A 288,358-nucleotide genomic window follows, 5' to 3' on the forward strand; every position below is an offset into this window, starting at 1 on the left:
ACATTTGGGAACTTTATAGTGCTATTGATCAAACAACCATGAAACGGTAGGCTCTCTCTCCCTCCCTAAGATTAACAACGAATGTTAGCCAGAGCGAGATGAGCTAAAATCTAATGAGGCAAGAGTAGATAAACCCTCTAAAACTTTTTCAGCTTGTAGTTGGCCATCAAAATTGCCCTAATGGGCCTCCTGAGTGGCGCAGTGGTCTAAGGAACTGCATCGCAATGCTAGAGGCGTCACTACAGATCCGGGTTCGACCCATGAGGCGGCGCACAATTTGCCCAGCGTCATCCGGGCAGTGGTGTAAAAATACTTTAAAGTACTACTTAAGTCGTTTTTTTGGGGGTATCTGTACTTTACTATTCATATTTTTGACAACTTTTACTTCAATACATTTCTAAAGAAAATAATGTACTTTACTCCATACATTTTCCCTGACACCCAAAAGTACTTGTTACATTTTGAATGCTTAGCTGGACAGAAAAATTGTCCAATTCACACACTTATCAAGAGAACATCCCTGGTCATCCCTACTGCCTCTGATCTGGTTGACTCACTAAACACACATTATTATTTTGTAAATGATATGAGTGTTGGTGTGCCCCTGGCTATCCGTAAAATAATAAAACAAGAAAATCATTCCGTCTGGTTTGCTTAATATAAGGAATGTGAAATGATTATACTTTTGCTTTTACTTAAGTATATTTTAGCAATTACATTTACTTTTGATACTTATGTATATTTAAAACCAAATACTTTTGGACTTTTACTCTAGTAGTATTTTACTGAGTGACTCACTTTTACTTGAGTCATTTTCTATTAAGGTATCTTTACTTTTACTCAAGTATGACAATTGTGTACTTTTTCCACCACCGAGTCAGGGTTAGGGGAGGGTTTGGCCGGCTGGGATGTCCTTGTCCCATCGCGCTCTAGCGACTCCTTGTGGCGGCCGTGTGCATGCACGCTGACTTTGGTCGCCAGCTGTACGTTGTTTCCTTCGACACATTGTTGCGGCTGGCTTCCGGGTTAAGCAAGCAGTGTGTCAAGAAGCAGTGCGGCTTGAGGTAGCGTGTTTCGGAGGACGCGTGGCTCTCGACCTTCGCCTTTTCCGAGTCGGTACGGGAGTTGCAGTGATGGGACAAGACCGTAACTAGCAATTGGGTATCATGAAATTGGTGAGAAAAATGGGTAAAAAGTACAAAAAAAATAAAATGCAATTTGCACTGATAAACATTGGGGAATAGTAGCCTGCTCGGCCCTTCTTCAACTTCTCTGCCAATGCACGCTTGTCCTAACCCATGTTTTGACAATTGAATGGGAACTGCCTACTCGCCCATTTGATCGATGCCAAATACATTTGAAAAAATAATATGATGGGAAAAAGTCGGCCACTCACCCACTCGCACAATGGCATGACAACCTCCCAGCAGCTAGCTAGCTAGCTAACGTTAGGCTCCGGGTTTTTAGCTTGCTAAAGAAATAGCAACAAAAATAGATACATTAGTTTATTAGCCACATTACGACTGACTTGTGATCATTGCCCGTGCTAGATTGATTGTATTGACATTCCCAGCCTTAGTTACATTGTCCGTTTTTGTCCAAAATATTGAGTCATTGAAACTGAAACGGTGCATCCTGAATGGAGGCAGTAAACAGTGTACCAGGCCAGCTGTGATTTACAACCTGATAGCAATATGTTTTGGACTAACAAGAAATGTATTGGTGAATTCATATTAATCATGCATTGAACTGCATCCATCTATTCTGCCAACAATACACTTACTCTACTAGTCTTGCTAATACCCACCTCTCTACGTCCTTGACTTGAGTCTGCAACGGCTACTTTGGTGTGTCTTCTCTGGTATTATGGCGGTCCGCAAACAAATGTCATAGGTGCATGCCACCACCTACTGTATTGGCTGTGTATTAGCCTATTCTCTATATCCTCTATGATTTACGTTCCATTCCTGCGGTATAATTGACAACAATGGCCATGAACGCCTAAAAACCAACCTTACTGAAGCACATGTTATTCCTATCACTCTCTATTGGCCTCGGCCAACACAGAGATCCTCTTAGGATTCTTCACCCTGGATACATCTTCTTCGACTACTCTCTTCAGTGCCTCTGCAAACGACACCTTCTGCACTACTCTGATCATGGCAACCTCGACCTGTCTTTCTCTCACCGGACACCTCTGATCTCCAGCACCATGGGTACCCCTACAGTTAACGCACACACTTTTGTTCCACTGATACTACACATTCCTTTGTCTCATGTCCTCCTGCACACTTCTCACATCTCAGAATCTCCCTGCTACACACTGCTGCCACATTACCATAAGTTTGACACCTAAAACACTAATGGATTTGGGACAAAAGCTCTCACGGGATAACTGACAGATCCTAACTTGACTTTATCTGGTAAAGACTTTCCAGTAGTCCAGACTGTGTCTTTTCCATTTCACCGGGTCTACGTCCTTGACCACCGGGTCTGCGTCAAACCAAATGGCGGGCGTCACAGACACAGGGAATCTTCCACTTCAGTTGATCTTCCTCAACACTTAACGTCACGCAAGTTATTTGTATTTATTATGGATCCCCATTAGCTGGATCCCCATTAGCTGGATGCCCATTAGCTGGATCCCCATTAGCTGGATCCCCATTAGCTGGATCCCCATTAGCTGCTACCAGAGGGAGCAGTACCCTGATCTGGACAGGAAAGCAAGTCACACTTCATGTCCCCAGTCGCGTTGTACGGAGCGCATGCTCCCTCTGGACAGCAGAAACGCACACAATCTACATGATACCACTTAGAGTCACTTTCACCGAACAAACATTCCCTAACCTCTTTTCCACCCAACCTGACACCACATATGGATCACCACATATGGATCAGCCAGAAGGCAAAGATCCATTCTCTCAAAGTCTCACTCCCACTGGGCCAAAATCACCTTCATCACCATCTGGACGAGGCCTGAACTCAGCAGTCCTCATCGCATGTACTACATCCATACCCTCGTCAGGTTCCATCTCTGAGCTATTAGAGCACGTATTCCTCTTTTGCACTTGACTCCAACCATCCTCACCACATTGCTTCCCAGTACACTCAGCTCCTTCGTCGGTCATCACTGCATCTGCACCACAATTATTTAATTTTCCTTCTCGAGCTCTTCCAAAAGTTCTGTGCAATCCTCCATTCCATCAAAACATGTCACTTTTCTCCTTATCTGCCATCTTCCCCTTCGACAGATCTTCCAGAAGGCTTCTGCTATCCCCCACTCTATATTTATAATACACTATATATACAAAAGTATGTGGACACCCCTTCAAATGAGTGGATTTGGCTTTTTCAGCTACACCCGTTTCTGACAATTGTATAAAATCGAGCACACAGCCATGCAATCTCCATAGACAAGCATTTGCAGTAGAATGGTTTTACTGAAGAGCTCAGTGACTTTCAACGTGGCACTGTCACAAGTCAGTTTGTCAAATTTCTGCCCTGCTAGAGCTGCCCCAGTCAACTGTAAGTGATATTGTGAAGTAGAAACATCTGGGAGCAACAATTGCTCAGCTGAAGTGGTAGGTCACACAAGCTCACAGAACGGGACCGGTGACTGCTTAAACGCATAGTGCGTAAAAATCGTCTGTCCTCGGTTGCAACACTCTCTACCGAGTTTCAAACTGCTTCTGGAAGCAACATCTGCACAAGAGCTGTTCATCGGGAGCTTCATGAAATGGGTTACCATGGCTGAGCTGGTACATACAAGCCTAAGATCACCATGCGCAATAACAAACGTCGGCTGGAGTGGTGTAAAGCGTGCCACCATTGGACTTTAGAGCAGTGGAAATGCGTTCTCTGGAGTGATGAATCACGCTTCACCATCTGACAGTCTGACTGTCAAATCTTGGTTTAGCGGATGCCAAGAGAACGCTACCTGCCCCAATGCATAGTGCCAACTGTACATTTTGGTGGAGGAGGAATAATGTTCTGGGGCTGTTCATCATGGTTCAGGTTAGGCCCCTTAGTTCCAGTGAAGGGAAATCTTAATGCTGCAGCATACAATGACATTCTAGAGGATTCTGTGCTTCCAACTTTGTGGCAACAGTTTGGGGAAGGCCCTTTCCTGTTTCAGCATGACAATTCCCCCATGCACAAAGTGAGGTCCATATAGAACTGGTTTGTCAAGATTGGTGTGGACGAACTTGACTGGCCTGCGCAGAGCCCTGACCTCAACCCCCATCGAACACCTTTGGGATGAATTGGAACGCCGACTGCGAGCCAGGCCAAATCGCCCAACATCAGTGCCCGACCTTGTAGCTGAATGGAAGCAAGTTCCAACATCTAGTAGAAAGACTTCCCAGAAGAGTGGAGGCTCTTATAGCAGCAAAGGTGGGACCAACTCCATATTAATACCCATGATTTTAGAATGAAATGTTTAAGCTGGTGTCCACATACATTTGGTCATGTAGTGTATATTCCACTTCCTCCTTTTTTTCCTTGTCTGCCATCTTCTTTGTTACCTTCTGTTATGTTTGCAATTATCTCCAGTACTTAAATTTGACTGCTGTCATCGCGAATCCCCATGGACCTGCTTCAACCTAACTAACCTGGTTCAGCTTATCAACCAGCTAATTATTAGAATCAGGTGTGCTAGATTAGGGTTGGAGTGAAAACCTACAGGAGGGTAGATCTCCAGGAACAGGGTTGAAGTTAAAACCTACAGGAGGGTAGATCTCCAGGAACAGGGTTGGAGTGAAAACCTACAGAAGGGTAGCTCTCCAGGAACAGGGTTGGAGTTAAAACCTACAGGAGGGTAGCTCTCCAGGAACAGGGTTGGAGTTAAAACCTACAGGATGTTAGCTCTCCAGGAACAGGGTTGGAGTGAAAACCTACAGGAGGGTATCTCTCCAGGAACAGGGTTGGAGTTAAAACCTACAGGAGGGTAGCTCTCCAGGAACAGGGTTGAAGTGAAAACCTACAGGATGTTAGCTCTCCAGGAACAGGGTTGGAGTGAAAACCTACAGGATGTTAGCTCTCCAGGAACAGGGTTGAAGTGAAAACCTACAGGATGTTAGCTCTCCAGGAACAGGGTTGGAGTGAAAACCTACAGGAGGGTAGATCTCCAGGAACAGGGTTGGAGTTAAAACCTACAGGAGGGTAGCTCTCCAGGAACAGGGTTGGAGTTAAAACCTACAGGAGGGTATCTCTCCAGGAACAGGGTTGGAGTGAAAACCTACAGGAGGGTAGATCTCCAGGAACAGGGTTGGAGTTAAAACCTACAGGAGGGTAGCTCTCCAGGAACAGGGTTGAAGTGAAAACCTACAGGATGTTAGCTCTCCAGGAACAGGGTTGGAGTGAAAACCTACAGGAGGGTAGATCTCCAGGAACAGGGTTGGAGTGAAAACCTACAGGATGTTAGCTCTCCAGGAACAGGGTTGAAGTGAAAACCTACAGGATGTTAGCTCTCCAGGAACAGGGTTGGAGTGAAAACCTACAGGAGGGTAGATCTCCAGGAACAGGGTTGGAGTTAAAACCTACAGGAGGGTAGCTCTCCAGGAACAGGGTTGGTGTTAAAACCTACAGGAGGGTATCTCTCCAGGAACAGGGTTGGAGTGAAAACCTACAGGAGGGTAGATCTCCAGGAACAGGGTTGGAGTTAAAACCTACAGGAGGGTAGATCTCCAGGAACAGGGTTGGAGTTAAAACCTACAGGAGGGTAGCTCTCCAGGAACAGGGTTGGAGTTAAAACCTACAGGAGGGTAGCTCTCCAGGAACAGGGTTGGAGTGAAAACCTACAGGATGTTAGCTCTCCAGGAACAGGGTTGAAGTGAAAACCTACAGGATGTTAGCTCTCCAGGAACAGGGTTGGAGTGAAAACCTACAGGAAGTTAGCTCTCCAGGAACAGGGTTGGAGTGAACACCTACAGGTGGTTAGCTCTCCAGGAACAGGGTTGGAGAGCCCTGTTCTACATCATGGATTTTTATGTCAAATAGAACCTATTTTTAAAAACTCTTATAAAGTTGGTTTTGTAGCCTAAACTGTGAATGAGATTTTTTTTCACTTATATTATGATTGTCTTTTTGTTTCATATCTGCAAAGTAATTAAAACGCTGTTAGTTCCACTTTACGACTTTAAAAAGATAACACAGATACTGTACATAGAGGAACACAATGGTGATGTCATCTTTCCTACAGACCATTGGAGGCTGGTGGGTGGAAATATACAAGGACAAGCTCATTGCAATGGCTGGAATGACATGGAACGGTAACAAACACACATAGCCTCAATGTTTGCTGGAGGAATGAAGACATCCAAGGACTAAAATTAACTCAGATTATTTCTAATTTGTCTTTCTCTTTAGCCTTTAGTCCCTTTGAAGGGTAATACATTGACATCGTTTGGGATTATAGCACGGTATGGTATGACGTTTTTACGGTGGTAGTGACTTCTAGTCTGACTGTCAAAGATACAGCATATTACCCAGACTCCCGATGTGGCACAGAGACCAATGTGATAAACATCAGCAGCTGGCCGTTCTTACAGAAGTATAGCATGCAATGACATCTGGGGTCTTTTTCAATAGCCAAGCTCTGTATCATTTCTTTGCTATTTTAATCAAATCAACTTTTTGTCACATGCGCCGAATACAAGTGTAGACTTTACAGTGAAACACATACTTACAAGCCGTTAACCAACAGTGCAGTTCAAGACTTAGTCTCTGCGAATCTTATTGATACTGCATGCTTTCTGGCAGCGTTCCAGCTGTTCCTTGACTCCGTGGATCAGAACCGGATCCATGTCCCGTGATCACACACTGCACATCCTCTTTGGCACCAGCAGAGAGCCCAGAGCATCCAGACCATCTGTCAGGAATAGCGGACTTTAACCAGAGTAATTAGGGAATCACGCCTTCTGCCATCTGCTCTAAATGTATACTCTGTATGATGTATACTCTGTATGATGTATACTCTGTATGATGATCGCCTTCTGCCATCTGCTCTAAATGTATACTCTGTATGATGTATACTCTGTATGATGTATACTCTGTATGATGTATACTCTGTATGATGATCGTCTTCTGCCATCTGCTCTAAATGTATACTCTGTATGATGTATACTCTGTATGATGTGCACATGCGAATAGAATGTCATGTCTACTAGTACATCATTTGAATAAATAAAATAGCTTAACCGTTTAGGGGGGGAGTAAACAATGGAAAAATAACATTTGCACATCCAGTACACATATTTGTTATGCAAAGTCTCCTATGACAACAAAAACAATCCCGCAATAGGTCCTTAGTTTTGTGGTTATGATAAGGAGAGTGAATCGCTGAAATGCATTACTGTTCAATTTACAGTTGAATAACCAAAAGATTGTCTGCTGAGAATCACAGACAGATGTGACATACATTGGACCAGAGGTTGATGTGGCTGTAATGTTCTGTTAATACACAAGATAAGTTGTCTGTCTACAGTGGAAATGTGTTTACAGAAATGTGACTAACTCAGAACTGTTTCGGTTTATTTTGCAGATAAAAAAATAAATATCATCACAAATAACATCCGAGTGTTCCAGGGGTATGAAAAACTAAACCTTCGGTCTATCATTGGCACCGCAGGAAGTTCAATGTTTGTTGAGCACCATAGTGCTGCTTTGGAACACAGGTGATGGATGGCTGAGCACAGCTGCAGCCCTGCTTGGAGGGTCTAGCCTATAGCCTCTCTCAGTGACAGGATGACTATGCCAGAGAGCACTACGGTTTTCGTTAATCTGAGCTTCCCCGTGGAGTGGAATCAGTCTGACTCCAGACCGGAGACACCTGACAAGGAGAAGAACTGGCCTGCTCTGCTCATCTTAATGGTCATCTTCTTCACTGTGGTGGGCAACATCCTGCTCATCCTGGCTGTGTCTCTGGAGAGGAAGCTGCAGAATGCCACCAGCTTCTTCCTGCGCTCCCTTGCTGTGGCAGACATGCTTGTGGGTTTTCTCGTCATGCCGGTCTCACTGATCAACATTCTCTATGGTAGGTAGGTAGGTGGTAGGTTGAGCTCTTTTAGCAAAGCAGCATTTGTTTACCCTCTGAATAATGATCAATTGAAAGCAGCTAGGGATACGAGGTTTTATTGTGAGGGGATGTTCGAGTGGATGAGGAAGACGGTGAGGAAAAAGATCCTGGTTAACATGTTATGGAATGTCTATCGGAGACAGAAAGACATTCTAATGTGAGATTACCCCATTCCCACACAATTCCCTTATCTCAGTAAGCCCCATTACTTTGAATGGCATTGAAGAGTTTGTTTATTTTAGATCAAATGGGTTTGTGTGCTAATGTGCAACAGCCAGATAAACTCTTCCCTCATAAACATTCATTATTTTCATGTCATTAAGGATGAAAGACTTTGATCCATTACATCATTACATGATTTTTCTAGTTACATCATGGCAGTCTATTTGATGATATATGAGACTGAAAAATGACCTTGGATTTATTTGCCTGGTCACAAAGCAGGTGTGCAGATTTGATAATGAAATATCAGTAATTGTTAGTGAACTGTGTCTGTCCATCCCTCAGACTACGTGTGGCCCTTCCCCAGACCCCTCTGTCCTGTCTGGATCTACCTAGACGTGCTGTTCTCCACAGCATCCATCATGCACCTGTGTGCCATCTCACTGGACCGCTATGTGGGCATCTGTGACCCCATCCAACATAGCCGCTCCAACACCCTCTCCAAGGCCAAGGCTAAGATCGCCCTCGTCTGGACCATCTCCATAGGTGAGTTCATGCTGACAAATCAGGAGGGGGAAAAACGATTGAACAAGAGATCTAGCTAAATAATGTCCTCCTACTGTGTTGTCTGTGTGCCTGGAGAGATAGTGAGTTACTATGTGACATTCTTTCTGTTTTGCCTTTTTGAAGAAAAAAACATCAGTGCTTTTTTTCTACAGTCTGTCAGAAAGCCAAACGGAGCCGTTTTCTCTGACCTCTCCTGGGGCTCCCTGACATCTTCACGCTGAGAGATGCTCTAAACAGGGACGACAGGACAAGCCATTATGGTCTCATGGCTCAAGGCTTTTTTGGTTTCACAGAAATTGGACAGCCAGTCAACCTGTTAGCTTGTTGACTTCATCTAAAAACCTCAATCCACTTTCTCTGCCCTCATGTGCTTCCTTGAAACCACCTGCTGGTTGTTTAATCATTATGATTACCTCTTCTAATAATATAATGTTTTTGAGATAGATGTAGCCATGTTTGTGCATTGGTTTAAATATGACAATAATAAGTGATATTAATTGTCCTGTGAACTCCATGTCCATCTCTCTCTCTCTCTCTCTCTCTCTCTCTGGCAGTGATCTCCATGTCCATCTCTCTCTCTCTCTCTCTCTCTCTCTCTCTCTCTCTCTCTCTGACAGTGATCTCCATGTCCATCTCTCTCTCTCTCTCTCTCTCTCTCTCTCTGACAGTGATCTCCATGTCCATCTCTCTCTCTCTCTCTCTGACAGTGAATCTCCATGTCCATCTCTCTCTCTCTCTCTCTCTCTCTCTCTCTCTCTCTCTCTCTGACAGTGATCTCCATGTCCATCTCTCTCTCTCTCTCTCTCTCTGACAGTGATCTCCATGTCCATCTCTCTCTCTCTCTCTCTGACAGTGATCTCCATGTCCATCTCTTTCTCTCTCTCTCTCTCTCTGACAGTGATCTCCATGTCCTCTCTCTCTCTCTCTCTCTCTCTCTCTGACAGTGATCTCCATGTCCATCTCTCTCTCTCTCTCTCTGACAGTGATCTCCATGTCTCTCTCTCTCTCTCTCTCCCTCTCTCTGACAGTGATCTCCATGTCCATCTCTCTCTCTCTCTCTCTCTCTCTCTCTCTCTCTCTGACAGTGATCTCCATGTCCATCTCTCTCTCTCTCTCTCTCTCTCTCTCTCTCTCTCTCTCTGACAGTGATCTCCATGTCCATCTCTCTCTCTCTCTCTCTCTCTCTCTCTCTCTGACAGTGATCTCCATGTCCATCTCTCTCTCTCTCTCTCTCTGACAGTGATCTCCATGTCCATCTCTCTCTCTCTCTGACAGTGATCTCCATGTCCATCTCTCTCTCTCTCTCTCTCTCTCTCTCTCTCTCTCTCTCTCTGACAGTGATCTCCATGTCCATCTCTCTCTCTCTCTCTGACAGTGATCTCCATGTCCATCTCTCTCTCTCTCTCTCTCTGACAGTGATCTCCATGTCCATCTCTCTCTCTCTCTCTGACAGTGATCATCCATGTCCATCTCTCTCTCTCTCTCTCTCTCTCTCTCTCTCTCTCTCTCTCTCTCTCTCCTCTCTCTCTCTGACAGTGATCTCCATGTCCATCTCTCTCTCTCTCTCTCTGACAGTGATCTCCATGTCCCTCTCTCTCTCTCTCTGACAGTGATCTCCATGTCCATCTCTCTCTCTCTCTCTCTGACAGTGAATCTCCATGTCCATCTCTCTCTCTCTCTCTCTCTCTCTCTGACAGTGATCTCCATGTCCATCTCTCTCTCTCTCTCTGACAGTGATTTCCATGTCCATCTCTCTCTCTCTCTCTCTCTCTCTCTCTCTCTCTCTCTCTGACAGTGATCTCCATGTCCATCTCTCTCTCTCTGACAGTGATCTCCATGTCCATCTCTCTCTCTCTCTCTCTGACAGTGATCTCCATGTCCATCTCTCTCTCTCTGACAGTGATCTCCGTGTCCATCTCTCTCTCTCTCTCTCTCTCTCTCTCTCTCTCTCTCTCTCTCTCTCTCTCTGACAGTGATCTCCATGTCCATCTCTCTCTCTCTCTCTCTCTCTCTGACAGTGATCTCCATGTCCATCCCTCTCTCTCTCTCTCTCTCTCTGACAGTGATCTCCATGTCCATCTCTCTCTCTCTCTCTCTGACAGTGATCTCCATGTCCATCTCTCTCTCTCTGACAGTGATCTCCATGTCCATCTCTCTCTCTCTCTCTCTGACAGTGATCTCCATGTCCATCTCTCTCTCTCTGACAGTGATCTCCGTGTCCATCTCTCTCTCTCTCTCTCTCTCTCTGACAGTGATCTCCATGTCCATCTCTCTCTCTCTCTCTCTGACAGTGATCTCCATGTCCATCTCTCTCTCTCTCTCTCTGACAGTGATCTCCATGTCCATCTCTCTCTCTCTCTCTCTCTCTCTCTCTCTCTCTCTCTCTCTCTCTATCTCTGACAGTGATCTCCATGTCCATCTCTCTCTCTCTCTCTCTGACAGTGATCTCCATGTCCATCTCTCTCTCTCTCTCTCTCTCTCTCTCTCTCTCTCTCTCTCTCTCTCTCTGACAGTGATCTCCATGTCCATCTCTCTCTCTCTCTCTCTGACAGTGATCTCCATGTCCATCTCTCTCTCTCTCTCTCTCTCTCTCTCTCTGACAGTGATCTCCATGTCCATCTCTCTCTCTCTCTCTCTGACAGTGATCTCCATGTCCATCTCTCTCTCTCTCTCTCTCTCTCTCTCTCTGACAGTGATCTCCATGTCCATCTCTCTCTCTCTCTCTCTGACAGTGATCTCCATGTCCATCTCTCTCTCTCTCTCTCTGACAGTGATCTCCATGTCCATCTCTCTCTCTCTGACAGTGATCTCCGTGTCCATCTCTCTCTCTCTCTCTCTCTCTCTCTCTCTCTCTCTCTCTCTCTCTCTCTGACAGTGATCTCCATGTCCATCTCTCTCTCTCTCTCTCTCTCTGACAGTGATCTCCATGTCCATCTCTCTCTCTCTCTCTGACAGTGATCTCCATGTCCATATCTCTCTCTCTCTCTCTCTGACAGTGATCTCCATGTCCATCTCTCTCTCTCTCTCTGACAGTGATCTCCATGTCCATCTCTCTCTCTCTCTGACAGTGATCTCCATGTCCATCTCTCTCTCTCTCTCTCTGACAGTGATCTCCATGTCCATCTCTCTCTCTCTCTCTCTGACAGTAATCTCCATGTCCATCTCTTTCTCTCTCTCTCTCTCTGACAGTGATCTCCATGTCCATCTCTCTCTCTCTCTCTCTCTCTCTCTGACAGTGATCTCCATGTCCATCTCTCTCTCTCTCTGACATTGATCTCCATGTCCATCTCTCTCTCTCTCTCTCTGACAGTGATCTCCATGTCCATCTCTCTCTCTCTCTCTCTGACAGTGATCTCCATGTCCATCTCTCTCTCTCTCTCTGACAGTGATCTCCACACCCATCCCTGTGATTGGCCTGCATGACGAGGGGAAGGTGTTTGTCAACGGGACCTGTGTACTGAACGAGCACAGCTTCGTCCTGATTGGCTCCTTCGTAGCCTTCTTTGTCCCTCTGGTCATCATGGTGGTCAGCTACTGTTTGACTGTGCGTGTTCTGCAGCACCAAGCTTCTGACTTCCTGCATGGAGGCCAGGCTTCAATCAACCGGCCGGCCCTACTCAGGATCACCCCAAGGTCCCCTGCAGGGGACAGTCTCCGTCTCCTCAAACAGGACCCTGCCCCTGAGGCCTTGCCAGCTGTTGGTTCCTCCGATGTTTCCGTCTCTCAAGCCTCCCTTCAACCCATCTCTCCAGCAGGGAGACAGGAGCCAGGGGGAGCTGGCATGGCTCAATCAATCAAAAATGAGAGGAGAGCTTCCATGGTCCTGGGTGTGGTGTTTTTCCTCTTCCTGATGATGTGGTGTCCATTCTTCATCACCAATGTGCTGAGCGTGTTGTGTGAGGACTCGATAATAAGCCTGTGCAATAAGCCCGTGTTGGCAGGGCTCCTAAAGGTCTTTGTTTGGGTGGGATATGTCTCCTCTGGTGTCAACCCACTGGTCTACACTCTATTCAACAGGACCTATAGACAAGCCTTCCACCGCTACCTACAGTGTATCTACCAAAGCCCGCCAGCCAAGAGCACCAACAGTATTTCTGTTAATACCGTCACGCCTATTCTATGCAGTAAAGATGCCAACGGCAGTAGCCGTAACAGCCACAATGGGCATAAAGGGGAAATGAAAGGAAGAATGGGGTTGGAGAGAGAGGGTACAGGGTCTGGGATGCTTGAGAAGTTGGCCAGTGTCTGTCCCACCACCGCTGAGGACGTCAGCTGTGTCTGAACTGGCTGGCTGGCCGACTGTCTTTCCCCTCCAGGCTCTCTACATACAAAACATTGTTGTGACACAGCTGTTGCTTCATGTCACTGCCTGGATTCTCCAGCTCATATTCCTGTTCAATCACAGGAGATGTACTGGATTCTCAATCTCCACTTCCTGTTCAAACACAGGAGATGTACTGGATTCTCAATCTCCACTTCCTGTTCAAACACAGGAGATGTACTGGATTCTCCAGCTCCACTTCCTGTTCAAACACAGGAGATGTACTGGATTCTCCAGCTCCACTTCCTGTTCAAACACAGGAGATGTACTCAATGTCTCCCTGTTGCTGGACCTGTAAACATGACTCAGTGAGATATGAAATAGTGTTAAGTCTGCACAATGTGACCAAAGACATGTGTCAGAATTTAATTACAGCTAGTGAGTAATATGTGTGTAGTCAGTGTGGTTATTGTAATGAAATGTCTATTAACTGCACTACTAGTAAATCAAAAGGCGTTTGCATCTCTCACAACAGGGCTTTGAGAGGGTCATTTACAGGAAAACCACTTGCTGTATCTCTCTGTAATCCTGGAGCCACAGTGCCACCTAATGGAAATAGACTGTACAATACATAAAAATGTAATTTCTTACTAGATGTTTTTTTCTGTCTGTATGATAGATTCAAGTCAAAGATAATAGTATTGCACTTGAATGGGAAACAGATGTCTTCATGAACAAGGAGTGGTTTCACTCCCCATTACCTCAAGACTGGTTCATATTTCTGACAGAGTGAGGCCAGGAACCACACCTTTTAGTATTTGTTTTCTTCTTAAATCATATATCACAGTCAACTTTTACTAGTTACATTTTTATATATTTTTCCCCCCTCTGAAATACTGTATTAAAATATACAAATGAGGTGATATCTCATTAAATATGCACATATTTTCCTATTATGCAAAGTGAGTTTGGGAAACCCTGGTCTAAGGATAACCACTGAAAATGTTGTGAATGCAGATGCTTCTGAGGCTGAGAACAATTTGTTGGCGTGTGGATAGAGTCTGACTTTCGGGAAATGGCAGTTAAAGACAAACCCTATGAATTTAGACAACCAAACGTCATACACCTATTTAGACCCAATCATCAGATCTTCAAGGTAAGTTACTACATATAGGCCAGTTTGTAACATTGAAATGGGCTTTTAAATTATGTGTGATTCAATGTAGTGAGTTTTGAAATTATGGATGTATGTCCATTTAAGGGGTTACAATTCATTACATTTTGATGATGGTAGTAGTATGATAAACTAACAAAAGTAATAAATATACATTTTCATCAACTTGTTTTTCTTTTTAATTTATTGGACCAAAATACCCAAAAATCTCGAAATTGATAAGTAAATGCAAAATGTAATTTTAGCCTGTGGTGCTTAATATGATATGATCTGTGTTTTTCCTTCTTCAGTTCTAACGTATAGGGCTCTATTTTCGGCTGGCGTTAAGGCGGCGCCAGTGTCAAACGCATGTTAGTTTGCAATTTCGTCATGTGAAAACCCATTATGTGCATTGAACAAGATGTGAGTTGGTGCCTGTATACTTCCTATTTAGAAACATAAAACAATCATGTTTTTTTTCCCCATTTAGTTTTATTTGATTGAAAACCAAGCATAGCCTCCTGTCACATCCTGACCATGGTAAGCTGTTATTTTCTATGGTAGAGTAGGTCAGGGCGTGACAGGGGGGTTTATTCTATGTGTTCTATTTCTATGTTCTTAGGTTCTAGTTTTTGTATTTCTATGTTGGTTTGTTTGGGATGATCTCCAATTAGAGGCAGCTGGTCCTCGTTGTCTCTAATTGGAGATCATACTTAAGTAGGGGTTTGTGTGTGGGTGATTATTTTTGAGTAGTGTTTGTTTCTCCTCTGTGTCACGGTTTGGTTTTTTGTCTATTCAGTTATTTGATGTATTGCATAGTTTCACAGAGTAAATAAAATGTGGAACTACACACAAGCTGCACCTTGGTCCTCTCCTTTTGACAGCCATGACACCTCCCCTCCTCTCAATGTCTGTTTTATTTTTGTTCTGCCCAATGTAATCAAGTAGACTAGTCAAGACCGTTGATAAAGTGTTTGGCTCGTGAGACTGTTTGGAAATCTTAATCACCAAAGCTTAATTAAAATATCCAGTCTGAGAGGAGGTAAACAGTGAGCTAACATTCCCTTTTTTACCTACAGTGCATTCGGAAACTATTCAGACCCATTCAGTTTTTCCACATTTTGTTACGTTACAGCCGTATTCTAAAATTGATTAAATTGTTTTCCCCCCCAATCAATCTACACACAATACCTCATAATGACAAAGCAAAAACTGTTTTTTTAGACATTTTTGCAAAAAACACTTAAATATCACATTTACATAAGTATTCAGACCCTTTACTCAGTACTTTTTTGAAGCACCTTTGGCAGCGATTACAGCATCGAGTCTCCCCCCACACCCCTTCTGCCCAGAACAACCTCAATTCGTCTCGGGGGATGGACTCTACAGGGTGTCGAAAGCGTTCCACAGGGATACTGGCCCATGTTCACTCCAATGCCTCCCACAGTTAAGTTGGCTGGATGTCCTTTGGGTGTTGGACCATTCTTGATACACACGGGAAACTGTTTATCGTGAAAAACCCAGCAGTGTTGTAGATCTTGACACAAACCAGTGCGCCTGGCACTTACTACCATACCCTGTTCAAACGCACTTAAATCTTTTGTCTTGCCCATTCACCCTTTGAATGGCACACATACACAATCCATTGTCTCTTGGCTTAAACATATTTCTTTAACCTGTCTCCTCCCCTCCATCTACACTGATTGAAGTGGATTTAACAAGTGACATCAATAAGGTATCATAGCTTTCACCTGGATTCACCTGGTCAGTCTAGGTCATGGAAAGAGCAGGTGTTCTTAATGTTTTGTACACTCAGTGTATATTTGTACTAAACTCAGCAAAAAAAGAAACGTCCCTTTTTCAGGACCCTGTCTTTCAAAGATAATTCGTAAAAATCCAAATAACTTCACAGATCTTCATTGTAAAGGTTTTATAAACAATTAATGAACATGCACCTGTGGAACGGTCGCTAAGACACTAACAGCTTACAGACGGTAGGCAATTAAGGTCACAGTTATGGAAACTTAGGACACTAAAGAGGCCTTTCTACTGACTTTGAAAAACACAAAAAAAAAGATGCCCAGGGTCCCTGCTCATCTGCGTGTACGTGCCTTAGGTGTGCTGCAAGGAGGCATGAGGACTGCAGATATGGCCAGGGCAATAAATTGCAATGTCCGTACTGTGAGACACCTAAGACAACACCACATGAAGACAGGATGGCCAGCTGATCGTCCTCGCAGTGGCAGACCACGTGTAACACCTGCACAGGATCGGTACATCCGAACATCACACCTGCAGGACAGGTACAGGATGGCAACAACAACTGCCCGAGTTACACCAGGAACACACAATCCCTCCATCAGTGCTCAGGCTGTTCGCAATACGCTGAGAAAGGCTGGACTGAGGGCTTGTAGGCCTGTTGTACTGTTGTATGGCAGGTCCTCACCAGGCATCACCGGAAACAATGTCGCCTATGGGCACAAACCCACCATCGCTGGACCAGACAGGACTGGCAAAATGTGCTCTTCACTGACGGGTTGCGGTTTTGTCTCACCAGGGGTGATGGTCGGATTTGCGTTTATCGTCGAAGGAATGAGTGTTACACCGAGGCCTATTCTCTGGAGCGGGATCGATTTGGAGGTGGAGGGTCCATCATGGTCTGGGGCGGTGTGTCACAGCATCATCGGACTGAGCTTGTTGTCATTGCAGGCAATCTCAACGCTGTGCGTTACAGGGAAGACATCCTCCTCCCTCATGTGGTACCCTTCCTGCAGGCTCATCCTGACATGACCCTCCAGCATGACAATGCCACCAGCCATACTGCTTGTTCTGTGCTTGATTTCCTGCAAGACAGGAATGTCAGTGTTCTGCCATGGCCAGCAAAAAGTCCGGATCTCAATCCCATTGAGCACGTCTGGGACCTATTGGATCGGCGGGTGAGGGCTAGGGCCATTCCCCCCAGAAATGTCCAGGAACTTGCAGGTGCCTTGGTGGAGGAGTGGGATAACATCTCACAGCAAGAACTGGCAAATCTGGTGCAGTCCATGAAGAGGAGATGCACTGCAGTACTTAATGCAGCTGGTGGCCACACCAGATACTGACTGTTACTTTTGATTTTGACCCCCGCTTTGTTCAGGGACACATTATTCCATTTCTGTTTGTCACATGTCTGTGGAACTTGTTCAGTTTTTCTCAGTTGTTGAATCTTGTTATGTTCATACAAATATTTAGACATGTTAAGTTTGCTGAAAATAAACGCAGTTGACAGTGAGAGGACATTTTATTTTTTTGCTAAGTTTGTGACTTTTCACCCTTTGAATTGTCGTTAGTGGATGAGATGTAGAGTGAGTGCTAGATAAATACTTTGAATGTGCATCCAAGCTTCTAGATCATTCTGCACCAAGCTAGGAATGGGGAGACTTCTTTCCACTTTAAAAGGCTTGAATCGTGTGCCTCCTACACACACGCGCGCACACGGACACACGCACAGAGTTCTCAACCCCAACAATGAGAGCCCCTTGTATTCCGCTCCCCTTTCCCACAGATTCCACAGCATAGCACTCTATGCACAGTACTGCCCCTCACCCTGATGCATGGAAACATGCGATTATCACATAGACTGGCCTATGCATATTGGATGAAGCCACATTGTCTCAGCTAGGTCATTCTATTCATGCGTCTATTTTTTGGGGATGTAATTTTTGTGTCCTAAATTGTTTTTTTTGTTTTGTTCTGCGGGTTCTGGGCATCTTTGAAACACTGGGTGGTGGTCCGTGTTAGCCCATACACGCATGCGCAGTGGTTTCGTTGCCGCAGAGTGTTTGTCGAGTAGAGGAAAGCCGAAGCTCCGAAGGAAACACATGCAGGCATAGGGACTCCAGATTTCAGCATCGTCCTCTATTCCCTACACGTCGACAATGCATCGATAATGATGGTAGCGCGCAGCAATGCCTTCGATCTATTCCATGCGTGATGTCTAAATAGCTGCCAAATAATACAGCCAAAGAGTGGAGGTAAAACAAGGTTAAGAAAAACAACCAGTGGTAAGTAGATTTATGTACCATTTTACAATTTTTAGATCACTAGAATAGACTACATTTTTATATATTGCACAATAAGTATTTCAAATTCTATTAAAAAAAATTGTGTGGAAAAATACTAATCCAGAATAGAGTGGGTGGAGGTGACTGCGGTTGTATTTATTATCATCTTACAATAGAAGACATTATATCATGGGGAACATAAAACATATTTTCGTGTGACAGACATGGTGCCTCCGTAGTGTCATAGGTTGACGCTCTCATCACTCCAAATGCAATCAACCCACCCTATCCTATTCATCCTGGTCAATTCTAACCAATCAATATATTGGTTTTCCTCTTCACGTTCACGTTTATTAGATTTCCAGCTGTACTTGAACACTGACTGGTTATCTGCTGCTGTAGCCCAATGGTTCTAGTGGCGAGCACCTGTTCCCTTTTCTTTACAAATCACATGCACGTGCAGAAGCAGCAACGGTTGGAGGTATGATGACGTAATCGTCAGTCCAACTGCATGAACTCACTAATGTCATTATTTTTCTTCTAATCAGTCATGTCCAATCAAAGACGACTACTAATTAAGCCATGGATATTTTTGGAAAAGCAATCTGCCTGCATGATGCAGCAGATTTAGAGCCACATGTCTGCCCATCGATCTATTACTAAGCAGTTACCAATAAATGAGGCTACTGTGTAACATTTCAATACTACAGTAATTACAGTGTTAATACACAGGTGTTAACTAAGTGTTACCTAATGCACATGTTCGTAAAGCATACCATATATCCTACGAGATGAGCATTAACAGCAGTCTTCAAATCAAATCAAACTTTTTGTCACATGCACTGAATACAACAGGTGTAGACCTTACTGTGAGACACTTACTTACAAGCCCTTAACCAACAATGCAAATCAAGAAAGATTTAAGAAAATATTTACCAAATAAACTAAAGTAACACAATAAAATAACAATAAGGAGGCTATATACAGGGGATACCGGTACCGAGTGAATGTGCGGGGGTACAGGTTAGTCGAGGTAATTTGTACATGTAGGTAGGGGTGAAGTGACTATGCAAAGATAATAAACAGTGAGTAGCAGCAGTGTAAAAATAAATGGGGGGGGGGGGTCAATGTAAAAATCCAGGTGGCCATTTGTTAAATTGTTCAGCAGTCTTGAATGTCACCCTGATATTTATGCATATTTCAAACATTTCTTAAGAAAAGTGGCACCTTTCTGCCACCAAGTGCCGGAACAGCTTGTAGGAAAGAATTAGGAGTAGGTCCTCAGAGCTGATATGGAACACATTTAGGTTAGCCTTGGTAGAGTATGACTTTGCATGGTTGATTTGTCAGCCCGAATGGTACCTTGACAATCTTGACTGATTTAGGGGTTACAAAGGGTAGGCCATAAAATGTAGTCTTAATTACTAAGGAGAAAGTTTGCAAACTGTTACTTGTAAAGCAGAGGATATCACGTTTCAGGTAAGACCCAGATGCAGACAACCTCGAAGTAACAACAGTTTATTAATATAACAGGGGCAGGCAAAAGACAGGTCAAGGGCAGGCAGGGGTCAGTAATCCAGATAGTTGGGGCAAAGGTACAGGACGGCAGGCAGGCTCAGTGTCAGGGTAGGCGAAGGTCAGTAATCCAGATAGGTGGGGCAAAGGTACAGGACGGCAGGCAGGCTCAGTGTCAGGGTAGGTGAAGGTCAGTAATCCAGATAGGTGGGGCAAAGGTACAGGACAGCAGGCAGGCTCAGTGTCAGGGTAGGTGAAGGTCAGTAATCCAGATAGGTGGGGCAAAGGTACAGGACGGCAGGCAGGCTCAGTGTCAGGGTAGGTGAAGGTCAGTAATCCAGATAGGTGGGGCAAAGGTACAGGACGGCAGGCAGGCTCAGTGTCAGGGTAGGTGAAGGTCAGTAATCCAGATAGGTGGGGCAAAGGTACAGGACGGCAGGCAGGCTCAGGGTCAGGGTAGGTGAAGGTCAGTAATCCAGATAGGTGGGGCAAAGGTACAGGACGGCAGGCAGGCTCAGGGTCAGGGTAGGCGAAGGTCAGTAATCCAGATAGGTGGGGCAAAGGTACAGGACGGCAGGCAGGCTCAGCGTCAGGGTAGGTGAAGGTCAGTAATCCAGATAGGTCGGGCAAAGGTACAGGACGGCAGGCAGGCTCAGGGTCAGGGTAGGCGAAGGTCAGTAATCCAGATAGGTGGGGCAAAGGTACAGGACGGCAGGCAGGCTCAGGGTCAGGGTAGGCGAAGGTCAGTAATCCAGATAGGTGGGGCAAAGGTACAGGACGGCAGGCAGGCTCAGTGTCAGGGTAGGCGGAGGTCAGTAATCCAGATAGGTGGGGCAAAGGTACAGGACGGCAGGCAGGCTCAGTGTCAGGGTAGCCGGAGGTCAGTAATCCAGATAGGTGGGGCAAAGGTACAGGACGGCAGGCAGGCTCAGTGTCAGGGTAGGCGGAGGTCAGTAATCCAGATAGGTGGGGCAAAGGTACAGGACGGCAGGCAGGCTCAGTGTCAGGGTAGGCGGAGGTCAGTAATCCAGATAGGTGGGGCAAAGGTACAGGACGGCAGGCAGGCTCAGTGTCAGGGTAGGCGGAGGTCAGTAATCCAGATAGGTGGGGCAAAGGTACAGGACGGCAGGGAGGCTCAGGACAGGCAGAAAAGGTCAAAACCGGGGAAAACTAGAAAACAGGTACAATCGAGAGACCGGAACAGAGGGAAAACTGCTGGTAGGCTTGACGAAACAAAACTGAACTGGCAACAGACAACACAGGTATAAATACACAGGGGATAATGGGGGAGATGGGTGACACCTGGAGGGGGGTGGAGACAATCACAAAGAAAGGTGAAACAGATCAGGGTGTGACAGTGGAAGGTTATGGAGTCAGGACTTCAGCAGTCTTAATACAGTTTTTTCAGGTGTACTTTTTTAGGAGCAGGAGGAACCTTTAATGTGGGGTGCTGTGATTGTATATTTTACTCATAACTGTGCTGATCTTTGCAAACTGCTCATTGCTTTTACCTAGTTTTAATAGATTCACTCACTGTATGGTGGCTCTGATTGAACGGCTAGGTCTGTGATGGGAGGAATGCAGTAGATCATTGATTTCTACTATCTTGTTCTGAACATACCGTAGATTATGTCAAAGGGAGCCTGGAGTCAGTGTCATGCTAACAGCACGGAGGAAGCGTTGCTATGGTTTCCACTCATTAATCAGTTTTGTTCCCGTGACTGTTAAGTCCGGGCTGTGGAGGCATGCTATACACAGGCTCCAGTAGAGGAGATAAGAATTAGAGATGAGAGAGAAGTCACCCAACTTGACGTTTTAGAATCAATGGTAGCATTTAGATAGATGCTAAGAGCCTCTCTTAGTTTGAATAGCGAGTAACTCCAACAACAAAGAGACAGTGTAAGCAATGGAGAGGATGGCGAAAAATGTGGTAGAGACTGTAGTGGTTAGAAGATGCCAGCAACAGATGCCAATAGATTCTCGAGAGGACGGCAGTGTTTGGTGTGAAGTAATCATTCATGAAGAACTATCAAAGGAGAACAAAGTTTACTCATTCATATTTGAACAATAAGCTGTAGTGTGTCAGGACATAAATAAGCATAATATTTAAGAGGTGAGGTCTCAGTGATCTCAGCACTAGGAGTCATGTATAAATGATTACCGGGATCGTTCACCAAGATAGTAAATGTATCTTTCTTCTTAAGGATATAGAAAGATAACTATCGCTGCAGAGACTGTAAGCTTTGGATTTGTTTACTCAGCTGCCACTTGGCATGCTCATTGTTGAAGTCAAAACAGTGAGTGGCAGGATTCCTGTTAGCTTGCTCTAAGTGGAAGGCCTAATTACAAAGTAGGCTTCAAATGAATCCTCTCACAAGTTGCAGCTGTGAGTATCTGATATTAGTTTTCTCCATAATAGTGAAGTATGAAATGTTTTTTGATCCTGTCGGAACCCTTCTGAAGCTGAAAGCTTTCACCACTCAAGAATGCATTCTCCAAAATAAGCTGCATTTTTGACTATTCAACTGCTCATGGTTTTGAACACAAGGTTCGCACAGTGTAGCGTAGAGCAGAGAGGCGTTGCAACCTAGGAGCTGCAGAGCAGACATGTTACGAGGCCAGCTCCCATCCTCCAGAGTATCATGGGCCTTTCTCAGTGTGAAGATGTACAGTCAACATGTACTGCTCCAGCTTCCCATCTAGAGGTTCCTGTTGAGGTTGTTTACACATGTTCATTATTTCGCTGTGCCAATTCATTGGAATTCTGACAGCTGCAAAAAGGACTCTGTAGCCTTGGAACATCTTGTCCCATTTCTTTTAAATAAGATACATTTCCTTAAAACCTGACATTTATTCATTTATTTTCTTTTATAAACAATACAAAACATACACATAGAAATGACAACATCCATACAAACATCAACAACATCACACCTGCCAAGACCCACTAGCACACCCCTCCAGCTCCCTCATCACTTTCTGCCACCTGGCCTGAAAGTTCACCATTTTGTTTCTCTCCGTAGCTCATGTAATTTCAATATTTAAATAATAAATCAATACATTTTTCCATTGTGTTAATGATGGAGGATTAATTGATTTCCATGTTTTTAGTATACATTTTTTCAAGATGAGTGATGAGAAGACACCCAATGGACTGGACGATTATCTCACTACACCCCATATGACATGTCTTGAAATATGTAGACAGACAGATTAAATGTACGTTTACATTGTAATACTTCTGACAGCCAACTTTCTAGCTCCACCCACAACTTCCGAATTTTATAGCGTTCCCAGAAAGCATGGATTATTGAGTCATTATGCATTTTACACATGACTGCTGTAGAATTTGAGAATTTTGTCTCTTGTATAATAAAGGCTATACATAAAATTATACTGGATTAAGAGTACATTTTCGTTAAATGAAATCTCGTTTGTTATGCTCCAACTTTCCCTCCATCTTGTGCCAACATCAGCTCTTTTTAAGTCATTATTCCAATAGTTCGTTTTTTTCTAAGAGATTGTCAGTTGGATAGGCTCTCAGCAAGGTTGTGTATATCTTCCCAATCATAGGATCATCATCTTTTCACTCAAATAATATTCCCTCAAGGTTGCCAAAATTCCGTGATCTGTAACTTTTAAGTTGCATGTATTTGAATGTATTTACATTGGTCAGTCCAAAATTACTTTTTAATTCTGTCATGGAAATACATTTATTTCCTGTTACCAAGTCATTTACTGTTTCTATGCATTTAGTTTTTCAAAGCCTGACATTTCAAGATGATATGCTGATGTAGGAAAAGTAATAATGTTCTTTGTCTTCCATTGATATTGAACAGAATAGCCCTATTTCTATGTAGAGTATATACTGTATATATTTAGATTACAGTAGTACTATCTCACAATCAAGCTTTGTAAGATTACTGTATGTTAGTCTTTTTTAGAGCCCGACCAATATGTTTTTTGGGGGGACAAAACTTAACGATAGCGATATATCTCCCGATATACTGTGTTACAGCGGGAAATTGAAAAGTGTACTTTTTCCACACTGAATTCTCATAAATTGCCATCCAAAAAAACAATTGTCCAATAACTATACTTTAAATGTTGGTTTTAAACATTGTGATAATAATGACATGAGAATGGCTACGTGTTCAGATAAGCATGAGATTCCCTTTATTCATCCTATTTATTGAATTTAGGTTATCGGTTGAATTATGGGACGAAACCGATACACAGTTCATTCAACAACAACAAAAAATACCTGACTTACATAAGTATTCAGACCCTTTGCTATGAGACTCCAAATTGAGCTCAGGTGCAGCCTTAATCAAACTTGATTGGAATCCATCTGTGGTAAATTCAATTGATTGGACATGATTTGGAAAGGCACACACCTGTCTATATAAGGTCCCACAGTTGACAGTGCATGTCAGAGCAAAAACCAAGCCGTGAGGTCAAAGGAATTGTCCACAGAGCTCCGAGATAGGGTTGTGTCGAGGCACAGAGCTGGGGAAGAGTACCAAAAAATGTCTGCAGCATTGAAGGTCCCCAAGAACACAGTGGCCTCCATCATTCTAAAATGGAAGAAGTCTGGAACGACCAAGACTCTTCCTAGAGCTGGCCACCCAGCCAAACTGAGCAATTGGGGGAAAAGGGCCTTGGTCAGGGAAGTGACCAAGAACCCGATGGTCACTCTGATAGTGCTCCAGAGTTCCTCTGTGGAGATGGGAGAACCTTCCAGAAGGACAACCATCTCTGCAGCACTCCACCAATTAGGCCTTTATGGTAGAGAGGCCAGACGGAAGCCACTCCTCAGTAAAAGGCACATGACAGCCAGCTTGGAGTTTGCCAAAAGGCACCTAAAGGACTCTCAGACCATGAGAAACAAGTTTCTCTGGTCTGATGAAACCAAAATTGAACTCTTTGGCCAGAATGCCAAGCGTCGCATCTAGAGGAAACATGGCACCATCCCTACTGTGAAGCATGGTGGCATCGTGCTGTGGGGATGTTTTTCAGCGGCAGGGACTGGGAGACTAGTCAGGAACATAATAATAATTTATTACATATCTATAGCGCTTTTCATAATCCCCAAGCTCTTCAAAAGCAAAAAACAAACAAGCAATACATCATCATGAGTAGCCTAGCTATAGTTAGCTAGGTCAACCAATACATCATTATGAGTAGCCTAGCTATAGTTAGCTAGGTCAACCAATACATCATTATGCATAGCCTAGCTATAGTTAGCTAGGTCAACCAGTAGACACCAAGTCTTTGAGTTTGTGCATCATCCAAAGATAGAGAGGAACAGTTCATGGCTTGTTCAGAGGAAGGTTGGTCAGGGAGATGGTTGATGAAGAGTCTGGTGACGACCATGTAGAGCGGCTATTCCCAAACAGGGGCACACGCAATGCCATCGAGGGTACCCCAAATAAAAATGTGTTTCACATTTTCAAACAGTCCATTTAGATGTTTTTTTCTCGCCTAAGTAGCCTCGTTTCATTGCCCAATTTTTTTTTTAACCATCTAGTGTTCAGCGAAATAACAACACAATGTCAAATACAGGTAGCCTAGTCAAATAATTAACATCCACTGCCAGATTTCTGGATAGCGCTGCCTTGGCAAATTGTGCTGTTAAGACACTGATGCCCTTTGCAACCACATACCTATGTGAGAGGGGATTCTCGGCCCTCACTAGCATGAAAACTAAATACAGCCACAGACTGTGTGTGGAAAATGATTTAAGACTGAGACTCTATCCAATACAACCCAACATTGCAGAGTTATATGCACCCTTTCAAGAACACCCTTCTCATTAACCTGTGGTGAGTTATTCACAATTTCTGATGAACAAATAAGGTTTTATATGTAAGATGGCTAAATGAAGAGCAAAATTATTGATTATTATTATTATATTATTATTTGCGCCCTGGTCCTATAAATCTTCTTAGAGATAGGGGGCAGTATTCGGAAGTTCGGATGACTGACATGCCGAAAGTAAACTGCCTGTTACTCAGGCCCAGAAGCTAGGATATGCATATGATTAGTATTATTGGATAGAGACCACTCTGAAGTTTCTAAAACTGTTAACATAATGTCTGTGCGTATAACAGAACTGATATGGCAGGTGAAAACCCGAGCAGAATCCATCTGGATTTTTTATTTTTTTTTGAGGTGGCCACCATTTTAAAATGCCTGTCTATGGGAAAATCAAAGAAAATCCTCCCAGATTGCAGTTCCTATGGCTTCCACTAGATGTCAACAGTCTTTAGAAAGGATTTCAAGCTTGTTTTTTGAAAAATGAGCTAGAATTTGTAGTTCTTCTAGGTGGCTCTCATTTTGACTGTAGTTTTGTGGTGCGCATAGATGAGGGCGCACACTTCGTTATTTATATCCGGTATTGAACACACTATTCTCCATCTTAAATTTGATCATTTATTTACATATTAGGGTACCTGAGGATTGATTAGAAACTTTGTTTGACTTGTTTGGATGAAGTTTATTGGTAACTTTTGGGATTCCTTTGTATGCATTTTGGAACGAGTGGAACAGGTGGATTACTGAATCAAGCGCGCCAACTAAACAGACTTTTTTGGGATTTAAAAAAGGACTTTATCGAACAAAACAACCATTTGTTATGTAGCTGGGACCCTTGGGATTGCAAATAGAGGAAGATCTTCAAAGGTAAGTGATTTATTTCTGACTTTTGTGATGCCTCTGCTGGTTTGGAAAATGTTTTTAATGCTTTTGTACGCGGGGCGCTGTCCTCAGATATGGTATGCTTTCGCCATAAAGCCTTTTTAAAATCTGACAAAGCGGCTGGATTAACAAGAAGTTAAGCTTTTAAATGATGTATGACACTTGTATTTTCATGAATGTTTAATATTACGATTTTTGTATTTTGAATTTCGCGCTCTGCAATTTCACCAGATGTTGTCGAGGTGGGTCGCTAGTGGCACGTCTAGCCCGAGCTCTTTGTCACTTCACAGGTTGCCAGGTTGTGACAAAAACTCACACTCATTCTTATGTTTAATAAATGTACCATGTAGTGTGTGTGTGTGGCAGGCTTAGAATGAATGCAAAAAACAACATTTGAGAGTGCGCTGACCCTGGTGCTAGAGGGGCTACGCAGCTGGAAGTTGGATGTTTGAAGTGGTACCAGACTATAAAAAGGTTGGGAACCACTGATGTAGAGGGCTACTCTGGGAGCCAGCCTGAGTCATGTAACTAGCCACTGGACTTTTCCTCCTTCACAATGTATGGCACCCACTTGGGTGATGCCTATATCAGTCCGGCTCTAGTCTTTTTTCATATGCACAAGTGCCAAATAAAGACGAAAATCCATCGCTATTTGATCCAAGCTCTTTTCATTGGATTATTTGGTTATTTTTGTACCGCTTATTTTGCTCTCTTTTTTTCAGACCCATGCTTGAAAGAGACAAGACATCTAAATACAGTTATTGAACTGGGAGAGATAGGAGGGAGAACATTGTGATTGAACTGAGAGACATAGGATGGAGAACATTGGGATTGAACTGGGAGAGATAGAAGGGAAAACATTGGGATTGAACTGAGAGAGATAGGAGGGAGAACATTGGGATTGAACTGAGAGAGATAGGAGGGAGAACATTGGGATTTGAACTGAGAGAGATAGGATGGAGAACATTGGGATTGAACTGAGAGAGATAGGAGGGAGAACATTGGGATTGAATTGAGAGAGATAGGAGGGAAAACATTGGGATTGAACTGAGAGAGATAGGAGGGAGAACACTGGGATTGAACTGAGAAAAACAAGGGTTCCAAAAGGGTTCTTCGGCTAACCCAATAGTATAACCCTTTTTGGTTCCAGGTAGAATCTTTTTGGTTCCATGTAGAACCCCCTGTGGAACCAAAAAAGGTTCTTAAAAGGGTTATCCTATGGGGACAGCCAAATAACCCTTTTAGGTTCTAGATAGCACCTTTTTTTAAAGAGTGTAGGAAAGAGAACATTATGAGAGAGGGAAGAAGGCGAGAGGAAGAAAGGTCTCCTCTATTGCATCTCCGCTATAGGGACATGCTGAGCAGTAGGCAGTGGGTCGTACTGTATAAAATAATGCCAGCCTGCCCTAGGGCTGTGGGGGGAGTCTGCTTAATGTAGATGGTCACTACCCATTAGCCTGATGGGTTGAGCACAGAGTTTCTACCCACAGACACACACACTGTCACGGACACCCACCCATGGTGCAATAGGCCATGATACTGTCCTCACATTTCATTGGTTCTCTAGTCTGTACCACCCGACCTTTCAATCCTCATTTCCAGGCGTCCTCTGATTGTCTTTGCCTTACTTTACAACGCTACTATTATAATCCATAATAATGTCGTTTTACCTTTTATCGATGCATTTGAACCTCACCCCTCTTGTCTTGGACAGTACTACAGTAGGTCTTTGTCCTGCATGCCTTTAATTAAGTAATTAAGAGTCCTTATGATTGCACCCTTGCATGTATTTAATCGGTTGATTACATGGTCATTATTACGTCTCTCCGTTCTCTCTCCCGTCTATTGACTCTTTCTTTATTCGGTGCTTCTAATTGACGTGTCACACAACAGGAAGTTCAATATATACTGAACAAATATATAAACGCAACATGCAACAATTTCAATGATTTTACTGAGTTACAGTTCATGGAAGGAAATCAATCAATATAAATAAATTCAATAGGCCCTAATCTATTGATTTCAATATGACTGGGCAGGGCTGCAGCCGTGGGTGGGCCTGCGAGGGCATTGGCCCACCCACTTGGGTGCCAGGTCCAGCCAATCAGAATGAGTTTTCCCCTCAAAGGGCTTTATTACAGACAGAAATACTCCACAGTTTCATCAGCTGTCCGGGTGGCTGGTCTTCAATGATCCCGCAGGTGAAGAAGCCGGATGTGGAGGTATTGGGCTGGCGTGGTTACATGTGGTCTGTGATTGTGAGGCCAGTTGAACGTACTGCCAAATTCCCTAAAATGACATAGGAGGCGGCTTATGGTAGAGAAATTAACATTAAATTCTCTTGCAACAGCTCTGGTGGACATTCCTGCAGTCAGCATACCAATTGCACGCTCCCTCAAAACTTGAGACATCTGTGGCGTTGTGACAAAACTGCACATTTTAGAGTGGCCTTTTATTGTCCCCATCACAAGGTGCACCTGTGTAATGATCATGCTGCTTAATCAGCTTGTTAATATGCCACACCTGTCAGGTGAATGGATTATCTTGGTAAAGGAGAAATACTCACTATCAAGGATGTAAACACATTTGTGCACAAAATTGGAGAGAAATATACGTTTTTTGTGCATATGGAAATTTTCTGCAATCTTTTATTTCAGCTCATGAAACATGGGACCAACACTTTACATGTTGCGTTTATATTTTGGTTCATTATAGATGGCTCCACTGAAGACTAAGTTATATTGTTTTAAAGCTGTCATGAATGTGCTTATTGGAGTGTTTTTTTAACCCTTCCTCCCTGGCTCTCTGTAGGTGAGTGTGTGACTGTGTGTAGGGCGCAGCCGCCATGCCGCTGGTTAAAAGATGCATCGAGCCCAGGCACCTGTGCCGTGGAGCCGTGCCGGACGGGGTCACCAGCGAGCTGGAGTGTGTCACTAACAGCACCCTGGCAGCCATCATCAAACAGCTGGGGGGCCTGAGTAAGTCTATTCACCTGACTGACTGACTGACTGACTGACTGGCTGAATGACTGTTGAGCTGGCTGGCTGACTGCTAACTGACTGACTTGCTGACTCAGGGGCTCACTGCCCTTCTGTGTCCCTGACCCATGTCTATGCATGGTGTGTGTGTGTGTGTGTTTTGTGAATGCAGGTCGACATGCAGAGGACATTTTTGGAGAGCTGTTCAATGAGGCCAACAGCTTCTACATGAGAATGAACAGCCTCCAGGAGAGAGTGGACCTGCTGGCGGTCAAAGTCACCCAGCTGGACTCCACTGTGGAGGAGGGTAGGTGGAGGCAACGTGGGGGGGTCACAGCTGGGGGATAAGAAGGGTATAATTATCTGCTGAGCATCATACAATACATGCTATATAGCATGATCATACCCAGGACAACATACAGCACAGCATATGGTATGAGAGCGTGAATGAGCATCAAATGAAGAGCACCATAGTAAGAGAGCGTAGTAAAACACACAGTAGCAAAAAGCTAGGGCTTCGCCAGGGCTTAGGACCCAACAGCTGAGTCCCAGACTCCCTGCTGCTCCAATCACCAATACATTGGTTGTCATTATACAGGCTGGGATACAGTGGATATTGTATGTTCATCCTGTTCGAAGACTCTGCTCACAGTAATCCTGACCCTATGTTTGCTGTTCTATTAAATGGTGTTCTTATTGAAGAGGAAGCATTGATACACCACTAATAAATGTGGCTTGTTTTCATGTTATTGAACATTCCACACTTGTAAACATTCTGGGTTGCCATGGGACTTCATTCATAGCTGCCAATGAGTCAGTGTTGTAGTGTTCATTCATTGTGTTGATCCTTGGCATTCTGGTCCCAGTTTCGCTGCAGGACATCAACATGAGGAAGGCCTTCAAGAGCTCCACCATCCAAGACCAGCAGGTGGTGTCCAGGAACTCCATCCTCAACCCTGTCATGGAGATGTACCATCGCTGTGACAAACCTCCACCCCTCAACATCCTTAGCCCCTACAGGTTAGCCCTCAGCCAATCACATTACGACTTACTGAACCTCACTTTAGTCATTGCACTTCTCCTTTTACATTAAGGTACAGAATTAAGCATTGGGGATGTGCAATTTATATGTATTATAACATAAGAGTTATAAAATGTAGGTACCAATTGCATTGCCAAGGCCAGTGTCTCAGGTCAGGATGTGTTGTCATACAGGGATGACAACAAGGATGGTCTGAAGTTCTACACAGACCCGTCCTACTTCTTTCATCTGTGGAAGGAGAAGATGATCCAAGCAACAGAAAACAAGAGGAAGGAGAAAAGGCGGCAGAAGGCAGGTGACAAGGTAAGTGAGTTTGTGTGTATGTGTACGTGCACGTGCGTGAATGTGTGTTTTATGTGTATCTGTGATGAATCACTACTCTCTCACATTTTCTATATTTTGCTGCAAGCTCTTTGCTCTTTCTCTCTTTCTGTCTCTCTCTCTCATATATATATATCTTAAATTGTCTATATATATATATATATATATTGTTATGACTGTTGGCTGTTTTTTCCCTCTCAGACCCTCTCCTTCCCTCCACCATTTGACATCAGGCCTGTCAGGATTAGCTCATTGCTCTTTTTAGACTGTCTGTGCAAAAGCCTTGGGATGTGGACATGTGTTTAGACAGACAGAGCATGGGAAGGAAAGAGAGAATGAGGCCGTATGGGGAGAGGGAGGGATGTGGACATGTGTTTAGACAGACAGAGCATGGGAAGGAAAGAGAGAATGAGGCCGTATGGGGAGAGGGAGGGATGTGGACATGTGTTTAGACAGACATAGAGCATGGGAAGGAAAGAGAGAATGAGGCCGTATGGGGAGAGGGAGGGATGTGGACATGTGTTTAGACAGACAGAGCATGGGAAGGAAAGAGAGAATGAGGCCGTATGGGGAGAGGGAGGGATGTGGACATGTGTTTAGACAGACATAGAGCATGGGAAGGAAAGAGAGAATGAGGCCGTATGGGGAGAGGGAGGGATGTGGACATGTGTTTAGACAGACAGAGCATGGGAAGGAAAGAGAGAATGAGGCCGTATGGGGAGAGGGAGGGATGTGGACATGTGTTTAGACAGACAGAGCATGGGAAGGAAAGAGAGAATGAGGCCGTATGGGGAGAGGGAGGGATGTGGACATGTGTTTAGACAGACATAGAGCATGGGAAGGAAAGAGAGAATGAGGCCGTATGGGGAGAGGGAGGGATGTGGACATGTGTTTAGACAGACAGCATGGGAAGGAAAGAGAGAATGAGGCCGTATGGGGAGAGGGAGGGAGCAAGAGAGGAAACATGGTTTGTGAATAGCCTTGTCTAATGTGTTTAGCAAAATGAACAAAACCTCTTTCTAACACTACTAAGATACTGTATACATCTTAAATTGTCTAGGGGCTGTTTGATCTGTATGGCTGAAGAGTTACAGTATATCTGGCGCGATAGAAATGGAAAGCTAATTTCCTATTGAGCCGTCATCTGCAGCGTTTACCGTGAATGCAGTCTCCACAGGAACTTTGCCTTTAAATTTCAATCAACCTGTAACGCTGAATTTCTGCGATATGAATTGAATAGAGCTCTTAATTAGAGGAAGCATGATGATTTATTTAATAACAACTAAGACGTAACTCCACCACCAGCTGTAGCAGAACTGAAATGTCTTACATTAATAAATGAGCTCGTACATGTCCTACAGAACCTTCAGGAAGTAATCTCACCCCTCCACTTTTTCACATTTTGTTGTGTTAGAGCCTGACTTTAAAATGTATTCAATTGAGATTTTGTGTCACTGGCCTACACACAATAACCCATAATGTTAAAGTAGAACATTGTAGTTACTCCACAATACTAACCTAATTGACAGAGGGAAAATAAGGATGCCTGTACAGAATAAAATATTCCAAAACATGCATCCTGTTTGCAAAAAGGCACTAAAGTAATACTGCAACAAATTTGGCAAAGAAATTCACTTTTTGTCTCTCCATATTTTCAAGCATAGTGGTGGCTGCAGCATGTTATGGGTATGCTTGTAATCATTAAGGATTGGGGATAAAAAATAAATGGAATGGCTCTAAGCACAGGCAAAATCCTAGAGGAAAACCTGGTTCAGTCTGCTTTCCACCAGACACTGGGAGAGGAATTACCATTTCAGGAGGACAATAACCTAAAACACAAGGCCAAATCTACACTGGAGTTGCTCACCAAGAAGACCGTGAATCTTCCTTATTGTCAGAGTTACAGTTTTGACTTAAATCTACTTGAAAATCTATGGCAAGACCTGAAAGTGGTTGTCTAGCAATGATCAACAACCAATTTGACAGAGCTTAAAGAATTTTGAAAATAATAATGGGCATTTTTGCACAATCCAGGTGTGGAAAACTCTTCTACTTATCCAGAAAGACCCACAGCTGTAATCACTGCCAAAGGTGCTTCTACAAAGTATTGCCTCATGGGTGTGACTAGTTATGTAAATTAGAGATTTCTGTATTTCATTTTCAATACATTTGCAAAAATGTCTAAAAACACACTTTGGAATTATGGGGTATTGTGTGTAGATGGGTGAGAAAAAAAATGAATTTAATCAATTTTGAATTCAGGCTGTATGTAGAATAAGTAGAATAAGTAAAGGGTATGAATACTTTCTGAATGCACTGTATGTATGGTTTATGCTAGTCCTATAGTGAGTTTTGATTGTTGTGTCCCATACGGAGGGTTTATACTATCTAGTATGGCTGAAGTCCTCCTGACTTCAGAGTCTGAAGAGGCTCTTTGATGTGAAATGGTAATGCGTGGACAGCCACACCCAGCCCCAGAGAGCCGCCCCCTTCTATTACGGGAGGTCTCAACCCCCCAGAAAAAAAGGTATGAGAGAACCAATCAAAATTCTCCATTTCTGGGTATGAGAGAACCAATCAAAAGTCTCAACATTTCTGTGTGAATATTGCATTCGAACGGACGGACTCCTTTCCAGACCAGTGGGTCACAGGGCTCCCTCACTGTGTACCAGCTCATGTTATGTGTGCTTTCTGATGGTGTCAAGTCTAGTTTCCTCGATATTACGAAAGGTGTACCGCAGAGGTCGATTTTGTTCTATAAATAATATTGGTCTATCTATTGGTCTACCAACTGTTGACCAAGCTATGTTAGAGTTGCAATCTGATTTTGTTACATTACAGAAAGCCCTTGTTGATTTAAAACATGAACTTAATGCGGGCAAAACAAAATATATGTTCTCTAATTCACACAGAAAGTGGACACCTCTTCAAATTACTGGATTCGGCTATTTCAGCCATATCCGTTGCTGACAGGTGTATAAAATCAAGCACACAGCCATGCAATCTCCATAGACAAACATTGGCAGTAGAATGGCCTTACTGAAGAGCTCAGTGACTTTCAAGGTGGCACCATCATAGGATGCCACCTTTCCAACAAGTCAGTTCATCACATTTCTGCCCTGATAGAGCTGCCCCAGTCAACTGTAAGTGCTGTTATGTGAAATGGAAACGTCTAAGAGCAACAACGGCTCAGCTGCAAAGTGGTAGGCCACACAAGCTAACAGAACGGGACCGCCAAGTGCTGAAGCACGTAGCGCTTAAAAATCGTCTGTCCTCGGTTGCAACACTCACTACCGAGTTTGAAACTGCCTCTGGAAGCAACGTCAAGAAGGATTACTTTATCCTATCCTAGGTATTCCTTAAAGAGGTGGGGTTTCAGGTGTCTCCGGAAGGTGGTGATTGACTCCGCTGTCCTGGCGTCGTGAGGGAGCTTGTTCCACAATTGGGGTGCCAGAGCAGCGAACAGTTTTGACTGGGCTGAGCGGGAACTGTGCTTCCTCAGAGGTAGGGAGGCGAGCAGGCCAGAGGTGGATGAACGCAGTGCCCTTGTTTGGGTGTAGGGCCTGATCAGAGCCTGAAGGTACGGAGGTGCCGTTCCCCTCACAGCTCCGTAGGCAAGCACCATGGTCTTGTAGCGGATGCGAGCTTCAACAGGAAGCCAGTGGAGAGAGCGGAGGAGCGGGGTGACGTGAGAGAACTTGGGAAGGTTGCACACCAGATGGGCTGCGGCGTTCTGGATGAGTTGTAGGGGTTTAATGGCACAGGCAGGGAGCCCAGCCAACAGCGAGTTGCAGTAATCCAGACGGGAGATGACAAGTGCCTGGATTAGGACCTGCGCCGCTTCCTGTGTGAGGCATGGTTGTACTCTGCGAATGTTGTAGAGCATGAACCTACAGGATCGGGTCACCGCCTTGATGTTAGTACAGAACAGCTAGTTAAAAACATAAGATTTAAAGTGGATATATATATAATTTTTTTACATATGTCTTGCCTCTCTCTAAACAGCAGGAAGCAGATTGTACAATCAACTTTCCTGTCAATTTTGGACTATGGTGACACCATTTATCAAAATGCAGCAGACACCACTCTAAAACCTTTGGCTGCAGTGAACCATAGCACACTTCGCTTTATCACTGATGACAGGTTTAATACTCATCACTGCATCTTGTATCAAAAGGTCGGCTGGTCCTCGCTAAAGTCTTGTAGATCACTTCATTACTCCCTTTCTGTTTACAACGCTCTGCTGAAAAAGCTTCCAACCTACCTCACTTCACTGTTATGAGACACCAAACCTGCTCACAGGGATGGTTAACTCTCTAGGTTCCACTAGTCCGTACCGATCTAGGTAGATCCGCTTTCAGTTTTAATGGCCCCCATTCTTGGAATAGCCTGCAGAACTCCCTGTTTTGTGAATGCAGGTTCCCTGGTGTCGCCATGACACTTTAAGACTAGTATTAGATGTGTTGCAGTTGTTTTGTGTGAATGAAGAGATTGTTGTGATTGTAATGTTGAAAGTTGTAACTTGTAGTTTTTTAAGTGATCATTTTGTATTGTTGTATAGCTTTTTTGCTGTGCTTGGGGCACCTTTGAAAATGAGACTCTGGTCTCAATGGGTTTCTCCTGACTAAATAAAAGTTAAATCAAATAAATGTATAGGTTTGTCTCTTCTAGGAGCAGAAACAGGTGGAGGACCCCAGTCTTATAGGCTTGTCTCTTCCAGGAGCAGAAACAGGTGGAGGACCCCAAGCTTATAGGTTTGTCTCTTCCAGGAGCAGAAACAGGTGGAGGACCCCAGTCTTATAGGTTTGTCTCTTCCAGGAGCAGAAACAGGTGGAGGACCCCAGTCTTATAGGTTTGTCTCTTCTAGGAGCAGAAACAGGTGGAGGACCCCAGTCTTATAGGTTTGTCTCTTCCAGGAGCAGAAACAGGTGGAGGACCCCAGTCTTATAGGTTTGTCTCTTCCAGGAGCAGAAACAGGTGGAGGACCCCAGTCTTATAGGTTTGTCTCTTCCAGGAGCAGAAACAGGTGGAGGACCCCAGTCTTATAGGTTTGTCTCTTCTAGGAGCAGAAACAGGTGGAGGACCCCAGTCTTATAGGTTTGTCTCTTCCAGGAGCAGAAACAGGTGGAGGACCCCAGTCTTATAGGTTTGTCTCTTCCAGGAGCAGAAACAGGTGGAGGACCCCAGTCTTATAGGTTTGTCTCTTCTAGGAGCAGAAACAGGTGGAGGACCCCAGTCTTATAGGTTTGTCTCTTCTAGGAGCAGAAACAGGTGGAGGACCCCAGTCTTATAGGTTTGTCTCTTCTAGGAGCAGAAACAGGTGGAGGACCCCAGTCTTATAGGTTTGTCTCTTCTAGGAGCAGAAACAGGTGGAGGACCCCAGTCTTATAGGTTTGTCTCTTCTAGGAGCAGAAACAGGTGGAGGACCCCAGTCTTATAGGTTTGTCTCTTCTAGGAGCAGAAACAGGTGGAGGACCCCAGTCTTATAGGTTTGTCTCTTCCAGGAGCAGAAACAGGTGGAGGACCCCAGTCTTATAGGTTTGTCTCTTCTAGGAGCAGAAACAGGTGGAGGACCCCAGTCTTATAGGTTTGTCTCTTCCAGGAGCAGAAACAGGTGGAGGACCCCAGTCTTATAGGTTTGTCTCTTCCAGGAGCAGAAACAGGTGGAGGACCCCAGTCTTATAGGTTTGTCTCTTCTAGGAGCAGAAACAGGTGGAGGACCCCAGTCTTATAGGTTTGTCTCTTCCAGGAGCAGAAACAGGTGGAGGACCCCAGTCTTATAGGTTTGTCTCTTCCAGGAGCAGAAACAGGTGGAGGACCCCAGTCTTATAGGTTTGTCTCTTCCAGGAGCAGAAACAGGTGGAGGACCCCAGTCTTATAGGTTTGTCTCTTCCAGGAGCAGAAACAGGTGGAGGACCCCAGTCTTATAGGTTTGTCTCTTCTAGGAGCAGAAACAGGTGGAGGACCCCAGTCTTATAGGTTTGTCTCTTCTAGGAGCAGAAACAGGTGGAGGACCCCAGTCTTATAGGTTTGTCTCTTCTAGGAGCAGAAACAGGTGGAGGACCCCAGCCGGGAGGTGAAGAAGGTGAGGAAGGCCCGTAACCGTCGTCAGGAGTGGAACATGATGGCATACGACAAGGAGTTCCGTCCAGAAAACCGCCTCACGCCTTCACCCTACCATGGCATGTCCTCTGAGGGATCTCTCTCTCCAGACAGGTCAGTAGGGATGCACTGAAACAATCAATCATTCAGTCATCAATCAATCAACCAAACAATCAATCAACCAACAAACCAATCAATCAAGGAACTTTTTATGAACAATTGTATGATATTGTGATATGTGCGCCACTAAATGTAAATTTACAAAATCTGCTCTCTGCTGCCATCTACCTAAAAGTCTGAAAGCTTGCATGCTCCTTAAAACCCTTTACACTGATGGAAATTGGCCTGGTTGGATAGGGCTAAATTTGAATATTTCTTACAGAATAAATATGAAAATGCATGAGCATGGTAGCAATTGAAATAGAACAGTTAGGAGATTATGGAACAATGTTTGACTAAAGTTGAGGACACAACAGTTTGCCTGACACAGGACTGAATCCAAACATTACACTGTTGATTTTATGTGCATTTTACATTTCCTTTTTTGCCGCATTTGTTGATAACGAAATCTGAAAATACTCTGGATACATTCAGTAACATGATAATACTATTCCTGGAAAATATGGGGTAGGGCAACATAAAACAAAACAAATACAAGGGTTTGAGTGAGAAGACTAACTGGTGTCTCCAAGTGGTCACACACCTCTCCACAGTGTGCACAGTTCCTAGGTCATTTCAATGCACTTTTATGACTCAAAGAAGAGTCTTCAACTATAAGGAGTTCTCCTAGCTGTGCTGTTGAGGAACTAGAGCAAACACACTTGTAGTTGTTTTGTTTACAACACAGCCCTGCATCCCCGCCATCACACAATTACTGTTGTTGTTTACGCAATCCAAAACCGTTCCATTATAAATCAATCTGGGTCAGGTGGGCATCATTTGAAAGCTTGTTCTATTGCCAACATGTCTAGATAAGTTATAACATACGACCTTACAGTGTTAGGCTTTCACAGGGAAATTCAGGGAAACCGATCATAATTTGTGTGCATACAAAGGAATCATGCATGCATTCAGGTGCGTGTTCCACAGCAAATTTCCTCCACAATAGACAAACAGGCTAATTCTGTTCAGAAGAACCCAGGGTATGATGCCATGTCATCTGGTAACTAACTGTATATCAAACAGGCTTGTTCAGAAGAACCCAGGGTATGATGCCATGTCATCTGGTAAATAACTGTATCAAACAGGCTTGTTCAGAAGAACCCAGGGTATGACGCCATGTCATCTGGTAACTAACTGTATATCAAACAGGCTTGTTCAGAAGAACCCAGGGTATGACACCATGTCATCTGGTAACTAACTGTATATCAAACAGGCTTGTTCAGAAGAACCCAGGGTATGAGAACATGTCATCTGGTAACTAACTGTATATCAAACAGGCTCATTCTGTTCAGAAGAACCCAGGGTTTTGAGGCCATGTCATCTGGTAACTAACTGTATATCAAACAGGCTTGTTCAGAAGAACCCAGGGTATGACACCATGTCATCTGGTAACTAACTGTATATCAAACAGGCTTGTTCAGAAGAACCCAGGGTATGACACCATGTCATCTGGTAACTGTACACCAAACATAGTGATCATAAACTTTGACACTGTATATGACATGAATTTCATGATATGGAAACATGAAGTGCACGTTTGGACTCACGGGTGTTTGGCTTGTTTGTATGACATCAGAGGTATTTATTATAATCCTCAACATCTCATCTTTCAGAATACACTGAGTTCTCCTAATGTACAGCATGTCTCTCACTCTGTCATAAAAATAGTTGTACTCATCCTTAAAAATGTCATACTGGAGAGAAGAGGACCAAAACGCAGCAGGTATGTGCAGGCTCATCTTGACTTTTATTCACTATCAAAATGAATGCCAAAATAACAAACCATGAGACCAACCAACCAACCAACCAACCGTCTGGCAAAGCATAGGCTCAACACAGAACAATTCCCCACAAACCCCAGTGACAAACAACTCCTACATATGTGACTCCCAATCAGGAACAACGATTCCCAGCTGTTCCTGATCAGGAGTCACAAGACACACACCAGACTGCCACGTCCTGACCCCCAAACTACTACACCAGCTCCATCTGCTGGTCAGGACGTGACAGTACCCCCCCCTCAAGGTGCAGACCCCGGAATGCACCTAAAAAAGAAAAACAAGAAAAATCCCCAATACCCCAACAAAAAATAACCCCTAAACCATAAGGGAGGGAAGGGAGGGTGGCTGCCATCAACGACGGCACTGTGCTACACCCTCCCTCCCCAACCCACCTATCCTGGAGGTGGCTCAGGTGCAGGCCGTTCCGAGTCTGGCAACTCGGGACAGTCGGGCAACTCGGGACAGTCGGGCAACTCGGGACAGTCGGGCAACTCGGGGCAACTCGGGGCAGTCGGGCAACTCGGGGCAGTCGGGCAACTCGGGGCAGTCGGGCAACTCGGGGCAGTCGGGGCAGTCTGGCAGCTGGGGGCAGCCGGGGCAGCCGGGGCAGTCTGGCAGCCGGGGGAGCCGGGGACAGTCGGGACAGTCTGGCAACTCGGGACAGTCTGGCAACTCGGGACAGTCAGGGCAGTCTGGCCACTCCGGCAGGTCAGCGCAGTCTGACCGCTCTGACGACGACTGTTGACTGGCGGGCAGCTCTGACGACGACTGTTGACTGGCGGGCAGCTCTGACGACGACTGTTGACTGGCGGGCAGCTCTGACGACGACTGTTGACTGGCGGGCAGCTCTGACGGCGACTGTTGACTGGCGGGCAGCTCTGACGGCGACTGTTGACTGGCGGGCAGCTCTGACGGCGACTGTTGACTGGCGGGCAGCTCTGACGGCGACTGTTGACTGGCGGGCAGCTCTGACGGCGACTGTTGACTGGCGGGCAGCTCTGACGGCGACTGTTGACTGGCGGGCAGCTCTGACGGCGACTGTTGACTGGCGGGCAGCTCTGACGGCGACTGTTGACTGGCGGGCAGCTCTGACGGCGACTGTTGACTGGCGGGCAGCTCTGACGGCGACTGTTGACTGGCGGGCAGCTCTGACGGCGACTGTTGACTGGCGGGCAGCTCTGACGGCGACTGTTGACTGGCGGGCAGCTCTGACGGCGACTGTTGACTGGCGGGCAGCTCTGACGGCGACTGTTGACTGGCGGGCAGCTCTGACGGCGACTGTTGACTGGCGGGCAGCTCTGACGGCGACTGTTGACTGGCGGGCAGCTCTGACGGCGACTGTTGACTGGCGGGCAGCTCTGACGGCGACTGTTGACTGGCGGGCAGCTCTGACGGCGACTGTTGACTGGCGGGCAGCTCTGACGGCGACTGTTGACTGGCGGGCAGCTCTGACGGCGACTGTTGACTGGCGGGCAGCTCTGACGGCGACTGTTGACTGGCGGGCAGCTCTGACGGCGACTGTTGACTGGCGGGCAGCTCTGACGGCGACTGTTGACTGGCGGGCAGCTCTGGCGACTGTTGACTGGCGGGCAGCTCTGGCGACTGTTGACTGGCGGGCAGCTCTTGCCCCGTCAAACAGCCCTTGTGCCCCCCCCTAAAAAATTCTTGGGGGTGCCTCTCGGTCTCCCTTACCTCGCCAGCCTTCTTCCGCTGCTTGGTCCCTTGTTGGTGGGGAATTCTGTCATAAAAATAGTTGTACTCATCCTTAAAAATGTCGTACTGGAGAGAAGAGGACCAAAACGCAGCAGGTATGTGCAGGCTCATCTTGAATTTTATTAACTATCAAAATGAATGCCAAAATAACAAACCATGAGAATGCACGAACAACCAACAAACAGTCTGGCAGAGCATAGGCTCAACACAGAACAATTCCCCACAAACCCCAGTGACAAACAACTCCTACATATGTGACTCCCAATCAGGAACAACGATTCCCAGCTGTTCCTGATCAGGAGTCACAAGACACACACCAGACTGCCACGTCCTGACCCCCAAACTACTACACCAGCTCCATCTGCTGGTCAGGACGTGACACACTCAGACAACAAACATGTGGCAAAAGTTGCCCAATTAGCAGGAGGGATGGGGGCAACTTGCTGCGTTCAGAACGGCTGTCAGTCAAAACACATACAGCGCTGTGAAGCGCATAGCATGAGCTCTGACATCATTTACTGCGTTCCATATCAGTGCCCAAATCTGCATTCTTAAAGGGATACCATATAATATTCTACATTGTACTCCAGCAATACTGTTATGTTTTAATAGTTGGCTCCTTGGTTTTAGATGACACATCCACTCTTTAAGACCTCCATTGACATGAGACTAGGTGTATGTTGAAAGTCTTTGATGATCCCTTGCTCCACATCAACCTCTATCTGTGGTTTAAATGTTCCAGGTCTGGTATGTCTGATGAGCTGTCCTACCCTGCCAGCCCTAACCACCCACCCCAAGAGGGAGCTGTCTTGGGTCCTGATGGGAAGGAGCACCTCACAGGCCCCAACCAGACCCAGTCTCTGGACCGGGCCTATCGACCCCCTGCTGCTGGCACCGCTGCAGCCCAAGCCCGCCAGCACTCCCTGGGCCGCGTGCAGCCCAACCAAGGACCCACACCCACAGACCCCTCCCTAAACGGACCCCGGCCTGCAGCTGCCAAAGAGGCTAGGTGTGTAGCTGGCTACTCCTCTTGTCTCTCCTTTCATCTCTCATCTCGTCTCTCCTCTCATCTCTCCTCTCGTCTCTCCTCTCGTCTCTCATCTCTCCTCTCGTCTCTCAGCTCTCATCTCCTCTCATCTCTCCTCTCGTCTCTCCTCTCGTCTCTCATCTCTCCTCTCGTCTCTCAGCTCTCATCTCCTCTCATCTCTCCTCTCCCCTCTCATCTCATCTCTCCTCTCATCCCTCACCTCGTCTCTCTTCTCACCTCGTCTCTCCTATTGTCTTCCCTCTCATCTCTCATCTCTCTACTCATCTCTCTACTCATCTCTCCTCTCATCTCTCCTCTCATCTCCCCCATCTCTCCTCTCGTCTCTCCTCTCGTCTCCCCTCCCCTCTCATCTCCCCTCTCATCTCGTCTCTACTCTCTTCTCTCACCTCATCTCTCCTCTCATCTCTCTCTCGTCTCTCGTCTCTCCTCTCCCATCTCTCCTCTCGTCTTGTCTCTCTTCTCTCCTCTGTCATCTCTCCTCTCATCTTCTCTCTTCTCTCCTCTCTTCTCTCCTCTCCCCTCTCATCTCTCCTCTCCCCTCTCAACTCATCTCTCCTCTCATCTCTCACCTCGTCTCTCTTCTCACCTCGTCTCTCCTATCGTCTTCCCTCTCATCTCTCATCTCTCTACTCACCTCATCTCTCATCTCTCCTCTCATCTCTCTCTCATCTCTCTCTCGTCTCTCATCTCTCCTCTCCCATCTCTCCTCTCGTCTTGTCTCTCTTCTCTCCTCTGTCATCTCTCCTCTCATCTTCTCTCTTCTCTCCTCTCATCTCTCCTCTCTTCTCTCCTCTCCCCTCTCATCTCTCCTCTCCCCTCTCAACTCATCTCTCCTCTCATCTCTCACCTCGTCTCTCTTCTCACCTCGTCTCTCCTATCGTCTTCCCTCTCATCTCTCATCTCTCTACTCACCTCATCTCTCATCTCTCCTCTCATCTCATCTCTCCTCATCTCTCTCTCGTCTCTCATCTCTCCTCTCCTCTCCCATCTCTCCTCTCTTCTCTCATCTTGTCTCTCTTTTCTCCTCTGTCATCTCTCCTCTCATCTTCTCTCTTCTCTCTTCTCTCTTCTCTCCTCTCTCATCTCTCCTCTCATCTCTCCTCTCTCATCTCTCCTCTCTTCTCTCCTCTCTCATCTCTCCTCTCATCTCTCCTCTCATCTCTCCTCTCTCCTTCTCTGACTACGTTTCTTCTATTGTATATAAGTTGAATGAAAATCTCAAAGCCCTTTCTATGTACAGTAAATGCCACAGGCATATATTTGATTATAATGTAAAGGATGTAGTGCTGGACAGGCCCTGTCTGACTTGATTGGTTTTCTGTCATTGTTCCACAGCGGTCACCAGATGCCAGAGCACTTTATCCCTCCGGCCCCACCCCCACCTCCTCCCCTCATCCCCTCAGCCCAGACGGCCTTCGACAGCAGAGCAGGGCCCCCCACCCTGGCCCCTGCAGGTCTCCCCACCCTGGCCCCTGGCACCATGGCCGCCCTGTCCCGCCCATACTGCCCCTCACCCCCTCCACCCCCACCCGCCAGCTACTTCCCCTCTCCATCGCACCCTGTCACTGGGGGACCCCCTGTTGCCCCTCCTCCACCCCCACCTGGTGGCCCCCCAACATTCGCTCCCTCCCCAGCCCATGCCATGCACCCCTCTGGGGGAACACTGCCAAGGAAGGGCAAGGTGCTAGGCATCCCGATAAGCGACGCACGCAGCGACCTGCTGTCAGCCATCCGCAGAGGTGAGACCCTCTGGTTCACTAGGTGGAAGGACCAGGATTACACAGCACGATCTGTTTACATTAATGTACATGGAAAGATAGCCAAGCTACTAGTAACATATATACAGTAGAGAAAGTATCTTTTGACACTTGTAACCAGCAGATGACTTGTGTTGTGTCCTCAGGCATCCAGCTGAGGAAGGTGCAGGAGCAGCGTGAGCAGGAAGCCAAGAAGGAGCCTGTAGGGAACGACGTGGCCACCATCCTGTCCCGACGCATCGCAGTGGAGTACAGCGAATCAGATGAGGACTCGGAGCCTGAGGAGAACGAGTGGTCAGACTGAGGCGGAGAGGAGAGGGCTAGGACTTACTGTACTCACCTACATACTGCTGCTATTCCAATACCAGGACACACACACACACACACACACACAGCATACTACATCTCGATTGACCTCTTGTTAGGGAAAGTAGATGAGACACTTACACAGTATGACAGTATCCATTAACTAGTCAGATACTGTATGGGGAAAGGAGGGGAGAGGAGAGGAGAGGAGAGGAGAGGAGAGGAGAGGAGAGGAGAGGAGAGGAGAGGAGAGGAGAGGAGAGGAGAGGAGAGGAGAGGAGAGGAGAGGAGAGGAGAGGAGAGGAGGAAGCCACAGTGGGTCTGGGGAGATCTGTTGGAACCAAGCACAGCAAGCTCATACGTACATACAGTGCATTCGGAAAGTATTCAGACCCCTTGAGTTTTTCCACATTTTGTTACGTTACAGCCTTATTCTAAAATTGATTAAATCGTTTTTTCCCCTCATCAATCTACACACAATACCCATAATGACAAAGCAAAACTGTTTTTTAGAATTGTTCGCAAAAATTAATACAAAATTAAATACCATTTACATAAGTATTCAGACCCTTTACTCAGTACTTTGTTGAAGCACCTTTGGCAGCGATTACAGCCTCGAGTCTTCTTGGGTATGATGCTACAAGCTTAGCACACCTGTATTCGGGGAATTTCTCCCATTCTTCTCCCATTCTTCTCTGCAGATCCTCTTAAGGTCTGTCAGGTTGGATGAGGAGCGTCGCTGCACAGCTATTTTCAGGTCTCTCCAGAGATGTTTGATTGGATTTAAGTCCAGGCTCTGGCTGGGCCACTCAAGGACATTCAGAGACAGAGGCAGAAGCCACTCCTGCGTTGTCTTGGCTGTGTGCTGAGCGTTGTTGTCCTGTTCATCAAGGATCTCTCTGTACTTTTCTTCATTCATCTTTCTCTCGATCCTGACTAGTCTCCCAGTTCCTGCTGCTGAAAAACATCCCCACAGCATGATGCTGCCACCACCATGCTTCAACGTAGAGATGGTGCCAGGTTTCCTCCAGACGTGATGCTTGGCATCCAAGTTCAATCTTAGTTTCATCAGACCAGAGAATCTTGTTTCTCATGGTCTGAGAGTCCTTTAGGGGCCTTTTGGCAAACTCCAAGTGGGCTGTCATGTGCCTTTTACTGAGGAGTGGCTTCCGTCTGGCCCCTCTACCATAAAGGCCTGATTGGTGGAGTGCTGCAGAGATGGTTGTCCTTCTGGAAGGTTCTCCCATCTCCACAGAGGAACTCTGGGGCTCTGTCAGAGTGACCATCGGGTTCTTGGTCACCTCCCTGACCAAGGCCCTTCTCCCCTGATTGCTCAGTTTGGCTGGGTGGCCAGCTCTAGGAAGAGTCTTAGTGGTTCCAAACTTCTTCCATTTAAGAATGATGGAGGCTACTGTGTTCTATGGGACCTTCAATGGTGCAGAAATATTTTGGTACACTTCCCCAGCTCTGTGCCTCAACACAACCCTGTCTCGGAGCTCTACGGACAATTCCTTTGACCTCATGGCTTGCTTTTTGCTCTGACATGCACTGTCAACTATGGGACCTTATATAGACAGGTGTGTGCCTTTCTAAATCATGTCCAATCAACTGAATTTACCACAGGTGGACTCCAATCAAGTTGTAGAAACATCTTAAGTAAGGGCCGGCAGCTGGCCTAGAGGTTAAAGCGTTGGAATTCTAACCGAAAGGTTGCAAGATCGAATCCCCGAGCTGACAAGGTAAAAATCTGTCATTCTGCCCCTCAACAAGGCAATTGACACTGTTCCTAGGCCGTCATTGAAAATAAGAATTTGTTCTTAACTGATTTGCCTAGTTAAATAAAGGTAAAATAAAAATAAATAAAAAGGATGATCAGTGGAAACAGGATGCACCTGAGGACAATTTCAAGTCTCACAGCAAAGGGTCTGAATACTAATGTAAATGAAGTATTTCTGTTTTTTATCTATTTTAGAATAAGGCTGTAACTTATCAAAATGTGGAAAAAGTAAAGGGGTCTGAAAACTTTCCCGAATGCACTGTAGGGGTAAAAGGCCAATATCACCGATAGTAATAATAATTTTTGACATTTCTATAGCGCTTTTCATAATCCCCAAGCGCTTCAAAAGCAAAAAACAAACAAGCAATACATCATCATGAGTAGCCTAGCTATAGTTAGCTAGGTCAACCAATACATCATTATGAGTAGCCTAGCTATAGTTAGCTAGGTCAACCAATACATCATTATGAGTAGCCTAGCTATAGTTAGCTAGGTCAACCAATACATCATTATGAGTAGCCTAGCTATAGTTAGCTAGGTCAACCAATACATCATTATGAGTAGCCTAGCTATAGTTAGCTAGGTCAACCAATACATCATCATGAGTAGCCTAGCTGTAGTTAGCTTGGTTAACCAATACATCATCATGAGTAGCCTAGCTATACTTAGCTTGGGGTCTGAATACTTTCCGAATGCACTGTATATGATTATAATATAATACACACGGTCCAGTATAAAGGTGTTTATATCATGAGTCATGATATTGTAGTTTGAATATTATTTGTGGTTTCAGTTGCATATCTTCCACCTGTAAATGAGTCAGACAAAAACCACAATGTTGTTTTCAAGGTGAAGAGGCCAAGGCATTCTTTCAACTAGTCTGATCTGTAACTTAATCCACTTAAATATTTGTCTATTGAAAAGTATTTAGTGTTCTGTTCTGGTTCTACTGTGCATATGAAGAAGATGCCACGTCAAGTGTATATCAGGTTGGTTGATACTTTTGGACACATGGTACTGTAGTCGTAACTGTGTCATCAACACAACTTCTTGTTATCTGAGGGACATCCCTTTGTTTTACTTGTCTACAGTGTTGTGGTTAAGTATTGATACCCTAATTGTCAGTGTGTAACATCAGCTGTCGTTTTTGGTGAAGATAATTTGCTGGTTGACTAATGACTACCGTGTCTGTGTGTGAGCCTTGCTGTTCCTTTCTTTTCTGACTCGTTTTAATGTTGAAGGCCTGAAGAGATATTTGTTATTTTCTTTTATTTAACCCTTATTTTACCAGGTAAGTTGACTGAGAACAAATTCTCATTTACAGCAACGACCTGGGGAATAGTTACAGGGGAGAGGAGGGGGATGAATGAGCCAGTTGGAAACTGGGGATGATTAGATGGCCGTGATGGTATGAGGGACAGCTTGGGAATTTAGTTTGGGAAATAGATAGTCCTGAAGAGGTAATGGTTGACTTTTGGTGTGCTTGTCGTCCAGTTTGACTAATGTCCTGCTGGAGCAGATGAAATATCAATGTTTCAGACATACTGGTCCTATGTTCTATCAAGTTATATGTTTATATTACTACTAATGTGTTTTACAATTCATTGTTGTATAGATTTTTGTAGCACCGCTTGTAAAATGAATTTGGGTATCTAGATATGAAATGACTATCACATTGATCAAACCTAGTAACAATAGTACACGTATGAGTAGCTAATAAAATGAAATAAGTGTTATGATACCTTACTTTTGTCTTGGATCCTCTTGTGACTGCTTATCACTGACCTATTGCACTGATAGAACTACCCTATTGTACTGTATCACTATGAATATGAATAACCAATTTATGCACTGGTTCTGAGAGACATTTGTACATTGTTATTTTTGCATGTACAGTATGACCCCCACCCACCTCGCAGGCCATCTGGCCATCTGGGACGACAAGAAGGGCATAGAGACAAATGAACTCATGAGAACCACGACATGGGAGGGAACAGCTCATTCTGAGCCAAGGACATGACAGTATTTCTTGTCCAGCTGCAGAGCCACATCCTAAGGATGATATTTTAATAAGGTCAGGTAAATCCCCACTGGATGTGGTACTGGATGTATAATGATAAACTAGCTAATGCATTTATAGAGTCTGTGTTGTCTGTTTTTGAATGCGTATTGTTTCTTTCCAATGTTTGTAGAAGGTACCGGAACCTTCCAGTGGTAAGTATTTTGGAAATGACTCCGTATCTCTTTCTGGTCGCATGTGAAGCAGCACTGATATTAGTGGAGTGTTTATTATTCTAAAAATATTAAATGTAATTTAGCAGATGCTTTTATCTTAAGGTACTTGCAGTCATGCATGCATACATTTTATATACTGTTTGTCCCGGGAATCGAAACCACTATTCTGGCATTGCAAGTGCCATGTTCTACTGAGCTACAGAGGACAACGAGACAGATTTCACACCAGACAGATACAGATAGCTTTTGTTGGATCCTGTTTGTTTTCCTGCTCCCCTCAAAGGCAGTGTCATCACACTAGGCAGCGGTCACTGAGCCTCCATCTGTCCCAGGGAGCATTGAGCCAGGACCCCACTGAGTCACACACACCAAACAGAAACATGGTAAACAAAACCATTTATTGGCCTCTTTCACAGACACCTGGTTTGGATGTCTCCTTGCTACAGATTTGGTTGATTACCGTTGATTACCTTTGTTACAAAAACCCAAACTAAAACCCTGTCTTGGTGACAATATGGTGAGGTGTTTTGAACAGAAATGAACCATGCAACAAAGAGTGCCCCAACATCTGAAGAAAGCAAACAACTTTGACAGTAGCTTTTCAATTGTTTTGGTATGAAAACAATCAATCCTTAAATACATTTCTAAACGGGTTGAACAAGACACATTGAAGTGGTTTTCCTTAAGACAAAATCAGAATTGATTATTTAAAACAAATAAGAGATACAAACTACACACATTTATTTCAATAAATATATAAAAATATAGCTTTATATCAATATGATAAGACCTTAAGGACTTCTAAACCCTGTGAGAATACTAGATCTTGACATAGCAAAATCAAATCATGCTGACAGTGGAGGATGATGACCAAGGGGATCAGTGTTTGGGACAATCATTTGAATCATACACAAACATTCAATTCAGTATTACCACAAGCAAAGCTTTGTGGCACACAGGAAACAGCCTTCAATTCAATAGTGATGACTCTAGTTGCAGAGTTCCCTCCAACTTTGACTCTAATCATAGCATATCAAATTGAGGGTTCCAATTATTGTGGATTGCTTATAGCAGCTCTTTGACTGAACTGCTAGTGAATAGGCAGTAGATGAGCCTACATTCTGTAAGGGCTCTCCACACACATCTCAAAAAACAGACATTGCATTATCATTCAAGTACTGAACTGTCCACCATACATTACTGAAGTCATAGAGATGCAGCTACTGTACTATATAGTCATAAACGGACAAGTGGCTAGTAGTTATGTATAGTGCTCACGTTCTATTGAGAAACAACATGTAATGTCATTCAGTTTATCACTATTAACACACAAGTTATACATTATTGCCCGTGAGACAAAGTAAGGCAAAAACAATTAAGACAATAGAACATTTGTGTTTATCAACTATTGGAATGAGTGTCATTACAGCAGAACAAAACTGTAGCCTACAATTTGCATAATTTAGCTTTTTCTTAAACGATGCACTGCAACCATTCTGTACAACTACCCTACAGACATCTATGTGTACATGGCCTAAATATTGGTTTGTTGTGAAAACATGAGAAAAGAGGGTTCATCAAGGGTTCTTTGGGAAGGGTGATGGTTCTATGTGGAACCATAATGACTCATAGAACCCTTTGAGCCCTTCAATGGTTCTTTTAGAGATAATAAACATTTAGGGCCAGCGGCTCATTCGAATATTTTGGGGCCTGGTGGTCATTGTAGTTTATCTAATCTGTTGTGTTATGCCATTACATGTTATATATGACTATGGCCAGAAACAGTGTCTTGTGAAAGACTCCTGTGTGGCCTTGTGTCAACAGAACCTGTTGTCTAACTCAGTTGTTCTCAATTCTTTCCTCAGGCACCCCAGCAGTTCCAGAGCTAGCACACCTGATTCAACTTGTCAATTAACACAATAATAACACCTATGGAATTGTAACAATACGGCTAACCAGAATAAAAAACCCTGTATGGTTCTTCAAATAGATCTACAAAGAACTGTTTAGATTGAGAAAGGTTCTTTATAGAACCATTCTACATAAAGGTTATATGAAGAACCATTAAAAGGGTTCTATATAGCCCCAAAAAGGGTTGTTACCATTGCGGAACCTTTTTCTTTGGTGCTATATAACATGTTTTAATGGTTATTTATAGAACCTTACGAAATGATTCTTTATAGCACCATACAGGTTCCATTTAGAATTGAAAAAAAGTTATATATAGCACCAAAAAACAGGATCTGCTATGGTAACAAGCCAAATGCCCCTTATTTGGCACTATGTAGAGCCATTTATGACATCAGAAGTCAATCAGATGTCGATGTTTAAGGTCTACCGAGGGTCTAGGTAGGCTATTGTAATTATAATCAAGTAGTGTTGCGCATGTCGAATGCAAGGGGTTTCCCACTTTAAACATTTAGAGTGGCCCGTCACACAGGGAATATATGAAACTGTCTGGGTGCGTTCATTTGGAAAAACTTGGCTGACACTATTTTGCTGCTTTTGTCTTGAATTAAAAAAGCACACAAATGAGGCTTATTCTCCACTCCTACAGTATTAGCTACATATCTCGCATTACCAGGCATATGTGTGCGTTATCGAGTGGGCGATGGCTCACGTTTCGTTGTCCATGGTGCTGAAACGGCTTTGCGGATAACGCTGAGCTACATAGAATTGTCCACTCATTCCAGAATTTCCCCCTCGCAATAAACCATGCGTAAATCACAAATTGGCTCACTTTTACTTGCCCCACTATATGACAGACTGAATGGACAGTTTAAACATATTGAAGGTGTAGAGACGCGGTAAGTCAGTACCACGTATCGGCATCATTCTGATGAACATTCAACAACCTTTGATACACATTATTCCCAATGAATTGAATCAGTACGGGGACATTAGGAGTAGTTTCCTTAGCCCTACTGTACTGACACAGAACAGGCATTTGCTTATTGAGTTAGGGGCTACTTGGAATGCTTTATGAGCAACACCGAGTCACTGCACATGACATGTACAGATGCATCAACTATAATCTAAAGGTTGTAATATGAAGACTCTCTCGTACAGTGAAGGCTACTACCTCCATATAAACGCATCAATACTGCACGGGTAGCTCTGGGACAATACACTTCCTTTAGAGAAATTGAACGGCTTTATTTTGAGAGCCGACATCCTAATGCTATGCTCAGTAAAATATACAAGAGGACATCAGACGTACAGTAGTTATTCAATACACATGAAATGCAAAACAAAACACCCACAAATCTTTTCGGATTAGTCATTAAGATTGTGATGTGCTTGTAACTACTTGATTAGAGGCTATAGGCTAACATACAACAGTTGCCTAGACAACACTTGGTGTCCTTGGTCGCAGAGGGAAGTTGGAAGATGCACATCCACAACAACAAGCCAGTCTCATAGATTTCTGTATCTCGGGATTTCTGAAAGCATAAATGATGGGGTTTATCATAGAGTGACAAATGGCCGGGAGAGCGGTGACGTAGGTATAGATGGGGGGGTATCTGATGTCCGCCACCAGAGAGTACATGGCGAAGGGGATCCAGCACAATGCAAAGGTGCCAAGGATAATGGAGAGGGTGGAGACCCCTTTAGAGGTGGAGGAGGAGTGGGAGGTAGTCATGAACTGGTGCTGCACGGCGATTTGCTGCGCGTGACGAAAAGCAATCTTGCAAATCTGGAGGTAGAGTTGCAAAATGAGTGCGAATACAAACAGAAGAGTCACCGCCAGTGCTGCAGCGTGATTTTTATCAATGGGAGCGCAAATACTGCAAGTCGTCTCATCCTTAAGGCAGTTCCAACCCATGATCGGTAACGCGCCCAGAGTGATGCTAGTCACCCAAATGAGCACCAGTGTGACGATGGTAAAAATCACTGTTCTTTCCGTGTGGTAAGTCAGTGCGTTGTAGAGGGAGAGGTATCTATCCACAGTGATTGCCAGGATATTGAGAACGGAGGCCGAAAAGGCAGTGATGAGCAGTCCAGCTGATAGCAGCGTCGCGAATCCCGTATCAAATATGTAGGTGATGGTGAAATTCACTATCAAACCCAGCCCTGCCAGCAGGTCCGCAAAAGCCAGGCTCCCTATCAACACGAACATGGGCGCTTTCAGGGTGGGCGTGTAAATAATTAAGGCAATCACGATTGCATTTTCACAGGACATTAGGGTCCCTGTGACACACAATACTATATCCCAGGGATTCACGCTGACAGCCACCGGCTCCAGCTCAAATGTTGGAGGTGGCGTGGAATTCCCTCCTTCTTGAACAATCCAGATCGGGGAAGAGGTGTTTTGGAATTGGTTACTCATAGCTGCGGCAGAGAGTGAATCATCACTGAGAATGACAGAGAAGGGGAGGGGGCGCAGATAGACAATTTCAGAGTGATCACCGTGGGAAATGTACAGTGTAAAGACACTTGTGTTCAAGAGTGTATCTTACATATTTCCAAATAAAACATTTGTCTCATTAGACAGATGCACGCCAAATTGTGGAGTGAATGCGTGGCCAAAATGCCGCCTTTTATGCATAAAGCATATTAGCGGAGTATCACCAATTAGTCAAATTATAACCGTTAAACTGTGCTGTTAGTGTACATATCATTTCCTCCGTTGACTCCCAATACATACAACAAAGAGTTAAATTCAAATGAGAGCCCCTCTGTCGGGACTACTGACATCAAGGATTGGCTGTTTGAGCAGGAATTTATAGAAAGGGTAAAAATGGAAATGAATGGCTTGTCTTTGATCTAATTTTAGATCCATGTCATTTCGATTAGTATTAGCATGCACAAACATTAGATATGGGTTGTTTCACTCAGGGCAAGTTTATATTATTAATCCACACATGTATTCTTACCCTCTCGCGTGATTATAAAGGACTTCTAAGGTCAAAAACCAAATGATGTCATTTCTGTGAGAAAAGGGTTCTCTCTTGTCTATCAGTTAAACACGGACATAATATATAGATATATAGGCTGATCACTAACCAGTGCATCCGTGCGTGTCACTATGCCTCAGTCAAGTGATGTTGAGATGGCTTGTTGAGGTCTGCCCATACGCATTCCTTGACAGCTGTTCACAGGGAAGATGGAGACATTGGGCGCGCGGGTGAAGACTATAACCGTTAACTGCCGGCACCGATGTATAATATAAACCCTCTGTTCTCTTTTACCGTTATTGTAACAAATCTTTTCTGATTCGATTTCTCACAGGAGGACGTTAAGACTTGGCTGACACACCGCTAATGATGTTGGCAATTCGCTGGCATTGACTCTTGCTTGTTACTATCCTATTGGTCCTGTGGATGATTCTCCAACTGACGTCAAGTGCTCCCACTCCATTCTTCATTCGATGTGTGATTCAGAGCTTGTGGAAGAGGGTGACACAGCACAGAACTTCAGAAGTAAATACTCAATGCTATTAGCTGTTTCGGGTTTATTTATTTGATGTACTTTTTTAAGCTAAGGCCTGGTATTTTTTTCCAACTACATTTTAATATATTCACACAAGGATCCTAAGAGTTAGCTTGCATCTTGTTGACCTCCGTTGATGAGAATGGTTCCAGCATCTGATTCAGTTTCCAGCATCTGATCAGCATCTGATTCAGTTTATTTGAAGTTCAAAGCACATTCCTCCCTTGACAAAGTGATACCAGTATGAGTAGTGACCAGTGTTATCCTGGAACCTGCAGGTGGCAGTATATCACATGACACTGGTGAGTAGAGTAGCTGGTTAAAAAAGACTCAAACTAGCTGATATGCCTGTCAAAAACAAAAGGGAATTTTTACTAACCCTCCCTCCATATATCCCCATGATCACTGGAAGAAGTCTGATCAACTTCAGGAATCACCTTCTAGTACTAGTTACACTACATAGAGGAAGGTGTGTGAGCATGGTCTGCCAATAAGGAAGCAAGGGGTGTGGAAATAGTGGTGTTGTTCTCACCCTTCACTAAACACTTGACCCGGATGGAAGCCGCCCCAGCCCTAATCACTCCCCTCTCATGTTTCCTGTCACAATGCCTGGTACACAGCCACTTCCTTTGTTAAAAGGGAGGGTCTGGTTTAGAAGTTACATTTGAGGAACATTGGGTCAAATTGGGACGTGGGTGACAAGAGTGAGGGTTAGAGAGACAACTCACCATCTCATTGAGCAGCTTGGAGGAGGCTGGTTTTTATCAGGTAAATTGGACAATTCCCAAATTATTATTATTATTATTATGAATCCGGTAAATTGTACAATTCATGACCTCCTTCCTTGCAGGTAAAGAGGTATGTGATTTGATTTGTATATGTAGGTCTTGGGCTATCAGGTTTAAAAGGTTCTGTGGATAACATTAGTATGGAATGGTGAATTAATGACCAATGAATAAACTCAGTTTTGAGCTCTTTACGATCGATCGACTAAGGGCCACTAATGTGGCATGAAGATGACATGTAACAAGTTAAGTAACTAGCAGTTTCAAAAGTACAATGATTCCTTTGCTACCTTTACTTTTCGTTAAGTAATGCAGTAAATCAATAAATATAAAGATCAAATGTATTAGGTCATGTCTGCATGGTATTAGAAAGAATTTCAATTAGCATGCATCCTCTGAGTTTACTCTGGGGAAAGAAGCCAAGCATGCTTGGATAAACCACAGGCTTTTATTCTGAAGGGTTCACATTGACTCTGAAACAATTGGCACAGCAAAGCCGTCTTGGTACAGTTCAAGTACTGTCTGTTGTATTTAATTCACCTGCATAAGTCATACAGACCAGTAGTCCCACCAAGGTGATGAAGGCCTACATGTAACAATGCTCTATTCAGATGTGACCACACAGCAGTCTGTCTATGGCAACATACGTTTTGAACTGTTGCAGTTAGCAGAAAAACTCAGGTTACATAAAGGGATGGGGGGTATCTGATGTCCTCCACCAGAGAGTACATGGCGAAGGGGATCCAGCACAATGCAAAGGTGCCAAGGATAATGGAGAGGGTGGAGACCCCTTTAGAGGTGGAGGAGGAGTGGGAGGTAGTCATGAACTGGTGCTGCACGGTGATTTGCTGTGCGTGATGATAAGCAATCTTGCACATCTGGAGGTGGAGTTGCAATTCTTTTTTGTTTCTATCCCCATCATGTGCCAACGATGTTTCCCAGAAGCTGTGAAACATTGGTCAATAGCTCTGTCTCAATATCTCTTTCTCAGCTCTGTCATCTTTCGTCTCAGTTGTTACTGTCAACATCTGCTACACCGTGCATTAGTCATTTTGTTTAGACTGTATGGCTTGATGCTTTTTGATAGTTAAAAATCCTGGAAATAACATAGACATGATATATCTTTCTGAAGCCTCTAAAGGGATGTTCCTGAGCGAGCAGCTGGCATGATCTTGTGAACACACCCATTGAGATGAACAACATTGAGGTGATTGTAAGACATTTACTCAGTGTCTCAAGCCTTCATGCTTTTATTTACATAAAAGTTGATGAAGTTGAACACGTCCATGTGGAAAAGTCAATGTAGCAAAACAGCTGTGAATGACTTGGTTGTAAAGTAGAACTGGATATACAGTATCTATGCTCCTCAATGGAAACCATCTAAGGCATGCCAGGAATATCAAGTCAGCTCTTGTCATGATGCAGCTGTTGAGGCAATGGAACTATTTTGATGTTCCAGCCTCTGAAACTATTCAATACCCTCCTTGTCCCTTAGAGGCAAATATGCTCCACACACCATCAAAAAACTATTTTGATGTCCATCCTCTGTTCTCCTCTCTCTGTCTTTTTACTTCTCCCTCTCTCGCTCTCTCTCTCTCTCCCTCCCCTTTCTCTCTCTCTCCCCTCTCCCCTTTCTCTCTCTCTCCCCTCTCCCTCCTATCTCTCCCCCTCTCCCTCCTCTCTCTCCCCCCTCTCTCCCTCCCTCTCTCAGCATCCAACGAACTCAGAGCAAGTAGCAGCCCACTTCCAATTGTCATGGCAACAGCATGTGAATGTATTGGGCTGTAGGAGCAGGCTGTAGGAGCAGGCTGTAGCGTAGATGTAGGAGTGCTGCATTGGAAGCCACAGCTCTATCTCCTGAGCCAGCTGTGAGGTAGGAGGGGGGACACAGGGCTTTGGAGGGATTTATGGACACATTCATCAGGCTCTGTTTTACAGGAAGGTTGAGATGACATTGATGTCTCTTCATTCTGTCATGTACTCATTTTGACTTCATGTATGTAGACATGCAAACAGTGTTGTGTGGTTTATGTGAAAGATTTGCATTTTTATTGTTCCAATTAGCATCTATTTATTCAAGGAAGTCGAGGGTCTCTGTCGCTCTACGGTGTTTACACGTCTCTCTGGCGTTCTATCTCTGTCTATCTCTCTCTCTCTCTCTATATATATATATATATATATCTGTCTCTCTCTCTCTCTTTCTATCTGTCTCATTCTAGCCATCTATCTGACAAGGTAGACCATGGACATGACTATGTCAGAAAGCCCTCTATTTTTAAGCATTGTTGTTATTGTCTGTGTGTGTGTCTGTGTTTGTGCGTTGTGAGAGGGTGTGTGCCTGCATGCATATGTGGGTGCGTGCAAGCGTGTGTATACATGTGTGCATGCAAGTGTGTGTGTGTGTGTGTGGTCTTTTTGCATGTGTGTGTGGGTATGTATGTGTGTGGTATTTGTATGTGTGTGTGGTCTTTGTGTGTGTGTAAGTATATAAAATCTGTTTTGTTAAAGGAAAGGGAATAGGAGTGATCATATGTTCATTCAGGGAACCATTCCCAAAGGCTATGGTGTTTGTTATGCCGATGAATGCAGAGAGAACTCTCCTGTGACTGTCAGTAGTGGAGGGTGCAGCAGATCTAAATGCCCTACTTGACCCATGCTAAAACACAGTCTTTGACGACATTATAACCAACACACCATTTAGAGGAAAGAAAGAGTTAGAGATCTTCCTCTTTAAGGCAGAAGACATTGCTCAGAGAGTTGTCCAGAGAGAAAGCAGGCGATAGAGCGGAAAGGAAGATGAAAAGAATAGATGAACTTCATAACAGCTACAGGTTTAGTCCAGCGATGAAAGAGGGAGGATTTCATGATCAGCTGTATGCAACAGTCTGTACCCCACTAATTATCCCAATAGTACATGCCCTCTCCAACAACGACAGAGGAGCATTTTCCCAAGAAACAGCATTGACCGTCTTCCTTGGCTAATTTAATTCACACTCTGACTGTGCTGAGACTTAAGCAAGTCTTCCATCATTGGATGTGTAGATCATTCATCATACTATCCCTGAAACAAACATTTTGCATTTATCATATCTTTATTCCTGTTCAATACATGACTGCATGGTCCTCTTAATTAACAATTTTTTTGTCAATCTAACACAGTCAAAATGTTAATTTTTTTTCACAAACACACAATCTTTCCATTTTATTAACAGCCATGAATTTTTTTAGGTATGATTACTGGAATAGCTTTTCCAATCTGTCAGTTATTCTTCAATAGTTTGCTCATCCCATCCAGTGTAGATGGTGTCGAACCAGGCATCATGCAGTATAGATCTAATCTGGGGTTCAAATGATTGTTTTTGTGATCTGACTATAGATGACCAGGTAGCAGTTGCCATGGTAAACACCCACTCTTCATTTATCAAGCACAAGACCAAGAGATAGGCAGAGATATTTTCTGACTTCCTTCCTTCTCTCCAGCCACATCTCTCTCACCCTCTCCCACTCACACGCTCCTTTTCTCCTTATATACAGTATCCTCATACTCAAAGGACTATGGTTATATTAAAAAGGGAAATGAATAAAAGACAGAATAGCATATATTGTTTTATTTCTGAAACCAAGATGAACACCCCACTGTGCTGTCACTCACACAACTTGTTTCTTCGATCTTCTCGTCCCTTAGGTAACATCCAGATGAAGGAATTGTGAAACTCTGTTCTCTAAAGAGGACTCATCTCTGCTCAGCCAAACAGCCTGTGATCTACCTGATGTCTCAGGCCTGTCTCTGATGTCATGGAGAACAGGGCCCTGATGTGTACCAGTCAGGCCTGGAAGGGGCCCAAAGGGTCCACCTTCTCCCCCAACTGGGACAACACATCATACCATCCAAACATCATGATGTCCCCTTGTCCTGACGTGGTGAAGTCCCCATGCCAGCATGCTGCCAAGATATGCCACCCCCCAGAAGCCTCTGTGACCTCCCAGTTCCAGCAGGTTGGCCCCTATGCCTCCACTGGATTGTCTGCCATGGCTAACACTGCCAGTAGAAGGGGTGAAAGGGAGTGTTATATAGTCAATCCCATTCAAAATGAGGAGACAGTCCTGCCAGTACACAACCCTGAGTTTCGCGGACGCTCCTTCTCTGCAACCACTGCCTCAAACTCAATTACTTCCAGAAGCAGATGTGACAGCTACGTCCACCTATGCCCTGACAACAGCTCAGAGGACATTAGTAGAGGCGACAGCTCCCCGTTGAGCCCAGACGTCTCCCCTGATCACGGTGGTCCACGGTCGCGGTCCCACAGCATCATCCTGAGGAAGACGAAGAGGAGGCCGGCGCCGCCAACCCGTAGCGTGTCCCTGAGGAGAGACTCCGCCCACCAGCTCAGAGACAACAGGACCAAGAGCCTCTACATGGACAGAGACAAAGCTACCCAAGACTCCTTCTTGCCTGACCTCATCCTCATCTCCACACCCAGGACAGAGGAGGAGCTGGGCCTGGAGCAGTCCCCTGCTCAGCCTGTACAGGCTCTGGTTGGGCCACCAGTCACCAACAATGGGCAGCTACGTGAAGTAAGATCTACTGACCCCTGCTCTTCCATGTCAAGCTCAGGTCCTGCTATGGGTATTACTGGAAATGAGCACAAAAAAGCCCCCAGCTGGTCAGAATCGGTCAGACCCTCTCCACCCTTGCGACACCCTCCATCTCTAACTTGTAAACAGTCCCCCTTACAACCACCTGCCCCAGTCTCCCCCTCCAATGGCCAGTCCAGCTCTCAGTGTGAGACTTCCCCCACTCCTATCCTCACGTCTGTCATCACTGGACCTTCCCCCCTGGGCTGCAGGATGCGCCCCAAGTCCTCCACCTCACCCACCTCCCCCAGAGCCAGCAACAGCAGGCTGCGGCTGTCCCTGGAGTTGCCAGGGATTGTCCCTCTCCCAGACCCGACGTCGGTCAAATCTAAAGCCACGCGGCGTCACTCCGAGTCCTCTAGCACTACCAAACCCAGACAGAGGCTGAGCTCCAGCATGATGGTGATGCCTGTGGTGACCCAGGAGGATCTCAGCAATGTGCGTTTACGTTCCGTCAGCAGCTCAGATTCTGACAAAGGCCTGGAGGGCTCACCTGAAGTCATCAGGGAAGAGGAGCTGGAACAGGAGCTGGTGAGCTGCCCACTGGTCCACCACAGTCCTAAAGCTAAACCACTTGTTGCTACTAAGCCACCTGCACACAAATGGCCACCGATACATATGGCAAAGTCCTCCTCAGGCTCTACACAGTTCTCAGAGACCCTTACAGCCTCACCAAGAGAGAGCCAAGGGGACATGTTTATGGTGGAAAGAAGAGCGAAGCCTAAGAGGTCGCACCAGCCTCCTCCTCGTGTTGTCAGTGATGGGGTTATGGTTGAGAGGCAGCAAGCTGTACACAGGCAACAGTATGATGTGACTGACTCACACCCACCACCCGCCTCCTGCCATTCAGAGACCAGGAACGTGAGAAGGACCTCTCCCACCAGCACCACATCTCTTCAAGCTGAACTAGATAGGAAGAAGAAGTTGGTTCCCCCTCCAGTCGCAAAGAAACCTGATGTCCTCTTCATGCCCTCCATCAGCTCACTGGGACAGGAGAGCACCAGGAGCCATGTCTGGTCTGGGCTCAGTGGTGCTTACCAGGCTCCTGCCAGTGCATACCAGCCTCCTACCACTGGTTACCAGGCTCCTGCCAGTGCATACCAGCCTCCTACCACTGGTTACCAGGCTCCTGCCAGTGCATACCAGCCTCCTACCACTGGTTACCAGGTTACTGCCAGTGCATACCAGCCTCCTACCACTGGTTACCAGGCTCCTGCCAGTGCATACCAGCCTCCTACCACTGGTTACCAGGTTACTGCCAGTGCATACCAGCCTCCTACCACTGCTTACCAGGCTCCTGCCAGTGCATACCAGCCTCCTACCACTGGTTATCAGGCTCCTGCCAGTGGTTATCAGTTTCCTGCCAGTGTTTACAGAGACAGAGACTTTACTGGACAAGATTGCAACCATAACAGGATAAGAGATGGTATTCTTCAATTTTATATGAAGAACTCACTCACACTGTTTTGAACACTATCGTCTGTAACATCTGTAACATTCTTTACTGTATGTTGTTATTATTGAATCAATATGTACGCATAATATGTAGATGGCGCGAGTTAGCTCTTGAACTAAAGTATTTTCATCCCAAATGGAAATTATAGTGTTATATATTTTTCCAACAGGATTTTTCCTAGATGAAAACAGTGAAGAGAGGAGGGCAATGCCCCAGATGAGAACACTGTGCTTCGGGGAGCAGGAGGAGGAAGAGTTAGACCACAACTCCTCACAGCCAACTACTGAGGACCTATTCACCATCATACACAGGTAATGGGACTTACTTTCCCACAAAATAGAATAGTAAGCAACACACAAAACAACTACCAGTGCTACATAGGTAAACTACATATAAAGAGACGGGCCCTGTCCACTTTCATGCACACTAAATTGGTTAAATAATTCCATCCAACAAATAAACAAGCATTAACACACGTTCCAAAAAAGTATACTGTCAGAATTATTTCATCTTTTAGTTGTTTCTCAAAGGTTTTTTCTTCATAACAAGTGTATTATAACAAGTGTATTATATTGGTCTACTTTCTGGACTGTTTTTTTAAAGGTCAAAGAAGAAACTCCTGGGTCGTAAAGAAACAGCTGACAGCACGGGGAGCAGGCAGGGTTATGGATCCCCCATTAAAGGCACCCAGAGGGTTGTCCAGAAGTCAAGCTCCAAAAATGACAACTTCATGGCTTTTCTGCAGAGGAGGAGGAGCAATAAACCCAGCTCTGGGGAGAGACTGTCAGCCTCTGAACTACTGAAGAATACTAAACCATTGCCCGGCCAACCGTAGAGCATCAAACAACTCCAATGTTTATGTTTCTCAATGTGTAACAAACACTTTTCACTCAATATGGAGCATGCGAGTATTGTGGACAATCAGGGACAGAAGGAAAAGGCTACTGTTTATATTGCTTTACGTGCTAGAGTACACCGACAACTTGTTTCTGTGACGGCAATACAGTGTATAGAGGTCATGTCTAACTGGAAATATGACAGTGTTGGCCAGCTGTGTTTTGCTTATGAGCTGAGACAATCTATCATGTCAATACATCTTTCTTGCCTTGACTTGTGATGCGTACAACATTTGTTTTTGAGCTGCCAACATTTGTGCTTTTGGTCATGTATTGCTCAGAAATTAAACAGAGCTGCTTGTGTCTCTGTGACAGATCATTAGTATGCGTCTGCTCTAACCCACTGCTGCCCAAACCTTATTCACTCTGACAAAGTAACGGGGAAGCATGATTGCTGTTTTATTGACTGGTTGTTCGTCTTATGCAAGTTCCTCCAGTGTCATGTATGTTCAAAAAACAATGTTTTCCCCTGAAACAATTCCCTATCACAACTACATTGCATTCAAAATTGGTACCTTACTTACTGTCCCAGGTTTGTGAAAGATCAGTTCTTATACACTTAAGTGGGGGGGGGGGGTCGTTAAACATTTAAGCCAAACATGGGGACTCTGAGCAATAGGGGTGTCACTGAGAGTGTTGGAGATGGATAGAAGGGATTTATTATAATCCACAGGTCATCTGCCCTAGGTCTGTAATGCATCACTCCTTCTGATACTATGCCTGAGTGGATTACTAGTGTTCACTACTTCACTCTCACTACTAAGGTCCACTCTGAATTTCACTTTCAACGTGGTTTTCCAGTTCAGTGTTACGGAATGTCTCATAGGGGGAACATCACTGGATTTAAGAGACCTTAGTGTTGTACTAAAATGGTAAGGATGATGATGCACCTGCCAAATGCAAGTTTGTATAACAATATCGGCTAGCTGCTATCATTATATTGTGGGATAGAAGGGCTACTTTCTTTATGGAATTAATGTTCAAATGCGTTTATCTTAAAAATCAATGAATGATATTTAAATGTATTGGGAAAGTAATAGTATTACTATTAGTAGTAGTATTAGCAGTAGTAGTAGTAGCAGTAGCAACAGTAGTAGCATTAGTAATAGTAGTAGTAGTAGTAATCGTAGTATCAGTAGTAATAGCAGTAGTAGTAGTAGTATTAATAGCAGTAGTAGTATTAGTAGTATTAGCAGTAGTAGTATTAGTGAAGGTAGTGGTAGTAACTATATACGATAAGGTAAGATATACTTTATTAGTCCATTCGAGATGGGAATTTTGTCTTCACACATACACACACACATATACACACACATATACACATATATACACACACATATTCACATACATACACACACATATACACACACACAGACACATATATATATATACACACACATACACATATATACACACACACACATATACACACACATATACACACACATATACACATATATACACACTCATCTACACACACATATAAACACACATTTACACACACACACATATACACGCACATATATACACACACATATACACACACACACACACACATATATACACGCGTATATACACACATACGTACACACACACACACACACACACACACACACACACACCTATGCACACACACATATACACACACATATATACACACGCGTATATACACACACACGTATGCGCACACCTATACACACACACATATACACACACACATATACTGTACACACACACATACACTACCGTTCAAAAGTTTGGGGTCACTTAGAAATGTCCTTGTTTTTGAAAGAAAAGCACATTTTATGTCCATTAAAATAACATCAAATTGATCAGAAATACAGTGTAGACATTGTTAATGTTGTAAATGACTAGAAACGGCAGATTGGAAACTGGAAACGGCAGATTTTTATGGAATATCTACATAGGCGTACAGAGGCCCATTATCAGCAACCATCACTCCTGTGTTCCAATTTTTTGATTTTTTTATTTCACTTTTATTTATTTATTTCACCAGGTAGGCCAGTTGAGAACAAGTTCTCATTTACATCTGCGACCTGGCCAAGATAAAGCAAAGCAGTGCGACACAAACAACAACACAGAGTTACACATGGAATAAACAAATGTACAGTCAATAACACAATAGACAAAAGTCTATATACAGTGTGTGCAAATGGCGTGAGGAGGTAAGGCAATAAATAGGCCACAGTAGCGAAGTAAATGGCACGTTGTGTTAGCTAATCCAAGTTTATAATTTTAAAGGCAAATTGATAATTAGAAAACCCTTTTGCAATTATGTTAGCACAGCTGAAAACTGTTATTCTGATTATTAAAGAAGCAATAAAACTGGCCTTCTTTAGACTAGTTGAGTATCTGGAGCATCAACATTTGTGGGTTCGATTTCAGGCTCAAAATGGCAAGAAACAAATAACTTTCTTCTGAAACTCGTCAGTCTATTCTTATTCTGAGAAATTAAGGCTATTCCATGCGATAAATTGCCAAGAAACTGATCTCATACAACGCTGTGTACTACTCCCTTCACAGAACAGAGCAAACTGGGTCTAACCAGAATAGAAAGAGGAGTGGGAGGCCCCGGTGCACAACTGAGCAAGAGGACAAGTACATTAGAGTGTCTAGTTTGAGAAACAGACACCTCACAAGTCCTGAACTGGCAGCTTCATTAAATAGTACCCGCAAAACACCAGTCTCAACGTCAACAGTGAAGAGGAGACTCCGGGATGCTGGCCTTCTAGGCAGAGTTGCAAAGAAAAAGCCATATCTCAGGCTGGCCAATAAAAAGAAAAGATGGGCAAAAGAACACAGACACTGGACAGAGGAACAGACACTGAACAGCATCCCGGAGTCGCCTCTTCACTGTTGACGTTGAGACTGGTGATTTGCGGGATACATACTGTATGTACACACATATATATACACACACACGCACACACATATATACACACACACATATATACAGACATATACACACACACACGTATATACACGCACATATATATACACACAAACACACACACACAAATACACACACACATATACACACATATATATACACGCATATACACACAAACATATACAGTACAAACAGACATATATACATACATATACACAAACACACATTTGGTTGGAGTGGCTGGAGCAGATATTACCGAGATGAATCTACTTTCTGTTCCTCCAATGTCTCTCCTAAAGAATTAGAACGTTGTTGAAAAGATAATTATAGGGTCATTTCATCCACAAATAATACGTGTGAATGTGTTGGATTTAGTAACTTACATTGGCTTTCAGTAGGATAGCTATGTAATAAGGGGTCATTTTCATTTTTATGTCAAATAAAATATGATATGGTTCATTATATAATTGAACGAGCAAGGTTTAAAATGTGAATTTAGTTTGTTTCTCTCTCTAATCACAATTCTTACATTAAACTTAAACAACATGTATGGTTCTATAGAGGATTAGACAGGTGATTGTTATGTGACAGTGTTTTTAGGCAGGTGCCGATGGGGACAGACAGAGGGCTATTTTTATCTCCACTCCATGTCTGCCATGATTGGATTATCACCACACACGATGAATGATCATCCCATTGGAGAAAATAAACCCATACATACAGTATTTGTCATCATACCTTTATATTTCACAGGATATTGGGCCTTTTGGGGAATGGACAGCGTTTGAGGGATAGTGGATTGTGGGATCTGCTGGAGAAGGCATCTTGCAATGCTCCGGCAGCTTTACCAGATTCACAGTTCACTGCATGAGTGGGCATCAACCTATCTGACAACCCCAGTCCTCACAGAAGCCAAGTTCCCCTCCCCTCCGCATGGAGCCTGGCTGCTGTGGTTCCTGCTGGCATCCCTAAGTGTGCCCTGTGCAGCTAGATCTACTTCTACTGTGTTCAAGGTAGGGGTGGTAGGACCGTGGAAATGTGACCCTCTGTTTGCTAAGGCACTGCCCCAGACGGCAGCGCAGCTAGCTGTGGAGAGGATCAACAATGACCCCTCACTGTCCCTGGGCACCACCTTCGAGTACGTCATCATTGACGAGGACTGCCAGACATCCATGGCACTCAAGGGTTTCTTAGGTCACTACTCACGGGCTAATGCCTTCCTGGGCCCTGTCAACCCTGGCTACTGTGATGCAGCGTCTTTACTGGCCAACAACTGGAACAAGGCCCTGTTCTCTTGGACCTGTGTGAACTACGAGCTGGACGACCGAAGTAGGCACCTTACTTTCGCCCGCACGGTGCCCTCGCCCACCTGGGTGCTGCTCAGCCTGGTGAGACACTTCCGCTGGGCACACATAGGGATCATCTCCTCGGCTGAGGATGTGTGGGTGGACACAGGCAGCAAGGTCGCTGACGCTCTGCGGAGCTACGGCCTCCCTGTCACCACCGTGGTCTCCACAGACAAGGACCCTGCCAGCATACGACAGGCTCTGACTAGGGTCAAGAGGGCAGAAAACATCCGCAGTGAGTCCTGTTTATCATGCAGGTTTTTCTTTCTATACAACTACTATGTGTCTACCACTAACTGCTATTACTACAGTGCTGTCAGTACCAGAGCCAGTTTCATTAATTAGACAACTACTAACGTATCACAACTACTTCTACTACTACTACTGCTACTGCTTCTACTAGTATTACTACTGCTACTGCTACTGCTGCTACTACTACTAGTATTACTACTGCTACTGCAATTACTATTACTAGTATTACTACTGCTACTACTACTAATACTACTGCTACTACTACCAATACTACTAGTATTACTACTGCTACTACTACTAATAGCACTGCTACTACTACTACTACTACTACTACTAGTATTACTACTGCTACTAGTATTACTACTGCTACTACTACTACTACTAATACTACTACTACTAATGCTACTACTACTAATACTGCTATTTTTATAATGTAACCTTTATTTAACTAGGCAAGTCAAATTCTTATTTACAATGACGGCCTACACCGGCCAAACCCGGACAATGCTGGGCCAATTGTGCACCGTCCTATGGGACTCCCAATCATGGCTGGTTGTGATACAGCCTGGAATCGAAACAGGGTGTTTGTAGTGACGCCGCAAGCACTGAGATGCAGTGCCTTAGACCGCTGCGCCACTCAGGAGCCCGAGAGATACTATTAATACTACTGGTACTACTACTACTATTACTTCTACTGCTATTACTACTAATACTACTATTACAACTACTGCTACTACCACTACTACTGCTACTACTACCACTACTACTGCTACTACTGCTAATACTGCTACTACTACTACTACTGCTGTTACTACTGCTTCTGCTACTACTGCTACTACTGCTACTGCTGCTACTACTACTACTGCTACCGCTACTACTGCTACTGCTACTACTACTGCTGCTGCTACTACTGCTTATACTGCTACTACTGCTACTACTGCTACTACTACTGCTGCTACTACTGCTACTGCTGCTACTGCTGCTACTACTACTGCTGCTACTACTGCTACTGCTGCTGCTGCTGCTACTGCTACTACTATTGCTGCTACTGCTGCTAATACTGCTACTACTGCTGCTGCTACTGCCACTGCTGCTGCTGCTGCTACTACTGCTACTACTATTATTATGACTAGTGCTACTGGTACTACTACTACTACTACTACTATTACTACTACTGCTATTACTATTACAACTACTACTACTACCACTACTGCTGCTGCTACTACTACTACTACTACTGCTACTACTACTACTATTACTACTATTACTATTACTGCTACTACTACTACTGCTATTACTACTATCAGTATTACTACTACTACTATTATTATTACTGCTACTACTACTACTGCTATTACTACTATCAGTATTCATCTACTACTACTATTACTACTATTACTATTACAACTACTACTACTATTACTACTAGTACTACTATCAGTATTACTACTACTACTACTATTACTACTATTACCATTACTGCTACTACTACTATTACTACTACTACTATTACCCCTATTACTATTACTACTACTATTACTATTACGATTACTACTATTACTACTATTACTATTACTACTATTACTACTACTACTATTACTACTATTACTACTACTACTATTACTACTATTATTACTATTACTACAATTACCATTACTGCTACTACTACTACTACTACTACTACTACTAACCTCATGTCTCATTGTCATTTGTGTTTACCATAATCAGTGGTGATCCTCTGCATGCACTCTGTGCTGATTGGAGGACACATCCAGAGGTTGCTGTTGGAGACTGCTCTGGACATGCACCTGACGGACGGTTCCCTGGTGTTCATCCCCTACGACACACTGCTCTACAGCCTGCCCTACAGGGATGTCCGCTACCCAGCCCTCATCAACAACGGCAAGCTGCGAAGAGCATACGATGCTGTCCTGACCGTCACCATGGACTCAGAGGAGAACTCATTCTACAAGGCCTACCAGAAGACTGTGAATGTTGGGGGGGTTCCCAGACACATTAAGCTCCACCAGGTACAGCTGAATGAGCTGAGGACAACTGGGGATTTCATGCATAGGCATAGTTTTGGGCTAAATCCTATCAGGCCATTATAGTGTCCATAGTTTTGGGCTAAATCCTATCAGGCCATTATAGTGTCCATAGTTTTGGGCTGAATCCTATCAGGCCATTATAGTGTCCATGGTTTTGGGCTGAATCCTATCAGGCCATTATAGTGCCCATGGTTTTGGGCTAAATCCTATCAGGCCATTACAGTGTCCATGGTTTTGGGCTAAATCCCATCAGGCCATTACAGTGTCCATGGTTTTGGGCTAAATCCCATCAGGCCATTACAGTGTCCATGGTTTTGGGCTAAATCCTATCAGGCCATTATAGTGTCCATAGTTTTGGGCTAAATCCTATCAGGCCATTATAGTGTCCATAGTTTTGGGCTGAATCCTATCAGGCCATTATAGTGTCCATGGTTTTGGGCTGAATCCTATCAGGCCATTATAGTGTCCATGGTTTTGGGCTAAATCCTATCAGGCCATTACAGTGTCCATGGTTTTGGGCTAAATCCCATCAGGCCATTACAGTGTCCATGGTTTTGGGCTAAATCCCATCAGGCCATTACAGTGTCCATGGTTTTGGGCTAAATCCTATCAGGCCATTATAGTGTCCATAGTTTTGGGCTGAATCCTATCAGGCCATTATAGTGTCCATGGTTTTGGGCTAAATCCCATCAGGCCATTACAGTGTCCATGGTTTTGGGCTAAATCCTATCAGGCCATTATAGTGTCCATGGTTTTGGGCTGAATCCTATCAGGCCATTATAGTGTCCATGGTTTCGTATATTTGCATTTGTGTAACACGAATATCTCATGGACAGACTACGTAAACATATCTGACTAAATATCGATATGTTCTTATTTCAATTTCTTCCAGATTTCTCCTCTGTTTGGTACCATCTACAGCTCGATCCTCTTCATGGCTAACGCTCTGCAGAATGTTCGTGATGCTGGGGAGTGGAGGTCTGGAGCCAACCTGGTGCGCCACTCCAGGAACATGGCTTTCTATGGTTTCAGCCAGCGTGTCCGCACCAATGGCTCCGGGGCCAGCTTGTTGAAGTATGTGGTGCTGGACACAGATGGGCAGTCCTGGCCTCTGCTGCCCACCCACTGTGTGGACCTGGAGGCTGGGATGGTGATGTCTCTAGGCCGCAGCATCCACTTCCCAGGGGGGGTCCAGCCCAGCCCAGACTCTAGCTGCTGGTTCATTCCAGGCACCTTATGCACAGGAGGTGAGAACACAGCAAATTATACTAAATGACAAATGAGGGTAGGGGGGCTAAATGCAGACAGATGAAAACACACACTCACACACTGCACTTACGCACGCTCACACGCAGGCAGAGACGCATGTGCACACACACACCAGCAAACAGGAGGGGAACAGTTACCATCTGTTCATAAAGAGGACATCTTTCTCTAGAGGAAAGTGGAACAGAGAATTAGATCAGGGTGTGGTGTTATGTTGACATAGTGTGTGGTAAGCTAGGGATCTTTTTAAATCAGGTGTGATTCATTATATGATGTTGTACTATGATATGCTTTGTTTTAGGAGGAGTGGATCCATTCCATCTAATCATAGTCTTCCTGTGTATCCTTCTGACCAGTATCTTCTCAAGTGGACTCTACTACTGTATAAGGTATTCTATTTAAACAATGAGGCCCGAGGGGGTGTGCACGGCTAAGGGGCTGTTCTTATGCATGACGCAATGCGGCGTGACTGGATACAGCCCTAAGCCGTGGTATATTGGCCATATACCACAAACCCCTGAGGTGCCTTATGCTAATATAAACTGGTTACCAACATAACTATTAGAGTAAAAAAATTAATGTTTTGTCATACCAGTGGTATACCACAGATTTCAGCCAATCAGCATTCAGGGCTCAAACCACCCAGTTTATAATACTGTACAGTACTTTCCACATATTCTTGTTTGCTATTTTCTACATTTGTATGACTCAACAGCTGGTAATAGCAGCAACATTTCTCAATATGTCTTCACAGACCTTTAGGTACCTTCTGAACTACTGCTGATGTCACTCCTCCTTCACCCTTCCTCAATCCTCCCTCACCCCTCCCTCTCCCTCCCCTCCTCCCCCCTCCCTCTACACTCCTCTTTCCACCTTTCACTTTTAGGAGGCGTATCAACCAGATCAGTTTAGTCAGAGGTCCTGGCAAGATCATGCTAACCCTGGAAGATGTGATCTTCATCAACCCCTCACTCAGTAATAAGGTCAGATCCCCTAACTGACAGTGTCTGGAAGATCCAATGGGGTCATATTTAAGTTCCCACAATAATGATTGATATACAGCATGTTGCCTTAAGTATGTGGACACACCTTCAAATTAGTGGATTTGGCTATTTCAGCCACTGCCGCTGCCATTGGACTCTGGAGCAGTGGAAACGTGTTCTCTGGAGTGATGAATCACGCATCACCATCTGGCAGTATGACGGACGAATCTGGGTTTGGTGGATGCCAGGAGAACGCTACCTGCCTGTAACGGCCGTCGGGAGAGAGAGTAGACCAAGGCGCAGCGGAGTTAGTGTTCATCATAGTTATTTAAGTAACGTAAGAACACGATACAAAAAACAAGAAAACCGACAGCCAAAACAGTCCTGTCAGGTGCGAAACGAAACAATTACCCACAAAACCCCAACGGAAAAACAGGCACTTATGTGTGACTCCCAATCAGCAACAACCAACAAAAGCTGTGCCTGATTGGAAGCCACACGGCCAAAATCAATGAAACAGACAACATAGAAAATGAACATAGAACGCCCACCCAATGTAACACCCTGGCCTAACCAAAATAAAGAACAAAAACACCTCTCTATGGCCATCTTAACACTACAGCATACAATAACATTCTAGACGATTCTGTGCCTCCAACTTTATGGCAAAAGCTTGGGGAAGGCCCTTTCCTATTTCAGCATGACAATGCACCTGTGCACAAAGTGAGGTCCATACAGAAATCAAGATCAGTGTGGAAGAACTTGAGTGCCCTGCACAGGGCCCTGATCTCAACCCCATAGAACACCTTTGGGATGAATTAGAACACCGACTGCGTGCCAGGCCTAATTTCCCAACATCAGTGCCCGACCTCTCTAACGCTCTTGTGAATGGAAGCAAGTTCAGCAATGTTCCAACATCTAGTGGAAAGGCTTCCCAGAAGAGTGTTGGCTGTTATAGAGGAAAAGGGGGGAACAACTCCATATTAATGCCCATGATTTTGGAATGAGATGTTCAACGAGCAGGTGTCCACATACTTTTGATTGGACAACACATGCAATTGAAAATATCTATATTTTTTATTTGATGTCTTTGCAGCATGACAAGTGCTTTTGTCAATAACCTATGTTTTTCTCTCCATGTTTCAGAAGCTAAGTTTAGATGAGAGCAAAGTGGGTGATATGAGTAGGAAACCCTCAGATACGGATCGTCAGAGCCTCTCTACTCCCTTCTCTGACTCCACCGTCACCCCGGCAACCTATGCAAACTCCAACATAGCCATCTTTGAGGTAACGGGGGCAGGAGGCTCTCTTCTAAGAACGGTTCAGGGAGTTCTGAGGCTTGTCTGAAAGTTGATTCAGAACTATCAAACACATACCTTTTTACAGGGAGACTGGGCTTGGATGAAAAGACTCCCGTCTGGAAACTTTAAAGCCATAACTCCCCAGACCAGTGACGTCTTTGAGTTGGTGAGGTTCTACTGTCAAATATACTACCAGTTACGATGTAAGAAGATTTGATGATGAGAAATCCGTTTGACTATAACTAATGTATCTCCGTTGTCCATTAAAATGAGCCCATTGTCACGGCTCTGTTCTTTCAGATGAAGGACATACGACACGAGAACGTCAACCTCTTCTTGGGGTTTTTCCTTGACTGTGGTGTTTTCGGCATCATGACAGAGTATTGCTCACGTAGCAGCTTGCAGGACTTGCTAAGCAATACTGACGTTAAGCTGGACTGGATGTTTAAGACCTCCCTGTTATTGGACCTTATCAAGGTAACCACTAGTAGTGGGGTGTGGCCAAAATCCTCTCAGAGACATACAGTTACACTATTCCTATAGGAAGACCTGCAGCTGCCACAATGTGCTTTAAATCATTTTACATTACAGATTTGTTAGAGCTTAGGTCCCAAAGTTCATTTAATGCCCAACTCACTTTATACCTACAGCAGGCTACCTTTCTCTCTGACATGACACCAACACGACTTTTAACTGTCTTCCATAGGGCATGAAGTACCTCCACCACCGAGGTGTTTGTCACGGACGACTCAAGTCTCGGAACTGCGTAGTGGATGGCCGCTTTGTGCTCAAGCTCACAGACTACGGCTACAACAAGATTTTGATGGCACAAAGGTTCTCATACGAAGATCCCTCCGCAGAAGGTAGGTGTTAAGACCACTCAAATCAAATCAAATGTTATTTGTCACAGGCGCCGAATACAAAAGTGCTTACTTACAAGCCCTTAACCAACAATGCAGTTTTAAGAAAATACCCCCCAAAAATAAAACATAAAAAGTAAGAGATAAGAATAACAAATAATTGAAGAGCAGCAGTAAATAACAATAGTGGGGCTGTATACAGGGGGTACCGGTACAGAGTCAATGTGTCAATGTGCGGGGGCACCGGTGTCGAGGTATTGAAGATAATTATGTACATGTACAGAGCCTTGCAAAAGTATTCACCCCCTTGGCGTTTTTCCTATATTGTTTCATTACATCCTGTAATTTAAATGGATTTTTATGTGGATTTCATGTAATGGACATACACAAAATAGTCCAAATTGGTGAAGTGAAAAAAATTACTTTTCAAAAAATTTGAAACAATTTCAAACGGAAAAGTGGTGCATGCATACATATGTATTCACCCCCTTTACTATGAAGCCCCTAAATAAGATCTGTTGCAACCAATTACCTTCAGAAGTCACAGAACTAGTTAAATAAAGTCAATTTGTGTGCAATCTAAGTGGCACATCATCTGTCACATGATCTCAGTATATATACACCTGTTCTGAAAGGCCCCAGTGTCTGCAACACCACCAAGCAAGGGGCACCACCAAGAAAGCGGCACCATGAAGAGCAAGGAGCTCTCCAAACAGGTCAGGGACAATGTTGTGGAGAAGTACAGATCAGGTATGGGTTATAAAAAAATATCAAAAATGTTGAACATCCCACGGAGCACCATTAAATCTATTATTAAAAAATGGAAAGAATATGGCACCACAACAAACCTGCCAAGAGAGGGCTGCCCACCAAAACTCACAGACCAGGCAAGGAGGGCATTAATCAGAGAGGCAACAAAGGGACCAAAGATAACCCTGAAGGAGCTGCAAAGCTCCACAGTGGAGATTGGAGTATCTGTCCATAGGACCACTTTAAGCCGTACACTCCACAGTGCTGGGCTTTACGGAAGAGTGGGCAGAAAAAAGCCTGAAAATAAATTGCAAACACGTTTGGTGTTTGCCAAAAGGCATGTGGGAGAGCTTTTTGGCCATCAAGGAAAACGCTATGTCTGGCGCAAACCCAACACCTCTCATCACTCCGAGAACACCATCCCCACAGTGAAGCATGGTGGTGGCAGCATCATGCTGTGGGGATGTTTTTCATCGGCAGGGACTGGGAAACTGGTCAGAATTGAAGGAATGATGGATGGCGCTAAATACAGGGAAATTCTTGAGGGAAACCTGTTTCAGTCTTCCAAAGATTTGAGACTGGGATAGAGGCTCACCTTCCAGCAGGACAATGACCCTAAGCATACTGCTAAAGCAACACTCGAGTGGTTTAAGGGGAAACATTTAAATGTCTTGGAACGGCCTAGTCAATGCCCAGGCCTCAATCCAATTGAGAATCTGTGGTATGACTTAAAGATTGCTGTACACCAGCGGAACCCATCCAACTTGAAGGAGCTGGAGCAGTTTTGCCTTGAAGAATGAGTAAAAATCCCAGTAGCTAGATGTGCCAAGCTTATAGAGACAGGAGGCAACAAAATAGGAAAAATGCCAAGGGGGTGAATACTTTCGTAAGCCACTGTAGGTAGAGTTATTAAAGTGGTTATGCATAGATAATAACAGAGGGTAGCAGCAGCGTGTGTGGCGGGGGCAATGAAAATAGTCTGGGTATCCATTTAATTAGCTGTTCAGGAGTCTTATGTCTTGGGGGTAGAAGCTGTTTAGAAGCCTCTTGGACCTAGACTTGGTGCTCCTGTACCGCTTACCGTGCGGTAGCAGAGAGAACAGTCTATGAATAGGCTGGCTGGAGTCTTTGACAATTTTTGGGGCCTTCCTCTGACATCGCCTGGTATAGAGGTCCTGGGTGGCAAGAAGCTTGGCCCCGGTGATGTAGTGGGCCGTACGCACTACCCTCTGTAGTGCCTTGCGATCGGAGGCCGAGCAGTTGCCATACCAGCCAGTGATGCAACCTGTCAGGATGCTCTTGATGGTGCAGCTGTAAAACCTTTTGAGGATCTGAGGACCCATGCCAAATCTTTTCATCCTCCTGAGGGGGAATAGGTTTTGTCGTGCCCTCTTCCCGACTGTCTTGGTGTGCTTGGACCATGTTTGTTTGTTGATTATGTGGATGCCAAGGAACTTGAAGCTCTCAACCTACTCCACTACAGCCCCGTCGATGAGAATGGAGGCATAGTAGGTCTTCCTTTTCCTGTAGTCCACAATCATCTCCTTTGTCTTGATCACATTGAAGGAGAGGTTGTTGTCATTGCACCACACGGTCAGGTCTCTGACCTCCTCCATATAGGCTGTCTCATCATTGTCGGTGATCAGACCTACCACTGTTGTGTCATCAGCACTTAATGATGGTGTTGGAGTCGTGCCTGGCCGTGCAGTCATGAGTGAACAGGGAGAACAGGAGAGGTCTGAGCACGCACCCCTGAGGGGCCCCCGTGTTGAGGATCAGCGTGGCGGATGTGTTGTTACCTACCCTTACCACCTGGAGGCGGCCCGTCAGGAAGTCCAGGATCCAGTTTCAGAGGGAGGTGTGTAGTCCCAGGGTCCTTAGCTTATTGATGGGCTTTGAGGGCACTATGGTGGGCTTTGAAGGCACTATGGTGCTGTAGTCAATGAATAGCATTCTCACATAGGTGTTCCTTTTGTCCAGGTGGGAAAGGGCAGTGTGGAGTGCAATATAGATTGCATCATCTGTGGATCTGTTTGTGCGGTATGCAAATTGGAGTGGGTCTAGGGTTTCTGAGATAATGGTGTTGATGTGAGCCATGACCAGCCTTTCAAAGCACTTTATGGCTAAGGACGTGAGTGCTACGGGTCGGTAGTCATTTAAGCAGACTACCTTAGTGTTCATGGGCACAGGCACTATGGTGGTCTGCTTGAAACATGTTGGTATTACAGACTCAGACAGGGAGAGGTTGAAAATATCAGTGAAGACACTTGCCAGTTGGTCAGCACATTTTCGGATTACACGTCCTGGAAATCCGTCTGGCCCAGCGGCCTTGTGAATGTTGACCTGTTTAAAGGTCTTACTCACATCGGCTGCGGAGAGCGTGATCACACAGTCGTATGGAACAGCTGATGCTCTCATGCATGTTTCAGTGTTACTTGCCTCGAGGCGAGCATAGAAGTTATTTAGCTCGTCTGGTATATTCGTGTCACTGGGCAGCTCTCGGCTGTGCATCCCTTTGTAGTCTGTAATAGTTTGCAAGTTCTGCCACATCCGACGATTGTCAGAGCTGGTGTAGTACGATTCGATCTTATTCCTGTATTGACACTTTACCTGTTTGATGGTTCGTCGGAGGGCATAGCAGGATTTCTTATACACTTCCGTGTTAGAGTACTGCTCCTTGAAAGCGGCAGCTCTACCCTTTAGCTCAGTGTGAATGTTGACTGTAAGCCATGGCTTGTGGTTGGGGTATGTACGTACAGTCACTGTAGGGATGACGTCTTCGATGCACTTATTGATATAGCCAGTGACAGATGTGGTGTACTTCTCAATGTTATAGCAAGAATCCCAGGAAAATATTCCAGTCTGTGCTAGCAAAACAGTCCAATAGTTTAGCATCTGATTCATCTGACCACTTTTTTTATAGACCGTGTCACTGGTGCTTCCTGCTTAAATTTTTGCTTGTAAGCAGGAATCAGGAGGATAGAGTTATGGTCAGATTTGCCAAATGGAGGGTGAGGGAGAGCTTTGTACGCGTCTCTGTGTGTGGAGTAAATGTGGTATAGAATTTTTTTCCCTCTGGTTGCACATTAAACATGCTGATAGAAATTAGGTAAAACTGATTTAAGTTTCCCCGCATTAAAGTGCCCGGCCACTAGGAGCGCCGCCTCTGGATGAGCATTTTCCTGTTTGCTTATGGCGGAATACAGCTCATTGAGCGCGGTTTTAGTGCCAGCCTCGGTCTGTGGTGGTATGTAGACAGCTACGAAAAATACAGATGAAAACTCTCTAGGTAGATAGTGTGGTCTACAGCTTATCATGAGATACTCTACCTCAGGCGAGCAAAACCTTGAGACTTCCTTAGATATCGTGCACCAACTGTTGTTCACATAAATGCATAGGACCCCGCTCTGTGTCTTTCCAGAGGCTACTGTTCTGTCCTGCCTATAGAGTGTATAACCCGCAAGCTGTATGTTGGGATGGTGTTCTTCGGCTTTCAAGCCTTCCCCTTTTTCCCCCAAACATAACGATGGTCATTATGGCCAAACAGTTCTATTTTTGTTTCATCAGACCAGAGCACATTTCTCCAAAAAGTACAATCTTTGTCCCCATGTGCAGTTGCAAACCGTAGTCTGGCTTTTTTATGGCGGTTTTGGAGCAGTGGCTTCTTCCTTGCTGAGGGCCTTTCAGGTTATGTCGATATAGGACTCATTTTACTGTGGATATAGATAATTTTGTACCTATTTCCTCCAGCATCTTCACAAGGTCCTTTGCTGTTGTTCTGGGATTGATTTGCACTTTTCGCACCAAAGTACGTTCATCTCTAGAAGACAGAACGTGTCTCCTTCCTGAGCGGTATGACGGCTGCGTGGTCCCATGGTGTTTATACTTGCGTACTATTGTTTGTACAGGTGAACGTGGTACCTTCAGGCGTTTGGAAATTGCTCCCAAGGATGAGCCAGACTTGTGGAGGTCTAAAATTTTTTTCTGAGGTCTTGGCTGTGTAACGGCTGTCTGTGGAAGTAGACCAAGGTGCAGCGGAGTTAGTGTTCATCTTGAGTTTTAATTTACGAACGAACACGATACAACAAAACAAGAAAACCGACAGCCAAACAGTACTGTCAGGTGCAAGACACTAAACAGAAACAATCCCCCACAAAACCCAAAGGAAAAACAGGCTCCTTATGTGTGACTCCCAATCAGCAACAACGAACTACAGCTGTGCCTGATTGGGAGCCACACACGGCCCAAAACAAAGAAATACAAAAACATAGAAAAATGAACATAGAACGCCCACCCAATGTAACACCCTGGCCTAACCAAAATAAAGAACAAAAACCCCTCTCTATGGCCAGGGCGTTACAGGCTGATTTTTTTTGATTTTCCTATGATGTCAAGCAAAGAGGCAGAGAGTTTGAAATACATCCACAGGTGCACCTCCAATTTACTCAAATTATGTCAATTAACCTATCAGAAGCTTCTAAAGCCATGACATAATTTTCAGGAATTTTCCAAGCTGTTTAAAGGCACAGTCAACTTAGTGTATGTAAATCTGACCCACTGGAATTTTGATACAGTTAATTATAAGTTAAATAATCTGTCTGTAAACAATTGTTGGAAAAATTACTTGTGACATGCACAAAGTAGATGTCCTAACCGACTTGCCAAAACTATAGTTTGTTAGCAAGAAATCTGTGGAGTGGTTGAAAAACGGGTTTTAATGACTGCAACTTAAGTGTATGTAAACTTCCAACTTCAACTGTATATGTCTGTGTGTGTGTATGCGTGTGTGTGTGCGTGCCTACTTGCCTGTGTGGTTGTGCAGAGCTGCTGTGGACGGCCCCTGAGATCCTACGGGGCCCTCACCCAGGGCTGTGCGGCACCCAGCTAGGGGACGTCTACAGCTTCGCCATCATCATGCAGGAGGTGGTGCTGCGGGGACCTCCCTTCTGTATGCTGGACCTGTCTGCTGAAGGTGTAGATCACTCATCCATTCACGACCCCAAACACAATTTAAAACAACAAAGTAGAAGAGACAGTTTCAACGGTGTGGTTTAATAGGGTGTGTGGTTTAATAGGGGTGTGGTTTAACAGGGGTGGTTTAATAGGGGTGTGGTTTAATAGGGTGTGTGGTTTAATAGGGGTGTGGTTTAACAGGGGTGGTTTAATAGGGGTGTGGTTTAACAGGGGTGGTTTAATAGGGGTGTGGTTTAATAGGGTGTGGTTTAATAGGGTGTGTGGTTTAACAGGGGTGGTTTAATAGGGGTGTGGTTTAATAGGGTGTGGTTTAATAGGGTGTGTGGTTTAACAGGGGTGGTTTAATAGGGGGGTGGTTTAATAGGGGTGTGGTTTAATAGGGTGTGTGGTTTAACAGGGGTGGTTTAATAGGGGTGTGGTTTAATAGGGTGTGGTTTAATAGGGTGTGTGGTTTAACAGGGGTGGTTTAATAGGGGATGGGTGGGTGATTCAGGCTTCATTTGAATGCGTATATATAAATAACTTCTGTTGCATGCATGGTCCCAGTGCTGTCTGTTGGTCCTCCCTGTGGTTCAGGTGGTAGAGCATGGTGCTTGCAACACCAAGGTTGTGGGTTTGATTCCCCATGGGGAAAAAGTACAAAAATGCATGCACTAACTACTGTAAGTTGCTCAACGACTAAAATGTGCAAAAGAAAATGTCAGTAGTAGATACTGTAGCTTGGTCTTGGTGGGGTAACTCAGAGTGTCTGCTCCCGTCTGTCAGATGTCATCCAGAAGGTGAGGAATCCTCCACCACTGTGCCGCCCTGTGGTGTCACCAGACCACGCCCCCCTGGAGTGTATCCAGCTGATGAAACAGTGCTGGAACGAACAGGCAGATAGGCGGCCGCACTTCAATGACATCTTTGACCAGGTACTTTAGCCTGAGACATCAAACAGACCACTCACAATCAGTGTATTTTTTAAAATAAAAAAGACTAATATAAGGGAACCTTTTGTCTGTAAAAGTTTGACTGGGGGATATAAAAGCATCATTCGAGTTCACCTTTACGCCCCCCCGCCCATATCCCCATTCAATCCCAGTTTAAGAACATCAACAAAGGGAGGAAGACCAACATCATAGACTCCATGCTGCGGATGCTGGAGCAGTACTCCTCTAACCTGGAGGAGCTGATCAGAGAGAGGACTGAGGAGCTGGAGATAGAGAAACTGAAGACTGAGAAACTACTCACTCAGATGCTGCCTCCGTGAATAACAGACAATGACACATACACTCAAAGATACTGACTAGGATGTACAAATGTTTCTCCTCAAAGTATACAGTTTCCAAGGACGAGGGCCCTAAATGGTATTTCTTCTCTGTTTGCAGATCTGTTGCAGACGTCCTGAAGGTTGGCGGTACCGTGGAACCGGAGCATTTTGAAAATGTAACACTTTACTTCAGCGACATAGTAGGTTTTACCACAATCTCTGCCAACAGCGAGCCTATCGAAGTGGTGGACCTCCTCAATGACCTATATACTCTATTTGACGCCATCATTGGCAATCATGATGTATACAAGGTAAGCCTTTTGCTTAGTCTTGAATTAATGACTTAGTGTGTCTTCTTGTGCCCCTCAGTAACCTACTGAAGATATTTCTTCTTCGATGGTAGGTGGAGACAATAGGAGATGCATACATGGTGGCGTCCGGCCTACCTGTTCCCAATGGAAACCGTCATGCTGCAGAGATATCCAGCATGGCCCTGGACATCCTGAGTGCTGTTGGCACCTTCAAGATGAGACACATGCCGGATGTACCTGTTCGCATACGCATTGGACTGCACTCAGGTCAGGGCTCCATTTTAAAGACCCCCATATGAACAAAATGGAAGTACAAATCATTTTGAAATGAACGCCACATACCATACTGATGTGAAACATCATAAACAGTAAAACTGCCATGAACTTTCCAGTGCGTTTATATTTTTCTGACAGTGTTGATATGATATGTCTCCTAGGAACAGGCATGCCACCAGTGCTGTGTTTGTGTGTGTGAAGTGATGTAACTACTTAAGTAAAAATACTTTAAAGTACTGATTAAGTCATTTTGGGGGGGTATCTGTACTTTACTATTTATCTTTTTGACAACTTTTACTTCACTATATTCATAAAGAAAATAATGTATTTTTTACTCCATCCATTTTCCCTGACACCCAAACATACTCGTTACATTTTGAATGCTCAGCAGGACAGGACAATGGTCCAATTCATGTACTTATCAAAAGAACACGTGATCATCCCTACTGCCTCTGATCTGGTGGACTCACTAAACACAAATGCATCATTTGTAAATGATGTCTGAGTGTTGGAGTTTGCCCCAGCTATCCATAAAATTTAAAAACAAGAAAATGGTACCGTCTGCTTTGCTTAATGTAAGGAATTTGAAATGATTTATAATCTTACTTTTGATACTTAAGTATATTTTAGAAATTACATTTACTTTTGATATGTAAGTATATTTAAAACCAAATACTTTCACTCAAGTAGTATTTTCTTGTGTGACTTTCACTTTTACATGAGTAAATTTCTATTAAGGTATCTATACTTTTGTTCAAGTATCACAATTGGATACTTTTTCCACCACTGTGTGTGTGTGTGTGTGTGTGTGTGTGTGTGTGTGTGTGTGTGTGTGTGTGTGTGTGTGTGTGTGTGTGTGTGTGTGTGTGTGTGTGTGTATGTGTGTGTGTGTGTGTGTGTTTGTAGGCCCGTGTGTTGCTGGGGTGGTAGGCCTCACCATGCCCAGGTATTGTCTGTTTGGTGACACAGTCAACACTGCCTCCAGGATGGAATCCACAGGAATGCGTAAGACCTGCCACCAAAGAGACAAATATGGCTAAAAGATAAAGCAATTCTAGGCTGCGTTTTAGTAAGCGCTTTATACCAGAGTCCCAAAATAAGATTTTTCCTACCATATTGTTTGCAGCATACCGAATCCATTTGAGCCATAGCACAGCAAAGATCCTGGTGGATCTGAGAGAAGGCTACCAGGTTCAACTTCGTGGAAAGACAGAGCTCAAGGTCAGCTTTGTGCTCCCACTCTCTGGCATTTATATTACCCTCAAAGTAAATCATAAAATGAACAACTGAATACTGTTTTAGTGACTTATCTGTGATAATAATGACCTTGGATGTCTCATGTCTCCACAGGGGAAAGGAATGGAGGAGACCTACTGGCTGGTTGGAAGGGACAGTTTCACCAAACCGCTGCCTGTGCCACCTGAGCTTAAGTCAGGGTAAGGAAAGTCAAAGCTAAATCCTGTAAAGGGATGATTATCTTTGCTCCAAGTGACCATGATCCTGCAGGTATCAAACTACACTAAATGACCAAAATGTGTGGACACCTGCTCGCAGAACATCTCATTGCAAATTCATGGGCATTTATATGGAGTTGGTCCCCCCTTTGCTGCTATAATAGCCTTGACTCTTCTGGGAAGGCTTTCCACTAGATGTTGGGGACTTGCTTCCATTCAGCCACAACAGTGGAAGTGGAAGTGAAGTTGGGCATTGATGTTGGGCGATTAGGCCCGCATTCGGCGTTCCAATTCATCCCAAAGGTGTTCGATGGGGTTGAGGTCAGGGCTCTGTGCAGGCCAGTCAAGTTCTTCCACACCGATCTCAACAAACCATTTCTGTGAAGACCTCGCTTTGTGCATGAGGGCATTGTCATGCTGAAACAGGAAAGGGCCTTCCTCAAACTGCTGCCACAAAGTTGGAAGCACAGAATCGTCTAGAATGTCATTGTATGCTGTAGCATTAAGATTCCCCTTCACTGGAACTAAGGGGCATAGCCCGAACCATGAAAAACAACCCCAGACCATTATTCCTCCTCCACCAAACTTTACAGTTGGCACTATGCATCCTGGCATCCACCTAACCCAGATTCGTCCGTCGGACTGCCAGATGGTGAAGCATGATTCATCACTCCAGAGAATGCTTTTCCACTGCTCCAGAGTCCAATAACAGCGAGCTTTACACCACTCCAGCCGACGCTTGGCATTGCGCATGGTGATCTGAGGCTTGTATGCGGCTGCTCGGCCATGGAAACCAATTTCCTGAAGCTTCCGATTAACAGTTATTGTGCTGACGTTGCTTCCAGAAGCAGTTTGGATCTTGGTAGTGAGTGTTGCAACCAAGGACAGACGATTTTTACGAGCTGCGCGCTTCAGCACTTGGTGGTCCTATTTTGTGAGCTTGTTTGTCTGACTACTTCACGGCTGAGCCGTTGTTGCTCCTAGACGTTTCCACTTCACAATAACAGCACTTACAGTTGCCCGGGGCAGCTCAAGCAGGGAATAAATGTGATGAACTGACTTGTTGGAAAGGTTGCATCCTATGATGGTGTCACGTTGAAAGTCCCTGAGCTCTTCAGTAAGGCCATTCTACTGCCAATGTTTGTCTATGGAGATTGCATGGCTGTGTGCTTGATTTTATACAGCTGTCAGTAACGGGTGTGGCTGAAACAGCCTAATCTACTAATTTAAAGGGTATGTTCACATACTTTTGTATATATAGTGTATGTATCATGAACTGATTTGTATACAAACTGCACTTTACCAGCAGATCAAAAATAGTTACAAAGGCTGTGTTAAAACAGGCAGCCCAATTCTGATATTTTGTTTCACTAATTGGTCTTTTGACCAATCAGATCAGTTCTGAAAAAGAGCTGATGTTAAAAGATCTGATGTGATTGGTCAAAAGTCCAATAAGTGGAAAAAAGATCAGAATTGGGCCGCCTGTGTAAATGCAGCCTCTGACAATGTAAAGTGGATACATGCAGCGCATTATGAGCAGGGTTGGCCAGCTCTGGTCTTGAGTTCCCATGTGTGGCATTTGCTTTACCTCTCCAATGTATGTTTCAGGCAAATGGCTCATGGCTTGCAGATGGAAGAGATCAACCGACACAAGCGGAAGAAAGCGGAACAACAACAACTTGCCAAGAAGAATAAATGATGTAGAGTTCTGCATGAAAAATGTATAGCATTACAAGGTGTTCATGACTAGAGTAGTATCTCAGTGGGATACTCAGTACTTACACTGATTGCCTTTTTACTCTTCCTGGATTTTTTCTGCTGAGGATCTTGCTAACAGCTGACTAACATTGTGTTCTTTCAAACTTAAACGGAGCGCAAGTGGGACTCTCTCTTCAGCAATGACAGTTCAATGGGAAAAAGGCCACAGGCTTTATGAACTGATGTCCCACATCCTTCTTGCTGTTTTTCAGAACGAAGACAGCGAAGGAGTTAAAGCATCTCCTGCAGAAAGCGGTGAGGAGGCTCTTTACTGTGCGGACAGTGACTCTGACTCTGGCAGCAGGTTTGGACGAGGACAATGTGATGATGCATCATCACTGAAATGGTTCTTTGCAAGAAACACCTCTAGTGAAACCTGGATACTCTCTCTCCACGTGTGTTTGCCATTTTGACAATCAAGGACTTTTTTTCCCAGCCATGGCTCGATACTCTTCCTATAGAAATGAGAGTTTGAAAAGTCATTGCCACAGACCATAGCATGTTGTGCATGAGCAGGAAAGGGACAAAGGTATATGTAAAGCTATGAGCCGCTACTAAGCAATGGAAGTTTTTAGAAATAGACAATGCCTCATTAGGACATGGTGAGTTGGCATTACCGTACACCATACAGTTGGCATCAGTGGACATAATACTACATCACAATATACTGTAGAGATTATTCTACAATCTTCATAAGAAGCCCTTCAAAGAGGAAGTTGTCTCTGGAGAAGGAGCTATAAATAGCACATGGGAATTCGTCACTGAGCCGTAAAGGTATCACATTTTCTCACCTGCCCCTCACCCCAGTTGTCCGTTTCTTCAAGCAGACAGCAAGTAGAAGATAAGTCACTGGTACAGGAGGAAGAAAACACTCTCTACAGTGATTCTCAGTGAAAAGAAAAACAATGTTTTGACCCAGTTGCATGATTTAGCATACAATCTCTTATTCATCTTGAGAGCATGTGTTCTTCTCCTGTGCTCAAATAAACAAACAAACAAACAAACGTGGGGCAAATATCTAATAACATACAAGAGTTATATAAGGGTTGTACATGTCTATAGTATTTATTTACCTGTTCATCTGTAAATATGATAGAGTATTGCAACGAGAAACTGAATCTATGTTTCATGAACCTACTATGCAGTTGTAGCTGTCTCTAGCCGATCCTACTGAGCCGTCTGAAATGCTTCTCTATAGGTTGTTCATTTGAGATGAGAAAACAGTGGTTTTACCTATCATCACCATCTGCATCTCAATAAATGGAATTTGAATTGCCAATGGTTGGTTTTGTCACACAGTGCTTGAGATGGTGGGCCCTGCAAGTACAATATCTGGTGATGCAACAATGCAATAAAAGGCTGTGTAGAGGAATAAATAAAACATGTATCAAATGTACGTCTTTGTTTTGCATCAATTGGCCAGTGGGCAAAGTGACATTCTACAGTATCAGAAACTGATCCCAGTGTTTTTCATCTGAACTCCAGCAGGCTCTACGTTACCCCTCCAAGGCTGAAAGTATAGGTACACCATATGGAGAACGGAATGAGGCCATGAGGCATATAGATAATCCTACACATAGGCTATCCACATTAAGAAGGGCATAATGGATTAACATTTGCATTAAATCCTTTCATCAGTGAGTGAGACAGAATATAGTGTCAACTCTACGCTGTATCTAGCACTGTCCCTTGACATTATAAAGCAGATTTGTTGCAAAATATAAACTGGGTGGTTAAAACCCTGAATGCTGATTGGCTGACAGCCGTGGTATATCAGACCGTATACCATGGGTATGACATAACATTTATTTTTACTTCTCTAATAACGTTGGTAACCAGTTTATAATAGCAATAAGGCACCTCAGGGGTTTGTGGTACATGTAGTGGTGGTTCTATACCATTTCAACTGGGGGGGGCCAAGCTGGGGCCAGTTGTACTGTTAGAGGGGCCAGTTACATTAGATGTTATTGTTGTCATATCGTTTTCTTCACTGCATTGCAGGCATTAGCAGGCAAAAGACCATGTCCATAATCATCATCATTGCCACTGTCTAATAATGGATGTAAAAAAAGAACGATAGCAAAAATTTGTTATGTAAAAATTATTTCATACTCCACATTTAGGGGGGCCACAAGGGGGTCCAAAATTGTTGTCACAGGGGCACTGGTCCCCCCTGACCCCCCCCCCCCTAAATGTGGAGAGAGAGATGATGTATAACAATAGGTATATAGCCAATCACGTCCACGAGTCAATTATAATATGAAACGCAAAATACACATCCTAGAGCCTCTAGAGATGTCACGCTGGCAACTTTTGTTAAAAAAAATATTTTACGTTGCATATATTTTTATAGAGTGTTCAAAGATACCCCAACTATCGTCGAGGCCACAGGCCAAATAAATTGATCAATTAACTTTTATAAATGTTCGGAATCACTCGATCTGTGACTTCTGGTAAACCGTACAGCCTGACCAATCAATATGGGATCCTCGGGACGTCCATATCCATAATCCTAACACTAACCGTAACTCAATAATCCTTACCTTAACCCCTACCTAAATACAATTTTAAATGTAAACTTCAATTTGGGGGTACGGAATTCCCAAGGATACCGAATAGCACGGACCCAATCGAAACGCAGACAGAGTTGTTTTCGTTTTACCGAAGTGCGGCATTCCTTCAGGAGAAATTAGAGATTTATTCGTTTTTACTGCAATTGCACAGCAAGTGTTGTTTTTATCCGCGAAGTACCTGCTGCTTACCCGAACAGGTAAGGACACGTATTAAAAAATCTAAACATGAAACGTGTATGAAGCGTGCACAAACTAAGTTATTGAGCACCAATAGTTTTTCGTTTTCCCAGGAATGGCGCATTTGACGATGCCGAAAACACCAGAGAGCAGCGGTATGGATTTAGGAGATGTTTCCCATAGCTGCGATTCACGAGCTCTGAAAGTTACAACATCACCACCACCACCACCACCATCATCTTCCCTCAGCAGCAGTACTCACCTTCAGCTAGAGGCAGCATCACAACCGCCCCTCCAAATTCTCAAGTTAAAGAGGCATCATAAACAGTACTATAGCCATGGCCATAATCTGTTACCTAAGAAGAATCCTCTAGATAATACAGTGAGAGAGTTGTCATCATCCTGTGTCTATAAGGTACCTGACTCTGGTGGTGTTTCCCATGACCCGACTGCCTCTGCATCTGCCATGGCCTTAGCTGGCACTACCACAGTTTGCTCTGGTGTTGAGGCTAGAGATGTATGGAAGTCTGGATACCTGAGAAAGATGAAACACAGCCACAAGAGATTTTTTGTCTTGAGAGGGCCAAGTGACACAGGCCCCAGCCGCTTGGAGTACTATGATAGGGAGAAGAAATTTAGAAATGGAATGAAATCTGTTTGTAAATCTCCCAGTGCTGTGGGTTCTCCTAAGAAGGTGATTTATCTGTATCAATGTTTCTCTGTTAGTAAAAGGGTAGATTCTAAACACAAGCACCTGATAGCCCTGTACACTAAGGATGAGCACTTTGTCATGATAGCGGAGAATGAGGAGGAGCAAGAGGATTGGTACCTGGCTCTGAGTGATCTGGTGATCCAGGAGAAAAAGGAGTACCAGGACGCTGAGGAGTTGGATGATGGATACTGGACCATCTCTCCTGGAGCCATCTTCAAGGAGGTGTGGCAGGTGATTGTAAAGCCCAAAGGTTTAGGACAAACCAAGAACCTGATAGGAGTGTGCCGGCTGTGTCTCTCTGCCAAGACCATTCACCTGGTGAAGATGTGCTCTGAGATGACGTCTGTGAACCTGCCTCTGATCAATGTCCGTCGCTGTGGTCACTCCGAGAGCTTCTTCTTTATGGAGGTGGGCCGCTCGTCCTCCACTGGGCCTGGGGAGATCTGGATGCAGGTAGAATCAGGTGACCCTGTGGTGGCTCAGAACATGCATGAGACAATCCTGGAGGCCATGAGAGCCCTGAGGCCCATCCCTGATTTCAGGCCTCGGAGCAAGAGTCAGTCATTCCCATCAAACCCCTGTGCTGTAGTTACCACACGACGTCAACACCATGGCAACCTCCCACCCAGCCTGACTGGGTTACAGCGCTCTATAAGGGTGGAAACTGTTGTGAGCAAACCGTCCCCACAGAAAAATAAAGGAGATGGAGGCCACAGCCCCAATCAAACTTCTAGCCATGGAGAGGGGACAATGAACCAACCGATCAGCCCAGGGACTGGCACCTTGGCTCTCCGTAATGTCTGCATCAGTAAAAGCTTTGAAGAGAGCCTCAGTCACTTTGCATGCATCTCCACCACCATCAGTGTATCCAGCAGCAGTGGCAATGACTCGGATACACACCCCTGGCCCTCTGATCCTTCAGTCTTTGGTTCTCCCAGCGACAGAGGCTCTGTCTACGCTGAGGATTTGTGCTCCAACCCATGTGTCTTTCAGTTGTCCAGGAGTAACACCCCTGACTCACTGTTTAACACCACACTCATTGACGAGAACAGCTTGACTGACTACGTGGCCATAGATTTGCAGGTAACGGCTGTGGCCAGAACTAATCAAGGAGATAGCTGTGATGTGGAAACGTCTACCCCTGAACTTTCCAGACAATACCACCAAACCACCTCATGCACTCCAAAATGCGAAAAAGACCTCTCATCCAAGCCCCCCTTCCACCATATCTATAATCACAGTAAACTCCCAGTGCAGGAAAGTTATATGCCAATGACTCGTGGACCAGGTCCTCATTATACAGATGACATCCCTTCAGATTACAATGTGACCCCCACTCCTCTTCAAACACCTAGTGCTACCATGTTCCCCTCAGACCAGCTGGGGCCCCAGGGCTACATGATGATGCTTCCACGTAGCTGTTCACCAGCAAAGGACAGCCTCAGTGATGTTGATCATTCAGTGTGTGATGAATACATGAACATGTCTCTCGGGAGCCACATGGATGGTCATAAACATGGCTCACCGGAGGCTCTTAAGTCCTACAGCTCCTACTCCTCTCTACCAAGCTCTAACCAGCCTCCTTCACAGAGGAGCTGTGAACATGATGACTATGTCTCCATGTGTCATCCTGCAGCTCATCACTGCTCTGCAGTTGAATGGAACAGTAGAAACCCTCTCTGTAGCTCGCCTCGTCACTCTTCTCATCCAAGCAGTGATGTGCTGCTGAACCTATCAGATGTGCCTGTGTTGAATGTCACTGGTTTGTCCTTGGACCAGCATGGGGTTGAAGATGGTGACCTGCCCACTCAAACTGAGTCTATCCAGATTTCAACAGATCGTCTCAACTACATTGCTCTCTACCTGATGGATGATCAGTGTGCCACCTGTGATGTCCCTTTGCATACTGATGAGGTCACTTCTCCACTTCCTGCACGTACCAGTCACAGAGAGAGTGGGTCTGGACCCGGGCTCTACACTGGCATAGACCTCCCCACATCAGTAGGACAGGCTGCTGCCATCAGACGTTGGCTGTGTTCGTGTCTCCCCTTGTGTATCAATACTGATGACAGTGAGTAAGAGGACAGTTTAAAAAGTGTCAGTGCTGCTTTTGAATCGACTCATTATTGAATCAACCAGATTGTGAATACTCAGCCTTGTTGTTTATAGGATGCTAATGATAAAATAAACAAGTTATTTGTACTCAGTGGAATTGTTCATATAAAAAATGTCTGTCATGTTTCTTTACTTTTGGTGGTTGTTCCTAGTCTGGGTACCAGTTCCACGCCTTGTACTCCCTGGCATATGGCACAGAGTACAACAAGTGGGATGTTAGCTTAAATGACTGGTACCCAGACTAGGTTGTTTATTACACTTGGAGAACCTGTTCTTATAGCCCCTTGCAAAGGAGTTTGTTTTCGGCAATTCCAGGGAAACGGAATGACGCTGAGACTCAGATCTTTCACTTTTAAATGTATTCCAAACAAAATCAATTGATTTCAAAGTTGAACAAACCATACAACTCAATGACTACTTTTAACAATTTACACAGAAAGTTATACAAATGTACTTGAAGAACAAACAGTTAAGTGTGAAGGTCGGTAACAGAATGACAGCACCAATGGCACAAACTGTCATTTTCTTAGAAAATGTTTAATCTGCACTGTTCAAGTAAATGTTGTCATTTGTTAAAACTATTTCTTGTTCATAATTGTATGGTTTGTTCAAGTTTGAAATCAGTAGATTTTTTTTGAAGTAAAGTGAAAGTTGTGAGTCTTCAGGCAATGTGTTGGTTGTCAACTGGAAGAATATACTTTTTGTTGTGTAGGCCTGAATTATTTGTATTTTTCATGAATCAAGAGAGGATGTTTGCATTTTCTTTTCACATTTTTTACAGGGCATTTACTGGATCGTTTGCTCTGTACCTGGATGGCAGTCAGCACCTTTGGGTTATGAAAATAAAAAAATGGTGCCTTATTTTGTATTTAATTACCATGCCCTGGGCCCGTATTCACAAAATATTTATTACGCAAAAACGTAAGCCTCTTAACAAGAAAAAAAAGTTTAAGTGCAATTCCAGAACAATATGTAAAGATTTTTTCCAAGAACCTTTTTGAGGAATAGCAACTTTAATTAAATCTATAGTTAAGGAAAAAATGGCAGTTGAGAAATGTCTTAAAGATTTTGTGAATCTGGGCCCTGGTGATTGCACCCTTTAATGCTTTTATACCATTAATGGATGTAATTATACCATTAAAATAAAGCTAATGCCGTTATCCCCAGCTTGTCTTCATTTACTGGGCTGGTTGTACAACAGGTGATACTATAACCATCATAATGCCATTTCCACCACACAGAGATAATAGTTAACGTTCCTTCCTCAGGCTACCATCATCAGTACTTATACAGTGGGGTTGCAGGGACAATAACTATCGTAGTACAATTCATCACTAAGGACTTTTGGAAGATTAGTCTGTAAAAAGATATCTCTAAACAGAGATCCTAATCAAAATCGATGTACAAGGGTTAGCTGGAAGAGGCTGGAGGGTTAGGTTAATCACAGGAGGTAGTTTTGCTAATGATCACTCCAGGTTCTAGTCTACACATTCCATTTCTACATGACACATGAGGAAGATGGCGCTAAGAGGCAATATCAACCCTGAGTCTAAGCAAAGTGTTTAAATAGCTTTATTGTCAGGCATATTTACATGAGTGTTCCACATCCCACACCTTGGGAAAACCCTTACCCTCCCCAACCATTGAACACAAATATATTTCAGAGGCACTTTTCTTAATAAACAAGTTATTGGTTGTATGTTTTGTATTTTAACACTGTCTGCATATTTCTGTCTCCTGGTGTCAGGAGGTAGTGCGTGCTGAGGAAATAGCTTCTTCAGACATATCCTCGTGCCTGTCTTCACCTAGGTCCTTTCCCTGCTGCAGCAGAGAGTAGGCTCACTGTACATCTTACAGTACAATGCGTTTCATGCATCTGAACGGTCTTCGTCTCTCTTGTTCATTAAACAAGTCTTTAACACAGACAAAGACAGCCTGTTTCATGTAGAGACAACCATGGTCCCTGGCTTTGTTTCCTGGTTACAACAAAAAAACGAGACAGTCCAAGTTTGTATTTACTGTATACATGTTCCTGCCTTCAAATCAAATTTTACTTGTCACATGCGCCAAATACAACAGGTGTAGACCTTACAGTGAAATGCTTACAAGCCCTTAAACAATGCAGTTAAAAAAAAAAATTATTACCCCCCCAAAAATTAAGAAATATAAATAATTAAAAAAATAACAAATTCTGTCTTAAGTTGTCTAGGATCTTTCCTAGTTTTTAATTGTCTCTTGCTGGGTTGTTAGTGTTTTTTTGCAAAGTGGTAAGCAGTTTGTGCTTGGTGTTGTTCTGAGGCACTTCTACAGCACAGTATGGAACATGGGAGCCAAGGGAATCCACCCAATCACCATCATCCACTGGAATGAGCGGAGGGGAGCGAAAGGGAGGCTGGTCACACGTTGAGGATCTCAAACTCCTCTTCAGACTCAAACAGCTTGTCGGTCGATTCGATGAACTCTGTTCGAAAAGAGAACAACAGTAATCAGTTTGACACAACACACTTCATTTTGGTTAGTATGTTTCAGTTGAGTTTAAACACTACATAGGAGTTTCAATGAGGTTCAAGAAATAAATGCACTTCATATATAGACCTATACTGTCACTTCAAAACATTATAGGGAAATACCAGAGAGTGGATGCTTGATATTTGCGGCCAGGATTGCTTGTTATTGGATCTGTCGGGTGGGTAAGCTCATACCTGCCCCTGTGGTCTGGACCTCTGGTTTGGTGGGAGGAACGAAGGGGGGCCAGTGGGGCGGGTGATTCTCCACCAGCTCAAACATCCTCAGGTTCCTCTTCATCTGAATCTCCTTAAAAAGGACAACGACATGGGTCTCAACCACCGGACAATATCCATCGACATCCCATTGTGACTTGAGTGGATGACTCTTACCTGCTGGACTAGGTTACACCAACTGTCAAAGTCATCTTCACTCTTACAAAAAAATCCCTTGGGGAAAAAAGACAACATTTTGATTAATAATTATGTGGCAAAATCATCCCCACAGTATACGAAATACCCATTAGAGCAACTTTTTAGAACACACCACCACGCACTTCAAATTCAACTATGAAAACAAGGCCAATGAGATAGGAGGCTCAGTGGTATAACAGGGTGTTGTGGTCGGTGTGTGGGTACAGCTCTCACCAGGGCCACAGAGGGGTCCAGGTTGGTGATCTTCATGCGGCGTGGGCTCCTCAGACAGTGGTAGCTCTGGTCATCCACTCCACTGCCAGCCTCAGCCTCCACAGCTGACTGGGTGGTGTGGGGGTCCAGGTAGATCAGCTCCTCTCCTGGAGGACACAAGAAGGCCTGCTGAACACAGTGGCTAGACAACTCACAGGTTTAGCTCCTTTTGTTACTACCTATTTGGGAACCTTCAGTTCCAGTTTCCTCTTAGACTCACCTACAAATCCGATGAAGTAATAGGCCAGATTGGGCTTTCCTCCCAGCACACCACAGGACTGTGGCATTTTAAAACACTCCTGAATGGGACAACACATGAAGTCAGTACAGTATAACTATTAAAGGCAACAGTAAACACTCCTGAATGGGACAACACATGAAGTCAGTACAGTATAACTATTAAAGGCAACAGTAAATACAGGAATATTGCATAGTAGTTTAGTATCAATTGAATAGAGAGAAATTCCCAATCCCACCACAGAAAGCATTGATGGCCCAGTACCTTGAGGGCCTGGATGTAGACAGGGTTGATGTGGTTGATTCCCATGCGGAGTGGTATGACCAGCAGTAGGGGTCTCCAGTCAGAATGGAACTGGGAATGTGGACACGTCGTGGCTCTGTTCCCATCCGTGTGAGAACAGGCTTGTTCTGGTGTTTCCCTAGAGGTGAAGGGTTCCTGCCAGCCACAGGGTCTCGGCCGAAATCTGCTCTCACTGCTTGCCTGGCGACACTGCTTCTCTGGAGAGGACATGGAAAGTAAACCTTTGTGTCTTTGGAATCACAGCTTCACCACTGTCCTCATATACAGAAGGCTCAGAAGGTACGAATACAAAAATATACATACAGTGCCTTCGGATAGTATTCAGAACCCTTGACTTTTTCTACATTTTGTTAGGCTCCAGCCTTGTTTTAAAATTGATAAAATAGTTTTTCCCCCCTCAATCTACACACAATAATGACAAAGCAAAAAAATGTTTCTTAAAAATAAAAAATATGACAATTACATTAGGTATTCAAACCCTTTACTCAATACTTTGTTGAAACATCTTTGGCAGCGATTACAGCCTCAAGCTTGGCACATCTGTATTTGGGGAGTTTCTCCCATTCTTCTCTGCAGATCCTCTCAACCTCTGTCAGGTTGGATGGGGAGCGTCGCTGCACAGCTATTTTCAGGTCTCTCCAGAGATGTTCGATCAGGTTCAATTTCGGGCTCTGGCTGGGCCACTCAAGGACATTCAGAGACTTGTTCCGAAGCCACTCCTGCGTTGTCTTGTTTGTGTTCTTATGGTCGTTGTTCTGTTGGAAGGTGAACCTTCGCCCCAGTCTGAGGTCCTGAGTTCATCAAGGATCTCATTATACTTTTCCTTTTTTGGTTTTTCTACTTGCAGCTCAGATGAGAGTTGGTGGTTCCAAACTTCTTCCATTTAAAAATGATGGAGGCCACTGTGTTCTTGGGGAACAGAATTTTTTTGGTACCTTTCCCCAGATCTGTGCCTCGACACAATCTTGTCTCTGAGCTCTACAGACAATTCCATCGACCTCATGACATCTACATTTTAGTCATTTAGCAGACGCTCATATCCAGAGCGACTTACAGTAGTGAATGCATACATTTCATACATTTTCTTTCTGTGCTGGCCCCCCGTGGGAATCGAACCCACGACCCTGGCGTTGCAAACACCATGCTCTACCAACTGAGCTACAGGGAAGGCTGACTTGGTTTTTGCTCTGACATGCACAGTCAACTGTGGGACCTCATATAGACAGGTCTGTGCCTTTCAAAATCATGTCCAATCAATTGAATCTACCACAGGTGGACTCCAATCAAGTTGTAGAAACATTTCAAGGATGATCAATGGAAAAAGGATGTACCTGAGCTCAATTTTGAGTCTCATACAAAGGGTCTGAATACTTAGGTGATATGGTATCTGTTTTTTATTTGTAATACATTTGCAAAGATTTTGCTTTGTCATTATAGGGTACTGTATATAGATTGCTGAGGATAAAAAAAAAAAAAAAATGTAATCAATTTTAGAATAAGGCTGTAACTTAACAAAATGTGGAAAAGTCAAGGGGTTAGAATACTTTCCGATTGCACTGTATATATTTAGCAAGTGAGGGGAAAAAAAACGTACTGATGTCCTCGATCACCACGGTGTTGTCCATTGACACATACACAGCAAGAGAATTCCAGTCATCAAATAGCGCAAGTTTCCTGACGAGAGATAATAGGTTTATTTATGCCACAAACTTATTTGTGCTAGAGGTCACACTACTAACATCTGACAATCAAATATTCTGAAATTAATTAATCTCGGTTACCCAGAAGTACAATTCTCGAAAGTTGTCACTTCCCGTTTACACATGAATCTGTCCACGAGAGATTACATATGAATAGATCAGTCTTAAAACATGCATATAAAATACTTACTTGAGCACTTGTGCAACTGTGTTTGGGCCATACCACTCTCCTACAGACTTTCCTTCACCAACTCCCATCTGAGCTGCAAGTAGAAAAACCAAAAAATGAAAACCAAGCTCACTTCAAAAGGTCTAAGTCAGGGATGGGCAACTTTGATGGGGGTGGGGGCCATAACAAAATCTGAACTCATCATGGGTGGGCCGCAGTGGCTCGCGGGTCTGTGTACCCATATCATCACCTTGTGAGCAAAACATTTTAGCGGCCCTCTTGACAGCGGAGAGAAAAAGTTTGAGTTAATTTCCTGAATCTACACCAAATGTGTCGTTTAAGATCTTATTTCCTGAAATTCTACACATTTTGCCATAAGTTGGAGAGAAATGTTTGCAGTTTTTAATAAGATATGAGTGAGAGTGACTAACAAAATCAATGGGGGCTCCCAGGTTGGTAATTCAACCAAGATTACCACAAGTTTAGATAGCTGGCCCCTGGACTAATTTACCAGGCCCCTGGACTAATTTACCAATCTAACAAATGTTAGCTGACATGAACTAATTGAGTGACTGTCAGTGACTGACATAACAAACCCAAAAATTAATGATGCACAACAAAAATGTTGAAATTGCACCTTGCGTATTCTACTATTCAAACTATTTTTGTGTCTTTGGAAATTGATCCACAGGCCTACATCCCTGGTTTGTATTAGCTTCTTTCTAGCCGGTCATTGATTCATCATGCTATTTGATGTTCCTTCAAGTTACACATTTTTACTTTGAGGACAGTCATCCAGAAAATGATAGGAATGTGATAGAAAACACTCTTTCATCTGCTGATTCAGGGTACTGTACGTGTGGTCAGACCAAGGTAAAAGCAGGGTTAGGCTAGGACTCTCTCTTACCCATTTGGTGTATGGAGTAACAGCTGTCTTTCCTATCCAGGAAACAGTGGAGGATACGATGGTAGTCCTCCGGCTGTCCTCCGTCTGCCCTCCAACGCCAGGCTACAGCAGGAAGACAGGCCACTGTGACATTCCCATACCCTGTCTAATAAAAGCCTTTTCTCTTTCTCACTGTTGAATTGATTACATCGTAGAAGACAAATCATGACCAGATGAATCCTTCACATATAGTGCGTTCGGAAAGTATTCATACCCCATGACTTTTTCCAAATTTTATTTTTGATAAATTTTCTAAAATTGATTAAATAGTTTTTTCCCCTCATCTACACACGGTACTCCATAATGACAAAGAAAAAAAAGGCTTAGAATTTTTTTTTACATACAGTACCAGTCAAAAGTTTGGACACACCTACTCATTCAAGGGTTTTTCTTTATTTCTACTATTTTCTACACTGTAGAATAGTTGTGAAGACATCAAAACTATGAAAAAACACATATGAAATCATGTAGTAACCAAAAAAGTGTTAACAAACCAAAATACATTTGATATTTGAGATTCTTCAAAGTAGCCACCCTTTGCCTTGATGACAGCTTTACACTCTTGGCATTCCCTCAACCACCTTCACCTGGAATGCTTTTCCAGCCGTCTTGAAGGAGTTCCCACAAATGCTGAGGACTTGTTGGCTGCCTTTCCTTCACTCTGCGGTCCAACTCATCCCAAACTATCTCAACTGAGTTGAGGTTGCGTGATTGTGGAGGCAAGGTCATCTGATGCAGCACTCCATCACTCTCCTTCTTGGTCAAATAGCCCTTACACAGCCTGGAGGTGTGTTGGTTGGGTCATTGTCCTGTTGAAAAACAAATGATAGTCCCCACCAAGCGCAAACCAGATGGGATGGCATATCGCTGCAGAATGCTATGGTAGCCATGCTGGTTAAGTGTGCCTTGAATTCTAAATAAATCACAGACAGTGTCACCAGCAAAGCACCCCCACACCATCACACCTCCTCCTCCATGTTTCACGTGGGAACCACACATGCGGAGATCTGTTCACCTACTCTACGTCTCACAAAGACACGGTGGTTGGAACCAAAATTCTCAAATTTGGACTCATCAGACCAAAGGACAGATTTCCACCAGTCTAATGTCCATTGCTTGTGTTTCTTGGCCCAAGCAAGTCTCTTCTTATTATTGGTGTCCTTTAGTAGTGGTTTCTTTGCAGCAATTCGACCATGAAGGTCTGATTCACGCAGTCTCCTCTGAACAGTTGATGTTGAGATGTGTCTGTTACTTGAACTCTGTGAAGCATTAATTTGGGCTGCAATTTCTGAGGCTGGTAACTCTAATGAACTTATCCTCTATAGCAGAGGTAACTCTGGGTCTTCCTTTCCTGTGGCGGTCCTCATGAGAGACAGTTTCATCATAGTGCTTGATGGTTTTTCGTGACTACACTTGAAGAAACTTTCAAAGTTCTTGACATTTTCCAGATTGTCTAACCTTCATGTCTTAAAGTCATAATGGACTGACATTTCTCTTTGCTTATTTGAACTGTTCTTGCCATAATACGGACTTGGTCTTTTACAAAATAGGGCTCTCTTCTACCCACCCTACACAACTGATTGGCTCAAACGCATTAAGGAGGAAAGAAATTCCACAATATAACTTTTAACAAGGCACACCTGTCAATTGCAGCCAACAAGTGCTCAGCATATATGGGAACTCCTTCAAGACTGTTGGAAAAGCTTTCTAGATGAAGCTGGTTGAGAGAATGCCAAGAGTGTGTAAAGCTGTCATCAAGGCAAAGGGTGGCTACTTTGAAGAATTTGTTAAACACTTTTTTGGTTACTACATGATTCCATATGTGTTATTTCATAGTTTTGATGTCTTCACTATTATTCTACAATGTAGAAAATAGTATTCAGACCCTTTACTCAGTACTTTCTTAAAGCCCTTTTGGCAGCGATTACAGCCTTGATACTTCTTGGGTATGATGCAACAAGCTTGGCAAACCTGTATTTGGGGAGTTTCTCCCATTCCTCTCTGCAGATCCTCTCAAGCTCTGTCAGGTTGGATGGGGAGCGTCACTGCACCGCTATTTCAAGGTCTCTCCAGAGATGTTCGATCGGGTTCAAGTCCGGGCACTGGCTGGGCCACTCAAGGACATTCAGAGACTTGTCCCAAAGCCAATCCTGCATTGTGTTATCTGTGTGCTTAGGGTTGATGTCCTGTTGGAAGGTGTACCTTTGCCCCAGGTCCTGAGCAGGTTTTCATCAAGGATCTCTCTGTACTTTGCTCCGTTCATCTTTCCCTCGATTCTGACTAGTCTCCCAGTCCCCGCCGCTGAAAAACATCCCCACAGCATGATGCTGCCACCACCATGCTTTACCATAGGGATGGTGCCAGGTTCCCTCCAGATGTGACGCTTGGCATTCAGGCCAAAGAGTTCAATCTTGGTTTCATCAGACCAGAGAATCTTGTTTCTCATGGTCTGAGAGTCTTTTAGGTGCCTTTTGGCAAAGTCCAAGCGGGCTGTCATGTGCCTTTTACTGAAGAGTGGCTTCCGTTTGGCCACTCTACCATAGAACCCTGATTAATGGAATGCTACAGAGATGGGTGTCCTTCTGGGAGATTCTCCCATCTCCACAGAGGAACTCTGGAGCTCTGTCAGAGTGACCATCAGGTTCTTGGTCACCTGCCTGACCAAGGCCCTTCTCCCCCGATTGCTAAGTTTGACCTGGGGGCAGCTCTGGGAAGAGTCTTAGTGGTTCCAAACTTCTTCCATTTAAGAATGATGGAGGCCTCTCTGCTGTTGGGGACCTTCAATGCTGCAGATATTTTTTGGTACCCTTCCCCAGATCTGTGCCTCGACACATTCCTGTCTACGGACAATTCCTTCGACCTCATGGCATGGTTTTTGCTCTGACATGCACTGTCAACTGTGGGACCTTTTTATATAGACGGGTGTGTGCCTTTCCAAATCATGTCCAATCAATTGAATTTACCACAGGTGGACTCCAATCAAGTTGTAGAAACATCTCAAGGATGATCAATGGAAACAGGATGTACTTGAGCTCAATTGTGAGTCTCATAGCAAAGGGTCTGAATACTTATGTAAATAAGGCATCCGTTTTTTATTTTTAATACATTTGCAAACATTTCTAAAACATAATTTTCACTTTGTCATGATGGGGTATTGTGTATAGATTGATAAGGAAAAAATTATAATTTCGTCCATTTTAGAATAAAGCTGTAACGTAACAAAATGTGGAAAAAGTCAAGGAGTCTGAATACTTCCCGAATGCACTGTATAAACACCCCCTTTGCTAATGCAGTTCCATACATCCCCACCCCATGCATGACCCCGTCCCCTCCTCACCTCGTCCCAGCTGTGAGCATACCAGGGCCTGTGCAAGGATCATCTGCCCACAGCGTAGCATACATCCCCAGCCTGCATCTGAAGAGGGGCCTGTTCCCCCTGGATTAAACCAAGATAGACACTTAAGATTAAGAGCACTTTGTTGGTCAATTGCACACAAGGTCCAACCCAAATCTGACTTCCGCTATTAACCCAACTCCTCAAAAAGAGACATGTACATATAGAGGTTTTGGAAAGGTGTAGGTGGTTGCGGGTGACCACGCTTGGCAACCAGGGAGCTGTTATGTGGGGGGGTTAAGTGCCTAGCTCAAGGGCACAATGGCAGGCAATAGCATCTAGGATTTGATACCAGCAACCCTCTGGATGCCAGCTCACTTCCCGACACATTTTTCCTGTCAATCCCGGGATTCTAACTGGCAATCCTCCGGTTGCTGGCTCACCTCTAACCGCTAGGCTACCTGCCGCCCTTAAATGGATACTTTGGGATTTTGGCAAGAGGCCCTTGATCATCTTCTCCAGAGTCAGATGAACTCGTGAATACCGTTTTTTTATGTCTCTGTGCCCAGTATAAATTAAGTAAGAGGTAGTTTCCCGAACCAATGCTAACTAGCATTAGCGCAATGACTGGAAGTCTATGGATATCTGCTAGTATTGAAAAGCATGGTAGCAGACAGCGCAATGACTGGAAGTCTATGGGTAACGCTGTTGGCAAGGTTATGGATCCTCACACAGTGCTTTTAACATAGTGTTTTCAATGTCCATATGACATACATGATTACATTTTGCATGTTCATTTATACAATAATTATTATTCAACATGTCCTCAACTGGGATTTGAACTCACAACCTGCCAGGCCACCATATGTCTGTGTCATGTCCTCAACTGGGATTTGAACTCACAACCTGCCAAGCCACCATATGTCTGTGTCAGGTGTCAGTTCATCTGACTATTCTCATCATTGACTTTACTTACTTATTTCAGCAATTAAATTACATTCTGTATAGTGGTCTAACGTTGGTGGGGCATATTAACCTGTTTTAATGATACTCCTGAATCACTATGATTAATAAAATATTTGTATAATTATTATTGTAAATATGAACATACACAACTTAATCATGTTTGGTAAAGTGTGTAAAATATGCAAGTTGAAAACACTATGTTAAAAGCACTGTGTGCAGACAAAATTATTTTTGAATGGATCAGTGGTTCACCAATCAGGGGCTTGATGGGCTTGGCAACACAAGGCATGATGTGTAATGAAACAAACATTTTTGGAGAAAGTTTCTTTGGGACCATCAGGCGATGTCCTGATACCAGATACACGGAAATGTTCTTGCAACGTTCCCATGAAACGTGTCTAGAACATTAATATCTTACATTCTAAGAACATGAAACCATGTTCTGTGTATGTTTTGTGGGACGTTGACGGAATATTCTCCTAACCCTCAGAAAACTGGACACAGGAATGTTCTTTCAAAGTCCCATAAAATACATCTAGAACAGTGATGTTGCATTTTCTGAGAACATTGTAACCATGTTCTAGATAAGTTCTGCTTGATATTAAGGGAACGTTCTCCTAACTTTTAAAATCAAAACATTATAAAAAGGTTCTCAGAAGGATGTTGTTAACATAGATAGGGGTACATTCTAACTCAAGGAAAACTGGACACTCAAACATTAGGGGAACATTACAAAAACATTCTCTCTCTCCCTAGAATTGTTAGCTGGGTAGCCAACAATCAGATTTACATAACATCTGCCTGTTTCACTCACCTATGGGAGAGAATTTTTTCCTGTAGGTAAACCATAACCGCGAGTGGACGTCTGATAGTAGCTCTATCTTTTCTGTGAACACAGCATGAAAGACTGTCATGCCTTCATTCAGTTTTCCCCCCACATATAAATCACAATATGACTGCTAGAAGATGCCAGTCTACCTGTTTTAGCATTGTAACACTCTCCTAAAACCCACACAGGTTCATCTGTGTCAGGCAAGTCTTCAAGGAACTCCGAAAACACGTTTATCTGGTTTTCATACTTGGCTAATACTTAAACGAGACATGGAAAAGGGGAGACATGAAAAAAACTTGTCAAGAAACATACATGACGTGAGATACACCAGCTAAAGTTTTACACTATTTTTTCATATGCGGTGACAGCTGCAATTTGACATTATAATTTATGTTCACTGAATTATTTGTAATTGCCAGACCTCACACACACACACAATAATGTAGGTTGTACATAGCCAGCAGATCCAACCCACTTTTTACAGCGGCACTAGGCTCGAAACAGGCTTCCTGTGTACATTAAGACCCGCGAATGCGGTGCGATAAATGTCTCAGGAAACGTACCGTTGTATTCAGAATTGTCCCATTATCTAAGTTAAACCAAGAAGATTAAACGACTGCTAGTTTAATAGTAGTCATTCAATCTTCTCAGTGGAACAGTTGGGTTAATGGGACAATTCGAAGTACAACGCATTTCTCATTCCTGGATTGAGGTATGTTTCCCGAGACATTTCTGGCACCGGCGTCTTAATCTACACAGGAAGCCTGTCTGAACCCTAGTGCATTTCTAAGCAAGCAGGTCGGATCTACTGGCTAGGTTGAACTACTACAGTACAATACTGTATGTGACCAAATTACCTATAACATCCTTACTCACTCTGGGAAAACAAATCGCATCCCACTTCAGAAAAGCATGAAGTACTTTCCACTGACAATGCCCTGCTTCAAAATGTTATGAAAGCCGCCGGGTAGACAATTAAGCGAAACAGGCCACCAAAGAAACAATGCAATGGCTAAACTTGAACATCAACCATGGTCGGTTATAACGACCAACATCTTTAGAAAATACATTTTGGGCCCAATGGCAGCACGATTTGTCAATGCATGTAAAGGACTAAGTGAAAGGCGCACAATATGTGAATAAAGTATTATTTTTAGTGGCTATTACCTGCCTCCATCCTACGGCTGTCATCGGTGAAAATACCTATCTAAAGCTAGTCACAATAAGGATTAGCCACAATAGTGGAATTTGCGGTTAGCCTTCAAAATAACAGTCCCTAATTTAAAGCGATGCAAATGGATACAAATATTAGAATCATTCCATATTTGGACTAGATCATGCTAAACAAGGTTGGAATGTTGTTATATAAATTCAACAAAATACAATAATTAGTTAATTTGACGAACAAAAGTCAAAATCAGCTGAAATCGCACTGTGGATGTATTCGATCTCAGAATTGCATTGGGGACATGAATATACGTCACTGTACAGCCTTACCAATGGATTGTGGATCAATCAAATTGAGTATCAGTCTACTCAGTGACACCCACAGAGCACAATTGTGAAGAGATTACACAAATATTAGCGTCGTAATTGCGACTCTGAAACCACTGTGAAATGAGCCACATTAAGCTTACCAGTTAACCTACATTTTTACATTATAGTCATTTAGCAGACGCTCTTATCTAGAGCGACTTACAGTAGTGAATGCATACATTTCATACATTTTTTCCCCCGTACTGGTCCCCCGTGGGAATTGAACCCACAACCCTGGCATTGCAAACACCATGCTCTATCAACTGAGCCACACGGGACCATCCTACTATGTGTATTGGACATTCATATAGCAAAAAAAGTACTGTATTGAGACCATGTTGCAAACCTGATAAAGCAATGAGGCCTCTATCCAATAGTCAAGATCAAGTTGAAGGCAGTTGTCAACCATGATTACAGTTAATCCTGAATGAATTGTGAACAATGATAAGTGAGAAAGTTACAAAGGTAAACATTTCATACCCCCTCCAAAAAAGGCTAACCTTCCATTACAGTAATGGTGAGAGATTAGCATGTCTTGGGGGCACGGGACGCTGCTGAGGGGAGGACAGCTCATAATAATGGCTGGAATAGTGGAAATTGAATTTTTTAATTGTATCTTTATTTAAGTTGGCAAGTCAGTTAAGAACAAATTCTTATTTTTAATGACAGCCTAGGAAAAGTGGGTTCAGCCAAGTTCAGGGGCAGAACGACAGATTTTTCCTTGTCGGCTCTGGGATTCAATCTTGCAACCTTTCGGTTACCAGTCCAATACTCTAACCACTAGGCTACCTGCCGCCCCAGAATACCTGGAAACCATGCATTTAAAGTATTTGATACCATTCCACCTATGCTAAAATGCTAAAACAGCCATTATCACGAGCCCGTACTCCCCAATGAAGGTGCCACCAACCTCCTGTGCTTGGGGGTATGATATTTTTATGTCTGTAACTTTGTGACTCATCATTATTCAGAATTCATTCATTAATCATGGTAGTGTCCACATTAATGTAGAAGTGTTTAGAAACATGTTCTATTTTTATTTACAATAAAAGTGACTAAAATGGCACAATACATTATTTACCATTCACTTCTATTGTAAATAATCTGAAACACAACCAAAACAAACAGCAAATGCATCCAACATGTTTGTAGTCACACGCTTGATGTAATCATTGTGTGCTATGAAAATGGGACCAAATAACATTTGTTTTACTACTTTAATACACATCTAAGTGAATTTGTACCAATACTTTTGGTCCCCTAAAATGGGGGGACTATGTACAAAAAGTTCTGTAATTTCTAAACTTTTCACCCAATATGGAAGAAAATACCCTCAAATTAAAGCTGACAGTCTGCACTTTAACCTGATAGTCCTTTTATCATTTCAAAGTCATCCAAAGTGCTGGTGCACAGAGCCTAAACAACAACAACATTGTCACTGTCCCAATACTTTTGGAGCTCACTGTAAGTACGCCCCAAATGCAATTCTGAAGTCTAATATATCCACAGTGCGACTTCAACTGATTTGTAAACGTTTTGTTAAATGAACTAATTATTGTTTTTTGTTTAATTTATATAACAACATTTCAACTTTGTTTAGCATTATGTAGTCCCAATATGGTATGATTCTAATATTTGTATCCATTTGCGTCACTTTCAATGAGGGACTTTATTTTGAAGCGGAACCGCAAATTCCACCGTTGTGGCTGGCTAATCCTTATAGTGGCTAGCTTCACATAAGTGGTAAATGGCAGGACACAAACATACAGGATTCCCTCTTGGGTAATGTAGTTCAAATGTGTTTGGCATCCATGACAAATAACATTATCCATTATAAACTACATCAACCAAAAACATAACGAAACCAAGCTGGTGTTTCCAGAAATCAAAACATTACATGGTACTCTGGTTTTTGTATTTTTTTTCACCAATTGATAAATAATTCTTATGGGATAATTTGCTAGAGATATCTCTTCCCCATTCATAAAATATACATGTGCATTGTCTTGATCCTGTAAAACATCCGCCTATTATATTTCTGCGTTTACACTGTCTATGGCTACAATGTATTATTCCGCAAACTGTAACGTTTTTGTGTCAGTCATAATCTCTCATGGACAGATTCTCATGGACATGAAACGGCGAAATTACACACTTTCACGAAATAATTGTACTTCAGGGTAACCAAGATTATGTCAATCAGAAGAAAAAATAAATAATTATGTCAATCAGAATATACCATTGTGGGTTTGTTCGACATTGCAGCAGACAGTGCAGGAGACGGCCGACTGACTGATCTACAAACCACCTTGCTTCATAAATAACAACTCATTATTATTTGTAGATCAGTCAATCACAATTTACCCATGATACATCACGGTTTTTATGCTTTCGTTCTTATTATACCTTCAGTGTCTCGAACACGGCAACTAGCGGGCTGTAATGGTGATTGAGCTACATTTGTTGCCAGTGGTAGTAGTAGCACAAACCGTTTCTAAACCTGTACTGTCTTTGGCAGTTAGCCTACTACTTTTGTACACGATACTGACCCCCTAGTGCCTGGCACTTAACAACACTACCATGGACATTCCGTTTGCGTCTACGTGAACCGCGATAGAGGGCTAGTAAGCAAGCAAGCTAACTTTTTGCCTGATTAAAAACAACATCCTCTTGATGCGTGATTGCATTATTAATACAAATAATGGTTTAGACGATTATAAGTTTTAGTCATGAATCTTCGGGGATTCTTCCAAGATTTCAACCCCAGGTAACGTAAAGAGATATAACGTCTCTACGGTTATGCTAACTAACGACGTTAGAGCTAGCCAGCATATCTGTGTTGGAAAGCGCCTAGCCAGATAACGTTAACTAGTTAGACTGCCTACTACTATTCAGTCATTGACTATCTGAACCGGTGAATCATGACAGAACGAACTAGCTAGCTAACGTTAACTTAACGTCGTTGGCTAGCAGCTTCGGTAACTGGTAAGGTCAGCTAGCTAGTTATTATATTGGGGAAGAACAGCATAAGCTAGCCAGTTAACGTTAGCTATTTTAGCAAATGTTATTGGCTTGCTATCCAGCCCTGTTGTGTGTTGCTGTCAGTCGTTTAGTATTAGTTAGTTAGTTATTGCATGCCAGCTAGCTAGATAACTAAGCAACTGAATGGCCTAAATGGCCAACTCCACATAGTTCAGTTTCCTTGATCTGGAATCGCATTGGGGGACGCATTTTTGTACCAATGATGATGAGTAGCAAGCTAAATTGATTGCTGAATAGATTAATGGGGATAATTGTTTTTCTCCTCACTTAGTAAGTTCCTCATCTATGCCTGCCTGCTGCTGTTTTCGGTTCTGCTGTCGCTGCGTCTGGATGGCATCATCCAATGGAGTTATTGGGCTGTCTTTGCCCCCATATGGCTATGGAAGCTCACGGTCATCATCGGTGCCTCAGTGGGCACAGGCGTCTGGGCCCACAACCCACAGTACAGGTGTGCTTTTTAAACAAATGCTTTACTCTTTTGTAGGTCTTTTTTTGTCAATGTGGCTGTCTTATCAATATCATATTGTCCTAACGAGAAAGCTGTCCGGTTGCGATAGCTATCACTGCTGACTAGTATGTCTCATCTTACTGTGCCTGTCATGCTGGTTATGCAGGGCTGAGGGTGAAACCTGTGTGGAGTTCAAGGCCATGCTGATTGCTGTTGGGATCCACCTGCTCCTACTCACCTTTGAGGTTCTGGTGTGTGACCGCGTGGAGAGGGGCACTCACTTCTGGCTGCTGGTCTTCATGCCCCTCTTCTTCGTCTCGCCTGTCTCTGTTGCAGCCTGTGTGTGGGGCTTCCGCCATGATCGCTCTCTAGAGGTCAGTCTGGCATTATATCAGTCATAAGGATGTTATTTTTCACAAATAGTCTATTTAGGCTAGATATCGGTGAATATAGTATACTTGTCTACATCCCTCTTCACCCGTTTACTCTGTTCTTCCTATCTCTCTTTGTATCAGTTGGAGATCTTGTGCTCGGTCAATATACTTCAGTTTATCTTCATTGCCCTACGACTAGATAAAATCATCAGTTGGCCTTGGCTGGTAAGAGAACAACCTGCCCAATATCTAGGTCTGGGGAAGAAAAACGAATGGGAATTTAGGACAACTTACAGTGAGTTGTAAAATATGTTGATATTATTTATTTCATGTTATTTTGTTCAGGTTGTCTGTGTGCCACTGTGGATCGTCATGTCCTTCCTGTGCCTTGTGGTACTCTACTACATTGTGTGGTCAGTGCTCTTCCTGCGGTCTATGGACCTCATTGCAGAGCAACGGCGTACTCACATCACCATGGCGATCAGCTGGATGACAATCGTTGTACCCTTGCTAACTTTTGAGGTATGTGGTCATGTCGTCCATCCTTCAGCTACTATTGTGGTCAGAGAGCAGAAGAAGGTCAGAAGTTGAGAAAGTAATATTTAATTTTTTGTACCCTGTTTGCCTTGTTTTTGTTGTTGTCTCTGTCATTGGCTCTTCAGATCCTGTTGGTCCATAAATTGGATGGCCACTACAGCTCCAGCTATGTGTCAGTATTCGTGCCTCTCTGGCTATCCCTGGTGACTCTGATGGCCACGACCTTCGGCCAGAAAGGAGGCAACCACTGTGAGTTACTCCTCGATGGTGATAGTGGTGCAACAGCAATAATTGTCATATTGAGGCAGTGTTCTTTTTATTTTTCTGAGAATGCAGTCAGTGTAACTCCTCAAATATTTCTCCAAACTATTTGTTTTAACTGGTATTTCTCTTTTCTAACAGGGTGGTTTGGCATCCGAAAAGACTTCTGCCAGTTTCTTCTTGAGCTCTTTCCCTTCCTGCGGGAGTATGGGAACGTTTCCTACGACCTGCACCACGAGGATGCTGAGGTGTCCGTAGAGATGCCTGCACACGACCCGCCAAAAATAGCCCCCATGTTTCGCAAAAAGACTGGTGTGGTGATCACACAGAGCCCAGGGAAGTACTTTGTGCCTCCTCCAAAACTGTGCATTGACATGCCTGACTAAATTAAAGCTTTGCAACTACTGCTCTAGAGTTTTGATGGACTTCACATGCACCAGACAGCTGTGGTGCTCTGACCACCCATTTTAAGAAGAGGCAGAAGAGCATAGTTTCCATGTGGCTCACTCCTAGTGAGCAGTGGGACTGGAATTCAGACCTGACTTTCTAGCAAAAACGAAAAACCATGGCAGAGTTTGTGGAACAAAAGGTACGGTAACACTTTATTTGGATAGTGTGTACAGCATCTACAGATGGACTATCAGTAACATTTCAACTATGTACTAACCCTAACCTTAACCCTAGCCCTTATTCTAACCTTAACAAGCAGTTGCTTATCAACAGATAGTTTGTTAATAGTAGGGATTAACTGTCCCGGGAACATACTTCACATTTCCCAAAAAGATTTAATGACAAGACCTGGGAAATAACAAATAAAATCCCCAATGTTTGCTCTAATGCAATTCCACAAAATACACATGTGCAGCAGCTGATTAGCAAAAAATTAAATAGGTTGTTGCATGGAAGCCTTTAGCCTAGCATATTTACTAAACACAAAGACGCCATAAATTCAAAGCACATGCATAATTGACACTGCTGGACTGCACACTCGACCTGAATGCAGTTAAACCCTACAGTATAGGCTATAAAATAACGTGTGCCTCTTTGAGCTGTCATTGTGACTCTTAAGACAGTCTCAAATTTGATAGGCCTATGCACAATTCACTACATAGGCATCTCTGTCACAATTCAGAGGCACAAGGGAAAATTGTATCTTCTCCTGTCTTAGAGCTGGGGCAATTTTTCTATCCAGTCCCAATCCCACTAAAACTCAAAATTCTGACATTCTGTAATCCATAGGTTGCATTATCAAAGGACGTCTCTCGCCTATGCATGTCAAAATAATGCAATAATATTACCCCTACTTCTCTGCGGGGTCTCGTCCTTGCTGCCCATATGAGAGTTTCGGTAGAGAATGTGTGATCAACAAACGGCATGGGAGTAGATGTGAATATTTTTTAAACAGAGTTGGTCCCCGTTAAGATACTTTATGTTAAATGATTTCCACTCTTCATCTCCCTGTTATTCATCAGCTTTTCTGCTATATAATCATCAACTCGATTTTGCCAAACATAGGACATAAACTCCAAAGAATGAGAGAATATCTAGCAAGTTTAGCAACTTTGACTTTGGTTTGACTGATGTTACAAATGTTGTGTGATTCGACAATGCTGTACTCTCTGTGCGCCCTGAATGTACTCTGTCGAGACTAGCCTACTTCTGAAATGCGCTGAATTAATTGAGGAACATGACAACGCTATGAATTTATGAATGGCCTGTTTCGCAGTTACACTGTCATTACTAAATATCAGTTTAATTTGCTCTGAAATCTTTAAATAGTGACGCAGCCAAGCCGACAAGGTGGCACAGTAACCATGTCTTGGTTTAAACCCCTTTAAATGGTTTTTGCTGTATTCCCCGGGACTCTAGGGATAAATATGAAGTATTCTCGGTATTTAAACTTGGTAGATTTTCGGGAAAATATGAAGTTGGTAGTATGAACATCTTTAGAGCACCTACAGATGGACCATCCTGACTATCCAGATAAAGTGACCAAAGGCACTCTTATATCATCGTGAGTTTTTCTATTGTTTTGACAGTGGAACAAGACGAAGATCCTTTTTATTTATGTGATATGATATACTGTACAGTACTTTTTATTTCCCTTGTGATGTTTTGGCCAACAAAATCTCCAAAGAGATTTTAATATTCAGATGTCTTTCACATGATTCCAGTTGAAGGTGCATTATATGCGTGTCAGAAGTTGTGCTAGCAAATTTCCCAAACCCTGTGCATCAATGCTTGGATGATACTGTACCAAGATCATGCTTATTAGGCTAACTGTTTTAAATCTAAGATTAGCTTGCTACTTGGGGATATTTTCTTATGTTTTATTAAATAATTTAACAGTTTGAGTAACATTTGTTGTAATATAGTAGTGTACGATATAGGATTATACCCTAATACCCATGTGTATTTGGATAGTTTTGCGTTCTTGAGGTCTTGTCCTGTGTATTTAAGTTACTCAACAACCTTGTCCCTCTAGCAACCCTTTTTATATGGCAGGATGACATCATTGTTGCTCCTAGTTGTTGACCTTTTCTGTTACCATAATTGATCTGATTCAGGGTGCACAACTTCACCTCAGTTCCTACTGGTGTGTGCTGTTTTTTAGTTAAACCACCAGCCGGCCTCTTCAACCTTGCCAGGACTGCATTGGGTGATGAGTAAAGGAGAACCTGCAGTGCTGCTTCGATATCATTTTACCTGTGTAAAATGCTTTCTTGGTGAAATTCTCACCTTAACACAAATGGTACCCCCCCCATTCCCCTTTGAACTTCTGACATATCCCATTGTTTGTTTTGTCTATGTTCTGTGACCACTCTCTCTCGGCTGGCCTGAGAGTTAAGCATTACTTATTTGAAAACACATTTTTGACTGGGGATGGACCAATGGTATACTTTCCCCTCTATTGTACCTTGTTTCTTGCCCTCCACCATACACATTATGTTGCAATATAGCTTTTTTTTCCTTCTTCTTCTGGCAAGCACTTTAATACAAATGTTAAATATATACTTGCTCCAAGTGACTGATAACTAACCAATAACAAACAATAAAGTTATTTAAAATTGTATCTGGTCATCATTTCCATGTCTTGTAAAATGCATTAACCTTTATTTCAAATTGAAAGAATACTTTTTGGAAATCATTTTCTGTTTTAACATTGTATACTTGATTGCTGATCGGTTGCAATTTACAACGAAAGGGATAGTTCTGGATTTTGGCAATGAGGCTCTTAATCTACTTCCCAGAGTCCGATGAACCCGTGGATACCATTTTTACGTGTGTCCAGTATGAAGGAAGTTATTTTCGCGAGCCAATGCTAACTAGCGTTAGCGCAATGACTGGACGTCTACGGACGTAGAACGCTAGCTATTATGGAATGAATGGATGCCTTGGACTTGTGAGTCACTAGATGGCACTATGCTCCCATTCTAAACATTTTGGAACTCTCATTACCTTCTTGAGACGTTTTTGTTGGATTTAAACAGGAAGTGTCTATAGTTAGTCTTGTAGCTCAAAATTACGTTTACGGTGCCTCGAGGATTTGCAGAGTTAATTGCATTTGTTATACCAAGGTCTCTAGACAATAGTCAACCATTGTTAATTACAATTACAGTCGGATACATGTAGCCAGCCAGAGATTAGTGCGACAAGCGCAGAACCTACAAAAGGGGTCGATTGACTGCGTGATTATGTTGAGTGCAACAGCCATTTGTACTTACTAGCGCAGTATCTTACGAGTGGTTTAGAGTGATAAAATACCTAGCATCTGGTTGTAACATTCACGTTGAGTTAAGATGACATTACAAGTGGGTTGCCTATCATTCAGGCAGCCGTACGCGGGGTTAGTACTTAATGGTGTAAAAAGTATTGAGACACGTTGGCGCCCCTTGTTGTCCACAATGGAAAACTGCACTCTAGCTATTCATATTGCGCAGAAGGACTGGGAGGGCGACCAGTGGAGAGACATGCTCACCAATACACTTGGAATGAGCCATATGCAAGTAGAGGAGCTTCTGGCTTCAGGTGACAGATTCGGCCGTGGAGTCGTGGCAGGTAAAACAGTACTTTTGAATGACTTAGCAAGTGGGGAAGGAGGACATACACAGCACATCTCAGGCTTGATTTAAACTAGAGTTGATGAATATCCCCAACCCCCTGTCATTTCCTTGTTTCAGGCTTGGTGGAGGTGGGGGAGACTTGGTGCTGCTCTGACAGTGTGCCAGAGGAGGATCTGAGGGAGATGGAGAAGGCAGCAGTGCTCACTGGGCTCACAGAGAAACACCTCACACAGCTGTCAAACCCACGCTGGCTCAAGGAACCCCTTTATGCCAGAGGTCACAAAGACATTTGGACAGTGGACATCCCGGTACAATTACTGCCATCTGCGTAGAGTAGTTATAAAATAATGTATACTAACACGTTTCTAGATATGACTCACAAGCTTTAAGGTGGAATAAATTACCAATGGACTGCATTGTGAATGTGATTGTATATCCTGCATGTCTAAAACTCTTATATTGACACCATAACTTTGTTGCAATAGGCATTTATTATTAATTTAAATCTATCTGCAGGGAGAATGGGAGGTAGGGCAATCATTAGAGCTCTGTGAGGTGAAGCCTTGGGGGTAAAAGAGGGTGGGGATGCCATTCCTGCCATCACTAGTTGTAGACCGAAGGTGGTCATGTGGGTCTGGTGCTGGGCTTGACAAGATGCTTGGGAATTCCTCTGAATCTGCAACTCCCCAGACATCTCTTTGAGGACAGAGATCAGCTTGGGAAGTAAGCCAGTGCTGCGGCTGCTGGAGCTGCTGCTGTCATCACTCCTCTCAGCCTCCTGGGCTGGAGTGCAGACGTCTGAGACCAACGAATGGCTGAAGTGCTTAGGAGTGGAGCTCTGCATTCAGCCTAGTCGGAGTTGCATTGCCTGTGTCTGCCAAGCTTGGGCTATGCTGGTGGCCAGCGCTGTTCTTGTTGCTGTTACCCAACTTCTCCCTCCTGTGCCAAGTCTCGTGCATTTGAGCAGCACACATCTCTTCATTTGGGGTAGGAGATGTTTGAGTCCTTGGCAGAAATTGGGATTGCAGTAGTATTGCAACAGCAAGGTAAAAAATCAGTGTCGTTCAATTAAGTCACATGTCAAAATGTAGACCTTGGAAACCACCACAACACCAACGTAGACATCTAATGATAAGATGCTAATTCTACTCTGATTTCAGAGGACTCGTCTGATGTGCCAGAGCGCAGAGTAACAGATGCATTCAACACCCATTGAATGTGGCCGGTGTCAGTAAACGTCCGCAAAAAAAGCGTAATTAAATTGTTGCCAGCAGCACAGTTAGTCACCAACGCTCTGGATAACATAAACTCAGCTTAACCAGCTCTGCTAGGGTAAGAAAAATGGTCAGTGAGGAATTCTCTAATTTCTGCCTGGAAATAGCTAGCAAGCTAGTTTGGGTGCTTGACTGCCGTTGTGAGTTCAGAATGCTCGGATCAACCCTACTCCTCAACCAGAGCGTCCACTGAATTTACGAACGCCCAGAGCACACTCTGAGCGCCCTCTGGCACTCCAGAGTGGATTTTCGAACGCACCCAGTGTCACAGTTCAGATTGTTACATTCCAAATAAAACGGATCAAACATTCTAGGTCTGTATATTTGGGGGAAAGATAGGCACACGATAATTATTTATTTATTTCACTATATTGTAAGAAACAAAATGTCAAAAACAAGCCATCCACAGAATGTTAATGTCTCATCCTTTCTCCTCTTCCTACTCATCCCTTCATGATATACGTGTGTGGTACTTTACAACCAACACAATGTGTAGCCTATATAGGCCTACATTTGTGAACATTGTGTTCATAAAACCCATTTCTAAGCCTATACAGAATTCGATTACTGAAGGAAAGATGTTGCATATTGTAAGTTTACATAAACGTTTAGCTTTGACAAGAGGCTTTGCTGTTGGTCCAATTGAAGTTGGGATGTCATGAATATATATTATGTGCTCTCCAAGGTGCTAACCAATACATACTAGTGGAGGTTCTTTCAAATATGTGAAACGACTATCCAATCAGACCGGTCTCGTAGTCAGCTAGCGCGAGGCTGTGTATGGTACTCAGCTGTTAAAGGGAAGGACGTCGGATCGTGTGACTGACTGCGCTCAAACAAACACAGGTAGGCAGACGACAGGGCCTATTGAAAACAATTGTTTGGAATATATTGGCATCCTATAAGAAATTTATATTTTGGCGTACTTTTTCCTCATTCTTAACAATGTGTTCATATTTCTATTCATAAAGTTTAATTATTGGCCTTTTTATATAAAATGATTCTGGTTCTTTGGGTAGATTATCGAAACGTAACATTTGTATATTGAAAAGCATTGGCATTTGTTCGATTCAAAGTTGTGATTTATTTTGAAAAAAATTACGTCCTTTTTATATATTTATTATATATATATCATTTTTTAGACTTTTCATTATCGAGCATATAAGTGCATTAAAATGGCTGGCCATTGAACGACTACAATCAGCCATCAAATGTTATTTCAAGACTGACAATCTAATGAAACGACACCAATTTGTTTTAATCTCCGATATATTTTCGTTCCCTCGATGTCGAAAATGTTATTTCGTTTCTTTTGCGTTTCCTTCTGGTTTGAGTTTGCTGTGTTTGACTCGGTGCTGCCATCGCTATACCAGTCATGGCTGGCTTGTACAGCCTTTGTTACTGACAGCTCAGCTGTGCGCCGGGCGGTGCTTGGAGAACTTTGACAAGCTGATGTAATGTCCGCGTTTTGGAAAATAAATGTATAGGCCTATAGAAATCGAAAGAAGCCTTTTCAGTTGATCAAATTATTAAGATCAGAACGCATGTATTGCGTTGACATTGTTCCCGTGCCATTTGTAATCCGTGGCTGTGTATGAATGGCTTTGTTGTTAAGCCTTCCCCTAGCAGGGAAGCCGAAGCCATTTTAGTCAATGCACTCCTATAGGCGATCTACCCTTCATTCGGCACCAAATACAGTCCCCATACAAGCGCCTTTAGAATTGTGTTAAAATGTGGTTAATGGGTCTATTTGTGAAGGAGAGCAATACAAAACACGAAATGTTGATAAAATTAAAGGACAGTTTCTGTCATGAGAATTTTTTGCACAAAATGGAAGATGAGGAATTCGCTTCTAACCGCACGTAGGCCTATATTGAGTTGCATCACCGACACATGCACTAAAAATAATTTCAATTAGCCTAATATCGGATGTGCGGTTTGACGGTGGATGACTTGAGTAGCCTAAATATCTCTTCAATCAACTAGCACATTTCTACTTTGAATTTAAAGTAGAATTCATTTAACAATCCAGGCAGCATTGCTATCTAAAAATCTGCTCTAACAGGCCTACTTTAAGTACTATTTTAATCTACTTCTTAAGCCACTGTGTGCGTCGGCGTGGGCTAACCAACAAAATACGATTAAATCAATTAACTGTACAATAGCTTGATTTAAAAATATTTCAAGGTGCAGTCGTTGACATCTTCATACATACCACTAAACTTGTATTATGGGAATAGCTGGGCATCTTGTCTTGAACTACTTAAGTATAAATTGTCAGAAAATTTGTCCGTCATAGAAGGATCATTGTGATGTGCTTTTGAGTTCCAGACTCCGGAGAGAGAGCGTTTTAATTTAGCTTTAATGTCTTTGTCTTGTAGGAGCTGGTGGACGATATTCTAGTGGTGCAAGAGAACATCCACCATTTTTCAGAATGGCAAAAGGTGACGCTCGTAAACCGAAGGGCAAGATGTCTGCCTATGCCTACTTTGTTCAAACCTGTCGAGAAGAACACAAAAATAAGAATCCAGAGATCCCAGTGAACTTTTCAGAGTTTTCCAAGAAGTGCTCTGGAAGATGGAAGGTAGAGGAGTAACATGAAACGTTTTAGTATTTCAGTGTGAAACAATTTTGTCATGATCATTATTTTCCAACATAATGGTACTAGGCTAGCATAGTTCAGTCATATCCATTGCTATGCCATCTTAACATTTTACTTGCCACTTGTTTTTCAGACAATGTCTCCAAAGGAGAAGTCAAAGTTTGAGGACCAGGCCAAGCAGGACAAAGCTCGCTATGATTCGGAAATGACGAGCTATGGTCCTCCTGGGAAGAGGGGCAAGAAGGCACTGAAGGATCCTAATGCACCAAAGAGACCTCCGTATGTCTCTTCCTAAAACTCTATAATCATCTATAGAATTATGTTAATTATTTAACTACCATCTTGCACTGTTTCACGTAGGTGTCTTCAGATTCATTTTAATTAGTTGTGCTTTTGAAGCAATTTGAAGTGATATTGATTGCATATTGATATATGCTGCTTATTGTAGACAATTCACAACAATATGGTTCCTTTTCAAGGCCTGCAACAATCTGTAATGACTACGTTTCTTCTCTTACAGATCGGGATTCTTTGTTTTCTGTGCTGAGCAGCGCCCCAAGATCAAAGCCCAACACCCAAACTTTGGCATTGGGGATGTGGCCAAGAAGCTTGGTGAGATGTGGAACAACTTGACAGACTCCAATAAGCAGCCATATCTTGCCAAAGCCAACAAACTCAAGGAAAAATACCAAAAGGTAATGCCATTGAGAACTCTGTATTTGTCTTAAATGTGCAATTTAATGGGATTTTACCACTGTGCTCTGACTGGTGTCACATGGCAAGGAATCGCTAGCTAAATATTGCAAAAATGGTGGATTAAGACTTGTTTATGGTTTCTAGGATGTGGCAGATTACAAAGGAGGAAAAGTGGGTGGGGCAGGAGCCTCTAAATCAAAGAAGGCTGAAGACAACGATGATGATGACGATGACGATGATGATGACGAGGATGAGGATGAGGAAGAGGAGGATGATTAATCATCTTTGACAAATTAGAAAATGGTATTGTGTTTGGATAAGACACTGGCTGGTGAGCAGACTCATCTGTAGGGTACAATTGTCCTAGACCAAAACATCAAATTGGTTTTGAAACTATTTTCTCCCTGTAGTTACTTTGTTTGTCCTTTGGGTCTTTAACACTGTGCTCTATCAGTGTTCTCCTGATCCCTTTTTGTTTTTCTCAGTTGAACAAGCCTATTTAAAGCAATAGCATAAGAGTTCATACCCTTTAACTCCTAAAAGATGTCTAAGGTGGCGTGTGTGTGCTACCATATGGCTATTGAAATAGTTTTTATTTAATTGTTCTATTTTATTGGGATGTTCATTTCATGGAATTGTAAGTTTGTGTTTGAGGGATTTGAACCAGTGTTTATCTGTATCTAGACACACAATCCATAGACTTCAGGCAGATGTCCAGTCTGACAACCAGGTATTTAACATTGCCCTGACCTATTATAACAAAAACCTGTGCTTGAAGCAGGGCTGATCCATTTCACTTTATGGCTGAAAGGAATGATGAATTCGTTTTTTTTGGGGGGGGGGTTCCATTTGATTAAGTGGAATTACTTTTTAGGTGTGAGGATGTCTTCCTCTTGACTGACATTGACACTACATCTTGACGAGTTTGGAGTTTCTTTGCGCCTGCAATTTTGTTTTGTATGTTTAGGATACCTCTGGTTTAAAATAAATAATTACATTTTTACGTTCTGTGTGGCTCCAAATTGATTTCTTCCCTGCATTGAAAGGACTGCACTTTTTATTTTTATGTTGTGCCTTTCTTTAGCTGTAAATTTATTAAACTTTATGCAACGTACTATTTTGATATTACACTACTGTTCTTCAGTAGTGACTTTGACACTCATTTGCCTCCTATTAAGAGGAAGAATATGTGAACTGCAGCCCATCTCTCCCCACATGCAACGGACAAAACACTCAGCTGAGTGGAGTGGTTCACATGTTGGATAATAACCTGCAAAAGAGCAACAAAAGGTTGACTGAAATGTACATCCATGACCGACGCAATCCTAAACCTCACTGCTGGGGCAGCAGACAAGTAACGTTTTTAAATTAACATCAAACTTATCAATAGATTTAACTCTTGACAAGTCTCCTGACTTACGACGTGAGGTTGTTAAATGGAAACATCTAGTGAATGATGCCGCTTGACAGGGTGACTATCAAAATGTCACCTTTTTAACCATGACCATGGAAAAGGTTGAGGTCTCTGTGTGGTCCTTCAAGGTGACCCTGAATCTCTTACAGCCAAGATCCTTTTGGATTGCTACCAGGGTTGCCCGGTCTCGCAAACATTTTAGCCCAATGACATCTTAACCTACCCACAAGGCATGTTATTACAAAATTAAGAATGTTACTAGAGAAATCACCCTTATTAAACTCCAGATCATTTTGTCAATTGACTGGTATGATTAAGCAATAAGGCCCAAGGAGGTGTGGTATATGGCCAATATACTATAAAAAACAACCCTTAGCCATGGTATATTGGCCATATATCACAAACCTTATCAAATTGTATTGGTCACATACATGTGATTAGCAGATGTTATTGTGGGTGTAGTGAAATGCTTGTGCTTCTAGCTCCGACGGTGCAGTAATATCTAACCATTACACAACATATACACACAAATCTAGTAAAGGAATGGAATTAAGAATACAAAAAATATATGGACGAGCAATGTCAGAGGGGCATAGAATAAGATACAGTAGAATAGTATAGGATACAGTATATACATATGAGCTAGGTAATGCAAGATATGTAGACAAAGTGACTAGTGTTCCATTTATTAAAATAGCCAGTGATTTCAAGTCTGTATATAGGCAGCAGCCTCTGTGTTAGTGATGGCTATTTAACAGTCTGATGGCCTTGAGATAGAAGCTGTTTTTCAGTCCCTCGTTCCCAGCTTTGATGCCTATCGAAGGTCTTGCTCAGCCTCAACATCACAGGAAAATGTGGTTGGTTTATTAAATGCTGCACAATTTAGAATATTAGTAGTAGGCTATGCCTACTGCAAAATACCAAAAGGATAGAATCGTTATGGGTCTATGCATAGGCCAAACAGATCAACAGAAACACTTCTTTATTCAGGAGAATCGCACTGAATTAGCCTATTAATTTCAGTGCAGTTACGTTCTTACGTATAACCTTAGCCTAAACGTAACCGAAAACACCCCAGCCTGTTTTGATCACAGATGATCAAGCCTGAACATTTCAGCTGTTTGTCATTGATTTAGCCCACAATCACCTACATTCTTAATCTGGATTTTCACAAAAAATATCCTGACTAGGATCCTGACTTTTCCCCATGTTATATTTGTTATCAATTAGGCTAAAAAAAATATCACACACAACACCTTCATGTTACTCACCTTAGATCACAAAGTCAGCTAATTTCCACTGCATTCATACGCAAATACATTTGATTCATACACTGGCTTGTCTGGCTGGAATGTTTTTATTTTAAACAGGCCTTTCCTTATCTACACTGAAATAATATTATTTCAGTAGTCCTGGAGCTATGATTATGACATTTAAAAAAAAAATCATAATAATTAGTACACCCTTGTGGTTGAATATATATATATAGTATGTCCTACTGTAGGATACAACAAATAAGGTTGAACTAACAAATACCATCAAGGGATACGTTACAATTTACTATAATGAACATCTTGTGAAACAGTCTGGCAATATTTAAGATTTAATCTGGCAATATTTAAGATTTAAATATATCAAAGTTGATATTTTTTTGTTACATGTCAATTTACTTTCTGATTTTTTTGTCCACTCATATGGCAATCAGACTGAAATACTGAATTCTGGTGTGTGGAATAGAGAGGAAGTGGGTGCTGTATGGATGGTAGGTTCTGCCTGTCACTTGTTCTCAACAGGCAGTCAGTATCGGAAGGGGGACTCGGAGACTGCAAAGTCCAGGCACTGCTGCTCTCTTTGTTCTGAGTGTTTGCTGTGCTACTGTTTTTAGTTCATCTGTGTATCTCACATTATGTGCCGAGTATGATAGTTTTCTTGCTCTTTCTTAGCAGAGAATGACATTACATCATCGACAGCTACTGTTATTGTCATGAAAAGTTGGAGGGTGGTTGGTAATGGAGGACATCAGGTGGATCCATGTCTGGGTGTTAGGCAGAACCCCTGGGTCCTGGAGAACAGGAGCTGAGTAAAGGGAACAGGGTAGGAGACAGATGTAAACAAGCAAACACACATGTTACAGGTTGATCAGGTATATAAAAATAGTCATTGAATGATTTAATTAAAATGTTTGATTTGACATGCAATAATGTTAATGGCAGACAAATGTATTATTTCTTACATTATTAGGCCAGAAATGTGTTTTGTGTTATTACATACATACAGCCAGGAAGAACTATTGGATATCAGAGCGGCGGTAACTCACCAGCATCACGACCAGGAATACGACTTTCCCGAAGCGGATGCTTTGTTCGCACCCCCCCCAGGGCAATTAAACAGATTCCAGAGGCCGACCCAAAACAACGCCGGTGGTGGAGAGGTACTCGGAGTGATCTTCTTCTAGTCCGACTTAGGAGGCGCGCACACCACCTACCGCTTCCGAGTATATTACTCGCTAACGTTCAGTCTCTGGATAATACAGTTGATGAGCTCAGGGCGAGGGTTTCTTTCCAGAAAGACATCAGGGATTGTAACATACTCTATTTCACGGAAACATGGATCTCGGGATATACTGTCTGAGTCGGTCCAGCCAGTTGGGTTCTCAGTTCATCGCGCAGACAGGAATAAAAATATCTCCAGGAAGAAGGGCGGTGGTGTATGTTTCATGATTAACGACTCATGGTGTAATTGTGATAACCTCTAGAGGATACAATCCCGCTAAAGGGATTGGTTGGACAACAACCAGTGAGATAGCACGGCGCGAAATTCAAAACAAAATTATCTCAAAATTAAAATTCAAGTATTATACGGCATTTTAAAGATACTCTACTCGTTAATTCAATAAACATTGTCCGATTTCAAAAAGGCGATATGGTGAAAGCAAAACATTAGATTATTTTAGCATAGCACCTTAGCAAAAAGAAAAAGAAAAAAAAAGCAATTTTCCAAGCACGATAGCCATCACAAAACCAGATATACAGCTAAAATTAAGCACTAACCTTTGACAATCTTCATCAGATGACACTCCTAGGACATCATGTTAGACAATACATGCATTTTTTGTTCAATCAAGTTTATATTTATATCCAAAAACCCAATTTTTACATTGGCGCGTGACGTTCAGAAAATGTTTTCTCCCCATAACTTCCGGTGAATAGGCACATTTAATTTACAGAAGAACTCATAAACGTTGACAAAATTTATAGCAATTATTTAAAGAATTAGAGATAATCTACTCCTTTATGCAACCACTTTGTCAGATTTCAAAATAACTTTACGGAAAAAGCACATTGTTCAATATTCTGAGTACAGAACTTAGCCTTCAATGCTAAGCTATACAGTTAGCCTACAACCACGACACATCTCTAAAAATATGTTCGAAATATTTACTTACCTTTGCTGATCTTCGGCGGAATGTACTCGGATGGGCACCCACTTCCACAAGAAATGTTCATTTGTTCTGCAAAGTCCATCATTTATGTTCAAATACGTCCGTTTTGTTGACCCATCCAGAACACTTTACAATGCCATGTGGCGTGGACGCAAATCCATAGACGAAATGTTCAAAGTTCCATTACCGTTTGTAGAAACACGTCAAACAATGTTTACAATCAATCCTTTAGGGTATTTTTTTACGTAAAATTGCGATAATTTTACAACCGGGCAATAGGTATTCATCCCAGAAGAAAAATAAAAAACAACGAAGTCACGTGCACGCGCGTCACAAGACACCTCTCCTCAGACTGGCCAGTGATTGACTGAGCCACAATTTTCTGCCCGGTAACAGGTGACGGTTAAAACCAGTTCCTAAAGATTTTTGACAGCCAATGGAAGAGTTAGGAGGTGCAATGTAAATCCTATGTCACTGTAGTTTTTCAAGGGATTCAAAACAAAAACTACATTTCTAATTTCTCCCACTTCCTGATTCAATTTTTCTCAGGTTTTTTGCCTGCCATATGAGTTCTGTTATACTCACAGACAGACACCATTCAAACTATTTTAGAAACTTCAGAGTGTTTTCTATCCAAATCTACTAATACTATGCATATTCTATTTTCTGGGCCAGAGTAGTAACCTGTTTACATTGGGTACGTTTTTCATCCGGCCGTGAAAATACTGCCCCCTAGCCCCAACAGGAACTCAAGTCCTTTTGTTCACCTGACCTAGAATATTATCTCCCAAGATAATTTTCTTTGGTTATTGTCACGGCCTTGTATATCCCTCCTCAAGCTGATACCACGACGGACCTCAAAGAACTTCATTGGACTTTATGCAAACTGGAAACTTTATGCAAACTGCATCCGGGATGCCTACAAGGCTCTCCCCCGCCCTCCTTTCGGCAAATCTGACCATAAATCAATTTTGCTCCTCCCTTCCTATAGGCAGAAACTCAAACAGGTAGTACCCGTGCTAAGGACTATTCAACGCTGGTCTGACCAATCGGAATCCACGCTTTAAGATTGGTTTGATTACGCGGACTGGTATATGTTCTGGGTAGCTTCCAAGAATAATATTGACGTATATAATGATACGGTATAGATGTTGTACCCACTGTGACTATTAAAACCTACCCTAATGTCATGACGTTGCCCTCTTTGGGAACTGCGAGCACCATTCCCCTCTCTCTGCACCATCCCCCCCTCTCTCTCTCTCCTGCACCCAGGCTGCTGTTAGGCAGGTCATAAATTCCTGGAGGAGATTCTTCCTCATGGCCAGACAGTATAGAGAGAGAGTGAGTTTTCATAGAGAGAACAAAGGAACTTCTCCCACCTCACAGAACTTGAGAACTGAACAATATTCATGTTCTGGAGAATGTATAAATGGTCGGTGAAGTTCCTGGAGAGAGAGTTTATACAAGAGTCTCAGTTGTGAGGCTTGCATCTAATTGCTGTATAAAATGAATGAGTAAAGATGAAACTATGTGAAATTATATAATGTGATTTTAAACTATTTAATGAAGGAAACTCCAATTCCCTTTGGAGTTTAACTAAGTCATGGGCCCGCCCCATGAGCGCAGACATTAATCTGGCGTCATGGGACCGCCCCTTTCTGCTCTTCCGAATATAAACCCCACCTTAGGAATTTATCTTCAGACCATGGTTCTCTCAATTACGAGAGGGCTAAGGTTTGAGTAGAGACCATGCTTCTCTCAATTACGAGAGGGCTATGGTTTGAGTAGAGATCAAGCTTACCTCAATTATGAGAGGGCTAAGGTTTGAGCCATTGCTGAATTCTTAACCATATCACGTGGTAAAACTCTGAGACTATCAAACCCACAGAATAAGAACAAATCTTTGATACTAATTACTAGTCTGCAGCTAGGAATTCGGTATCATTGAACGCGAAGACCGACAACCGCCGAAACATCTATTCTATAACAACATTGCTGAATGTTACTCTGAACTATCCATTCAAACCACGGCAGAGAGATAGAGGGCGGACAAACTCTCCAACAGAAACAAACTTTCCAACAATCACGAGGACACACTGAGCGTAAATATATATATTGATTGCAATTATTCCTGAATGAGTGAGCGTTCATGTGCAAAGAATTAGCATTTCAATTGTTATAATTATCAACTTTGTAGTGTCTCATCTCAGTCGACCCCCTCTTCCCTTTTGTCCACCAAGCCGGGATACCGGTTTATCCCACTAGGGAAACTCCGCTATCATTTCCTTGTAACTATATCTACTGTTTGTTTGTGTGCATTTCTGTGACTATTTAGTTAGTAAATGAATGATTTAAGACAATTGATGTATGGATGACTCATAGTGAAGACTGGGTTTGTGCAGATAACCAACAATTTACAACGTTTGGAATGAGACTAACGTGAGGTAAAGAATAATTCATTAATTGGAAGACTAATTGATCAGATATTAAAATATCTGAAAGTTATATTAGGAAAATTATAACTTTGTAATCTGAATATTTTCCTTGGTGCCCCGACTTCCTAGTTAATTACAGTTACACGATTAAGTTAGTTTAATCACGTAATAATAATTACAGAGAATTTTTGATAAAAATACGTCTTCAGTTTAATGATGCCAAAGACACAACACTAACTAGAAACCGGACTAACTGCTTTTGTAGTCCAACCAGACTACAAAAGGAAAACAAGCCACGTCGCGGACACTGAGGTCTTGCTTCCGGACAAGCTAAACACTTTCTTTGCCCGCTTTGAGAATAACAGTGCCACCGACGCGGCCTGCTACCAAGGACTGTGGGCTCTCCTTCTCCGTGGCTGACGTGAGTAAGACATTTTAAGAGTGTTAACCCTTGCAAGGCTGCCGGCACAGACGGCATCCCTAGCCACGTCCTCAGAGCATGCGCAGACCAGCTGGCTTGTGTATTTACAGAATATTCAATCTCTCCTTATCTGTCAGCTGTCCCCAAATGCTTCAAGATGGCCACCATTGTTCCTGTGCAAAGGTAACTGAACTAAATGACTATCGCCCCGTAGCACTCACTTCTGTCATCATGAAGTGCTTTGAAAGACTAGTCAAGGATCATATCACCTCTACCTTATCTGTCACCCTAGACCCACTTCAATTTGCTTACCACCTCCAATAGATCCACTGACGATGCAATCACCATCACACTGCAAACTACCCTATCCCATCTGGACAAGAGGAATGCCTATGTAAGAATGATGTTCATTGATTATAGCTCAGCATTCAACACCATAGTACCCTCCAAGCTCATCATTAAGCTCGAGGCCCTGGGTCTGAACCCCGCCCTGTGCAACTGGGTCCTGGACTTTCTGACGTGCCGCCCCCAGGTGGTGAAGGTAGGAAACATCTCCACTTCGCTGATCCTCAACACTAGGGCCCCACAAGAGTGTGTGCTCAGCCCTCCTGTACTCTCTGTTCACCCATGACTCCATGGCTAAGCACGCCTCCAAGTCAATCATCAAGTTTGCAGACGACAGAACAGTAGTAGACAATGACGAGACAGCCTACAGGGAGGAGGTGAGGTCTCTGGGAGTGTGGTGCCAGGAAAATAACCTCTCACTCAACATCAACAAAACAAAGGAGATGGTCGTGGACTTCAGGAAACAGCAGAGGGAGCACCCCCCCATCCACATCGATGCAACCGCAGTGGTATCCGTCAAGGGACTTGCCCATGGCAGTCTCGTTGGTCCGCTCATCCAAAACTGGAGTCACCATACATCTACACATTCACATTATGTATAAAACTAACTGTGTCAATTTTGAAAAAAAATATAAAATTACTGGAGGCCTATGAGAAACAATGCTACAACCATTACATTATTAACCACTAAAATGTACGCTAACATTGATTGAAACCAATTAGCCTAGAGCTAACTAGCGTTTTGCCAAGCTAAATGTGGTTAGCATCAGGCTAGAGAACTTTTAAATGCTATTTTTGTACAAATATTAACACAAACACATTTTATCGTGACATCACATATTTACATATATTACCTCAAGTAAACTGAGCCTTTGTTCATAGAAAATAAAACCAATTGGATCTAAAGCGTGGTTAAAAAAAAGGACAGAAAGTTTGGACGCCATCTTAATCCCTTCTCTTACATGTAAACCATTAGCAACCTAGTCAACCTTCATTACTTACAATGGGGAAAATACCAACCAGTTTTTCACTGTTAAAACTCCCTTCAATTGCCTTCAAACATCACCAAACTCATGGACTATGTAGTTAAACATGTTACCTCAATATGTTGAGTCATATTGCACTTTTGCACATTACATACCTGAATTAATAGGGTATAATGGTGAGATGGAGAAACGTTCGTTTTCAGTAGAAGGCATTCTCCAAGATTGAAGAAGAAACCTCCAAGATCTCACTAACACACTCCATTGACTGCACAGCTCTCCCTAGCAGCAATAATCATATACATACATTCAATGTAAATGCCTGTGAGGCCTAGAAAATGATACAAGGGATGGCTCCATAAAATAACAAACAAAATAAAACATAAAAAATATGAGCATACATATTTGTGTGTCACATATACACATGGCATATGCTTGGGTATCACCTTGATATCGCTGATCTGCTTGCCTCAATAAATTAATGCTAGAGCATTGGTAGCTAGGATTAGATATTTGTGACCCGTTTCAGGAAACTAGGCGTACGTCACAGGTCACTATTTCAAAGGAGAGCCGTTTGAACGTAAACTTTATTTTTTGATCAAAAGGAGAAAGAGCCATTTACAGAAAGAGCCATTTGCTTGGCTAGCTATAGCCTAATGTTAGCTATCTAATGTTAAAGTTGCGTCTTATTCGTTTCTGGTATCAGAACAAAATAGTCAGCACATAGTAACTTCTGATTTAGCTGTACTTTAATTAATGCAAACACGTGTATGGTAAATATGTCGTTCGTATACGGTCTCTCTGTGACACCTCGCAGGGCAAACAGAGAAGAGAGCGTCACATTCTATTGTTGTCTTTTATACTCTGACAGAGATAGTTCCCGCTGAATGCTGGCCTGTCAGAGGGAGGAGGAGCGTGGTTTAAACTTGCTCCTCCTATCGTCGGCGCGCAGGCTGGTCCCAGCGTCGTGACGCACTTCCTGTTGCCGGGTGTCGTTCTTCCTGTCTTCAGCAGTTGATTTATCCGCAGTTCATATACTTAATATTGTAGCATAGCTTCCCCAGTATATTATAAAGGTTATGCATACAAATAGCCAGTTCAACCCTAACAATCCCCCTTTTCACACCCCTTGGGGTGTGAACATACTCTAATAAGAAATTTCAGGGAAATTTAAGAGTCCCCCTTTTGACACCCCCTAGGGTGTCACTCAACACAATTTGTATATCTCCATTTCAATTATTATATATTTCCTTATAAACCCTTACATCCTTCCGTCTACACCTCACTTGTACTAGGTTGACTATCAGTCATCCAGGAACTTCAAACCTTCACATAAGGAAAGACAAATAGTATACACGACAAATTCAGAACATATTATTCAACACGTATAAAAAGAAAACCTTTTTGCGACTGTGGCTACACCTAACATGTGTGGGACAGACACTTTGTCCCAGAACTTAAAACCTTCTCATCCACCTGCCACTACATTCAATACATATGAATTTATTGTGCATACGCTTTATTCAACCACTTCCTCAACAGTAAAACAAGGATCATCCTCTGACAGATCCATCTTTGGCCCAGAGCTGGATTTAGTGTTCTCCGGGGTCAGTTCCATCAAAGGCATCATTCCGGTTTGCTCTGACAACTTCTGTAAGAGACTTTCTTATGCAAGGGATTATACAGGCAGCACAACATATCAATAATAGGAACACAAGTACTAGGGTCAGAATTCCAGTAACCACCATAGATGTGTACTTGCCAAAAAAGAAATTCATCCAATTTCCCTCGTCTACCCCTGCTTCACCCTTCATCTCAGCAGATAGCTTGTCAAGTCTCAATAGGGCTTAAAATCATATCATTTCCATTACAATCCACCCGTTTTGCTAGATATTTCACATACATTATAACACATCTATTTTTATTGGATTCAGAAATTTCACACAAATTCAAACTAATTCATGCATCCCAAAAGATGGTCTCATCTAACATGTGCTCCTCATATTTGAATGAATCCTCCACCTTGCTCGGCAGTAGGTACTTGTCTCATTGGTCTGAACTTTGACTCGGTCCGTAGCTCACCATCTGCTCCGTTGTCCATCTCTCTAGAGTTCTGGTGATTAAACCTCTCGCACACGGGACCAAACAACAACCACACAACCCAAACACACTCATACAGGTGAAAGCAGCCCATAATACAGTTCTTGCAACACTTTTCCATTTCCCAAACATGAGCTGTGTTATCAGAAATGTACGTACAGTAATGAACCTAATCATTCTACTTACACCGCCCTCTTTGCCCGTAACCTATCGAGAGTCAGTCTATTTTTCCAGGTCATGAGGGAGGTGGCGGATAATTGGTCAGAGAACCTCTTTACTGCATCCCCGGTTTCATTCATGAATCTCTGTTGATTATAAAAGATGTCATTAATTCAACCCACATTTTTATTTATTGTCAACTACCAAAATAATGTAGTGTTAAAGCCTTCACATATTTGATTCATAACTTTGTATTCATCTGGAACTTCCCTGAGGATGCCAATAGCATCCATCTAGACAAAGCTATTTCCATCCTGGTCAAAACTCCTCCTGTGCCTTCTTTAGCCTCCTATAACTGGTCTCTGATAACTAATTCGAACTGGTTGGACCAATAACCCCAGGGCGCAAGTTCCTAACCACCCTTTGTGGTCATTTCTGTCGTATGCGTCCTTTGCTGGTACTAGCCCACCCTTCATCAGTTATAGGTGCTATGAGGTTACACATTTTCTCCTGTGCTTTCAAACCTAAGTCAGTCACATTAACGATTACCTTTCCAGCCATTAAAATCATCTTATTTCTCGGTGCCCTTCTTGTATCTATAACACTGGTGCTCATCAGGAGTTAAGGTGAACCGAGGTGGTTTGGCTAAGTACTTCAATCTGGCCAACCCCAATTCCTGTACAGCTGTCTGCTTCCCCAGGAAAATGTTTAATGCTTACCTAAAATTCTACATCTTGTTCTTCTTTGACTCCTTATTCTGTAAGTCACTCATCAGTGTATTATATAGTTTATCTTCTACTTCTTCTCAATGACAACGGTATCGTATGATTAGTACCCGTAGGTGGTGGATCTGAATATATCAGAAAGATTAGACTATGATGCAGCTCAGAGTTTCTACTCTTCCCAAAAACCGTCAACCCTCTCCTGCCCTTAGTCTCTCTGCTTGGTACCACCCCATACTCACACCTCTAGGAGCACACACAGTGATGAACGGTCGGGATAGGAAATCTTCGTTAAGGAGGTAACCCCCGGACCTTGTTGGTTCTCGGTTCTTCTCCTAACTCTGTGTGTGATCATCAGTGCTCATATGTGTACATACCTTCTTGCAGTGGGTAACGTGGACCCAAGTGACTCTCTCAGCTTTTCTAATGGCAAAGGCAGTGGTTAACAGAACCTGGTATGGGCCTTCCCAACGGGACTGCTTCCAGTCTTTTCTCCTCAGGGACTGGATCCACACCCAGTCTCCTAGTTGGATTGAGTGAATCACCTTCTCCTGTAATTCACCTGTTGGACACAAAATCTTGGACATACGGGTTTGGTTAACAAACAGTCTTCTCATGTGCTCTGCTAGTATTTCTTCAACTTCTATGTCTACCTGTTCTGGTCTCTCTAACTCTGGCATTCTATAGGCTCTACCTAATTAGCTAAACTGTCATCCATCATTTAAAAAGATGGCTCCTAGTAAACCAACTCTAGGGATCATATCTTGACTTAATATTTTAGCTACCTTATCATGTCCACCAAGTAAGTTGGGAACGCTTCTACCCATTTGCTATACTTCTCTATTCTTGTTAAACACCCCTTCTTCCCCTTAATTCGGAATAGTTCAATAAGTCCATTTCCAAATGTTGGAATGGAAATTCTACAAAAATGTTTTTGTTCTAGTAGCATCCTATCCTGTTCTATCGCCTGCTCTACCATACTCCCCCTTTTTTATACATGGCTCAAGCCATGTATCAATTTTGCTGCATTACTAAACAGTGTCTTTGGTAAGGTTAGTAATTTATCCTTATGTCAGCCCTTCTCTTGTAGGATTGCCCTCTTTCATTTTCCACATGTCCAATTCTCCCTGGGGCATTCATCCTTAGCTACCCTGTCACAATTCTCTATCAAGTGTCTTAAGATGTATCTGTGCTGCTTTGTGTGGTTTTAAATGCCTATGTGCTTGTCTGTGTAAATAGTAATATCTCTCCTTATAGAATTTACCAAACATAAACTTAAAATCAAAACTAAAATACATGCCAATGGAGCTGATAGGATATTAATACATGGAGGGACTATCTAAACGAACCTAACTAAATGATCATTCTATCTTCTATTCTTAGGTCTTTTCTGTCTCTCCCAGTGTCATTTCTGTCCTCACCTGTTTATAATTTAACTATGCTGGTCGTCACTCACTAACCGTTATCTAATTCTTCTATGTCACTTTTATCTTCTCTTCCTTGCTTATGCTCTCCTCCTACATCCAACCCATCAAGGTCTCAGCAGTGCAGGGGAGTACTAAATGTCTCATTGTCTTATTACATAGCTACTTAAATTTATCTCGATACCCTCAATAATCCTGGATCACCTACAGATGTCATATTTCCCTGTCCTGTTGACTTAAGTCTACCATTATTAACCTTATTTAACAACAAAATATAATATTACTATTATATTAATTCCACAGTCTTGTGTTAAATCTCTTCCACTGAATACAACCACAGCTGACTTCCTAAGGGAAAATAAACGTATCTAGATAATGTAAAAAGTACTCCTGCTTATTAATCTGAACTACTCCACAAAGAAAATGTATTATACCCTTGTTGTCATTCTGTCTTTTCATTGGTTAAAATTATCACTTGTGTCTATGAACTTATGCAAGTAACCATTTCGGGTGCGATCGTAAATTCATTCTGTCTATGTACTCCGATTTCAAAGCACTCTCGTCTGAGTGTGCAGAATAACTGATAAATTTACGAACGCTCAACACCCATTGAATATGGCAGTTGTCAGTAAACATAGGAAAAAAAGCACAATTACAGTCACCAACGCTTTGGATAACATGAAAACAGCCTAAACAGCTCTGCTAGGATGAGTAAAATGGTCAGAGTGGGGTGTTTAGTTGGCATTCTCTCAACCACCTTCGCCTGGAATGCTTTTCCAACAGTCTTGAAGGAGTTCCCACATATGCTGAGCACTTGTTGGCTACATTTCCTTTACTCTGCGGACCAACTCATCCCAAACCATCTCAATTGGGTTGATGTTCGGTGATTATGGAGGCCAGGTCATCTGATGCAGCACTCCATCACTCTCCTTCTTGGTCAAATAGCCCTTACACAGCCTGGAGGTGAATTGGGTCGTTGTCCTTTTGAAAAACAAATGACAGTCCCACTAAGTGCAAACCAGATGGGATGGCATATCGCTGCAGAATGCTGTGGTAGCCATGCTGGTTAAGTGTGCCTTGAATTCTAAGTAAATCACAGACAGTGTCACCAGCAAAACACCATCACACCTCCTCCTCCATGCTTCACCGTGGGAACCACACATGCGGAGATCATCCATTCACCTATTCTGCATCTCACAAAGACATGGCGGTTGGAATTAAAAATCTCAAATTTGGATTCATTAGACCAGGGGAGAGATTTCCAACGGTCTAATGTCCATTGCTCATGTTTCTTGGCCCAAGCAAGTCTCTTATTATTATGTGTCCTTTAGTAGTGGTTTCTTTGCAGCAATTTGTCCATAAAGGCCTGATTCACACAGTCTCCTCTAAACAGTTGATGTTGAGATGTGTCTGTTACTTGAACTATGTGAAGCATTTATTTGGGATGCAATCTAAGGTGCAGTTAACTCTAATGAACTTATCCTCTGCAGCAGAGGTAACTCTGGGTCTTCCTTTCCTGTGGCAGTCCTCATGAGAGCCAGTTTCATCATAGTGCTTGATGGTCATAGCGCTTGATCGCACAACATTTTTCAGAATGACTGACCTTCATGTCTTAAAGTAATGAACTGTCATTTCTCTTTACTTATTTGAGCTGTTCTTGCCATAATATGGACTTGGTCTTTTACCAAATAGGGCTATCTTCTGTATAACAACCCTACCTTGTCACAACACAACTGATTGGCTCAAACGCATTAAGGAAAGAAATTCCACAAAATAACTTTTTACAAGGCACACCTGCTAATTGAAGTGCATTCCAGGTGACTACCTCATGAAGCTGGTTGAGAGAATGCCAAGAGGGTGCAAAGCTGTCATCAAGGCAAAGGGTGGCTACTTTGAAGAATCTTAAATATAAATATATTTTGATTTGTTTAACACATTTTTGGTTACTACATGATTCCATATGTGCCATTTCATAGTTTTGATGTCTTCACTATTATTCTACAATGTAGAAAAGAGTAAAAATTAAGAAAAACCCTGGAATGAGAAGGTGTGTCCAAACATTTGATGGGTACTGTATACTATAGCACCACGTGTATATTTTAATTTACAATTAAATAATTAAATAAATAATACTAGCACATCAAATGACGTTATTATTGTACATTAGCCTACTCCCCTATCGACACAGTAAATCATATTGCCTTCGTGCTTTCGACAATACGTTATCAACTTTTTATCAACAAAAAGTAATTATTTTCAAATAATCCAAATTTGCCTTATCATATGCCTTAAATATTTCATAACGATATCACAATTTACATATAGCCTACTTACTCCTCAATCAGATCAAGAACATCTTGTTAATTATTTTCATCGTCTCTAAGGGAACGATCTGGGGCAGACTCGGGCATGATACACTAGAACAGGTTGCCGCGCGGTGGAACACCGCTTCCCTTTCATTTCAATCGGGGACCTTTGGGCGGTACGAAGGTGGCGAGAGAGGCGGTGAAAAAGTTTAACTTTTTACAACGGCGACCGCTGGGCGATGACCAATCATATCGAGTGGTTCCCATGACGAATTTGACGCTATACGACCCAAGGCTGGAGACTTTCTTCAACAAAGATGGCTGACAAAAATACTAGGATGGAAGCAAATGTAAGTGATTATAACGTCATAACGAATCATGCAAAAAAAATGTACAGTTGACAGGAATATGTTAATCTAGAGACAAACGAGTTTGCATATTTTTTTAATCATAAAGTTAATTTACGAAAATCGCGATTTAGCAAGCTAGCTGACTAGCTAACATTAGCCAGCTAGCTGGCTAGCTTTATGGGTGTTGTGACATGAGTATGAAATTGTAATTGTGGTTGTTTAATGTTTTAGAGACTCCTGAAACAACCAGCAAACCAGGCTGTCGTCTTGTGAAACAGTGGATGTAAAGAATCTAACTAGCTAAAGCATTTACTGCAAATTTAATGTACAATTTTGTAAGCTTGCCTTGCTATTTGCCGAGGATAAAAAAATACCTGCATGCCTATGGATGTGTAGCTAGCCATCTAGCCGATCTGTGTATGGACCCAAACGTTTGGTATACATATTAGTTCAGAACCGAATTATATATTTTTTTAACTAGGCAAGTCCGTTAAGAAAAAAATATTATTTACAATGAGGGCCTACCCCTGCGACGCTGGGCCGCCCTATGGGACTTCCAATCAAGGCCAGATGTGATGGATTCGAACCAGGTTCTGCGGTGACGCCTCTTGCACTGGGATGCAGTGTCTTAGACCACTGCGCCACTCAGGAGCCTATCATAGCCAGTTGTATCAACTTCAAAACAGTCTGGATGACATTAATGACGCCTATGGATTGAGTAGAATATAATAACTTTGTGCCAAGGATGCAAGTTGTATATACATGTAGTTATTACCATGCATGAGATCCCCACATTGTAGCCTGTAAATTTAATATAGTCACTGATCATGTACTCTACCTTGGCAAATAAAGGTGCAGTTCAGGTATGAATGTCTTTTGAGATAATCCAATACCAGGAATATCACATTCCAGTCTTTGTATTATGCTGTGTCTGCATGTATGTATTACAATTATACACTTCACCAGTGTTTACCAATCTTGGTCCTGCGACATCAATGGTTACACATTGTAACTAATTGACTAGAAACAGGATTTAACTAGTTAAAGTCTGATTTGTAATTCATATATACACATACAGAAATATAATTTACAAAACAGTACACTACACTTCCTATGCATCATGTAAATAGTCTAAAACCGGTTCATCTCAATATCTAATGCCCTTCATCTGCATTGATCTGATAAACACAGGATAGGTGGAGTATTTCATCAAATGAGAGACTTAATTTCAACCAGTAGATAATGTGAAACGCTTTATTGAAAGCAGTTCATTATCCAAGGGTTATCAATACAAGTTCAAACTGTACTTCAATGCACATCTGTTATGCATTATAAAAACAGAGGAAGAGGTGTAAAAGACAGAAAGGGAAAGAGGTAAGAACATATGCTGCCTTCCCTGCTCCTATGATTAATGAATCACAGTGCAACCCAAATATTCTCTCAGTTCATCACAATTACATGTGTCTAGTCGGCCCGAAGGTCATCTTAAAAGCGGGTGAGGTGGCGATGGTGGGACTGGGGGTTGGCATCCTCTCACATCAAAACATCTGCAGATGTAGAGAGCATGTTTATGCCTTGTGTTTTTATTTTTTATTCTAACATTGTAAGTCATAATAATCAGGAGGTGAAATGCAAACTGACCTTGGATCATTAACTCTGTATTTCAATGTAAAGCATCTCTTTAATAATACTTCCTGTTGACCTTACCAAGTTGCCTCTCCTCTTATCATGCTGTGCCCTCTATGTAGCCAGTTCAGATGCGTGAGGGGTTTACCGACCCAGCTGATATAACCTAGAGGATTTAGGGAGAAGAGGGAGGAAGTGAAGGAGAGAGACTTATTGAGAAATTAAGTTAGTTAAAGGGACAGTGTTCAACAGGAATCTGTGTGTGTGGCCTCACCTGGTGTCCACACTAAGTGGCTGCAGAGTACTTTGTGCTGAAAACCATGAATGAACACGAGGACAAACAATATAGCATAGTTATAGAAATAGTGAAGTGTCTTGCTATTCTCCATGGTTGGCTCTTTTGCCCATTCTTTGAAGGTGGAAGGAGCCACAGTTATACACCTGAGCCTGCTTACTGCACAACACAATCCATCAATCAGATTGATACATGTGTAGATTTTTTTATTTTACCTTTATTTAACCAGGTTGGCAAGTTGAGAACAAGTTCTCATTTACAATTGTGACCTGGCCAAGATAAAGCAAAGCAGTTTGACACATACAACAACAGAGTTACACATGGAGTAAAACAAGTATACAGTCAATAATACAGTAGAAAAATAAGTGTATATACAATGTGAGCAAATGAGGAGATATAAGGGAGGTAAAGGCGAAAAAAGGCCATGGTGGCGAAGTACATACAATATAGCAAGTAAAACACGAATGGTAGAGTTGCAGTGGAAGAAAGTGCAAAGTAGAAATAATGGGGTGCAAAGGAGCAAAATAAATAAATACAGTAGGGGAAGAGGTAGTTATTTGGGCTAAATTATAGATGGGCTATGTACAGGTGCAGTAATCTGTGAGCTGCTCTGACAGCTGGTGCTTAAAGCTAGTGAGGGAGATAAGTGTTTCCAGATTCAGAGATTTTTGTAGTTTGTTCCAGTCATTGGTAGCAGAGAACTGGAAGGAGAGGCGGCCAAAGGAGGAATTGGCTTTGGGGGTGACCAGTGAGATATACCTGCTGGAGCGCGTGCTACAGGTGGGTGCTGCTATGGTGACCAGCGAGCTGAGATAAGGGGGGACTTTACCTAGCAGGGTCTTGTAGATGACCTGGAGCCAGTGGGTTTGGCGACGAGTATGAAGCGAGGGCCAGCCAACGAGAGGTCGCAGTGGTGGGTAGTATATGGGGCTTTGGTGACAAAACGGATGGCACTGTGATAAACTGCATCCAGTTCATTGAGTAGGGTATTGGAGGCAATTTTGTAAATGACATCTCCGAAGTCGAGGATCGGTAGGATGGTCAGTTTTACGATGGTATGTTTGGCAGCATGCGTGAAGGATGCTTTGTTGTGAAATAGGAACCTAATTCTAGATGTAACTTTGGATTGGAGATGTTTGATGTGAGTCTGGAAGGAGAGTTTACAGTCTAACCAGACACCTAGGTATTTGTAGTTGTCCACATATTCTAAGTCAGATCCGCCCAGAGTAGTGATGCTGGACGGGCGGGCAGGTGCAGGCAGCGGTCGGTTGAAGAGCATGCATTTAGTTTTACTTGTATTTAAGAACAGTTGGAGGCCATGGAAGGAGAGTTGTATGGCATTGAAGCTCGTCTGGAGGGTTGTTAACCTGTTAGGGCTAGGGGGCAGTATTGACACGGCCGGATAAAAAACGTACCCGATTTAATCTGGTTACTACTCCTGCCCAGTAACTAGAATATGCATATAATTATTGGCTTTGGATAGAAAAAACCCTAAAGTTTCTAAAACTGTTTGAATGGTGTCTGTGAGTATAACAGAACTCATATGGCAGGCAAAAACCTGAGAAGATTCCAAACAGGAAGCGCCCTCTCTGACAAGTTGTTCATCTTGGCTCTTTTTATTGAAGACTGAGGATCTTTGCCGTAACATTTCCTACGGCTCCCATAGGCTCTCAGAACCCGGGAAAAAGCTGAATGATATCGAGGCAGCCTCTGGCTGAAACACATTATCGCGTTTGGATAGTGGCTGGTCAGAGTACTCTGAGACTCACGCTCGTGCACGAGGGCACGAGATGTATTTATTTTCTCTCTCTTTGTACGTATACAGGCTTTCCCGGTCGGAATAGTATCGCTTTTTTACGAGAAAAATGGCATAAAAATTGATTTTAAACAGCGGTTGACATGCTTCGAAGTACGGTAATGGAATATTTAGAATTTTTTTGTCACGAAATGCGCCATGCTCGCCACCCTTATTTACCCTTTCGGATAGTGTCTTGAACGCACGAACAAAACGCCGCTGTTTGGATATAACAATGGATTATTTGGGACCAAACCAACATTTGTTATTGAAGTAGCAGTCCTGGGAGTGCATTCTGACGAAAAACACCAAAGGTAATCAAACTTTTCTAATAGTAAATCGGAGTTTGGTGAAGGCTAAACTTGCTGGGTGTCAAAATAGCTAGCCCTCTGATGCCGGGCTATCTACTGAGAATATTGCAAAATGTGCTTTCACCGAAAAGCTATTTTAAAATCGGACATATCGAGTGCATAGAGGAGTTCTGTATCTATAATTCTTAAAATAATTGTTATGTTTTTTGTGAACGTTTATCGTGAGTAATTTAGTAAATTCACCGGCAGTGTTCGGTGGGAATGCTAGTCACATGCTAATGTAAAAAGCTGGTTTTTGATATAAATATGAACTTGATTGAACAAAACATGCATGTATTGTATAACATAATGTCCTAGGGTTGTCATCTGATGAAGATCATCAAAGGTTAGTGCTGCATTTAGCTGTGGTTTGGGTTTATGTGACATTATATGCTAGCTTGAAAAATGGGTGTCTGATTATTTCTGACTGGGTACTCTGCTGACAATCTAATGTTTAGCTTTCGTTGTAAAGCCTTTTTGAAATCGGACAGTGTGGTTAGATTAACGAGAGTCTTGTCTTTAAAATGCTGTAAAATAGTCATATGTTTGAAAAATTGAAGTTTTTGCATTTGAGGTATTTTAATAACGCGCCACGGGATTACACTGGCTGTTGAGTAGGTGGGACGCCCATAGAGGTTAACACAGTGTCCAAAGAAGGGCCAGAAGTATACAGAATGGTGTCGTTTGCGTAGAGGTGGATCAGAGACTCACCAGCAGCAAGAGCAACATCATTGATGTATACAGAGAAGAGAGTTGGCCCAAGAATTGAACCCTGTGGCACCCCCATAGAGACTGCCAGAGGTCCGGACAACAGGCCCTCCGATTTGACACACTGAACTCTATCAGAGAAGTAGTTGGTGAACCAGGCGAGGCAGTCATTTGAGAAACCAAGGCTATTGAGTCTGCCGATGAGGATGTGGTGATTGACAGAGTCGAAAGCCTTGGCCAGGTCAATGAATACGGCTGCACAGTATTGTTTCTTATCGATGGCGGTTAAGATATCGTTTAGGACCTTGAGCGTGGCTGAGGTGCACCCATGACCAGCTCTGAAACCAGATTGCATAGCGGAGAACGTGCGGTGGGATTCGAAATGGTCGGTAATCTGTTTGTTGACTTGGCTTTCGAAGACCTTAGAAAGGCAGGGTAGGATAGATATAGGTCTGTAGCAGTTTGGGTCAAGAGTGTCCCCCTCTTTGAAGAGGGGGATGACCGCAGCTGCTGTTTGGGGATCTCAGACGACACGAAAGAGAGGTTGAACAGGCTAGTAATAGGGGTTGCAACAATTTCGGCAGATAATTTTAGCAAGAAAGGGACCAGATTGTCTAGTCGGCTGATTTGTAGGGGTCCAGATTTTGCAGCTCTTTCAGAACATCAGCAGACTGGATTTGGGAGAAGGAGAAATGGGGAAGGCTTGGGCGAGTTGCTGTGGGGGGTGCAGTGCTGTTGACCAGGGTAGGGGTAGCCAGGTAGAAAGCATGGCCAGCCGTAGACAAAATGCTTATTGAAATTCTCATTTATAGTGGATTTATCGGTGGTGACAGAGTTTCCTACCCTCAGTGCAGTGGGCAGCGGGGAGTAGGTGCTCTTATTCTCCATGGACTTTACAGTGTCCCAGAACTTTGAGTTTGTGTTGCAGGAAGCAAATTTCTGCTTGAAAAAGCTAGCCATGGCTTTTCTAACTGCCTGTGTATATTGGTTTCTAACTTCCCTGAAAAGTTGCATATCACGGGGGCTGTTCGATGCTAATGCAGAACGCCACAGGATGTTTTTGTGTTGGTTAAGGGCAGTCAGGACTGGAGGGAACCAAGGGCTATATCTGTTCCTGGTTCTACATTTTTTTAATGGGGCATGCTTATTTAAGATGGTGTGGAAGGCATTTAAAAAAAATAAGGCCGATTAGAAAGGCCTGCTCGCTGAAGTGTTTCAGGGAGCGTTTGAAAGTGATGAGTGGAGGTCGTTTGACCGCTGGCCCATTACGGATGCAGGCAATGAGGCAGTGATCGCTGAGATCTTGGTTGAAAACAGCAGAGGTGTATTTAGAGGGCAAGTTGGTTAGGATGATATCTATGAGGGTGCCCGTGTTTACGGCTTTGGGGTGGTACCTGGTAGGTTCATTAATAATTTGTGTGAGATTGATGGCATCAAGCTTAGATTGTAGGATGGCTGGGGTGTTAAGCATGTCCCAGTTTAGGTCACCTAGCAGCACGAGCTCTGAAGATAGATGGGGGGTAATCAGTTCACATATGGTGTCCAGAGCACAGCTGTGGGCAGAGGGTGGTCTATAGTAGGCGGCAACGGTGAGAGACTTGTTTTTAGAGAGGTGGATTTTTAAAAGTAGATGTTCAAATTGTTTGGGTACAAACCTGGATAGTAGGACAGAACTCTGCAGGCTATCACTGCAGTAGATTGCAACACCGCCCCCTTTGGCCGTTCTATCTTGTCTGAAAATGTTGTAGTTGTGATGGAGATTTCAGAGTTTTTGGTGGTCTTCCTAAGCCAGGATTCAGACACGGCTAGGACATCCGGGTTGGCAGAGTGTGCTAAAGCAGTGAATAAAACAAACTTAGGGAGGAGGCTTCTAATGTTAACATGCATGAAACCAAGGCTATTACGGTTACAGAATCATCAAAAGAGAGTGCCTGGGGAATAGGAGTGGAGCTAGGCACTGCAGGGCCTGGATTCACCTCTACATCGCCAGAGGAGGAGTAGGATAAGGGTGCGGCTAAAAGCTATGAGAATTGGTTGTCTAGGACGTCCGGAACAGAGAGTAAAAGGAGCAGGTTTCTGGGGGCGATAAAATTGCTTCAAGGTATAATGTACAAAAGGTATGGTAGGATGTGAATACAGTGGAGGTAAACCCAGGCATTGAGTGATGATGAGAGAGATATTGTCTCTAGACACATCATTGAAACCAGGTGATATCATCGCATGTGTGGGTGGTGGAACTGAAAGGTTGGATAAGGTATAATGAGCAGGGCTAGAGGCTCTACAGTGAAATAAACCAATAACCACTAACCAGAACAGCAATGGACAACTTAACTTCTCTAGGGTATGTGGGACGGTAGCGTCCCACCTCGCCAACAGCCAACTCATAATTCAAATTTCTCACACATACAAGTATTATACACCATTTTAAAGATAATCTTCTCGTTAATCCAACCAGTGTCCGATTTCAAAAAGGCTTTACGGCGAAAGCATAGTATTAGATTATGTTAGGACAGCACCTAGACAAGAAAAACCACACAGCCATTTTCCAAGCAGCGTCACAAAAAACAGAAATACAGCTAAAATTAATCACTAACCTTTGATGCTCTTCATCAGATGGCACTCATAGGACTTCATGTATGTTTTTACATTGGCGTGTAATGTTCAGAAATGTTTTGAAGTTGAGTTTAAAAAAAAAATATATATAAAAAGATATGTGAAGGAAATATATATATATATATATATATATATATACACATACATACACACACACACACACACACACACACACACACGGGACAAGACGAGGACAAAGGACGTCTGACTGCTATGCCATCTTGGAACCCTGATGTGGGTTATAGGGTGTCTAATAATTCTTTTTCAATATGGGTGACTTAAAATAGCCTGTTTTTGTTTTTGTACAGACAGCACACCCTTACCTAAACAGTACCCTCACCTGAGAAGTGGAAATCACAGGGACAGAAACTGGGAATTGAATAACTGCAGTTGACATAGCTAAGTAAATGGTAAAATACTCTTATTGCAATGTGAATGGCTATTAAAAGAGCCTTTGGTTGTGCGTAGTGTAGTCTATGGTGTTGCCAGGGAACAACTCCCTCTTCAAAGAAGTAGGAGGTGAAGATCTCCCGCACACGGATTGCTTCTCTTGCTGCATTGTTGGACCCCATCCTTGAAGCATCCTGCAGACTTCTCCTCTGGCACACGGCGGCGAGCTGCAGATCCCCTCCTGGTCCTCGTGTCCATCCTCATGAAGTTATGCAGAACACAGGTAGCCTTCACACACCTGAATTCCTACAGGAGGCAGTCCCAGATGGCCCTGGTCACCCAACCTTGCAGTGCCCTACACGGTAACTGTAGGCAATCATTTTGAAGGAATCTCCAGCTACAAGGTATCTGTAGGAATATGGAAGACAATGTAATTATTAGACTTTTACATCACCAGGTCATTGTGGATTACTAAAGTATAATATCCCTGATAACAAATCATGATAACATTGGATAGATAGATGCATGGGCACACATATGTACATGTGTAGCATGTGACAATAACAGGATCATATCAAGGATAGCATCACAAATGAATACATAAATACCACTAGAAGCTTGACGATGAGTTGATCATTTGAATCAGCTGTGCAGTGCTAAGGCAAAAACAAAAATGTGCACCCCTTTGAGTCCCCGGGACTGAGAACCACTGCTCTTCATTGGGACCTCTATCTGAGGACAGAAAACCTCACAAGAAACAGACTTCATTATAGTCAAATTACACCGCACTGAATATTAAGGTAATATTATCGCCATCCTCACTTTTAGGGACAGGAACTACATAAAAGTACCTGCCCTATCCAGAATAGCCTCCTCTCTCACTGACAGTTGGGGCTGCTATCCTTTCACCCTCCATGGCTGTTAGTAAGCTACCTACAAATGCATTTGAAGTTTGTTTTTTACAGTGATAAATACAGGTGGTGATATTTCATTCACTTAGCTAGCTATCTATACAGTATGTGACGTTTGCTAGGTAGCTAGCTAGCCAACGAGCAGTTCATTTGAGTTAGCCTGCACTGTAGCTAGTTAGCTAATAATGCATTGTTTGTTTTTTTACATTTTCGAAATGTATTTACTTACTTGAATAGGTTCTCCCAGCCATGTGGCCAATTGGAAACAGGGCTGCAAAATGTGTTTGTCACCAGAGCATTTTAGAGGATATTACTATTTAACTATGTACCCATTTAATAACCAGACCTTCATACAAACTTGCTATGCTGAATTCTTGACGCACGTCGAACATGTTGCTATATGCTACCAGCACGCCCACAAGCGAATCACAATGGGCGGCCTACGCGGCACGCGGAAATGTACCGCTTTCTAGTGTACATTCACGGTCGCCAGGTGTACTGTGTTTCCTCCCACACATTGGTGCAGCTGGCTTCCGGGTTAAGCGGGCATTGTGTCAAGGAGCAGTGTGGCTTGGCTGGGTAGTATTTCGGAGGACGCACGGCTCTCGACCTTCGCCTCTCCCGAGTCCTTACGGGAGTTGCACTGATGGGACAAGACTGTAACTACCAATTGGGGAGAAAAAGGGATAAGAAACAAACAAAAAACAATTTTACATTTATAATTGATTGAGGTAGGGACATCCCAAGGATCCCGAATAGCACGGACACTCTGGACATAATATTTTCTAGGCCATTAGTGATAACAGGAAATACACAAGCCATAGGCTACACTATAGCTCAAGGTGTGTCGGCATGCACGGGAAAAACGGTACGTTTCTAAAATGTATGGTTGATTTAATTAATATAAGGGCCATTCCGCCGAATCAGTGCCTTTTCCATCCCCAGGACATTACATGCATAAATATGCATGAAAAGTATCTGTATAATACATATAATAATAATAATAAATAAATAAATAAATATAAATGCATGAAATGAAATCTATGCATTCACTACTGTAAGTCACTCTGGATAAGAGCGTCTGCTAAATGACTAAAATGTAACTGTAAAATATTATCAAGCAAAGTGTCCAGCACATTGTCATAATTGCAATTTTAAGATGCATAATGTACAACCTTAATAAAAACTACCTAGAACACTGAAAAAATAGGATTTTAGCCTGTCCCCACTACACTTCACCATTAAATATAATGATTTATAAACATTCAGAAATCTTTTTTTTATTATTAATGTGTGACTTTCTTTCCAATTTAGACATAAAATACATTTTCTCAGCGGAAAGTCATAATGTTAGTTAAAATACAAATTTTAGTTTTGTCCCCAGGTTTTCACTGAGTCCTGTTACCCTGACACATTCCACCCTCTAAACTTTGGGACATTCCCCAAGTCACATGATCAACAGGCAGTAACATCATTTGAGTCTCCTGAAGGCCATGGGAAGACCAAAGGTAAGTTCTCTCAATCTTTTTATCATATTGTAAGTATGACTGTGAATGTCAATCTCAACGTACAGTCCTTTTTTAAAAAACATTGTTTTGGGAAACCACTTGAAGGTGCTAAGTGTTCTCATGCTATTAACATTGATGCCATGTGGCTGCATTTCATGTATTTGCTAATGCTATGCTAAAAACTCAGTCCTGTTACTCATATGAAGGGTAACAGGACTGAATAAGATTAACAGGAGTGAGAAGTTTGAATAAAATAGCCATTTTAAATGTGTATCTGGTATATACATTATAATACTATTCTCTTGATTTTAAGTTTTACAGTTTGAATTACTGATGGTTTTTTCAGTTTTACAATGTGAACACATTACTTACAGGGAGCCAATCGATTAAGTGCTGCAGAGAAGCAGCGGCACTATCGTGCTCAACGCGATGCCGACCCAGAAAGGAGAGACGGATACTTAAAGAAGGAATAGCAGAAATACAGGTAGGATATAGCATCAAGCAGGAAGAAAACAGTCTAACATTTAGTAAGAGGGAAAAGCGCAGACATCACAAAAAGTGGAGGGAGACTTACTATAGGATCAAGTCCAGGAAAGAAGCCCTAAAGCACCTCAAAAGCACCTCACCACACCTCCAGATAGCCCCCATCTTTCACCAGACATAACTGTTAATCCAGAGCCAAGCAGTTCAAGGTCAGGATGAGACTTACTGCTAGTGTGTTAAATGGTTTATGTGTAAAATGATTGATGGCTGGTTAATAGGGCATATAGATAACATTTGACTGTAGCCACTTATTAATTTAACATCTATTGTAATTGTGATGTACTTGTGTGTTTTAGGCAAAGGATGAAGGGCTTAAAAGGAGGTGAAAGATATCAGAGAAGAGCTACAAAAGCAGCTACAGACACAAACCCGATAAAAGGAGAGGTATAAGGAAAACATTCTGCGTATGAAACAGAATAATCCATCTCCATGTACAAAAGTTGACAAACATGAGACTGCTACCACGCGCTACAATACAAAAGACCCTTCTCTTCCACGAGGCCTTAGTGGAGGACATCCGACAGAGGTACAGCAACTCACGGGGAGAAAGGAAAAGGCAACTCATCTCAAAGATAATGACAGGAAAACAAAAAGAAATATAGGCTGCAACGTCTCTCCCAAAGTTCATTTGGGTTGTCAAAGAAAAGGTGGCTGATGAATGCGAAGAATGCAGAACTTAACTTAAACTACCAAAGGAAGAGAAACAATAGGGTGGTAGATGGCTTCATAAACAAAGTCTGAGATTTTTCCACCATGGATGATGTCAGTCGATTAACGACTGGGAAGAGGCAGCCCCCTCACCCTGAAGAAAATCAGAAGAGGTTCCTTTTGGACACAATGAAAAATCTACATGTGAAGTTGTTGGCAGAACATGATGAGTCTATCTCATACTCCCTCTTCTGCTCGCTGAGCCCCTTTTGGGTTTTTCACCCAACTCTAATTGACCAGGAGACTTGCATGTGCAAACAGCATGAACATCTCCGTTTTATCGTACAGAAACTGCACCACCTGAAGATAATCAACACTTTCAATCCTGATGAACTTCTAAAATCCATCACATGCAACGTGGAGTGCATGAAGTGCATGTATGGAGAATGTGTGGTGTGCAAGGACCTCTCTTGTCCCGTCTCTGGCCAATACAATGATAAGAGTGAAACGACTTCTGTCCAGTGGGCAACTGTGGATAAGGAGCACAAGAATGACCCCAATGGCGGAACATCCAAAGTCACCATCAAAAAAGAGTTCCAGACCACCAGATGCATCAGGCAGTAACCCTAGGCCATGAAGAGCTGACCTACAGTGACATCAGCTGCTTGTGCACAGCAAGACAACATCTGAGCTGTGAGTGCTTTAATGCAAAGCATTTCACATTCAATTGACAGAAGGCTCCCACGACCACAGGAGATCAGTGGCAAAGTTCTGAGGTTGTTGGCAAACGGTGTGTGCTGAAGTACGACGGTCAACTGTACCCTGGCATCATCACAGACACAAACAACACACACGTCAAGGTTTATTGTATGAAAAGTATTGTGGCCAACAGGTTTTGCTGGCCAGTCCGCGAAGACATCCTTTCGTACCCGTTTCAAGACATCCTGTGTACAATCCCACCAGCGAGGCAGGTCACAGCTCGTTACATGGAAATTGACAACGAAGTCTGGGCCAAACTTAACTGTTTCTTAGAAAAGGCAAGGCAAGTTTTTGTTCATTATTTGATTGAAATTCTGTATGAAATACAATTGTATATTGTGTTTGCAAGTGAATGTTGTGTTTTATATGCCGAAAATAGTATTTTCAAGTTAATATTAGATACTGGTAGTCAATGTAGAGATCTGAGGATCTGCTTCATATGCTCAGCTTTTTGTATTTGTCTTTCTTGCCTTTTGAGAGGAAGATGGAGAACCCATACTGTGCAGAGGCAGGAGCCTGACACATGCTGCAGGGGGACGAGTGATACTCACACCTTTCTCTCTCTCTCTCTCTTTCCACTGCACACACACACAAGCGCACGCTCACATACACACACACACACACACTCATGCAAAAGCATGCACACACAATTGTTACAGCTTTTATGTTGCTATTTAGACTAAGATATTCTTTTCCAAATATAATGACCTCTGTTTTATCTTTGTTTAATTGAAGGAAGTTCTGTGACATCCAGTTATTCTCTCACACACAAGCACTCATTCCTGTTACTCAGTGCTCATTCCTGTGACCCAATGTTCATTCCTGTTACTTCATTGTTTTTTAGTTAAAAAAAATTAAGATAAACCACTTATTTTTCAATTATGTTTGGTCCATCATTTAAACAGTTGTTTGGTAAACCACATGATACATTTTTATCAAAAATCTAAGGGGGTCTCCCATAAAAATAAAAAATGGCTTTGTGTTAAAAAACACATTTTGCCTGCATATGTTGTGACTTTTTAGCTATAGATATATATTTTTGTACATGTAACCAATTTTCTTTAAAATACCCACTTTATTGAGGGAAAAACAAAGAAAATAGTTGGCATGACTTTTAATTGATATTTAAACAGTTGTAAGAGTTTTGGTAACAAGACTGGGAAAAATGCAACCATCTTCCATTTAGAAACCTTGTTAATAAATATATATAGAATTGCCAGAGATTGACCATAACACATTTTGAATAGTTAAATGTGTGTTATTAGATAGAATGAAGTTTCATTTTGAAAAGTTACAACATGCAAATGGTACCGATTCGGCGGAATGGCCCATAAGTATAAACCTTATGACTTTCATTAACACGCAGGTGTCATGCAGACATTAGTAAGGCATTAGTATCATGTCATGTCAGTTTGATGTTCAATGGTAGGCGACTTGCACATGGTGGTACGTTTGCCCAGGCTTAATTCTGGTACTTATCACCCCCCATACCAGCCTGTACAGTGGTTTCCTGGACTGTTTCCTGAAGACTTACTGCCACAACGGGCTCCGTTCCTGACCTGGCCAACATGGCTGGAACGCTGTGCTCTTTGCCCGATACGGGGCCTGCCAGCAGCTCACCAGGAGAGACTTTGGGCTGAAGAACGTGTCTGACCTCAGGTTGACAACACAGGATCTTTGTCTCTTGCATTCTCGTCTCATCCCTCTCCCCTTCACTGTGTCTTTCTCTTCTTACAAATAAGTCTTCATCTTCGTATGTTATTGTTTATTGCTGATGTTTCTCTTTTCTCTCCTGTGATCTCTCTCTCTCTAATTATCTTTAACCTGTCTGTCACAGTAGCCTGCAGTATACCCTGTCTGGCTCCCTGGCATTGGTCTTCTGCTCACTGGTGTTGTCTCTCAGAGAGCTGGTGAAGGGTCGTATGCAAGCCATGCATGAGATGAGGCTGGGGGGGGGAGACCTCCCTGGTGTCATGCATGTAAGCGTCGCAACTGTTCTCCAGTGACCTTATGGGACCGTACAAAGGGACGTTGTCATTGGATGAACAACTTATTGACAAATAGACATATTTGGGTAGGAGGTCATCTCTTATTCAAGAGGAATCAATTTCTTTTCAAACCCAGTGCAAAAACATGTGTAGTTGGTGAATGCAATATACCTTACGTGAACCACCCATATAACCTGAGGGTCATAGTTGAAAGCACATTATGCAGAATGTACACTGAAGTGTGAAGTGTTGGTCCCATGTTTCATATCCTGAAATAAAAGATCACAGAATTGTTCCAAAATGCTTATTTCCCTCAAATTGTGTATACAAATGTGTTTACATCCCTGTTAGTGAGCATTTCTCCTTTGCCAAGATAATCCATCCACCTGACAGGTGTGGCATATCAAGAAACTGATTAAACAGCATGATCATTACACAGGTGCACCTTGTGCTGGGGACAATAAAAGGCCACACTAAAATGTGCAGTTTTGGCACACAACACAATGCCATAGATGTCTCAAGTTTTGAGGGAGCGTGCAATTGGCATGCTGACTGCAGGAATGTCCACCAGAGCTGTTGCCAGAGAATTGAATGTTAATTTCTCTACCTTAAGCTACCTCCAATGTTGTTTTAGAGAATTTTGCAGTACGTCCAACAGGCATCACAACCGCAGACCACGTATAACCACGCCAGCCCAGGTCCTCCACATCCGGCTTCTTCACCTGTGGGATCGTCTGAGACCAGCCACCCAGACAGCTGATGAAACCGAAGAGTATTTATGTCTGTAATAAAGCCCTTTGGTGTGGAAAGTCTAATTCTGATTGGCTGGGCCTAGCTCCCAAGTGGGTGGGCCTATGCCCTCCCAGGCCCACCCATGGCTGCGCTCCTGCCCAGTCATGTGAAATCCATAGATTTAGGGCCTAATTTATTTCAATTGACTGATTTCCTTGTATGAACTGCAACTCAGTTGAAATGGTTGTATGTTGCGTTTATATTTTTGTTCAGTATATAATCCACTAGAAAGATGTTAATAGGTTGTGTGTTTGACTGTATTCTAGTGCACCATCCCCTGTCTTTCTTTCTCCCAGTTCCACCTGGTCAGTGGTGGACACATTGAGGACAGATGGTCCTCCAGGCCTCTTCCAGGGAATGACCAGCACCTGGCTCTGAGAGGTGCCTGGGTGTATGGGATCTGCAGAACCCTGGCCAGTCCAATGTTGGCTTGGGTGAGTCCAGCCCTTACTTGATGACATTTATTTTATTAGGATCATCATGACGACAGCTAGTCTTTCTAGGACTCCACTGTAGGGATTCAATTTCTCATTTAGCTATTCAGCAAACTCCAGATGATATAGATAATTGAGCCCCCTATAAATACATTTTAGTCATTTAGCAGACGCTGTTATCCAGAGCAACTTACAGTAGTGAGTGCATACATTTCATTTCATGCATTTATTTTTAATTTTTTTGTACTGGCCCCCCGTGGGAATCGAACCCACAACCCTGGCGTTGCAAACACCATGCTCTACCAACTGAACCACAGGGAAGGCCCTAGATCTAGTCTGTGGTACTGGTACACCTTCACACAACTGATCTTATGTGTGTTATTTGTTTTTGTCTTTGATAGACGCTGTCCCACTCTTAATCAGTGGGGGAGTTGGGGGGGAGCGGCTTTTGGTTGGCAGTGTCAAATACAGAATCCAGGTTCACTCCATGTCAGGCAAGCAGGCTGGGTTTCTCAGAACACTGCTCGGTATCATAAGGACAGACGGTGACAACATTTTCCTCCACATTATTTTTAATAATCTGATTGTACAGTTTATCCAAGGTCTTCTAAACTAGGTGCATTCTGTGAATCTCAAATGTAGTGTTAATCAGTAAACTTCTGATTGATTTATCGCCCAATCATTCCTTTCATGTTGGCAGCTTTGTTTTCCAGATAACAGAAATTAATTAACTCATTATCTACAGAAGATTAGGATTGCCCCCACATTTAATGTGATACGGTTTAGCAGTATGAGCTATTTAGTTTGTGATAGTGATAGCTTTGTCCGTCACAGCTTTCTAGTTTGAGCCCCTTTAGATTTCACATGTATGGGATTTTATGTATGCATGATGTGCTTGATGGTGTATTGCCTCTGTTCCAGGTGTCCCTGCTTTGTATTCTGGCCTAACCCCCACTTCCCCTCCAACGGAGCTCTATTCCTGGCTTATGAGTGGACGAGAAGAGCCCCCCTCTACCACACATCTGCATCCTGAGTTAGTTTGTAGATTTTGTTGTTTGTTGATGGGGCAGAAGAGGTTTGAAAATTCAAATTCCCCAAAAATGCATTAACATCTACAAAGCTCTAAAACTACATTGTTCATTTGTGTTAACCTCTGATCTTGTTTTGACCATGTTTTCTATGTCTGGGGTGTATTCACTAAGAACCCAGTCGAACCAAATGTAATGAAACGGGGAGGGACCTACCTGAATTTGTCCAATAGAAACACTTTTTATTTTGCAAAATGTTTTTTGGTTTGGAGCAAACGGTTACCGTTGCAAAACATTTTGCTATGGTCTTCGTCTAATGAATACACCCCTGGTCAATAGGTCTAATGTCTAGACACTGAACTTAATGAGTCAGTACACAATCAAAGGACTCTATGCACTACAACAACTCCAACATTCCAGCCACTGGTCCGAGACCAGCATTACACAATTTCACACAGGATCTGTTGTGTTGTCAACTAGTTTAAAAAAATGATCCTTCTATTTACGGTATATGTGTAAATAAAAGCTTTACGTATTACATTATATAGCTACAGCACAGCTCAACACTGTTATATTTTGTGTTATGTTTATTATTTTTTCTACATTAAATATATGTTACATACGTCAAGTGTTACCCCTCCTTTGTCATGTCAGAAAGCAATGTATTTAATGGACAACAATCAAATCAAATTGTACTTGTCACATGCGCCGAATACAACAGTGAAATGTTTACTTACAAGCCCTTAACCAACAATGCAGTCAAGAAATAGAGTTAAGAAAATATTTACTAAATTAACTAAAGTAACAAAATAAAATATAAAGTAACAAAATAAAATGACATAACCATAACAAGGCTATGAGGGTACCGGTACTGAATCAATGTGCTGGGGTACAGGTTAGTCGAGGTAATTTGTACATGTAGGTAGGGGTAAAGTGACTATGCATAGATATGTGTTGAATTGAACATCTGAATCTAATCCTAACCGGAAGTACAGTAAATGGATGTTAGGTAATGTGACCACTGTATTGAATTAGTTTTCTCTCTGTTTTTAAGTTGACTGTTAAAATTCTTCAAACCCCTTTTTTCTCCCTTGTCAGCAGACAAACTGGTGGTCTGATATAGTCAGCGTGAAGACATGGTGGTCATCATTTAACTCCGCGTATCCTAAATGCACATACAGCAACTGTCCACCAAGTTTGAACTTTGGGACAGATTCAAAACCATATTTTTGGATAGATCAAATACAATACTCTTCCACTGTAGTAAGAAAGCATGTTTGTTTCACTCAGTAAACATGGTTTTGTTGATCATATGAATCTACACAAGGTTTTCAATGTGAAGTCAAGCAACACGGTTCCAGTAGAGGGAGCGCTCTCTCTCTCTCTCTCTCTCTCTCTCTCTCTCTCTCTCTCTCTCTACCTCTACCTCTACCTCTACCTCTCTACCTCTACCTCTACCTCTCTCTCTCTCTCTCTCTCTCTCCTCTACCTCTACCTCTACCTCTCTCTCTCTCTACCTCTACCTCTACCTCTCTCTCTCTCTCTCTCTCTCTCTCTCTCTACCTCTACCTCTCTCTCTCTCTCTCTCTCTCTCTCTCTCTCTCTCTCTCTACCTCTACCTCTACCTCTCTCTCTCTCTCTCTCTCTCTGACTTAACAGTAACCGTGGAATAACTAACTTCTACTGTTACCCCTGTGATGACACTTATCTCTGTTACCCCTGTGATTACACTTATCTCTGTTACCCCTGTGATTACACCTATCTCTGTTACCCCTGTGATTACACTTATCTCTGTTACCCCTGTGATTACACCTATCTCTGTTACCCCTGTGATTACACTTATCTCTGTTACCCCTGTGATTACACCTATCTCTGTTACCCCTGTGATTACACCTATCTCTGTTACCCCTGTGATTACACTTATCTCTGTTACCCCTGTGATTACACCTATCTCTGTTACCCCTGTGATTACACTTATCTCTGTTACCCCTGTGATTACACCTATCTCTGTTACCCCTGTGATTACACCTATCTCTGTTACCCCTGTGATTACACCTATCTCTGTTACCCCTGTGATTACACCTATCTCTGTTACCCCTGTGATTACACATATCTCTGTTACCCCTGTGATTACACATATCTCTGTTACCCCTGTGATAACACTTATCTCTGTTACCCCTGTGATTACACCTATCTCTGTTACCCCTGTGACTACACTTATCTCTGTTACCCCTGTGATTACACCTATATATGTTACCCCTGTGATTACACCTATCTCTGTTACCCCTGTGATTACACTTATCTCTGTTACCCCTGTGATTACACCTATATATGTTACCCCTGTGATTACACTTATCTCTGTTACCCCTGTGATTACACCTATCTCTGTTACCCCTGTGATTACACATATCTCTGTTACTTTCTTTGCACCACAGATCTGGGTTATTCCCAAGGCTTTTTGTACTTACTGCATTAATAAAAGGTCCTCTTTAATCCAGGCCATCGAATGTGACCACATTATCTAAATGGTTGTCTTATCACCTCTGCTGTAAATGTCTCCTATGTTCTGATGCACAAACTGTTTGTGCCGTTTGGATTCTCCACCACAGAGCCATGGTGCAAATGTAATATTTTACCCGATAGAAATCGGAAAATTAATATTTTTATGCTGCAGGGAAGAAAGTCTATTTGATAGGAATATGATAGGACTTCCTTACCTATGACAGAGATACGAATATTATGGTATGCTGGATCCATTTGCATGGACTCACTGTGAGGTTGGAAATCATTCTAATGTTTCCCTTGATGTCATTGTTTCCATTTTGTGATGAGAACAATCCAACATAAAAAATCTTTGTCTGTGACGCTCTAAAGTCACAGTGCGTTAAATATTCAGATTAATGCCATAATCCATCATTGCAGCCAATTAACATTTGTATTTGAGAGGGGAAACTGGTGGGGACAGAAAAACCACAATCTCACAATTGATTTGCTCAGAAGATAATTTGACTAGGCTTTTTTTTGCACTGTGTGCCTACAGAATTGTGTTTGTGATATGAAAACCATTTTACTGCAACACCAGCCAAAATGGGTCTCTCTCTCCCGATGTGAAGTGTAATACACATGCAGTGCATACAGAAAGTATTCAGACCCCTTGACTTTTTCCACATTTTGTTACGTTACTGCCTTATTCTAAAATGGATGACATTTTTATTTTTCCCACACCAATCTACCCATAATGACAAAGCAAAAATAGGTTTTTAGATTTTTTTGCAAATTTATAAAAAAACTACAATTTTACATTTACCTAGGTATTCAGACCCTTTACTCAGTACTTTGTTGAAGCACCTTTGGCAGCGATTACAGCCTTTTGGGTATGACGCTACAAGCTTGGCAGACCTGTATTTGGGGAGTTTCTCCCTTTCTTCTCTGCAGATCCTCTCATGCTCTGTCAGGTTGGATAGGGAGGGTCGCTGCACAGCTATTTTCAGGTCTCTTCAGAGATGTTCAAGTCCGGGCTCTGGCTGGACCACTCAAGTACATTCAGAGACTTGTCACGAAGCCACTCAAATCAAATCAAATGTATTTGTCACATGGTTAGCAGGTGTTAATGCAAGTGTAGCGAAATGCTTGTGCTTCTAGTTCCGACCATGCAGTAATATCTAACAAGTAATCAACCAATTCTACAACAACTACCTTGTACACACAAGTGTAAAGGAATGAATACGAATATGTACATAAAAATATATAAATGAGTGATGGCCGAACGGCATAGGCAAGATGCCGTAGATGGTATGGAGTACAGTATGTACATATGAGATGGGTAATGTAGGGTATGAAAACATATAAAGCGGCATTGTTTAAGGTGGCTAGTGATACATTACATCAGGATGGCAAGATGCAGTAGATGGTATAGAGTACAGTATATACATATGAGATGAATAATGTAGGTTATGTAAACATTATATAATATAAATAATATAAAGTGGCTAGTGATAAATTGATTACATCAATTTTCCCATTATTAAAGTGGCTTGAGTTGAGTCAGTATGTTGGCAGCAGCCACTCAATGTTAGTGATGGCTGTTTAACAGTCTGATGACCTTGAGATTGAAGCTGTTTTTCAGTCTCTCGGTCCCGGCTTTGATGCACCTGTACTGACCTCGCTTTCTGGATGATAGCGGGGTGAACAGGCAGTGGCTCGGGTGGTTGTTGTCCTTGATGATCTTTTTGGCCTTCCTGTGACATCGGGTGCTGTAGGTGTCCTGGAGGGCAGGTAGTTTGCCCCTGGTGATGCGTTGTGCAGACCGCACTACCCTCTGGAGAGCCTTGCGGTTGAGGGCGGTGCAGTTGCCCTTCCAGGCGGTGACACAGCCCGACAGGAAATTCTCAATTGTGCAGCTGTAAAAGTTTGTGAGTGTTTTAGGTGACAAGCCAAATTTCTTAAGCCTCCTGAGGTTGAAGAGGCGCTGTTACACCTTCTTCACCAGGCTGGCTGTGTTGGTGGACCATTTCAGTTTGTCCGTGATGTGTACAGTCGTGGCCAATGGTTTTGAGAATGACACAAATATTAATTTTCACAAAGTCTCCTGCCTCAGTTTGTATGATAGCAATTTGCATATACTCCAGAATGTTATGAAAAGTGATCAGATGAATTGCAATTAATTGCAAAGTCCCTATTTGCCATGCAAATGAACTGAATCCCCCCCAAAACATTTCCACTGCATTTCAGCCCTGCCACAAAAGGACTAGCTGACATCATGTCAGTGATTCTCTCGTTAACACAGGTGTGAGTGTTGATGAGGACAAGGCTGGAGATCACTCTGTCATGCTGATTGAGTTCGAATAACAGACTGGAAGCTTCAAAAGGAGGGTGGTGCTTGGAATCATTGTTCTTCCTCTGTCAACCATGGTTACCTGCAAGGAAACACATACCGTCATCATTGCTTTGCACAAAAATAGCTTCACAGGCAAGGATATTGCAGCCAGTAAGATTGCACCTAAATCAACCATTTATCGGATCATCAAGAACTTCAAGGAGAGCGGTTCAATTGTTGTGAAGAAGGCATCAGGGCGCCCAAGAAAGTCCAGCAAGCGCCAGGACCATCTCCTAAAGTTGATTCAGCTGCGGGATCGGGGTACCACCAGTACAGAGCTTGCTCAGGAATGGCAGCAGGCACGGGTGAGTGCATCTGCATGCGCAGTGAGGCAAAGATTTTTGGAGGATGGCCTGGTGTCAAGAAGGGCAGCAAAGAAGCCACTTCTCTCCAGGAAAAACATCAGGGACAGACTGATATTCCGCAAAAGGTAGGGATTGGACTGCTGAGGACTGGGGTAAAGTCATTTTCTTTGATGAATCCCCTTTCCGATTGTTTGGGGCATCCGGAAAAAAGCTTGTCCGGAGAAGACAAGGTGAGCGCTACCATCAGTCCTGTGTCATGCCAACAGTAAAGCATCCTGAGACCATTCATGTGTGGGGTTGCTTCTCAGCCAAGGGAGTGAGATAACTCACTATTTTGCCAAAGAACACAGCCATGAATAAAGAATGGTACCAACACATCCTCCGAGAGCAACTTCTCCCAACCATCCAAGAACAGTTTGGTGATGAACAATTCCTTTTCCAGCATGATGGAGCCCCTTGCTATAAGGCAAAAGTGATAACTAAGTGACTCGGGGAACAAAACATTGATATTTTGGGTCCATGGCCAGGAAACTCCCCAGACCTTAATCCCATTGAGAACTTGTGGTCAATCCTGAAGAGGCGGGTGGACAAACAAAACCCCACAAATTCTGACAAACTCCGAGCATTGATTATGCAAGAATGGGCTGCCATCAGTCAGGATGTGGCCCAGAAGTTAATTGACAGCATGTCAGGGCGGATTGCAGAGGTCTTGAAAAAGAAGGGTCAACACTGCAAATATTGACTCTTTGCAGCAACTTTATGTAATTGTCAATAAAAGCCTTTGACACTTATGAAATGCTTGTAGTTATACTTCAGTATTCCATAGTAACATCTGACAAAAATATCTAAAGACACTGAAGCAGCAAACTTTGTTGAAATTAATATTTGTGTCATTCTCAAAACTTTTGGCCACGACTGTACACCGAGGAACTTAAAACTTTCTGCATTCTCCACTACTGTCCCGTCGATGTGGATGGGGGGGTGCTCCGTCTGCTGTTTCCTGAAGTCCACGATCATCTCCTTTGTTTTGTTGATGTTGAGTGAGAGGTTATTTTCCTGACACCACACTCCGAGGGCCCTCACTTCCTCCCTGTAGGCCGTCTCTTCATTGTTGGTAATCAAGCCTACCACTGTGGTGTCGTCTGCAAACTTGATGATTGAGTTGGAGGCGTGCATGGCCACGCAGTCATGGGTGAACAGAGAGTACAGGAGAGGGCTGAGAACTCACCCTTGTGGGGTTTTGAGTTTTGAGGATCAGCGAAATGGAGATGTTTCCTTCCTTCACCATCTGGGGGCGACCTGTCAGAAAGCCCAGGACCCAGTTGCATAGGGCGGGGTCGAGACCCAGGTTTTCGAGCTTAATGATGAGTTTGGAGGGTACTATGGTATTAAATGCTGAGCTGTAGTCAATGAACAGCATTCTTACATTGGTATTCCTCTTGTCCAGATGGGATAGGGCAGTGTGCAGTGTGATGGTGATTGCATCGTCACTGGACCTATTGGGGCGGTAAGCAAATTGGAGTGGGTCTAGGATATCAGGTAGGGTGGAGGTGATATGCTCCTTGCCTAGTCTCTCAAAGCACTTCATGATGACAGAAGTGAGTGCAACGGGGCGATAGTTATTTAGTTCAGTTACCTTAGCTTTCTTGGAAACAGGAACAATGGTGTCCATCTTGAAGCATGTGGGGACAACAGACTGGGATAGGGATTGATTGAATATGTCCGTAAACACACCAGCCAGCTGGTCTGCGCATGCTCTGAGGATGTGGCTAGGGATACCGTCTGGGCCGGCAGCCTTGCGAGAGTTAACACGTTTAAATGTTTTACTCACGTTGGCCACGGAGAAGGGGAGCCCACAGGCTTTGGTATCGGTTCGCGTCGGTGGCACTGTATTGTCCTCAAAGCGAGCGAAGAAGTTGTTTGGGAGCAAGACGTCGATGTCCGTGACCGGGCTGGTTTTCTTTTTGTAATCCATGATTGACTGTAGACCCTGCCACATACATCTTGTGTTTGAACCGCTGAATTGCAACTCTACTTTGTCGCTATACTGATGCTTTGCTTGTTTGATTGCCTTGCAGAGGGAATAGCTGCACTGTTTGTATTTGGTCATGTTTCCAGTTGCCTTGCCATGATTAAAAGCGGTGGTTCGAGCGTTCAGTTTTGTGTGAATGCTGCCATCAATCCACGGTTTCTGGTTAGGAAATGTTTTAATAGTCACAGTGGGTACGACATCTCCGATGCACTTGCTAATAAACTTGCTCACCAAGTCAGCGTATACATCAATGTTGTTGTCTGAGACTATCCGAAACATATCCCAGTCCATGTGATCGAATCCTGAAGCGTGGAATCCGATTGGTCAGACCAGCGTTGGACGGACCTGAGCATGGGCGTTTCCTGTTTTAGTTTCTGTCTATAGGCTGGGAGCAATAAAATGGAGTCATGGTCAGATTTTGCCAGTCAGGCCCGACGAGGTATCTGCTTGGGAGGGGGGGGGGGGGGGGGGGGGGGGGGGGGATATACACGGCTGTGACTATAATCGAAGAGAATTCTCTTGGATGATAATGCGGTCGGCATTTGATTGTAAGGAATTCTAGGTCAGGTGAACAAAAGGATTTAAGTTCCTGTATGTTGTTGTGATTACACCATGAGTCGTTAATCATAAGGCACACACCCCCGCCCTTCTTCTTACCAGAGAGATGTTTGTTTCTGTCGGCGCGATGCATGAAGAAACCGGGTGGCTGTACCGACTCTCACAACATATCCCGAGTGAGACATGTTTCCGTGAAACAGAGAATGTTACAATCTCTGATGTGTCTCTGGAAGGCAACTCGTGCCCTAATTTTGTCCACCTTGTTATCTAGAGATTGGACATTGGCGAGTAATATGCTCGGGAGCGGTGGATGGTGTGCTCGCCTTCTGAGTCTGTCCAGTAGGCCGCTCCGTCTGCTTCTCCTGCGGTGACCGCGTTGTTTTGGGTCGGCCTCTGTGATAAGATCCCATGTCCAGGGTGGAGGTCCGAACAAAGGATCCACTTCGGGAAAGACGTATTCCAGGTCGTAATATTGGTAAGTTGTCATCGCTTTTATGTCCAATAGTTCTTCCCAGCTGTATATAATAACACTTGGGATTTCCTGGGCTAACAATGTAGGAAATAATATGTATAGAACAAATAACTGCATAGTTTCCTAAGGACCTGAAGTGAGGCGACCATCTCTATTTGCACCATCTTACTTCTTAAATACTATAGTATTCACTGTAGAGTTTTTGCAGACTGTACTGTAGTATTTACAGTACACTACAACATCCTATAGTAAGTACTACACATGATCAATGTATACTACAGTGTGTAGTATAGTATTCTACAGTAGACTACAGTTTACTACAGAATTCTATAGTAGGTACTGTAGTATTTTTTTATATATATATAATATTTTTATTCACAGTGTAAAGATATTGTACATTTTTCCCCTTTTTGTTCCTCCTCGACCTGGATATGGTGAGTCAAGTCCGCCAAGGAGCTTTTACACCTGTCACATGTACCATCAATATTTGGGTATAATTTGACCAGTCTGGCCTTACTGAAATGGATACGGTGAAGTGCCTTATACTGTTTAATGCTGAGCAGGGCACAAGAGGAGCTTCCATTTACACAATTCCAGACTTCATCAGAGATCTCTCCACCAAGTTCCTTTTCCCACTCAGATCTGATTTTATTAAGTGACGGGTTATCAAGGGACATGATTGTCTAAAAAATATGGGATGAGTCCATTTAGTTGAAAAGGTGTTTTCAAAAGGTCATCCAAACCTGATCCGGATGATATAATTGGAAAGGTTGGCCTTTGAGTGCGAATAAACTGGCAGATTTGGAAATACCTTCCTAAACTTGACTGGGGTAGATTCAGTTGAAGTCGGAAGTTTACATACACCTTAGCCAAATACATTTAAGCTCAGTTTTTCACAATACCTGACATTTAATCATAGTAAAAATTCCCTGTTTTAGGTCAGTTAGGATCACCACTTTATTTTAAGAATGTGAAATGTCAGAATAATAGTTGAGAGAATTATTTATTTCAGCTTTTATTTCTTTCATCTCATTCCCAGTGGGTCAGAAGTTTACATACACTCAATTTGTATTTGGTAGCATTGCCTTTAAATTGTTTAACTTGGGTCAAATGTTTCGGGTAGCCTTCCACAAGCTTCCCACAATAAGTTGGATGAATTTTTGCCCTCCTGACAGAGCTGGTGTAACAGAGTCAGGTTTGTAGGCCTCCTTGCTCGCACAAGCTTTTTCAGTTCTGCCGACAAATGTTCTAAGGGACTGAGGTCAGGGCTATGTGATGGCCACTCCAATACCTTGACTTTGTTGTCCTTAAGCCATTTTGCCACAACTTTGGAAGTATGCTTGGGGTCATTGTCCATTTTGAAGACCCATTTGCTACCAAGCTTAACTTCCTGACTGATGTCTTGAGATGTTGCTTCAATGAATCCACATAATTTTCCCGCCTCATGATGCCATCTATTTTGTGAAGTGCACCAGTCCCTCCTGCAGCAAAGCACCCCCACAACATGGTGCTGCCACCCCCATGCTTCACGGTTGGGGTGGTATTCTTCGGCTTGCAAGCCTCCCCCTTTTTCCTCCAAACATAACGATGGTCATTATGGCCAACCAGTTCTATTTTTGTTTCATCAGACCAGAGGATATTTCTCCAAAAAGTACGATCTTTGTCCCCATGTGCAGTTGCAAACTGTAGTCTGGCTTTTTTATGGCGGTTTTGGAGCAGTGGCTTCTTCCTTGCTGAGCGGCCTTTCAGGTTAAGCCGATATTGGACTCGTTTTACTGTGGATATAGATACTTTTGTACCTGTGTCCTCCAGTATCTTCACAAGGTCCTTTGCTGTTGTTCTGGGATTGATTTGCACTTTTCGCACTAAAGTACATTCATCTCTAGGACACAGAACGCGTCTCCTTCCTGAGCGGTGTGACGGCTGCGTCGCCCCATGGTGTTCATACTTGCGTACTATTGTTTGTACAGATGAATGTGGAACCTTCATGCGTTTGGAAATTGCTCCCAAGGATGAACCAGACTTGTGGAGGTCTACAATTGTTTTTCTGAGGTCTTGGCTGATTTCTTTTGATTTTCCCATGATGTCAAGCAAAGAGGCACTGAGTTTGAAGGTAGGCCTTGAAATACATCCACAGGTACACCTCCAATTGACTTAAATGAGGTCAATTAGCCTATCAGAAGCTTCTAAAACCAGGACATCATTTTCTGGAATTTTCCAAGCTGTTTAAAGGCACAGTCAACTGAGTGTATGTGAACTTCTGACCCACTGGAATTGTGATACAGTGAATTATAAGTGAAATAATCAATAAAACAATTGTTGAAACAATTACTTGCAGAAAGTAGATGTCATGCAGCAGAAAGTAGATGTCCTAACCGACTTGCCAAAACTATCGTTTGTTGACAAGAAATGTGTGGAGTGGTTGAAAAATGAGTTTTAATGACTCCAACCTAAGTGTATGTAAACTTCTGACTTCAACTGTATATCAGCATGTCGGAGACAAATTTCACAGGGTTGACTCCAGTCTCAATTCCCTCCATGACGCCAACGATCCAGATATTTTCCGTTCTTGTATAATTCTCCAACAAATCTACCTTGGAAAGTAGAGCTGTGTTGGCCATTTTCATATGAGAGCCTCTGCTCGGAAATCTGCTCTGTGTTGTCAGTGGAGAAACCTTCTAGTCTAATGAAGCGTGGCCCATTACTGTTGACTGTTTCTCGAAAGACGTCAATGGAAGTTTGGAGAGGTGCCAGCGAAGTGGTGATCAATCAATCAAATTTAATTATAAAGCCCTTTTTACATCAGCCGATGTCACAAAGTGCAGTACAGAAACCCAGCCTAAAACCCCAAACAGCAAGCAATGCAGATGTAGAAGCACGGTGGCTAGGAAAAACTCCCTAGAAAGGCTGGAACCTAGGAAGAAACCTAGAGTGGAAACAGGCTCTAAGGGGTGCCCAGTCCTCTTCTGGCTGTGCCGGGTGGAGATTATAACAGAACACGGCCAAGATGTTCAAACGTTCAGCAGAGTCAGATAATAATAATTACAGTGGTTGTTGAGGGTGCAACAGGTCAGCACCTCAGGAGTAAATGTTAGTTGGCTTTCATAGCTGATTATTCAGTGTTAGAGACAGCAGGTGCGGTAGAGAGAGTCCAAAACAGCAGGTCCGGGACAAGGTAGCACGTCCAGTGAACAGGTCAGGGTTCCATAGCCGTAGGCAGAACAGTTGAAACTGGAGCAGCAGCATGACCAGGTGGACTGGGGACAGCAAGGAGTCATCAGGCCAGGTAGTCCTGAGGCATGGTCCTAGGGCTCAGGTCATACGAGAGAAGAGAGAGAGAGAAGAAGAAAGAGAGAGAAAGAATTAGAGGGAGCATACATAAATTCACACAGGACACCGGATAAGACAGGAGAAATACTCCAGATATAACAGACTGACCCTAGTCCCCCAACACATAAACTATTGTAGCATAAATACTGGAGACTGAGACGGGAGGTGTCAGAAGACACTGTGGCCCTGTCCGACGATACCCCCGAACAGGGCCAAATAGGTAGGATATAGCCCCATCCACTTTGCCAAAGCACAGCCCCCACACCACTGGAGGGATATCTTCAACCACAAGGCCGAGTATAGCACACGAAGATCTCCCACACAGCACGAACCCGAGGGGGGCACCAACCTGGTCAGGAAGATCACGTCAGTTACTCAACCCACTCAAGTGACGCACCCCTCCTAGGGACAACATGGAAGAGCACCAGTAAGCCAGTGACTCAGCCCCAGTAATAGAGTTGGATGCAGAGAATCCCAGTGGAGAGAGGGGAACCGGCCAGGCAGAGACAGCAAGGGTGGTTCGTCGCTCCAGTGCCTTTCCGTTCACCTTCACACTCCTGGGCCAGACTACACTCAATCATAGGACCTACTGAAGAGATGAGTCTTCAATAAAGACTTAAATCTAGACGTTCCGCTAGCGGAACACCGCTCCAATATCCAATGATTGGGCGTGGCGCGAAATACAAACTCCTCGAAAATCCGAAAACGTCAATTTTTCAAACATATGACTATTTTACAGCATTTTAAAGACAAGACTCTCCTTTATCTAACCACACTGTCCGATTTCAAAAAGGCTTTACAACGAAAGCAAAACATTAGATTATGTCAGGAGAGTACCCAGCCAGAAATAATCAGACACCCATTTTTCAAGCTAGCATATAATGTCACAAAAAACAAAACCACAGCTAAATGCAGCACTAACCTTTGATGATCTTCATCAGATGACACTCCTAGGACATTACGTTATACAATACATGCATGTTTTGTTCAATCAAGTTCATATTTATATCAAAAACCAGCTTTTTACATTAGCATGTGACGTTCAGAACTAGCATTCCCACCGAACACTTCCGGTGAATTTACTAAATTACTCACGATAAACGTTCACAAAAAACATAACAATTATTTTAAGAATTATAGATACAGAACTCCTTTATGCAATCGCGGTGTCCGATTTTAAAATAGCTTTTCGGTGAAAGCACATTTTGCAATATTCTGAGTAGATAGCTCACCATCACGGGCTAGCTATTTTGACACCCACCAAGTTTGGTACTCACCAAACTCAGATTTACTATAAGAAAAATTGGATTACCTTTGCTGTTCTTCGTCAGAATGCACTCCCAGGACTTCTACTTCAACAACAAATGTTGGTTTGGTCCCAAATAATCCATAGTTATATCCAAATAGCGGCGTTTTGTTCGTGCGTTCAAGACACTATCTGAAGGGTAACGAAGGGTGACGCGTGGACGCGTATCGTGACAAAAAATGTCAAAATATTCCATTACCGTACTTCAAAGCATGTCAAATGCTGTTTAAAATCAATTTTTATGCGATTTTTCTCGTAAAATAGTGATAATATTCCGACCGGGAGACGTTGTTTTCGTTCAAAGACTGATAATCTAAAATGGACTCTTCACGTGCACGCGCCCACCCGTCTCATTGTTCTCAGATCGACCACTTGCGCTACTGTTTTTCAGCCATGGGCTGCAAAGTCATCATTCAACATTCTGGCGCCTTCTGAGAGCCTATGGGAGCCTTAGGAAGTGTCACGTTACAGCAGAGATCCTTTGTTTTGGTTAGAGATGACAAAGAAGGCCAAGAAATGGTCAGACAGGGTACTTCCTATACAGAATCTTCTCAGGTTTTGGCCTGCCATTTGAGTTCTGTTATACTCACAGACACCATTCAAACAGTTTTAGAAACTTTGGAGTGTTTTCTATCCACAGCTACTAGTTATATGCATATTCTAGTTTCTGGGCAGGAGTAATAACCAGATTAAATCGGGTACGTTTTTTATCCGGCTGTGAAAATACTGCCCCCTGTCCATAAAAACTTAAAGGTTGAGACCGAATCTGTGTCTCTCACATGGATAGGCAGACCATTCCATAAAAATGGAGCTCTATAGCAGAAAGCCCTGCCTCCAGCTGTTTGCTTAGAGATTCTAGGGACAGTAAGGAGGCCTGCGTCTTGTGACCATAGCGTACGTGTAGGTATGTATGGCAGGACCAAATCGGAAGATAGGTAATGCTTTGCAGGTTAGGAGTAAAACCTTGAAATCAGCTGTAGCCTTAACAGGAAGCCAGTGTATAGAGGCTAGCACTGGAGTTATATGATCAAATGTTTTGGTTCTAGTCAAGATTCTAGCAGCCTTGTTTAGCACTAACTGAAGTTTATTTAGTGCCTAATCAGGGTAGCCGGAAAGTAGAGCATTGCAATAGTCTAATCTAGAAGTGACAAAAGCATGGATACATTTTTCTGCATCATTTTAAGACAGAAAGTTTCATAATTTTGAAATTTTACGAAGATGGAAAAAAGCTGTCCTTGAAATATTCTTGATATGTTCATCAAAAGAGAGATCAGGTTCTAGAGTAACGCCGAGGTCCTTCACATTTGTATTTGACATGACTGTAGAACCAAGATTAATTGTCAGATCCAACAGAATATCTCTTTGTTTCTTGGGACCTAGAACTAGCATCTCTGTTTTGTCCGAGTTTAAAAGTAAAACATTTGCTGCCATCCACTTCCTTATGTCTGAAACACAGGCTTCTAGGGAGGGCAATTTTGGATCTTCACCATGTTTCATTGAAATGTACAGCTGTGTATCGTCCGCATAGCAATGAAAGTTAACATTATGGAAAAGGAAGACTACAGGAAAAGGAGGACCAAGCATGCCCCCATTCCCATCGACGGGCTGTGGTGGAGCAGGTTGGGAGCTTCAAGTTCCTTGGTGTCCACATCACCAACAAACTAGAATGGTCCAAACACACCAAGACAGCCGTGAAGAGGGCACGACAAAGCTTATTCCCCCTCAGGAAACTAAAAAGACTTGGCATGGGTCCTCAGATCCTCAAAAGGTTCTACAGCTGCAACATTGAGAGCATCCTGACTGGTTGCATCACTGCCTGGTACGGCAATTGCTCGGGCGGTGTCAGAGGAAGGCCCTAAAAATTGTCAAAGACCCCAGCCACCCCAGTCATAGACTGTTTTCTCTACTACTGCATGGCAAGCGGTACCGGAGTGCCAAGTCTAGGACAAAAAGGCTTCTCAACAGTTTTTACCCCCAAGCCATAAGACTCCTGAACAAGTAATCAAATGGCTACCTGGAGTATTTGCATTGTGTGCCCCCCCAACCCCTCTTTTACGCTGCTGCTACCCTCTGTTTATCATATATGCATAGTCACTTTAACTATACATTCGTGTACATACTACCTCAAGTGGCCTGACTTCAACCAGTGCCCCCGCACATTGGCTAACCGGGCTATCTACATTGTGTCCCACCACCCGCCAACCCCTCTTTTATGCTACTGCTACTCTCTGTTTATCATATATGCATAGTCACTTTAACCATATCTACATGTACATACTACCTCAATCAGCCCGACTAACCGGTGCCTGTATGTAGCCTCGCTACTGTTATAGCTTCGCTACTGTATTTAGCCTCGCTACTGTTATTTTTCACTGTATTTTTAATGTTGTTTTTATTTCTTTACTTACCTATTGTTCACCTAATACCTTTTTTGCACTGTTGGTTAGAGCCTGTAAGTAAGCATTTCACTTTAAGGTCTACTACACCTGTTGTATTCGGCGCACGTGACAAATAAACTTTAATTTTATTTATTTTTCCGAATGACATCACTTAGAGGTAAAATATATAGTGAAAACAATAGAGGCTTGGTCTGAAGCCATTAAAAGGTCATTTACCACCTTCACAAGTGCAGCCTCAGTGCTATGATGGGGTCTAAAACCAGACTGAAGCGTTTCGTATACATTGTTTGTCTTCAGGAAGGCAGTGAGTTGTTGTGCAACAGCTTCTTTTTTTGAGAGGAATGGGAGATTCGATATAGGCCGAGAGTTTTTATATTTTCTGGGACAAGGTTTGGCTTTTTCAAGAGAGACTTTATTACTGCCACTTTTAGTGAGTTTGGGACACATCTGTTGGAGGGCCAAGCACAGGAACATAGGAGGGCCAAGCACAGGAAGCAGCTCTTTCAGTAGTTTAGTTGGAATAGGGTCCAATATACAGCCTGAAGGTTTAGAGGCCAATACTTTTTTCATCAATGTGTCTCCCTTGATCCTAGGTCCTGGCAGTGTTGTGCAGACTCAGGACAACTGAGCTTTGGAGAAATACGCAGATTTAAAGAGTCTGTAATTTGCTTTCTAATGATCATGATTTTGTCAAAGAAGTTCATGAATTTATCATAGCTGAAATGAAAGCCATCCTCTCTTGGGGAATGCTGCTTTTTCATTAGCTTTGCGACAGTATCACAACATTTTTGGGATTGTTCTTCTTCTCCTCAATTAAGTTGGAAAAATAGGATGATCGAAGAGCAGTGAGGGCTCTTCGATACTGCACGGTACTGTCTTTCCAAGCTAGTCGGAAGACTTCCAGTTTGGTGTAGCGCCATTTCCGTTCCAATTTTCAGGAAGCTTGATTCTGGGCTCGGGTATTTTCTGTATACCAGGGAGCTAGTTTCTTATGACAAATGCTTTTTTGTTTTTAGGGGTGCGACTGCATCTAGGGTATTATGCAATGTTACATTTAGTTCCTCAGTTAGGTGGTTAACCTCTCTAGGGAAGGTGGGACGAAATCGTCCCACCTACGTAACAGCCAGTGGAATCCTGTGGCGCGTTATTCAAATACCTTAGAAATGCTATTACTTCAATTTCTCAAACATATGACTATTTTACACCATTTTAAAGACAAGACTCTCGTTAATCTAACCACACTGTCCGATTTCAAAAAGGCTTTACAACAAAAGCAAAACATTAGATTATGTCAGCAGAGTACCCAGCCAGAAATAATCAGACACCCATTTTTCAAGCTAGCATATAATGTCACATGATCTTCATCAGATGACATGCCTAGGACATTATGTTATACAATACATGCATGTTTTGTTCAATCAAGTTCATATTTATATCAAAAAACAGCTTTTTACATTAGCATGTGACGTTCAGAACTAGCATACCCCCCGCAAACTTCCGGTGAATTTACTAAATTACTCACGATAAACGTTCACAAAAAACATAACAATTATTTAAAGAATTATAGATACAGAACTCCTCTATGTACTCGCTATGTCCGATTTTAAAATAGCTTTTCGGTGAAAGCACATTTTGCAATATTCTAAGTAGATAGCCCGGCATCACAGGGCTAGCTATTTAGACACCCACCAAGTTTAGCCCTCACCAAAGTCAGATTTACTATAAGAAAAATGTTATTACCTTTGCTGTTCTTCGTCAGAATGCACTCCCAGGACTTCTACTTCAATAACAAATGTTGGTTTGGTTCAAAATAATCCATAGTTATGTTCAAATATCCTCTGTTTTGTTCGTGCGTTCAAGACACTATCCGAAGTGTAAAGAAGGGTGATGCGCCCAACGCGTTTCGTGACAAAAAAATTCTAAATATTCCATTACCGTACTTCGAAGCATGTCAACCGCTGTTTAAAATCCATTTTTATGCCATTTTTCTCGTAAAAAAGCGATAATATTCCGACCGGGAATCTGTGTTTTAGTACAAAGAGAAAATAAAAACATGGGGTCGCCTCGTGCACGCGCCTCAGTCTCATTGTCCTCTGATAGACCACTTACCAAAGGCGCTAATGTTTTTCAGCCAGGGGCTGCCTCGACATCATTCAGCTTTTTCCCGGGTTCTGAGAGCCTATGGGAGCCGTAGGAAGCGTCACGTTACAGCAAAGATCCTAAGTTTTCAATAAAAAGAGTCAAGAAGCCCAAGGAATGGTCATAATCCAAAGCCAATAATTATATGCATATTTTAGTTTCTCTACAATAACCAGATTAAATCGGGTACGTTTTTTATCCGGCCGTGTAAATACTGCCCCCTAGCCCTAACAGGTTAACCGATTTTTGTACTCTAACGTCCTTGGGTAGGTGGAAGGAGTCTGTAATCTTTGGGTCGTCCGAGAATTTATAGCACGGCTTTTGATGATCCTTGGTTGGGGTCTGAGCAGATTATTTGTTGCGATTGCAAATGTAATAAAATGGTGGTCTGATAGTCCAGGATTATGAGGAAAAACATTAAGATCCACAATATTTATTCCACAGGACAAAACTAGGTCCAGAGTGTGACTGTGGCAGTGAGTAGGTCCAGAGACATGTTGGACAAAACCCACTGAGTCGATGATGGCTCCGAAAGCATTTTGGAGTGGGTCTGTGGACTTTTCCATGTGAATATTAAAGTCACCAAAAATGTGAATATTATTTGCCATGACTACAAGGTCCAATAGGAATTCAAGGAACTCAGTGAGGAACGCTGTATACGGCCCAAGACGCCTGTAAACAGTAGCTATAAAAAGTGATTGAGTAGGCTGCATAGATTTCATGAGTTGAAGTTCAAAAGACCAAAACGCAGTCATTTTTTTTTCGGAAATTGAAATTTGCTATCGTAAATGTTAGCAACACCTTCGCCTTTGCGGGATGCACAGGGAATATGGTCACTAGTGTAACCAGGAGGAGAGGCCTCATTTAACATCGTAAATTCATCAGGCTTAAGCCATGTTTCAGTCAGGCCAATCACATAAAGATTATGATCAGTGATTCGTTTATTGACTATAACTTCCTTGGAAGTGAGGGATCTAACATTAAGTAGCCCTATTTTGAGATGTGAGGTATCATAATCTCTTTCAATAATGACAGGAATGGAGGAGGTCTTTATTCAAGTGAGATTGCTAAAGCGAACACCGTCATGTTTAGTTTTGCCCAACCTACAGTTGAAGTCGGACGTTTACATACACTTAGGTTGGAGCCATTAAAACTCATTTTTCAACCACTCCACACATTTCTTGTTAGCAAACCATAGTTTTGGCAAGTCGGTTAGGACATTTACTTTGTGCATGACACAAGTAATTTTTCCAACAATTGTTTACAGACAGATTATTTCACTTATAATTCACTGTATCACAATTCCAGTGGGTCAGAAGTTTACATACACTAAGTTGACTGTGCCTTTAAACAGCTTGGAAAATTCCAGAAAATGATGTCATGGCTTTAGAAGCTTCTGATAGGCTAATTGACATCATTTGAGTCAATTGGAGGTGTACCTGTGGATGTATTTCAAGGCCTACCTTCAAACTCAGTGCCTCTTTGCTTGACATCATGGGAAAATCAAAAGAAATCAGCCAAGACCTCAGAAGAACAATTGTAGACCTCCACAAGTCTGTTTCATCCTTGGGAGCAATTTCCAAACGCCTGAAGGTACCACGTTCATCTGTACAAACAACAGTACGCAAGTATAAACACCATGGGACCACGCAGCTGTCATACCGTTCAGGAAAGAGACGTGTTCTGTCTCCTAGAGATGAATGTACTGTAGCGACCCGTACAGACAGTTGTGGGTTATGTGTTAGGCTATTAGTGGGTTGTGTCGTACTTACCAGTGTTCGCGGGGTCATGCCAATCAACCTGCTATCTGCCAATCACTGGATTGCCTGGAATGTTCGGATACCGGGCAGCCTGGTGGTTGGCGGAGTGGCGTGAAGGGGGGTTGGGCAGGGGGATGGAGCATTGGAAGTTAAGACCGGGTTTAGCCATTGTTCTCTCTCTTACGTCTGGGCTTCACAAGAGAAGGTCACGGTTGGTTTGTAGTGTACCTTTCATTTATTTGGCGTGGGCTACGGCCAAACAGTAGCCTGTGTTAAGTTGGGTTAATAAACCGTCCATTCGTTAACTCCATCCTCTGTCTGGACAATTGTTCCTTCATGATCTAGTCAGGTCATTACACTGGTGTCAGAAGTAAAAACGTGTATAAAAGTTAGCCAGCTAGCTGACTTCGGTGGCTAGCTAACATAGGTGAGAACGGGGTTGAAAATGCTTCAAGGGAATCCAAAAGTGAAGGTGGAGGTAGGGGACGATTATGGCCAAGGAGGTGCGTGTGCATGGACGTCGGAGGATCTGGCTGAGGAGATCGCCAGGGCGTCGGATCCCAGAGGCCGCTTGAGGGAGGACGTTAGAGTGATGGCGGCTGAAGCGGGCATGAGTGCTTCGTCTAATGTGTTTCGCGCGGATTCTGGTGGGCGGACCGAAGGGGTGACGTCGACGAGGCGGGACGAGGAATCTGGGGCTCAGGATGTAAACAAACATGGCGGCGCCCAGCCCCCGGCTGCGTCCGTATCCGTTAAGACCCCAAAGTATTCCGGTAAGGCGGATTGGGAAGCTTTTCATGCTCAGTTTGAACTGTTAGCTCATTTTAGGGGGTGGTCGAATGAAGATAGGGCACTGCAGTTGGCTTTATGCCTGACGGATGATGCTCTGGCCTGTTTGATATTGATTAGCCCCGAGGACAGACGCGATTATGGTGCCTTAGTGGGAGCACTGAGGAGGCGCTATGGACAGTGTGTACAGCCCGGGCTGCTGTGCTCCGAACTGAGTAATAGACGCAGGCAGCCTAGAGAGCCTCTACGGGTGCTAGCTAATGACATTGAGAGCCTCTCTCGGCGGGCATATGCTCACATGCCCCCCTACGTGCAGAGCGAGCTAGCACGGGACCAGTTCATACAGGCGCTTTCTCCTACAGAGCTGCGCATACAGACCCAGCTGGCTCATCCTGAGTCATTGCAGATAGCCTTGGAGATGGCTTTGGAGAGGGAGCTGGTGTGGGCTGGGGCTTCAGCTGGGTCTTTGGTGGGGGCGCAGGGAGGCAGACCCTCTGGGAGAGCTGGGGGGCAGAGCAGCCCAGAGCCGCAAAAGCCTGCATGCGTGGCTGATATGACAGAACTCATTCGTGCTGTGTCGCTACAGGTGGAACGAAACACACGCCGTGGTCCCCGGGTCTGCTGGGGTTGTGGCCAGACAGGCCATCTGCGCCGAGATTGCCCCAAGTCCCCCGGAGCTCAGGGAAACGGCTCGGGGTCCGCATTGACCGGGTAGTGCGGACCCCTGGCTTTCTATCCCAACCACCACCATCTTCTTCAGGAGGAGCCCACCGGCCCAGACGGGGAAGCAAGGCTCCACTTCCCCCAGAAGCAGACGTGGGCAAGCGGACGGAGCCTGTTGTCGTGGTGGGCCGGACCTGTGTTGGGGACTTTTGTCATGTCCCTGTCACTGTGGAGGGGGTGCCCTGCTCTGCCCTGGTGGACACTGGGTCCACAGTAACCCTGGTGAGGCCAGATATTGTACCAGGTTGGATTCAGTGTGAGCCCACAACTGTGCAGCTCCGCACAGTCACAGGTGAGCTGGCACCCATGAAAGGGAAGGGAATAATGACTCTGACAGTAGGGGGCAGGACTGTGCGTCATCCCGTGTGGGTGGCGGCTGTGCAGGACCCTTGTATCCTGGGGTTGGACTTTCTTAGGAGCACAGGCTGCCAGTTAGACCTAAATGGGGGCACACTGAGCTTCCAGGGAGGGCCTGCAGTCATCATGGCCCCCCCTAATATCACATACACTCAACCCAACAAACCCTTTACTCCAACAGTTAAAGCAGCAGAGACTCATGGCTGCCCCCCAATCCTCCACATCTGTGTGTGACTTTTCCCCAGCCCCCCTGTCACCTACAGCTGTGTATTACATTCCCCCAGCTACCCCCACGACACAGCCCTCCGTGAGCCCGGGCCGCACCCCCCCAGCCCAGCTACCCCAGATGGGAGAGGAGAGGACACTGTCTGCAGTGAGGGAGATATGGGGGAGGAACTGTGTTGGTCTTGACCCTGAGCAGCAGGAATGGTTGTGGCAGTTGCTGTTTGAATTCAGAGACAGCTTTGCGCTGAGTGAGAGAGAGGTGGGTCAGACTCATCTGGTGCAGCATGAGCTCGACACAGGTGATGCTCGACCCATCAAGATGCGTCCCCGCCGTATCCCGCTGGCACGCCAGGAGGCGGCAGACAAGGCTGTGTTGGAGATGCAGCGGGCAGACTTCATCGAGCCCTCAGACAGCCCCTGGGCAGCGCCGGTTGTCATGGTTCCTAAGAAGGGGGGCAAGCTGAGGTTCTGTGCGGACTACAGGCGGCTGAATGAGGTAACCAGGAAGGACTCATACCCCATACCACGTATCGATGAGTCGCTGGACCTGGTTAGGGGGTCCTCCTGGTTCTCCTCACTAGACCTCCGCAGTGGCTACTGGCAGGTGCCCCTCTCCCCAGAGGCCAGAGCCAAAACTGCGTTCTCCACTAACAGAGGACACTGGCAGTTCAAGGTCCTGTGCTTCGGCCTGTGCAATGCTCCAGCTACTTTTGAGCGTTTGATGGACAGGGTGCTGGATGGCATCCCCCGACAGCAGTGTCTGGTATACCTCGATGACATCCTGGCCCATGGCAGCTCCTTCCAGTCAGCTCTGGTGGCGCTACGGAGTGTGCTGGAGCGGGCGGCTGCCGCAGGTCTGAAGCTCCACCCCGAGAAGTGCCACTTCATGAGGAGAGAGGTGTCCTTCCTGGGCCACCGAGTGGGGAAGGAGGGGATCAGCACCATGGAGGACAAGGTGGGGGCTGTCCGAGACTGGCCCACCCCCACCGACCAGCGTCAGCTGAAGAGCTTCCTGGGCCTGGCCTCGTACTACAGGAGGTTTGTATGGGGCTTCTCAAGCGTCGCTGCTCCCCTGAACCGCCTGCTGCCGAAGGACAAGGCCTTCACTTGGACAGGGGAGTGTGAGGAGGCCTTCAACACCCTCAAATGTGCACTGATCGAGGCCCCTGTGCTCGCCCCCCCTGACCTCACCTTGCCCTTTATCCTGGACACAGACGCGAGCAATGTGGGCATGGGTGGGGTGCTGGCCCAGGTGGGGCCAGAGGGGGAGAGAGTGGTGGCGTACTTCAGCAGAACATTTAACAAACATGAGCGCCGCTACTGTGTCACCCGGCGGGAGCTCTTGGCTGTTGTGGCTTCCATCAAACACTTCAAGTACTACCTGGGTGGCCTGCCATTTACTGTGAGGACTGACCACTCTGCTCTCCAGTGGCTCATGTCGTTCAGAGAACCAGAGGGGCAGGTGGCACGCTGGTTGGAGGAGCTTCAGCCGTATGACTTCACAGTGGTGCACAGGGCAGGGGCACGCCACTCCAACGCCGACGCCATGTCCCGTCGGCCCTGTACTGCAGATGGCTGCCGCCACTGTGAACAGAGAGAGGGACGGGAGAGAGCGCTGAGTGCAGAGGAGGGGGTCTGTGCCACGGTGTGTCGGGTGAGCGGCCCTGTCTGCTGTGAGCTGCAGACTGTCGACGTGGCTGAATGGGGGCAGCAGCAGGGACGGGACACAGACCTACAGCCAGTGCTACAGTGGGTAGAGGCACAGGTGAGGCCACCATGGGAAGAGGTGACAGCGCTCTCACTCGCGACCAAAGGGTTGTGGTCAAAGTTTGAGAGACTGCGGCTGGCTGATGGCGTGCTACAGCGGGCATGGCAGGAGTCAGCTACGGGAGAGGAGAGGTGGCAGGTGGTGGTCCCAAAAGCATTGCGGGATGCGGTGCTCCAGAGTACTCATGGGGGGGTGGGGATTGGACACTTTGGGGTCACAAAAACACTCCGCCGCCTCCGTCAGGGCTTTTACTGGGGGCAGCACAAGAGGGATGTGGAGGCCCCCCAGGCCGCTCTCATGCTCAGCTCCAACAGTTCCCAGTGGGGGCTCCCATGGAGAGGGTGGGAGTGGATGTAGTTGGGCCGTTCCCCACCACAGACAGTGGAAACCGCTGGGTGCTCACAGCTATGGACTATTTCACAAAATGGCCTGAGGCCTATGCTCTGCCTGACCAGGAGGCAGAGACCATCGTCGACGCCCTGACAGCGGGGATGTTCAGCAGGTTTGTAGCTGCGGAGTCCATCCACAGCGACCAAGGCAGAAACTTTGAGTCCTGTGTGTTCGCCACCATGTGTGAGAGGCTGGGTATGCACAAGACCCGCACTACTCCTCTCCATCCTCAAAGTGATGGCCTTGTGGAGCGCTTCAACAAAACGCTTGGACAGCAGCTGGCCATCGTCTCTGCCAAACACCAGCGTGACTGGGACAAGCACCTGCCTATGGTCCTCATGGCATGCCATTCCGCTGTCCAAGACTCCACCTCCTGCACGCCTGCCCTCCTCATGCTGGGGAGAGAGATCCGCACCCCTGCGGAGATGGCGTTTGGTCGTCCCCTGGATAGCCCTCATGTTCCCCCGGGGCCGGAGTATGCCCGGAGACTCCAGGACCGCCTGGAGACAGCCCACAACTTCGCCAGAGAGCAGCTGGTGAATGCAGGTGTGAGGCAGAAGAGGAACTATGACGTGCACACCCGAGGAAGGCACTTTGTGGCTGGGGAGCTGGTCTGGGTCTACAGCCCCCTAAGGAAAAAAAGCAGATGCCCCAAGTTGGACAGTCACTGGGTGGGGCCCTGCAGCATCCTGGAGAGGGTAGGGGTGGTTGTGTACCGGGTGCAGCTTCCTTCCAGGGGGAGAAAGGTGGCACTGCACCGGGACAGGTTAGCCCCATACAGAGGGGCCGCTTCTCCCCAAACCCCAGGGACCCCCACAATTCCCCTCTCTGGCAAGGACATTCTCCAGGCACCCACCCCCAGGTGCCGTCGACAAGGCTCCAGACGGCCCACTCCCCCTGTCTCCCTCCCTGTGTCACCGCGTGGTTCCCCGGTGCCACGGACTGTATTCCCCGTTCCCGCTTCCTTGTCTCCCATATCCCTTCCTTCATCCCCTGGGTCCCAGAGGGGCAGCCCCCTGCCACGGATGGAGCCCCCTGTTTCACATCTGGACACTCTGCGACCATCACGGCCACGCAGGCAAAGGAGACCTCCGGGTCGCTTCAGAGACTTTGTTTGTTCCCTCGGGGACGAGGGACTTTGTGGTGGGGGGGCTGTGTAGCGACCCGCACAGACAGTTGTGGGTTATGTGTTAGGCTATTAGTGGGTTGTGTCGTACTTACCAGTGTTCGCGGGGTCATGCCAATCAACCTGCTATCTGCCAATCACGGGATTGCCTGGAATGTTCGGATACCGGGCAGCCTGGTGGTTGGCGGAGTGGCGTGAAGGGGGGTTGGGCAGGGGGATGGAGCATTGGAAGTTAAGACCGGGTTTAGCCATTGTTCTCTCTCTTACGTCTGGGCTTCACAAGAGAAGGTCACGGTTGGTTTGTAGTGTACCTTTCATTTATTTGGCGTGGGCTACGGCCAAACAGTAGCCTGTGTTAAGTTGGGTTAATAAACCGTCCATTCGTTAACTCCATCCTCTGTCTGGACAATTGTTCCTTCATGATCTAGTCAGGTCATTACAGTACGTTGGTGCGAAAAGTACAAATCAATCCCAGAACAACAGCTAAGGACCTTGTGAAGATGCTGGAGGAAACAGGTACAAAATTATCTATATCCACAGTAAAACAAGTCCTATATCGACATAACCTGAAAGGCCACTCAGCAACGAAGGATCCACTGCTCCAAAACCGCCATAAAAAGACAGACTACGGTTTGCAACTGCACATGGGGACAAATGGAGAAATGTCCTCTGGTCTGATGAAACAAAAATAGAACTGTTTGGCTATAATGACCATCGTTATGTTTGGAGGAAAAAGGGGGACGCTTGCAAGCCGAAGAACACCATCCCAACCGTGAAGCACGGGGGTGGCAGCATCATGTGGTTGGGGTGCTTTGCTACAGGAAGGACTAGTGCACTTCACAAAATAGATGGCATTATGATGAAGGAAAAGTATGTGTATATATTGAAGCAACATCTCAAGACATAAGCTTGGTCGCAAATGGGTCTTCCAAATGAACAATGACCCCAAGCATACTTCCAAAGTTGTGGCAAAATGGCTTAAGGACAACAAAGTCAAGGTATTGGAGTGGCCATCACAAAGCCCTGACCTCAATCCTATAGAACATTTGTGGGCAGAACTGAAAAAGTGTGTGCGAGCAAGGAGGCCTACAAACCTGACTCAGTTGCACCAGCTCTGTCAGGAGGAATGGGCCAAAATTCGGCCAACTTATTGTGGGAAGCCTGTGGAAGGCTACCCGAAACCTTTGACCCAAGTTAAACAATTAAAAGGCAATGCTACCAAATACATTTACATTTACATTTACGTCATTTAGCAGACGCTCTTATCCAGAGCGACTTAAAAATACTATTTGAGTGTATGTAAACTTCTGACCCCCTGGAAATGTGATGAAAGAAATAAAAGCTGAAATAAATCATTCTCTCTACTATAATTCTGACATTTCACATTCTTAAAATAAAGTGGTGATCCTAACTGACCTAAGACAGGGCATTTTTACTAGGATTAAATGTCAGGTATTGTGAAAAACTGAGTTTTTAAATGTATTTGGCTAAGGTGTATGTAAACTTCCGACTTCAACTGTAGATGAGGCACAGACACGGTCTCAATGGGGATAGCTGAGCTGACTACACTGACTATGCTAGTGGCAGACTCCAGTAAGCTGGCAGGGTGGCTAACAGCCTGCTGCCTGGCCTGCACCCTATCTCATTGTGGATCTAGAGGAGTTAGAGCCCTGTCTCTGTTCATAGATAAGATGAGAGCACCCCTCAGCAGGCCAGGCTTGGTCCTGTTTGTGGGTGAGTCCCATAAAGAGGGCCAATTATCTACAGATTCTATCTTTTGGGAGGGGCAGAAAACAGTTTTCAACTAGTGATTGAGTTGTGAGACTCTGCTGTAGAGCTCATCACTCCCCCTAACTGGGAGGGGGCCAGAGACAATTACTCAATGCCGACACGTATTTCTAGCTGATTTACACGCTGAAGCTATGTTGCGCTAGGTGACCTCCGACTGTTTCATCCTAACATCGTTGGTGCTGACGTGGATAACAATATCCCTATACTCTCTACACTCGCCAGTTTTAGCCTTAGCCAGCACCATCTTCAGATTAGCCTTAACGTCGGTAGCCCTGCCCCCTGGTAAACAGTGTATGATTGCTGGATGATTCGTTTTAAGTCTAATACTGCAGGTAATGGAGTCGCCAATGACTAGGGTGTTCAATTTGTCAGAGCTAATGGTGGGAGGCTTCCGCGTCTCAGACCCCGTAACGGGAGGAGTAGAGACCAGAGAAGACTCGGACTCTGACTCCGACTCGTTGCTTAATGGGGAGAACCGGTTGAAAGTTTCTGTCGTCTGAATGAGCGACTCCGGTTGAGCATTCCTACAGCATTTCCTTCCAGAAGCCATGAGAAAGTTATCCGGCTGCGGGGACCGTGCGAGGGGATTTATACTACTAACGTTATCTGTACTTACTGGTGGCACAGACGCTGTTTCATCCTTTCCTACATTGAAATTACCCGTGCCAACAATTGCGTCTGAAGCTGGGCTTGCAGCACAGCTATCCTCGCCATAAGGCGATCGTTCTCCTGTATATTATGAGTATAGCGACTGTAATTAGAAGGCATAATGTTAATGTTTCTACTTAGCTTCGGCTGGTGGAGGTTGTGTATAACCATGTCCAGATAAAGTGTCCGTGGTGAAAAAGTTGAATGAAAAAAGTTGAGCGAGGGGAAAAAAAAATATATAAAACGGTAATTAAAAAGTCAAAACCGTAAAGTTGGCAGGTAGCAAAGAAACGTTAACAACAAACCACACAGCAGCACGTTAACAACAAACCACACAGCAGCACGTTAACAACAAACCACACAGCAGCACGTTAACAACAAACCACACAGCAGCATGTTAACAACAAACCACACAGCAGCACGTTAACAACAAACCACACAGCAGCACGTTAACAACAAACCACACAGCAGCACGTTAACAACAAACCACACAGCAGCACGTTAACAACAAACCACACAGCAGCACGTAAACAACAAACCACACAGCAGCACGTAAACAACAAACCACACAGCAGCACGTAAACAACAAACCACACAGCAGCACGTTAACAACAAACCACACAGCAGCACGTTAACAACAAACCACACAGCAGCACGTTAACAACAAACCACACAGCAGCACGTAAACAACAAACCACACAGCAGCACGTTAACAACAAACCACACAGCAGCACGTTAACAACAAACCACACAGCAGCACGTTAACAACAAACCACACAGCAGCACGTAAACAACAAACCACACAGCAGCACGTTAACAACAAACCACACAGCAGCACGTTAACAACAAACCACACAGCAGCACGTTAACAACAAACCACACAGCAGCACGTTAACAACAAACCACACAGCAGCACGTTAACACGTCTACAAGTTGTGGCTCTGATGAGAGAAGCCATATCCTCTTTTAGGCTACAGTAGTTTCAGGCGTTTATTTTATGCCTGCTACATTAGGTTACCAGGGAGGTTACCAGGAAGGTTACCAGGACATGGGCGCAGGCATACCTAAACAAGGGATTAGAACCTGGCCTCAGTGATCAATTTTCTCCTCCTCTGTCTCACATGGCCAGTGTCGTCCTGGGAGGACCATATTGAAACATATGTTTGATACTGATGATCTCAGAAAGCCCTCGGTTGTTTCGGTAGTGTGTGTGCTGAGAGGCCATCAGAGTGAGACAGTGCTGCTGTCAGCTAGCTGCAGTGTGTAATGGCTCTATTGATCCCTGGGCCTTCTGTCATTACCGTCCCAGATTTCCTGGGTATCCGTCTGTACTCCTGGGGCCTGTTTGGTCAGTACACACAGGAGTGAAACCTGGGTAACCAGTGCACATCACAGCTCAAATGACAATTTAAGAGACTTTGACTGTGACTTACAGTAAAACCAGAAACAGCACTACGGGTATTTCATGTTGTTGCTGGCTCATTTAAATATACATATCATATATTTAGCCATTTGGCGTGTTGTGACCTACCTAGCAGGTTTATATTTTATATTTGGTTACATCACCACACTTACTTCCTGGATATACCACTCTCTGTTGGAAAATCGTTCATTGTGCATTGGTTTGGAATGGTTATCTAAAAGTATATCATTGCTCAGTCACACGTGGGCATATTACACAAACATAATTTGTCCAACAGACTGTGCCATAATAGCTCACAATCAACATAAACATTCGTCCAACATAAGAAGATCATTTATCAAACAAATCTCCCTCCTGTAATCTTAACCTCTTAAAATCTGTCTGCTCTTGGCCACAAGCTGCTTAATATTCCCAGATACACCAACCCCTCTAAACCAGTGTAGACGAGAGAGAACGAGGGAGAGCTTCTGTGCACCCATGACAGCATATGCCAATTGTGGCAGTATGATCTCTTGTCCCCGCCCTCTCAGAATTGAGCAGCTCTCGCTCTCTTCTTTTTGTCGTCCCTTTTCTGATTCGTGCCCCAAATATTTTCTTTGGTTATTTAAATACCTGTATTCAGATGTTTTTCCTGACAATATATAGAGCCATGTCTTTTGCCTAATTTAAATAACAATCTAATAATCAAACTTGATCAACCAAGACCAAGCTACACCCCCCCCCCCCCTCTCTTTGTTTACTGACACAATTCTTTCCTGCCTCAGACAAACGAAGAGAAACATGAAAAGCCACATCATGCAGGATTTATTTCTGTAGGAATAAATTAGAGAACAGACTCATCATATCCATTATGGATGTCAAGACCCACACGCCATCAAAGGAGCAGAGATGAGGAAACGGCACTATGGGGAAGAGAGTTTAGCCACAGGCCAGGCTGCATCTTGATGACTAACCCACATTGCCAATTTCTAATTATAGGATTTTCTAAATTCATCAAGTAATTCACTGAATCACTCTATTGATTAGGTGTGGTTGACTGGATTGCAGACTAACCAGGGATATTGTCTGAGCAGGATTTAGGCTGTCAAATAATCCCTATGTGATACAGATGTTCGATGATAATCGTTAATATGGGTAATCAATCAGGCGTCTTTCGAAGAACAACAAAATAATTCCTTTTTGTTGAAGTGAAGCAGTGTGGGACATCCTCAGATCTTTTCATCTTGTGAATACCTGCTGGCGTTACATTTGCATTCTTATTAAAACCAGTCATGTTTTTCAGAATGATAATGGTATGCCAGCGACACACGGAATCTAAGTTGGCCTGTTATTGTTTCTAGTAAATGGGCATAGTAAGTAGTTAGACACACACACACACACACACTCACCACACACAAAATGTATCAGAGCATTTATTAGAGCACCTCGTCTGCAGTGTGTCGTCTGCTGTGTGTGTCGTCTGCAGTGTGTGTCGTCTGCAGTGTGTGTCGTCTGCAGTGTGTGTCGTCTGCTGTGTGTGTCGTCTGCTGTGTGTGTCGTCTGCAGTGTGTGTCGTCTGCAGTGTGTGTCGTCTGCAGTGTGTGTCGTCTGCAGTGTGTGTCGTCTGCAGTGTGTGACGTCTGCTGTGTGTGTTGTCTGCAGTGTGTGTCGTCTGCAGTGCCACAATCCAGCCATTCCTGTATAGGTAATGTCATCTGACTGGGGAAAATGAACACCACAGTGAATCAATGCTCCCCTCACTCTCTGCTCGCCTGTCTTGCTTTCCATGAGGCTGAGCACATCGCTGGCACATATCCTCTCTCCTATAGTCATTCCAAAGGTTCTCCATTTATCCCCACAATGGGTCTCGATCCATATGGAGAGTCACCAGAATACATGGGGCTCCATTCAATTAACACAATTAGGGTAGCACAATTACAGTCTGGTTAGATACAACACAAGGTAGTCTACATTACACTCCATACAGGTTCATGTATTGATTATGCATGTAAATGTTGAACTGCAGAAGTATAAACTAAACTCTGTAGGATTGGTGGCGACGAGCAGGAAGGGGTAAAGCCATGTAAAATCCCTTGATCCTTGATTAGCCTCGGATGACTAATTTCACCTGCAATTTAGGGAGCAGCGAGAGAAAAGCTGACATCAACAGCCCCTATACAAGCAGATACTGAAGATGAATGAGTGGGGGAGAGGAGGCTGGTGTAGAAGTGATAAGGAGGGGAGACAGATCGACGGGGAGAGAGGGAGGGAGGTTTGAGAAAGACGAGCGTGAGAAAAGAGAGCGAGAAAGCAAAGCGGGGAGTCTGATGTAAGGACAGACAGAAAGACAGACAGCAGGAGGGGAGGAGCTGGCAGTTTTGACAGAAACAGAGAGGGGTTGGAGAAGGGCATCTGCCGCAGCTGCCGCTGTGACCACACTCCGCTCGACACCATGACAACCGCGGCAAACGCACGGCGAGCCCCCGGCCCTGCCGCTACACCAATCAGGGAGGAGTGAGCAGAGCACTGCAACCTGTGTGGGGTGAGACGAGCGCAGGATAACAGAACAGAGCTAGAACACCACAGACACCCCTTCTTACAGAGAGAGAAGATACCCAGCCATTTATCAGTCTCTTGTCTGATGCCAGAGAAAACCTCCTGGATTATCAGCGGTGCTCTTGTTCTTTTACCCCACAGTGGAGAGGAGTATAGGGATGGAGATTCTGGGTAATCAGCCTTCCCTGTTCCTGATTCGAGTTCTCTGCTCCATGGTGGGAGCTGAGAGACGTCTCTTGGAGGCACAGCCACCGATCATGAGGATTGGATAAGAATCCCACCAATTCTAACAGGACCACCCAATCACCATTAAAGAAAAATGATCTAGAAGTAATCAGGAAAGGGACAGACTGGTAGGGAAACACAAAGAAATAGAGAATGTAGAAAATCTGCATCAGGTAAGTTCCTCATTATCTTTTCAATACATGTGTAAACATTGCATCTCCATAGTCAGACTTAGTATGATCCAGATTCCAGGGTTAATGGTCGGCCTGGTGTGTGTCTTTCCCTTTCTGACACACTGGAAATGGTGGCTCAGTGTACATATTTAATCTGCAGGAGATCAATCAGCTGTGTTAAATTACTGCAGTGGGTTTCTTGGTAATCTTAAATAAATCTACTTTGAAACAAAAGTATACACCTAACACACATGGTTATGGGTTTATATAAATAAAGAAGACACCAGTACCATGTCAGATATGGAGTTGAAATGTATTACATTTTGAGTTTGAACCCCAATATTATACTTTATATATATCACAGAAGACTGAAATATAACAGAACCGTTTGACATAGAAACACCGGATTTTCGGCAGTTAAAAAAAGTATGTTTTATAAATTATGAAAAATATTACAAACATTCCACCCATGAGGCCACTAGGGGGTGATTTGGTCCTTCGACTGCAGGAAAGGTCTACCTAAATCCATCATTAATGCAGAAAAGAGGAAAATGGGGTATCATTCTAGTTGAAATAGATTGTGTATCTCTGTGGAAATCATCAACCATGAGTTATTGATACACCCCTTATTATTGCTGAGATAAAAACACGGGGCGTCATCTGTAGTAGTTTACCAGTAAACCTCTCTTACCACAGACAATAATCCCACTCACTGTAAAAACACCACATTGTGTTGAGAGGGCTTGTGTTTAGCCAGGCTTTGGCACATTGTGCTTATTTTAACAGAGACATGGACCCTCCTAAGCACTTCAACATGACTTGTCCTCAACCTTTTAAAAGGACTGAAACACAATTAAACAATTGGACCTGCAAGTTAATACCACACTAATGATTCTTCCTCCGTATGATTTGTAAGATAGATACAAAAGGACAGACCTCTTCCTGACTGAGTCTGTAATACCTACATGTTTCAAGCAGACCAGCATAGTCCCTGTGCCCAAGGAAGCAAAGGTAACCTGCCTAAATGATTACCGCCCCGTAGCACTCACGTCAGTAGCCATGAAGTGCTACTGAAGTGCTACTGAAGGCTGGTCATGGCTCACATCAATAGCATCCTCCCAGATACCCTAGACTCAATCCAATTCGAATACCGCCCCAACAGATCCACAGATGACGCAACCTTAATCGCATTCCACACTGCCCTTTCCCACCTGGACAAAAGGAACACCTATGTGAGAATTCGGTTCATTGACTACAGCACAGCGTTCAACACCATAGTGCCCACGAAGCTCATCACTAAGCTAAGGAACCAGGGACTGAACACCTCCCTCTGCAACTGGATCCTGGACTTCCTGACAGGGCCACCCCCAGGTGGTGAGGGTAGGCAACAACACGTCTGCTATGCTGATTCTCAACACTGGGGCCCCTCAGGGGTGTGTGCCTAGTCCCCTCCTGTACTCCCTGTTCATCCACGACTGCGTGGCCAAACACGACTCCAACACCATCATTAAGTTTGCTGACGATACAACAGTGGTAGGCCTGATCACCGGCAACGATGAGACAGCCTATAGGGAGGAGTTCAGAGACCTGGCAGTGTGGTGTGGACACAGGAAAAGGAGGGCCAAACACACCCCCATTAACAGCAGGGGGGCTGTAGTGGAGTGGGTCGAGAGATTCAAGTTCCTTGGTGTCCACATCACCAACAATCTATCATGGTCCAAACACACCAAGACAGTCGTGAAGAGGGCACGACAAAACCTTTTCCCCCTCAGGAGACTGAAAAGACTTGGCATGGGTCCCCAGATCCTCAAAAAGTTCTACAGCTGCACCATCGAGAGCATCCTGACCGGTTGCATCACCGCCTGGTATGGCAACTGCTCGTCATCTGACCGTAAGGCGCTACAGAGGATAGTGCATACGGCCCAGTACATCACTTGGGCCAAGCTTCCTGCAATCCAGGACCTATATAATAGGCAGTGTTTATTTGGTAAATATTTTCTCAACTCTTCTTGAACTGCACTGTTGGTTAAGGGCGTGTAAGTAAGCATTTCACAGTAAGATCTACACTTGTTGTATTCGGAGCATGTGACAAATACATTTTGATTTCTTCCTCATTTCTAATGCACATATTCAATCAAACTACTGTAAGAGGTGTGCTACTGTGTTCTTAGCAAGTCTACAGCCCTAATCTAATCTCACAGCACACCGCACACAGCACTAAACAAACAATCACACGTAATTTCCTTCCTCTAATCTCTTCCTCCTCTAATCTCTTCCTCCTCCTCCTCCTGTCATTAGACAGATGTTCCAAGTTCTCCAAACAGATACAACCCACTGGGCACACACTGGTGAATCAACGTTGTTTACATGTCATTTTTTTCTTTTTCTTACTTTGAACCAATGTGGAATAGACGTTGAATTGACGTCTGTGCTCAGTAATCTAAATTCAGCTTGGACGATAGCAATGTACCGCAATGCCAAATAAAACAAAATTAACCCCTGTGCAGCCTCGGACGGACATCCAGCGAAAAATCATATCGCCATTAGCATAACAAAATTTAATAATTTCAATTTATAATTTTTTTTTCTAATTATACCGTTTTATAGATACACCTCTCCTGAATTGAACCACGTTGTCCGATTTCAAAAAGGCTTTACAGCAAAAGCAAAACATTAGATTATGTTAGAGGAGTATATCGTAAAAGTAGCCACATAGCCATTTTCCGACCAACCACATGCATCACAAATAACCAAAAAACAGCTAAATGCAGCACTAACCTTTGACAATCTTCATCAGATGACACACCTAGGACATCATGTTACACAATACATGCATTCTTTTGCTCGATAAAGTTCATATTTATATATAAAAACAGCATTTTACATCGGTGCGTAACGTTGACTAACTATTTTCCCTCAAATGCATCCGATGAAACAGAGCTACAATTTACTAAATTACTATTCGAAAACATTTTTAAAATGTAATATTGTCATTCTAAGATTTATAGATGAATATCTCTTGAAAGCACCTGTAATGCCAGATTTAAAATTAACTTTACTGGGTAATCATACTTTGCGATGAAAGGGGATGCGATACTCTGAAAAATAGGCTAACGTTACATGTCAGCGCCATCTTGGAACAATCGCATATCATATCTAGTCTTGTATACTATTGTCAATAATCCCTTACCTTTGGTTGTCTTCATCAGAAAGCACTTCCAGGGATCCCAGGTCCACAACAAATGTATTTTCGTTCGAAAAAGTTCATCCATTATGTTCCATTAGCTTGTTCTTGTTAGCGCGTCTGAAGGCTGATCCAAATCCTCCGTCGGGCGCGGGACAGCCATTTCGACAAAAAGCATTTTTTTCCCATTTAGGTTCGTTCAAACATGTCAAACGTTGTATAACATAAATCTTCAGGGCCTGTTTCAACAAGAGAGCCAATAAGATTCGAGGGGGACGATTGCATTGTGTTTCAAAACGTTTCGAAAGGGGAGGGTAACCAGGGGCGCCGGCGTCATAATGGTGATGGCCCTCTCCGTGTGACCATGTTCCACAGCGTCTCATTCATTCAATTTTAACAGTAGAAGGCTCAAACCAATTTGTGAAGACTGGGGACATCTAGTGGAAGCAATAGGAAGTGCTCAATGAACCATAGCCCACGGTGGGATTAATAGGCAACGTGATGAAGTTGAGTTCGCAATTCAGAATTCCACTTCCTGTTTCCATCTGTCTCGGGGTTTTGACTGCCATATGAGTTCTGTTATACTCACAGACACCATTCAAACAGTTTTAGAAACTTTAGGGTGTTTTCTATCCCCAAGTATTAATTATATGCATATCCTAGCTTCTGAGTTTGAGTAGGAGGCCGTTTAAAATGGGCACGATTTTTTTTCAAAAATCGCTTTAGCGCCCCCTATCCTAGTTAAATAATGTACGAGGGCATTTTATGGATGATTCCATGCACACACACACACACGCACACACACACGCACACGCGCACACACACACGCACACGCACACGCGCACACGCACACGCACACACACACACACACACACACACCATTTTTGCAGATGTATATATAAAAAAGGAAATACCTAATCTACATAAGTATTCAGACCCTTTGCTATGAGACTCCAAATTGAGCTCAGGCATCCTGTTTCCATTGATCATCCTTGAGATGTTTCTACAACTTGATTGGAGTCCACCTGTGGTAAATTCAATTGATTAGACATGATTTGGAAAGGCACACACATGTCTATTTAAGGTACCACAGTTGACAGTGCATTTTAGAGCAAAAACCAAGCCATGAGGTCAAAGGAATTGTCATCGAGCTCCAAGACAGGATTGTGTCGAGGCACAGATCTGGGGAAGGGTACCAAAACATTTCTGCAGCATTGAAGGTCCCCAAGAACACATTCTTAAAATGAAGAATTTTGGAACCACCAAGACTCTTCCTGGAGCTGGATGTCCGGCCAAACTGAGGAATCGGGGGAGAAGGGCCTTGGTCAGGGACATGACCAAGAACCCAATGGTCAGGGACATGACCAAGAACCCAATGGTCAGGGACATGACCAAGAACCCAATGGTCTCTCTGACAGAGCTCCAGAGTTCCATGTCTGGAGGAAACCTGACACCATCCCTACGGTGAAGCATGGTGGTGACAGCATCATGTTGTGGGTATGTTTTTCAGCGGCAGGGACTGGGAGTTCAGTCAGGTTTGAACAAAAGATGAACGGAGCAAAGTACAGAGAGATCCTTGATAAGAACCTGCTCCAGAGCATTCAGGACCTCAGACTGGGGTGAAGGTTCAACTTCCAACAGAACAACGACCCTAAGCACACAGCCAAGACAATGCAGGAGTCGCGTCGGGACAAGTTTCTGAATGTCCTTGAGTGGCCCTGCCAGAGCCCGGATTTGAACCCGATCGAACATCTCTGGAGAGACCTGAAAATAGCTCTGCAACGACGCTCCCCATCCAACCTGACAGAGCTTGAGAGGATCTGCAGAGAAGAATGGGAGAAACTCCCCAAATACAGGAGTGCCATGCTTGTAGTGTCATACCCAAGAAGACTCAAGGCTGTAATCGCTGCCAGTGGTGCTTCAACAATGTACTGAGTTCCTTTAATTTTAATACATTTGCAAAACAGTCTAAAACCCTGTATTTGCTTTCTCATTGTGGGGTATTGTGTGTAGACTGATGAGGATTTTAAAAAAAAAAATCAATTTAAGAATAAGGCTGTAACGTAACAAAATGTGATTAAAGTCAAGGTGTTTGATTACTTTCCAAATACACTGTATATTATATATATATATGTATATATATATACACTACCAGTCAAAGGTTTTAGAACACCTACTCATTCAAGGGTTTTTCTTTATTTTTTACTATTTTCTACATTGTAGAATAATAGTGAAGACATCAAAACTATGAAATAACACACATGGAATCATATACTAACCAAAAAACTGTTAAACAAATCAAAATATATTTCATATTTGAGATTCTTCAAATAGCCACCCTTTGTCTTGATGACAGCTTTGCACACTCTTATGTGTTTTATACAGTGCATTTGGAAAGTATTCAGACCCTTTTACTTTTTCCACATTTCCACATATATATATATAGTATCTACATCTGTTACTTGTCAGAAGCCACATCACATAGATGTGCTGCATTGTCCAGATGGACGTTACATTTCCCCAAGGCTGCAGTCTCTCCATCCATCTGTGTATCTCAGGTGTGCTTTGAAATCACACCTGTGGTTCACACCTGAGACTATGTTTGAACATGCCCACTTTGAACCTACCCTCTAACTAAGCCATGTGTTACAACCAATGATTACGCCATGTACTGTAGTTAGTTCCTTGTAGTGAATACAGTAGCTAGTGCAGGAGGAATCAAATGTTCAGGCTTCTTTAGTGCTTCTAAGAATCAGCTCTTTGTCATAATTAGGGTTGCAAAGCTACCAGTAATTTACCAAAGTTACCGGAATCTTCAGTAATTTTGGTAATTAACAGAAAATCTATGGAAATCTATCGTAACTTTGTTCATTTATATTTGAATATTTGTCAGGCGTGTGCGTACTTGTGGTGAAGTCAGGTGCAGGAGAGCAGAATTGTGAACAGGCGCACACTTTATTTCGGCAGGAGAGATATACAAACAAACGCAGCTGCGTCCAAAAAACCTCCAGCCAACAAGGCAAAGTGTATAACGCGCAAAACAGTCACAACACATTTAATGTATACAAAACAGCTGATTTCACATGTGGAAAATCACATGATTTCACATGAAATGTGAAAACCTGTTTTTGGCGTCAAACTGTTTTTTTGTTTTCACGTGTGTAGTTTCATGTTATCACATGTTGCTTTACATGTTGTTACATTAACTTCACATAAGATCACGTGATCACATTAAAAAACTTTTTTTTTTTAACACTTCACGTGTTCACATGTCAAATTCATGTGGTTTTTCCATAAGGGATTAAACACCAATTGTATTCACTAATGGTGATGGTATACATTTAGAACTGCCCTGTATTTACACAGTCAGATGGAACAGAGTAAATAGGCATTTAACGGCTGGAATGCGCTTTTAACCAATCAGCATTCAGGATTAGACCCACCCGTTGTATACATTTAGAAAAATGATTTACAACTTTGTCATTCTATGTTTAATTTTAAAATTGTCTTATTTAATTATTTCATATATATTCGATGTGATAAGGCCAGTGAGAGGGACAGAGATAATTACAGACACTTTTGATAATCTGAAGTACCCAAAAGGGCCACTAGATATAGATCACATAAAATCCTTAAAAGATACTAACATTCTAGTAGTTTAGTGGTAAACTTCCTCAAATTTCCAATAATATACCTTCCCTTTGCAACCCTAGTCATAATTCTCTGTCCGCGTTGGATGCACCACACAGAGTTCACTGTAACGTGGGTGGAAAACGAACCCAACAGCGGGTGACGAGTAGAGAAAGTAATGTTTACAATAACTCATCTCTCTGAGGAGGAGTATTAGCATTGTTGTGATAATAATTAGAGTCATTGTTGAGCTTTGTGCCTAACCCAGTTGATGGGCTGTGAGAAAAAATATCTCAGGGGTAGGAAGTGTGGACGAGTCACACACAGTCGAGCGGAAGATTTGCATTTCTCATGGTGCTTCTGGTGGATTCCTCCTCTTTGCTCCTTCTCCCTCCCTCCCTCCCTCCCTCCCTCCCTCCCTCCCTCCCTCCCTCCCTCCCTCCCTCCCTCCCTCCCTCCCTCTTTCGTTCTCTCTCTCTCCTCTCTCTCTTTCTCTCTCTCTCCTCTCTCGCTTTCTCTCTCCTCTCTCTCTCCTCCTCTCCTTCTCTCTCTATCTCTCCTCTCTCGCTCTCTCCTCTCTCTCTCTCCTCTCTCTCTCCTCTCTCTCTCTCTCTTGCTCTCTCCTCTCTATCTCTCTCTCTCTCTCTCTCTCTTTCCTCCTTTCCATCATGTCTGTGATGCAGTAAACAAGCACCTTGCCTCCAATTAGCATTTCCTGAGTGGATGAGTTCTCTGTGTCTGCTTCAGGATTAAAAGCACATTCAGCCTGCTGAATTGAATTGTGGTACTTCATCTGACACATATAGGACTCCCTTGAACTTGAACTGACAGAATGCAATTTCTTAAATGAACGTTGTTTGGAGGTTTGTACGGTAGTTGTTAGTCTTAATGCCACTAGGGACACAGTCATTGACAAGATACAGTACCTAATTTTCTTCCAGATGTATAGTTCTCACCATAGTGATAGAGCCAGAAGTCTCACTCATCAAATGGCAGACCATCGATTGTCACAACTGAACACATTTGAAGGCAGTACCAGCCAACAGCTTTAATTCAACTGTTTTTAACATTCTTAACAACACTGTTCAGTGTCCTGCCTCCCTACAGTTCTATACTGTACTGGAGCAGGGAGGATGCTCCAGCCTCCCTACAGCTCTATACTGTACTGGAGCAGGGAGGATGCTCCAGCCTCCCTACAGCTCTATACTGTACTGGAACAGGGAGGATACTCTAGCCTCCATACAGCTCTATACTGTACTGGAGCAGGGATGATACTCCAGCCTCCCTACAGCTCTATACTGTACTGGAGTAGGGAGGATACTCCAGCCTCCCTACAGCTCTATACTGTACTGGAGCAGGGAGGATGCTCCAGCCTCCCTACAGCTCTATACTGTACTGGAGCAGGGAGGATGCTCCAGCCTCCCACAGCTCTATACTGTACTGGAGTAGGGAGGATGCTCCAGCCTCCCTACAGCTCTATACTGTACTGGAGCAGGGAGGATGCTCCAGCCTCCCTACACCTCTATACTGTACTGGAGTAGGGAGGATGCTCCAGCCTCCTTACAGCTCTATACTGTACTGGAGCAGGGAGGATGCTCCAGCCTCCCTACACCTCTATACTGTACTGGAGCAGGGAGGATGCTCCAGCCTTCAACATCTGCTGTATGTTTGTTCTATGGCAGCTAGTTTATGAAGTGCCAGGTATCCAGCCCCTGATGGAATGAGCCGAACCAGAAAATCCTGAATGTCAGGAGACAACTCTTGATCAATGAGTGCATTTCTATTACTGGGCATAGCAATGAAACATCAGTAGGAAATATCCACGTCCTCTCTAGTGGTTCTCTTCACCTACAGGCGGTCAGGGCCACTCTAGCAGCTCACAAGACTTCAGAAGTGCAGTGAATCGGTTGCGTTCACCATGACATTACCGAGCGCCCACAGCTGGTTCCATTGTACTTCCTCATGTATTTAATCTCCCCTGATTCACACATCCTGCACAGTTAATAGAATATCTTCGTTTCGGGTTTTGAAAAACAATCAAGTAAATTTCATTATGTTACTGTGGCGTCGCTGTATAGAAATACACTTTAAAAAAGGGTTCCAAAGGGGTTCTTCGGCTGTCCCCTTAAGATAACTGTTTTTTGGTTCCAGGTAGAACCCTCTGCCTGCGAAAGGGTTCTACCTGGAACCAAAAATAGTTCTTCAAAGGGTTCTCCTATGGGGACAGCCAAAGAACCATTTTAGGTTCTAGATAGCACCTTTTTAGAGTTTTAAGTGATAATGGTAGATAAATAGATATTTAACATGATTGAAGCAGCACTACCCTCAGTCTTGTTGTTGGTTGAAATCATAGAGATAGATAGAGGACTGTAGATGGATATAACCTGTTTTAGCATGGACATTGTCATTGAGGGCTCCTAACATTTAAAGTAGTTCCTAAGATGAGTCCTTTATTTAACTTTATGGTTGAAATGCACTTGAGAGAGAAAAATAAACTCCAGAGAAGCCAATCCATTGTAGGCTATTTGTCTTGTGGTAATTGGAGTGTGGTGTGGTGTGGTGCAGATGTGTGGTCTGTGCATCAGTCACCTCAGTAATGAGAAGCTGTGCACATGGATTGGGATGATCAACACCATGCCTCACAGTCTTTAACCTAATATCACCCATCACTTTACCACTCTGGTCACCACACTAATTATGTTACAGTATACCAGGAGCGTATATAATAATAATTATAATAATAATATGCTGTAAGATGACGCACTAGATAATAAGGAGTTATTTAGGTTTCTTTTAACAATGCCAAACTATTTTCTTTTGCCTTCAACACTATAATTGGAGTGAAGGGTAGGCTAGATAATTCAGACATCCTGTGGGATTGTCGTTAGAGATGAAGGCATCATGGATGCTGACAGGAATGCTCAGGAGCCTCTAAAGCAAAGACAATACCTGTATGTGAAACATGAAAAGGTCCAAGTGATTTGGATTTTGTTAACATATTAAATCAAATAAATTCAGACTTTATTTGTCACATGCGCCGAATACAACAATGGAGTTCAAGAAAGAGTTAAGAAAATATTTAATAAATAAACTCAAGTAAAAAATTATAAAAAGAAACAATAACAAGACCAGGGGTTAGCGGTACATTTTAGTGATTTAGCAGACACTCTTATCCAGAGCGACTTACAGTAGTGAACGCGTACATTTCATACATTTAAAAAAAATTCTGTACTGGTCCCCCGTGGGAATCGAACCCACAACCCTGGTGTTGCAAACACCATGCTCTACCAACTGAGCCACACGGGAGTCTATGTGCAGAGGTACAGGTTAGTCGAGCTAATTTGTACATGTAGGTAGGGGTGAAGTGACATAGACATGCATAGATAATAAACAGTGAGTAGCAGCAGTGTAAAAACAGATGGGGGGGTTCAATGTAAATAGTCTGGTGGCCATTTGATTAACTGTTCAGCAGTCGTATGGCTTGGGGGTAGAAGCTGTTAAGGAGACTTTTGGTTCTAGACTTGGCGCTCCGGTACCCCTTGCCGTGCGGTAGCAGAAAGAACAGTCTGTGACTTGGGTGACTGGAGTCTTTGACAATGTTTTGGGCCTTCCTCTAACACCGCCTGGTATATACTGTAGGTACTGGATGGCAGGAAGCTTGGCACCAGTGATCTGCTGGGCCATACACACTACCCTCTGTAGCGCCTTACGGTCAGATGCCGAGCAGTTGCCATACCAGGCGGTGATGCAACCGGTCAGGATGAGGGGGAAAAGGTGTTGTTGTGCCCTCTTCACGACTGTCTTGGTGTGTTTGGACCATGATAGTTTGTTGGTGATGTGTACCAACTCTCGAACCGCTCCACTACAGCCCCGTCTATGTTAATGGTGGCCTGTTCGGCCCGCCTTTTCCTGTAGTCCACAATCAGCTCCTTTGTCTTGCTCAAATTGAGGGAGAGGTTGTTGTCCTGGCACCACACTGCCAGGTCACTGAATTCCTCCCTATAGGCTGTCTCATTGTTGTCGATAATAAGGCCTACCACTGTTGTGTCGTCAGCAAACTTAATGATGGTGTTGGAGTCGTGTTTGGTCACGCAGTCGTGGGTGAACAGGGAATACAGGAGTGGACTAAGCACGCACCCTTGAGGGGCCCCAGTGTTCAGGATTAGTGTGGCAGACTATTAGTGTGGTTGCCTACCCTTACCACCTGGGGGCATCCTGTCAGGAGTTCCAGGATCCAGTTGCAGAGGGAGGTGTTTAGTCCCAGGGTCCTTAGCTTAGTGATGAGGTTTGTGGGCACTATGGTACTGTAAGTCGCTCTGGATAAGAGCGTCTGCTAAATGACTAAAATGTCAAATGTAAATGTGTTGAATGCTGAGCTGTAGTCAATGAATAGCATTCTCACGTAGGTGTTCCTTTTGTCCAAGTGGTAAAGAGCAGTGTGGAGTGCGATTGAGATTGCATCATCTGTGGATCTGTTGGGGTAGTATGCAAATTGGAGTGGGTCTAGGGCATCCAGGAGGATTCTGTTGATGTGAGCCATGACCAGCCTTTCAAAGCACTTCATGGCTACCGACGTGAGTGCTGGACGGCGGGCAGGTGCGGGCAGCGATCGGTTGAAGAGCATGCATTTAGTTTTACTTGCATTTAAGAGCAGTTGGAGGCCACGGAAGGAGAGTTGTATGGCATTGAAGCTCATCTGGAGGTTAGTTAACACAGTGTCCAAAGAAGGGCCAGAGGTATACAGAAGGGTGTCGTCTGCGTAGAGGTGGATCAAATAATCATCAGCAGCAAGAGCGACATCATTGATGTATACAGAGAAGAGAGTCGGCCCGAGAATTGAACCCTGTGGCACCCCCATAGAGACTGCCAGAGGTCCGGACAACAGGCCCTCTGATTTGACATACTGAACTCTATCAGAGAAGTAGTTGGTGAACCAGGTGAGGCAATCATTTGAGAAACCAAGGCTGTTGAGTCTGCCAATAAGAATGTTGTGATTGACAGAGTCGAAAGCCTTAGCCAGGTCGATGAATACGGCTGCACAGTAATGTCTCTTATTGATGGCGGTTATGATATCATTTAGGACCTTGAGTGTGGCTGAGGTGCACCCATGACCAGCTCTGAAACCAGATTGCATAGCGGAGAAGGTACGGTGGGATTCGAAATGGTCAGTAATCTGCTTGTTAACTTGTCTTTCGAAGATCTTAGAAAGGCAGGGTAGAATAGATATAGGTCTGTAGCAGTTTGGGTCTAGAGTGTCTCCCCCTTTGAAGAGGGGGATGACCGCGGCAGCTTCCCAATCTATGGGAATCTCAGACGATATGAAAGAGAGGTTAAACAGGCTAGTAATAGGGGTTGCAACAATTTAGAAAGACGAGGTGGTGGCGGTGGGGTGGCAGAGGGGCCCCACTAGTTCCTCCATCTATGGGCTTCTTCCCTCTGCTGTCAGTTTCCAGGGGGGAAAAAACTCTTGCAGTGATCAAACAGAGAGCCCGTTTATCCTACTGATACATTCAGCTGTGTGGAGCGACATCGTAGGAGGAGGCTGTGAATTTGGCAGTCCAATTTATGCTTGATCCGAAAATGTGGTCGGCGGCGCCGTGTGGAGGGTGTGACGCCTCCGGAGGCACGCAAAGGCCAAATTGTGCTCCGAAATCGTATCGCCGTGCTACTCTCAAATTTTGTAACAATCTGGAGGGCTCCGTATAGCTCCGCATTGACATGATTGGCTGATGGTAGGTGAGGGCGGGAAGACCTGTATAAACACAAACTCACTTCCTTGACAACTTTCTTCACAACAGCTCTGCGCTGCTCCGCGAACCACAAAAAGTATGTTTGCTTTGACTTCTGCAGAGGCCGCATCACAGTAAATGCTGTATTGCCATACAGAGCCTTTTAGGCTATCAACACTGTCCTACTGCACAATATGTGGAGAACAAAACGAACCCATGCTGTTTTTTGTTTGCCCCCAGATTCCAATCTCCCAGTAGGTCGTGAGTGACGCTGACTGTGTGCACATGATGAATCCCATGGCCCAGCTGTACTACAAGAAGGCGAGCTACTCGCCGTACCGCGACCGCATCCCGCTGCAGATCGTGCGGGCGGAAGCGGAGCTGTCAGCGGAGGAGCGGGCGTACCTGACGGCGGTGGAGAAGGGCGACTATGCCGGGGTGAAGCTGGCCCTGCAGGAGGCGGAGATTTACTACAACATCAACGTGAACTGTCTGGACCCGCTGGGGCGCAGCGCACTGCTCATTGCCATCGAGAACGAAAACCTGGAGGTGATGGAGCTGCTGCTCAACCACGGCGTGCACGTGGGCGACGCGCTGCTCTACGCCATTCGCAAGGAGGTGGTGGGCGCTGTGGAGCTGCTGCTGTCCCACCGCAGGCCCAGTGGAGAGAAACAGGTAAGGAGGACCATAGGAGCACATTTCAGCTAGTAGCCTAGGCCTCAGGGGCGAAAATCTGATATCAACTTTGGGGGGGACAATTACATGAGATTTTCTCAAGAGCAATTCCTGAGGGGGACACCAAAAGTAGTGCTGTAACACATAGCCTACATTGTAATATGGTAAATGTATATTGAGGAACCAAAGAAATAAGGTGTTTGCCGTACTCCTAACTACCGGTACCCAAAACTACACAACTACTCACAACAGCAATACCATTGCCTTTAACAAATCTTAGTTCAGTCACCAGTTTAAGTTGAGAGTGGGGGTTTCCATGGCATTTTCCAATTATGTTCCTATTTTACAAGTAAAAAAAATGGACAACCTTTCATAATGTTGCCAAACAAAGACTCAACAAACTTACCTGAGACTCCCTGTCTATGCCAGTCTGTCCCTGCATATCTGTCCCCAACTCTGCTGTCTGTGTGCCATCTGTTGCCTGCTCTGCCTTATGACATCATTGTGAAACATTTCCATTAGAATTTCATTTCTTTCTTATGAACATTTTATCAACTAGTCTTTGAGATATTAGGCTACTAGGGTTCTTACTTTGCGTTTCGGTGTACTGAAAAATACTCTGATGTCCGTCTTTTATTTTTCTGCCATTTTTCTACCTGGCTGGCTGGCTACACACACACACACACACAGTGTGTAGGTTATTTACAGTAGGAGATGGGCTTCTATCATCTTATCTTTTATCATTCTATTTGGGCTTCGATCTAAAAGGTAGCTAGCAAATGTGAAACGGATTAAAATGACAAGATTTGACAGCTGTATGAGTTCACCATTTACACAACATATGCTGCAACCTTTTGTAATTTTAATAGTTTGTTTCATATTGGCTGGCTTCCAACAATAGCTGAATTTGCAAAGCTAGCGAGCACCAATTCAGTTTCAGTGGTGTTTGCTATAATCTTTGCTTCCCGGGTTAAATAAAATAAATAAATAAAAGTTCCCTTGCGACAATTTAGCTTTTGCAATGAGACCATTAAATATATTTAAGACAATGGTAGAAGAGAGTGTAGTTCTGTTCAGTTTGGACTTCAGTTTATCGCTAACCTTATCACAGGGACTTTGAAGCACTAACTTACATCATCTGCATGCTGATCTCGGAATAAATTGACGATAGCAAAGATTCCATCTTTGACGAAGCCACATAAATGGAATAGTTACTAGCTAGCTTAATAGTTCATATTTGCGCGCTAGCTCTGCATATTCAGCTAGTGTGTGTGCGCGATTGACTGGATTAACCTCACGTCAGTTACGTTCATTTCGTGCCTTTCAGACAGTGGCTACGACCCCTCTGTTACCTTGCCAGTGGATCAAACCATTGTGAGGAAAAGGGTGGGGGGGGTCGCAATCTTTTGAAACTTAAAAACGCGCTATTAAGTGTCTATAATCAGCACAATTGCTTTCATTGCGTATTATTAATATTATTTAAATTACATAGTTATGTTTCAGTGATATATTGGGGGGGACAAATCATATTTTTCCCAGGATGGGGGGGTCGTGTCCCCCCCGTCCCCCCCGCGATTTCCGCCCCTGCTAGGCCTACAAGGTCCTTACTGTAGCCCAATTAGCATGATGGTTACATGTTATGTATATGTTCTCCTGGTTATATACATGTTATGTATATGTTCTCCTGGTTATATACATGTTATGTATATGTTCTCCTGGTTATATACATGTTATGTATATGTTCTCCTGGTTATATACATGTTATGTATATGTTCTCCTGGTTATATACATGTTATGTATATGTTCTCCTGGTTATATACATGTTATGTATATGTTCTCCTGGTTATATACATGTTATGTATATGTTCTCCTGCTTATATACATGTTATGTATATGTTCTCCTGGTTATGTATATGTTATGTATATGTTCTCCTGGTTATGTATATGTTCTCCTGGTTATATACATGTTATGTATATGTTCTCCTGGTTATATACATGTTATGTATATGTTCTCCTGGTTATATACATGTTATGTATATGTTCTCCTGGTTATATACATGTTATGTATATGTTCTCCTGGTTATATACATGTTATGTATATGTTCTCCTGGTTATGTATATGTTCTCCTGGTTATATACATGTTATGTATTGTTCTCCTGGTTACGTACATGTTATGTATAGTTCTCCTGGTTACATACATGTTATGTATAGTTCTCCTGGTTATATACATGTTATGTATATGTTCTCCTGGTTATATACATGTTATGTATATGTTCTCCTGGTTATATACATGTTATGTATAGTTCTCCTGGTTACATACATGTTATGTATAGTTCTCCTGGTTATATACATGTTATGTATAGTTCTCCTGGTTACATACATGTTATGTATAGTTCTCCTGGTTATATACATGTTATGTATATGTTCTCCTGGTTATATACATGTTATGTATAGTTCTCCTGGTTACATACATGTTATGTATATGTTCTCCTGGTTATATACATGTTATGTATATGTTCTCCTGGTTATATACATGTTATGTATATGTTCTCCTGGTTATATACATGTTATGTAAGTTATACAGGTTATGCTCTTGCCTGGGCGCATTCATTAATCCCTCTCCACCCCAACCCTCTGTTCTCTTCTCCAGGTGCCCAACCTGATGATGGATACCCAGTTCTCAGAGTTTACCCCTGACATCACACCCATCATGCTGGCAGCTCACACCAACAACTACGAGATCATCAAGCTGCTGGTCCAGCGCAAGGTGACCATCCCCCGGCCACACCAGATCCGCTGTGACTGCGTGGCGTGCGTGTCCAGCTCCGAGGTGGACAGCCTGCGCCACTCCCGCTCTCGCCTCAATGTCTACAAGACCCTAGCCAGCCCGTCCCTCATTGCCCTGTCCAGCGAAGACCCCATCCTGACCGCCTTCCGCCTGGGCTGGGAGCTGAAAGAGCTGAGCAAGGTGGGGAACGAGTTCTGTCTGGATTACCAGGATCTGTCCCAGTAGAGTTAAGGGTTTATGAAGGGTTTATAAAGTGTTTTTAACTAGTGTATGACTCTTCCAGGTGGAGAATGAGTTCCGTCAGGAATACGAGGAGCTGTCCCAGCAGTGTAAGCTGTTTGCCAAGGACCTGCTGGACCAGGCCAGGAGCTCCAGAGAGCTGGAGACCATCCTCAACCACCGTGACTACCTCAGTGAGGAGCTGGATCCAAAGGACTGCCGCGACCTGGCCAAGCTCAAACTGGCCATCAAGTACCATCAGAAAGAGGTGAGAGGGAGAGGAGAGAGGGCCGTGCAGAAGATGTCTGTCTGGTATAGTGAGGGTGTCCTTAGTTGAATGGATTGGCACTGTATCAGGTGAAGTGCTCACTGGGCAGTATGCTGGCAGTGTTACCTATTTCAACAAGCACATTTTCCTGTATGCTTGTGATAAAATCGCTAAAGTGACAATGATGAATTTCCATGCGTTGTTTCCTAGGATATTTCTTTATGCAGCAAAATGTCAGTTGCTGCCAGTGACAAAACACTTGACTAATAATAATTTAGCACACTAGAGGAAATGAACCTGACATTTGAGAAGAGAGCAGTGACTAGAAGAGATCTGTTGTAGACAATGGAAGCTTGATGGTCGAGCACTTTAATTCAAATCGTCTTGATATTGAACAGTGATTACAGGACCAATTTGAGATGTGTCAGAAATTGTAGTCATCTCACCATCTATTTATAAAAAATATCTACAGGAATAGCATGTAGAAGTGAGTCACAGCGTTTAAGTCTAAATGAAACGAGACACAGGCAAGTCGAGAGCTTGGGTGATCAGCTGGCTTGTGTTCTCTCATTGCCAACTAAAGGGATATATTCACAGTTTACTATACCACTGAGAATTCTGCCATTCTATTGCTTCTTTTTGTTGGTATAAAATACATTTGGCACGCTATCTTTCCTTCCCTTTTGTACCCCGGGAGAGGTCTGACAAACACACCCTCACATATGTGTGGGCCAAACAAAAGCACACACTCATCCTCACTCACATACAGACACGCACACACTCCTCTTGATTGGAATGCTGGCATTTGGCTGCTCCTTTGTTGTGAGCTGAATACTGTATTTCTCTCTGCAGTGTAATAAATTCTCAGTCTTCTCCAGCTCTGCGGGGCTGTTAAGAGAACCTAACCAACCACACTGGGGAAAAGGCCAGGTAGAATAATCATGCCTCGTCAGAAAGTAGGCTACAGGTAGAATAATCATGCCACTACAGTCAGCAACACTCTCAGTTCAGTCAGCATTCGGACATCTTATGGTTGGTTAAAGTTACCTTATTTAAAACAGCAATCATTCTAGAGGTAGATGGTCAGAGATGAATGTAGATTGTGTGCAGACAAGGACAGCATATTCACGAGGGAGTTGAGGGCCTGGTTGTCAAGGAGAAGTAGGGAGACATTGGGGTGGTGGGAGGACAGCAGGGTTAAACTAGTCGAATTCAGCATGTGCATCAAATATTCACACATCAGGGAGGAGGGGGAACTACTGTTTGGGCTTGATAGAATCAGCTGCTCTGCTGGGACTGGTTACCCAGCATGCCACAATTAGTAAAGTCGTTGGTCCCTCATCCCTATGCATCCACAATCAAATCAAACTTTATTTGTCACATGCGCCGAACACAACATGTGTAGACCTTACGTGAAATGCTTACTATCAAGCCCTTAAACAACAGTGCAGTTCAAGAAAGAGTTAAGAAAATATTTACCTAATAAACTAAAGTAAAAAATGTGAAAAAGTAACACAGTAAAGTAACAATAACGAGGCTATATACAGGGGGTACCGGTACCGAGTCAATGTGCAGGGGTACAGGTTAGATGAGGAATTTGTACATGTAGGTAGGGGGGAAGTGACCATGCATAGATAATAAATAGCAAGCAGCAGCAGTGTAAAAACAAAGAGGGGGGGGGGGTCAATGTAAACAGTCCAGGTGGCCATTTGATTAATTGTTCAGCAGTCTTATGTCTTGGGGGTAGAAGCTGTTAAGTAGCCTTTTAGACCTAGACTTGGCGCTCTGGTACCGCTTGCCGTGCGATAGCAGAGAAAACAGTCTATGACTTGGGTGAGTCTTTGGAGTCTTTGACAATTGTTTTGGCGTTCCTCTGGGCCGTACGCACTACTCTCTGTAGCGCCTTACAGTCAGATGCCGAGCAGTTAGCATACCAGGTGGTGATGCAACCGGTCAAGATGCTCTCGATGGTGCAGTTATAGAACCTTTTGAGGATCTGGGGACCCATGTCAAGTCTTTTCAGTCTCCTGAGGGGGAAAAAGTTTTGTTGTGCCCTCTTCATGACTGTCTTGGTGTGTTTGGACCATGATAGTTTGTTGGTGATGTGGACACCAAGGAACTTGAAACTCTCGACCCGCTCCACTACAGCCCTGTCTATGTTAATGGGGGCCTGTTCGGCACGCCTTTTTCTGTAGTCCACGATCAGCTCTTTTATATTGCTCACATTGAGGGAGAGGTTGTTGTCCTGGCACCACACTGCCAGGTCCCTGACCTCCTCCATAGAGTCTCATCATTGTCGGTGATCAGGCCTACTACTGTTGTGTCGTCAGCAAACTTAATGATGGTGTTGGAGTCATGTTTGAATAGGGAGTACAGGAGGGGACTAAGCACACACCCCTGAGGGGCCCCAGTGTTGAGGATCAGCGTATTAGACATGTTGGTGCCTACCTTACCACCTGGGGGCGGCCCGTCAGGTAGTCCAGGATCCAGTTGCAGAGGGAGGTGATTAGTCCCAGGGTCCTTAGCTTAGTGATGAGCTTTGTGGGCACTATGGTGTTGAACGCTGAGCTGTAGTCAATGAACAGCATTCTCACATAGGTGTTTATTTTGTCCAGGTGGGAAAGGGCAGTGTGGAATGCGATTAAGGTTGCGTCATCTGTGGATCTTTTGGAGCGGTATGTGAATTGGATTGAGTCTAGGGTATCCGGGAGGATGCTGTTGATGTGAGCCGTGATCAGCCTTTCAAAGCACTTCATGGCTACCGACATGAGGACAAGGACTATGGAGGTCTGCTTTAAACATGTAGGTATTACAGACTCGGTCAGGGAGAGGTTGAAAATGTCAGTGAAGACACTTGCCAGTTGATCCGCGCATGCTTTGAGTACAGGTCCTGGTAATCCGTCTGGCCCCGTGGCTTTGTGAATGTTGACCTGTTTAAAGGTCTTGCTCACATCGGCTACCTAGAGCATTATCACACAGTCGTCCAGAACAGCTAGTGCTCTCATGCATGCTTCAGTGTTGCTTGCCTCGAAGTGAGCATAAAAGGCATTTCTCTCGCTGGTAGGCTCGCATCACAGGGCAGCTCGCAGCTGGGTTTCCCTTTGTAGTCCATAATAGTTTTCAAGCCCTGCCACATCCAACGAGCGTCAAAACAAGTGTAGTAGGATTTAATCTTAATCCTGTATTGACGCTTTGCTTGTTTGATGGTTCGTCTGAGGGCATAGAGGGATTTCTTATAAGCGTCCGGATTAGTGTTCCGCTCCTTGAAAGCGGCAGCTCTAGCCTTTAGCTTGATGCGGATGTTGCCTGTAATCCATGGCTTCTGGTTGGGATATGTACGTACTGTGGGGTAGACGTCATTGATGCACTTATTGATGAAGCTGATGACTGAGATGGTATACTCCTCAATGCCATTTGATGAATCCCAGAACATATTCCAGTCTGTGCTAGCAAAACAGTCCTATAGCGTAGCATCCGCGTCATCTGACCACTTCCGTATTGAGCGAGTCACTGGTACTTCCTGCTTTAGTTTTTGCTTGTAAGCAGGAATCAGGAAGCTTGAATTATGGTCAGATTCGGCAAACTGAGGGCGGGGGAGAGCTTTGTATGCATCTCTGTGTGTGGAGTGAAGGTGGTCTAGAGTTTTTTTCCTCTGGTTGCACATGTGACATGCTGGTAGAAATTAGGTAAAACTGATTTAAGTTTGCCTGCATTAAAGTCCCCGGCCACTAGGAGCACCGCTTCCGGATGAGCATATTCTTGTTTGCTTATGGCCTTATACACCTGGTTGAGTGCGGTCTTAGTTCCAGCATCGGTATGTGGTGGTAAATAGACGGCTACGAATAATATAGATGAGAAGTCTCTTCTTAGATAGTGTGGTCTACAGCTTATCATAAGGGACTCTACCTCAGGCGAGCAATACCTAGAGACATCTTTAATATTAGACATTGCGCACCAGCTGTTATTGACAAACAGACACACTCCCCAGCCCTCGTCTTACCAGACGTAGCTTCTCTGTCCTGCTGGTACATGGAAAATCCCTCCAGCTCTATATTATCTGTGTCGTCGTTCAGCCACGGCTCTGTGAAACATAAGATATTGCAGTTTTTATTGTCCCGTTGATAGTATAATCTTGATTGTAGGTTATCCATTTTATTTTCCAATGATTGCACGTTGGCCAATAGAACGGATGGCAGTGGGAGTTTACTCACTGGCCTATGAATTCTCAGAAGGCAGCCCGACCTCCGCCCCCTTTTTTTCTGTGCTGTGTCAAGGTCAGAGGTCATCTGTGGGAGGTTAGCTCCAGGGACTAACACAGGGAAGTTAGTTTTACTGCAGGAAAGTTGGCGAGAGCCTGGGACTTTACGTAGTACACATCACCTTTATATCTGAAGCACTACGTGGCAGAATCATATTAAAGATATGTACGATATCCATGCTTCTATTGTATTAGATTTTCTGAATTTCTTGGTGGTTGGACGTACTATCAATCTGTACAACACTGGCCCAGTCTGATACTATTGTTTTGATTTCCCTTATGGATCTTCTTCCTGTATCTGTCACTGTCTTCCTCTCCAGTTTGTGTCCCAGCCAAACTGCCAGCAGCTCCTGGCCACCCTGTGGTACGACGGTTTCCCGGGGTGGCGCAGACGCCACTGGGCGGTCAAGCTGGTCACCTGCTTTACCATCGGCCTGCTCTTCCCCATCTTCTCCCTGGTCTACCTGCTGGCCCCCAGGAGTGCCCTGGGCCTCTTCATCAAGAAGCCCTTCATCAAGTTCATCTGCCACACAGCCTCCTACCTGACTTTCCTTTTCCTCCTCCTCCTGGCCTCCCAGCACATCGTGAGAACAGACCTGCACGTCCAGGGCCCACCGCCCACCGTGGTGGAGTGGATGATCCTTCCCTGGGTGCTGGGTGAGCAGGGGGTGGGGTGGGGGCGAAAAGGTGACTGGGGAGAGCTAACTTTATCGTTAGAAACCACTCTAATAGGTTGTAACTTGTAATTGGGTGGATAATGAGAAATTCAATGCTGAATTTTGCTGCAGTTAATCTGTTTCTGATTTGGACTAGCTATAAGTTTACAGTGTAAAACTAGTGTGACAGGTGCCATTAATTGCAGTGTGCAATGTCACTTGTCTTACTGACTGACACCTGTCTGCCCTTAAGGCTTTATCTGGGCTGAGATAAAGGAGATGTGGGACGGCGGTTTCACTGAGTACGTCCATGACTGGTGGAACCTGATGGACTTTGCCATGAACTCTCTCTACTTGGCCACTATCTCACTGAAACTAGTTGCTTACTTCAAGGTACGTGTATTTTTTTCAAGATGAGCTGATGCTATTGTGAGGGTTAAGAAATTCCTGCCTATTTATTCTTGCCAATGTACATATTCCAACATAACCGTGGCCTTCTGATATGTAGCTAACGGTACTCTCTCTCTCGTCTCCACAACAGCTCTCTCTCTCTCTCTCTCTCTCTCTCTCTCTCTCTCTCTCTCTCTCTCTCTCTCTCTCTCTCTCTCTCTCTCTCTCTCTCTCTCTCTCTCTCTCTCTCTCTCTTGTCTCCACAACAGTACAACAGCTCTCTCTCTTGCTTCCACAACAGTACAACAGCTCTCTCTCTTGTCTCCACAACAGCTCTCTCTCTCTCTCTCTCTCTCTCTCTCTCTCTCTCTCTCTCTCTCTCTCTCTCTCGTCTCCACAACAGTACAACAGCTCTCTCTCTCTCTCTCTCTCTCTCTCTCTCTCTCTCTCGTCTCCACAACAGTACAACAGCTCTCTCTCTTGCTTCCACAACAGTACAACAGCTTTCTCTCTCTCTCTCTCTCTCGCCTCTACAACAATACAACAGCTCTCTCTCTCTCTTGTCTCCACAACAATACAACAGCTCTCTCTCTCTCTCTCTCTCTCTCTCGTCTCCACAACAGTACAACAGCTCTCACTCTCTCTCTCTCTCTCTCTCTCGCCTCTACAACAATACAACAGCTCTCTCTCTCTCTTGTCTCCACAACAATACAACAGCTCTCTCTCTCTCTCTCTCTCTCTCTCTCGTCTCCACAACAGTACAACAGCTCTCTCTCTCGTCTCCACAACAGTACAACAGCTCTCTCTCTCGTCTCCACAACAGTACAACAGCTCTCTCTTGTCTCCACAACAATACAACAGCTCTGTCTCTCTCTTGTCTCCACAACAGTACAGCAGCTCTCTCTCTCGTCTCCACAACAGTACAACAGCTCTCTTTCTCGTCTCCACAACAGTACAACAGCTCTCTCTTTCTCGTCTCCACAACAGTACAGCAGCCCTCTCTCTCTCTCGTCTCCACAACAGTACAACAGCCCTTTCTCTCTCTCTCTTGTCTCCACAACAGTACAACAGCCCTTTCTCTCTCTCTCTTGTCTCCATAACAGTACAACAGTACTCTCTCCCTCTCTCTCTTGTCTCCACAACAGTACAACAGCTCTCTCTCTCTCTCTCGTCTCCACAACAGTACAACAGCTCTCGGCCGCGGGAGGAGTGGGAGATGTGGCACCCAACGCTGATCGCCGAGGCCCTGTTTGCTATCGCCAACATCTTCAGCTCCCTGCGCCTCATCTCCCTGTTCACAGCCAACTCCCACCTGGGGCCTCTGCAGATCTCCCTGGGACGCATGCTGCTGGACATCCTTAAGTTCCTCTTCATCTACTGCCTGGTGCTGCTGGCCTTCGCTAACGGGCTCAACCAGCTGTACTTCTACTACGAGACCAAGGCCTCGGACGAGCCCAACAACTGCAAGGGCATCCGCTGTGAGAAGCAGAACAACGCCTTCTCTACGTGAGTCATCTCATCTGAGACCCTTTGTCCTGGGGATATGAGAACGGAGAAAGACAAATACTGTGTAATGACAAAAGGAGGGGTTTGGATAAACAGAAAGAAGGGTGTATAGAGAGATGGACGAGACCAGTACATTCTGAGACAAGGAAGGGAGTGAAGAAGGAGAAGGCAGGGTAAAGTAAGGAGGTTAGAGGGAGGAGGTTAGAGGGAGGAGGTTAGAGGGAGGAGGGTAGAGGGAGGAAGGTAGAGGGAGGAGGGTAGAGGGAGGAGGGTAGAGGGAGGAGGGTAGAGGGAGGAAGGTAGAGGGAGGAGGGTAGAGGGAGGAGGGTAGAGGGAGGAGGGTAGAGGGAGGAGGGTAGAGGGAGGAGGGTAGAGGGAGGAAGGTAGAGGGAGGAGGGTAGAGGGAGGAGGGTAGAGGGAGGAAGGTAGAGGGAGGAAGGTAGAGGGAGGAGGGTAGAGGGAGGAGGGTAGAGGGAGGAGGGTAGAGGGAGGAGGGTAGAGGAAGGAAGGTAGAGGAAGGAGCTTGAAATAAATTGAGAGAGGAGGAGAATATGAAGAGATGTAAATAGAGAGAACTGTTTGGGAAGAGGAGCAGGAAGAGGGTAGCAGGTACAAAACAGGGTCTTATACTCCAATACCTATTACAATAGAAAAGCCCTTTTCATTTGTCCCACAAAGAAACTTACAGTATACACAATCCTCTCCCTCTCCCGTAATGAATAAAATATACGGCAGTGTACTAAATCTCATTTGCTTTCTCCAGCCCCTGAGTCATTCTGGAGAATGAGCAGTTTGTATCTCTCGCCTCCATCTGCTTTTGGAGGTTTTAGTGGTTCATTGAGTTACCGTAATGCAAAAGATCAGTTTAGGATTCAAAGGCTTCTGCTGTCTCGCTTTCTAATCCTTGCTCTTTGTTGGCAACACTGCATTTGCAGCTTACAGGACTATGGTAATCGTTTCTGGCTCATCAAAGTCCAAATAAAGGGTTTTGTAGAAAAACACAAAACTCAAAGAAAGTCTCTCTCTGTCTCTGTATGGTGTTCTTTCCCAGGCTGTTTGAGACGCTGCAGTCCCTGTTCTGGTCGATATTCGGCCTGCTCAACCTGTACGTGACCAATGTGAAGGCACGCCATGAGTTCACAGAGTTTGTGGGAGCCACCATGTTCGGCACCTACAACGTCATCTCCCTGGTGGTGCTGCTCAACATGCTCATCGCCATGATGAACAACTCCTATCAGCTCATCGCTGTGAGTCACACACACACACACACACACAGCTGTCTGCTGGCTCCTTTATTATGGGAACTCACATCCCACTGGTTACACTCTGGTTGAATCAGCGTTGTTTCCACGTCATTTCAATTCAATTACGTTGAACCAATGTGGAATAGACATTGAATTGATGTCCTCGCCCAGTGGGATGGCAATCTTTTTTTGTGGAGTTCTTGCTGGTGCGTATGAGTAAAGACTTTGGTTTGCAAAAAAAAACAAATAATGATCGCTGCATGCTGAGCATGCGTGTCTTGCAGTTGATCTCCAGAAGTTATGCAAAGCGTCTCTCACTCTCTGCAGGAATAAGAACCGGATGAGTAATTGTCATAAAATATATTGTAGATCATGAAGGTTTTATTGAAGGTGATAGTTTTTACCTCAGAGAGTCTGTATTTTTCTGGTGCTGCATCACACAGACATATTGTTATCCTTTATTTTCCTCCATGTAACCTTTCTGCCAGAGCTTTATGTAAGACGAGATAGAGGCCTTCCGCCCATCACTCTCCCTGGGAGCTGTGGGAAAAAACCTAAGTACACAACACACAACACACACACACACACACACACACACACACACACACACAGACACACACACACACACACACACACACACACACACACACACACACACACACACACACACACACACACACACACACACACACACACACACACACACACACACAGACACACACACACACACACACACACACACACACACACAGACACACACACACACACACAGACACACACACACACACACACAGACACACACACACACACACACACACACACACACACACACACACACACACACACACACACACACACACACACACACACACACACACACATCCTTTAATCAACCAACCAAACCCTCACCTCTCCACTCAGACAACAGCTTATTGCCTGAGGCACATCTATGGAAGGGGAGACAGGATGTAACTACAAGTATTTTAGCCCTGCTATTAAGTGGGTTGTCATCACCCTCAGTGATAATAATGGTGACTGAATAGGATGTAAGAGTTTCAATTCTGCTAATGAATACTCAACCTCCTTTAATATCTAAATGCCCTTGTACAGGACCATGCGGACATTGAATGGAAGTTTGCCCGCACCAAGCTGTGGATGAGTTATTTTGACGAGGGAGGAACTCTCCCGCCACCCTTCAACATTGTCCCCAGCCCCAAGTCAGTGTGGTACCTGTGTGTGTGGACGTACAACCGCCTGTGTGGAGGGAACCTGCCCAGCCCTGACGACCGGAGGAAACACGAGAACTTAAAGGAGTTCACGGTAAAACATTTACAAACCTGTACAGTCAACATAGTATACAGTGTACAAACGTTCACTACATTTCCCCAGGCAGTTTCCTTTTGCTGTGTCATATCAGAGAACGATGTTCATGTTCACACTCTTTCATGTGATTGGTTCAGTAGCCATCATTGTCCTGTTCTTCTATTTCCATATAATAACCAAACAGGATCCTTGCCTGTATATGTCATGGAGAGCTTTAGAATGGTGTTGGGGCTATCAGTATTTGGCCCAGCTGGGATGTTACTGACTAGGGGCTGTATATTCTGGTTGTTCAGCTTCCAGCTGAAGTGAGCAGGCACATGTTGCCAAGCAACCCTGCTTCATGCTCCAAATTCCCTGGACGTTTCCCATTCAGCTGAACTTCTCTCCTCTGCCAGCAGCAATCGCCTGTTCTACTGTTCTCATAGTCTACCGTTCTACTGTTCTCATAGTCTACCGTTCTACCGTTCTACCGTTCTACTGTTCTCATAGTCTACCGTTCTACTGTTCTCATAGTCTACCGTTCTACTGTTCTCAGCTACCGTCTCACCTGTTCTACTGCTCTAGCTACCGTTCTACTGCCTCTCTACTGTCTCTGCATAGTCTACCGTTCTACTGTTCTCATAGTCTACCGTTCTACTGTTCTCATAGTCTACCGTTCTAACATTCTACTGTTCTACTGTTCTCATAGTCTACCGTTCTACTGTTCTACTGCTCTATCATTCTACTGCTCTACTGTTCTCATAGTCTACCGTTCTACTGTTCTCATAGTCTACCGTTCTACCGTTCTACTGTTCTCATAGTCTACCGTTCTACTGTTCTCATAGTCTACCGTTCTACTGTTCTACTGTTCTCATAGTCTACCGTTCTACTGCTCTACTGTTCTACTGCTCTACTGTTCTCATAGTCTACCGTTCTACTGTTCTCATAGTCTAACCTTCTACTGTTCTCATAGTCTACCATTCTACTGTTCTCATAGTCTACCATTCTACTGTTCTCATAGTCTACCGTTCTACCGTTCTACTGTTCTACTGTTCTCATAGTCTACCGTTCTACTCTTCTCATAGTCTACCGTTCTACTGTTCTCATAGTCTACCGTTCTACTGCTCTACTGTTCTACTGTTCTAGTGCTCTACTGTTCTCATAGTCTACCGATCTACTGTTCTACGCCTGTCTCCGTCACGCTACGCTCTACGCCGCACGCTCTAGCTCCGCCTGTCTACTGTTCTACTGTTCTCATAGTCTACCGTTCTACTGTTCTACTGCTCTACTGTTCTACTGTTCTACTGTTCTCATAGTCTACCGATCTACTGTTCTACTGTTCTCATAGTCTACCGTTCTACTGCTCTACTGTTCTACTGTTCTACTGTTCTCATAGTCTACCGATCTACTGTTCTACCGTTCTACTGTTCTCATAGTCTACCGTTCTACTGCTCTACTGTTCTACTGTTCTACTGCTCTACTGTTCTCATAGTCTACCGATCTACTGTTCTACTGTTCTCATAGTCTACCGTTCTACTGTTCTACTGCTCTACTGTTCTACTGCTCTACTGTTCTACTGTTCTCATAGTCTACAGTTATACTGTTCTCATAGTCTACCATTCTACTGTTCTACTGTTCTACTGTTCTCATAGTCTACCAATCTACTGTTCTACTGTTCTCATAGTCTACCGTTCTACTGCTCTACTGTTCTACTGTTCTACTGTTTTCATTGTCTACAGTTCTACTGTTCTCATAGTCTACCGTTCTACTGTTCTACTGTTCTCATAGTCTACTGTTCTACTGTTCTCGTAGTCTACTGTTCTACTGTTCTCATAGTCTACCGTTCTACCGTTCTACTGTTCTCATAGTCAACCATTCTACTGTTCTACTGTTCTACTGTTCTACTGTTCTCATAGTCTCCCGTTCTACTGTTCTCACAGTCTACCATTCTACTGTTCTACTGTTCTACTAGTCTACCGTTCTACTGTTCTACTGCTCTACTTTTCTCCTGTTCTACTATTCTCATAGTCTACTGTTCTACTGTTCTCAAAGTCTACCGTTCTACTGTTCTGCTGTTCTCATAGTCTACCGTTCTACTGTTCTCATAGTCTACCGTTCTACTGCTCTACTGTTCTACTGTTCTACTGCTCTACTGTTCTCATAGTCTACCGATCTACTGTTCTACTGTTCTCATAGTCTACCGTTCTACTGTTCTACTGCTCTACTGTTCTACTGTTCTCATAGTCTACAGTTATACTGTTCTCATAGTCTACCATTCTACTGTTCTACTGTTCTCATAGTCTACCAATCTACTGTTCTACTGTTCTCATAGTCTACCGTTCTACTGCTCTACTGTTCTACTGTTCTACTGTTTTCATTGTCTACAGTTCTACTGTTCTCATAGTCTACCGTTCTACTGTTCTACTGTTCTCATAGTCTACTGTTCTACTGTTCTCGTAGTCTACTGTTCTACTGTTCTCATAGTCTACCGTTCTACCGTTCTATTGTTCTCATAGTCTACCGTTCTACTGTTCTCATAGTCAACCATTCTACTGTTCTACTGTTCTACTGTTCTACTGTTCTCATAGTCTCCCGTTCTACTGTTCTCACAGTCTACCATTCTACTGTTCTACTGTTCTACTAGTCTACCGTTCTACTGTTCTACTGCTCTACTTTTCTCCTGTTCTACTATTCTCATAGTCTACTGTTCTACTGTTCTCAAAGTCTACCGTTCTACTGTTCTGCTGTTCTCATAGTCTACCGTTCTACTGTTCTCATAGTCTACCGTTCTACTGCTCTACTGTTCTACTGTTCTACTGCTCTACTGTTCTCATAGTCTACCGATCTACTGTTCTACTGTTCTCATAGTCTACCGTTCTACTGTTCTACTGCTCTACTGTTCTACTGTTCTCATAGTCTACCGTTCTACTGTTCTCATAGTCTACCGTTCTACTGTTCTCATAGTCTACTGTTCTACTGTTCTCATAGTCTACTGTTCTACTGTTCTCATAGTCTACTGTTCTACTGTTCTCATAGTCTACCGTTCTACTGTTCTCATAGTCTACCGTTCTACTGTTCTCATAGTCTACCGTTCTACTGTTCTCATAGTCTACTGTTCTCATAGTCTACCGTTCTACTGTTCTACTGTTCACATAGTCTACCGTTCTACTGTTCTACCGTTCTACTGTTCTATTGTTCTACGGTTCTCATAGTCTACCTTTCTACTCTTCGACTCTTCTCATAGTCTACCGTTCTACTGTTCTCATAGTCTACCGTTCTACTGCTCTACTGTTCCACTGTTCTAGTGCTCTACTGTTCTCATAGTCTACCGATCTACTGTTCTACTGTTCTCATAGTCTACCGTTCTACTGTTCTACTGCTCTACTGTTCTACTGTTCTACTGTTCTCATAGTCTACCGATCTACTGTTCTACTGTTCTCATAGTCTACCGTTCTACTGTTCTACTGCTCTACTGTTCTACTGTTCTACTATTCTCATAGTCTACCGATCTACTGTTCTACTGTTCTACTGCTCTACTGTTCTACTGTTCTCATAGTCTACCGATCTACTGTTCTACCGTTCTACTGTTCTCATAGTCTACCGTTCTACTGTTCTACTGCTCTACTGTTCTACTGCTCTACTGTTCTCATAGTCTACCGATCTACTGTTCTACTGTTCTCATAGTCTACCGTTCTACTGTTCTACTGCTCTACTGTTCTACTGCTCTACTGTTCTACTGTTCTCATAGTCTACAGTTATACTGTTCTCATAGTCTACCATTCTACTGTTCTACTGTTCTACTGTTCTCATTGTCTACCAATCTACTGTTCTACTGTTCTCATAGTCTACCGTTCTACCGTTCTATTGTTCTCATAGTCTACCGTTCTACTGTTCTCATAGTCAACCATTCTACTGTTCTACTGCTCTACTGTTCTACTGTTCTACTGTTCTCATAGTCTACCGATCTACTGTTCTACTGTTCTACTGTTCTCATAGTCTACCGTTCTACTGTTCTACTGCTCTACTGTTCTACTGTTCTACTGTTCTCATAGTCTACCGATCTACTGTTCTACCGTTCTACTGTTCTCATAGTCTACCGTTCTACTGCTCTACTGTTCTACTGCTCTACTGTTCTCATAGTCTACCGATCTACTGTTCTACTGTTCTCATAGTCTACCGTTCTACTGTTCTACTGTTCTACTGCTCTACTGTTTTCATTGTCTACAGTTCTACTGTTCTCATAGTCCACCGTTCTACTGTTCTACTGTTCTCATAGTCTACTGTTCTACTGTTCTCGTAGTCTACTGTTCTACTGTTCTCATAGTCTACCGTTCTACCGTTCTATTGTTCTCATAGTCTACCGTTCTACTGTTCTCATAGTCAACCATTCTACTGTTCTACTGTTCTACTGTTCTACTGTTCTCATAGTCTCCCGTTCTACTGTTCTCACAGTCTACCATTCTACTGTTCTACTGTTCTACTAGTCTACCGTTCTACTGTTCTACTGCTCTACTTTTCTCCTGTTCTACTATTCTCATAGTCTACTGTTCTACTGTTCTCAAAGTCTACCGTTCTACTGTTCTGCTGTTCTCATAGTCTACCGTTCTACTGTTCTCATAGTCTACCGTTCTACTGCTCTACTGTTCTACTGTTCTACTGCTCTACTGTTCTCATAGTCTACCGATCTACTGTTCTACTGTTCTCATAGTCTACCGTTCTACTGCTCTACTGTTCTACTGTTCTCATAGTCTACCATTCTACTGTTCTACTGTTCTCATAGTCTACCGTTCTACTGTTCTCATAGTCTACTGTTCTACTGTTCTCATAGTCTACTGTTCTACTGTTCTCATAGTCTACCGTTCTACTGTTCTCATAGTCTACTGTTCTACTGTTCACATAGTCTACCGTTCTACTGTTCTACTGTTCTACCGTTCTACTGTTCTCATAGTCTACCGTTCTACTGTTCTATTGTTCTACGGTTCTCATAGTCTACCTTTCTACTCTTCGACTCTTCTCATAGTCTACCGTTCTACTGCTCTAATGTTCTACTGTTCTCATAGTCTACCGTTGTACTGTTCTACTGTTCTACTGTTCTCATAGTCTACTGTTCTACTGCTCTACTGTTCTCATAGTCTACCGTTCTACTGTTCTACTGCTCTACTATTCTACTGTTCTACTGTTCTACTTTTCTACTGTTCTCATAGTCTACAGTCCTGCTGTTCTACTGTTCTCATTGTCTACCGTTCTACGGTTCTACTGTTCTCATAGTCTACCGTTCTACTGTTCTCATAGTCTACCGTTCTACTGTTCTCATAGTCTACCGTTCTACTGTTCTCATAGTGTACTGTTCTACTGTTCTCATAGTCTACCGTTCTACTGTTCTACTAGTCTACTGTTCTACTGTTCTTGTAGTCTACCATTCTACTGTTCTCATAGTCTACCGTTCTACTGTTCTACCATTCTACTGTTCTACTGTTCTCATAGTCTACTGTTCTACTGTTCTCATAGTCTACCGTTCTACTGTTCTCATAGTCTACTGTTCTACTGTTCTCATAGTCTACCGTTCTACTGTTCTACTGTTCTCATAGTCTACTGTTCTACTGTTCTCATAGTCTACCATTCTACTGTTCTACTGTTCTCATAGTCTACCGTTCTACTGTTCTACTGCTCTACTATTCTACTGTTCTACTGTTCTACTTTTCTACTGTTCTCATAGTCTACTGTTCTACTGTTCTCATAGTCTACCGTTCTACTGTTCTCATAGTTTACTGTTCTACTGTTCTCATAGTCTACTGTTCTCATAGTCTACTGTTCTACTTTTCTCATAGTCTACCATTCTACTGTTCTCATAGTCTACCGTTCTACTGTTCTACTGCTCTACTATTCTACTGTTCTACTTTTCTACTGTTCTCATAGTCTACAGTCCTGCTGTTCTACTGTTCTCATTGTCTACCGTTCTACTGTTCTACTGTTCTCATAGTCTACCGTTCTACTGTTCTCATAGTCTACCGTTCTACTGTTCTCATAGTCTACTGTTCTACTGTTCTCATAGTCTACCGTTCTACTGTTCTACTAGTCTACTGTTCTACTGTTCTCATAGTCTACCGTTCTACTGTTCTCATAGTCTACCGTTCTACTGTTCTCATAGTCTACTGTTCTCATAGTCTACTGTTCTACTGTTCTTGTAGTCTACCATTCTACTGTTCTACTGCTCTACTGTTCTCATAGTCTACCGTTCTACTGTTCTACCATTCTACTGTTCTACTGTTCTCATAGTCTACTGTTCTACTGTTCTCTTAGTCTACCGTTCTACTGTTCTCATAGTCTACTGTTCTACTGTTCTCATAGTCTACCGTTCTACTGTTCTACTGTTCTCATAGTCTACTGTTCTCATAGTCTACCGTTCTACTGTTCTCATAGTCTACCGTTCTACTGTTCTCATAGTCTACTGTTCTACTGTTCTCATAGTCTACCGTTCTACTGTTCTCATAGTCTACCGTTCTACTGTTCTCATAGTCTACCGTTCTACTGTTCTCATAGTCTACCGTTCTACCGTTCTCATAGTCTACCGTTCTACCGTTCTCATAGTCTACCGTTCTACTGTTCTCATAGTCTACTGTTCTACTGTTCTCATAGTCTACCATTCTACTGTTCTACTGTTCTCATAGTCTACCGTTCTACTGTTCTCATAGTCTACCGTTCCACTGTTCTACTGTTCTCATAGTCTACCGTTCCACTGTTCTACTGTTCTCATAGTCTACCGTTCTACTGTTCTCATAGTCTACCGTTCCACTGTTCTACTGTTCTCATAGTCTGCCGTTCTACTGTTCTCATAGTCTACTGTTCTACTGTTCTCATAGTCTACCATTCTACTGTTCTACTGTTCTCATAGTCTACCGTTCCACCGTTCTACTGTTCTCATAGTCTACCGTTCTACTGTTCTCATAGTCTACCGTTCTACTGTTCTCATAGTCTACTGTTCTACTGTTCTCATAGTCTACCATTCTACTGTTCTACTGTTCTCATAGTCTACCGTTCCACCGTTCTACTGTTCTCATAGTCTACCGTTCTACTGTTCTCATAGTCTACCGTTCTACTGTTCTACTGTTCTCATAGTCTACCGTTCCACTGTTCTACTGTTCTCATAGTCTACCGTTCTACTGTTCTCATAGTCTACCGTTCCACTGTTCTACTGTTCTCATAGTCTGCCGTTCTACTGTTCTCATAGTCTACTGTTCTACTGTTCTCATAGTCTACCATTCTACTGTTCTACTGTTCTCATAGTCTACCGTTCCACCGTTCTACTGTTCTCATAGTCTACCGTTCTACTGTTCTCATAGTCTACCGTTCTACTGTTCTCATAGTCTACCGTTCTACTGTTCTCATAGTCTACTGTTCTACTGTTCTCATAGTCTACCATTCTACCGTTCTACTGTTCTCATAGTCTACTGTTCTACTGTTCTCATAGTCTACCATTCTACTGTTCTACTGTTCTCATAGTCTACCGTTCTACTGTTCTCATAGTCTACCGTTCCACTGTTCTACTGTTCTCATAGTCTACCGTTCTGCTGTTCTCATAGTCTACCGTTCTACTGTTCTCATAGTCTACCGTTCCACTGTTCTACTGTTCTCATAGTCTACCGTTCTACTGTTCTCATAGTCTGCCGTTCTACTGTTCTCATAGTCTGCCGTTCTACTGTTCTCATAGTCTGCCGTTCTACTGTTCTCATAGTCTACTGTTCTACTGTTCTCATAGTCTACTGTTCTACTGTTCTCATAGTCTACCGTTCTACTGTTCTACTGTTCTCATAGTCTACCGTTCTACTGTTCTACTGTTCTCATACTCTACCATTCTACCGTTCTACTGTTCTCATAGTGTACCGTTCTACTGTTCTCATAGTCTACCATTCTACTGTTCTACTGTTCTCAGTCTACCGTTCTACTGTTCTCATAGTCTACCGTTCTACTGTTCTACTGTTCTCATAGTCTACCATTCTACTGTTCTACTATTCTCATAGTCTACTGTTCTGCTGCTCTACTCCACACTCCTGCTAAAACACAGGCACATTGCCTTCAACCACACAACAGACACATGTATAGGGTTATAAGATTGTATAATAAGGCATATGCAGTATTGTTGAAGAGAAGAAAATATAGCAGAACAAAAGACATATATGATCCTTGTTTGGGTGCATCTAACTGGACAGATTAGAATAAGCCATGAAATACATTTAAAACTGTGGTGGTCATTTAATTAATTTACTGCTAATTGCTCATGTCTTTTTCATTGCTCTAAAATGTATAAATTGTGCAATTTGAGCCCACTCCATATTAATGCATACCTTTCCTACTGCTGATTATGAAGGCAATGCATATATATGTACAGTGCATTTGGAAAGTATTCATACCCCTTGACTTTTTCCACATTTTGTTACGTTACAGGCTTATTCTAAAATGGATGAAATTAGTTTTTAGTTTTAGTTCAGGTGCATTCTGTTTCCATTGATCATCCTTGATGTTTCTACAACTTGATTGGAGTCCACCTGTGGTAAATTCAGTTGATTGGACATGATTTGGAAAGGCAGACACCTGTCTATATAAGGTCCCACAGATGACAGTGCATGTCAGAGCAAAAACCATCCGTGAGATCAAAGGAAGTGCCTGTAGAGCTTTGAGACAGGATTGTGTCGAGGCACAGATCTGGGGAAGGGTACCAAAAAATGTCTGCAGCAGCATTGAAGGTCCCCAAGAACACAGTGGCCTCCATCATTCTTAAATAGAAGAAGTTTGTAACCACTAAGACTCTTCCTAGACTTGGCCACCCAGCCAAACTGAGCAATTAGTGGAGAAGGGCCTTGGTCAGCGACGTGACCAAGAATCCGATGGTCACTCTGACAGAGCTCCAGAGGTCCTCTGTGGAGATGGGAGAACCTTCCAGAAGGATAACCATCTCTGCAGCACCTCACCGATCAGCCTTTATGGAAGCCACTCCTCAGTATAAGGCACATGTATCATGGCACAAGGCGAGACCCAGATGCAGACACAGGAGGGAGATGGTTGGAGTCTTACAATGTTTAATAATCCAAAGGGGTAGGCAAGAGAATGGTCGTGGACAGGCAAAAAGGTCAAAACCAGATCAGAGTCCAGGAGGTACAGAGTGGCAGACAGGCTCGTGGTCAAGGCAGGCAGAATGGTCAGGCAGGCGGGTAGAGAGTCCAGAAACAGGCAAGGGTCAAAACCAGAGGACTAGAAAAAGGAGAATAGCAAAAGGAGTATGGGAAAAACACGCTGGTTGACTTGACTAACCAAACAAGACGAACTGGCACAGAGAGACAGGAAACACAGGGATAAATACACTGGGGAAAATCAGCGACACCCGGAGGGGGTGTAGACAATAACAAGGACAGGTGTAAAAGATCAGGGAGTGACAACATGACAGCATGCTTGTAGTTTGCCAAAAGGCACCTAAAGACTCTCAGACCATGAGCAACAAGATTCTCTGGTCTGATGAAACCAAGATTGAACTCTTTGGCCTGAATGCCAGGTGTCACGTCTGGAGGAAACCTGGCACCATCCCTACTGTGAAGCGTGGTGGTGGCCACATCATGCTGTGGGGATGTTTTTCAGCGGCAGGGACTGGGAGACTAGTCAGGATCGAGGGAAAGATGAACGGAGCAAAGTACAGAGAGATCCTTGATGAAACCTGCTCCAGAGTGGTCAGGACCTCAGACTGGGGCGAAGGATCACCTTCCAACAGACAACAACCCTAAGCACACAGCCAAGACAACGCAGGACTGGCTTTGAGACAAGTCTCTGAATGTCCTTGAGTGGCCCTGCCAGAGCCCGGACTTGAGCCTGATCGAACATCTCTGGAGAGACCTGAAAATAGCTGTGCTGCGACGCTCCCCATCCAACCTGACAGAGCTTGAGAGGAGCTGCAGAGAAGAATGGGAGAAACTCCCCAAATACAGATGTGCCAAGATTGTAGCGTCATACCAAAGAGGACTCGAAGCTGTAATCACTGCCAAAGGTGCTTCAACAAAGTACTGAGTAAAGGGTCTGAATACTTATGTAAATGTGATATTTTTTGTACATTTGCAGTAATATCTAAAAACCTGTTTTTGCTTCGTCGTAATGGGGTATTGTGTGTAGATTGATGAGGGGGGAAAACACTATTTAATCAATTTTAGAACAAGGCTGTCATGTAACAAAATGTGGAAAAGTGAAGGGGTCTGAGTACTTTCCTAATGCTCTGTATGTATATAAATTCCTTAGGTCTTTAAGCACTGTTCAGAACATGTGTATTTAAGTCACTCTCCTAGTACAACTGTAACATGCAGCAGCAGAGAAACCTGTATAGTGATACTGATATATCTGTGCTGTTAATAGAAATTCTGCATAACAACAAAAGTCATTTGATTCTTCTGCTTTTCATGTGGTTTTAGGAGCGTCATGCTGACAACCTGATTCAGAACCAGCACTATCAGGTAACCCGTCTGCTATCATAACAACCATGGATAAGACTGATGGCACATCTCTCACAAACACCTCTTATTGAGCCAGATCTGTGACATTAATATACTGTACCAAACATTTGTGCTGCACATGTTTATTAGAATATATTACACTGTTGACCATGTAGCAGAGTGGGAGACATTATATATTACACTGTTGACCGTGTAGCAGAGTGGGAGACATTATATATTACACTGTTGACCGTGTAGCAGAGTGGGAGACATTATATATTACACTGTTGACCGTGTAGCAGAGTGGGAGACATTATATATTACACTGTTGACCGTGTAGCAGAGTGGGAGACATTATATATTACACTGTTGACCGTGTAGCAGGGGGGGAGACAGAATATATTACACTGTTGACCGTGTAGCAGAGTGGGAGACATTATATACACTGCTCCAAAAAATAAAGGGAACACTTAAACAACACAATGTAACTCCAAGTCAATCACACTTCTGTGAAATCAAACTGTCCACTTAGGAAGCAACACTGATTGACAATAAATGTCACATGCTGTTGTGCAAATGGAATAGACAACAGGTGGAAATTATAGGCAATTAGCAAGACACCCCCAATAAAGGAGTGGTTCTGCAGGTGGTAACCACAGACCACTTCTCAGTTCCTATGCTTCCTGGCTGATGTTTTGGTCACTTTTGAATGCTGGCGGTGCTTTCACTCTAGTGGTAGCATGAGACGGAGTCTACAACCCACACAAGTGGCTCAGGTAGTGCAGCTCATCCAGGATGGCACATCAATGCAAGCTGTGGCAAGAAGGTTTGCTGTGTCTGTCAGCGTAGTGTCCAGAGCATGGAGGCGCTACCAGGAGACAGGCCAGTACATCAGGAGACGTGGAGGAGGCCGTAGGAGGGCAACAACCCAGCAGCAGGACCGCTACTTCCGCCTTTGTGCAAGGAGCAGCAGGAGAAGCACTGCCAGAGCCCTGCAAAATGACCTCCAGCAGGCCACAAATGTGCATGTGTCTGCTCAAACGGTCAGAAACAGACTCCATGAGGGTGGTATGAGGGCCCGACATCCACAGGTGGGGGTTGTGCTTACAGGCCAACACCGTGCAGGACGTTTGGCATTTGCCAGAGAACACCAAGATTGGCAAATTTGCCACTGGCGCCCTGTGCTCTTCACAGATGAAAGCAGGTTCACACTGAGCACATGACAGACGTGACAGAGTCTGGAGACGCCGTGGAGAACGTTCTGCTGCCTGCAACCTCCTCCAGCATGACCGGTTTGGCGGTGGGTCAGTCATGGTGTGGGGTGGCATTTCTTTGGGGGGCCGCACAGCCCTCCATGTGCTCGCCAGAGGTAGCCTGACTGCCATTAGGTACCGAGATGAGATCCTCAGACCCCTTGTGAGACCATATGCTGGTGCGGTTGGCCCTGGGTTCCTCCTAATGCAAGACAATGCTAGACCTCATGTGGCTGGAGTGTGTCAGCAGTTCCTGCAAGAGGAAGGCATTGATGCTATGGACTGGCCCGCCCGTTCCCCAGACCTGAATCCAATTGAGCACATCTGGGACATCATGTCTCGCTCCATCCACCACAGACTGTCCAGGAGTTGGCGGATGCTTTAGTCCAGGTCTGGGAGGAGATCCCTCAGGAGACCATCCGCCACCTCATCAGGAGCATGCCCAGGCGTTGTAGGGAGGTCATACAGGCACGTGGAGGCCACACACACACTACTGAGCCTCATTTTGAAGTGTTTTAAGGACATTACATCAAAGTTGGATCAGCCTGTAGTGTGGTTTTCCACTTTAATTTTGAGTGTGACTCCAAATCCAGACCTCCATGGGTTGATAAATTGGATTTCCATTGATTATTTTTGTGTGATTTTGTTGTCAGCACATTCAACTATGTAAAGAAAAAAGTATTTACTAAGATTATTTATTTAATTCAGATCTAGGATGTGTTGTTTAAGTGTTCCCTTTATTTTTTTGAGCAGTATATTACACTGTTGACCGTGTAGCAGAGTGGGAGACATTATATATTACACTGTTGACCGTGTAGCAGGGGGGGAGACATTATATATTACACTGTTGACCGTGTAGCAGAGTGGGAGACATTATATATTACACTGTTGACCGTGTAGCAGAGTGGGAGACATTATATATTACACTGTTGACCGTGTAGCAGGGGGGGAGACATTATATATTACACTGTTGACCGTGTAGCAGAGTGGGAGACATTATATATTACACTGTTGACCGTGTAGCAGAGTGGGAGACAGAATATATTACACTGTTGACCGTGTAGCAGAGTGGGAGACATTATATATTACACTGTTGACCGTGTAGCAGAGTGGGAGACATTATATATTACACTGTTGACCGTGTAGCAGAGTGGGAGACAGAATATATTACACTGTTGACCGTGTAGCAGGGGGGAGACAGAATATATTACACTGTTGAACGTGTAGCAGAGTGGGAGACATTATATATTACACTGTTGACCGTGTAGCAGAGTGGAAGACATTATATATTACACTGTTGACCGTGTAGCAGGGGGGACAGAATATATTACACTGTTGACCGTGCAGCAGGGGGGACAGAATATATTACACTGTTGACCGTGTAGCAGAGTGGGAGACAGAATATATTACACTGTTGACCGTGCAGCTGGGGGGACAGAATATATTACACTGTTGACCGTGTAGCAGAGTGGGAGACATTATATATTACACTGTTGACCGTGTAGCAGAGTGGAAGACATTATATATTACACTGTTGACCGTGTAGCAGAGTGGGAGACATTATATATTACACTGTAGACCGTGTAGCAGAGTGGGACAGAATATATTACACTGTTGACCATGTAGCAGAGTGGGACAGAATATATTACACTGTTGACCGTGTAGCAGAGTGGGAGACATTATATATTACACTGTTGACCGTGTAGCAGGGGGGACAGAATATATTACACTGTTGACCGTGTAGCAGAGTGGGAGACATTATATATTACACTGTTGACCGTGTAGCAGAGTGGGAGACATTATATATTACACTGTTGACCGTGTAGCAGAGTGGGAGACATTATATATTACACTGTTGACCGTGTAGCAGGGGGGGAGACATTATATATTACACTGTTGACCGTGTAGCAGAGTGGGAGACATTATATATTACACTGTTGACCGTGTAGCAGAGTGGGAGACATTATATATTACACTGTTGACCGTGTAGCAGGGGGGAGACATTATATATTACACTGTTGACCGTGTAGCAGGGGGGGAGACATTATATATTACACTGTTGACCGTGTAGCAGAGTGGGAGACATTATATATTACACTGTTGACCGTGTAGCAGAGTGGGAGACATTATATATTACACTGTTGACCGTGTAGCAGAGTGGGAGACATTATATATTACACTGTTGACCGTGTAGCAGAGTGGGAGACATTATATATTACACTGTTGACCGTGTAGCAGAGTGGGAGACATTATATATTACACTGTTGACCGTGTAGCAGAGTGGGAGACATTATATATTACACTGTTGACCGTGTAGCAGAGTGGGAGACATTATATATTACACTGTTGACCGTGTAGCAGAGTGGGAGACATTATATATTACACTGTTGACCGTGTAGCAGAGTGGGAGACAGAATATATTACACTGTTGACCGTGTAGCAGAGTGGGAGACAGAATATATTACACTGTTGACCGTGTAGCAGAGTGGGAGACAGAATATATTACACTGTTGACCGTGTAGCAGAGTGGGAGACATTATATATTACACTGTTGACCGTGTAGCAGAGTGGGAGACAGAATATATTACACTGTTGACCGTGTAGCAGAGTGGGAGACATTATATATTACACTGTAGACCGTGTAGCAGAGTGGGAGACAGAATATATTACACTGTTGACCGTGTAGCAGAGTGGGAGACAGAATATATTACACTGTTGACCGTGTAGCAGAGTGGGAGACATTATATATTACACTGTTGACCGTGTAGCAGAGTGGGAGACATTATATATTACACTGTTGACCGTGTAGCAGAGTGGGAGACATTATATATTACACTGTTGACCGTGTAGCAGAGTGGGAGACAGAATATATTACACTGTTGACCGTGTAGCAGGGGGGAGACAGAATATATTACACTGTTGAACGTGTAGCAGAGTGGGAGACATTATATATTACACTGTTGACCGTGTAGCAGAGTGGAAGACATTATATATTACACTGTTGACCGTGTAGCAGGGGGGACAGAATATATTACACTGTTGACCGTGCAGCAGGGGGGACAGAATATATTACACTGTTGACCGTGTAGCAGAGTGGGAGACAGAATATATTACACTGTTGACCGTGCAGCTGGGGGGACAGAATATATTACACTGTTGACCGTGTAGCAGAGTGGGAGACATTATATATTACACTGTTGACCGTGTAGCAGAGTGGAAGACATTATATATTACACTGTTGACCGTGTAGCAGAGTGGGAGACATTATATATTACACTGTTGACCGTGTAGCAGAGTGGGAGACAGAATATATTACACTGTTGACCGTGTAGCAGAGTGGGAGACATTATATATTACACTGTAGACCGTGTAGCAGAGTGGGACAGAATATATTACACTGTTGACCATGTAGCAGAGTGGGACAGAATATATTACACTGTTGACCGTGTAGCAGAGTGGGAGACATTATATATTACACTGTTGACCGTGTAGCAGGGGGGACAGAATATATTACACTGTTGACCGTGTAGCAGAGTGGGAGACATTATATATTACACTGTTGACCGTGTAGCAGAGTGGGAGACATTATATATTACACTGTTGACCGTGTAGCAGAGTGGGAGACATTATATATTACACTGTTGACCGTGTAGCAGAGTGGGAGACATTATATATTACACTGTTGACCGTGTAGCAGGGGGGAGACATTATATATTACACTGTTGACCGTGCAGCAGGGGGGACAGAATATATTACACTGTTGACCGTGTAGCAGAGTGGGAGACATTATATATTACACTGTTGACCGTGCAGCAGGGGGACAGAATATATTACACTGTTGACCGTGCAGCAGGGGGGGAGACATTATTACACTGTTGACCGTGTAGCCGGGGGACAGAATATATTACACTGTTGACCGTGCTGCAGGGGGACAGAATATATTACACTGTTGACCATGCAGCAGGGGGGACAGGTGTCCTTGGTTTACTGGATGTATCATCGTCATGGTGCTGTTGAGCTTGGCGGCAGGTTAGTTTTTTATCCCAGACATACAGTATGTTAATTTTCTTATCAGTCCGTCCTCGCCTCAGTAATTGCAATTAGCCCCACCTTTGGCAGCCCTCCTCTCCTTCCCTTCCCCTCGGCAGGGCCTTGTGCTGCTGGGGCTCCCCTGCTGACTTCTAATACCAAGCAGACTAAGCCAGACTCAAATGCTTTGACTGGAGCCTGCGCTGTCCAATTAATGTACTTTATCAAGGAATACAGCTGCCGCTCCAAATGAATGAGATTGGGCAATAGGGCAGAGCCTATCAGAGAAAGGGGTGCTCTGAGGCAGCCCTTTGTGCATGTGTTGAGTTGAAGATTATGCGTGTTTCTTACCCTTCCATAGTGTAGATTGTTAGATTAAATGTACAAGCACCTCCACAAATATCCTCCTCCACCAAAAATGTAATGGAGTTGTTTATACGCAAAATAATCCATCTGTAAAAGAAAGAGTCCGGTTTGATTGGTAATTTGTCTCCTGAACATGCAAATGAATGCAAAGTTATGCCCATCCAGATTTTCACCTCAAGCTAATACATATGTCATGAATATGCCTAAACAGTTTTTCCTTGTTAAACCCAAAATGCAAATGTATGCATGTCAGGAAGGAAGAGCCCCTTTACCTACATCTCAGATCATTTCCTCCTTAGGGAGGTACAAGTCTAGAAAAATAGCTTACAAGCTTAAAAGATGCTAGTTTGTTAAATATGCCCATAACTTCATCATTCATTACATAATGTAGTAGTAGGGTATGTAATGTGACTGTCTCTATGTGCAGGAGGTGATCAGGAACCTGGTAAAGAGGCATGTAGCAGCCATGATCCGCAGTGCTAAGACAGACGAGGGACTGACTGAGGAGAATTTTAAGGTAGGTTTCTCAGAAGTCTCGTATTTAAACATTCATCCACAAAATGTGCCTCTATACGATAGTCATAGAACAATATCTAACTCTCCCTCATTGTGGATCTGTCCATCCTCTCTATCCCCCTCTTAACCGGTCTGTCCATCCTCTCTATCCCCCTCTTAACTGATCTGTCCATCCTCTCTATCCCCCTCTTAACCGGTCTGTCCATCCTCTCTATCCCCGTCTTAACTGATCTATCCATCCTCTCTATCCCCCTCTTAACTGATCTGTCCATCCTCTCTATCCCCCTCTTAACCGGTCTGTCCATCCTCTCTATCCCCCTCTTAACCGATCTGTCCATCCTCTCTATCCCCCTCTTAACTGATCTGTCCATCCTCTCTATCCCCCTCTTAACCGGTCTGTCCATCCTCTCTATCCCCGTCTTAACTGATCTATCTATCCTCTCTATCCCCCTCTTAACTGATCTATCTATCCTCTCTATCCCCCTCTTAACTGATCTATCCATCCTCTCTATCCCCCTCTTAACCGATCTGTCCATCCTCTCTATCCCCCTCTTAACCGATCTGTCCATCCTCTCTATCCCCCTCTTAACTGATCTGTCCATCCTCTCTATCCATCCTCTCTATCCCCCTCTTACCGGTCTATCCATCCTCTCTATCCCCCTCTTAACCGGTCTGTCCATCCTCTCTATCCCCCTCTTAACTGATCTATCCATCCTCTCTATCCCCCTCTTAACTGATCTATCCATCCTCTCTATCCCCCTCTTAACCGATCTGTCCATCCTCTCTATCCCCCTCTTAACTGATCTATCCATCCTCTCTATCCCCCTCTTATTAACTGATCTATCCATCCTCTCTATCCCCCTCTTAACTGATCTGTCCATCCTCTCTATCCCCCTCTTATCTGTCCATCCTCTCTATCCCCCTCTTAACCGATCTATCCATCCTCTCTATCCCCCTCTTATTAACTGATCTATCCATCCTCTCTATCCCCCTCTTAACTGATCTGTCCATCCTCTCTATCCCCCTCTTAACCGGTCTGTCCATCCTCTCTATCCCCCTCTTAACTGATCTATCCATCCTCTCTATCCCCGTCTTAACTGATCTATCCATCCTCTCTATCCCCCTCTTAACTGATCTGTCCATCCTCTCTATCCCCCTCTTAACTGATCTGTCCATCCTCTCTATCCCCGTCTTAACTGATCTATCCATCCTCTCTATCCCCCTCTTAACCGGTCTGTCCATCCTCTCTATCCCCCTCTTAACCGGTCTGTCCATCCTCTCTATCCCCCTCTTAACCGATCTGTCCATCCTCTCTATCCCCCTCTTAACCGATCTATCCATCCTCTCTATCGCCCTCTTAACCGATCTGTCCATCCTCTCTATCGCCCTCTTAACCGATCTGTCCATCCTCTCTATCCCCCTCTTAACTGATCTATCCATCCTCTCTATCCCCCTCTTAACCGATCTGTCCATCCTCTCTATCCATCCTCTCTATCCCCCTCTTATTAACTGATCTATCCATCCTCTCTATCCCCCTCTTAACTGATCTGTCCATCCTCTCTATCCCCCTCTTAACTGATCTGTCCATCCTCTCTATCCCCCTCTTAACTGATCTGTCCATCCTCTCTATCCCCCTCTTAACCGGTCTCCATCCTCTCTATCCCCCTCTTAACCGGTCTGTCCATCCTCTCTATCCCCCTCTTAATCGATCTATCCATCCTCTCTATCGCCCTCTTAACCGATCTGTCCATCCTCTCTATCCCCCTCTTAATCGATCTATCCATCCTCTCTATCGCCCTCTTAACTGATCTGTCCATCCTCTCTATCCCCCTCTTAACCGGTCTGTCCATCCTCTCTATCCCCCTCTTAACCGATCTATCCATCCTCTCTATCCCCCTCTTAACCGATCTGTCCATCCTCTCTATCCATCCTCTCTATCCCCCTCTTAACCGATCTATCCATCCTCTCTATCCCCGTCTTAACCGATCTGTCCATCCTCTCTATCCATCCTCTATATCCCCCTCTTATTAACTGATCTATCCATCCTCTCTATCCCCCTCTTAACCGATCTGTCCATCCTCTCTATCCCCCTCTTAACCGATCTGTCCATCCTCTCTATCCCCGTCTTAACTGATCTATCCATCCTCTCTATCCCCCTCTTAACCGATCTGTCCATCCTCTCTATCGCCCTCTTAACCGATCTGTCCATCCTCTCTATCGCCCTCTTAACCGATCTGTCCATCCTCTCTATCGCCCTCTTAACCGATCTGTCCATCCTCTCTATCCCCGTCTTAACTGATCTGTCCATCCTCTCTATCGCCCTCTTAACCGATCTGTCCATCCTCTCTATCCCCCTCTTAACCGATCTGTCCATCCTCTCTATCCCCCTCTTAACCGATCTGTCCATCCTCTCTATCCCCGTCTTAACTGATCTATCCATCCTCTCTATCCCCCTCTTAACCGATCTGTCCATCCTCTCTATCCCCCTCTTAACCGATCTGTCCATCCTCTCTATCCCCCTCTTAACTGATCTATCCATCCTCTCTATCCCCCTCTTAACCGATCTGTCCACCCTCTCTATCCCCGTCTTAACTGATCTGTAGGAGCTGAAGCAGGACATCTCCAGTTTCCGCTATGAGGTGTTGGATCTGCTGGGGAACAGGAAGCCCCCGCGGAGAACCTATTCATCCAGCAATGAGGCCACTCAGCAGGACGAGATCAACAAGGAGGGGGAGGGAGGGGCCGGACAGGGTCAGTCCAGGGACCAAGGGGCCAAGGGGGTGTCCTTCACCATGTCAACCGCTGAGAGGAAAAACAAGGACTCTGGGTTCAGTGTCTCCGCCCTCTTTAAGTCCATGTCAGGGGTGGAGGGGCCAGTGGACAACAAACCAAAGTGCAACGGGCTGCGGTTCTCCTCCTCCTCCCCTTCCTTTGCTGTGTTCAGCCGCAGTGGTGGCCAGCTGCAGCGCTTCTCCAAGTCCAAGAGAGACTCCATCAGGCAGCTGGGTCTGCTCTTCTCTCGCATGAACGGACACGTCCCAGAGCACAGGGCCCCTCCTCCCTGCATGCACCAGCCCACCTACAGCATCTCAGATGGCCTACTTCATCAGCCCACAACCTGGCCGGACGTCCATATCTCCCCCAATCCCCAGGTTACACGTAGCCAGAACCTGAAAGAGCTACCCCAGGCCCAACCCCCTACCCAGGCCCCACCCCAGGGTTCACCCCAGCAGGCTAACGGGAGTGACAGCCTGCTCCTGCCGCCCCCGGGCCTCTCCCTGCCGCCCCCGGGCCACTCCCTACCGCCCCCGGGCCTCTCCCTACCGCCCCCGGGCCTCTCCCTACCGCCCCCGGGCCTCTCCCAGCCGCCCCCGGGCCTCTCCCAGCCGCCCCTGCGCTGTGCTTCTGGCATCAGGGCCTCCAGCTCCCAGGCTGTCCTCCTGGGCTCTAGTGAGGACATGTATGAGGGCTGGATAGGACCATGTGATGAGCTGGACTCTTCAGAGTGGGGGGCTGAGCAGGAGGACTCCATCACCACACAGCTTTAGAGGCACCTGCCACCCCCAGAATAATGCAGGACAGCAAACTACAATATGTTCAGGTCACTCTGCTGAGGACAGAGAGAAAAAGTGTCTGACACAAGTATTCAAAACCCAGGACTAATCTTCTCAAAGATATCATAGCAATGTAGGAAGATTATAAACATATAAAGAAAAAAAAAAATCTTGATTTATTGCAATATAACTACATGTTTGCATACTGCCACCTACCTGTGATGCTTAGATCTTTGTTTGCGGACTGTAAGTTCACTATCCTCTCTCAACACGTGTTCTCATACAGTTCCGGCCCAGTTAATTATATTTTACTTATCAAAATATCACTGAGATAAGGGGGTCATATACACAGGTCAGCTATTACCATTGTCAAAACTTCTACTCTCTTACAAATATGTTTAATCTCTTGTTGCAAGTTTTTCTATTGTCTTTTACCAGACTGTTTTGCCAGATGGTGTGCCAGGTGGTGTGCCATATACAAATGCCAGATGTCCTCTATACAGTAGTGTGTTCTGTTTGGTACATCATAACCTAAACATGGATGGTTAATATCATGGTGGAATATGTTTATTTCAGGTTTGCAGGTTGATTATTTTCAAGTTGTTTTTGGACAATTAACTAAGAATACTGTCCTCTGTTTTTCTATGAAAGTTTTATTTTTCTATAGTTTCTTGGAAATAAGGCACTACCCATTTTTGGCTATTGAGACAGGAAATGCATGATATTAGTAGGGGTAGGTTTATTTTTCCATAGTTTTAATGTGTTTACTTGTAGTCTCATTTATTTTGGACAAGATGGTTATGAATTATAATACTCAAGATCAATTTGGCAGTGGACCCCTACGCAAACAATGTTTCATAGTTGTCGAAAACAAGCTTGTATACAACTTCACATTTTTATTTGATAATTAGATTAAGCATTATCTATTCAAATATATTAAATCATATGACTGAATCTTAGAACTAGGATTCCAAGACTGGGCCATGTGATATGATAGGCTGTATAGTGGTCAAATAAAACTGGACTGAACTGTCCAAAATTTTGAAATAGCTATACTCTGGGCTATTAGTGACAGCTCAATGCATTCGCTAATTGCAGTATTCAGGACTCTACTTAGATAATGTGCCATCCCATCAATTCAAAATGAACAGTTTAGTAATTGCATTGCATCTGATCTTTTGACCAATCAGATCAGCTATTTTGCCCATAATTGGGAAAAGATCAGAATTTGGCCGCCTGTGTAAACACAGCTAAGCTCAGTGAACAAAACTGCCTGAGTACCAGTGAGCTAGCACTCTCCACGGTGCTGATTATGACTGGGAGGGTAGCAGCAACATCGGTCGTGTGTGCTGTCCAGGGTCCTGGCCCTCAGATACCATCATCGTACCAAATTACTTTTCTAAAGCAGGGCTCTCCAACCCTGTTTATGGTAAATTTTCCCTCCAATCCTAATCAAGCGCACCTGATTCTAATAAGAAGCTGGTAGATAAGCTTAATCAGGTTAGTTCAAAGATTCTTGAAAGTTGAGGACAATCCTTGTCCGGCAGGGAAACTTTATTTTATAGGTGAATTTTATAATGGAAAACCTTTTTTTGTAATTTTATTAATTTCCCTGTCAGGCTGTGTGCCAGGAAATGCCACAGTCCTATAGGATCAAAATGTCTAACTCCCCCCAAGTGTTGAAAATATGTAGTTTCTTGCAATAGCCCACGGAATATTTCTCTCAAAACTGTGACTCCTAAAAAATTCCAAATAAATCAGAAATGAGCAGGGTCAGCTATACCATTTCCTGCTTACAGGTATTGCAACAAGACAAGGTAACCCATGCAAATGAAATGGAAGTATGGAGGTAGTTTGCCATTTATGAATGTGTTATTCAATTCTATGAGCTATAGTAGTAAAGGCTAAATTCAATATTTTATCAAATATTTGTATGATCCATGGTATGACCATCTTAAAACAATTACATATGTTAGCTTAGTAGAAGCCTCAAAGGATAAGACAAGCCAACTTTCAAAATGAGTCCTTTTTGGCTAGCCACAGCAGTCAACTAGCTAGCTAGGCAGCTGTTTAGCGTTGTAGTACATTCACAAATTTGTTTGTAAACAATTAACAAGCTAGTTAGCTACCACGTCATGTTCTTGTCAACCAGTCAGAGTAGTTAGCAAGCAACAAGATATGTCAAATGTCTAAACCACTTCAGGGCAAATAAATCAGATTTGACCGTTGCATGCCCAGGAATCAGATTTATGACTTCAAACCACCTACGGTGAAATATCTGATTCCATGTGGCTTTTGGCAGTTCAGACTTCAGGAAAAACAGATTCAAATCTGATATGCCAACAAAAATGCAGCTTTAGATAACTCATTCTATGGCTCAAATATGTTCATTTTTCTTAGGTTTTAGAGTTATAAAGCAATATAGTTTCTCCTAAGTTGCTACTGTGTATACCACTTGAATAAAGTAGAAAATATGCAATTTGTCAAATCTGTAAAACTCCGTCAGAGTAATTGAATAAACTCAGCAAAAAAAAGAAACGTCCCTTTTTCAGGACCCTGTCTTTCAAAGAATGTCAAAATTCTAAGGACTTCAGATTTTCAACAGTTTCCCATGCTTGTTCAATGAACCATAAACAATTAATGAACATGCACCTGTGGAACGGTCGTTAAGGCACTAACAGCTTACAGACGGTAGGCAATTAAGGTCACAGTTATGAAAGCTTAGGACACAAAAGAGGCCCTTATACTGACCCTAGAAAGATACCAAGGGTCCCTGCTCATCTGCGTGAACGTGCCTTAGGCATGCTGCAAGGATGCATGAGGACTGCAGATGTGACCAGGGCAATAAATTGCAATGTCTGTACTGTGAGACGCCTAAGACAGCGCTACAGGGCGGACAGCTGATCGTCCTCGCAGTGGCAGACCACGTGTAACAACACCTGAACAGGATTGGTACATCCGAACATCACACCTGCAGGACAGGTACAGGATGGCAACAACTGCCCGAGTTATCCCAGGAACGCACAATCCCTCCATCAGTGCTCACACGGTCCGCAATAAGCTGAGAGAGGCTGGACTGAGGGCTTGTAGGCCTGTAGTAAGGCAGGTCCTCACCAGACATCACCCGCAACAACGTCGCCTATGGACACAAACTCACCGTCGCCGGACCAGACAGGACTGGCAAAAAGTGCTCTTCACTGACGAGTCGCGGTTTTGTCTCACCAGGGATGATGGTCGGATTCGCGTTTATCGTCGAAGGAATGAGCGTTACACCGAGGCCTGTACTCTGGAGCGGGATTGATTTGGAGGTGGAGGGTCCGCCATGATCTGGGGCGATGTGTCACAGCATCATCGGACTGAGCTTGTCATTGCAGGTAATCTCAATGCTGTGCGTTACAGGGAAGACATCCTCCTCCCTCATGTAGTACCCTTCCTGCAGGCTCATCCTGACATGACCCTCCAGCATGACAATGCCACCAGCCATACTGCTCGTGATTTCCTGCAAGACAGGAATGTCAGTGTTCTGCCATGGCCAGCGAAGAGCCCGGATCTCAATCCCATTGAGCACGTCTGGGACCTGTTGGATCGGAGGGTGAGGGCTAGGGGCATTCCCCCCAGAAATGTCCAGGAACTTGCAGGTGCCTTGGTGGAAGAGTGGGGTAACATCTCACAGCAAGAACTGGCAAATCTGGTGCAGTCCAAGAGGAGGAGATGCACTGCAGTACTTAATGCAGCTGGTGGCCACACCAGATACTGACTGATTTTTGATTTTGACCCTCCCCCCTTTGTTCAGGGACACATTCAATTTTTTGTTAGTCACATCTGTGGAACTTGTTCAGTTTGTCTCAGTTGTTGAATCTTATGTTCATACAAATATTTACACATTTATTATCAGCAAACTTAAGTTGACAGTGAGGATTTTTTTGTTGTTGCTGAGTTTATGATAAGCTTTAATATGATAACACTAAATTAAGATATTTGCAAGGTAAATTATCTTTAAATAAGATTTGAGGTTAAATTTAGGCTAAAACAAGCAAAATGTTCTGCCAAATGTAGATAATTTAGCTTGGAAAGAAAAAAAATGTAAGCGCTTTTAAAAATCACTCAAGATATTTAGGATTGTTTAGATTTCAATTTTTGCAGTGTGATACTTAGTTTATGAAACTATACACTGAGTGTACAACATTGAGAACACCTGCTCTTTCCATGACAGACTGACCAGGTGACCGCTATGATTCCTTGATGTCACTTGATAAATCTGCTTCAAATGATTGTAGATGAAGGGGAGAGATTAAAGAAGCATTTTTTTCAGCCTTGAGACATGGATTGTGTGTGCCATTCAGAGGGTGAATGGGCAAGACAAAATATTTGCGCTTTTGAACGGGTTATGGTAGGTGCCAGGCACACCGGTTTGTCAAGAACTGCAACGCTGCTGGGTTTTTCCACATGCAACAGTTCCTGTGTGTATCAAGAATGGACCACCACCCAAAGGACATCCAGCCAACTTGACAACTGTGGGAAGCATTAATGTTAACATTAAGACTTATTTTGATTGTCCAGTCTTTCAAGAATCCCAGAGTTTACGGTTGGCGCGAAAACCTACAGGAGGGTAGCGCTCCAGGAACAGGGTTGAGAGCCCTGCTCTAAAAAGGGACAGTTCAAATGATAAACTGTTACGACTTCTGGGAAACAAAACTTTTTATTAATTAAACATAAAATAATGTATTAAACATTCTGTAAACACTGGATCAGAGGGTGTCTGAAATGGACCCCTATACCGTCTACCACTTTTCCAAGGGCGCCCTATTCCCTACATCAGTGGTACACAAACAGGGGTAATAGTACCTCTGGGGGAACTTGAGAAGACTCATGAGACCATAGGCCTACTGGTAAAATGCACATGAGGGGGTTCTTCAGGGCAGAGCAAAATTCAGTTGGTGGTACATTAACTGAAAACGGATGGGAACCACTGCCCAACAGTGCACTACTTTTGAATAGGGTGCCATTTCAGACAGCCACTGACTAGCAAACTTCAAAAACATGCAAACTTCAAAATAAGAAAAGTAGAACAAACATTACACATGACATAGGGTGACATGGTGAATGTGGGTAGTTAGAGGGGCCCACCTCCCTCCCTCCGTCCCCAGTGCTTGGTTACATGCTGGGAGGAATAAAGTGCCCTGGGTGTGTGGGTGCAGTGACATAGTTGACTGGGTGGTTGGAGGGGCAGTAGGATGCATGCACATGTGGTTGGGCAGGGCCTGAGTTCCAGGGTGTGAGGTAATGGTAGGTGGCAGAGAGCATCGGAACATAAGGCTCGTAGGTGTGGAGGGGGGGTTGGCTGCACTGGTCCTGAACCAAGGGGTAGAACACTGTGCCTGGGGCTCCTGCTGAGGGAGGGTCCATGGCCAGGGGGGTGCCTGGTAGGAAGGAAAAGGTGGTGGGTGAGGACCAAGGTAAGAAAATAAGTCACATGTAATACTTGAGGTCGTAAGATTGTGACACTGAAGATCTTGCTCAATGCAGATGTGCCATTTCATAATGAGGTCTGGAGGCCGTGGGGTGACGCTGACCATTGGCAAGAACATCTCCCTGGCCATCAGGCCCTGCTCTCCCAGTCTCTGGGTAGGACTGGGGGACTGTGTGATCAGAGGGAGGGGGTGCTCCGGAGTAGGACTGGAACTGTTGCTCGGCATTGGGCTGCTGATACGCCTGCTGCATCTGCACCATGGAATGCCAATAGCTCTGCTGGTACCACTGTTTCAACATGGATAGAAATCAAAAGGTATAGGTTGTTTTCATTCAAAGACATGTCTAGCATCTCATGCCAAGTAACTGTTCACCCATACATACTATAATCACTTACTTGGACTCCTAAATTAAAGTAATATTGGAGGACCTTGCCATCTACAGAAAGAGAAAAACATTTAGTTACCGTCACATCATACATTTTGAAATCCATGTTATTCAATTATTGCGCGTGCGCCAACGAGCGTCTGCGATGCCAAGGGCTAAAATAGAACTCCTTTCTATTTCTGACGCAGATCACGCTGCAAGTCCTGCCTCTCCCATCGCCTCATTGGTTTATAGAAGCAGGTATCCATGTGCCATCTCCTCATTGGTTATACCCACGTGGGTGATTGAAAGACGAACTGTTTTGCCGGTTGTCTGGTAATACTATGAAAGTGTAGATGCCAATCACCATATAAGTTCAAAGATGAAAAAGCCTGGAATGAGGAGAGATGACTAGAAATGATTCGGTTGGCCGTTTTATGTGTGGATTAATTCTCGGAGTAGAGGACCTTGTGCATTTCAGGTAAAATAACAACTCAATGTTTATATCCCAGGACAAATTAGCTAGCAAGTGCAAGCTAACTAGCTAAATTGCCAAACATGTTTAATGCTTTTCGACCTGTCCCCAAATGAATGTAATTGGTTCAGAGTTTGTTTTGATATTTTAACCTGCGTGTTGTGATCGCGTTTGGTGTAGGGGGACAAAATAAATGTATGCACGATAGCGCACGCGCGCAGCCGGTTTGGGTTCCGTGTTAGAAGTTCACAACTTAACACACGCCATGGGGAAGCATGTCTAACCTCGTGGAAGGTCGTTGCCGTTGGGGTCATAGGAGTAAGGTGGAGGGGGTGTGGTGCTGACCGCCTCCCCCATCTCATTCACAAACCAGGGAGAGGAAGGAGGAACCTGAATGGATGAAACTACAAACAAGAGAAAATAGGGATCAGTTAGGAATTAGGGCCTAATAACTCCTTAGGTCTGACCATCACCCTTAGAGTGGGTACCTTGTCTGCCCATTGCGTGTGGGGGCATGGGAGCCCCCTGAGGATAGTTTGAGGGTGAAGCAATTGGTGCTGGAGGGGTCTGAGAGCTGCTAGAGGAAGAGGTGAAGATAGCTGCTGGGGCTGTGGTTAAAGCCTGTGCGGGCATGACTGCTGACTTCACCACCACCTGAGGAAACAAAACTAAATTAAATCTGACTACAATTGACAAACAATTTGCGCTTAAAAAAAACAAGGTAGAGTCAGCCACATGACGTAGATGCAAAGTAAAACAGGCTAGTAGGTCAAGTTCTGCAACTAAAAGCATGAGGTTAAAGTTCGCTGTTTTGATCCCGTGGCTACTACGCGGTAAAAGCGTGAAGCGAACCCGCACACATACTGTTCGGCAGAGTGAAATCTTGCTCATTGCAATATCAAAACAAAATATATATTTTTTGAGATTCTTCAAAGTAGCCACCCTTTGCATTGACAGCTTTGCACCAGGGGCGGAAATCGCGGGGGGGACGGGGGGGGACACGACCCCCCCATCCTGGGAAAAATATGATTTGTCCCCCCCAATATATCACTGAAACATAACTATGTAATTTAAATAATATTAATAATACGCAATGAAAGCAATTGTGCTGATTATAGACACTTAATAGCGCGTTTTTAAGTTTCAAAAGATTGCGACCCCCCCACCCTTTTCCTCACAATGGTTTGATCCACTGGCAAGGTAACAGAGGGGTCGTAGCCACTGTCTGAAAGGCACTCAATGAACGTAACTGACGTGAGGTTAATTCAGTCAATCGCGCACACACACTAGCTGAATATGCAGAGCTAGCGCGCAAATATGAACTATTAAGCTAGCTAGTAACTATTCCATTTATGTGGCTTCGTCAAAGATGGAATCTTTGCTATCGTCAATTTATTCCGAGATCAGCATGCAGATGATGTAAGTTAGTGCTTCAAAGTCCCTGTGATAAGGTTAGCGATAAACTGAAGTCCAAACTGAACTACACTCTCTTCTACCATTGTCTTAAATATATTTAATGGTCTCATTGCAAAAGCTAAATTGTCGCAAGGGAACTTTTATTTATTTATTTTATTTAACCCGGGAAGCAAAGATTATAGCAAACGCCACTGAAACTGAATTGGTGCTCGCTAGCTTTGCAAATTCAGCTATTGTTGGAAGCCAGCCAATATGAAACAAACTATTAAAATTACAAAAGGTTGCAGCATATGTTGTGTAAATGGTGAACTCATACAGCTGTCAAATCTTGTCAATTTAATCCGTTTCACATTTGCTAGCTACCTTTTAGATCGAAGCCCAAATAGAATGATAAAAGATAAGATGATAGAAGCCCATCTCCTACTGTAAATAACCTACACACTGTGTGTGTGTGTGTGTGTGTGTGTGTGTGTGTGTGTGTGTGTGTGTGTGTGTGTGTGTGTGTGTGTGTAGCCAGCCAGCCAGCCAGGTAGAAAAATGGCAGAAAAATAAAAGACGGACATCAGAGTATTTTTCAGTACACCAAAACGCAAAGTAAGAACCCTAGTAGCCTAATATCTCAAAGACTAGTTGATAAAATGTTCATAAGAAAGAAATGAAATTCTAATGGAAATGTTTCACAATGATGTCATTAGGCAGAGCAGGCAACAGATGGCACACAGACAGCAGAGTTGGGGACAGATATGCAGGGACAGACTGGCATAGACAGGGAGTCTCAGGTAAGTTTGTTGAGTCTTTGTTTGGCAACATTATGAAAGGTTCTCCATTTTTTTTACTTGTAAAATAGGAACATAATTGGAAAATGCCATGGATACCCCCACTCTCAACTTAAACTGGTGACTGAACTAAGATTTGTTAAAGGCAATGGTATTGCTGTTGTGAGTAGTTGTGTAGTTTTGGGTACCGGTAGTTAGGAGTACGGCAAACACCTTATTTCTTTGGTTCCTCAATATACATTTACCATATTACAATGTAGGCTATGTGTTACAGCACTACTTTTGGTGTCCCCCTCAGGAATTGCTCTTGAGAAAATCTCATGTAATTGTCCCCCCAAAGTTGATATCAGATTTTCGCCCCTGCTTTGCACACTCTTGGCATGCACCTGGAATGCTAAGTCTTGAAGTAGTTCCCACATACGCTGAGCAGATGTTAGCTCCTTTTCCTTCACTCTGCGGTCCAATTCATTCCAATTGGGTTGAGGTCAGGCAATTGTGGAGGCCAGGTAATCTGATGCAGCACTCCCCTTGGTCAAATAGCCGTTACACAGCCAGAGGTAACTCTGGTTCTTCCTTTCCTGTGGTGGTCCTCACGAGAGCCAGTGTCATCATAGCGCTCGGTTTTGGCGACTGCACTTCAAACTTTGAAAGTTCTTGACATTTTCTGGATTGTCTGAACTTCACGTCTTTAAGTAATGGACGGTCATTTCGCTTTGCTTATTTGAGCTGTTCTTGCCATAATATGGACTTTTACCAAATAGGGTTCTCTTCTGTATACCACCACTACCTTGTCACAACAACTGATTACCTCAAACAAAGGAAAGAAATTCCACAAATTAACTTAAGGCACACCTGTTAATTGAAATGCATTCCAGGTGACTACCTCATGAAGCTGGTTGAGAGTAGGCAAAGATGTCAAGGCAAAGGGTGGCTACTTTGAAGAATCTCAACTATAAAAAAATATTTTGATTTGTTTAAAACTTTTTTGGTTACATGATTCCATGTGTTATTTCATAGTTTTTGATGTCTTCACTACAACATAGAAAAAAGTAAAAAAAAGAAATAAAAAACCTGGAATGAGTAAGTGTCAAAACTTTTGACTGGTACTGTGTGCGCGCACGCAGACCCCTTGACTTTTTCCACATTACAGCCTTATTCTAAAATAGATTCAAACGTTCCCCCCCCCCCCTTAATCTACACGCAATACCCCATAACGGACAAAGCAAAAGCTGTTTAGACATTTTTGCAAATGTATAATTGTTTTTAAATGAAATCACAATTACATAAGTATTCAGACCCTTTACTCAGTACTTTGTTGAAGCACCTTTAGCAGCAATTACCGCCTCGAGTCTTCTTGGGTATGACGCTACAAGCTTGACACACCTGTATTTGGGGAGTTTATCCCATTCTTCTCTGCAGATCTGTCAGGTTGGATGGGGAGCGTCGCTGTACAGCCATTTCTACGCTGCCGCTACTCGATCTACGCATAGTCACTTTAATAGCCATCTACATATTACCTCGACACCGGTGCGCCCGCACATTGACTCTATACCGGTACCCCGTGTATATAGCCCCGCTATTGTTACTTAATGCTGCTCTTTGTTATTGTTATTTAAAATTATATATTTTTTTTGTATTTTCTTAAAACTGCATTGCTGGTTAAGGGCTTTAAGTAAGCATTTCACTGTAAGGTCTACACCTGTTGTATTTGGCGCATGTGACAAATAAAATTTGATTTGATTTTCAGGTCTCTCAGATATTCGATCGGGTTCAAGCCCAGGCTCTGGCTGGTTCACTCAAAGACAGAGACTGGTCCCAAGCCACTCCTGCATTGTCTTGGCTGTGTGCTTAGGGTCATTGTCCTGTTGGAAGGTGAACCGTCACCCCAGTCTGAGGTCCTGACCACTCTGGAGCAGATTTTCATTAAGGATCTCTGTACTTTGCTCCATTCATCTTTCCCTCGATCCTGACTAGTCTCCTAGTCCCTGCCACTGAAAAACATCCCCACAGCATGTTGCCACCGCGCTTCACCGTAGGGATGGTGCCAGGTTTCCTCCAGACGTGGCGCTTGGCATTCAGGGCAAAGAGTTCAATTTTGGTTTCATCAGACCAGAAAATCTTGTTTCTCATGGTCTGAGTCCTTTAGGTGTCTATTGGTAAACTCCAAGCGGGCTGTCATGTGCCTTTTACTGAGGAGTGGCTTCCGTCTGGCCACTCTACCATAAAGGCCTGATTGGTGGAGTGCTGCAGAGATGGGAGAAACTTTCAGAAGAAAAACCATCTCCACAGAAGAACTCTGGAGCTCTGTCAGTGACCAAGTTCTTGGTCACCTCCCTGAGCAAGGCCCTTCTCCCCCAATTGCTCAGTTTGGCCAGGAAGCCAGCTCTTGGAAGAGTCTTGGTGGTTCCAAACTTCTTCTATTTAAGAATAGAGGTCACTGTGTTCTTGGGGACCTTCAATGCTGCAGACATTTTTTTGTTACCCTTCACCACATCTGTGCCTCAACACAAACCTTGACCCCATGGCTTGGTTTTTGCTCTGACATGCACTGTCAACTGTGGGACCTTATATAGACAGGTGTGCCTTTCCAAATCATGTCCAAACAATTTAATTTACCACAGGTGGACTCCAATCAAGTTAAAGCAACATTTCAAGGATGATCAACGGAAGGAAACAGGATGCACAATTGAGTCCCATAGCAAAGGGTCTGAATACTCACGTAAAAAGTCAAGCCATACCAGTAACTTTTGTCCAAAGAAAATGAACCTTCTACAGTTTGAGTAAACTTAAAACCTGATGTTTTTTTCTGACAAAATGTGACAATTGAGCAGTTGGGTAAAACGGATTGTAAAGCTTCTAGTACCTGCTGTGACTGAGTGTAGCTATAGCTAGCCATGCCCTCTTGTGGTGAGCCAGCACAAGATCCTCCCTCTTCAATGGTCTGTAAAGGCAGGCAAAAAAATGGAGACAGGAATGCAATCAAACCAATCAACCCCAATAAAATCAAGTAAGTTGACATGAATGTGAAATTATACAATACATCCCACATGTGAAATTAACTATAGTTATTAAAAGTTTCAACAAAAAAGCAAGTGAAGAGTACCAGGTTGGCAGTGGACTCTGCCGCAGCATACACAGATGGGCTCTGGAACCCTGTGTCTGCAAGATGATTTAAAAAGACAATTGTGAACTTTTATCCATATTGTACAATGGGTCTTCAAATTGTGAGCCTTCACTGTTGCCAAATGACAGAATCAGTTGGGAAACGGAATAGCCCAATTTGTCTCTCCCTAACGTAAATCTGTTAAAAATGCATCTGCAGATAATAAAATGGTGGACATGGACCGTCCTAAAATCTCACAAGCAGGTGATGTCAACACACTCACCTTCACCAGTATAGATGTACTCCTCTGAATATTCACCTGAGACACACACACCACGGATTTAACATTTACATTCCGACTCAAAACAAATACATTTTTGTAATCAAGACGGCGTCACTGGACAGGCTGGCCTACCTTGGTCGTCACCATTGCTCCTCTCGTCAGCGTCCTCCTCTGATGAGGTCATGGCCTGTTTGCCAGATGTGGGGATGGGGCTCGGCCCCTGCTGCACCCAGTATGTAGGGAGTGCTGGAACCATGGGGTTTGCTACAGTCTGTCCCTAAAGAGACAGTTACAAAAGCAGACAGCAGGTTGACTTGAATACTCCAGTTGAATACTAATGCTCCCAACTATCAAAGTCTGTTGCCTGAGGGCTTCTGGGCTACATAGTTACCGACAAGGGAGGGAAGGCAGTTTCATCTCCCCCCTCAATCTCGTAGAAGGTGATTGTTCCTTCCATTTCCTGTGCCATTTCCTGTGCCTCCTGTCCAGCCTCGGGGACGTAGCTGAACTGGCACTCCTTGTTGATAGCAGGGATCTGGCGCCTGCTTCGGCTGCAAGAGCTCAAATGAATATACCTACTTTTATAACCACAACACCCCATCATGTCGTACCATGGCTACATTCTCTATGGGCAGGGCCACCGGTAATATTCAAAGTTACTATAGCTCAAATTGCTCATTCTGCTTAACATCGCTAAGAAGACGATAAAAGGCGTATTACCGTGACCTGAATGAGTAGTTGTCGAAGCTGTGGTAGCAGCGTTTTCCTGAGTGAGGGTAGTATGTCATCTCCGGCCCAACGAGGGGATGACTGTTCAGGAAACGGGCTGAACTTCTGAACAGAACCCAGATTGGCAACAGCATAGATACCAACAGAATATAATCAACGGTAAGCAATATGACCTTCAGTAATGGTGAAGTACAGCAGCAGTGTAAATGGTGTTTTAGAGTGATATTTGTCAAACTTGCCATTTGACAATTTAAAAGCACACCGACCTGGGCGGGCCATATCCTCGAGGGGGCCTGGGTGGAAGATGAGGCCGGTAGTGTTCATAGGGCATTGTCTCTGGTGGTGGTGCATGCATGCCAGGGGCGCGCCCAGGGTGTATGCCGCCAGGGCCTGATTGAAAGCGGGGAGGCAGGCCAGACACCATCAGCATCTCCTTCCCTCTGGGTTTCTTAAAGAAACGCCGCCGGCCCCGCAACTCCGAATCTAACAGACAGAAGGGCTAACAGTTGTACAGGTCTTCAATGGTCCAAGGCCAATACGATGTTCACTGCTATTTAAAAAAATATATAATTACTAAGACCATCTAACGGTTAAAGGGCATACTGACCCATCTCTCCAGGATACTGCTCAGGCCGGCTGTATGATGGTCCCTTGCGGCTCGGGGTGATGTTCCAGGCAGGGACAGGGTTCACAGGCTTGAAGTTAGTCAGAGACACAAGATGTCTGAAAGTGGTGGGGTATAGTGAGGTCTCATAAACCTAATATTGAAAAGAGCACTGTCTTTATGGTAAACCACTGCATCTATCATACTGTATGACAACCATTTGGGATGGTACATTTACATTTTAGTCATCTAGCAGACTCCTATCCAGAGTGACTTCCAGTGCATTCATCTTAAGATAGCTAGGTGGGACAACCACATACAGTAAGCACATTTTCCTCAATAAAGTAGCTATCAGCAGTCAGAGCTAGTAAGGGGGAAAAGTAGTCAAGTGTTAGTTCACAAAAGCCTTTTGCGGGCGGGGGGGTGGGGGGGCATTTCAGAAGTTGAGCAAGGACTCTGCTTCAAGGGGAAGCTGGTTCCATAATTGGGGTGCTAAGACAGAGAAGCACTTGTACTGGGTTGAGTGGGAGGGCCAAGAGATCAGAGGTGGCAGAACGGAGTACTCGGGTTGGGGTATAGATTTGGAGCAAAGCCTGACAGTAGGGAGGGGCAGTTCCTCTTACTGCTCTAATACAAGAATGTGCCAGAAAACTAAAATAAGCACACGTTGATGGGTGCTGTGTAGAAGTGCCTATGTGTAAGTCAGTTCAATTGGGGTGTTTTTAAAGGGACAGGTATCTCACTTTTCTCCAAGCTCTTCGATGAACACTGTCACAGCGCTGGGGTGAGTGCCCACCTCCTGAATGAAGGCATTGTAATACTTCCCTTTGGGGTCTAGACGAACCTGCATGGAAGACATGGGCTAACCTTATCATTGAGTATTTTTATTTTATTGCAAAACAATCTTAATTTAGTGGATAAATTGGATTACTGTACCTGACACTTGTCTCCCAAGAAGTATTGTCTTCCAGCAAACACCATGTAATCAGTTTTCTGCATCTCTGTTTCAGAGAAACGATATGCCATTCCAGAACACCCAATTATACAACTGCTCTACATTAAGAAATGAATGTACGGTATAATCATATCAACCCCACAGATAAAAGGTCTGCTCTGTGTGAATCTTGTCGTTTATGACCAATGTCTCATGATTAATTCAGCAGTTCCACGTTACCACAATAAACTCCAACAGAAGGGGGCCACATGGCATACCTCTGCGACTGTCATGCCATACGTCAAACTGGACATTTCTGTACATCTCAGAATCCAGTGCTTTGAGCACCTTGTACGGGAGAGAGAGTTTTGCTGGTGCATCTGGAGTCTTAGGAAGAGAAAGAAACTGGATGTGTATTCCTAGAATCTAGTCTTCCTCAAAAAAAAATAAAAAAATAAAATGGTATAAACTCACCAACAATAGACGCTTTAGAAAAAGTTGTCACCTTTGCTTCCTCTGCTCCAGGTCGGGCTTTGTCCTCTGTGCGATTGTGCCCATTGAACTCCCAATCATCCCTACAAGAAAGTAAAGAGTGTAGAAAAATTGTACTTTACAAAAACCTGATAAACAAAATTCATACAATGACTACATTACAATATACACGGAGTGTACTAAACATTAAGAATACCTGCTCTTTACATTACAGACTGACCAGGTGAAAGCTATGATCCCCTTCATCTACACAGATTTTGAAGTGGACGAGACATGTTAAAGGATCTTTAAGCCTTGAGACATGGGATTGTGTGTGTGCCATTCAGAGGGTGAATGGGCAAGACAAAAGATTTAAATGCCTTTGAACGGGGTATGGTAGTAGGTGCCAGGTGCACCGGTATGTATCAAGAACTGAAATGTTGCTGGGTTTTCCCCCGCGCATCAAGAACAGTCCACCACCCAAAGAACAACCAGCCAACTGTGGGAAGAATTGGAGTCAACATGGGCCAGCATCCCTGTGGAACGCCTTCGACACCTTGTAGAGTCCATGCCCCGACGAATTGAGACTATTTGGAGGGCAAAAGGGTGCAACTCAAAATTAGGACAGTGTTCCTAATGTTTTGTAAACTCAGTGTATAGACGCTTTGGTGAATTTATGCATACTGTAGTTGGGTCGTTCCACGACATGAGTCCCTTTTGGGTAAAGTAACGTGGTTTAAAAAAAATACAATAAAGAAATACGTTTTATTTCACCTAATTTGAACATAATAAAAAACATGTTGTTTTCCTACATCAAGATGTAAAAAAAATAAAATAAAATAAAAAAAAGACTAGTAAGTGCCAAATAAAAGTAACAGGGTTGATGTGTTCATCTTAAACATCAGCCATTAGTCCCCTTGTGATAAGGGGAAATGGAAGCTTGTGTGCAATAGGAATGGGCAAATGAATGAAAGCTTCACAAAACGTGTGTTACGCTCAGGCCACTCAGTTTTCCACCACAAAGAGTAAAACCAGCTCATACTTGTACACAACGATTTGACTATTAGATGTTGTATGTTTCTTTAGGAAACCATATTACAAACCGGGTTGACCTTAAAATGAGGCACAAGTTTTTTTTGTTGTTTTTTTTTACCTTAAAATGAATCACTAATAAAAAATTAATTTAAAAAAAAAAAGAACACACTGAACAAAGCATGAAAATGCAACATGTTAGAAGTGTTGGGCCCATGTTTCATGAATTGAAATAAAAAGACCACAGAAATTTTCCAGCTTATTTCTCTCAAATGTTGTTTACATCCCTGTTAGTGAACATTTCTCCTTTGCCGAGATACTCCAGCCACCTGACCTGTGTGGCATGATCATTACACAGGTGCAGACCCTTTTCCAGCACACGACAGACGTCGCACGCATCTCTAGGCGGCATCAAGAAAACCATCGCCATCCCATCCAACATCCTAGAGTTCCGGTTATATTACAAAATATCTTTGGGGTTCACATATGCTTACACTGTTTTTTAGCTGCCGTTCTATAAGAACTCCTTGTTCTGCCACAAACTTGCACGCGTCGCCCTCGTGCGGCAATGTTTTCAAACAGAAAAGGGTCTATAATTATTTTTTGAAACCTTTAACTAGGCAAGTCCGTTAAAAACAAAATTCTTATTTACAATGACGGCCTACCTTGTCCAAACCCTAACGACACAAGGCCAATTGTGCGCCTCCCTATGGGACTCCCAATCACAACCTTTTGTGATACAGCCTGGAATCAAACCAGGGTCTGTAGTGACACCTCTCGCACTGACGTGCAGAGCCACTCAGGAGGCCCATATAAAAAAGGCCACTAAAATCTGCAGTGTTGTTTCACAACACAATGTGACAGTGACATGCTGACTGCAGGAATGTTCACCAGAGCTGTTCCCAGAGAATTTAACGTTAATTTCTCTACCATCAACTGCCTCCAACGTCGTTTTAGAGAATTTGGCAATACGTCCAACTGGCCTCACAAATCACAGAATACATGTAACCACGCCAGCCCAGGACCTCTACATCCGGCTTCTTAAGCTGCAGGATCGTCAAACCAGCCACCTGAATAAACTGTGGGTTTGCACAACCAAAGAATTTCAGCACAAACTGTCAGAAACAGTCTCAGGGAAGCTCATCTGCATGCTCGTTGTCCTCACAAGGGTTTTGACCTGACTGCAGTTCCAGCGTCGTAAACAACTTCAGTGGGCAAATGCTCACCTTCAATGGCCACTGGAGAAGTTCTCTTCACAGATGAATCCCGGTTATAACTGTACCAGGCAGATGGAAAACAGTGTGTACGGCATCATGTGGGCGAGCGGTTTGCTGACGTCAACATTGTGAACAGAGTGCCTCATGGTGGAGGTGGGGTTATGGTATGGGCAGGCATAAGCTACAGACAACGAACACAATTGCATTTTAATCAAAGGCAATTTCAATGCACAGAGATACCGTGACAAGATCCTGAGGCCCAATGTCATGCCTTTCATCACGTTTCAGCATGATAATGCACAGCTCCATATTACAAGGATCTGTACACAATTCCTGGAAGCTGAAAATGTCTCAGCTCCTCAATGGCCTGCATTCTCATCCGACACGTCACCCATTGAGCATGTTTTGGATGCTCTCAATTGATGTGTACGACTGTGTTCTAGAGGTCGACCGATTAATTAGGGCCGATTTCAAGTTTTCGTAACAATCGGAAATCATTTTTTTTTTTTAGACCTTTATTTAACTAGGCAAGTCAGTTAAGAACACATTCTTATTCTCAATGACGGCCTAGGAACGGTGGGTTAACTGCCTTGTTATGGGGCAGAACGACAGATTTTTACCTTGTCAGCTCGGGGATTCAATCTTGCAACCTTACGGTTAACTAGTCCAAAGCTCTAACTACCTGCTTTACATTGCACTCCATGAGGAGCCTGCCTGTTACGCGAATGCAGTAAGAAGCCAAGGTAAGTTGCTAGCTAGCATTAAACTTATCTTATAAGAAACAATCAATCATAATCACTAGTTAACTACACATGGTTGATGATATTACTAGTTTATCTAGCCTGTCCTGCGTTGCATATAATCGCTTAGGTACACGTTGCTCCAACCATAAACATCAATGCCTTTCTTAAAATCAATACACAAGTATATATTTTTAACCCTGCATATTTAGTTAATATTGCCTGCTAACATCAATTTCTTTTAACTAGGGAAAATGTGTCACTTCTCTTGCAAACAGAGTCAGGGTATATGCAGCAGTTTGGGCCGCCTGGCTCGTTGCGAACTGTGAGACTATTTCTTCCTAACAAAGACAGCCGACTTCGCCAAACGGGGGATGATTTAACAAAAGCACATTTGCGAAAAAAGCACAATCGTTGCACGACTGTACCTAACCATAAACATCAATGCCTTTCTTAAAATCAATACACAGAAGTATATATTTTTAAACCTGCATGTTTAGCTAAAAGAAATCCAGGTTAGCGGGCAATCTTAACCAGGTGAAATTGTGTCATTTTGCGTTCATTACACGCAGAGTCAGGGTATATGCAACAGTTTGGGTCGCCTGGCTCGTTGCGAACTAATTTGCCAGAATTTTACGTAATTATGACATAACATTGAAGGTTGTGCAATGTAACAGGAATATTTAGACTTAGGGATGCCACCCGTTAGATGAAATACGGAACGGTTCCGTATTTCACTGACAGAAAAAACGTTTGAGATATGGTCGAATCCGGAAACTATTAATGACCTAAGGCTCGTATTTCTGTGTGTTATGTTATAATTAAGTCTGATTTGATAGAGTAGTCTGAGCGATGGTAGGCAGCAGCAGGCTCGTAAGCATTCATTCAAACAGCACTTTCGTGCGTTTGCCAGCAGCCCTTCGCAATGCATTGTGCTGTTTATGACTTCAAGCCTGTCAACTCCCAAGATTAGGCTGGTGTAACCGATGTGAAATGGCTAGCTAGTTAGCCGGGTGAGCGCTAATAGCGTTTCAAACGTCACTCGCTCTGAGACTTGGAGTAGTTTTTCCCCTTGCTCTACATGGGTAACGCTGCTTCGAGGGTGGCTGTTGTCGATGTGTTCCTGGTTCGAGCCCAGGTAGGAGCGAGGAGAGGGACGGAAGCTATACTGTTAACACTGGCAATACTAAAGTGCCTATAAGAACATCCAATAGTATATGAAATACAAATCGTATAGAGAGAAATAGTCCTATAATAACTACAACCTAAAACTTCTTACCTGGGAATATTGAAGACTCATGTCAAAAGGAACCACCAGCTTTCATATGTTCTCATGTTCTGAGCAAGGAACTTAAACGTTAGCTTTCTTACATGGCACATATTGCACTTTTACTTTCTTCTCCAACACTTTGTTTTTGCATTATTTAAACCAAATTGAACATGTTTCATTATTTATTTGAGGCTAAATTGATTTTATTTATGTATTATATTAAGGTAAAATTTGTGTTCATTCAGTATTGTTGTAATTGTCATTCTTACAAAAAAAAACAAATAATTATATATATATATTTTTTTTTTTTTTAAATCGGCTGATTTAAAATCGGTCTAGGCTTTTTTGGGCCCTCCAATAATCGGTATCGGCATTGAAAAAATCATAAATCGGTCGACCTCTAGTGTGTTCCAGTTCCCGGCAATATCCAGCAACTTTGCACAGCCATTAACGAGTGGGGCAACACTCCACAATCAACAGCCTGATCAACTCTACATAAACGAGATGTTACCCTGCATGAGGCAAATGGTGGTCGCACCAGATTCTGATCTACACTTACCTTTATTTTTTTCAATGTATATAATAATCTTCAGAAATGACTGTCAAAGCAAGAAAATAATTAGGGATTTAAAATGCTAAAACATGGACATTTTGGGATGAAGTGTGTTCATTTTCCTAGAAGTCAGATGGTACACAGAAGGACATGTCAAAATGCTGAATTTTGGCACTTTAGCAAGTCTTTAGTTATTAAAAACATGATGTATTGAATTTTCCATGTGGTCTATATTAAAAGGGGCACTTAATGTAACAGGCCTTTAAAACTCAATATTGGTGCACAAGTCCAACTTAAAATATCAAAGGGATGCAAAAGGGACTCATTTTGTGGAATGACCCAAGTAACTAGACTTAGGTTTAATGTGGAGGGCTTTATGGAAATCAAAAGTGGTGTGCAGAGCACAACCTCACCTCAGAGTCTGACCCCTGTCCTCAGGGGTGTCATAGCCTGCGTCCTCACTGCACACCGACAGGCTGTTCCTATAGCGACGACCTCCGCCATGGAACCCTTCCAAGGCTCCTTGCACCTCCGCCTCGCCGACACCAAGGACTTGTGTGTACAGCAGCTCATACAACAGAGCTGGATCCAGTTGAAGAAAAAGGTTATACATTTCCTATTCACTACACATGAAAGTACTGATCATTTAAAATATTGACTAACTAAAATAAATGAGTAGCCAATTATAGGACTTAGAGTGAAGATTTATCCAGTGCTGTGGAGCTGGTGGACGGAGCTATAGGACAGGCTCATTGAAATGGCTAGAATGGAATTGAGTCAAACAGGTGGTTTCCTTACCGTTGTCGTGTATGACACTGTTCCATCTATACCATTCTAGCCATTACAATGACTCCATCTTCAAATAACTCCTCCTACCAGCCTCCACTGATTTCTCTGAATTCTGATGAGTGAAAGTACAGACCTTGACACAGAGCTGCGTGGATGGGGTAGTTCCTGGGGTATACAACATCGTAGTGGCCATTGTTGGAGCAACACAGCAGAATCTACAACAGTCAGAGAGCAGAATAGTGTGAAGTGTAATGCATTTTTACTCTTAACCATTCAAATGGTAAAGATCCCCCCCCCCCCCAAAATCAAATTGTCTACAGCAGGTATTCCCAAACTGCCGTCGGGGGTACGCCAAATAATGTGATTCACATTTTTTTTAATAAAAAAATAAAATGATTTTTGCCTTTACATTTTCAAACAGTCCATTTACACGAGCCGTGTTGTAACAAACACTTATTCTTAATGTATGGTATAGTGTGTGTTGGTGTGTGGCAGGCTTACAATGATGGCAAAAAAACAACATTTGAGAGTGCTGGTGCTAGAGGGGGTACGCAGCCGGAGGATGAATGTTTGAAGGGCTAATGGGACTAAAAAAAAATGTTTGGGAAAATTTGGTCTACAGAATAGAGAACGAACTAAGAGAGAAAAAGAAGTAGAGACTTAAGCATGACTTGCTGTTTTTTTTTTCCTGATTCAATGAACGAAGTAGACCAAACCCAGCTGCTATTGCATTGGTGTCTATGGGAGACACACCAAGTTACCTAGACTGGAACTGACTTTTTTTGTTGCTTCCAATGGTAAGCAGCCTGAATTAACCCCATCTTTCATTTATATACACCATCTTTGGCTGTAGTCTTCTCAAATTATAAAATGAGAGCAGTACCATCTAGAGGACAAACCAAAGCACACTACAAATGTATGTGAACACCAGCTCGTCAAACATCTCATTCGAAAATCATGGGCATTAATAGGAGTTGGTCCCCCCTTTGCTGCTATAACAGCCTCCACTCTTCTGGGAAGGCTTTCCGCTAGATGTTGGAACATTGCTGCGAGGACTCATTCCAGTCAGCCACAAGAGCATTAGTGAGGTCGGCACTGATGTTGAGCGATTACGCCTGGCTCGTAGTCGAGTTTCAATTCAAAGATTGATGGGGTTGAAGTCAGGGCTCTTTGCAGGCTAGTCAAGTTCTTCCACACAGATCTCTAAACCATTTCTGTATGGACCTCGCTTTTTTTGCACAGGGGCATTGTCATACTGAAACAGGAAAGGGCCTTCCCCAAACTGTTTCCACAAAGTTGGAAGCGCAGAATCATCTAGAATGTCGTATGCTGTAGCGTTAACATTTCCCTTCACTGGAACTATGGGGCCTAGCCTGAACCATTAAAAACAGCCCCAGATCATTAATCCTTCTCCACCAAACTTTAGTTGGCACTATACATTGGGGCAGGTAGCGTTCTCCTGGTATCCGCCAAACCCAGATTTGTCCTTCGGACTGACAGATAAAGTGTGATTCATCACTCCAGGGAAGGTGTTTCCACTGCTCCAGAGTCCAATGGCGGCGAGCTTTACACCACTCTAGCTGACGCTTGGCATTGCACATGGCGATCTTAGGCTTGTATCCGCCCGCTCAGCCATGGTAAGCCTTTGCATGAAGCTCCCGATGAACAGTGCCGATGTTGCTTCCAGAGGCAGTTTTGAACTCTAGTGAGTGTTGCAACCGAGGACAGACGATTTTTACACGCTAAGTGCTTCAGCACTCTGCGGTCCCATTCTGTGAGTTTGTGTACTACCACTTTGCGGCTGAACCGTTGTTGCTCCTAGACGTTTCCACTTCACAATAACAGCACTTACAGTTGACTGGGGCGGCTCCAGCAGGGCAGACATTTTACAAACTGACTTGTTGGAAAGGTGGCATCCTATGATAGTGTCACGTTGAAAGTCACTTGAGCACTTCAGTACGGGCCATTCTACTGACAATGTTTGTCTATGGAGATTGCATGGCTGGGTGCTCAACTTTATACACGCGTCAGCAACGGGTGTGGCTGAAATAGCCAACTTCACTAATTTGAAGGGGTGTCCACATACTTCTGTATATATAGTTTATTACACGGCATCACCCCCTATCCACACACCTGGTTCAATTAGCAACCTGGTTCAGTTTTGCCTGGTAATTACTTCATTAGTCAGGCATTTGGGATGCTTCAGGGCCTGGGCTCAGTGAAGAACCACACTTACCTTCTCCATGTAGTCTACTTCAGTTATCTCTGTTGGTGGCTTCCCAGGATACCTGTATACAAGGAAGCACCGCCTGCCACATGGCCAACACCAACTTATTTCAGGTTACATTAAATTGCAATTCACATAAATCTAATTCTCCATATAACATTTGACAATATCCTGTCAGCCAACACAAAAGGTTGTACAATGTGGCAGGTGATGTTTAACTGATAACACATTGTGCAGCACTTACCTGTACAACGACGACAAAGCCTTTATCTCAACTTGGCCAGTGGTTTCCTGGAGAAAAACATATTTAACAATATGTACGTGACCCTTCTTCATACGGTCTATGGTCTGAATCTGACCCATGGCTTGTGCAATGTGCTTTTATAACATGTAGTTCTATAAACATACCTTGGGGTCCTCCAGACGTTCCAGATACTTCTCAAACGACCCTTCAACAAACTAGGAGATAAAGCATGCCATTAGACTTTGATTTTAAGCGATTAGTGCTATCTGGAATCCTTGGGACGTCCCTACCCCTAAACATTTTAAAGTCAACTTACAGGTTCAAAGTTGCATCGGTTCTCTCTCATGAAGGTGACACAGTCTTTCCTTATCTTTTGATGGTAATTCTGAGAGTAATACATCTGGGAGGAAAGAAATCATTACATTGTGCACCTTTATTTCATATTCGACAATCTCCTCTTTGCGCCCTGGAGCATAGCGTCGTGCAATTCATATTTTAACTCTGGCCTCAACAATAATTTCAGTCAGCCAAATGAACCATAGCCGAAGATGAACAGGCTACTAGCGGTTCTGGGGGAAGGGGCAGTGCCCCTGTGACAACAATTTTGGACCCCCTTGTGGCCCCCCTAAATGTGGAGTATGAAATAATTTTGACATAACATTTTTGCTATCGTTCTTTTTTTACATCCGTTATTAGACAGTGGCAACGCGGAAGATGGTATTTTGCCAGCTAATGCCTGCAATGCAGTGAAGAAAACGATATGACAACAATAACGTCTAATGTAACTGCCCCCCCCCTAACAGTACAACTGGCCCCAGCTTGGCCCCCCCAGTTGAAATGGTCTAGAACCACCACTGGAACAGGCAGGCTAAATGAACCCATGAGTTCCCAAACGACCATTTATTTTGAAAAAAGACAACTTCCTATTCTCACACCATGAATTCAGTCAGATAAATGTAATATATTATATTCTAAACGTTGAACGTCAAATGGAATGCATTAAACCCATTTCGCTAAATTGCTCAAGCCTACCTGCTCAGAGACAGCTCGAAATAGACAGGACGCGTCTCGTGCCATCATTTTCCTATAGAGACCGATGCTGGCTAGATACTCGTCCATGTTTACAAAATACTTCTTCAAGGCTTTCTGCATTTTAAGGATGTTGTAAATAAAAAAACTATAAATATGCAAAACTTCATAACTTTCCGCGTAGAAAATAAACATGAAGGTCGAAAGTTTCCTTTCGAGTTGGAATAAGGAAACAGGTGCTAAAACTGAGCACTGATTACAGAGTCAACACCGTCATACGTGCCAACCGTTGAAAACTTTATTGAAAGTTCTTGTCTTTGATTGGTTACACTATATTCGTTTTTTAAATACTGCACCCATCTATTTTGTTTATAGCCTCCCATGCCTTATCCAGTGAAAAGGCTACTCCACAGCCAGAAACGAATGATAAACCTTACTTATTTGTAAAAAATGTGGCCAAAATCAAACCGAATATACACCAAATATACAAAAGTATGTGGACACCCCTTCTGATTAGTGGATTCGGCTATTTCATCCACACCCGTTGCTGACAGGACTATAAAATCGAGCACACAGCCATGCAATCTCCATGCGATGGTAGGCCACACACGGAGTGCCGAGTGCTGTAAAGATTGTCTGTCCTCGGTTGCAACACTCCAAACTGCCTCTGGAAGCAATGTCAGCACAATAACTATTCATTGGGAGCTTCATGAAATGAGATTCCATAGCCGAGCAGCCACACACAAGCCTAGTTTGCCGCCATTTGACTCTGGAGCAGTGGAAACACCTTCTCTGGCGTGATGAATCACGCTTCACCATCTGGAAGTCTGACTGACGAATCTGGGTTTGGTGGATGCCAGGAGAATGCTACCTGCCCCAATGCATAGTGCCAACTGTAAAGTTTGGTGGAGGAGAAATAATGGTCTGGGGCTGTTTTACATGGTTCGGGGTAGGCCCCTTAGTTCCAGTGAAGGGAAATCTTAATGCTACAGCATACAATAACATTCTAGATGATTTTGTGCTTCCAACTTTGTGGCAACAGTTTGGGAAGGCCCTTTCCTGTTTCAGCATGACAATGCCTCTGTGCACAAAGTGAGGTCCGTACAGAAATGGTTTGTCTAGATTGGCATGGAAGAACTTGACTGGCCTGCACAGAGCCCTGACCTCAACTCCATCGAACACCTTTGGGATGAATTGGAACGCCGACTGCGAGCCAGGCCTAATCGCCCAACATCAGTGCCCGACCTCACTAATGCTCTTTTGGCTGAATGGAAGCTTTGTCCCAGCAGCTATGTTCCAACATCTAGTGTAAATCTTCCCAGAAGAGTAGAGGCTTTTATAGCAGCAAAGGGGATCAACTCCATATTAATGCCCATGGTTTTGGAATGAGATGTACAAAGAGCAGGCGTCCATAAACCTTTGGTCATGTAGTGTATCATCCTGCGGGATATTCAGTTTTCTACATGTGGTCATGCTGGCAACATGTGGCTGCATCACAGAAACATGATAAAGCTCCTCCTTCTCGATTTTAATATAGTCAAGGTAAATGTAAAGAACAACACAGTTTACAGTCTGAAAACAATATCACAATAGACAGTGTCTTGTCTCCAATGTTATTACCTTCCTTTTCCCTTTCCTTCACTTCCTGACTTCTTTCCCTCCTAGGATGAGGAAACTACAGCACCCATCTACCTGGAGTGGATACAGGTTATAGACTACAGCAAGATTGTGAGTTACAATGTTGTTGCCTGCACTTAATGTTGAAATATGAGTTGATCATTGTAGCCTATCAGTGTGTAGGCCTAGACCGCATGTTTAACTCAGGGGTTGAAGATGCAATCATGGGTTTCAGCCCAGTGGCAGCCCCACCACATCATTTGGTAGCCTAAAGCTGAGGGATGATGCTGGGTAGCACTCGAATTCATGGACAAATCACTGGACAATTCAAATCACTGAAATTCATGGACAAATCACTGGACAATTCAAATCACTCAAATTCATGGACAAATCACTGGACAATTCAAATCACTCAAATTCATGGACAAATCACTGGACAATTGAAATTACTCATGGACAGTGCTCTGGGTGCAAGGATGGACAGTCCAGGTATTTTGAAGCTACACACATTGATTGTTTACAAAGACTGAAATGACAACCGAAACAACAAATTGCGTAATGCAACATTAACATGTCTGTCAAAGGGACTTACTCAACGTTTTTACAATTAGCTTATAACATAGGCTAGTGTTTTTGTAAGGGAACTTAGGGGATGGAAGCTGCATTAGAAAAGAACAGAGAATGAATACAGGCAAAGAGTCTGAGAAAGGAAAGGCAATCTGCAGAATATTTAGGTTGGTGCATGTAGTTAAAGCCAAGCCATTAATTACATTTGTTTGTGTGCCATATATCAACTACTAATTTGTGTGCTTCATGATACTTAGCAATATTAAAATGGAGCTGAGAAGGCTCATTAAAGATAAAGTTCATACAAAACATAGTTTGTAATTATTGTGTTTATTATGGGACCTACATTGCAGACCAATTTACTGTGATGCATGAATTTGTTTTACATAAGTTAAAGGGCTCAAAGTATGGCTCTGCCTTATTAACTACTAGCTAATTAAAAGGCAACAAGCTGATATGAGAATGACAGGCAAAATATTTTGTTTTGTACAGTCCTTTGAGCTAGAACTTCTGAATAGTCACAAACTTTGTGGTCTCTGAACACATACTTTCAGACAAAAAAAAATCCTGTTTTGCTCAAGTAATTTTTTTTGAACATGGCTCTCTTTTATCTCAACCATAATACTATGGATATACATTTACCAAGAAAATTACATGTTTGAAGTTCCATAAAATGAATAACCTTTTAAACAGTTGTTCTGAGAGTTATATTTTTTTAACTGGTTGCTTGGGTCCATCCAAAGCATATGGGATTTCTGGTTTGAGCCAGTAAATAGAGTTACATGTTAATTTGACTGAACTTTGTGATCATTGTCAATATATATTTTTTTGAGTTGATATTTAGCTCTTTGTACGTTTGTGTGAAATCATATTTTATTAGAATAAATGTCAATGGAAACCAGACCGCGCAGATTAGAAGAATCCAATGTGGTAGTTGCTTGAAATATCCAAACGGTGGCAGAAGAGCTCAAGACAAGTTCGACTTGTGACTGTTCAGCATCTTTTGCTGCGCTCGTCCGTATTTCGAAAGGACACCATAAGATAAGTAAACAATGAAGGTATAGCCTACATTTTACACTATATTAGTAGTACTATAATTTATATAACAATGTAGAAATCATTAGGGTCTATTTCTATTAAAAAAAATATATAAAAAAATAAAGAGGGCACTAATAACACAAACAATCTTGTAGCGTAGTTTACTGGTCAAAGGCTTACTTTGTCCAATAAATGTGTTTGATGGTACCAGTTTTTTTCTTCCGTGCCCTGATAATGAACATCTGGCAACAAGGTGAGCAAACTAAGAGAAAAAGAATTGAGGAAGAAAAAATTACTCAATAAAACGTATGCCCCTTATTTTTTATGACTTCAATATTGAGCCGTTGAATTTGAATATATAGCCTATAGCGCTTCATAATCATAAAACAAAGCTATCTTTCTCATGATGAAGTGCAGTTAAACTGTGGGATAGACCGGTGAATTTAGTTTTATCAAACAACTCATTTGCTTAATTAAAACCCATTCTTTGATGTCGAGGTTTAATCAGTCTGCTTATTAGGTTAAATGGCTTGTTTGTGAATTCAATTGTAGGGCCTATCAAGATGGTTTGGAAAATCTCTTATGCAGGTAGTATATGCATACTTGCAAAAAAAAGCTAAATAATTGTTGGAAAATCTTTTATCTTCTGAAAGAGGTTGATTAAAAAACACACAGATTAAAGCATTTTCCAACCCTTTATCTGATACTGCAATGAGAGGTGCTTGCAGCTGTATTTATTAACCACCTAGTCGCAGACTATGTTAATATGTCCGTCTGTTCTCAATTGAAGACGTTTCAATTCAAGGCTTTTCATAAATCTGACGCAACATGTGTTTCTGATTTCCTATGTGGCCTTAGTTTTGGAAAATTTGGGAAGGATCTGATCTACAATTTGAAAAGTAGCCCACTTTGACAACAGAATAAAATCTAAATTGAGGTTGCAATGATATATTGAACTGTATCTGAAAACTTCACATATAAAAAGAGGCTTCCAAAAAATATGTGATTGTCTTATGTGGTTGTATAAATTTTTCTTAACTCAAGTCAATTGTAGTATATAAATTGGGTAACTGAATTATTCTTTCGGCAGCTTCAAACACTTTCCCCCAGATTCCCACATTGGTATGCTGCTTCACCAACCACTCGGCGAGGGACGTGGGATTGAATTGCACGGGGCCGCGGTGTGATGCTGTGTATTTGCCTAAAAGCCTGTACCGGACATAAGCATCACGGTACTTTCTCGTGTTTACCTTCCCCCCTATCTAATGGACAGTGAAACACTCTGAGACTCAATTCTTTTAATGAAAATACTGCATTAATTTTATTTTGTGGCGTGTCGTTGTAATTCAAGAGATGTTTTTAATCTTCAGATTGCCTTGGCACAACAAGCCATCTAAACATTATTTGGAAGTGGTCCATCTTTTCCCTCTCAGTCATTGGCTTCCTTTATTGAATTGGCTACTATTACCAGATTCGGCCAATAAATGACCTTTTTCACCTGAATAAAGTATTCTGTTTAAAATAAGGAGAGCATTTGAACCCTTACAGAAAAACCACACAGGAAATCACATGATTTCACATGACATTTCAGATATGAAATCATGTGAAAAGGTGTTTTTGGAACACTTCACATGTGATCACATGTTTTCACATGTATAGTTTCATGTTGCTTTACATGTTGTCACATGTTATCACATTAACTTCACATAAGATCACATGAAAACGTGTTTTTGGAACAATTCACACATGATCACGTGATATTCATCTGGTTTTTCCGTAAGGGAAGACACAATGTTAAGTTGTCTCCAGTTGCAATATATAATTTATAAACTCCTACATTTTAGGCTGTTGCACTCCAACCTTTGTTAAACTTCATGATTATAAAGCTTGTAAAAGGGGGAAAAAATGATTTGAAGGAATGAAAATATCTTAACTATGTAGGCAGTGCATCTCCCATAAAAATCACTGTGTTTGTGGGCCCCGTGTGACTAATGGTCATTGTTCAATGATATTGAAACTCTTTTTTTATGTAGGCCTGTAGGGCCTGGATGTTCTGCAGCTCTCCTATTCTCAGTCCAGAGGTTTCACATTGTCCAGGAGGGAGATTGGTACACTGCTTATTGGATATGATATGCCTAATTAAACACCATGATGCATGATGTAGGTTGGTTGACTTGAACCTTAAAGACATTCTCTGGAACTTTGGCGACTACTAAGTCTTTTTTAAACCTTCTGCTTTTGTGCTGTATGTGTACATGTGTAGTTAATACATGCATAATCTATGCGCAGAATTACTGTTTTACCTTAATTACCCCACAAAATCCCTAGTTTGAATGTGACTTTTTTTTCTTTCTGGACACTGTGCCTTGCCATTTCTCCTACATTTTCCCCACAATTGGGCCAGCCCCCTAGCAATTTGAATTCTAGCTAATGAGCTTCAGCCCCTCACCATTTGAATGACAGCTAGCAAAATGCACACACAGCAGAGCGAGAGAGAGCAATGACCTGGTGCACATATGACGTAGTATGCAATTTTTGGGTACCACAAGTACCAGAGAATCTTTTTAAAGGGTGATGTGGAGACAGCAGCCAGGTAGACACAGCCTGACCAGCATTCTCTTTCGCTCTCTTTCTCTCTCTTTCTCAGTCTCTCGGTCGATCTCTCTGTTGATCTGTCGATCTGTCTCTCTGTCTCTCTCTCTCTGCTCAGAATCACTGTAGAAAGCTGCCGTTCAAGCACGCATTATTTTCCCTTTGGCATCAGAGCCACTACAATGATCTCCAATGGAGGGGAATAAATCATTTTGAAATCAAACATCTCTCAGCCAAAGTGAAAACCTTTATTGTCTCCTCAGAAGTAGACAGAATTACACTGAGGGATGTGTATTGTATATGAGGCCACCAAGTTTTTTTTTCTTCATTTCATAAAAATGAAAATATTGATAAAAGAAAAAAAGTGTGTCATAATAGGAACATTTTGATTTTTAATTGGCAGTTAATCAGCATGCAATATTCACATTCAGTGAAGTCCACAGCTCCAGTCCTTGCCCATTTATTTCCGCCCAAATTATTGAGCTGCCTGAGAAAGTCTTTTTTTTCCAGGAGAGCCATTTAAAGGAAAGAAAAGGAGAAGTGAATGTTGTTTTTCTTCCTGTATTTGTCACTCGAGCTGGCACTCTCCCATATGACAAGAATGTAGCCTACAGGTGGAGGCAATGGCAAAATAACCTCCTGTTCGTTGACCCTGCATAGCGACTACTCAGTTGCTGTTGTTGATGTTTTTTGTTGTTTATGGAGCGTAAATGGTTCTGGCTGTATAAACAAATTATTCATAGCCACGGAGCCTCTCCAGAACCGGCCAGACACCCATTTGCTCACATCCACTTCAAAAGGCTGAGAAGAAGAAAAAGGTCTTGCTCCACATGGTTTCCTACAGAGTCTTGTTAAGGGGATGTGTACAGTAAAAAGGAGGCTTCAAAGGAGCACCACTGCTGACTGTCTTGAAAGCAGCAGGATTGTTTCGCGTTTTACTGCCCTGTTGTAGGTTATTAATCCTCAGTGCACCTCACCAAATCTTAATTAGTCTGATTCAAAAAATAACAAAAAAGCAAAACAATATCACAAGAGGCCCTCTCATCAAGAAACCTGCCAAAATATTCCCCTGTTAAACGGCTGTGTAGTTTAACACTCTTCTTGTTTATTTATTGTCTACACACTTCTGTGTGGTGCAGTTCTACTATAGATGAAAATAGATTTAAAATAGATTTAAATCCACACTTTTCTGACCCACTTATGATCATGAATGAGAAATGTTATAGTTTTAGTGTTATATGTGATTAGGGTTGCAATATTCTGGTAATTTCCCTCAAATTCCCAGTTTTTTGGGAAATCCTGGTTGGAGGATTCCCGGAATTCCTGCTTATTCCCTCCTGATTCCAGGAATCTTCCAAATGGGATTTCTGGAAAACCTGTGGATTTCTGGAAAGTTGGGGAAGTTATCAGAATTTTTCAACCCTAATCACGTATAACACTAAAACATTTCACATCACTGACTTCTTTGTCCTCCGGGCATGCCCTTTTAAATCCACTTCCACTTCTGTTATGGAGAAGAAGGAAGTTATCTGAATAAATTCATGATAATATTTAGCACTGTGCTACATATAGAAGGAGACAGAGACACTTATTGGAGGCACAGTTCCTGTTCTTTGTTGTCATCCTTGTTTTGGAAAGCCCCACCCACCCGCTCCCATACTCCAGTCAAATGGACGGTGTGGATGTAGTCAAAGCAGAAACTGAACAGCTAAGAAAAATAGCCTGGGATGTATACAACTCCTCAAATCGCCCAAAGACAACATGCCACTGAATAGGGTGCCCTGCACTGTTTTCTGGAGCACTGGTCACAGAGATGAGGCTTTACCATGGAAGAATCACGTACGAATCAGAATAGAGATGGGTGTATCATCCACACAACCATCATCATCATTCCATACTCATCCCATCATGAGAAAGGTGAGAGGGTGTTGAGGATATCAGTAGTAGTGCCGCTACCTTGGACAGAACACAAACTGTCCCCTGCTATTTTGCTACTGGTTCTCTCAGGGGACCGCTGTCACATGCCCAACTCTCAGACATCATCTTGTTTCCTGAAGATTTTCCCTCTTCAAATAACATTCTCTCCAAATATATTTGTATATTTTTGGAATGGCTACACACAAGAGGAAGTGTTCTCGGACCAAATGAGTGCGCTCAGCATCGTCCTCTTCCTCCCCCTCCTCCCTAATATGTATTTTTATACAACTCGTGAGAAAGCTACTGAGAGCTGTAATGCATTTTCCATGATTAGTTTGATGGCGGGAAAGTCTTTGGACACAGTCCTGCATTGGAGTCGATCGGGGAGGTGGAGTAGAGTTCATAGAAATAACATGGTGAGGTAATGGTTTGTCTGTGTCATTAGAAAGCCAAATACATGGCTCCAGAACTATTATCAAGGAACCATATTGTTTCTTTACCATGTTGTTGTTTTTGTAAACCCCAAATGTAGATGAAATGTGTTGAGAAAGTAAGAGAAAGCATCACCTTCCTGTCTGCCAGACATGATAGACAGCAGATCAATGGTGCAAAGCAAAGTATGGGAAATTATTTGAGACCATCTTTGTCCATTCTAAAGTCCCTTGACATAAAACAGTCTACAGCTCATCACAGGCAATAGTTAGGGGACCTGGAGGGGTCCTCATCCAAGTTGTGGTGGAGCGACGGCCGGGAGTGTCAGCCGCTGTCCACTGCTCCTCAGGGACAGATGGCAGAGAGGCATTAACGCGCTGCTGAAACACTGCCTGACAGTCCTGGCATATGCCACCTGCTAATTATAGTGGTGTGTAACGCCCCCCCCCCCCCCCCCCTGCAGTTTACTCATCACTCATCGACTTCTGTATGTTCTGTGGATGTTTTCATCTCCGAGATCACAGGACAGAGCAATGGGATCAGAGCCTGACTCACACCCCTGTCCTCCTTTCATTTGACTCTGAGGGGGCTGAGGAAGAGGGGAGGTTGTGGTTAGATGGTATATTGGTTTGTTTCCTCTGTATTTTGACCGTCAAGTACACAGTGTAGTTGATGGCCACTCTTTCTTGGTTACGCAAACTGAGTCTCAATGAGAGATGAGTGAGGTGAAGGAGAGGGCGAGTTCCAGTAGCAGTGATGAGATGCGGACATGGGCCTCTGTGGCAATCCTAGCTGGAGTCTGTTCCACTGGCCAAGAAGCCTCCTCAGGAGCTGATCAATAATAGATGAAGTCTGCCAGACAGCATCAGCAGATGGGGTTTTGTCAGGGAGACATATGTGCAGACGCCACTCCCTATCCCCCGTCCAGAGTGGGACCCACCGTCAAGCTTCCTCCCCATATAGCTCCTCACTAAGTAGGGACGGTGACACATCCAGAGTGGGACCCACCGTCAAGCTTCCTCCCCATATAGCTCCCACACTAAGTAAGGACGGTGACCCATCCAGAGTGGGACCCACCGTCAAGCTTCCTCCCCATATAGCTCCTCACTAAGTAGGGACGGTGACACATCCAGAGTGGGACCCACCGTCAAGCTTCCTCCCCATATAGCTCCTCACTAAGTAGGGACGGTGACACATCCAGAGTGGGACCCACCGTCAAGCTTCCTCCCCATATAGCTCCTCACTAAGTAGGGACGGTGACACATCCAGAAACGGCTCCCTCTAGCCTGAAATTTCACCACTGATCAAATAGGATCCAATGTATTCTAATGCATGATCCAAATATTCCTACTGTATGTTTTTTAATTGATCTTGCCCAGCGGCTTCCCTAAATGAATGGACTGTAGTCAGTATTGATACAGTAGTAATTGAAGGCTAGGATGGGGGGGTGGGTGATGAGTTTAGAGGAAGGCAGCACTGCAGGGCTGTTGTGGGTTTTGTTCTTATTTTATCTCTCTGACCGATCAGTTCTTATTTTATCTCTCTGACCGACCACTTCTTCTTATATCTCTCTAACCGACCACTTCTTCTTATATCTCTCTGACCGACCACTTCTTCTTATATCTCTCTGACCGACCACTTCTTCTTATATCTCTCTGACCGATCAGTTCTTATTTTATCTCTCTGACCGACCACTTCTTCTTATATCTCTCTGACCGACCAGTTCTTATTTTATCTCTCTGACCGACCACTTCTTCTTATATCTCTCTGACCGACCACTTCTTATTTTATCTCTCTGACCGACCACTTCTTCTTATATCTCTCTGACCGACCACTTCTTATTTTATCTCTCTGACCGACCACTTCTTCTTATATCTCTCTGACCGACCACTTCTTATTTTATCTCTCTGACCGATCACTTCTTATTTTATCTCTCTGACCGATCAGTTCTTATTTTATCTCTCTGACCGATCAGTTCTTATTTTATCTCTCTGACCGACCACTTCTTATTTTATCTCTCTGACCGATCAGTTCTTATTTTATCTCTCTGACCGATCAGTTCTTATTTTATCTCTCTGACCGACCACTTCTTATTTTATCTCTCTGACCGACCACTTCTTATTTTATCTCTCCGACCGACCACTTCTTCTTATATCTCTCTGACTGACCACTTCTTATTTTATCTCTGACCGACCACTTCTTCTTATATCTCTCTGACCGACCACTTCTTCTTATATCTCTCTGACCGACCACTTCTTATTTTATCTCTCTGACCGACCACTTCTTCTTCGATCTCTCTTCTTCTCCACATTGAAAGCAAACCAAGACAACACATCAATTTTCAGGACTGAATCAGCTGTAGATAAAACCTGTGTGGACTGGGCTGATTAGTGTCTTCTCTGTTATCTTTGTTTTTGGGGGTACTATTTCATATCTCTACTGAATTCAGCATATTTGTCATGATCTCGCATTCAGTAGTTGATTGTGATTCATGCAAAGCATTTTTTTATTTGTAAAATAACTTGGTGGTAGGGCTGAAGTCCTTCACTGTCGCCCACTGAATTCACTGACAGACAGACAGGCTGACCTGTCACGTCCTGACCATTGAGTGCTCTTATTTTCTATGGTAGAGTAGGTCAGGGCGTGACTGGGGGGTTTATCTAGTTTATGTTTTCTATGTTGTGTTCTAGTTTATTTTTTCTATGTTGGGGGTTTTGTATGATTCCCAATTAGAGGCAGCTGGTCATCGTTGTCTCTAATTGGGGATCATATTTAAGTAGTTGTTTTCCCCACCTGTGTTTGTGGGAGATTATTTTGAGTTAGTGCATGTTGCACCGCATTTGTCACGGTTTGTGTTTTGTTTATAGTTTATTGTTTGTTTGGCTAAGTTTCACAATCAAATAAAAGATGTTCACGCTGCGCCTTGGTCTGTTCCTACACACATGCGTGACATGACCGAAAGAACAGGCTGACAAAAAAGACAGACAGACAGCTCTCTCCTCGTAATGATCACACTTCCTGGCAAAAAGGCCTGGAGGAAAATGTTGCAGGATGTCTGGAAAGACGATTAGATAAAGCAGGAAAGGTCCACAGAGACAAAAGAGAGCCATAAACAGTGGTGAACCAGTTACGTCATTGTGAAGACACACACTTCGCTAGATACCTGGACAGTCAGTATAGCATGGTGGTCAATGTTGAATCTTCATCAGTTATCCACTCGGAGGTATACAATGTGCTGATGACATCAACTGTAGTCCCTCACTGGCTAATTCTCAAGGGTCTGTGTCTCTCATCTAGACTGTAACACTGACTCCTTTCCTGTAAGAACATACCAGGCATGTTATCCAGCCAGGCCTTAGACAGGTGAACAGAGCTGAGAGAGGAAAGCCCTCTCCTCTCCAGAGCTGCTGACCAGAGTGTTATCTCCTGCAGACCTTCTTGGCCGTGGCAGGCAGCCTAGTTTAAAACATTCCTATTTACTGAATGGCAGAGCAGAAATAAATAACTGCGTTAATATGGTGGGAAGGCTGGTTGGAGAGTGTTGGTGCTGTTTGGTTTGTGGTGATGATGCCATTCATCACAGTGTGACAGCCGCTCCAGCACACTGGGAACCAGGGGCCGTTCCAGCACACTGGGAACCAGGGGCCGCTCCAGCACACTAGGAACCAGGGGCCGCTAGGAACCAGGGGCCGCTCCAGCACACTGGGAACCAGGGGCCACTCCAGCACACTGGGAACCAGAGGCCGCTCCAGCACACTGGGAACCAGGGACCGCTCCAGTACACTGGGAACCAGGGGCCGCTCCAGCACACTAGGAACCAGGGGCCGTTCCAGCACACTAGGAACCAGGGGCCGCTCCAGCACACTACAAACCAGGGGCCGCTCCAACATACTAGGAACCAGGGACCGCTCCAGCACATCAACCCGCCATATCAGCTATTTGTGAGAATGTATAAAAAAAAAGCAGGTCAAGTGGTTCCTCATTCTCACAGATCCCTCCAGTGTAAAGACACACACACAAATCAAATCAAATGTATTTATATAGTCCTTCTTACATCAGCTGATATCTCAAAGTGCTGTACAGAAACACAGCCTAAAACACCAAACAGCAAGCAATGCAAGTGTAGAAGCACGGTGGCTAGGAAAAACTCCCTAGGTAGAAACCTAGAGAGGAACCAGGCTATGAGGGGGGGCCAGTCCTCTTCTGGCTGTGCCGGGTGGAGATTATAACAGAACATGCCCAAGATGTTCAAATGTTCATAGATGACCAGCAGGGTCAAATAATAATAATCACAATAGTTGTCGAGGGTGCAACAGGTCAGCACCTCAGGAGTAAATGTCAGTTGGCTTTTTCATAGCCGATCATTGAGAGTATCTCTACCGCTCCTGCTGTCTCTAGAGAGTTGAAAACAGCAGGTCTGAGACAGGTAGCACGTCCAGTGAACAGGTCAGTGTTCCCTAGCCGCAGGCAGAACAGTTGAAACTGGAGCAGCAGGTGGACTGGGGACAGCAAGGAGTCATCATGCCAGGTAGTCCTGAGGCATGGTCCTAGGGCTTATGTGACAGCCAGAAGAGGACTAGCCACCCCTCATAGCCTGGTTCCTCTCTAGGTTTCTTCCTAGGTTTTGGCATTTCCAGGGAGTTTTTCCTAGCCACCGTGCTTCTACACCTGCATTGCTTGCTGTTTGGGGTTTTAGGCTGGGTTTCTGTACCGCACTTTGAGGTATCAGCTGATGTAAGAAGGGCTATATAAATCAATTTGATTTGATTTGATATGTCCTCCGAGAGAGAGAAAGAAAGAGAGAATTAGAGAGAGCATACTTAAATTCACACAGGACACCAAATAAGACAGGAGAAATACTCCAGATATAACAGACTGACCCTAGTCCCTCGACACAAACTACTGCAGCATAAATACTGGAGGCTGAGACAGGAGGGGTCAGGAGACACTGTGGCCCCATCTGATGATACCCCCGGACAGGGCCAAACAGGCAGGATATAACCCCACCCACTTTGCCAAAGCACAGCCCCCACACCACTAGAGGGATATCTTCAACCATCAACTTACCATCCTGAGACAAGGCCGAGTATAGCCCATGAAGATCTCCGCCACGGCACAACCCAAGGGGGGGGCGCCAACCCAGACAGGAAGACCACGTCAGTGACTCAACCCACTCAAGTGACGCACCCCTCCTAGGGACGGCATGGAAGAGCACCAGTAAAGTAGAGAATCCCAGTGGAGAGAGGGGAACCGGCCAGGCAGAGACAGCAAGGGCGGTTCGTTTCTCCAGTGCCTTTCCGTTCACCTTCACACTCCTGGGCCAGACTACACTCAATCATAGGACCTACTGAAGAGATGAGTCTTCAATAAAGACTTAAAAGTTGAGACCGAGTCTGCGTCTCTCACATGGATAGGCAGACCATTCCATAAAAATGGAGCTCTATAGGAGAAAGCCCTGCCTCCAGCTGTTTGCTTAGAAATTCTAAGGACAATTAGGAGGCCTGCGTCTTGTGACCGTAGCGTACGTGTAGGTATGTATGGCAGGACCAAATCGGAGAGATAGGTAGGAGCAAGCCCATGTAATGCTTTATAAGTTAGCAGTAAAACCTTGAAATCAGCACACCACACACACACACACACACACACACACACACACACACACACACACACACACACACACACACACATATACATATACACACACACACACACACACACACACACACACACACACACACACACACACACACACACACACGCACGCACGTACGCACGCACACACACACACACACATATACACAAACGCACACACACACACACAAAATCCAAATAAAATGTGCAACATAAACTAGCGAGGACAGATATTTTACTTGGACACTTTTCCTACACTCACTCCCTGACTGACTAAAACAAGAGGGCAACATCATACATACTGTAGATGGCATGTGTTAAGAGCGTAATTTACTAACTGCAAGCAGGTAAAAAAGCGAGGAAGGTCAAACTCTTCTCCCCTGTCCCTTTTCCAACTGTGTGTGTGTGTGTGTGTGTGTGTGTGTGTGTGTGTGTGTGTGTGTGTGTGTGTGTGTGTGTGTGTGTGTGTGTGTGTGTGTGTGTGTGTGTGTGTGTGTGTGTGCTGGCAAATAGTATAGCATGTGATTTATGCTTTTGAGAGCAGCGAGATGCGACTTGACATTTTCCTGCTGTGGTGTAGCCCATTTCTGGCTCCATGCTTCATTACATAGCGTTACCCATGCGAGGGCCGACCCAGAAAGAAATTGCCCGGACTGGTTCAATGGGAGAATTAGCACACTTCAGGTGCCCTTTGCCATCCTCGACTTCACCTGTGATAACTGACATTTTAATGCCATTAATTTCAATAATGCAATAATTCTCAACACACAACATGTACAGGCAGACACACAACAAAGCATTATCTAATGTAGGGTCGTTCCATGTCATTTCAACAAGCCATGACACTCACCATCTCAGATGGTTCTCAAATCATTTCTGTAGTTAGAAACAGATACGATTAGAATTCCTGCAACATTTTGTTTAAATATAACTTGATCGCTGAGAAATTAAGATAGTTGATTGCGCCCAAATTGGCCATTGTAATTTATAGGATTCATATAATATCCAATAAATATAGTAACTAAAAACTGATTTGGACCAACATTTTGTCTAATGAATATTTACATTTACATTACATTTAAGTCATTTAGCAGACGCTCTTGTCCAGAGCGACTTACAAATTGGTGGATTCACCTTATGATATCCAGTGGAACAACCACTTTACAATAGTGCATCTAAATCTTTTAAGGGGGGGGGGGGGGGGGTTAGAAGGATTACTTTATCCTATCCCAGGTATTCCTTAAAGAGGTGGGGTTTCAGGTGTCTCCGGAAGGTGGTGATTGACTCCGCTGTCCTGGCGTCGTGAGGGAGCTTGTTCCACCATTGGGGTGCCAGAGCAGCGAACAGTTTTGACTGGGCTGAGCGGGAACTGTGCTTCCTCAGAGGTAGGGAGGCGAGCAGACATGAGGAACCCACAAAAATGGTCAAAAGCCACCCACGGAGCCCCTACTGTACACCCAACACCAATCCCAACCCAACAACCAGTATACTGTATCAGTACTCTATGTCTGACAGGTAATATAAAGCTGCGTCTCAGAGTATTGTTTCTTCATCCTATGTAATATAGTCTCAGTGAATTTGGTGATGTTTTTTCCCATCCTACATCCTGATATTACCAGGTTCTGATCACTAGATGGTGCTGTTCCTGCTATTGGGTGATAAAAAAAAGGTATAGTTCACCCAAATTACAAAATTACATATTGGTTTCCTTACCTTGTAAGTAGTCTATTGACATGGTATGACAGCAATCCATGCTTTGGTTTTGTTTACCTGGCCACTGTTTCAAATGCTAACTGTTTAGCATTTGTGGCACAAATGGTACCTATATTAGCATTTTTGTGCTACATATACAAATTATCTGTAAGTAACGTCATTGTTTGAACACGAAGCGTGAAAATGCTGTAATACAGGTAACTGCCAAAATAATGGAATCACTTGAGTAAATGAGGGATCAAAAGTATATTGAAAGCAGGTTCTTCCTGAGTTAATTAAGCAATTAACATCCCATCATGCTTAGGATCATGTATAAAAATGCTGGTCAGGCCATTATTTTTGGCTATCATGGCTATGCCCCCATAGGATGACAATGCCCCCATCCACAGGGCACGAGTGGTCACTAATTGGTTTGATGAGCATGAAAGCGATGTCAACCATATGACACGGCCGTCTCAGTCACCAGATCTCAACCAATTGAAAACCGGTGGGTCAATCTAAGTAACATAATAACAAAATCCCCTCAAAATCGGTCATTTTGAACAAGAGATAGCTCAAACTGCTGTAGAGGTCCTGGATGGCAGGAAGCTTGGCCCCAGTGATTTACTGGGCCGTACGCACTACCCTCTGTAGTGCCTTACGGTCGGAGGCCGAGCAGTTGCCATACTAGGCAGTGATGCAACCAGTCAGGATGCTCTCAATGGTGCAGCTGTAGAACCTTTTGAGGATCTGAGGACCCATGCCAAATCTTTTCAGTCTCCTGAGGGGGAATAGGTTTTGTTGTGCCCTCTTCACGACTGTCTTGGTGTGCTTGGACCATGTTAGTTTGTTGGTGATGTGGACACCAAGGAACTTGAAGCTCTCAACCTGCTCTACTACAGCCAAGTCGATGAGAATGGGGCGTGCTCGGTCCTCTTTTTCCTGTAGTCCACAATCCTCTCCTTTGTCTTGATCACGTTGAGGGAGAGGTTGTTGTCCTGGCACCACACGCCAGGTCTCTGACCTCCTCCCTATACGCTGTCTGTCATTGTCGGTGATCCGGCCTACCACTGTTGTGTCATTGGCAAACTTAATGACGGTGTTGGAGTTGTGCCTGGCTGTGCATTCATGAGTGAACAAGGAGTACAGGAGGGGACTAGGCATGCACCCCTGTGCGGTCCCTGGGTAGAGGATCAGCGTGGCGGATGTGTTGTTACCTACACTTAGCACCTGGGGGCGGCCCGTCAGGAAGTCCAGGATCCATTTGCAGAGGGAGGTGTTTAGTCCCAGGGTCCTTAGCTTATAGATGAGCTTTGAGGCACTATGGTGTTGAACTCTGAGCTGTAGAATAGCTTAATTGCCTACTGTCTGTAAGCTGTTAGTGTCTTAACGACCGTTCCACATGTGTGTGTTCATTAATTGTTTATAGTTCATATGTATCTTATAAATTAAAATGGCCAATTTGGATTCAATCAATTAGCTTAATTTCTCAGAGATCAAATTATATTTCAACAAAATAATGTTGCAAGAATACTAATCGTATCTGTTTCTAACAACAGAAACAATTTCACAACAATCTGAGATGGTGGGTGTTGAAATCAAATTTGTTGTGCTTTTTGAGGTGGGACAACCCCCTACACAAAAATGGATTTCGAACCATTTGGACAGTCTCTAATGCGCAAGGGCCATTTCTATCAACAGCATTATAATACAGTCATCCTCCCCTTTGTAGTTTAGATCCAATCTGTAAATCATTAAAGGCCCAGTGCTGTCAAAAACATGGTTTCCTGATTTTAAATATATATTTCCACACTATGAGGTTGGAATAATACAATGAAATTGTGAAAATGATTATAATGCCCTTTTAGGGTAAGAGCTGTTTGAAAGGACTGCCTGAAATTTCAGCCTATTTTGGTGGGATGGAGCTTTGGCCTAGCTGGTGACATCACCAGGTGTTAAAAATTTGTTAATAGACCTTTCAAGAAAGGGAGTTCCTCGCCTCACTGCCAATAACAGCTAGTTTTCCGGGGTGTGTGGTGTGGTGTGGTGTGTGTGGGGTATCTACAGAGGAAACAGGTCTAGACATTACTTTCTTTTCTAAACCCACACCCAGACACTTATTATTCACGATTCTAGTAAGGAAATTTGCTGGCTGTTTTTTTTATGATACCTTAAGGTAACCATTAGTTCCAAGGACACCCTGGAGAAAGGCCCTTCAGTGGACACCCTGCCCTGTAGACAGGCCCTTCAGTGGACACCCTGCCCTGTAGACAGGCCCTTCAGTGGACACCCTGCCCTGTAGACAGGCCCTTCAGTGGACACCCTGTAAACATGATCCTTCAGTGGACACCCTGTAAACATGATCCTTCAGTGAACACCCTGTAAACATGATCTTTCAGTGGACACCCTGTAAACATGATCCTTCAGTGAACACCCTGTAAACATGATCTTTCAGTGGACACCCTGTAAACATGATCCTTCAGTGGACACCCTGTAAACATGATCCTTCAGTGGACACCCTGTAAACATGATCCTTCAGTGAACACCCTGTAAACATGATCCTTCAGTGGACACGCTGTAAACATGATCCTTCAGTGGACACCCTGTAAACATGATCCTTCAGTGGACACCCTGTAAACATGATCCTTCAGTGAACACCCTGTAAACATGATCCTTCAGTGGACACGCTGTAAACATGATCCTTCAGTGGACACCCTGTAAACATGCTCCTTCAGTGGACACCCTGTAAACATGCCCCTTCAGTGGACACCCTGTAAACATGCTCCTTCAGTGGACACCCTGTAAACATGATCCTTCAGTGGACACCCTGTAAACATGATCCTTCAGTGGACACCCTGTAAACATGATCCTTCAGTGGACACCCTGTAAACATGATCCTTCAGTGGACACCCTGTAAACATGATCCTTCAGTGGACACCCTGTAAACATGATCCTTCAGTGGACACCCTGTAAACATGATCCTTCAGTGGACACGCTGTAAACATGATCCTTCAGTGGACACCCTGTAAACATGATCCTTCAGTGGACACCCTGTAAACATGCCCCTTCAGTGGACACCCTGTAAACATGATCCTTCAGTGGACACCCTGTAAACATGATCCTTCAGTGAACACCCTGTAAACATGATCCTTCAGTGGACACGCTGTAAACATGATCCTTCAGTGGACACCCTGTAAACATGATCCTTCAGTGGACACCCTGTAAACATGATCCTTCAGTGGACACCCTGTAAACATGATCCTTCAGTGGACACCCTGTAAACATGCCCCTTCAGTGGACACCCTGTAAACATGATCCTTCAGTGGACACCCTGTAAACATGATCCTTCAGTGAACACCCTGTAAACATGATCCTTCAGTGGACACGCTGTAAACATGATCCTTCAGTGGACACCCTGTAAACATGCCCCTTCAGTGGACACCCTGTAAACATGATCCTTCAGTGGACACCCTGTAAACATGATCCATCAGTGGACACGCTGTAGACAGGTTTTGTTTATTTTTCAGTCATTTTCAAAGTAAAATTGCCTTAATTGTGTGCATTTTTAAATGGCAAAAACCACAGGTTGCTTGGTAGTTTTGTGTGTGTGTGTGTGTGTGTGTGTGTGTGTGTGTGTGTGTGTGTGTGTGTGTGTGTGTGTGTGTGTGTGTGTGTGTGTGTGTGTGTGTGTGTGTGTGTGTGTGTGTCTGAAGGCGTCCATTGGTTTGCATGTGTGTGAGCAGAAAATCGAATTAACTCAACACATTATGTTGTTGGTGTGGGAAAACAATCTGCCCCTGCCTGTGTTAATACTCCATGAAAGGAAATAGCAGCACTGCCAATTTTACATCACAAACCATCCAGAGACACCGGTGGTGCATTGTTGTCCAGTCTCTGAACAGTGACGTCTCATGGGACATATTTCTCCCCAGCAGTGACTGAGGACCACACCACCCGACCCCCCCAGCCACCCCCCCCAGGTCCACACCAGACCAGCAGAGAGACACGGTGAGAACAGATGGTTGGTTGGAGGATATAACGTGCCAAAGCAGCCGATTTAACCATTTTCTCTGGCCAAAGTCCATCTCTCCCATTCCGCTATGAACCAGTATCTCATGGTGGATACTGGCTAGGCATGGCACCCACGGGAGGGGAATTAGTGAGGCAATGCCGGCATGCTTTCATTTGTTATGGGTACTGACAGGGCGTGATTGACAAGTGGTATAATTCAATCGAAATTCCAATGCTGCCTCTGCCATAATTCCAATCTAATTTCATAGTTCGTCAATTAGGCTGGGATTCTGGTCCACAGTAATGTAGGTATGAGCTTGTCAATTCCCATATCATCAGTTGCTGCTGCTGACACTTCTCGTCCATGCACTGTGTATCTTAGGTCATTTCAATGCATTTGATTATTGATTTATACTGTATTGATTAGATGCTGTCAGGTGGGAAGGGAACAGGCTTTGTATTTCTCCCATTTTTTTTCCTTCGTTCACAGCATGATCACCACCTCTTCATAACCCTGAGGAAGACATTTGAGAGATGGAGAACAGCAGAAAACAGCTTTGCTGTACTAGTCAATACTGGAGTAAAGCGATAACCTGAGGAGAGCCTTGTGTAGGTAAAAAGCAGGCTGTCTGTGTATTGATGACAGACTGTCGATTGGTCAGGGCTACTGTGGCATGATCTGTCCAGACAATTCCTCTGCAGAGAGGTTAAGTTACAGCGATCCAGGATTCAGCTTATATTTCATACCAGAGAACAACATTTTTAATTGACATGGATTTGATTTTATGGATTATACTAAAGAAAAAGCACTGCCCCACAAATCAAGGTTGGAACTCCTTGTTTGATTATCCTCTCCTTGTTAGTCTTAATCAAATTCTAGGTTTTATAATGAAAATGCACATTTTTCATTTTAATTTCACTGATCAAATAGCACTCCACAGCAATTGTCTTTTCATTAAAGAAATCACTGATCATTAATGAAGTATTTTGACTACTTTACATAAAGCTATAAGTGGGGAAGGGCAATCAGAAGCAGATCAAACGGCCTGTCTCTAATTGAAGTGGAAAGCACCTCCCCCCTCCTCCTCCCCTTTCTCTTCCTCCTCCCCCTCCTCCTCTTCCCCCTCCTCTTCCTTCTTATTTATGTGGCTATATGAGAAGTGTATGATGATGAGGGTAACGTGCAATTTACACTGAGATTAAAAAGCATTAAAACATGTTCTTTGCATGACAAAGACTGACCAGGTGAATCCAGGTGAAAGCTATGATCCCTTATTGATGTCACTGTTAAATCCACTTCAATCAGTGTAGATGAAGGGGAAGAGACGGGTTAAATAAGGATTTTTAAGCCTTGAGACAATTGAGACATGGATTGTGTATGTGTGCCATTCAGAGGGTGAATGGGCAAGACAAAAGATTTAAGGGCCTTTGAACGGGGTATGATTGTAGGTGCCAGGTGCACCGGTTTGTGTTAAGAACTGCAACGCTGCTGGGTTTTTCATGCTCAACAGTTTCCTGTGTGTTTCAAGGATGGTCCACCAGCCTAAGGACATCCAGCCAACTTGACACAACTGTGGGAAGCATTGGAGTCAACATGGGCCGGCATCCCTGTGGAACGCTTTCGACCCCTTGTAATCTATGCCCCAACGAATTGAGGCTGTTCTGAGGGCAGAAGAAGGGGGGTGCATCTCAATATTAGGAAGGTGTTCTTAATGTTTGGAGTACTCAGTATATCTACCATGTTGAGTGTGTAATGTGTCTATTTTGTATACAGCAGTACTGTGTGTCTAAGACAATAATCCCCTTGGGACCTTAAAGTTCATCCTATCCATATCACTGAGGATCTACCATGGTCCAAAACACACCAACACAGTCGTAAAGTGGCCACGACAACGCCTCTTCCATCTCAGGAGGCTGAAAAGATTAGGTATGGGCCCTCAGATCCTCAAAAATTTCTACAGCTGCTCCACTGAGAGCATCTTAACTGGCTGCAGCACCGCTTGGTATGGCAACTGCTTGACCTCCAACCGCAAGGCACTACAGAGGGTCCGCACAAGACATCAGCCACGCAAGTCTGGGTGTACATCAGCAGTGTACATCAGCAGTCACTCAACTAGCCATGTCAGCTAACATTTGTTTTACATTGGTAACTTAGTCTAGCGGCCAGCTATCTAAACTTTAGTAAGCATGGTCAAATTACTGACCATCAGATATCATATTAAAAACTGCAAACATTTGTCTCCACCCCATGGCAAAATGAGTAGTTGCAGGGGGTACACAGATGTGGGTACACAGGGGGGGTACATAGCTGTGGGTACACAGACCCACGAGCCACTGCGGACCCTCATGATGAGTTCCATTGTTTTGTGGCCCTACCCTGCACTACAGGAACATGCGTTAGTGTCGCACTCACTCACACAGGAGAAGAGTTTCTGTGCATGTTTTTGCTACCTCAAACAGATGCACAACTGAGAACCACAGGAAGTTGTAAACCAGAGGGCACAGAAGACTGCAACAAAATATCTGAATCTAGATCTTTATTACTACAAAACCAAACAACAACCCAAAAAAAATCTAGCAAGATGTCCAGAAGTATGTTTGTCATTGTGTGTGTTTTGTGCACGGCTGTGATGTGATATCATCATTAAAACAAGGTCAACAATTCTAAATAGCTGCCTGGTTGTGATCATGGTAATAATTAAATTCCCAAAATTGTAAAAAATATATTTGAATTGGCATGTTTTTTAAACCAGCAAGTGTAACTTTTTTTTTACCAGTGTTGTATCTACAGGCATGCTTGCATCGGATATGCATTGGGGTATTTCATTTTACTTACGTTTTTTTTTCTTGACAACAAATGTATCCACTTAATTACGACGTCAGAATAGCCAATGCTAAAGCATTTTTACATGTCTTTAAAAACAAAGGGGGGAACAGAACGGGGGTTACTGTAATACTGTCCTTTAAACAGCAATATAACATTTGAACTGAGAAACCATTAGTGGGGAAAGGTATCTAGGATACGCCTCAATATCTCTTTCTTTATATCCAGACTGAGCTTTCAGTAAACACAAACAACGCAGTTCATGGACAGGACACCTTCAGTTCAGGGAGAGGACACATTCAGTTCAGGGAGAGGACACATTCCGTTCAGGGACAGGACACATTCAGTTCAGGGAAAGGACAAATTCAGTTCAGGGAGAGGACACATTCAGTTCAGGGAGAGGACACATTCAGTTCAGGGAGAGGACACATTCAGTTCAGGGAGAGGACACATTCAGTTCAGGGAGAGGACACATTCAGTTCAGGGAGAGGACACATTCAGTTCAGGGAGAGGACACATTCAGTTCAGGGAGAGGACACATTCAGTTCAGGGACAGGACACCTTCAGTTCAGGGACAGGACACATTCAGTTCAGGGACAGGACACATTCCCAAGTCAACACAAAGCAGTGACATTTTTCAGAAAAAAAGAGGACAAAAGAGAAAAAGCATAGAAATTCAGAAACTGTTTCAGTCTCTTTTACTTGATGAAGAAGAGGTGATATAAGAAGAGAAGCACATTTTGTCTTGAATGTTACATTTCATATCCTCCTTCAGATTTTCAAGCTTTAAGAAGAAATTATCCTATATATGCGCTGCAAGACTTGTGCTATTGGGACATATTGGGGCATTTGAGGAATCAACAACTAACAACAATAATAATACTAATAATTAATAACAATAATAATAATGAGAGGCAATCAGCTTGGAGAGAAATAGGATAGGGAAGGAGGATAGGCTTCTGTATGTGCTTCACAGGGAGTAGAGAAAAATCCACGTTTTATTTTCAATGGTCCTTACTCTTTTTTTCTCAAACAAGTAAAATAGAGGGATTTTACAAGTAGCTGGAGTGAGATGATGGGGCAGCAAAAAGAGCTACTCCAGTGTTACCTCTCACCCCACCACACCCTCTCTGCAGTCCTGTACATGAGTTTCAGGGGATCCATTCCTCCCTTCAGTCGCCCCTCTTCTCCGCTCGTTCTCTTCCAGCCAAGGGCTCTGTCTCTGGGGTAGCCAGCAGTGGCAGCCCTGGGTCAGGTCTGGAGGAGCTGGAGTTCTTTCAGTACACGATGGGAGGCTTGGTGTAGGGTCTGTTCTCTGTTAGGGAAACAGAAACATCAGTTAATCAAGCCATCCATCCTTACTACCTCTATTACGTCATCCATCCATCCACCGTTACTACCTCTATTAAGTCATCCATCCATCCATCCTTACTACCTCTATTACGTCATCCATCCATCCATCCTTACTACCTCTATTACGTCATCCATCCATCCATCCATCCATCCATCCATCCTTACTACCTCTATTACGTCATCCATCCATCCATCCTTACTACCTCTATTACATCATCCATCCATCCATCCATCCATCCATCCATCCACCCATCCTTACTACCTCTATTAAGTCATCCATCCACCCATCCTTACTACCTCTATTAAGTCATCCATCCATCCATCCTTACTACCTCTATTAAGTCATCCACCCATCCATCCTTACTACCTCTATTAAGTCATCCATCCACCCATCCTTACTACCTCTATTAAGTCATCCATCCATCCATCCTTACTACCTCTATTAAGTCATCCACCCATCCATCCTTACTACCTCTATTATGTCATCCATCCATCCATCCTTACTACCTCTATTAAGCTCCATCCATCCATCCATCCATCCATCCATCCATCCATCCATCCATCCATCCATCCATCCATCCTTACTACCTCTATTAAGTCATCCATCCATCCTTACTACCTCTATTAAGCTCCATCCATCCATCCTTACTACCTCTATTAAGTCATCCATCCATCCATCCATCCTTACTACCTCTATTAACAGATATAAAATGAAAATTCTCCCTTGTATTTTTCCACTGAGTAAGGTTTGCCCTGAGAAACACATTTGCCATGTATACTTGTTGAAGATGTTGTCAGTATGAGTATTACATTTTGGAAAGTATCTCTTCTGCATATAAATAAAGTTGTTTACTCTCCAGAGGGTGTATATACACTGCTAAAAAAATAAAGGGAACACTAAAATAACACATCCTAGATCTGAATGAATGAAATAATCTTATTAAATACTTTTTTCTATACATAGTTGAATGTGCTGACAACAAAATCACACAAAAAGAATCAATGGAAATCCAATTTATCAACCCATGGAGGTCTGCATTTGGAGTCACACTCAAAATTAAAGTGGAAAACCACACTACAGGTTGATCCAACTTTGAAGTAATGTCCTTAAAACAAGTCAAAATGAGGCTCAGTAGTGTGTGTGGCCTCCACGTGCCTGTATGACCTCCCTACAATGCCTGGGCATGCTCCTGATGAGGTGGCGGATGGTCTCTTGAGGGATCTCCTCCCAGACCTGGACTAAAGCATCCGCCAACTCCTGGACAGTCTGTGGTGCAACGTAGCGTTGGTGGATGGAGCGAGACATGATGTCCCAGATGTGCTCAATTGGATTCAGGTCTGGGGAACGGGCAGGCCAGTCCGTAGCATCAATGCCTTCCTCTTGCAGGAACTGCTGACACACTCCAGCCACATGAGGTCTAGCATTGTCTGCATTAGGAGGAACCCAGGGCCAACCGCACCAGCATATGGTCTCACAAGGGGTCTGAGGATCTCATCTCGGTACCTAATGGCAGTCAGGCTACCTCTAGCGAGCACATGGAGGGCTGTGCGGCCCCCCAAATAAATGCCACCCCACACCATAACTGACCCACCGCCAAACCGGTCATTCTGGAGGATGTTGCAGGCAGCAGAACGTTCTCCACGGCGTCTCCAGACTGTCACGTCTGTCACATGTGCTCAGTGTGAACCTGCTTTCATCTGTGAAGAGCACAGGGCGCCAGTGACGAATTTGCCAATCTTGGTGTTCTCTGGCAAATGCCAAACATCCTGCACGGTGTTGTGGACGTCGTTCCCTCATACCACCCTCATGGAGTCTGTTTCTGACCGTTTGAGCAGACACATGCACATTTGTGGCCTGCTGGAGGTCATTTTTCAGGGCTCTGGCAGTGCTCCTCCTGCTCCTCCTTGCACAAAGGCGGAGGTAGCGGTCCTGCTGCTGGGTTGTTGCCCTCCTACGGCCTCCTCCACGTCTCCTGATGTACTGGCCTGTCTCCTGGTAGCGCCTCCATGCTCTGGACACTACGCTGACAGACACAGCAAACCTTCTTGCCACAGCTTGCATTGATGTGCCATCCTGGATGAGCTGCACTACCTGAGCCACTTGTGTGGGTTGTAGACTCCGTCTCATGCTACCACTAGAGTGAAAGCACCACCAGCATTCAAAAGTGACCAAAACATCAGCCAGGAAGCATAGGAACTGAGAAGTGGTCTGTGGTCACCACCTGCAGAACCACTCCTTTATTGGGGGTGTCTTGCTAATTGCCTATAATTTCCACCTGTTGTCTATTCCATTTGCACAACAGCATGTGAAATTTATTGTCAATCAGTGTTGCTTCCTAAGTGGACAGTTTGATTTCACAGAAGTGTGATTGACTTGGAGTTACATTGTGTTGTTTAAGTGTTCTTTTATTTTTTTGAGCAGTATATTTCAAATGATGTGAAACTGAGTTTGTGATTTTTCAAGTTTTCCACGAGCATGAGAATAAAAGTTCAAGAGCAACCAATGGATTAAGTATCTCTCTCCTTTAATGAAATGTGCGTCAGGAATAATATGGGCGATTAATCATTTAGTGTTAGTTGTGAACAGGAGGGGACAGCTGAAAGGAAAACAGCTGGATAACAAAGTGACTGGAGTCAGCAGTGGCATGTTAATCTCTACATGGTAGTGAAGTATCGGTAGATCATCTCGCTGGAGATGGACAGAATGGAGAGTGGTTCTGCATGTTTCATATGTGTTCTGGGAACTGGGGGAAAAGACAACAGAACATAGGATGAAAAAGCACTGTTCGGTGGTGTTGGAGGATGAGGACCAGAAAGAGAGAAAATGAGAGAGGGATGTACTGTCTGTCTGTACTGTCTGAATGTACTGTCTGTCTGTACTGTCCTGTTTGTCTGTCTGTACTGTCTCAGTCTGTCTGTCTGTCTGTATGTATGTCTGTCTGCCTGTCCTGTCTGTCTGTGCTGTCTGTACGTGTGTCTGTCTGTACTGTCTGCCTGTGCTGTCTGTACTGTCTGCCTGCCTGTCCATCTGTATGTATGTATGTATGTATGTATGTATGTATGTATGTATGTATGTATGTATGTATGTATGTATGTATGTATGTATGTATGTATGTATGTATGTATGTATGTATGTACAGTGAGGGAGAAAAGTATTTGATCCCCTGCTGATTTTGTACGTTTGTCCACTGACAAAGAAATGATCAGTCTATAATTTTAATGGTAGGTTTATTTGAACAGTGAGAGACAGAATAACAACAAAAAAATCCAGAAAACGCATGTCAAAAATGTTATAAAATGATTTGCATTTTAATGAGGGAAATTAGTATTTGACCCCTCTGCAAAACATGACTTAGTACTTGGTGGCAAAACCCTTGTTGGCAATCACAGAGGTCAGACGTTTCTTGTAGTCGGCCACCAGATTTGCACACATCTCAGGAGGGATTTTGTCCCACTCCTCTTTGCAGATCTTCTCCAAGTCATTAGGTTTTCGAGGCTGACGTTTGGCAACTCGAACCTTCAGCTCCCTCCACAGATTTTCTATGGGATTAAGGTCTGGAGACTGGCTAGGCCACTCCAGGACCTTAATGTGCTTCTTCTTGAGCTACTCCTTTGTTACCTTGGCCGTGTGTTTTGGGTCATTGCCATGCTGGAATACCCATCCATGACCCATTTTCAATGCCCTGGCTGAGGGAAGGAGGTTCTCACCCAAGATTTGACGGTACATGGCCCCGTCCATCGTCCCTTTGATGCGGTGAAGTTGTCCTGTCCCCTTAGCAGAAAAACACCCCCAAAGCATAATGTTTCCACCTCCATGTTTGACGGTGGGGATGGTGTTCTTGGGGTCATAGGCAGCATTCCTCCTCCTCCAAACACGGCGAGTTGAGCTGATGCCAAAGAGCTCCATTTTGGTGTCATCTGACCACAACACTTTCACCCAGTTGTCCTCTGAATCATTCAGATGTTCATTGGCAAACTTCAGACGGGCATGTATATGTGCTTTCTTGAGCAGGGGGACCTTGCGGGTGCTGCAGGATTTCAGTCCTTCACAGCGTAGTGTGTTACCAATTGTTTTCTTGGTGACTATGGTCCCAGCTGCCTTGATATCATTGACAAGATCCCCCCGTGTAGTTCTGGGCTGATTCCTCACCGTTCTCATGATCATTGCAACTCCACGAGGTGAGATCTTGCATGGAGCCCCAGGCCGAGGGAGATTGACAGTTCTTTTGTGTTTCTTCAATTTGCGAATAATCGCACCAACTGTTGTCACCTTCTCACCAAGCTGCTTGGCGATGGTCTTGTAGCCCATTCCAGCCTTGTGTAGGTCTACAATCTTGTCCCTGACATCCTTGGAGAGCTCTTTGGTCTTGGCCATGGTGGAGAGTTTGGAATCTGATTGATTGCTTCTGTGGACAGGTGTCTTTTATACAGGTAACAAGCTGAGATTAGGAGCACTCCCTTTAAGAGTGTGCTCGTAATCTCAGCTCGTTACCTGTATAAAAGACACCTGGGAGCCAGAAATCTTTCTGATTGAGAGGGGTCAAATACTTATTTCCCTCATTAAAATGCAAATCAATTTATAACATTTTTGACATGCGTTTTTCTGGATTATTTTGTTGTTATTCTGTCTCTTACTGTTCAAATAAATCTACCATTAAAATTATGGACTGATCATTTCTTTGTCAGTGGGCAAACGTACAAAATCAGCAGGGGATCAAATACTTTTTTCCCTCACTGTATATGTATGTATGTATGTATGTATGTATGTATGTATGTATGTATGTATGTATGTCTGTCTGTCTGTCTGTCTGTCTGTCTGTCTGTCTGTCTGTCTGTCTGTCTGTCTGTCTGTCTGTCTGCTCTGCCTGCCTGCCTGCCTGCCTGCCTGCCTGCCTGCCTGCCTGCCTGCCTGCCTGCCTGCCTGCCTGCCTGCCTGCCTGCCTGCCTGTTCTGTCAGAGTGGAAAGACGAGAAGAGCAACACTCCTTGATTCTCAAATTTTATTCCAACGTTAATATGTTAATATGTACGGTCAGGATGGCAACGGTCAGGATGGCAACGGTCAGGATGGCAACGGTCAGGATGACAACGGTCAGGATGGCAACGGTCAGGATGGCAACGGTCAGGATGACAACGGTCAGGATGGCAACGGTCAGGATGACAACGGTCAGGATGACAACGGTCAGGATGGCAACGGTCAGGATGGCAACGGTCAGGATGACAACGGTCAGGATGGCAACGGTCAGGATGGCAACGGTCAGGATGACAACGGTCAGGATGACAACGGTCAGGATGGCAACGGTCAGGATGGAAACATCTGACATTGTGTTTACGTCTGTTCTATCTGCTGTGTTTAACCTTCTCAGAATGTGCATGGTGACGTGGAAACGTGTAGTGTGCTGGCAGAATGGCTGTTGTGTATGTTGCAACTCCTCTGGGAACTCTCCTCAGCAGCTCCATCCATATTTAACACGGCTCTGGCCCTCTGGCCCTATTCTTTTCTGCATAGACTGCAAACGGCCTAATTGCAGCCGATCTGGGACTGCCATAAAGATTCACCTTGATATTTCATGCTCGCTCTTTTTTGCCAATTAGTGAGTTGCAAACTTTGGAAATGAACGGTACCCAAGGGTCTCATTTGGTGTATGTAAGTGTAGTGTTTGTTTAGAACTAAAGCTGGTTAGGAGATTTTTGGTTATTTGGGAGTAGATTATTCCTGTAGGTGAAGATGCTGAAATGTTGTTTAAGGAACAGGTGGTTGTGATAGGTGCCAGAGTGAAGACGAGTGTGTTACTGTGGTAACACCTAGAGTGTTGAGGTCCTCATCTATCCTTTCTGGGTCCTTCTCGTTGATTACGTTTCTCTCCCCGTGTCACCAACACCTCCCTCTCTCTCACCTCTCTCTCTCTTTACTCTCACCCCCGCCTCTCTCTCTCACCCCACCTCCCTCTCTCTCACCATCACCTCCCTCTCTCTTCCTCTCACCCCCACCTCCCTCTCTCTCACCCTCACCTCCCTCTCTCTCACCCCCGCCTCCCTCTCTCTCACCCCACCCCACCCCACCTCCCTCTCTCTCACCCCCACCTCCCTCTCTCTCACCCCCACCTCCCTCTCTCTCACCATCACCTCCCTCTCTCACCATCACCTCCCTCTCTCACCATCACTTCCCTCTCTCGCTCACCCCACCTCCCTCTCTCACCCCACCTCCCTCTCTCTCACCCCCACCTCCCTCTCTCTCACCATCACCTCCCTCTCTCACCATCACCTCCCTCTCGCTCACCCTACCTCCCTCTCTCACCCCACCTCCCTCTCTCTCACCCTACCTCCCTCTCTCTTTACTTTCACCATCACCTCCCCCTCTCTTTACTCTCACCCCACCTCGCCCTCTCTCACCCCACCTCCCTCTCTCTTTACTCTCACCATCACCTCCCCCTCTCTCACCATCACCTCCCTCTCTCACCCATCACCTCCCTCTCTCTATCACCCCTGCCAACCCTCTCTCTTCCTCTCACCCCCACCTCTCTCTCTCTCACCCTCCCTCCCTCTCTCTCACCCCCGCCTCCCTCTCTCTCACCCCACCTCCCTCTCTCTCACCCCCACCTCCCTCTCTCTCACCATCACCTCCCTCTCTCACCATCACCTCCCTCTCTCACCATCACCTCCCTCTCTCATCATCACTTCCCTCTCTCGCTCACCCCACCTCCCTCTCTCACCTCACCTCCCTCTCTCTCACCCCCACCTCCCTCTCTCTCACCATCACCTCCCTCTCTCACCATCACCTCCCTCTCGCTCACCCCACCTCCCTCTCTCACCCCAACTCCCTCTCTCTCACCCCACCTCCCTCTCTCTTTACTTTCACCATCACCTCCCCCTCTCTTTACTCTCACCCCACCTCGCCCTCTCTCACCCCACCTCGCCCTCTCTCACCCCACCTCCCTCTCTCTTTACTCTCACCATCACCTCCCCCTCTCTTACTCTCACCCCACCTCACCCTCTCTCACCCCACCTCGCCCTCTCTCACCCTACCTCCCTCTCTCTTTACTCTCACCATCACCTCCCCCTCTCTCACCATCACCTCCCTCTCTCTCTCTCTCTCTCACCCTACCTCCCTTTCTCTTTATTCTCACCCAACCTCCCCCTCTCTCACCCCACCTCCCTCTCTCCTTATTCTCACCAACACCTCCTTCTCTCTCACCCCACCTCCCTCTCTCTTTACTCTCACCATCACCTCCCTCTCTCTTTACTCTCACCATCACCTCCCTCTCTCTTTATTCTCACCACCACCTCCCTCTCTCTTTATTCTCACCAACACCTCCTTCTCTCTCACCCCACCTCCCTCTCTCTTTACTCTCACCATCACCTCCCTCTCTCTTTACTCTCACCACCACCTCCCTCTCTCTTTACTCTCACCATCACCTCCCTCTCTCTTTATTCTCACCACCACCTCCTCTCTCTTAATTCTCACCACCACCTCCCTCTCTCTTTACTCTCACCACCACCTCCCTCTCTCTTTATTCTCACCACCACCTCCCTCTCTCTTTACTCTCACCATCCCCTCCCTCTCTCTTTACTCTCACCACCACCTCCCTCTCTCTTTACTCTCACCACCACCTCCCTCTCTCTTTATTCTCACCACCACCTCCCTCTCTCTTTACTCTCACCATCCCCTCCCTCTCTCTTTACTCTCACCACCACCTCCCTCTCTCTTTACTCTCACCACCACCTCCCTCTCTCTTTACTCTCACCATCCCCTCCCTCTCTCTTTACTCTCACCATCCCCTCCCTCTCTCTTTACTCTCACCACCACCTCCCTCTCTCTTTACTCTCACCATCACCTCCCTCTCTCTTTACTCTCACCATCCCCTCCCTCTCTCTTTACTCTCACCATCCCCTCCCTCTCTCTTTACTCTCACCACCACCTCCCTCTCTCTTTACTCTCACCATCACCTCCCTCTCTCTTTATTCTCACCACCACCTCCCTCTCTCTTAATTCTCACCACCACCTCCCTCTCTCTTTACTCTCACCACCACCTCCCTCTCTCTTTATTCTCACCACCACCTCCCTCTCTCTTTACTCTCACCATCCCCTCCCTCTCTCTTTACTCTCACCACCACCTCCCTCTCTCTTTACTCTCACCACCACCTCCCTCTCTCTTTATTCTCACCACCACCTCCCTCTCTCTTTACTCTCACCATCCCCTCCCTCTCTCTTTACTCTCACCACCACCTCCCTCTCTCTTTACTCTCACCACCACCTCCCTCTCTCTTTACTCTCACCATCCCCTCCCTCTCTCTTTACTCTCACCATCCCCTCCCTCTCTCTTTACTCTCACCACCACCTCCCTCTCTCTTTACTCTCACCATCACCTCCCTCTCTCTTTACTCTCACCATCCCCTCCCTCTCTCTTTACTCTCACCACCACCTCCCTCTCTCTTTACTCTCACCATCACCTCCCTCTCTCTTTATTCTCACCATCACCTCCCTCTCTCTCACCCCACCTCATCTCCCTCTCTCTTTATTCTCCCTCTTGTCTCTTAATCGGCTTGTAAAATGATGTCACCTTCGTTTGTATTCAGCAGTTTCTGTTAACTCCACTCATATAGATTAATAAAAAAGACACAGGTCGGCATAATAAACCAACACACAGAGGAACCTGAGAAAGTGTAAAAAGCTTTTAGGCCCAGAAGTGGGATCTCAGCAAGGACAATCAAACCTAATGAAATCAGTTGTCAGTGCTAAGCTTGCAAAACTGTGAAGTCCAACTTGGGAGTGAAGCGAGGTGTAATTAGATTCCTCTCAGTGTAATGGATGGCTGTGGGGGAGGAGGGGCCGGACAACATACTCCTAACTGGAGCTCTTAAACTCCTGTGAGAGAGTCAGTCGACTCCCAGTCCCCAAACAGCCAGGAGCTCCAGGAGAGGCCCCACGTGTTCCGCCGCATCATCCCCACAGACAGACACCTCTGCTGGGCATGGTGGTGGTGAGGCACTGGGCAGTCTAGTAGTGGACCGGGACTGGACAAACACACCTCATCAGCATGATTCCAAGCTGGCACAGTTGAAACAGAGCTTGATTTAATAGCACTGTAATTCAGATGGATTGCTACCTAGTGAATGTAATCGTTGACAGGTAGGAAGGGAATAGATGTAACGAAAGCTTTCATAATGGTAGTTCAGATTTCATCAGCCAATCGCGATGAGGCTTGAATGCCATATTACAGAGATGATTCTCTTTTAAAACTTTAGTCAAAGGAAAGTTCTTCACAGCAGTAGAAACAACACAGGAAGAGGATAGATTTACTTAACTAGTTTTAAGCAGTTACACAGGGACTAAAGGCTTTTGGGAAACTCCTGTTGCATTGTTGTAACATGCTTCATGCTCATCACTGGCCAGTGCAGGTGAAATGTGGACCTCTCTCTCTCTCTCTCTCTCGGGAGTGGTGTTTGGTGCATGCTGGGAGTTGTATGCGCGAGTGTTGTCTGGAGTTAGATCGCCTGTGTTTTCTTTCTTGTTTCCTTTTCTTGGTGGTTTTTCTATGCATGATTACGGTGATTATTTATTTTATTTATTTGTTGTGTGTTTTTCTTGCCGGAATTGCCCTGGCTTTGGCGGGGATGGCGACCCACATGAGGACGCCGTCCCTGTCTCTTCGGTAACGGCTTTAGGTGTGTTACTGAAGCTACTGTCACTGTGGAGGAGTTTCTGGTTCCCGTAGGAGAGAAGGTAGGCTATGAAAATGTTGCTTATGTGTCGTGGATGAATAAAGTGGTGGTGGTTTTTCTTCAAGATGAGCGTTTTGTTGATCGTATGGTTGAACATGGTGTACTTCTTAAAGAAGAGCGTCTTGCTGATCGTATGGTTGAGCATGGTGTACTTCTTAAAGAAGAGAGTCTTGTTGATCGTATGGTTGAGCATGGTGTACTTCTTAAAGAAGAGCGTCTTGTTGATCGTATGGTTGAGCATGGTGTACTTCTTAAAGAAGAGAGTTGTTGATCGTATGGTTGAGCATGGTGTACTTAAAGAAGGACGTCTTGTTGATCGTATGGTTGAGCATGGTGTACCTCTTAAAGAAGAGTGTCTTGTTGATCGTATGGTTGAGCATGGTGTACTTCTTAAAGAAGAGAGTCTTGCTGATCGTATGGTTGAGCATGGTGTACTTCTTAAAGAAGAGAGTTGTTGATCGTATGGTTGAGCATGGTGTACTTCTTAAAGAAGAGAGTCTTGTTGATCGTATGGTTGAGCATGGTGTATTTCTTAAAGAAGAGAGTTGTTGATCGTATGGTTGAGCATGGTGTACTTCTTAAAGAAGAGCGTCTTGTTGATCGTATGGTTGAGCATGGCGTACTTCTTAAAGAAGAGCGTCTTGTTGATCGGATGGTTGAGCATGGTGTACTTCTTAAAGAAGAGAGTTGTTGATCGTATGGTTGAGCATGGTGTACTTCTTAAAGAAGAGAGTCTTGTTGATCGTATGGTTGAGCATGGTGTACTTCTTAAAGAAGAGAGTTGTTGATCGGATGGTTGAGCATGGTGTACTTCTTAAAGAAGAGAGTTGTTGATCGTATGGTTGAGCATGGTGTATTTCTTAAAGAAGAGAGTTGTTGATCGTATGGTTGAGCATGGTGTACTTCTTAAAGAAGAGCGTCTTGCTGATCGTATGGTTGAGCATGGTGTACTTCTTAAAGAAGAGAGTTGTTGATCGTATGGTTGAGCATGGTGTACTTCTTAAAGAAGAGTGTCTTGTTGATCGTATGGTTGAGCATGGTGTACTTCTTAAAGAAGAGAGTCTTGTTGATCGTATGGTTGAGCATGGTGTACTTCTTAAAGAAGAGCGTCTTGTTGATCGTATGGTTGAGCATGGTGTACTTCTTAAAGAAGAGAGTTGTTGATCGTATGGTTGAGCATGGTGTACTTCTTAAAGAAGAGCATCCTGTTGATTGTATGGTTGAGCATGCAAACACCCGGCTTTGAAACAGGTTATGTCGTTTCGGTGACAGGTGTTTATGTTTTTGGACTCACCGGAACAGACTTTGGAGTTATCGTTTAAAGTCAAGTATGACAACAGACTGTATATGGCTTTTGCTAGTACGGGTAGTCAACGGTGTTTTGAGTGTGGTGATGTTGGCCATAAGTGACATGCTTGTCCGAAAAGGGAGAAGGCGGAGGGAGGGGCGCAGGTGGTCCTCGTAACGCCTGGGCCCACTGATGTAGGGAGAGGTGGTCCTCATAACGCCTGGGCCCACTGATGTAGAGAAAGGTGGTCCTCATAACGCCTGGGCCCACTGATGTAGGGAGAGGTGGTCCTCGTAACGCCTGGGCCCACTGATGTAGAGAAAGGTGGGCCGACAGTGGTAGAGCAGCCACAAGCACCTGTTGCTGAGGAACAAGTTGTCCGTGTTGAGGGTACGGCGTTGCAGCTTGTACCAAAGGGAAACTTAGCATCTGTTATGCAGCAGAAAAATATTGTTGTAGAAGGTAAGGACGGATCTGGGGAGCCATTTCCTCAGACTGGTGAGGAGATGCCCTGTACGAGTGATGGGGTACAGGAGGGGGTTCATGTGGAGCTAGTCTCCCAGCTAGTGGAGGAGATGCCCAGTACGAGTGATGGGGTACAGGAGGGGGTTCATGTGGAGCTAGTCTCCCAGGTAGTGGAGGAGATGTACAGTACGAGTAATGGGGTACAGCAGAGGGTTCAGGTGGGGCTAGTCTCCCAGCTAGTGGAGGAGATGCCCAGTACGAGTAATGGGGTACAGCAGAGGGTTCAGGTGGGGCTAGTCTCCCAGCTAGTGGAGGAGATGCCCAGTACGAGTGATGGGGTACAGCAGAGGGTTCAGGTGGGGCTAGTCTCCCAGCTAGTGAAGGAGATGCCCAGTACGATTGATGTGGTGCAAGTGGGGAGTGTTGAGAGGGATGTGCCTGAGGGGAGTCAGGGGTCTGTGGCCTCAGTTGAGGAGGATCAGGAGAAGGATATGGACATCTCTTTTGATATGAAAGCAGCTGGTGACGACTCAATTTACAATCAAGAGGAGGTAAATGGGTCCCTGGATCAGACTTTTGGGAAATCTGTCAAATTGGTAATAAGTGTGTGAGGTCAGCTGTGATGTTACAGAAGACGGTGGGGTTAGACCAGTTGAGTGAGAAGAAGCGTTTTCGCTTGAGGAAATGTGTTGTCACGGCAGCAAAAAGGTAGTGGGAAACGTGGTCAAGTTCAGAGAAAATTAAAACAATGATGATGATCATGACTCAGAGTGTTTCTTTTCTCTTTGTCTGGTTTCTCTGTGGTTTCTTCTGCTTTTCTTTTCTCTTTTCTATATGGAGATACTAAGGGTAGCTTCTCTAAATATTAATGGAGGAAGGGACAGGAATAAGAGGGCTTGGGTATTAGAAGTAATACAACAGAAAAGGCTTCATGTGTTTTTTTCTACAGGAGACACATAGTGATGAGGCTAATGAGGTTGACTAGGGTATGTGGTGGGAGGAGCAGCATATACTCAGTCATGGAACTCATTTCAGTGCTGGAGTGGCAATTTTGTTTTCCTCAGGCTTAGGGGTGACTGTGGTGTCTACAACAGAGATTGTCAAGGGTCGGGTTTTATTGGTCAAGGTGGATGTTATGCTTTTAAATGTTTTTATATTTGTTATGTTTATGCTCCTAATGAGGGTACAGAGAGTATTGCTGTATTTGATAAAATAAAGGAAACCTGAAGACTGTGACCAAGAGGGGTGTATGGTTTTATGGGGGGACTGGAACTGTACAGTGGAGTTTACTGTTGACCACACTGCTGAAGAACCTCACCTGCGGTCAGCTACCTGCCTGTCTGGTCTATTAACTGAGTTTGAGCTTTCTGATGTGTGGAGAGTAGGGAATGCAACAGTTAGACGGTACACATGGCTAAAAGTTAATGAAGGTGGTGTCAGAGCAGCAAGGTTAGACAGGTTGTATGTATCTGGTCACTACTGTAGTAGGGTTGGAAGGTTAGACAGGTTGTATGTATCTGGTCACTACTGTAGTAGGGTTGGAAGGTTAGACAGGTTGTATGTATCTGAGCACTACTGTAGTAGGGTTGGAAGGTTAGACAGGTTGTATGTATCTGATCACTACTGTAGTAGGGTTGGAAGGTTAGACAGGTTGTATGTATCTGATCACTACTGTAGTAGGGTTGGAAGGTTAGACAGGTTGTATGTATCTGATCACTACTGTAGTAGGGTTGGAAGGTTAGACAGGTTGTATGTATCTGATCACTACTGTAGTAGGGTTGGAAGGTTAGACAGGTTGTATGTATCTGATCACTACTGTAGTAGGGTTGGAAGGTTAGACAGGTTATATGTATCTGATCTCTACTGTAGTAGGGTTGGAAGGTTAGACAGGTTATATGTATCTGATCACTACTGTAGTAGGGTTGGAAGGTTAGACAGGTTATATGTATCTGATCTCTACTGTAGTAGGATTGGAAGGTTAGACAGGTTATATGTATCTGATCACTACTGTAGTAGGGTTGGAAGGTTACACAGGTTATATGTATCTGATCCCTACTGTAGTAGGGTTGGAAGGTTAGACAGGTTGTATGTATCTGATCACTACTGTAGTAGGGTTGGAAGGTTAGACAGGTTGTATGTATCTGATCACTACTGTAGTAGGGTTGGAAGGTTAGACAGGTTGTTTGTATCTGATCACTACTGTAGTAGGGTTGGACGGTTAGACAGGTTATATGTATCTGATCTCTACTGTAGTAGGGTTGGAAGGTTAGAGAGGTTATATGTATCTGATCACTACAGTAGTAGGGTTGGAAGGTTAGACAGGTTGTATGTATCTGATCACTACTGTAGTAGGGTTGGAAGGTTAGACAGGTTGTTTGTATCTGATCACTACTGTAGTAGGGTTGGACGGTTAGACAGGTTGTATGTATCTGATCACTACTGTAGTAGGGTTGGACGGTTAGACAGGTTGTATGTATCTGATCACTACTGTAGTAGGGTTGGAAGGTTAGACAGGTTGTTTGTATCTGATCACTACTGTAGTAGGGTTGGAAGGTTAGACAGGTTGTATGTATCTGATCACTACTGTAGTAGGGGTTGGAAGGTTAGACAGGTTGTATGTATCTGATCACTACTGTAGTAGGGTTGGAAGGTTAGACAGGTTGTATGTATCTGATCACTACTGTAGTAGGGTTGGAAGGTTAGACAGGTTGTATGTATCTGATCTCTACTGTAGTAGGGTTGGAAGGTTAGACAGGTTGTATGTATCTGATCACTACTGTAGTAGGGTTGGAAGGTTAGACAGGTTGTATGTATCTGATCACTACTGTAGTAGGGTTGGAAGGTTAGACAGGTTATATGTATCTGATCACTACTGTAGTAGGGTTGGAAGGTTAGACAGGTTGTATGTATCTGATCACTACTGTAGTAGGGTTGGAAGGTTTGACAGGTTATATGTATCTGATCTCTACTGTAGTAGGGTTGGAAGGTTAGACAGGTTGTATGTATCTGATCACTACTGTAGTAGGGTTGGAAGGTTAGACAGGTTATATGTATCTGATCTCTACTGTAGTAGGGTTGGAAGGTTAGACAGGTTGTATGTATCTGATCTCTACTGTAGTAGGGTTGGAAGGTTAGACAGGTTATATGTATCTGATCCCTACTGTAGTAGGGTTGGAAGGTTAGACAGGTTGTATGTGTCTGGTCACTACTGTAGTAGGGTTGGCAGGTTAGACAGGTTGTATGTATCTGATCACTACTGTAGTAGGGTTGGAAGGTTAGACAGGTTGTATGTATCTGGTCACTACTGTAGTAGGGTTGGAAGTTTAGACAGGTTGTATGTATCTGATCACTACTGTAGTAGGGTTGGAAGGTTAGACAGGTTGTATGTATCTGGTCACTACTGTAGTAGGGTTGGAAGTTTAGACAGGTTGTATGTATCTGATCACTACTGTAGTAGGGTTGGAAGGTTAGACAGGTTGTATGTATCTGATCACTACTGTAGTAGGGTTGGAAGGTTTGACAGGTAGTTTGTATCTGATCACTACTGTAGTAGGGTTGGAAGGTGTGACAGGTTGTATGTATCTGATCACTACTGTAGTAGGGTTAGAAGGTGTGATATTACTCCTGTGGGTTTCTGTGATCACCATAATGTGACTGTTGATATTCACTTGTCCTGTCCACGTAGGTCATCCCCTTATTGGTATTTTAATGTTAAGTTGTTACATGATGTCATGTTTTGGGAAAAGTTTGTTGTTTTGGGAAAAATGGAGGGTTACGAAATAGAATTTTGAGTCCTTGAGACAATGGTGGGAGGTTGGGAAGGCCCAAATACGATTGTTTTGTCAACAGTACACTGCTCTGTCTCGTATTGAAGTTAAAGAGACTATCTGGGCCCTTGAACAGGACATCAAATCTATTGAATTGAAGTTACTCACTCAGAATGACCCTGGACTAATGAACTTACAGGACAAGAGATATGAACTGAGGTCGTTTTTACATGAAAGAGTGAAGGGTGCCTTGATATGGTCTCGTTTTGCTACCCTCAAGGATATGGATGCTCCTAGCATTTTTTTAAAACCTAGGGCAGTCTACATTGCAACGCAAACAGATGGTCGGCCTTCGTCTCCCTGATGGGAAGGTGACCACGGATGACAGTGAAATGCGCCAACATGCCGTGGATTTCTACTCTGTCCTCTATAAGGCGGAGGATTGTGATTATCTGTGTACTGAACAATTGTTACATGGACTTCCTCAATTGGGCCTTGAGCAGAGAGCTGCTTTGGACTCTGACATTACTCTGCAGGAGCTGTCCACAGCAGTTACACAGCTCTCATCAGGCCGAGCCCCTGGCATCGATGCTTTACCATCTGAGTTCTAGAAGATCTATTGGGGGGGATTATTATGAAGTGGTGTGTGAATATTTTCATGAGGATTCTCTTCCTGTATCCTGTCAATGTGCTGTGCTTTCATTGTTGCCAAAAAAGGGGGATTTGGCTCTTCTAAAAAACTGGCGACCTGTTGCATTGCTGTGTGCAGAATATAATATTGTATCTAAATGTCTCTCAAACAGGTTGAAAGAATATCTGGGGCTGTTGGTCCACAAGGACCAGTCTTACTGTGTACCTGACCACTCTATTGTTGACAACTTGTTTCAAATAAGAGATGTTTTAGACATTTGTAAACTGTCTGATGTAAATGTGGGTTTACTTTCTTTGGATCAGGAGAAGGCTTTTGACCGTGTGGACCACCATTACTTGTTCAAAACAATGAAAGCCTTTGGGTTTGGGGATGTTTTTTTTGTCTAGGATGAGTTTACTGTATGTTGGGACCTCATGTATGATGAAGGTGGGGGGTGGTTTGAGCGGCCCCATCCCCG

At 43.9% G+C, this 288,358-nt stretch overlaps 13 protein-coding genes, 3 long non-coding RNA genes and 1 other non-coding gene across 33 annotated transcripts in view; 11 read left to right on the plus strand and 6 right to left on the minus strand.

Annotated features, from left to right (window-relative positions):
* Window positions 1-7,546: 7,546 nt before the first annotated feature.
* LOC106563717 (5-hydroxytryptamine receptor 2A-like) lies at window positions 7,547-15,001 on the plus strand. The gene is made up of 3 exons (XM_014129527.3): window positions 7,547-8,032; window positions 8,582-8,782; window positions 12,190-15,001. The coding sequence occupies exons 1-3, from the start codon at window positions 7,744-7,746 to the stop codon at window positions 13,083-13,085; spliced, it is 1,386 nt and encodes a 461-aa protein (XP_013985002.2). The 5' UTR covers window positions 7,547-7,743; the 3' UTR covers window positions 13,086-15,001.
* Window positions 15,002-17,807: 2,806 nt separating this feature from the next.
* LOC106563679 (actin-binding protein WASF3-like) lies at window positions 17,808-43,912 on the plus strand. The gene is made up of 9 exons (XM_082958265.1): window positions 17,808-18,260; window positions 29,286-29,452; window positions 29,625-29,759; window positions 30,319-30,472; window positions 30,668-30,797; window positions 36,859-37,031; window positions 41,316-41,582; window positions 42,957-43,360; window positions 43,525-43,912. The coding sequence occupies exons 2-9, from the start codon at window positions 29,320-29,322 to the stop codon at window positions 43,680-43,682; spliced, it is 1,554 nt and encodes a 517-aa protein (XP_082814391.1). The 5' UTR covers window positions 17,808-18,260; window positions 29,286-29,319; the 3' UTR covers window positions 43,683-43,912.
* A 4,251-nt stretch (window positions 43,913-48,163) lies between these two features.
* LOC106563678 (G-protein coupled receptor 12) lies at window positions 48,164-52,053 on the minus strand. The gene has a single exon (XM_014129468.3). The coding sequence runs from the start codon at window positions 52,024-52,026 to the stop codon at window positions 51,043-51,045; it is 984 nt and encodes a 327-aa protein (XP_013984943.2). The 5' UTR covers window positions 52,027-52,053; the 3' UTR covers window positions 48,164-51,042.
* Window positions 52,054-53,769: 1,716 nt separating this feature from the next.
* On the plus strand, window positions 53,770-61,204 carry LOC106563676 (NHS-like protein 2). 4 transcript variants are annotated; one of them, XM_014129462.3, is made up of 6 exons: window positions 53,785-53,897; window positions 55,047-55,121; window positions 55,626-55,787; window positions 57,600-59,975; window positions 60,175-60,316; window positions 60,609-61,204. In XM_014129462.3, the coding sequence occupies exons 4-6, from the start codon at window positions 57,710-57,712 to the stop codon at window positions 60,838-60,840; spliced, it is 2,640 nt and encodes an 879-aa protein (XP_013984937.2). In that variant the 5' UTR covers window positions 53,785-53,897; window positions 55,047-55,121; window positions 55,626-55,787; window positions 57,600-57,709; the 3' UTR covers window positions 60,841-61,204. The 4 variants fall into 4 exon arrangements, with proteins under 4 accessions (XP_013984940.2, XP_013984941.2, XP_013984937.2 ...); XM_014129466.3 differs by lacking the exon at window positions 55,047-55,121 and having other exon boundaries at window positions 53,776-53,897; XM_014129464.3 differs by lacking the exon at window positions 55,626-55,787.
* A 3,367-nt stretch (window positions 61,205-64,571) lies between these two features.
* LOC106563675 (guanylyl cyclase 2) lies at window positions 64,572-84,039 on the plus strand. The gene is made up of 18 exons (XM_082958266.1): window positions 64,572-65,393; window positions 67,139-67,440; window positions 68,351-68,705; window positions 69,029-69,113; window positions 69,611-69,707; window positions 70,854-70,994; window positions 71,094-71,174; window positions 71,309-71,485; window positions 71,715-71,871; window positions 77,441-77,590; window positions 78,358-78,506; window positions 78,677-78,840; window positions 78,963-79,155; window positions 79,248-79,422; window positions 80,338-80,436; window positions 80,558-80,652; window positions 80,782-80,867; window positions 82,494-84,039. Exons 1-18 carry the CDS (start codon window positions 64,643-64,645, stop codon window positions 82,582-82,584), a joined length of 3,348 nt encoding a protein of 1,115 aa, XP_082814392.1. The 5' UTR covers window positions 64,572-64,642; the 3' UTR covers window positions 82,585-84,039.
* Window positions 84,040-85,059: 1,020 nt separating this feature from the next.
* On the plus strand, window positions 85,060-89,443 carry LOC106563716 (insulin receptor substrate 2-B). Its single transcript, XM_014129526.3, has 2 exons — window positions 85,060-85,413; window positions 85,507-89,443. Exon 2 carries the CDS (start codon window positions 85,509-85,511, stop codon window positions 88,182-88,184), a length of 2,676 nt encoding a protein of 891 aa, XP_013985001.1. The 5' UTR covers window positions 85,060-85,413; window positions 85,507-85,508; the 3' UTR covers window positions 88,185-89,443.
* Window positions 89,444-89,774: 331 nt separating this feature from the next.
* On the minus strand, window positions 89,775-101,152 carry atg4a (autophagy related 4A, cysteine peptidase). 2 transcript variants are annotated; one of them, XM_014129458.3, is made up of 13 exons: window positions 101,067-101,152; window positions 100,046-100,156; window positions 99,882-99,953; window positions 98,105-98,203; window positions 94,729-94,830; window positions 93,843-93,915; window positions 93,547-93,626; window positions 91,914-92,149; window positions 91,632-91,710; window positions 91,373-91,518; window positions 91,118-91,174; window positions 90,923-91,034; window positions 89,775-90,681 (listed from the first exon to the last, which is right to left on the minus strand). In XM_014129458.3, exons 1-13 carry the CDS (start codon window positions 101,074-101,076, stop codon window positions 90,617-90,619), a joined length of 1,242 nt encoding a protein of 413 aa, XP_013984933.2. In that variant the 5' UTR covers window positions 101,077-101,152; the 3' UTR covers window positions 89,775-90,616. The 2 variants fall into 2 exon arrangements, with proteins under 2 accessions (XP_013984933.2, XP_013984934.2); XM_014129459.3 differs by lacking the exon at window positions 100,046-100,156 and having other exon boundaries at window positions 101,067-101,099.
* On the minus strand, window positions 93,048-93,123 carry trnaa-ugc (transfer RNA alanine (anticodon UGC)). The gene has a single exon. It is a non-coding gene; the product is annotated as a tRNA-Ala (tRNA).
* Window positions 101,153-103,880: 2,728 nt separating the features above from the next.
* LOC106563673 (transmembrane protein 185-like) lies at window positions 103,881-106,892 on the plus strand. Its single transcript, XM_014129457.3, has 7 exons — window positions 103,881-104,202; window positions 104,749-104,925; window positions 105,092-105,299; window positions 105,441-105,524; window positions 105,645-105,821; window positions 105,962-106,085; window positions 106,239-106,892. Exons 1-7 carry the CDS (start codon window positions 104,165-104,167, stop codon window positions 106,481-106,483), a joined length of 1,053 nt encoding a protein of 350 aa, XP_013984932.1. The 5' UTR covers window positions 103,881-104,164; the 3' UTR covers window positions 106,484-106,892.
* A 2,693-nt stretch (window positions 106,893-109,585) lies between these two features.
* Window positions 109,586-110,577, plus strand: LOC106563672 (protein EOLA1). The gene is made up of 2 exons (XM_014129455.3): window positions 109,586-110,156; window positions 110,279-110,577. The coding sequence occupies exons 1-2, from the start codon at window positions 109,898-109,900 to the stop codon at window positions 110,491-110,493; spliced, it is 474 nt and encodes a 157-aa protein (XP_013984930.1). The 5' UTR covers window positions 109,586-109,897; the 3' UTR covers window positions 110,494-110,577.
* A 1,572-nt stretch (window positions 110,578-112,149) lies between these two features.
* Window positions 112,150-115,736, plus strand: LOC106563671 (high mobility group protein B3). The gene is made up of 5 exons (XM_014129454.3): window positions 112,150-112,281; window positions 113,817-114,019; window positions 114,171-114,316; window positions 114,558-114,732; window positions 114,878-115,736. Exons 2-5 carry the CDS (start codon window positions 113,870-113,872, stop codon window positions 115,010-115,012), a joined length of 606 nt encoding a protein of 201 aa, XP_013984929.1. The 5' UTR covers window positions 112,150-112,281; window positions 113,817-113,869; the 3' UTR covers window positions 115,013-115,736.
* A 14,962-nt stretch (window positions 115,737-130,698) lies between these two features.
* LOC123725199 (uncharacterized) lies at window positions 130,699-131,700 on the plus strand. The gene is made up of 2 exons (XR_006757692.2): window positions 130,699-130,834; window positions 131,066-131,700. It is a non-coding gene; the product is annotated as an uncharacterized LOC123725199 (long non-coding RNA).
* Window positions 131,701-132,074: 374 nt separating this feature from the next.
* Window positions 132,075-139,924, minus strand: LOC123725200 (uncharacterized). Of its 2 annotated transcripts, XR_014379468.1 has the most exons (5): window positions 139,752-139,924; window positions 139,463-139,544; window positions 139,220-139,373; window positions 132,542-139,019; window positions 132,075-132,381 (listed from the first exon to the last, which is right to left on the minus strand). It is a non-coding gene; the product is annotated as an uncharacterized LOC123725200 (long non-coding RNA). The 2 variants fall into 2 exon arrangements; XR_006757693.2 differs by having other exon boundaries at window positions 139,220-139,544.
* Window positions 139,925-140,070: 146 nt separating this feature from the next.
* On the plus strand, window positions 140,071-147,845 carry LOC106563670 (uncharacterized). The gene is made up of 4 exons (XR_001319299.3): window positions 140,071-140,390; window positions 140,907-141,030; window positions 141,405-141,514; window positions 141,870-147,845. It is a non-coding gene; the product is annotated as an uncharacterized LOC106563670 (long non-coding RNA).
* Window positions 147,846-177,935: 30,090 nt separating this feature from the next.
* Window positions 177,936-227,636, plus strand: LOC106563669 (short transient receptor potential channel 5). The gene is made up of 12 exons (XM_045690123.2): window positions 177,936-178,572; window positions 191,356-191,790; window positions 194,442-194,759; window positions 194,863-195,066; window positions 199,645-199,981; window positions 200,234-200,373; window positions 201,554-201,876; window positions 202,928-203,123; window positions 204,231-204,440; window positions 214,868-214,909; window positions 220,964-221,053; window positions 223,656-227,636. Exons 2-12 carry the CDS (start codon window positions 191,401-191,403, stop codon window positions 224,598-224,600), a joined length of 3,195 nt encoding a protein of 1,064 aa, XP_045546079.1. The 5' UTR covers window positions 177,936-178,572; window positions 191,356-191,400; the 3' UTR covers window positions 224,601-227,636.
* Window positions 227,637-229,301: 1,665 nt separating this feature from the next.
* Window positions 229,302-248,609, minus strand: LOC106563668 (UDP-N-acetylglucosamine transferase subunit ALG13). 5 transcript variants are annotated; one of them, XM_014129452.3, is made up of 24 exons: window positions 248,337-248,609; window positions 247,621-247,704; window positions 247,469-247,519; window positions 247,305-247,351; window positions 247,070-247,142; window positions 244,967-245,048; window positions 244,458-244,626; window positions 239,267-239,336; window positions 239,040-239,148; window positions 238,764-238,828; window positions 238,571-238,671; window positions 237,831-237,946; window positions 237,490-237,706; window positions 237,215-237,325; window positions 236,886-237,045; window positions 236,627-236,771; window positions 236,495-236,530; window positions 236,212-236,267; window positions 235,972-236,049; window positions 231,405-231,570; window positions 231,201-231,320; window positions 230,473-230,513; window positions 230,180-230,363; window positions 229,302-230,026 (listed from the first exon to the last, which is right to left on the minus strand). In XM_014129452.3, the coding sequence occupies exons 1-24, from the start codon at window positions 248,526-248,528 to the stop codon at window positions 229,761-229,763; spliced, it is 2,739 nt and encodes a 912-aa protein (XP_013984927.1). In that variant the 5' UTR covers window positions 248,529-248,609; the 3' UTR covers window positions 229,302-229,760. The 5 variants fall into 5 exon arrangements, with proteins under 5 accessions (XP_013984927.1, XP_082814393.1, XP_013984925.1 ...); XM_082958267.1 differs by having other exon boundaries at window positions 236,886-237,054; XM_014129450.3 differs by having other exon boundaries at window positions 236,886-237,054; window positions 237,215-237,328; window positions 248,337-248,608.
* A 21,743-nt stretch (window positions 248,610-270,352) lies between these two features.
* The window catches only part of LOC106592083 (dachshund homolog 2), a 318,539-nt gene continuing 300,533 nt past the window's right edge, over window positions 270,353-288,358 (minus strand). For all 8 annotated transcript variants that reach the window (XM_082958278.1, XM_082958276.1, XM_082958275.1 and 5 more), the window contains one exon: window positions 270,353-271,969. In XM_082958278.1, the coding sequence (XP_082814404.1) occupies window positions 271,932-271,969 (38 nt within the window). In that variant the 3' untranslated portion in view covers window positions 270,353-271,931. The remainder of the gene's footprint in view (window positions 271,970-288,358) is intronic.

The sequence above is a fragment of the Salmo salar genome, chromosome 11 (genome assembly GCF_965601325.2).
Source record: "Salmo salar chromosome 11, fSalSal1, whole genome shotgun sequence".
Classification (NCBI taxonomy): domain Eukaryota; kingdom Metazoa; phylum Chordata; class Actinopteri; order Salmoniformes; family Salmonidae; genus Salmo; species Salmo salar.

Bases quoted from the DNA above. Each gene is read 5' to 3' on its own strand.
- LOC106563668 (XM_014129450.3), bottom strand. From the start codon at position 248,528: ATGTTTATTTTCTACGCGGAAAGTTATGAAGTTTTGCATATTTATAGT. The intron at 245,049-247,069 runs GTAAGTGTGGTT...TGACTGTTGTAG, and splicing joins AAGTAGACTACATGGAGAAG to ATTCTGCTGTGTTGCTCCAA. The intron at 231,321-231,404 runs GTACCCACTCTA...TCTTGTTTGTAG, and splicing joins ACACGCAATGGGCAGACAAG to TTTCATCCATTCAGGTTCCT.
- LOC106563673 (XM_014129457.3), top strand. From the start codon at position 104,165: ATGAATCTTCGGGGATTCTTCCAAGATTTCAACCCCAG. The intron at 104,926-105,091 runs GTGTGCTTTTTA...CTGGTTATGCAG, and splicing joins GCCCACAACCCACAGTACAG to GGCTGAGGGTGAAACCTGTG. The intron at 105,300-105,440 runs GTCAGTCTGGCA...TCTTTGTATCAG, and splicing joins GCCATGATCGCTCTCTAGAG to TTGGAGATCTTGTGCTCGGT.
- LOC106563669 (XM_045690123.2), top strand. From the start codon at position 191,401: ATGATGAATCCCATGGCCCAGCTGTACTACAAGAAGGCGAGCTACTCG. The intron at 194,760-194,862 runs GTGGGGAACGAG...TGACTCTTCCAG, and splicing joins AGCTGAAAGAGCTGAGCAAG to GTGGAGAATGAGTTCCGTCA. The intron at 200,374-201,553 runs GTACGTGTATTT...TCTCCACAACAG, and splicing joins AACTAGTTGCTTACTTCAAG to TACAACAGCTCTCGGCCGCG.
- LOC106563679 (XM_082958265.1), top strand. From the start codon at position 29,320: ATGCCGCTGGTTAAAAGATGCATCGAGCCCAGGCACCTGTGCCGTGGA. The intron at 30,798-36,858 runs GTAAGTGAGTTT...TGTCTCTTCTAG, and splicing joins GGCAGAAGGCAGGTGACAAG to GAGCAGAAACAGGTGGAGGA. The intron at 41,583-42,956 runs GTGTGTAGCTGG...ATTGTTCCACAG, and splicing joins GCAGCTGCCAAAGAGGCTAG to CGGTCACCAGATGCCAGAGC.
- LOC106563675 (XM_082958266.1), top strand. From the start codon at position 64,643: ATGCTCCGGCAGCTTTACCAGATTCACAGTTCACTGCATGAGTGGGCA. The intron at 69,114-69,610 runs GTATTCTATTTA...TTTCACTTTTAG, and splicing joins GGACTCTACTACTGTATAAG to GAGGCGTATCAACCAGATCA. The intron at 71,486-71,714 runs GTAACCACTAGT...TGTCTTCCATAG, and splicing joins TGTTATTGGACCTTATCAAG to GGCATGAAGTACCTCCACCA.
- LOC106563671 (XM_014129454.3), top strand. From the start codon at position 113,870: ATGGCAAAAGGTGACGCTCGTAAACCGAAGGGCAAGATGTCTGCCTAT. The intron at 114,020-114,170 runs GTAGAGGAGTAA...CTTGTTTTTCAG, and splicing joins AGTGCTCTGGAAGATGGAAG to ACAATGTCTCCAAAGGAGAA. The intron at 114,317-114,557 runs GTATGTCTCTTC...CTTCTCTTACAG, and splicing joins AATGCACCAAAGAGACCTCC to ATCGGGATTCTTTGTTTTCT.
- LOC106563678 (XM_014129468.3), bottom strand. From the start codon at position 52,026: ATGAGTAACCAATTCCAAAACACCTCTTCCCCGATCTGGATTGTTCAA.
- LOC106563716 (XM_014129526.3), top strand. From the start codon at position 85,509: ATGGCGCATTTGACGATGCCGAAAACACCAGAGAGCAGCGGTATGGAT.
- LOC106563672 (XM_014129455.3), top strand. From the start codon at position 109,898: ATGACATTACAAGTGGGTTGCCTATCATTCAGGCAGCCGTACGCGGGG. The intron at 110,157-110,278 runs GTAAAACAGTAC...TCCTTGTTTCAG, and splicing joins CGGCCGTGGAGTCGTGGCAG to GCTTGGTGGAGGTGGGGGAG.
- LOC106563676 (XM_014129465.3), top strand. From the start codon at position 57,710: ATGGAGAACAGGGCCCTGATGTGTACCAGTCAGGCCTGGAAGGGGCCC. The intron at 59,976-60,174 runs GTATTCTTCAAT...TTTTTCCAACAG, and splicing joins CCATAACAGGATAAGAGATG to GATTTTTCCTAGATGAAAAC. The intron at 60,317-60,608 runs GTAATGGGACTT...GTTTTTTTAAAG, and splicing joins CTATTCACCATCATACACAG to GTCAAAGAAGAAACTCCTGG.
- LOC106563717 (XM_014129527.3), top strand. From the start codon at position 7,744: ATGACTATGCCAGAGAGCACTACGGTTTTCGTTAATCTGAGCTTCCCC. The intron at 8,033-8,581 runs GTAGGTAGGTAG...TCCATCCCTCAG, and splicing joins ACTGATCAACATTCTCTATG to ACTACGTGTGGCCCTTCCCC. The intron at 8,783-12,189 runs GTGAGTTCATGC...TCTCTCTGACAG, and splicing joins CGTCTGGACCATCTCCATAG to TGATCTCCACACCCATCCCT.
- atg4a (XM_014129458.3), bottom strand. The intron at 94,831-98,104 runs GTGAGGAGGGGA...TTCCTGCTGTAG, and splicing joins ATGCTCACAGCTGGGACGAG to CCTGGCGTTGGAGGGCAGAC. The intron at 91,175-91,372 runs GTGAGAGCTGTA...TTTTTCCCCAAG, and splicing joins TGGACCCCTCTGTGGCCCTG to GGATTTTTTTGTAAGAGTGA.